This window comes from Oryctolagus cuniculus, chromosome X (assembly GCF_964237555.1).
Source record: "Oryctolagus cuniculus chromosome X, mOryCun1.1, whole genome shotgun sequence".
Classification (NCBI taxonomy): Eukaryota; Metazoa; Chordata; class Mammalia; order Lagomorpha; family Leporidae; genus Oryctolagus; species Oryctolagus cuniculus.
Genome location: NC_091453.1, coordinates 13,027,509 through 13,315,866, shown reverse-complemented (window position 1 = coordinate 13,315,866; position 288,358 = coordinate 13,027,509). Strand labels below are relative to the sequence as shown.

The 288,358-nt window shown below is 37.2% G+C and overlaps 2 pseudogenes; one reads left to right on the top strand and one right to left on the bottom strand.

Moving 5' to 3' along the window:
- Positions 1-114,524: 114,524 nt before the first annotated feature.
- LOC100349441 (small ribosomal subunit protein eS12-like) lies at positions 114,525-269,705 on the bottom strand (annotated as a pseudogene).
- Positions 269,706-277,048: 7,343 nt separating this feature from the next.
- LOC100349184 (G2/mitotic-specific cyclin-B2-like) lies at positions 277,049-278,073 on the top strand (annotated as a pseudogene).
- Positions 278,074-288,358: the final 10,285 nt, after the last annotated feature.

Genomic DNA, 288,358 nt, shown 5'->3' with positions numbered 1-288,358 from the left:
AAATTAGCAACAAGGAACAGGCCTGGCCTGTTATAGAATCACATCAATGCCCTCCAGAATTAGTGCAAAAAATAACAATATAACTCAAGCCAGATTATGATATGTATTTCTGGGAAATCTTTGGTGGTTATTAGAAAAGGGAAGCACTTTTCCCACTCATAACATCACCTGATAAATATTGTTTGATTACTTGAAGGTCCATACATTCCTGAAACTAGTGCTTGATTAATTTTTTTTCTTTTGCTTGAGAGGTGGAGCAACACACACAGACTCACACACACACACACACACACACACATGGGTGTGGGGTAGAAAGAGAGAGAGAGGAAGAGATACAGAGATCTTTCATCCACTAGTTCACTCCCTAAAGACCCACAACAGGGCCAGGCTAGGCTGAAGCCAGGTGTCCAGAACTCCATCCAGATCTCCTACGTGAGTGGCAAGGACAAAGAACTTGAGCCATCATCTGCTGTCTCCTGGGTTGCAGTCACAGGAAGCTGGATCAGAAGCAGATGAACTAGGATTCAACTCAGGCACTCCGATAGGAGATGCAAGTGGACCAAGCGATGGCTTAACTGCTATGCCTCAAGTGCTTTGCCACATGTCCACCCCTGATGCTTGATTTTAACTTATGTAATTAAATTTTTCTCTTCATCTTAAGAGTGTGAATTTTTATTAGTTTTCTGTGAAAAAAACATGAGTAACTACACTCTCAAAGGACTGTGTTATTTATTCTCCCCTGGTTTCTTGGAACCTTTTTTGGCTGTCCTGTATGTGATTTCTACATTGCAATTCTGTTCATTGTAGCACCACAGGTAACTTTGGATTTCAGTCATTACTAATACTCACCAACATCTAGATCTCCGCAGTTTTCTGGGTACACGGAGTTTTTCACTTCCTTAGCACCTTTAAGTGAAGGAAAATCATGTGATTGTTCTGCCCAAAGAAATGTAAATGAGTCACTCTGTATTATTAATCACTCCAGCCCACTCATCTGCCTCTGTAGCATGCATGGAAAAATCATTATATTATATGGAAGTGCTTCACAGTCTAAGCAGATAGTAAAATTTAGCCATCAAATGAACAACAGTTGCTTTGGAACTTTGCCTGCCCATTGTGGCCGCTCGGGAAGTGAACCAGCAGTTGGAAGATCTGTCTCTCTGTCTATCCCCCTGCTCTTTAACTCTGCCTTTCAAATAAATAATATTTTTTTTAAAAAACAGGTGATTTACTTTACCTCCAGGCAAATGTATTTAATGCAGTGGTTTTAGTTTTCTTTGATGATTTTTGTCTGTGGATTAAGGATCGTGGCATTTCTAATTTTATCATTCCCTTCATATTTTTAAGCCATCATCCTTCTAGAAAAACGGCTCTATTGTTGAGGAACAGAGTTTTTTCTTACTATTTGTTGCATATTTACTTAGTGTAGAGTTAACCTTAGGAGTATAAAATGAACTGAAAGTAGATCATTGTAAAAATGAAAAGAAAGAATAAGAAAGGAAGGAGGTAGAGGGTGGGAAGTATCACTGTGTTCTTGAATCTGTATATATGAAATATGTGTAATTTGTTCAGCCTAAAAAATTTCTTTTAAAAAGATGAAAATAAAAAAACAGTTTTCAACTCCTTTATAATATTTTTGTATAACATGGTACTCCTGATTTTTAATGCATGCAGTGCGCTGTAATTTATTTCATTATAAGTTAGTTTCATCCTTTTAAATATTCAGCCTGGACTTAAATGACTTATCTGAACTCTTTATTTTTTTTAAATATTTATTTATTTTGCTTGAAAGTCAGATTTACACAGAGAGGAGAGGCAGACAGAGAGAGAGGTCTTCCATCCATGGATCACTCCCCAGATGACCGCAATGGCCAGAGCTGCGCCGATCCAAAGCCAGGAGCCAGGAGCTTCTTCCAGGTCTCCCACATGGGTGCAGGGGCCCAAGGACTTGGACCATCTTCTACTGTTTTCCTAGGTCATAGCAGAGAGTTGGACTGCAAGAGGAGCAGCCAGGACTAGAACCGGCGTCCATATGGGATGCCGGCACTGCAGGCGGTGGCTTTACCTGCTACACCACAGTGCTGGCCCCTGAACTCTTTAATGTAGACATTGTGTCCAATTGACACTTCTCAGCTTTTTTAATGCTTTTTGGCTCACTCACAAAGATGTACCGGCTTGCCTAGCACTCTGCTTTTCCCAGATCTGAAAGTGAGGATTTTTCCAAAGAGTCCTCTGTAGCTCTTGCAACTGTAGTTTCATTTCCTTTAGGTTTGTTCAGTGGACAAACTAAAAGTTATTTGTGCTTAAAATTATATGTTCATGGAGATATTTCCCTTTTAAATGTAATATTAAAGGAGTTCCCTGAACATACTGCATTTTATATTTATATCTCTTTCTTCCTACTGTGAAAGATCTTTGTTCTAATATATTCTCTTGTTTTATACTATAATATTATAAAAAATTGTTTCAAAATTGCTATGTTACTCCTAGCATAAAATTTCCTTGCATTAGAGTAGTGTGCTAAAAATTACAGAAAATAATTCTTTCCTCTCAGTGCTTATGTTATCATATATTTTCAATTTTTACACTCAGTTTTATTTGCTTCTGTTCTATTAAACTTTTTATTTCAATATGTGAGCAAGTTACATGGTTCCATGATCTTAACAACCAATGAAGACACACTCAGAGATATCAAATTCCATTCTATCCCCTGAAATTTGAGGTTGTTAATGAGGTTACAATTATATTAAGTCTTATTTTATCCTTTCTATATTTCTGCAAAAATAAACAGCTATCTCATATCATTCTTTTTCTTTGTTTCTTAACTGGAAAAGAGCACACTGTATACATGGCTCCGTACCTAGTTCTCTCTTCCTAGGTTCATCATATGAATCACTAACATATTGGTTAATTGAGACCCATGTTATTCAGTCCAGGACTACATAATGAGTTTTTAAAATTTATTTTAGCAGTTTTTTTTTTTTATTTTTGACAGACTCAATGTATTTCATGGATACAATTCTAAGAATTGATATTCCTACATAATGTTTTATTGTATAGTTATAACATAATTTATCCAACTAGTCTCCTCTATATGGGCATTTAAGTTCTCAATTTTTGCTATTATAAATGATGCCACGTAAATAATCTTGTGTGTATATGGCTTATAAGCAGAATTGTATCTTCACAGTAGGTTTCTTGAGTAGGATTTCTGGGTAAGATGCCTGTTAAATTTCATTATCTTGTTATCTTCCATAAAGATTCGATAATTTTACACTTCTATAAGCAATGAAATGAATGCATCCTTTAAACATGGCCACATGCTTCAGGACTTTTCATAGTTTACAAATTGGATCTCAGTGTAGTTTTACTTTCAGTTTTCTTGTTAAGTGTTGTAGCTAACATTTTATCATAATCTCAAGGGCCAACTATTACATATTGGAAACTGTATCTGCACTTGTTACCAGTTTTCTGTTTTTTTTACTTGTATTTTTTTTAATTCATACATAATAACTGTATACATTCATGGGACACCATGTTAATATTCTGATATATGTATGTACATAGTATAATGATAGAATCAGGATATTTAATGAGTTTATCACCTCAAACAATGAAAAATTTCTTTGTGGTAAGAATATTCAAAATTTTCTAGCTATTTTGAAATATTTAATACAGTATTGTTAAGTATAGTCATTTTACTTTGATTTAGAACACCGGAACTTGTTTCTCCTTTTGAATTGTAATTTCATACCTGTTGACCATTGTCTCTCCATTCCCTCCTCGCCCATGCTTCTAGTAATGAATGTTATACTTTCAACATCTATAAGGTTAGATTCCACCAGTGATTGGGATCCTGCAGTACTTGTTTCTCTGTGCTTGGCTTATTTGATTTAATGTAGTGTTCTGCTAGTTTGTGCATGTTGCCACAAGGGAGAGGACTCTATCATTTTTATGACTGAATCATATTCCATTCCAAATTTTTCCATTTATCTGTCGTGGACATTTAGGTTCATTCCATACCTTGGCTACTGTATATAGTGCTGCGTTAAACATGAGAGTACAGATGTATCTTTGATGTGCTGATTTCAATTCCTTTGGATATATATCTAGTAGTAGGGTAGTTGAGTCACATGTAAATTTTATTTTTAAGATTTAATTTTTTTGAAGATTCTCCATACAGTTCTCCTTAGTGACTGTGCTAATTTACACTCTCACCAAAACTGTATAAGTGTTCTCATTTCTCTACATTCTTGCCTACATTTATTATCTTTTGTCCTTGACAATAGCTATTCTAATTGGGGTGAGTTGATATTTCACTGTAGTTTAAGAAATGTTCCTATTTCCTTAATGATTGATGATTTTGACCACTTCTTCACATACCTATTCAGCTTTTTTCCACCATTTTTAAATTAGATTACTTGATTTCTGCTATTGAGTTGCTGAGTTTTTACTTAGGTTTTAAGGCCTAGCATATATTTTTTTATTTTTTACTTACTGATTTCATTTATTTGAAAGGCAGAAAGAGGCACACACGCACACACACACACACACACACCACACACCCCACAGAAGAGAGAGGGAGCAAGTCAGATAGGGAGAGACATCCATCCCACCCACTGGTTCATTCCCACACATGCCTTCAATAGACCAGGCTGAGCCAGGTCAAAACCAGGATCCAGGAATTCAGTTTGGGTTTCCCATGAGAGACATGTATCCAACTACTCGAATTCCCACCTGCTGCTTTCCAGGATGCTCGTTAACAGGAAGCTGTATCCGAAGAGGAGCCTGGACTCAAACCCATGCACTTTGATACAGCATGCACGCATCCAAAGAGGCATCTTAATCACTATACTAAATGTCTATCCTGACTTATGGAATTTTTATTTATTTTGAATATTAATTCCTTATCAGATATATATTTTTGCAGGTATTTTCTCCCATTCTGTTGGCATTCTCTTTACTTTGTTGTCATTTTCCTGTGCTGTGCACAAGATTTTTAGCTTGATGTAGTCACAATTTTCTATTTTTGTTCTTACTACCTGTGCCTTTGCATTCTTATTCAGAAAGTACCTGTCCAGACTAACATCATGAAGCATTTCCCCTATATTTTCTTCTAGTAGTTTTATAGTTTTGTACAGTTACTATGAAGAATAGTATGGAGATTCTTCAAAAAATTAAAAATAAAATTTATATAAAGTCTCAGCTATCCCACTACTGGATATATATCCACACTGCATTGATTGGTTTCCTGTTGTTTTTTTTTTTTTTGAGTAGCTAATATATTCTGTTTATTAGTCTTTTGTCAGATAAGTAGCTTGCAACTACTGTCTCCAATTCTGACAGATGTCTCTTCACTCTATTAATTGTTTTGTTTGTTTTGCAGGGGCTTCTGAGTTTCATGTAATCCCACTTCCCTAGTTTAATTTATTTTTTGTCTTCTAATTAAACTTTAAATACATATAAAGACTCCTCTGAGCCTCTAGGAGAAACAAATAAGTCACTTATAAAGCCAAAAAAAAAAAATCAGGTTTAAATCTGATCTCTTGACTGAATCACCGAAAGCAAAGCAAGAGAGAAGCAACACTTTCAAGAAACATAAGAAGAAAAGGTGATAATGATGGATTTTTTATCTTGCCTGTATTTCCTTCAACAAGGGTAAAGAAAACACCAGGGGCAGGATCGTAGCTCAGTGGCTTAAGCCTCGACTTGGTAACTTGCTATGGCATCATCCCGTATCAGACCTCTCTGCTTCAGGTTCAGCTGTTGGCTCATGTGCTTGGAAGGCAATGGAGGATTATCCAAATACGCATGCCCCTGCCACCCATGAGGGAGACCGATGCAACCCCTGGCTCCTGACTCAGGCCTGGCTGTTGTGGACATCTGGGGAGTGAACCAGAGGACGAAGGACCTTTCTCCCTGTTTGCTCTACCTTCCAAATACGTAAATAACTAAATCATTTAAAAAACAATAATTGTGATACATACCAGCCATCAGAGAATATTGTTCTTATAAACCTTTATGAATCTGCTCCCATCACTTACCTAGAGGTCAAGCTTCATAAAACCCTGTGATGACAGGAGATACTTCAAGACAATGACTGGTCCTACACAATGGATGTGCTTAGATGAAGAACAAAACTGTGGATAAGATTTAAGTGCTAAATATTAAATGGTATTTAATATTCAAATAATAAATGTTATTTGTTCTATGAAGTGAATGTATTAGAACTTTTAAAAATGGGCACTGAAAGTAGAATAAGCTCATGGTTTGCCACATAGATAAATGTGTTGACGAAGAATAATATCTAGAGCTTACAAACCAAAGATGTGACTAAATAAGAAAAAGAAGGATAATAGCATTAGAGGAAGATCAGCAATAAACAGGACTTAGTTTTCAGAAATGGAATCATTATTGTAGGATAATAGTAATCACACTTGGTGACCTAGATATCTCCCACATGCTTGCTCAATTTATCTAGAGAAGATTGTTCCTTTTACAAATTTTTCCTGGCAGAAAATACACAGAGGTAAGACTTGCTGTGTGTAGCTTCATATCATTAGCTATCTTCCCACCTGCAGACCCCACTGTTGTCTATAGCAGGCTTTGCCCTGCTCCACTTCTGCCACGCATCTCCCTATTTTCTTTCTTCCATATAATATTTGACATTTTATTCTAATTATCCTTGTAATATGATATATCCTGTGTTGTTATTTTTACATTTACTATGAAGAGCTTCAAAAGGCAAGCACATGTATTCATTACACCATGTGTGAAACCTCAAACATAAAAGGTATATTGGATTATTGTTAAGTATTTTTTAAGGAATAATGAAGGATTATTGCATTTTCCAAAGTTTCGTATGCATATGTTTGTTTTTAATCCAGGAACTAATTAATGTACAAGATGAAAGATTGTTTAATATTAATATATTTATTTACCTCTCTACATATAAATACATAATTAAGTTAAGCAATAGAGAAATGGATACTCTTGCATTCTAGTCTTATTTACTTAACTAATCAATTAAATATAACTCAAGTTTAACATAGTTTGTGGAAAACATAAAATTTTTAAAATGCATGCAACTATAGATAAAATGCCTTATATAAGATAAATATTAATTTATAAATCAAATCCTAAAATCAAGAAAAGGTACAAATAACTAAGGAATAAATAACATTTTTGTTTCCATATTTTATAATATGGAAATAAGTAAAATTACACTTCCTCTTTGCTATTTTAGCTAATTCCAAAATTTCAGTAATTAACTATATATATATATATATTTTTTTTTTTTGGACAGGCAGAGTTAGATTGTGAGAGAGACAAAGAGAAAGGTCTTTCTTTTCCATTGGTTCACTCCCCAAATCTGAAGCCAGGAGCCAGGTGCTTCCTCCTGGTTTCCCATGCGGGTGTAGGGCCCGAGCACTTGGGCTGGGCCATCCTCTACTGCCTTCCCGGGCCACAGCAGAGACCTGGACTGGAAGAGGAGCAACCTGGACAGAATCCGGAGCCCCAACTGGGACTAGAACCCGGGGTGCCGGCGCCACAGGCAGAGGATTAGCCAAGTGAGCCGCGGCGCTGGCCAGTAATTAGCTATATTTTAACATGTCTGTATTAGTTACATTCAATTTTGCAATAATACTAGGCCCATTTTTTATCTTTATTCTATGATGTAATAGTTTCTGAGCCTCCAAATAGAATAGATACCTTATTTAAAAGATTAACTTCTTTAATCTTAGTGTTTTTACTGATTCATTTCTTGATTCACATCTGCTACTTTAATATGTGGCTTCATAGCAATGCTGGCCCACAAAACTGCAAGATTTGCACCCACTTAGAATATCCATGTGGCTTAGATGTCGTACAGAGATGAGTCCGTGCCATAGGATTCCTTTTGCTCATCCAGCAGTCTGTTTCACTCTCACCTTCCATATGGAAGTCACTTGCAGATAACAGAGTAGAATAGCATTTCTTGAACAGTGGTCAGTGGATCCATGGGATCCTTTCTAGAAGTGCATGAATTCAAAAACAATTTTCATAATAATGGTAACTCATTATCTTTTTCATTCTTATCCTGTCATGTGTATAGTGGTGTTTTCTACATACTACATGATATATGATATCAGATTTAATTTAGAAGATGCAAGTAGTAATTTATATAATTTATAAATTATGAAACTGTCACCATTTCAAATGATTTTGTTTTTGGAAGTATAATTATTTTTAAAGTTGCTAACATTAACATATAATGGAGTTAAATTATTATTCATGAATTGATATATTCAAAACAGTTCTTATTTTAAATTTTGAGTATGGTAAGCATATATAGGTATAATCCACATAAATTAAAGCTTATTAGAGGCTCTCAATAACTTTTAACTGTGTAAAAGTTACTATGATCAAAGAATTTGAGAAGGACTGAACTATGATTAGCCCTCTATTATGTATCTGCATGAGTATTCTGTCAGTTCCAGTTCACTAATCATTAATCAGCAAGAAAGGACTTTAAAGAAATATTTTCCTTCTCCCTTGGCTGCCTACTATTCAAAATCTCATACCCTCAGTGCAGGATTATTGGTAAGTGTGAGAAGTTGGATCACATACTTTTTAAAATATTATTTTATTTATTTATTTGAAAGGCAGAGTAACAGAGAGGCAGAGGCAGTGAGAGAAAGAGTGAGAGTGAGAGAGAGGTCTTCCATCCACTGGTTCACTCCCCAAATGGCTGCAATGGCCAGAGCTGCACTGATCCAAAGCCAGGAGCCAGGAGTTTCTTCCAGGTCTCCCACGTGGGTGCAGGGGCCCAAGCACTTGGGCCATCTTCTACTGCTTTCCCAGGCCATGGCAGAGAGCGGAATCAGAAGTGGAGCAGCCAAGACTCGAACAGGTGCCCATATGGGATGCTGGTGCCTCAAATGGAGGTTTAGCCCACTACGATGGTTCTGGGATCACATACTTTTAATGAAAATTGTTATTTTGCCAGAAATATTAGCCACTCTTAACACTCTACATTTGGGTTTAGATTTTGCTGACTTTATGTGACGACATTATTCATACGTGTGTGTATATGTGTGTGTGTATGTGTTTGACAATTTTCCTGCTTGCTAAAATTTATTTGTAATCCCAAAACCAATACATGTGCTGCTTTGGTGCTTTGGTAGTCATTCACAAACATGTGCAGAGTGATGAAACATTTGGTTGGTTTCCATGCATTTTGCTAGCTGAGGTTGAATAATACAACATTCTGTCTTGTTTGAGTTCTCAGGCTGCAAACAAGAGTCTTTTTTATGCGCTACTTAGTCCCACATTTTTGTCACTTTGTGATTTTACTGTTGCTGATTTCACAGTTCAAAATGGCCTTAAAAATACAGTGCTGCAGTGCTATTTAGTGTTTCTAAGTGCATGAAGGTTGTGATGTTCTGTATTAGGTAAGCTTCGCTCAGGCATGAGTTATAGTTATGTTGGCTGTGAGTTCAATGTTAATGAATCAACAATATGTAGTAATTAAGGTACCTTTAAACAGTCACACATATAAAACAAGGTTATTATTGATTAGCTCATGAAAATATTGTGGCCAGGGGCTCACAGGAATCTCTCCCTGTATTTCTCCTAGAAGCAATGGTTCAGTGTTCTCTATTCTTCTCTCTCTCTCTCTCTCTCTCTCTCTCTATATATATATATATGTTATATATATGTGTGTGTGTGTGTGTGTGTGTATGTATAGTTATATTCCAGAGTAAAAACATATATATCCTCAGACATCTATCATTTCCTTGTGTTAAAGACATGCACAGTATTTTTCCCTAGATTTCTGGAAATATGTAGCACCTTATCATGATCTGTAGTTCCCACACTGTGCAATAAAACACCAGAAAATAGTTCTCTTCTTTAAGTAGGTTTTTTAAAGAAAGAAATATGAACTTAATCACCAATTTTTGAGGAGCATATAGTGGTTTATTTTTTTATTTAGCTCCCTTAGAAGGGAATTTTTAAGATATGTTCTTTGAACTGTTCTCAAGCTGTATTATGAATTTTACTGTGCTTAACAATCTATTTCCTCTAAATAAAGACATATAACTTATTTAATTCTTCAATGAACCCTCTCATTAATTAATTACAGAAAAAAATCCTCCTTGTTTTAGAAAAAATGACTTTGTATATCTTCATTAAATCTCTACTGAACTTTGAGCAAAATAGTGCACTATTGCTTGGAGTAGGTACATTGATGATATTTTCCACCTTCAAAAACAAGATGATGGTTAGCAATTTGATGTTAGCTATCTGACTATACTTTTCCAAAGGCAGATAAAGATAAATAGACAGTTGTCCTTATATGAGGCTTTTTGCTAAATTATCCAACCATATTATAAGTATTCTATAAGGACTAATTAAAGTGTGATTTTGATGCCAGTTTTACTTAGTTCTATGTGGTATTGACTTCAACAGCTTTTACTTCATATTGAATCAAGTAATTCCCTTTAAGACAAAAATATTTTCCCAAAAACATTTTCCACCCTTAGCATGTTTTATTTTAACTTTCATAGAATGCTATCAGGAAAACCCAGCGGAATTCTATTCAGCCACAGATTCCACTGTCCATTCTGAGGACAAAAATTCTGAGCTGCATATCTGAGAACAGCTGTAGTCCAATTGGCTGTGCATGTATCTACTGCGTACTTAGGCGATCCTAATAGAAATCATTTATGTGCCTTAGAATTGACTTATAAAGTCATGACTTGTTTCAGCTCTGACATTTAGAGTTTAGAGATGGTAGCTCTTGTTCTTAGAAGACGAAAAACTTGATTATTTTACCTCTGTGATCTTTTTCCCTAAATCCATAATGTTGCCTGATTCTGAGAAAAACGGCAAACAAATCCCAATTCAAGGGCATTATACAAAATGTGTTCCTCAAAATTCTCAAGGTCCTCAAAAACAAGGCAAGTCTGATAAACTTCCATGGCCAAGAGGAGCTAAGAAGATGAATAAATATGATGTGATATCCCAGATGGGATGCTGTTACAGAAGAATGGGGGGGGAGGGAGGGAGGGAATAATATGCTTCAGTTAATAATGTTTCAAGACTGATTCATTACTGTGACAAATGTACCATACTCATATAAGGTGGTAATAATAGGAAAAACATAGAAACTACTTGTATTAACTCCCCAGCTTTTTCAGTAAGTATAAAATTATTTTAAAACTAAAAGGTTATTTAAACAATTATAATCTTATAGATACCATCAAAGAAGATCTTTTGTCTTAACGTGTTAAATGTTATGCTTGTGTTTTACATCAAAACATCATCATAGCACCAAGTTCATAAAATTCTGCTCTTCTATCATTTGTTTTTCACATAAATACATGGAATATTGCCCAAGTTGAAGATATCCATACATAACCCTAACAGTATAGTCTCTGGTGTTAACTCTTAGCTGAGTTTGATTTGGCAAAGGAATGAGTTAGGAAAAACACTTTCTTCCACATTAAAATGCTGTGAAATCCTTAACATTAAACTGTCCACTCTGTTTTGAAGCTAGAAACCATTCTGTTTGGGTAGATTTACCGAGGCAGCACTCCAAAAATTAGAAAGAAGACTTTTCACTCATGCCATTAGCCTCTGGACCACACTGTGTGAATCATCAATGGTCACTTTTACCTCAGGCTTAAACATCTCAACTATTTGTTTTCGATGTATATTTCACTAAATGTAGTCTTTCCATGGTAATCTCTTCCTGTAAATCACTCCAACCAAACCTAGATGACCTTGAACAAATTCATAAAACATAAATGTGTATGGGATTAACTTCAGGGATAATTTCCCTAGTTAGGTAAAAGTCATTTTAATGCTTATAAGTACACAGTTTAAGCTAAAAATAGAAGTGAAGCCCCCCCCCCCCCACCAAAAAGAAAGGAAATATCAGAAGAAAGGTTCAAGAGTCGTGTGAGTGAATTTGAATTATGGTGAAAATAATCACTATAGTAATAGGATGTAACTAGTAATTTTTTTCTGATTCTTTTTTAGTGTTGATATATTAATACAAAGAAAAGATTCAGTGTAGTTCATGGATACAATTCTAAGAATATAATGATCCTCCCTCCCTCCCTCCCTCTCTCCCTTCCTTCCATTTCTTCTTTCTTTCTTTTTTAGTGTTTGACATAATATACCTTTAACATTATAGTCAAGTGCTTAATGTTCTACCAAGTAAAGAGATCAACAAATAAAGAGTAAAGTGATCTCATCTTTTTGTCTTTCAAGTATATCATCCTTTCCTGAATGATGCCATGATCATCCTTTCACAATGCTGCTCAGCCCAGGGGTTTTAAAGCCGAGAAGAGGAACCCCTTCGTGCTCCCCAGAGTGTGCCTTCTCCCAAGTCTAGCCAGATAAGAATCCTAAGCCAAGGACAGCAGGAAATGATTTTGCCTTTTCCTTTGTAACGACAAATTGTAAATACCAATCATTTCTTATCATGTATGGAATATATATCAGAAAGAAACCAATGCAGAGGAAAGCAGTTCTAAGAAATCGGTAAAAGTGGCTGAACACTGGTTCAAGTCCTGACTGCTCCACTCCCAATCCAGCTCCCTTCTAATGTGCCTGGAAAGGCAGCAGAGGATGGCCCAAGTACTTTGGTCTCTGCTATCCATGTCAAAGACATGAATATGATAAAGCTCCTGGTCCCTGACTTCAGCCTGGCACAGCCCTGACTGTTGCAGCCATTTGGGGCAGTGAACCAACAGAGAAAAGATATATTTGTTTCTCTGTCTCCCTCTTTGTTTCTCTGTCTCTCTTTTGCTCTGCCTTTCAAATAAATAAACAGTTTTTTTTTTTTTTAAGTCTAAAGGTAGACTCTTGACTGTGGGCAATTTCATTCCTCTTATAATTTATTTATTTCTAAGTTATATATTGATTTTTTGATCTGTGTGCTAGAGTTGTGTTAAATGCTATAAATACAGGATCTCATTTAATTTCCACAACAACACTATGAAGGAGATTACTTAAATAAAAAACATTAGTTCATTCACTGAATTCTACTTGTTGTTTTTGCATTTTTTTCTGCTTGTTATTTTTAGATGTAAAGAGAGCTGGCTCCCAATACCTTTATTTTTTTTTCTTTTTTTTAATGTAAAGAGAATAGATTTCATATATTTCATAGATACAATTATTTTCAAAACAATTTGCAAAAAAATTGTGCTGTATATTCAATAGTACTTCAAAACATTCATGGAAAAATAGAATTAAAATAGAAGCTTATTTTGTTTAAAACGTTTTTGAAATCCATGCATAGTCTTATCATAGTATACATTTTCTTTGAGCTTTATGATGACCCCTCCAAAATAAACTTATCTTTTCAAAATTAATTAATTTATATTAATTGAGAGTGAGTGAGACAGAGACAGGCAGACAGATCTGTCTGCTGGTTCACTCTCCAAATGATCACAACAGCCAGGGCAGGGCAAGGCTGAGCCGGAGCTTGTAGTATTGTATACATATGTATGTGTACTTTTTCCACACAAAAATATTTCCATGACTAGGTTACAATTGGTCACTATATGGCAGTCCATCGACAAAATTTTTATTGGTTTTTGAAAGCACTGAAACACATTTATGAACACACGAAGATACAAAATAAATCAACACATAATCTTTTTGAGACACTAACTACTTTAGCCTACAGAAGATAAACTTTGATTTATGTTCGCCTTGATTGCTTTACTTTTAAAATATTTTCAACATTCTTAATTGTTTCCTTGAAATTATTTTTAAATAGCACATAAAAACGTATATCTCTAGTAAATCCATTAATTTCAAAGTTATGATTCTCAAAATTATCTTTTATGAGACAAAGAAAATGAAGTAGTACATCTGTATGTAAGTTAAATATTACAGCCAAAACCTTGGTTCTAGGATGCATTTCTAGTAGTAATGGGCAGCATATGGTTATGTCCCTGTTTTGTGCATAATGGATTCTGGTGCCATGGCACACAGTTAAAATTTTTCTTAATTTGAATTTTAAGTACACGTAGTGAACACATTCTCAAAAAAACCTCCCCACTCTTGGACATTCATTTATTCTTCTTTTTAAATAATAATGAAATCAAGAAGCATAAAGGATCAAAGAAATATAGTTACTTTTAGATTTTAGAGACACATTTTTAGTACATGGTTCCCACTAACTTATGATTTTTAAAAGTGTTTTAAGGAAATTAAATGTAAATTATGGGAGTGGTTTCAATTTAATAATTATTCCTACAGCTTTTCTCATTTAAAGTAACTCAAGCAGTTTTATATAATTTTTAGTTTGTAAAAATTGGTATTAAAGATGGAAAACTTTTGCCTGTCCTCTTTTCACTCTCTGTAAGTCAAGTTGTCGTTAATCTAACATTTTAAGTTTACTAAACTAAAAACAGTTTAGCCAATCAATATCTGTAAGCTATGTATGTATGTCCTTAGGTTTTAACTACAGCTGCCCTGAAATTAGAACTAAAGATGGAAAGCACATGGCTGTGAGCTCATCACCCCATAATGAGATGGGCTTCAGAGACTGCAAAGCATTTTGCTTCCACAATATGCAAATGGTGTAGAACACCAGATGCAGAAGCACTGATCCAGTTGCCAAGTTCTATGGAGGGCATGGTGATTCATTCACAAATTGTCACAAATTTAGCTACTCAGGAACAAGCAGCCTATTTAGTGTTGCTTACATGCATGATTACTGTGAACTGTTGTATGACATTCTGGCACCTAGAAGGAGATCTCAACCTTAAATTCTGTGGAAGTCTACCATGATGTCAGACTTGGTTAACCCCAGGACGTAACTCAACAGTTTATGTGTCTGTGGATAATTGAATCTATCTATCTGCTTATGATAGAGGAAAACTATTCCATCTGAACTCAATGTAAGTCAGCACCTCTTTACACATTCATATTTATAGATTCCTTGTATGAAACAATTTGCATGTACATATAAGTCATAACTTCTATATTTATGAAGTACCAAATTTTATGTTCTATGTGACAAATTATCTATACAAATATATAAATATATATAAAATATTTATTTGCAATCTTAGAATAATATGTTCATTGATTCAGCAAATATTATTTGATGACTTACATGATCCAAAAATTAAGTTAGACATTAAGGACAATAGAGTGTTCCTTAAAAATATATAAATCTAGTGGAAATATGAATTAGTCACATGGTCTTTGCTATCTCTGTGTAACCGAAGCATTTTAAATATTTGATTTAAATAGTTTTTAAATATTTGGGGTTTTTTTAGAGCTATTTGAAGAATGCAACCAAACTTTTATATTGAAAAAAAAATTCAAGCTTGTTGTCAAGATATTATTCATCCCTCTGAGTAAGAGTGTAGGGAGACTTTTACAAAGGAGTAAGTTGGTTTGTTCACTCAATAAATTTTCTACAGGTTTATCCCTGAGGTCTAATGTTTTGGCCTAATGACCTTTATTTCTAAGATATCAATCTTTCAAGAGAATAAAATACTCAGAGTGTAAAGGCTAGCAGATCTTTGAAGAATTGACTTTCTTACTGGAAAGAAATTACATTTTCCTCTGTATAAAAAGTAATATGGATGCATGTGGTATGTATAAGTGATATCAGTGCAATATATTCATTCAACATTCTACATAGTTGAGTACAGGATCAGCACACTATGTTCTATGGAACAAATCAGGCCTATCACCTTACTTGTAAATAAGATTTTATTCGAACATAGCCATGCTCACTTGTTTGCATGTTTGTATGACTGCTTTCATGCTACAGTAGCAGAGTTACAAAGTTATGATAGAGATTATGTGGCCTGAAAAGCCTAAAATATTTACTATTAGCTCTTTACAGAAAAGGCTTGCTGACCTGTGGTTTATAATTTTGCATTGTATTCCTGGAATAATTTGTATTTCTTTCATTTATTAGTTACTGTTTATAAAGTATTGCTCAAATATGAAATGCTAAATGATAACTTATACAGGTTAATTTATATATAAGGTTTCATATAAATTGTAAAATATTAAATAGAACCAAAACCATTCTTTCATATAAAAGCCTACCAATAGAAACACATGTTAACAGAAACATTTGTACTGCTCAGGTGACTAATATTTTCCACAAAAATTACTCAGGTTGTTACTATATTTTCCACTTGTGTAGAGATCCAGTAGGGAAACCAACTCATACAAGGTAGTTCATTTTAAGGTACTTAATATAGGAAACTAGTTATGAAGGCATTAGAATAACTATAACTATAGATAGTTAGCTAACCCAGAAAGTACCAATTATATTTTACCACTAACATCTGTAGGGATATACGGATAGCAGAGGTGAGGATCTAGGGCTTCCCAGTATAGCCTGGAACCACAGCAGATGCTTGCCACTGAGAACTGGTATCATGGAGAAATTGTGCATTCTTTCCAGGGTTACTGAAGTCTGTAGGTGTCAGCAGAACCATGCCCGTCTGAAGACCCAAGAGAAGAGTTATCCTGCTACTTTCTAGCCACTAGTGCTTGCTGCCAATCCTTGGCATACCTTGGCTTGTAATTGGATTTAGATCCCACTCTAGTCCAATATGACCTCATCTTAACCTCCTTATATCTGTAAAGAACTTCTTTCTGCATAAGGTTACATTCTCAGGTTCTAGGTAGTCATAAATTTGCAGGGGTGGAGGGCACTATTCAACTAAGTACCGATGAACTGCAAGCAAGAAGTGAATGTACTCAGAAAATTTCTGAAAATTAAAAGGATAATTTTGTCTTGCCCATTCCCAGCTTCTTGTGGCTGCTGGCAATCCTTGACATTCATTATCTTATTGCATATCCGTCCAATGTCTACCTCCATCTTCATGTGAGTATCTTCTCTCTCTGTATGTCTCTACTCTGCCTCTGCATTCAGACTCCCTTCTTATAAGGACAACAATAACTGGATTTAAGTCTCACCCTAGTCTACTATCACCTCATTTTAACATTATTACCTCTAGAAGGACCCATTTCAAAATAAATTTGCATTCTTATGTTCCAGGTAGATATTAATTTCACTCTACTCAATCCAATATAGATAATCTATAGGCAAGATGCAAATCTATTTAAAACATTGTTGGAGTTGCCACCTGAAGACTTTTCCCTCCCAATGCAGTCTATTTGCTAACCTAACAAGAATCTAGTTGGTAAGAGAGGGCTGGGGAAAGTGGATTGCAGAGAACAGCTCTTTGAAATACAAACCAGACCAGTGACTAACTAGAAATGGATCCATGGAATAAGCAAAGAAATGAACAAATAAAAATAACCTCATTGTGTTTTTCAAATTTTTCAGGATCTTTTTATCTTTTAGATCCACACCAAACAATTATGTATGAAACTTCCAAATATATGTTGTTTGGAGATTGCATAACATTAATTCAGATACATGCACAGAGTGGATTGGGATCTAGACAAAGATATTTCAACAGCACTACACTGATATATTGTACCCAGTCATTTTTTTTCATCATGGGCAGCTGTTCATTATAAGGTCATTATAAGACATTTATCAGCATCTCTGTTCTACACTCCCTAGGTGCCAGTAGCACCCCTTCATACACAGTAGTGACAAGTGAAAATGTCTCCAGATATTGACAAGAATCCATTTGGGGGCAAAATTGACCTTGTTTGAGGAAAACTGGTTTTGATGAAATAAGCGATTTTGAGTTAGTCATTGTTGAAGCTGGCTGATATACACATGGCAATTTGTTATATTATTTACTCCAGTCTATTTAAAATTTTTCTCTAATAAAAATTGGACAACATAAGATGAACTACTTTAGAGCTTGATGTACTTATTCTAGATTTACAATTTGAATTAAGACTGTTGCTAAAAATCACATAAGTCAATCGTTGAGCCAATTAGTAATGATGCTAATGAGTTCCAAAGGTCAAATTTTGAACTGATTTTGTGCAGAGAGAAATTGTGCAATTTTATGTGTCCTATATCTTTATCATCAATAGTCATGTATTAAGTCTATAAATCTATATAACACCTTTCAGGTATTTGTTTTTAAAAGATATTTACACACATACCACCAAAGTCTATAGGCATTTTTCAACTAAATCCAGATGCTTTCTCTGAATGTAAATAAAGAAACATCATTGGCTTGATTTTTTATTGACCAATGCAAATATACAATTTTATAATTTAAAAACTTTAAATTTCCATTAAGTTTTGGGCTGTATATGGTTAGTATAGTTCTGTAATTTGGAGAAGTAACTTAAGTAAATGTATGCTTAATAAAACAAATCATCTACCTTATCTATTTTGGTTTGTTAAATATTCTAAATGACAAGGATGATTGGTGATCATGTTAGATGAGTGTCTTCTCTGGGTCTCCTCTTCCACTTATATCCTCTTAACAGAATTTAGCACTCCTTAAACTCTCTTCTTTTAAATTATCTTAAACTCCCTTTTTATAAATTATCTGTTTTAAAATATGATCCATAAGACGAATACTATCATGTAATTCTACTTCTTAGTAGCAACATGCTTCACCACCAAACATTTACCTAAATTGGGAACCAAAGCTTTAGGTTGGAATGAAAGCCTTCTTGGTAAAGGAATTTTTAAGTGGCAGATCACTTACTGTCAAATGAAACACTAGTTAGAAATGCTCTAGGGTACCTTAAAACAAACTGTCCCCATTTTGGATTTCACAATGAAAAGCAAAACAGGACTTCTAAACATCTTTCACTCCAGGAATCTGAGTGTGTCATAAGTTACGACCCTGGCAGCGATCAGTTGGTACATGTTAACAAAGCGTGCCCCCAATTACATACCTGGGATGGAAATGATGGCTGGCTTGGTGAGTCACTCTACCCCTGAGGACATTTTTGCAAATAGAGGCAAAACGTCAAGACCTTTCTCAAAAATTAAATCAGCAAGCTTCCTAGTTATCCTCCTGGCTTAAGTAGAGGGAGTAAATTTTTATTCCCTGAAGCACCTTGTAAGAGCAGAGCTGCCTGAGCACAGTTCAGAGACGCCTTTAGCATGAATGGTGGTTGGAAAGAAATAGACTTTTCAGAATATAAAGCAGGAAAAGTGTTCTCTTCCCATACCCTGTATGGAATACTTTTATAAGAAATAATTATTCTCTATGACCTATGCATAGGAGCTATACCAGTGATCTCTAAGCAAGGTCAGAACTTTAAGAAACAATTTCATTTACTTATGTGCTTTATATAAAAATGTATGAATATGTTTCCATGGGCACCCATTACAGACTCTGCAATCTATTTTCAGCTTCATTTGTCTATTTTAGACTTGACTTTGCCCAGTGATTTAAATGTGAACATGCCATGCTTTCAGCAGCACTATCTAACAGAACTTCCTGGGACTAATTGACTCATAATCTGTATTTGAACAGCACTTGTAGGCAAAAAGTGTGTGTACATTATAGCTTAAAGGACACTGTCCTGAAGATTTCAACCATTTTTTGTTCATATTAAGGTTCAAGAATGTTGAAAGTAGTTTATTTATTTATTAATTTTTAAATGCCCATTTGTATAGAGTATTTATTTATATAAGGGGAACAAAATTCATCTATTTCATATATATGATTTTAAGAGCATAATGGTACTTCCGACCCTAGCCTCCTTCTCTGCCTTGCTTTAACCTTCCCCTTTTCTCCCTTTCATATTTTTCTTTGAATTTTTACAATGACGTACTTTAAATTAACTTTATAATCAAAAGCTTAACCCATCGGGTAGTTCTTAAAGTTCGAATCTGAGCTCAGTGACTCTCAAAGTATGATCCCAGGTCCAGAAGCATCTGCTTCCCGGGGCACTTAATTCAATTTCACCTCAGATATCAAAATCTCATTCTGGGGATAGATCCCAACAATTTGTTGTGTTGAACCCCTTGTGTAACTCTCATGCATGTTAAAATTTGAGAGAGATTCTTCTGGCTTTTGTTGAGTTCAGGAATCTGAGGAAACATGTTTTGATTATTTTTATTTTGTATAGTTCTTGAAATGTATACAAAACATGTAACAGATATTTTGTGTTCATTGTATTGTGCATCTTGTTAGAAGGGGCTACCTATCCCAAACAACAGAAATGTCATTTAGATATTAATATTTGTTGAATGAATTATTGCATGGTTATCTATAAATAAATATTTAATACACAGAATTTTTAGAATCTTCCAGCCTGATAAGTTTATTTTCTCATTAAATCCTTTAATGACTTACCATTTTGCCAAAGATAAACTTAAAATTTCTTAAATTTATCTACAGGATCTGGCCATGTCCTATGCCACTCTGCTGTCACCACTTTCCAAGATACCCATCGATCACTCAGGTGTCTATAGTTCCATTATTCTAGCTTTCCATCCCTTTAATCTTTGGAATTCACTTTTTTCATTAAAATTAAAATGATCTTTCAACAACTGTAAATGTCTCATCTTTTTTTTTTTTTACTCCATTGCTCCTCTGTTTCACCCATGTTACAAATTGGAAAATTGAATGACCAAATAATTTCCAGAAAATATTAATTAGAAATAGTCAAATAGTTCCCCTAAAATGTTTTCTTTATTAAATTAGAAATCCCTATCTCATTGAGTTTTAAAAGAGTAATCTAGTTGGAATAATTTTCTTGGAAAAATAGTTTTTAGAACTTTGTATATCTTTAGTTTTTCCAAAGCATACACATTTATAACTAACTTAACTTAGAGTTCAAAGATAAATGTGAGTTTTTCCATGTTTGTCTCTCTGTATTAATTTTCCTAGGGGTTCTCTAATAAATTACCCAAAACTCTGGTTTAAAATAAGAGTAATTTATTCTCTCACAGTTTTGAAGACTAGAAATCTGAAATCAAAGTGTTGGCAGGGTTGGTTCTATCTTGGGCGCTCTACAAGAGAATCTGTGCCATGACTTTGGCCTATCTTCTGGCAATTGCTGCCTATTCTTGGCTTGTGATAGTCTAACTCCAATCCCTGCTTCCCATCTTCACATGACCATCTTCTGTCTATGCATGTCCAAATTTTCCAGTTCTTAGGCAGTCACCAGTTATTGGATTCGTGCCCACCATAATAATATAATAATTCTTATCTTCACCTATTTATGTCTTCAAAGACTATTTGCAAAAATGATCGAATTGTGAGGTTCTGAGTGGACATGAATTTGGGGGTAGAGGGCAGGACTTTATTCAACCCTCTACAACTTTTGTCTCCAATAAGGAGATAAACATTTGGAAGAAGAGAAACAATGAGCATTAACTACATATCTGCTTATTCATTTAGTCTATTTATATATTTTACCTTTAAACATTGTGATGTATGTAGTACTGTCTCTATTCACAAATAATAATAAAAGCAACATTATAGGAAATTAAGTAACTTGTCTAAGGCCATGTGGCTAATTTGCAGCAGAACTGATTAAAATCAGATCTTGTTTGATCTTTAGCCCTATGCTCTTGCTATTTCACCATGATTCATATTTGTCCAAACCAGATCGCTGTGCCCTATCGCATCTGACAAACTAGAATGATATACTACAATAGGACAAACATGTATTTATTGAGGATATTGTTAAAATGTTGAAAAGACAATATATTTACTTGGAGCTCTGTATAGAATGACTACATTTCCTGGACACAGGATTTTTGCCAGTGCTTCCTCTTTATCATCTACCTTCTGATGTGATTGGCAAAGACATAGTGACATGTAACATTTGCCAAAGGTGATTAGTCTTGTGCCTCTTGGACTTGTATATCATTCTCCCCTTTCCTCATATACCTGCAAACATGTCATAAGGGGTCCATTAAGGTAATAGGTAATACACAAACAAGTAATATGTTCTCTTTTTAGGAAATGAAACAAAATTTAATTGCAGCCATCAGAATTTACCATTATTTTCAACATCACCTAAAGTATTAATGCTTTCTATGAGTGATCAGTTTTATGTCATTGTATTACTGGTATATATGATAGTTCTTTAAACTTAATGGAGGATGGAATTAAGTGATAAATTTCTTTTGATGCAAAAAAACTTAGAAATCCATTTATATGAAGAGTTCTCAAAAAATTCATGAAAAATACATTTTGTGAAAAAATTATGCATGACTTTCAAAGTAGTTTTTTATCACATATAATGTGACTTTTAATTTTTCAATAAACGTTTTGAAGTACTCTCATATAGTAATGTATAAAATAATTTTTAATTATTTGGTCTTGAATATTTTCTGGTAATTTCTATAGTGAAAATGAGGAAAATCTAATACTATATATGCTACTTTAATAGACTAGAAATATCAAAAATTTAAATGTAGTCTGAATCCTATAAATAAGATAAATAAAATATTTTAGTAATTTATATAAAGAAGACTACAACTATCATCTGAAGATAATTCTGGATTAAAAGTATGTGTATATATAATATAACATTATTGTTTAAAAACTATCTGATACTTTGTTATGAATAATTGATCATTATTGTTAAACTACATTAAATATCATAATACTTAGAGTAAAATTAATTGGGTAGGCTAGGTTATTCTGCAGTCAAAACAAGCTCTGAGATTTGATGGTTCATAAAACAGATTTCATTCTCATTAATCTTGCACACTCATGGTAGATTGTCTGGGAACTATGCTATACATCGCATCAACTTAGGACCAATTCTTACCTAGCAGCTACTATCTCAAATTAGGGCTGCTTTAGCAAAGTTAAAGACTGAGAATCACAAGTCACCTACTTCTAGTTTCTTAAAGTTTCTTCTTCATTGTGGCAGACATCATTTCCTCTCATATTTCATTAATTAGAATAAGTTATTTGGCTCTTTTTTAAAGATTTTATTTATTTATTTGAGAGGTAGAGTTACAGATAGAGAGAGGAAGAGACAGAGAGAGAGTTCTTCTGTCACTGGTTCACTCCTCAAATGGCCTCAGTGACCAGAGCTGAGCCAATCTGAAGCCAGGAGCTTCTTCCAGGTCTCCCACACAGATGCAGGGGCCCAAGCCCTTAGGCTGTCTTCCACTGCTTTTCCAGGCCATAGCAGAGAGCTGCATTAGAAGAGGAGCAGCCAGGACACAACTGGCTCCTGTATGGAATACTGGCGCTGCAGGCATAGCCTTAGCCCACTGTGCCGCAATGCCCCATTGGCTTCAACTTCGAGGAGATGAATAAAAGCATACATGACATGTGTCTGGCAATTGAACCAGAAATAGTAGTGAAGAGCATTAATGATTATCACAGTCTACCTTACTGGTTACTGATTCTACTTGGCTTATTCACCTTATTGCATGCAAAATACACACATCTCCCTGCCACGTGGCCAAGGGAATAAACATAAGCATTTTGTCCTGTCATATTTGTTATTCAAATTTTAGAATCTCCGAGTTATTTGTGAGGATATTTACATCAATTCAGGCATGGATAGTGTTGATCCAGAGACCTATGCACTAAGAATTAATCAAGTAAGTGAATGTTATATGTCGCACACCAACATTTTGAAGGCTGAAACTTCGAAATGATAGTCAGTGGCCCTGGGCATATAAAGGAAGAATGGAAAACAGAGCATCCATGGTTCATTGACATCTGAAGTATGACAGAGTACATTTTGTGAAAGCCCCCTTTTCAAAGATGAATGCTGGAAGAAATGGGAGTTAGTAGCATACTATTTGATTGTGACCTGATTATGCTATGGAGAAAGTCTGTCCACTTCAATGCTCTCTGGCTACCTGTTAGGAAAACTTTTACTTTTCTGGTATCCTCCCTGGATAGATATGAAAAACACACTGGAAAATGCCTCTCCTTGGAGTCCTTGCAGTTTTCTCAGCCTGCTGCCTCTGGATGGTTGGCGTTTGAAGGACTATTTTGAATTTAAATGGTCATGGAATTTTCTGTTTCTTTTTTGCAGTAAAATTCTCTTAAGAAACTTGGTAGACTTATTATGTATTTAATTGTAGTTGACTCCCTGCTCTAAAAGTGACATACAGTGTTCATTTCTGTATATGGCATATTGGATTTGCTGCATTTATTTACTTTCTCATGCCCATGTCTTTCTCTTTCAACTTAATTGCTTATTTCTTGAGCATATCAAGTTCTGGTAAGAGAGCCATTACTTTATTCTCTTTTCCTTGAGCCATTTTGTCCAATTTAGAGGATTTTCTGGGTCTCAAAACCTTATTTGAGTCTTCTCTCTGAAAGATCTTAATTTGCTCAGAAATTTTAATAGTGGATATAGAAGGCATATTCCTGTTTTGATTTCTGTAACAAGGCTAGTTTTTAATGGGATTTTGTCTCACAAATCCTTTCTCAGATATATATTTTACCAATTAGTGTTAAAAGAACAGTTGTCTCCTTTTAAAAAAATTTTATTTATTTATTTGAAAGTCACAGTTACAGAGAAGGAGGGGGAGACAGAGACACAGAGAGATCTCCCATCTTCTGGTTCACTCCCCGGATGGCTACAATGGCCAGGGCTAGCCCAGGCCAAAGCCAGGAGCCTAGAACTCCATCTGGGTTTCCATGTGGTAGCAAGGGCCCAAGTCCTTGGGTCATCTTCTGCTGATTTCTCAGGCATATTAGCAGGGAACTGGGTCAGAAGTGGAATAACTGGGACTCAAATCAGTGCTCATATGGGATGCCAGCATTGCAGGTGGTGGCTTAACCTGCTCTGCCACAGTATCTGCCACAAGCAAATGTCTCTTCTGATCCTACAAGGTGCCAAATTTCTGGACACTTACTCTTTCCTTTTTTATTCCTGCTTACAAGCCAACCAATCATTTTCACACTCTCTTTGTTATAGTACTTTATCAAATGTAGCAAAGAACGGCCAACAACCCACCCGGGCATTAGGTGAGTCTTTATGAGGTGCATAATTTGTCTTCCAGATTACTGTTGTCAACAAATCTTATTAAATGACAAGCTGCTGCACAACATGGACTACCAGTCTTAAAGCCTCTGATAGTCTCCTCAGCATGCACTGCCCTCTCCTTAAAGTTTTGCTATGGTAGCTCCACATTTCTGGGTACAAATTTCTGTAGTGATCAAGATAGTTGATGCTATGTGGATTATTCAGCAGTTATAAAACATTAGTGGCTTATGTCAACAAGGTGTATTTCTTGCCCCTGCTAAAAAGGCTCTCCTCATTCTTAGGCAATGCTAGTTGTAAGGGGACACAGAGAGGATGGTGATTCATTCTGGAAATGACACGTTAGGGTCTACTCACATTTCTTCATCTAGAACAACTGACAATGCTCACTTACAAATTCATTGGCAAGGAGATTCAAACTCTTCACATGCCTTGAAACAAAAGAAATAAATATTTTTAATTGCATCAATGACTATCATACTAAATAATAAATGAGTGAATTTGGCTGTCAAAATGTTGTAAAGAAATTTGATATTAAACTGTAATTTTACTAATGCTCCAAAATAATGTAAAGGCATGTATTTCCCTGCTATACATAATATACTGTATCCTACTTTTATTTTCATTACATATATTTTCTATTATTCTGTTATTATAATAAAAGCGTTTGATTTATTATAATATTTATTGTAATCCAAGTGCTATTCTCACTTGAGTTTCACTATGTTTTTATGACTACCCTTTGAGGCAGGTGGTGTTCTTCTTATTTAAGAGATGTTCAAAGAGTATTAAATCAACATGCCCCAAAATTATGCTCATCACTTGGTAATAAATAAGTGAAGATGGACAAGACTCACATTTTTAGCATCATTTTGGATAGTTTACCATATTCACCTGATTGCTGCATACATACTCTAAAAGATTCTAAAACAAAAACAAAAACAGTAGTAGTAATAATGATGATCATGAATAATATTCACAATAATAAGATAATGATGATGTAGGTAGCATCTGCTCCCTCCAGTCAAGAAGTTTTTTTCTTTCTTTTGTAAATTTGCCTTACTGTGGATAATGTGTCAGTATCACTGAGGGTTAGATAATTTACTATTATTTCTTACTCTTTTCCTATCACAACTCCTCAAGCCACCAAATTCCAAAGATTTTATCTCTTTAATTGTTCTTAAATATTTTCAAAGCAGTTCTATGTCAGGTCTTAATTTTCTCCACCTCAGTTTTTGTAATAGCTTCCTTTTACATATGGAATAAAAATATAGAGCCCATAGTACATTGTATATTGCAGATACCTGTTACTAAATTTAGATGGCTATCAAGTGAGTTCTGCATAATGCCAAAGTATAGAATAATGCCTAATAAGTAGAAGCATTGTGGATATTTAATACATAAAAAAAATAGAAGGAAGAATTTCTATCACTACTGGTGTTCATAACATTTCAAACATAAAATGGGTCAATAAATTAGATAAAGCTCAAAGTGCTTTAAAAGTAGAATTATTTTTATAAATATTTATATATTTATTCAAATGGCAGAGTGACAGAGAGAAAGGAAAAAAAAAACACGGAGAGATTTTCCCTATGCTGTTTCACTCTCCAGATGTCACAACAACTAGGGCTGGAGCAAGTTGAAGCCAGGCATCAAGAACTCCCATAGGTATTCCATGTGGATGGTAGGCACCCAAGTGCTTGGGCCGTTATCTGTTGCCTTCCCAGGAGCAGTAGCGAGAAGCTGGATTGGAAGTGGAGTAGCCAGGACTGGAACAGGTACTCGGATATAGGATCAAGGTATCTCAGGCCGCAGCTTAACCTGCAGAGCCACAACATCCTCTTCTAGCTTCAATAATTATTAATCATAACAAGTTTTGTTTTAAATGTGCCCTACTCAAATCACTCAAGCATTTTGTAGCAAATCTGTGACATCATTATATGTACATACATATGTGTGTATGTGTATATACGTATATAATGATCACATCAACACATACACAGGGGTGATTCAATAAGTTCATGTAAATGAAATTGAAAAATAAGTTTACTTTAGTGCAAAAAATTTTTGAAATACTTATATGGGGAAGTCTTCAAAACTTTCCTGGAACATATGTATTATGAAATAATCATGGATTTCAAAATTATTTGTACCAAAATAAGGTTCTATTTTCAGTTCCATTTCCATGAGCTTTTTGAATTACCCTCATATGTGTACACACACACAGACTACTTTTAAGTATAACCTAATACCTGTATAATAATGAATAATCTTCAGAATGAAGCAGCCAGAGCTATCATTGTCCAGTCCTCCTAATAGATGTTAGGGTACATTCATGTTAAGGGGGCATGTGAGGAGTCAGATGGGTTAATAGGTAGTCAGGGTGGTCCCAATGGAATTTGGGGTATAAAATATTTGCTTCCTTCCCCAAGCAGGTTATCTTTAGCAAGAACAAAATGTTTGCCCTCCTTTCTTAGGAATCTCCAAATTTACCATGAGAATAGCAAGAGAGTGCTGATTTCTTCTGGAGCTCACAGTTTATTGTGAAAACAAGTTACCTATCGCATCCTTCATGGATGGTTTTTGTTTTTTTGTTTTATCATGAGCAAACCAGACAGGATGGAGAATTGTAAATCAGGTCTTTTTATGGGTTTTGTCCCTACCTTGTAGCTGAATGTCATTCTAATTTTTTTTCTCCAAAATTGTACTTAAAAATCCCAGTGCTAAGAGGTCCCTGGGATTCTTTCCTCTCTTGGAAGTCCGCCAGCTTGCTGCTCTGGCGGGAGGTCTTTAACTTTAATAAATACTTTTAAATCTAAAAAAATCAATAATTCCTTAAAACCATCAGATATCCAGTCAGAGTTTTTGATGTCTTCATAATATCTCAATATCTTATACATAAATGCATTTAACAACTGGCTTATAATAAGATTGTGGCTCTCTGGTTTTTTACAGCAAGCTGTGCACTGCCAGTTGTCTTCCCTGAGATGTTCATTTCATTTTTGCTAGACTTTCAATGCTATTAACAGAAGCCAGCCTACTCTACAATCATTCTAAATTAGTTTTGACTTCATACAGCTCAATTACTATAGCAACCATATATTTCAAAATCTCATCATCAACCTACATTTCATCCAAATTAACCAAAAGTTTTTTCTCAAAGAGTTTTTGATTGCAGTGTTATCGCATGGCATGGGGCCTTACTACCTCACCTATTAGCAGAAATGCCATCGCTATTGGCATTAGTTTGGTGAGTAGTCCAATTTCCCACATCCATCCAAAAGATACAGGATATTTGCCTGGAGGGAATCTTATGTATTACTCGTTTATCAAGGAGTGCAATCCCAGAGAAACAAAAGTAAGATAAATGAAGAGTGAGAATGGGGAAGAGACAATTTGAGATCACCAACTTGGCTGCTACTTGACCTTAGGTGTAACTGATTATTCAGTCTCAATGAACTATCTTGTGAAAAGTCTTATAAACTACTGAATCTTAGGAACGTTGATTGGAATAAAGAGTAGTACAAAATGTATTCTCTGGCTTTCCATCCCATTAGTTAAAGCTAATGTTTTAGCCTCTCCATGCTTATTGTTACTTTTATTTTTGTTTCACACCTTAGTGGCAACAGGGAAGATGTGGGTGAAAGGGCAGAGGCACACTGTTAAAGGATAAGGGTAGGTCATGTTGAGTTGTGCCTCTGAATGTTGATAACTTCAGCAGGGCTGGTATGTATTTTGGAGAGTTGAAGCCAGTAGCCAAGGACTACAAAGAAGGGATGAAATTAGGCGAACCTGAGGTGACACATTAAAGGTGCCTGGCTGAGAGCACCATCATTAATGCTGAGCACACTCAGTTCTTCATTATCCATATAGACTCCGCCTTTTCAGGTAAAGGGAAGTAACATAAGCCAATAGTCCAAATGGCTCTAAGAATGTAATTCTGTACTGTGTAATGTGAATTCTTGAACCAAAATGATCTATCACTGTCAAGTTTGAGGATATCTTTTGAAGTAGAGTCTGGTAACAATCCACTTACATAAGAGTACCAGCAACAGATAAAATGTAATGTGTCATGTGACACATCAACTATCAAATAGATACAGATGTATTTTCTTACTTGCAGGATAGGTGAATCCATTAAAATATTGTGTTTCCTAAAATGGAAAGGACACATTTGAGACACTAAAGGGTAAAATATTCTCCTCAGGTGTTGGAGATGCATCATTGAGAGATCTTTCTCTGGTAATAATCATGGTAACCATAAAGCCCTTTCCTTTTAAAAAAATGTATTTATTTAAAAAGCAGAGCTACAGATAGAGGGAGAAACTGAGATTCCATTAGCTGTTTCACTCCCCAAGTGTCTGTTATGTCTAGGGCTGGGCTGAGCTGAAGGCAGGAGCCAGGAGCTTCTTCCAAGTCTCCCATGTGGATGCAAAGGCCCAATCACTTGGGCTAGCCTCCACTGGTTTCCCAGGAGCATTAACACAACATGAACTGGCACATATGTGATGTTGGCATTGTAGGTGGTAGCTTAACCTGCTACACCACGACACCAGCCCCAAAATGTCCATTGTCACTAGGGGAATTACAGTTACAGTCATGAGTCACGTAATGATTTTTCAGTTAACCATGGACTGCATATATGATGGTGGTTCCATAAGATTATATTGCTTGTGACCTCAAAGCCATCTTAGCTTGTGAGAAGTACACTCTACGATGTTTGAACAATGATGAAATTGCCTAATGACATGTTTCTCAAGACACATCCATGTTACTAAGCAACACATGACTGTACTTTGCTCAGGTTGGAAAAGTAAAGAAGTAAACATCACACTAGTTTACTACTTTAACATCACATCTCAATCCCTAGCTGAGAGAGCATGAAAAGGGAAATATCCAATAGTGTTTTGCTAAAGGAGTCAGAGCGGTCTCTAAATGTCTTAAAACTATTATCACACAACTAGATAACGCCTGCATTCACTGCTGTGCGGTCTGCTGTGTCCTTCAGTTCTGGGTGCTAATATGACGGACAACATTAAGTTTATCACTAAGATACGACTTTGTGTGTTGTGTTACCTGATGAGCCTCGTGACTTGATCAGGAAGAAGACTTTAGAACTAAACTATGCCCAGTGGTGAATGCATGACAGCACAAAATACTCAGATCAAATGCCTGGACACTTTTCATAGCTGAAAGTCCCTTGATTTGAGTGCACAGAAATCATCTCATGAAACCATGACCTTCAGAATTTAGATAATGTATTTGTCATCATGCTCACTTCACCTCCTTATCATAAGCTTGTTTCACCAGGGACCAGAAGTTGTCCACCATTACAAAATTCTGAGGTAATTACCATTCTGCACATAGTTTCAGTGTTAGCAATTAATACGATTGAGGATTAGATTAGGAGAGTTGTTTTCTATGGAAGCATGTAGCTCTCTACAATGTAAAAGGGCAGATTTTCCCCTTATTGTCCATGGTAAAATATGCAATAAGAGGATATTAACAAAGTTTCACTGTTTTATGAAATTGCCACTGAATAGAGGAAACTTTGTAGACAGTATTAGAATTGTTAGTGCATGCCTATAAACCTATAAGGATTTTCACAATTGTTTCCCCCTTATTTCATAATCTTTGGCTAGAAACTTTTATGGGTATACAATGGAGGTGAGATATCAGTGAAGATCATTCAGTATGCAGCTAAATTTACATACACGTTATAGATAGTAAATTTACTAGTCACATAACCACTCCAGGGCAGAATATAGACTCTGAAAAATGGCAGAATCTTTCCAGTACTGCTGCAGCTGTGAGGAGTCCTTTTCAGAACAAAATAAATAATAAATGTAATCTATCTGTTTCAAGGGTGGAGGAATAGGTATATGGCTGACTTGAATACCAAAGGTGAGATGAATGTGGATTAGAGGAACATAAGATGATTCACAAAATAACTTACTGTTTGTATGAAAATTTAATGGGGGAAATTACTCCCCATTTTCTAATACATAGGTAGTCACTTGGAATAGAAATAGAAATAGGTAGAAATAGCCTGTCAAGCTGAAATGACACTATAATTCTTATGACACTAGATGGAAAAGTGGAGCAGTGAACCAGTACGATATACTATGGACCCAGTATTCAAAAATTGTTAAATAAAGTTGTGGCTTGTTTTTTATTCTGTCAATTAAAATCCAAGCATAACTGTACCATTGTGCCATATGATAAAAAAATTTCAGGTTTACTATCAGAGGAGTTACCTGGGAGGGATATAAAAAGATTACTAATTTTTCCTGGAATTTCCTGAAATAATAGTATTAAATATTTTACTGTGAGAATCAGAAATTTACTTAGAAGAAGATCTAAAATTGAATATTTTTTTGCTCATCATAAAATGGTCTGTTCCAATCAGAATATATATTAATCTTCCATTATATAATAAAACTTGTGTCTACACTTTGAATGTCTTCCCCTACTCTAAGTTCTTTGTTAATTATGTACAAAAATTGCTTTGGATGAATTATGGTATATCTAGTTTTATCCTCTGTGTCACTTAACTTTTTTCTCATGTTTCTTATTTTATTATTTACCCCTGAGTTTTGAAATGTTTGCCAGCCCATTAATATGATTCTATGAAGATATTTTTATATAAAATTAGCATGTAATTTTGCTATTCTGACTTTATAGATCATTACTAAATTTTTATTACATTTAATAATTTAATCTTCATAATCTTATTTTGGATGTGATATCTGCTTCTGTTACCCGGAAGATATGCATCATGCTTATTTGAAATCTGTTATGCTTCCTGTTTTAACTGTTTCACTGTGAATTTGTTCTTTTTGTTAGGTTGGCACCTTTCTTTTATGCACTTGATTTTCCTCAAATACACAGTGATACTTAATTTTCTCATCATATTGTAAGTGAGATTTTATATTTAATGTTTGTAACTTGAATATGGCTCTTCAGGTCAAGTGAAAAAAATTAATCTGGTGTTGTTTAAGGATTCTGTGTATAGGAGCCCTAAGTATGGGAAGTTTATGGTAGAAGTTCCTATAAATGGATAATTCCTCATTCACCTAGGATGTTTAAGCAGTTTATATTTCTATTTTTATGCAAGTTTTTTTAGTTTTAAAATTTAACAATTTTTAACATTTTACAGTATTCACTTCTTTTGTAGGCATTATGTACATACACATATATACTATTTTCCTTGAAAATAGAGATATTAATATCACAAAATGAGAGATTCATGACAATGATTATAACATGGTAAAAGAAGGGCATATCATTATGTTTATGGTATGATTCAATGAAGCAACATACATAATTATATACCAAATGTAATGACAGCCACAAGTTAACTTCCACAAGTAAGAGAAAACATTTCATATTTGTCTTTCTGTGTCTGACTTATTTCACTTAGTATAATACTCTCTAGTTCCATCCATTTTGTTTCAAGTTTCAGGATTTCATTCTTTTTTATGGTTGATTATTGCAAATTTGTATAACCATTATGGAAAATAGTATGCAGATTCCTCAGAAAACTAAAAAATAGTTCTGCCATATGACCAACTATCCCATTTCTGGGAATATACCTAAAGGAAGTATATACACTCTGGTGTTTATAGCAGTTTAATTCACAACAGCAATGACATGGAATCAACCTTGATGCCCATCAACTGATGATTGGATAAAAAATATGGTATATATACAAGATAGAATATTACTCAGCACTTTATATTTTAACTACTGTAATTTACCTTTGCTTGTGGTACCTTTAATTTACCTTTACATTTCCTATTTATCCTGCCATTCTAACTGGCACAAGAATACCTAGGACCACAAAGCCCTCCCTGAGAAAACTATTCTCCCCATTCACTGAACATGGGGCCTTTGCAAAAAGTCATGCATGTATTAGGTTCCAGGAAATGTTTGTCATGAAATGTGCGCTGCGGTCAGCACACCACGCCGATCCGATGGCAGGAGCCAGGCACCTATCCCGGTCTCCCATGGGGTGCAGGGCCCAAGCACCTGGGCCATCCTCCACTGCACTCCCTTGCCACAGCAGAGAGCTGGCCTGGAAGAGGGGCAACCAGGACAGAATCTGGCACCCTGACCAGGACTAGAACCTGGTGTGCCGGCGCCACTAGGCGGAGGATCAGCCCAGTGAGCCATGGCGCTGGCCATACATGCTTTTGATACAGTGATGGATAAGATAGATGGGGCTCCATCTTAGCCCATTTTATTTTGCTCTAACAGAATACTTGTGATTGGGTAATTTACAGAACAAAAATATGTTTATTGTGCCCACGGTTGTGGAGATTGAGAAGTTCAAGATCAGGTGCTAACATCTGCTCAGATTCTAGTGAAGGCTACATGCTGTAGCACCTATGGTAGAAAGGAGATTTAAAAAAGCTGGCACAAGCTAAAAGAATGTTTGTGGGGAGCAACTCGGACTAGACTAAGTTACTGGAATTAAGACTTATTCTATGCATCTGCTCTCCCACAATATGGCGCTGGGAGAGGAGGAAACAGCTTCTACACAGCTGCCTCCAGTTCAACCAATAAACAGCAGGAGCTGCTCCTGATTGGAGGAGAGCAGCGTACTCGGCGTGTGGGTAGCAGAGTTGGGATTGGTGGAAGAGGACTATAAAGGAGGAGAGAGACAACATGCACCAGGAACATCTGAAGGAACACCTGAGCAGCCCCCGAGAGAGCCGGCCGGCGGTGTGCCGCTCCCCCGCGGAAGTGGGGAAAGTGGCAGGGGGCACCGCCCTTCCATGGAGGTGGAAGGGTCGGTAGCCAACCCAGGAAGAACCAGCAGCAAACCCAGGGAGGGCCGAGCAGACAAAAGAACAGCGCAGGGTCCTGTGTTGTTCCTCCATGAAGAGGGGGAGCGACAAATGTTCACATGGAAAGAGAGAAAGCAAGAGAAAGCTGAGGAAGCCAAACATACTTTGTAATATCTTGATCCTGTGGTAAACAATCCAGTCCTGCAAGAGAGAAAACTCACACAATAATCCTTTTGCATAACTATTTCCCATTACACGCCACCTCCTAACACTGATACACTGAGGAATTAAACCTCGACATGAGTTTTGATGGGCACAAACCATACTCAGACTATAGACAGTTCTTACCTGTTATTGGTTGATAACCTATTAGAAAAGCATAGAAAAAAAATGAAGCAAGCAGATTCAGATAATGGAGGAACAGGCACACTATGTTAAAGCTTTGGCCTTTATTTTACATGGATAAAACATTTTAAGAAAGAGACTGATGTAGTCAGATTTTGAATTTAGAAAGGTGAGTCTGGTTACATTATTAAAAATTGTATGTTGAGGAGGGAAATTTGAGGCATAAATAGTGATCAGGACTTTTACCATTCTTAAATAAGAGATATCAATGGCCTTGACATGAATTTAATAAGAACAATAGAACCTGATTATTATGGGGCTGTGGGATATTGAAAAGAAGTCAAAGCAAATACTCAGCTTTGTGGAATTCATAACTTGGTAGAAACTGATTTCATTTTTAGAATTAGAAATACAGGAAAATGAGCAGTAGTTGGCAGATTGTTTGTGGGTAGTAAGGATGACGTTAGCTTTGGATGTCTTAAATTGAATTGACTATAAGATCTCTTTATATGCAGTAGGCAATTTATCTGTAATATAGTCTCAGAAAAAAGGCAAACTCAGAGTGAGTAAAGAGATTTTAAGGTAGAACTGTTGTAAAATGTAGGTAGGGTTTAAGGAAACAAACAAACAAATTGGTGAAGCACTTCAGACTAGCAGTAGCAGGAAGCCTTTACTTAGGCTTCAGAAAAAGAGGAGAATGAGCAGTAGCCAAGATGCAGAAAAACAGATGACTTTAGTAAAACATCACCAGACAAAAGATGCAACCCTAAGTAAAAGGACAATAAAAAAAAGCCCAGTTATGTCCTGTCAGTGAACGAGCCAGTGGAACGCATACCATGTTTTCTTCCTTTTGACTTCCCATTTTCCACAAGTGCCTACACTTGAAAAAACTCAGTTAAAAGCAAAGGAATCCCAGTTCATGGAGGTAAGCATCCCCAGTCACAGAGCAGGGTAGATAACAGCAGATAGTGGCCACAGTGAAATGAATGATGAGCAATATCCAACACAGAATCTGAATCTATTACCTGGGCTACAGATGGGCTTATTAGGAGCTATAAACTACATAGACATTAATATCAGTATTGTGGTGAGAGTTTATATATGAGAGTAGAATAGAATATGTATTAGAGTTCTAAGTCAGGGGTCAAGAATTTTTTTTTAAGATTTATTTACTTATTTGAAAGAGTTACACAGAGAGAGGAGAGGCAGAGAGAGAGAGAGAGAGAGAGAGAGAGAGAGGTCTTCCATCTGATGGTTCACTCCCCAGACAGCTGCAACGGCTGGAGCTGCGCCGATCTGAAGCCAGGAGCTTCTTCCTGGTCTCCCAAGTAGTGCAGGGCCCAAGGACTTGGGCCCTCTGCCACTGCTTTCCTGGGCCATAGCAGAGAGCTGGACAGGAAGTGGAGCAGCTGGGTGTCGAACAGGCGCCCATATGGGATGCTGGCACCTCAGGCCTGGGTGTTAACCCACTGCGCCACAGCACCGGCCCCCGTGGGGTCAACAATTTTTAAAAAATATTTTATTTAAGGTAATACAGATTTCATGTATTTCATGTATACAGATTTAGGAATATAGTAATACTTTGAACCCTACCCTCCCTCCCACCCATACTCCCATCCTTCCTCCTCCTTCCTCTCCTATCCCCTCTTGATTTTTATAATTATCTACTTTTAGTTTCTTTATACTCATAAAATTAACCCTACATTAAATAATGAGTTCAACAAATAGTATGAAGAAAAAAATAAAACAGTGTTCCCCAACAGTAGAGACAAGGACTATAAACAATCACTGAAGCTCAAAATGTTAATTTCACTCCTATAAATTTCATCGTGAAAGACAGTATTTCGTTCCTTTTTATGGCTTACTATTCCATAGTATATATATATATATATATATATATATATGCCACAATTTTTACATCCAGTCATCAGTTGATGGACATTTATGATCCATATCTTAGATATTATGAATTGAGCCGCAATAAAAATGGCATACAGACAACTCTTTCATATGCTGATTTCATTTCCTTTGGGTAAATTCCCAGGAGTGGGATGGCTGGGTCATATGGTATCTCTATTTTCAGTTTTCTGAGGTATCTCCATACTGTCTTCCACAATGACTGTTTGACAGTGCATTAGGGTACTTCTCTCCCCATATGTTTGCCAGCAATTATTGTTTGTTGATTCTGTATGAGAGCCATTATACCTGCGGTGAGGTGAAACCTCATGGTAGTTTTAATTTGCATTTCCCTAATGGCTAGTGATCCTGAGCATTTTTTCCTGTGGCTGTTGGCCATTTAGATTTCCTCTTTTGAAAAATGCCTGTTTAAGTCCTTTGCCCATTTCTTAACTGGATTGTTTTGTTGTTGCTGAGTTTCTTGAGCTCTTTATAGATTCTGGATATTAATCCTACTTCAGTTGCATAGTTTGCAAATATTTTCTCCCATTCTGTTGGTTGCTTCTTCACTTTACTGAGTGCTTCTTTTGCAGTACAGAAGCTTCTCAGCTTGGTGTAATCCCATTTGTCTATTTTTTCTGTTATTGCCTGTGCTTCTGAGGTCTTTTTCAAGAAGTCTTTGCCTATGCCAATGTCTTGTAGAGTTTCCTCAATATGTTCCTTTAGTAATTTGATATCAGGTCACACATTCAGATCCATGATCCATTTTGAGTTGATTTTTGTATAAGGTGTAAGGTCTGGATCTTGTTTCATATTTCTGCATGTGGAGATCCAATTTTCCCAGCACAATTTGTTGAAGAGACTGTCTTTTACAGGGATTGATATTACCTACTCTGTCAAAGGTTAGTTCATTATAGATGCATGGATTGATTTCTGGCATTTCTATTCCATTGGTCTACATGTCTATTTTTGTGCCAGTATCAGATTGTTTTGATTATACCTGCCTTGTAGGATGTCTTGAAATATGGTTTTGTGATGACTTCAGCTTTGTTTTTGTTGTTTAAGGTTGCTATATCTATTTGGGGTTTCTTGTTTTTCCATATGAATTTTATCATTGTTCTCTTCTAGATCTGATAAGAATGTCATTGGTACTTTATTTGGGACTGCATTGAATCTGAAAATTGCTTTGGGTAGTTTAGACATTTTGAGTATATTAATTCTTCCAGCATGAACACATACGATTTTCCATTTTTGTATATTCTTTAATTACTATCTTTAATATTTTGTGGTTTTCATCATGGAGATCTTTCACCTATTTGGTTAAATGTATTCCAAGGTGTGTGTGTGTGTGTGTGTGTGTGTGTATATATTCTGTACCTTTTGTGAATGAGACTTATCTTAGAAGTTCTTTCTCACTTTCTCAGCCATGGCATTGTCTGCATATAAAAAAAACCATTGACATTTTTTGTATTAATTTTATATCCTGACACTTTACCAAATTCTTTTATGAGTTCCAATAATCTCTTAGTGTAGTCCTTGGTTCCCTTATATATAGAATCATGTCATATGTAAACAGGGATAATTTGACTTCCTCCTTTCCAGTTTGTATCCCTTTGATTTTTTTCTTGTCTACTGGCTCTAGCTAAACATTCTAGGACTATATTGAATAGTAGTGCTGAAAGTGGGCATCCTTGTCTGGTTCTGGATCTCACTGGAAATAATTCAAGCATTTTCACATTCAATAAGATGCTGGGTGTGGGTTTGTCACAAATTGCCTTGATTGCATTGAGGAATTTTCCTTCTATACTCCATTTGCTTAAATTTTTCATCATGAAAGGATGAGGTGTTTCATAGAATTATTTTTCTGCATCTATTGAAATAACTATACAGTTTGTGTTCTTCAGTTTGTTAATGTGATGCATCACACTTATTGATTTGCAAATGTTGAACTATTCTTGCATACCAGGGATAAATCCCTCTAGGTCTGGGTGAATGATCTTTGTGATGTGTCATTGGACATGGTTAGCCTGTATTTTGTTGAGGATATTTGTATCTTTGTTCATCAGGAATATCTTTATGTGGTTCTCTTTCTTTGTTGTATCTTTTTCTGGTTTAGGAATTAAGATGAAGCTGGCCTCATAGAAAGAGTTTGGGAGGATTATTTCTTTTTCAGTTGTTTTGAATTGCTTGAGAATAATTGAGATTAGTTCTACTTTAAAAGTGTGGTAGAATTCAACAGTGAATCCACCTGGTCCTGGGATTTTCTTTAGGAAAGTCTTAATTACTGATTCAATTGTCATCTTGGTTATTTGTTTAGGTGTTCTGTGTCTTCATGATTCACTTTTCGTAGATTGTATGTGTCCAGGAATCTATCCAGTTCTGTATTTTCCAGTTTGTTGTCTTATAGCTGTTTGTAGTAATACCTGATGATTCTTTTTATCTCTATGATATCAGTTGTTAAATTTTCTTTTTCATCTCTGATTTTATTAATTTGGGTCTTCTCCCTCTTTTTTTGGTACGTTGGGCCAATTGTGTATCAGTTTTGTTTATTTTTTCAAAAACCATCTCTTCATTTCACTGATATTTTATATTTTTTGTTTCAATTATGTTTATTCTTTAATTTTAATTATTTCTTTTCTCCTACTAATTTTGTGTTTGGTTTGTTGCTTTTCTAGGTCCTTGAGATGCATTGATAGCTTGTTTATTTGATGCCTTTCCAATTTCATTATGTAGGCAACAATTGTAAAATTCCCTCTTAACACTGCTTGTGCTATATCCTTATATCATTTTCATAGTTGTTTTGATGTCTCTTTTGATTTCATCTATGACCTCCTGTTTATTCAGGAGCATGTTATTCAGTCATCACATGTTTGCATATATTCTAGAGTTTCTTGAGTTGTTAGTGTCCGGCTTCATTCCATTGTGGTCAGAAAAGATGCTTGGCATCATTTAAATTTTTAAAATTTGTTTATACTTGCTTTATGGCCTAGCATATATTCTATCTTAAAGAATGTTCCGTGCACTGATGAAAAGAATGTATATTATTCCACTGTGAGATGAAAGATTCCGTAGGTATCAGTTAGTTCCACTTGGTTCATAGTGATGATTAGCTCTCTTGTTTCATCTTCATAAATGAGAGCTTTGCAAATTAAGTATTCTGGGTTGACAGTTTTTTTCTTTTAAGACTTGGACTATGTTTCTCAATCCTCTCCTAACCTGTAGCATTTCTGAAGAGAAGTCAGCTGTGAATATTTTGGGGGATCCTCTCTAAGTACTATGATGAAAAATTTATCTCGTATATTTTGTAATCTTTTCTTTATGTTTTACTGTTGAACGTTTGACAGTAATGTGTCGTGGCAAAGATATTTTCTGACCACATCTATAAGATGTGCCTTGTATACTTGGTTGTTCCTTTCTTTCTCCAAATTAGGGAATTTTTCTGTAATTATTTCACTGAATAGGCCTCTAATCCATTTTCTCTTTCCACACCTTCAGGAACTCCTAAGACCCATATATTTGGTCACTTGATAGTTCCATAAATTTCCAATACTGTTTTTAATTTTTATAATTTCTTCTTCTTTTTGGTCTGAGAAATTTCCAATGATTTGTCTTCTAGGTTGGATATGCTTTCTTCTGCTTCACCAAGTCTTCTGTTAAAGCTTTCCATGCATTTCTGTATGACATATTAAATTCTTCATTTCTAATATTTCAGTTTGATTTCTCTTCAAAAATCTCAATCTCATCAGAGAATTTTTCTTCCATGTCATGTATGTATGTCTTTAACTTGAGAATTTGCTTATTATTGCTTCTGAGCATTCATATCATTAATCTTTTGAATTCATTTTCAGGTATTTCATCAATCTCTTTGTATTCACGTTCTAATATTAAAGTGTTGTTGTGTTCCTTTATGGTAGTCCTGTTGTTCTCATTATTCTTGTTTTTTTATTTTCTGCATTTATTTTTAGTCATTAGTGGAATTACTTGTTGGTTTTCTCCTCTGATGGATTTTGTTTGTACTAATCCTCTGTGGCTTAGTGGAGTGTCAGATCTTTCAGGGAATACCCAGAGGTATGTGAAAGTCCCCTTAAGGCCAAACTTCAGAGTCTGTACAATGCCCTACCACATTCTACTTCACAGGGAAGTCACAAGGGCAGCTCATATTCAAGGAGCCAGCAAGCAGACACTCTTCTTCTTAATAGAAGTATAGTAAATGTCCCCACTGCTAGATGTACAATGGGAGAGGTTTTTTCCAGCATCTTTATAAATCACCTCTCATAAGACTTTACAAAAACTTTCATTTTTGAAACATTCTTATTTCTGTTCTTGTTCTCAACAAACTTGTCTTATTAGAATCAGAGTTTTGAAAGTGTGAAGCATAAGTCATAGTCATTAATGGGTAAGACTAAGAAGAATAATCATTGAGCTCTTCATGATAATATGGAAAAATAAGCAAATGAAGCTAGAACATATTATGTTATCTTTAATAAATGAAAAATTGCAAAAATGCTTCTGCTTTATGGTTGTTTGAAATAAAAAAATCATTTAATATGACAACTCTGATGTTTGTCTTAAGGATTCTGTTTGTAACATGCTTTATACTTTGTGCTAAATAGTGATTAAAATTTTGCCACATTGAAAAACAGATCCAAAGGGTTCATATAGGAAAAAAGTAGTTTGGAATTATTTGCTATATTCAGTTGTTTTTTGAAATATGATTGAAAAGTGGCACACGCAATTTTTAACCATCAGAATTTAGATTGATCTTTTTATCTGAATAGAGTCTCAGTGGGTGAAAATCACTGAAATTGCAGAATATCTGAAACAACTTCAATCCATCACACAACAAAATATCATCAGTGTGCTGAAAGGAATACAAAATAGTGTTTACTTGACTATTTTTGCTTCAAAAGTTTTCAGTCTAAAAAACTAATAAGTGGCTCAAGGTTTCCCAGCTAACATCTTTCTTTAAAAACTACCTTTATAAAATTTCTCCTCTGTTTTCTAATTCTGAAGTGCTCAGACCAATATTGATGATTTGGGGAATGCTTTTATTATTTCCTTCTCTATTTTAGTCTCTTCTTCACACTTCATCCATCCTTTTCCTCTGTTCCATTTCTCCCTCTTTTATGGCCATAAAATAATAAGGGTAAATATGTATGTTTGAAAGTGCTTATTTGTAATGAATGAATCTGAAGTTTTTAGGCCAGAGTTCATCATAGTTCAAATATGCAATGTGGAAGTGGCTGCTCGCAACTTTAGATAGAAATTGCCCTGTACCCATATAGCTGGGAAGAGGTAGCAGATTGAGTGTTCCCAGGAAATCATTTGTATAGTAAGATTTCCAGACTAAATGAAACAAAAAAAAAGTATGTTTCATTTTTTAAAAAAAGATTTGTATTTATTTGGAAGGCAGAGTTACAGAGAGAGAGAGAGATCTTCCATCCGCTGGTTCACTCTCCAAATGGCTGCAACAGCTGGAGCTGATGCCATCCAACGCCAGGAGCCTGGAGCTTCTTCTGGGTCTCCCATGTGTGTACAGAGCCCAGGCACTTGGACCATTCCAAGCCATAGTAGAGAGCTGGATTGGAAGTGGAGCAGCTGGGATGCTGGTACTACAGGCGGCTTTACCCACTATGCCACAGCACTGTCCCCATATGTGTTTCATTTTTTACAAGGGAATTGGAGGTAGAGCAGATAGAAGACAATTGTGGCATATCTGTTATTGTTTTCCTATCCTGAGATATAGCAACATCTGTTCGTATATAAGCTAATTGAGACTAAAATGTAGGTGGATTGTACAGGTGCTTATAAAATAAGAAATGCTAAAAGAAATGGCAATACATCCAGTAGAGATCTAGTAGTATGTGTGACCTTATGTCCCAATTTTCTCTTCACAGTCCCACATTATGCTCTTTTGTTTATGGGACCTTATGTCCCAATTGTTTAGCATGCCCTTTCACTCCCAGCTTTAAAAATAAATTATATGGTTACCCTATCCAGCAAAGTTATCTAGCAAAATACAAAACAGTGGGGAAACAGGTATACTCTGAAATAAGAAACAAGACAAGTATTGGATTCATCAAAATCCCTTAAAATATTTTGTAGGTTTGGATGACTGTGGGTGTATTACCTATGCCCTTTTCAATAAATTTGTCTTGGCAGTGGTGAATAACCACCTTCAATTGCCTTCTACTGCAGTCACCATCAAGAAAGTAGTACAGAGCAGAGATTAAGCTACATGAGACACGACCAGGGCCCCAGAAGCTGCCTAGGATTTTGAAGGACTTGAGTAACCTGCAATAATTAGTAAGAAGAAGGGGTGGAGACTCCCCAAAGATGGCAGTATAGCATCAAGATGTGCTGAGTCACGCAGAGAGAGATTGATGAATAGAGGGGACAGTCAGGTGACAGAACCACGGAAGGTTGGCGTGGAGTGGCACAGGAGCATGCCAGCAAGTGCTGGAGACCATGCCAGGGAAGGTAGAGGTTCCCAAACTACAGAAAGAGAACACAACAAAGAACCAGTGGGAGGACAGTGGCCACTGCTACCACAGCTGCCCGGCAGCACCCCATGCCACTGCTGCCCCGCCACAGCCGCCCCGCCGTACCCACTGCACCCTAGGAGGGACAGGTAAGACACAAGCATGGATGAGTGGGGAAGCAAAGCAAAGCAAAGTGAATAGTGCTTGCTGCTATAAGGGGGAAGAGGGCATAATTCTGGGGGATGAACAGAGAGATTGAACATGCCGCTATCCCTCGGTGTCCCTCCCCCCCACATCCAGAGCTGCAGTGGGCGGAGAGCAGCCATCTTGTTTGTTTACATTCAGGAGTGAAAGAGGGAAGGCTGTGCTTTTGCTCCTGAACGTGAACTTCAGTGGCAGAGACCACCCCACCTGGGAAACAAGGACAACAATGGTTCGGAGTGACTCCCTCCTTGTCGCACAGGGGGCACAGTGATGGGGGCACTGATCAATGGAGGCCCAGGCACTCTTGGGTGAACAAAGGAACAGGGAGACCAGCCCCCGGGGGCGGGGCTTAGTACCTCAAAGCCAAGGTACCAGCCTACTCAAGTACCCGCCTCCCTCAGTTACCAGAAATAAGCAAGCCCTAGAAGGTGGAGCTACCTGCTTACACTGGCAATTGGCACAGACCCATAATAGCCCATAGCAGAAGGAAATCAACTTAAAAATTAAACTAAACAGAAATTTTGAAGAAAAGAAGAAAAATCCTGAATAAGAATATGGAAGAACCTATGAACTCGCAACAGAGCAGGCTAAACCATCCATAATAGAGGCTGAAGAAGCACCTTCAAAGTTACCCTGCAAAGCTATCATTTATGAATGAAGGGGAAACAAAGATTTTCCATGACAAACAGAAACTGAAATCATTTGTATCTTTGCTTCCAATCCTGCAACACTGGCTCAAGAATGTGCTGCATGCAGAAACACACACAAAAAAGAACTTCACTACAAAAGAATACGAATGTAGAAAATGACCCAGCTAAAATACAAATACCAAAATACATCAACAGCTCTTCTTAAGGAAACATGGCAGGAAAAAGACAGTATTTAACAATAGTCACACTGAATGTAAATGGTCTCAACTCCATAGTCAAAAGACACAGACTAGCTGAATGGATTAAAAAAGAAAATCCATCTATCTATTGCCTTCAGGAATCACACCTCACTAGCAAAGATGCATACAGACTGAAAGTAAAAGGATGAAAAAGATATTCCAAGCTAACAGAAACCAAAAAAACCAGTGTGGCCATCCTAATATCAGACAAAATAGACTTTAACACAAAAGCTATTAAAAGAGACAAAGAAGGACATTATATATTGATTAAAGCATCAATCCAACACAAAGACATTACTATTATAAATGTATATGCACCTAATTACAGAGTGCCTGGCTATTTGAAATAATTACTAAAGGATTTAAAGGGAGATATGGACTCCAATACAATAGTAACAAGGGACTTCAATACCCCACTTTCACCAATGGACAGATAAACCAGACAGAAAACCAACAAGAAAACAACAGAGCTAATTGACACTATAGAGCAAATAGACCTAGTAGATTTTTACAGAGCCTTCCACCACACAGCCACAGAGTATACCTATTAATCCCTGGTACATGGACTTACTCTAGAATTGACCATATGCTAGGCCATAAAGGGAGGCTCAGCAAATTCAAAAAAATTAAAATTATACCATGTATCTTCTCAGACAACAATGCAATGAAACTTGAAATCAACAACCCAAGAATCTCTGCATCATATGCAAACACATCAAGAATGAACAACATGCTCCTGAATGAACAGTGGTTTACAGAATAAATCAAAAGAGAAATAAAAAAAAATTCTGTAACAAATGAAAATGACAATACAACTTATCAAAACTTGTGGGATACTGCAAAAACAGTGCTAAGAGGAAAGTTTATAGCAATTGGTGCCTACATCAAGAAACTGGAAAGATAACAAATAAACGACCTCTCTATGCACCTCAAGGATCTAGAAAAACAGCAGCAAACCAAACCCAAATTCAGCAAAAGAAAAATAATAAAGACTAGAGAAGAAATCAACAGAATTGAAACCAAAAAAAATACAAAAGATCAGCAAAACCAAGAATTAATTCTTTGAAAAAATAAACAAAATAGACACACCATCAGCCCAACTAACCAAAAAAAAGGAGAGAGAAGACTCAAATCAGTAAAAATAAAGATGGTAATGGAAATGTAACAACAGACACAACAGAAATAAAACAAATCATCAGAAACCACTACAAAGAGCTGTATGCCAACAAATTGGAAAACCTGGAAGGAATGGATAGATTCCTGGACACGTACAACCTTCCGAAACTAAGCCATGAAGACATAGAGAACTTAAACAGATCCATAAACATGAAAGAAACTGAATCAGTAATAAATGCGCTACCAAAAAACAAGAGCCCAGGATCGGACAGCTTTACTGCTGAATTCTACCAGACATTTAAAGAACAACTAATCCCAGTTCTTCTCAAATTATTCAAAACAATTGAAAGGGAGGGAATCCTCCCAAATTCTTTCTATGAAGCCAATATCACCTTAATTCTTAAACTGGGAAAAGATGCAACAGAGAAAGAAAACAATAGACCTATCTCCCTGATGAACAGAGATGCAAAAATATTCAACAAAATCCTGGCCAATTGAATCCACCTACACATGATAAATATTCACCTGGACCAGGTGGGATTTATCATTGGTATGCAGGGATGGTTCAACATTCGAAAATCAATCCATGTGATACATCACATTAACAAATTGAGAAACAAAAATCATATGATTATCTAAATAGATGCAGAGAAAGCATTTGACAAAATACAACACCCTTTCATGTTGAAAACTCTAAGCAAAAATTGGGGTTAGAAGGAACATTCCTCAACACAATTAAGAAAATTTAGGACAAACCCATGGCCAGCATTATATTGAATGGGGAAAAGTTGGAGGCATTTCCATTGAAAACTGGCACCAGACAGGGATGCCCACTCACCACTGCTATTCAATATAGTCCTAGAAGTGTTAGCCAGAGCCATCATGCAAGAAAAAGAAATTAAAGGATACAAATGGGAAAGGAGGAAGTCAAACTATCCCTATTTGCAGATGACATGATTCTATAAATAGGGGATCCAAAAGATTCCTCTAAGAGACTATTGGAACTCATAGAAGAGTTTGGTAAAGTAACAGGATACACAGGCAATGCACAGAAATCAACATCCTTTGTATACACAGAAAATGCCATGGCCAAGGAAGAACTTCTAAGATCAATCTCATTCGCAATAGCCACAAAAACAATCAAGTACCTTGGAATAAATTTAACCAAGGATGTCAAAGATCTCTATGATGGAAATTACAAAACATTAAAGAAAGAAATAGAAGAACACACACAAAAAATGGAAAAATCTGCCATGTTCATGGATTGGAAGAATTAATATCATCAAAATGTCCATTCTTCCAAAAGCAATTTACAGGTTCAATGCCATACCAATCAAAATACCGAAGGCATTCTTTACACACCTAGAAAAAATGATGCTGAAATTCACATAGAGGAACAGGAGACCATGAGTAGCTAAAGCAATCCTATACAATAAAAACAAAGCTGGAGGCATCACAATTCCAGACTTCAAGACATACTACAGGGCAGTTATAATCAAAACAGCCTGGTACTAGAACAAAAACAGATGGATAGACCATTGTAACAGAATAGAAACACTGGAAATCAGTCCAAACATCTATAACCAACTCATATTCAACAAAGGAGCTAAAATCAACCCCTGGAACAGGGACAGTGTCTTCAACAAATGGTGCTGGGAAAACTGGATGTCCACATGTCAAAGTATGAAACAAGACCCCTATCTTACGTGATATACAAAAATCCAATCCACTCAACGTGGATTAAAGATCTACACCATGATACCATCAAATTAATCGAGAGCATAGGCAAAACCTTTCAAGACATTAGGACAGGCAAAGACTTCCTGGAAAAGACCCCAGAGGCACAGGAGGTCAAAGCCAAAATGAACAAATGGGATTACCTCAAATTTAGAAGTTTCTTTATAGCAAAAGAAACAATCAGGAAAGTGAAGAGGCAACCGACAGAATGGGAGAAATTATTTGCAAACTACACAACTGATAAAGGATTAACAACCAGAATCTATAAAATGATCAAGAAATTCCACTACAGCAAAGCAAATAACCCAATAAAAAGATGGGTCAAAGGACCTTAACAAACATTTTTCAAAAGAAGAAATCCAAATGGCCAACAGACACATGAAAAAATGCTCAGGATGTATAGCCATCAGGGAAATGCAAATCAAAACCACAATGTGATTTCACCTCACCCCAGTTAGAGTGGCTCTCATTCAGAAATCAACAAACAACAAATGCTGGCGAGGATGTGGGGAAAAGGGCACCCTAATCCACTGTTGGTGGGAATGCAAACTGGTAAAGCGACTGTGGAAAACAGTATGGAGATACCTCAAAAACCTGAATATGGACCTACCGTATGACCCAACCATTTCACTACTGGGTGTTTACCTAAGGGAAATGAAATCAGTAAACAAAAGAACTATTGGCACCTCCATGTTTATCGCAGCTCAATTCACAATAGCTAAGATTGAAGCAACCTAAATGTCCATCAACCAAAGACTGGATAAAGAAATTGTGGGACATGTACAGTATGGAATACTACATGGCAGTGAAAAAAGAAGAAATCTGGTCCTTTGCAACAAAATGGAGCAAGCTGGAAAATCTCATACTCAGTAAAATAACCCAATCCCAAAGAGACAAATACCATATGTTCGCCCTGATTTAGGAGAATTAATAGCGCAGCTAAACTGAAAGCTATAGAAGAGAAATAGTCACTTTTAGAACTAATGTCTTCAAGAATCCTTGACCTGATTATTTAGAGACAGTTAAACATTGTTACTTTTTACCGTGTATATCCTTTTTGTTTTGTTTTGTCGGGTTTTTTTTCTCTGTTTTCTTTCTCTCTCTCATCTCTCTACTTCACACTATATGCTGAAGTCTCTATGTAACAGAGTTAATTATATGTATTTTAAAGCAATTGGAAAAAGATCCCTAAAAACAAGGGAGGGAATAAGAGATGGAGGATGTAGTCTAAAACTGTAAAACAGTATAGTTTTGCATACAGGCATATAGACTCACCTCTCAGGGTACAGCCTAATAACTAATCATGGGGCTCCAAACCCATAGGAATCAGTGGTATAAACAACATCTTCACTGTTACAATGATCAGATTAAATGTTAAAGGCAACAGATAGACCATTCTAAGTTTAAAAGGGACCACATAAATAACATAAAGTACCTGGTAAAAATAATAGAATTAAAAAAGGAAGGAAGGACCAACATGGGAAGCAGTCCACACAGTGGACTCCTAGAAAGACTTTCACAGTAAATAACACTCTGACCTCAGAATCAACCCATAAGGCTTTGTGTCAGGCTGAAAGGCCTTCAAGAGCATCTCAGGCATGGAAAGACAAGACTCTGTGGCAAAAAAAAATATCCTACATGGAGGATCTCTGTGAGGCCTCAGAGGAAAGGAAGGGTCATCAAAGGAGAAGACACTCTTCTCTGAAGGGAGAAGAGAACTCTATATGTTGTGTGTGGGCATGGGGGCAAATTGTTGGAATCTCTGATTAACAGAGTTGGTCCTCTGTATATAAAATCATACTAAAAATGATCCATAATGAAGAAGGAGATGTGAGAGGGATTGGGAGGTGGGATGGGAGCGGGCAGGGGGCATGGGAGAAAGAACCACTGTATTCCTAAAGTTGAATCTATGTAAAAATGCATTCATTAGATAAAAAAAAAGAAGAAAGGGGGAAATGCAATGCATTATGCTCCTGTCTTCCATATTTATATGCATGGTCTGGAAAGGCTTAGGAAACATAAGATATACGAAACAGTTTTCAAGTTATTTAGAAAGTTCATTGCTATATAGTTTCTGATTTATGCAGGACTTGATATTGAGGCTACTAGGAGGCATTTCCTATGTATTATGCCTTAATTTTTTCTTTGATAATATTCAAAGATAATATCAAAAGGACTAAATGTTTCAATAATTTCTTATTTGGGTTGGAGTTATTTCCCCATTTCAAATGACAGATAACTGACTAAATTATACAAATCATTGTAGTCTGGATCAGGTCGTCAACTCATTAGGAATTTTGGAAGTAAATTGATCCCAGCTGCTACTGCGTAAATTTACACTTGCATGCAGTTCAAACATTCACACATGAACAGAATTATCCTGTGATTATCATATGCTTGGAAATGAAACTCCCTTAATAAAATAAATATTGGTTTTCCTTAAGAACTCTTCTTAAATTAGGTGAGCCATACTGGCATGGACCCTATACAGTCTATGTGAATAAAAATGTGCAGTGTAAAATGACTCACATAATCATGTCTGTGTGGTGTACACTACTAAATACTAAAACATCACTTTACATTTTCTTCTGTATCTTATTATACATTTTTTTATTTCTTCAAGTTTTGTTATTAATTACACATTGTATATGTATATGTTTATGACATTCAATGTGATAATTCAGTACAATGGTAAAACATGGTAATTAGCATTTCCATCTCCTTGGCACTTCTTTCCAATTGGAACCTTCAAACTCATCTCTTCTAGCTCTTCATAACATGTGAAATAGCTTGATGTAAACCGTAATTCCATTATGTTTGTGTAATAATGTCCCATAAGTCTCTGAGGCCCTTTGCATTCTGTTTTCTTTTTAATTTCTGACGGCATTATTTCAAAAAGATCTCGCTTCAAGTTCAGAATTTTTTCTTTTGCTTGAATGGTCTGTTGTTGAAGCTCTTGACTATACTTTTCATTTGATTTTATGAGTTCTTCAGCTTCACAATTTCTGATTCATACAATTTTGTGATCTCTGTCTCTTTGCTGAATTTCTCATTCATATCATGAATTGTTTTCCAAGTTTCATTGAATTTTCTGTTTATGTTTTCTTGTATCTCATTGAGTGCCCTCTTTTCCTCATTTTTCACACTGAGTTTCCCTTGTTTTTTAATCATCTTATCAATTTCCTTTTCTCTCAGGACTGTTGCTAGAGGCTAATTGTGTTTCTTTGGATGCACCATGTTGCTTTGATTTTTCATAGTTCTTGTATCCCTACATTGATATTTGCATACCTGGAAGATCTGCTGTCATTACTAATTTTACAGGGTGATTTTCATAATAAAAGGTTTTCTAATATGTGTCTCAGCATATTAGGGTAAGTTGTATAGGGGCTGGCACTGTGGTGTAGCAGGTAAAGCCACTTTCTGGAGTGCCGGCATCCCATATGGATGCCGATTTGAATCCTAGATGCTCCAATTCTGATCCAGCTCTCTACTATGGCCTGGGAAAGCTGTAGAAGATGTCCCAAGTCCTTGGGCCCCTGAACCCACATGGGAGACCCAGAGGAAGTTCCTGGATCCTGGCTTTTTGATCGGCACATTGTGACCATTTGGGGACTGAATTAGTGGATAGAAGACTCTCTCTCTCCTTCCCTCACTCCCTCCTGCCCTCCCTCCCTCTGTCTCTGCCTCTCTGTAGCTCTGTCTATCAAACAAATAAATAAATCTTTTTTTTTTGACAGGCAGAGTGGACAGTGAGAGAGAGAGACAGAGAGAAAGGTCTTCCTTTGCCATTAGTTCACCCTCCAATGGCCGCCGTGGCTGGCGCGCTGCGGCCGGCGCACAGTGCTGATCCGATGGCAGGAGCCAGGTACTTATCTTGGTCTCCCATGGGGTGCAGGGCCCAAGTACATGGGCCATCCTCCACTGCACTTCCCTGGCCACAGCAGAGAGCTGGCCTGGAAGAGGGGCAAGTGGGACAGAATCCAGTGCCCCGACTGGGACTAGAACCTGGTGTGCCGGCGCCGCAAGGCAGAGGATTAGCCTAGTGAGCCACGGCGCTGGCCTATAAATAAATCTTTTTTAAAAAATAAGATGTGTGTATGATGATAAGCTATATCTCAGGCTATTAGTTTGGTAAGCAAGACTAGCTTTAATTCCAGTTGAACATCTTAGAGCAGTCTCCCTATAACTTCTTTGTTTAAATTTTACTTTTTTTACTTATATAAAAGGAACACATTTACATATGTAGTTTCAAGAATGTAATGCTACTACTTCTCACCATATCCTCCATCCCATCCTCTTCATTTCTTATTTTTCTTTTAATTTTTACAATGACATATTTTCAATTTCTTTATAATAATAACTTAACCTTCAACTAAATAAAGAACTCAAAAAGTAGTAAGTAGAAAAACCATTGCTTGTCCAGAGTATAGACAAAGGCTATAAACAATAATCAAATCTCAACGTGTCAGTTTTGCTCATATAAATTAACTTTTTTTGGTACTTTGTATGTTATCACAAGTCAGGGAAAACATGATGTTTGTCTTTTTTGAGACTGGCTTATTTCACTAAGCATAATGTTCTCCAACTGCATCTATTTTGTTGCAAAAGACAGGATTTTATTCTTTTTTTTTACAATTGAGTAGTATTCCATTATGCATATATACCACGATTTCTTTGTATACTCATCAGTTGATGGATATCTTGGTTGATTCCATATCTTAGCTTCTGTAAGTTTAGTTTCTATAAACATGGGGGTACAGATAACTCTTTCATATACTGATCCATTTCCTTTGCGTGAATTCCCAGGATTGGAATGACTGGATTTTATGATAGAACTATTTTCAGATTTCTGAGGAATCCCCATAATGTATTCCATAATGTTTGTACTAGTTTATGTTCCCACCAACAGTGCTTTAGGTACCTTTTCCCCCACTTCCTCACCAGCATTTGCTATTATTTGATTTTTGGATCATAGCCATTCTAACTTGGGTGAGGTGAAACCTCATGGTGGTATTTATTTGCATTTCCCTAATGGCATTTGATCCTGAATATTTTTTCATATCTGTTGGCCACTTCTATTTCATCCATTGGAAAATGATTGTTAATATTGTTAGCCCATTTATTAACTGTATTGCTAGTTTTGTTGTTGTTAAGTTTCTTGAGCTCCTTATATGTCCTGCATATTAACCTTTTATCAGATGTACAGTTTGCAAATATTTTATCCTATTCTGTTGGTTGCCTCTTTGTTGAGTGTTTCCTTTGCTGTGCTTCTGTATTGTCGAGTGTTTCCATTTGTCTATTTTTTGCCTTCATTGCTTGTGCTTCTGGAGTCTTATCCAGTAAGTCTTTGCTATGCCAATGTCTTGTAGTGTTTCTAATATGTTTTCTGTGGGGAGCAATTCGGACTAGACTAAGTTACTGGAATTAAGACTTATTCTATGCATCTGCTCTCCCACAATATGGCGCTGGGAGAGAAGAAAACAGCTTTTACACAGCTGCCTCCAGTTCAACCAATAAACTGTAGGACTTGCTCCTGATTGGAGAGCAGCGTACTCGGCGTGTGGGCAGCCGAGTTAGGATTGGCGGAGGAGGACTATAAAGGAGGAGAGAGACGGCATGCACCAGGAACATCTAAGGGGAACATCTAAGGGGAACACCTGTGCAGCCCCCGAGAGAGCCGGCCGGCGGTGTGCCGCTCCCCTGCGGAAGTGGGGAAAGCGGCCAGGGGGAACCGCCCTTCCACGGAGGTGGAAGGGACAGTAGCCAACCCGGGAAGAACCAGCAGCAAACCCGGGGAGGGCCGAGCAGACAAAAGAACAGCGCAGGGTCCTGTGTCGTTCCTCCACGAAGAGGGGGAGCGACATAATGGTGCCGTGACTCGGATATGAAGCCTAGGCAGGGCTTAGTGTCATTCCTCCACGAAGAGGGGGAGCGACATAATGGTGCCGTGACTCGGATATGAAGCCTAGGCAGGGTTTAGTGTCGTTCCTCCACGAAGAGGGGGAGCGACAGTTTTCTTCTAGTAATTTGATGGTTTCAGGTCTTCTATTTAGATTCATGATCCACCGTCAGTTGATTTTTGTATAGGGTTTCAGATAGGAGTCTTCTTTCATACTTCTGCATGCAGAGATCCGGTTTTCCCATCACTTTTTGTTGAAGAGACTTGTCTTTTCTCCAGGCAGTGGTTTTAGCTAATTTGCTCATATTTGTAGATATGTGAATTAATTTCTGGGGTCTCTAATCTGTTCCATTGGTCCACATGTATATTCTTGTGCCAGGACCCCAGGCTGTTTTGATTATAACTGCCCTGTAATATGTCTTGAATGCTTGTGTTGTGGTGCCTCCAACTTTATTTTATTGTTTAAGATTGCTTTAGCTGTTTGGTGTCTCTTGTCATTTCATATGCATTTTAGGGTTTTTCTTTTAAGTGTTTATTTATTTATTTGAAAGAGTTACACAGAAAGAGGAGAGACAGAGAGAAAGAGAGAGAGAGGTCTTTCATCTGCAGTTCATCCCCCAACTGGCTGCAATGGCCAGAGCTGGGCCAATTAGAAGCCAGGAGCCAGGAGCTTCTTCTAGGTCTACCATATGGGTGCAGGGGCCCAAAGACTCGGGCCATCTTCTACTGCTTTCCCAGGCCATAGCAGAGAGCTGGATCAGAAGTAGAGCAGCCAAGACTTGAACCAGAGCCCATATGGGATGCTGGCACTGCAGGCGGTGGCTTTACCTGCTACACCACAGCACCAGCCCCAGCATTTTACGCTTTTAGCATACTTTTTCCAGATCTGAGAAAAATGTCTTTGGTATTTTGATTGCAATCACATTGAGTATGTAAATTTCTTTGTGTAGTATAGATATTTTCATGATATTAATTCTTCCAATCTATAAGCATGGAAGATTTTTTCAATTTTTTGGTATCTTCTATTTCTTTCCTTAATGTTGTATAATTTTCACTGTAAAGATCTTCCACATTCTTGATTAAAATTTATCCTAAGGTATTTAATTTTTTGTAGCTATGGTGAATGGGACTGATCTTTTTCAGCCATGGCATTGTCTATATATACAGAAGCTATGATTTTTGTGTTGATTTTATATCCTGCAACTTTGCCAAACTCCCATAAATTCTAATAATCTTATGGAGTCTTTGGGTTCCCTTATGTATAGGATCATATCATCTGCAAATAGGAATAATTTGACTTCCTTCTTTCCCATTTGTATCCCTTTAATTTCTCTTTCTTTTCTAATGTCTCTGGCTAATACTTCCCAAACTAGGTTGACTAGTAATGGTGACAGTGGGAATCCTTGTCTGATTCCATGTCTTTGTGGAAATGTTTCCAGCTTTTCCCCGCTCAATATGATGCTGGCTGTGAGTTTGTCATATATTGCCTTGATTGTGTTGAAGTATGTTCCTTCTGTACCCAATTTTCCTGTTTTTTTGTTTGTTTATTATGAAAGGATGTTGTATTGTATCAAATGTTTCTCTGCATCTATTAGATAATCATATGGTTTTTATGCTTTAGTTTGTTGATGTGATGTATTACATTTATTGATTTGCATATTGTAAATGTCCCTGCATCCCAGAGATACGTCCTACTTGGTCCATGTGAATGGTCTTTCTGATAGTTGTTGGATTTGATTAGCTAGTATGTTGTTGAGGATTCTTTACATCTATATACATCAGGGGCATTGATCTAAAGTTCTCTCTCTTTGTTGTATCTTTGCCTGGTTTTGGAATCAAGGTGATACTGGCTTTATAGAAAGAGTTTTGGAGAATACCTTCTCTTTCAATTGTTTTGAATAGTTTGAGAACTGGGATTTATTCTTCTTTAAGAGTCTGTTAGAATTCAGTCATGAAGCTATCTGTCCCTGAGCTTTTCTTTGTTGGGAGGGTCTTTATTACTGATTCCATCTCTGTCTTGCTTATTGTTCTGTATAGTTTTTCTATGACTTCATGATTCAATTTTGATAGATTGTATATGTCCAGGAATCTCTACATTTCTTCTACATTTTCCAGTTTGTTGTCATATAGCTTTTTATAGTAATTTAAGGTGATTGTTTTTATTTCTGTGATATTAATTGTAACATCTCCCTCTGCTTTTATTAATTTGGCTCTTCTCTCTTTTTTTGGTTAATTGGGTCAATGGTGCTTAAGTGTTGCCTTTTATTTTTTTCAAAAACACAGTTCTTCATTTCACTTCTGTATCATACTTTTTGTTTCAAATTTGTTTATTCTCTAATTTTATCATTTCTTTACTCCTATTAATTTAGGGTTTGGGTTGTTCCTATTTTTATTCCATAAAGCTTCTTAGTCTGTAATTGATGGCCTTGGCTCAATATGTTTGTGGCAGTGGAGATGTGGAGCCTATATATCTTTATGAGCTGAGCAAAGATGGGGATATTCTTGCTGTCTATGCAAAGGTGAGGAAAATCCAGCAGCCTGAGCATGTGTGATAGTACACACAGCTGCAGTTGTAAGATACTTGATATATGGCCATTATAGGGGCTATAGACTGGTGAAGTTTGGTGTTACATAGCAGTAGAGCACATTTGTCAGTCTCTGTAGGTTACACAGCCAACAGGATATTCCAGCAAGTCTGTATAGGTATAGTGTAGCTCATATAGCATCAGGAGCAGGGAACCTATGCCATGTGTTGCATGTCTGTCAGTCTCTGGGATCCTGAGGGGCAGGGCTATATCAGTGACCCAAGAGGGTGTGGCATATGTGGCAGCATACATGGGGCTTGATTGGCTTTGGAATAGAAATATGTGACAACAGCCTGTATGTTCAAGGGTACATTTTCAATTAGGCTTCCCATCTGGAGCAATGTAATTGTATACATTTCCCTATAGCTCCCTAATCTTGCCTTGGTGGTCAGAAGGGTTGCAGGATTCCCCAGTTGCAAAAAAAAATTAGTTGCTCATGGTATCAGTGGGGGCTACTGAGACTGTCCTGTTTTCCATTTCTCCATTGTAAGGGGACTTTCTCAAACTTAAATTGGTCTAGGCTGGGCTGATCAAGCAATTGATGCAAGATATTTTGTTCTCTTCTTTACAAGACCATCTGGAGACTGTGCTCCAAAGTTTGTTTCATGCATACACACTTCAGAGCCTTCCCTCAAATATTCTGGCAGTGTAGGCCCTGTTCATCCTTTGTCGTTGACCCTTCTTTGTGGGAGGTAAGCATGTCCTTTGCCTCCAGTCAGCAGCCTCACCACAAGTCCCCACTGTTTTTTTTAATTGATTATTATTGGAATTTTTCACTTTCACATTGGCCTTACATATTCTCTTGCCAAATATCTAATGTTCATTTAGTCAAGTAATTGATTACATCCTTTTTCTAAAAAAGCGAGTTTCAGTGTGTATCTTCTTTTATCATAATGCACTTTAAAACATTCATCTGTGATAATGAAAGGACATACTTTGCCTTTGACAAAAGAACTTGAATGGTCAGCAAACAAGTCTGCTGAATTAACACAGGACCTCTCTGAATAGATCCTCACATTGGGGTTGGGCTGCCAGGGTCAATGTCTTTTCAAATAAATGGAATAATTTGGAAAGAGGTAGTTTAGTTTAGTTTGAGTTTGAAATAAAATTTAAGAATTAGATATATTTTTAAAGATTTATTTATTTGAAAAGCAGAGTTACAGAGAGAGGGGGAAAGACAGAGAGAAAGAGATCTTCCATCTACTGGTTCACTCCCCAAATGGCTGCAATGGCCAGGGCTAGGCCAGGCCAAAGCCAGGAGCCAGTAGTTTCATCCAATTCTTCCACATCGGTGGCACAGGCCCAAGTATTTGGGTCATCTTCCACTGTTTCCCCAGGCCATTAGCAGGGAGCTGGATCAGAAGTGGAGCAGCCAGGATTCAAACCAGCACTCATTTGGGGTGTCAGCATCACAGGTGGCAGCTTAAGCTCCTAAACTACAACACTGGCCCCTAGAATTAGATATAATCTATACTTAGTCATGAAAACTGAGATTAAAGTTAGAAACACTTTATCCAGGAGTCAACATCACTAATCTACATAGAGGAAGTTGGTTGCTAAAAGAAGTGACTCATGTTAAGCAACTCCTATATCTTTAGGCAGTCAATTAACACTACCACCCCCATTGGCCTTTCCTCTAATATAATATTGGTCAGTTTAAAAAATGTGGGCCAGTTTAATTGATTCAGGCTTTCCTGGGTATACCCTGGTTCATCCTATTCATCAGAATCTTGCAATGTAAGCCATTCTTTTTATTCAAGGGGAATAAATTCTCACTTGATGATTTTTAATTTTCCTTCAAGTTGTGGAGTCCCTTGCTTCTCATTCATGAGATTATCAAACTGGTGCAGCATTATGGTTAAAGATATTGAATTTGAATTTTTCTTTTTTCTTAGAGTATAAGCTCTGTAGGTTAAGCAAAGAAGAAAAAATGTTTGGATAGATCATTGGAATATAATTTATTTAGAGTCCAGAAATGCACTCTCATATTATGGACAATTAATATTTTGTAAAGGTATCATGACAATTCAATGGAGGAAAAATATTTTTTCAATAAAGAGTCCTGGGAAAAATGAATATTCATGTTCAAATTTGAAGTGAATTATAGACCTCAATTTAAAGGTAAAACTATAAAGTTCTTAGAAAATATATGGAAATGAACATTTGTGACCTTGGTTTAAGAAATTGTTTCCTATATGTGACACAAAGGAATAAAGTAGCCAATTAACCAAGTATAAATTTGACATCATGAAAATTGAAATGTTTGTGTTTGAAAGGACACCATCAAGAAAGCCAAAAGACAGCCCATAGGATGGGATAAAATATTTAGTATCATATTTATTAGTCTCCCAAACCCATAATCTGTAGGGGATATATTCCAAGACACAGAGGATGCCTGAAACCTCGGATTAGCACTAAACCTACATACTATGCTTTTCTCCAAGTTAACTAAACAGATAGGTAATGTATACACCATGGATGTATGGGACAAAGGGATGATTCATATCCTAGGTGGGATGGAGCAGGACAGAATGAGATTTCACCATGCTACTCAGAACAGTGTATAATTTAAAATTTATGAATTATTTATTTCTGTAATTCTCCATGTAATATTTTTGAGCCATGGCTGACTGCAAGTTAGCTGAAACTACAGAAAGCAAAACTGTATGTAAGGAGAGATAACACTATGTGACAAGAAACTTTTTTAGCAGAGTATATAACCAACACTGGTAATTCAAAATTAAAAATGAAACAGAATAAATGAATATAAAAATGATTGATGGATTTGAATAGACATTTCTCTAAAGAAGATAAACAAATGGCCAATAAATACATCTAAAGGCACTCAAAATCATCAGCCATTAAAAAAGGCAAATCTGTGATGGGTGTTTGGCCTAGTGTTTTAAGACACCACTTAGGATGCCCACATACTTCATCAGAGTTCCTGGGCTTCAGTTTTTTTCTTTTAATTAATTTATTTATTTGAAACGCAAAGCTACAGAGAGGCAGAGGCAGACGTCTTCCATTCGCTGGTTCACCCCCCCAGATGGCTGCACAGTCAGAGCTGGGCCAATCCAAAGGCAGGAGCCAGGAGCTTCTTCCAGATCTCCATGTGGGTGCAGGGGCCCAGGCACTTGGGCCATCTTTTACTTCTTTCCCAGGCTATAGCAGAGAGCTGGATCGGAAGTGGAGCAGCTGGGACTTGAACCGGTGCCCATATGGGGTGCTGGTGCCACAGGCTGGGGTTTTAAATGCTGAGTTACATCACCGGCCACATGGGCTTCAGTTCTGTCACTGCTCCTGATTCCAGATTCTTGCTAATACGCACTTTGGGAGGCGATTGTGATGGCTCAAGTAGCTGGGTACTTGCCACACATGTAGGAGACCTGGATTGAATTCTGGGCTCCTAGCTTTGGTCCAGCCCATTCTACGTTGTTGTAGTCATTAGAGGAGTTAGTCAACAATGACAGATCACTCTCTGTTTGTCTTTATCACTCTCTGCCTTTCCAATAAAATAAATAGGTAAGTAAAATTTAAAAGGCAAATCAAAAAATTTTTTTAAGTTTGCTATACTTTTTTTAAATTTTTTTCCTTTTTTTAACTTTTATTTAATGAATATAAATTTCCAAAGTACAGAATATGGATTACAATGGCTTCCCCCCCATAACGTCCCTCCCACCCACAACCCTCCCCTTTCCCACTCCCTCTCCCCTTCCATTCACATCAAGATTCATTTTCGATTCTCTTTATATACAGAAGATCAGTTTAGCATACATTAAGTAAAGATTTCAACAGTTTGCTCCCACATAGAAACACAAAGTGAACAATACTGTTTGAGTACTAGTTATAGCATTAGATCACACTGTACAGCACATTAAGGACAGAGATCCTACATGAGGAGTAAGTGCACAGTGACTCCTGTTGTTGACTTAACAAATTGACACTCTTGTTTATGGTGTCAGTAATCACCCTAGGCTCTTGTCATGAGCTGCCAAGGCTATGGAAGCCCCCTGAGTTCACTGACTCTGATCATTTTTAGACAAGGCCATGGTCAAAGTGGAAGTTCTCTCCTCCCTTCAGAGAAAGGTACCTCCTTCTTTGATGACCCATTCTTTCCACTGGGATCTCACTCGTGGAGATCTTTCATTTAGGTTTTTTTTTCCCCCAGAGTGTCTTGGCTTTCCATGCCTGAAATACTCTCATGGGCTTTTCAGCCAGATCCGAATGCCTTAAGGGCTGATTATGAGGCCAGAGTGCTGTTAGGACATTTGCCATTCTATGGGTCTGCTGTGTATCTCACTTCCCATGTTGGATCATTCTCTCCCTTTTTGATTCTATCAGCTAGTATTTGCAGACACTAGTCTTGTTTCTGTGATCCCTTTGGTTCTTAGTCTTATCATTATGATCAATTGTGAACAGAATTTGATCACTGGGACTAGTGAGATGGCATTGGTACATGCCACCTCGATGGGATTGAATTCGAATCCCCTGGTATGTTTCTAACTCTACCGTTTGAGGTAAGTCAGTTTGAGCATGTCCCGAATTGCACAACTCTTCCCTCTCTTATTCCCACTCTTATATTTAACAGCAATCACTTTTCAGTTAAGTTTCAGCACTTAAGAAGAATTGTGTATTGATTACAGTATTCAACCAAAAGTATTAAGTAGAACAAACAAAAAAAATACTAAGAGGGATAACATATTAAGCTGCTCATCAACAGTCAGGGTGAGGGCTGATCAAGTCACCGTTTCTCATAGTGTTCATTTCACTTTAACCGGTTTCCTTTTTGGTGCTCAGTTAGTTGTCACCTATCAAGGAGAACAAGTGGTATTTGTCCCTTTGTGATTGGCTTATTTCACTCAACATAATGTTTTCCAAATTCCTAACAGGGATCACTTTTCAGTTATAATTTAAACCCCTAAGAATATTTGTGTGTTAATTACAGAGTTCAACCAATGGTACTAGAACAAAAAAAAATACTAAAATGGATAAAGTATTACATTGTACATCACCTGTCAGGACAAGAGCTGATCAAGTCACTGTTTCTCATAGTGTCCATTTCACTTCAACAAGTTTCCCCTTTGGTGCTCAGTTAGTTGTCACCAATCAGGGAGAACATATGATATTTGTCCCTTTGGGACTGGCTTAATTCACTCAGCATGATGTTTTCCAAATTCCTCCATCTTGTTGCAAATGACTGGGTTTCGTTGTTTTTGACTGCTGTATAGTATTCTATAGAGTACATGTCCCATAATTTCTTTATCCAGTCTACTGTTGATGGGCATTTAGGTTGGTTCCAGGTCTTAGCTATTGTGAATTGAACTGCAATAAACATTAATGTGCAGACTGCTTTTTTGTTTGCCAATTTAATTTCCTTTGGGTAAATTCCAAGGAGTGGGATGGCTGGGTTGAATGGTAGGGTTATCTTTAGGTTTCTGAGGAATCTCCAGACTGACTTCCATAGTGGCTTGACCAGTTTGCATTCCCACCAACAGTGGGTTAGTGTCCCTTTTTCCCCACATCCTCTCCAGCATCTATTGTTGGTAGATTTCTGAATGTGAGCCATTCTAACTGGGGTGAGTTGGAACCTCATTGTGGTTTTGATTTGCATTTCCCTGATTGCTAGTGATCTTGAACATTTTTTCATGTGCCTGTTGGCCATTTGGATTTCCTCTTTTGAAAAATGTCTATTGAGGTGCTTGGCCCATCTCTTAAGTGGGTTGTTTGTTTTGATGTTGTGGAGTTTCTTGATTTCTTTGTAGATTCTGGTTACCAACCCTTTATCAGTTGCATAGTTTGCAAATATATTTTCCCATTCTGTCGGTTGTCTCTTCACTTTCCTGACTGTTTCTTTTGCAGTAAAGAAACTTCTCAATTTGATGCAATCCCAAATGTTAATTTTGGCTTTGACTGCCTGTGCTTCTGGGGTGTTTTCCAAGAAGTCATTGCCGGTACCTATATCTTGCAGGGTTTCTCCAATGTTCTCTAATAATTTGATGGTGTCAGGTTGTAGATTTAAGTCTTTAATCCACGTTGAATGGATTTTTGTGTCAGGTGAAAGGTAGGGGTCTTGCTTCATGATTCTGCACGTGGAAATCCAATTTTCCCAGCACCATTTATTGAACAGACTGTCCTTACTCCAGGGATTGGTTTTGGACCCTTGATCAAATATGAGTTGGCTGTAGATGTTTGGATTGATTTCTGGTGTTTCAATTCTGTTCCATTGGTCTATCCATCTGTTTCTGTACCAGTACCATGCTGTTTTGATAACAACTTCCCTGTAGTATGTCCTGAAATCTGGTATTGTGATGCCTCCAGCTTCATTTTTGTTGTACAAGATTATTTTAGCTATTCGAGGTCTCCTGTGTCTCCATATAAATTTCAGCACCATTTTTTCCACATCTGAGAAGAAGGTCTTCGGTTTCTTGATTGGTATTGCATTGAATGTATAAATTGCTTTTGGGAGAATGGACATTTTGATGATATTTATTCTTCCAATCCATGAGCATGGAAGATTTTTCCCTTTCTTGGTATCGTCTTCTATTTCTTTCTTTAAGGTTTTGTAATTTTCATCGTAGAGATCTTGAACGTCCTTGGTTAAGTTTATTCCAAGGTATTTGATTGTTTTTGTAGCTATTGTGAATGGGATTGATCTTAGAAGTTCTTCCTCAGCCATGGCATTGTCTGTGTATATAAAGGCTGTTGATTTTTGTGCATTGATTTTATACCCTGCTACTTTGCCAAAATCTTCTATGAGTTCCAATAGTCTCTTAGTAGAGTTCTTTGGGTCCCCTAAATAAAGAATCATATCATCTGCAAAGAGGGATAGTTTGAGTTCTTCCTTTCCAATTTGTATCCCTTTAATTTCTTTTTCTTGCCTAATAGCTCTGGCTAGAACCTCCAGAACTATATTGAATAGCAGTGGTGAGAGTGGGCATCCCTGTCTGGTACCAGATCTCAGTGGAAATGCTTCCAACTTTTCCCCATTCAATAGGATGTTGGCCATGGGTTTTTCATAGATTGCTTTGATTGTATTGAGGAATGTTCCTTCCAAACCCAGTTTGCTTAGAGTTTTCATCATGAAAGGGTGTTGTATTTTATCAAATGCTTTCTCGGCGTCCATTGAGATAATCATATGGTTTTTCTTCTGCAGTCTGTTAATGTGGTGTATCACATTGATTGTTTTGCGCACATTGAACCATCCCTGCATACCAGGGATAAATCCCACTTGGTCTGGGTGGATGATCTTTCTGATGTGTTGTTGCATTCTATTGGCGAGAATTTTATTGAGGATTTTTGCATCTATGTTCATCAGGGATATTGGTCTGTAATTCTCTTTCAATGCTGCATCTTTTTCCGGCTTAGGAATTAAGGTGATGCTGGCTTCATAGAAAGAATTTGGGAGGATTCCATCTTCTTTGATTGTTCTGAATAGTTTGAGAAGAATTGGAGTTAGTTCTTCTTTAAATGTCCGGTAGAATTCAGCAGTGAATCCGTCTGGTCCTGGGCTTTTCTTTGTTGGGAGGGCCTTTATTACTGTTTCAATTTCTGTCTCAGTTATGGGCTGTTTAGGTTTTCGATGTCTTCCTGGTTCAATTTAGGTAGATTGCATGTGTCCAGGAATCTATCCATTTCTGATAGGTTTCCCTGTTTGCTGGCATACAGGTCCTTGTAGTAATTTCTGATGATTCTTTTATTTCTGTGGTGTCTGTTGTTACGTTTCCTTTTTCATCTCTGATTTTATTGATTTGGGTCTTTTCTCTTCTTTTTTTAGTTAGTTGGGCCAATGGGGTGTCAATTTTGTTTATTTTTTCAAAAAACCAGCTCCTTGTAGGCCGGCGCCGCGGCTCACTAGGCTAATCCTCCGCCTAGCGGCGCCGTCACACCGGGTTCTAGTCCCGGTCGGGGCCCCGGATTCTGTCCCAGTTGCCCCTCTTCCAGGCCAGCTCTCTGCTGTGGCCAGGGAGTGCAGTGGAGGATGGCCCAAGTCCTTGGGCCCTGCACCCCATGGGAGACCAGGAAAAGCACCTGGCTCTTGGCTCCTGCCATCGGATCAGCGCGGTGCGCTGGCCGCAGCGCGCCGGCCGCGGCAGCCATTGGAGGGTGAACCAACGGCAAAAGGAAGACCTTTCTCTCTGTCTCTCTCTCTCACTGTCCACTCTGCTTGTAAAAAAAAAAAAAAAAAAAAAAAAAACAGCTCCTCGTTTGGCTGATTTTTTGTAATTTTTTTTTTGGATTCAATTCTGTTGATTTCTTCTCTGATTTTAATTATTTCTCTTCTCCTACTAGATTTGGGTCTGGTTTGCTGTAGGTTTTCTAGATCCTTGAGGTGAATTAAAAGCTCAAAATTACAAAGAAATACCAGTCCACACCATTATGTTTGCTACAATTAAAAAGAAAGGTGGGGCCGACACTGTGGCGCAGCGGGTTAAGGCCCCGGCCTGAAGTGCTGACATCCCATATGGGCACTGATTTGAGTCCCGGCTGCTCTACTTCTGATCCAACTCTCTGCTATGGCCTGGGAAAGCAGTAGAGGATGGTCTAAGTCCTTGGATCCCAGAACCCACGTAGGAGACCCAGAGGAAGCTCCTGCCTGGCTCCTGGCTTTGGATTAGCTCAGCTCAGCCCACTGCGACCATTTGGAGAGTGAACCAGCAGTTGGGAGACCTCTCTCTCTGTCTCCACCTGTCTCTGTAACTGTGTTTTTCAAATAAATAAATAAATAAATCTTTAAAAAATATAATAACCACAAGCTGAAGCAGCTGCTATAGAAACAATCTGATAGTTCCTCAAAAAATTAAGCGTAGTGTAACCTTATGATCTAGGAATTCTACTCCTACAATTATAAACAAGGAAAATGAAGACATATATCCACAATTGGAATATGCATAGCAGAAGTGTTCATAAAAGCTCAAATAGTAAACAACTGAACTATCTATAAACAGGTGAAAAATAAACAATATACCCTATATCCACTTAATGGACTGTTAGTCATGAAAAGTGATGAAATATTGATACATATTACACTAGGGATGAAGTCTGAAAACAGCACATTAAGTATTAAGTGAAAGAAATCCATCACAAAATGTCACATATTTTATGACTTAATTTATATCAAATGACTAGAAAAATGTTTATAAACAGAATACATTAATGGTTTCTAAGAGCTGGATTGGGTTTCATGGAAAGTGATTATTAATTGGTATATGGCTTCTTTTTGTGGTGATAAAGTATTATGAGATTGATCATGATGATGGTTGCATAATTATGTGAATATAATTCAAACCTTTGAATTGAGGCTCAATTTGAATTCTAAAAAAAGATGGCTATCTAGACATCCCCCTTCGGGCACAACCTGACCCTCTTCCCTAAGGCACTACCCAAGCTCTTTCTATGTGCAGTTTATATTAAAAGATCTTAGATTGTAGATATGGAGTAGAAAAAGTTGTTAGTTAACAGTGATGATTTTAAAACGTATCTCTAGACTCTTTGATGCTCCTCTCACTGCAAGATCACTTTCCTCGAATCTGAGCTGACCTTAGTGATTTACTTCCAATCACAGAATGCAGCAGAAGTGACACAGGCCATGGAACTTCAGCCAGTTCTCTTTGGCTACTTTCCTTGACTACTTGCCTTTGGAGTTCTGAGCCACATGAAAAATTTCTGAGGCCAGCTTGCTGTGATGAAGCTTAGGCGCCATGAAGTGTCCACATGTAGCTTCTCCACTTCACAGTCTTTAACTGACATTAACTGCTAGTCATGTGAGTGAAGATCCCTCCAGATTATTCCAGCCACCCACCACCATATCAACCCAGTCTAGACAAAAGCTGTTCCCACTGTACTGTACTTAAATTCTTGACTCAATGAAGTTGTATACACAATAAAGCTATTGTTTATGCCACTAGGCTTTAGAGTGTTTTCTATGTAGGAAGATTAAAAATCAGTATGATAAAAGGTTAGACACCAAACTTGATACCATTCAAAGGGGAGTAGTTCAAGGAATCAGCTGTAGCGATAGAAAGTGTATACAAAAGAAGACACTGACTTTCCAGGAACCATTTTGATGTCTACTAATGGGTGAGGTTTACAAATATACATATGTTTATTCAAGTAGAGTAGTAAAAAGGAGAGTTTTCATACCCTAGACAGAAGAGAGAGGCAATGGATCACTGGATTTGCTAGTTTATAAAAGTTTGGGCCAGTTTATTGGATTTGAGCCATTTTTCTGGTTTCTTTCCAAAGTTGGCTGACTGGCAGCCAAAGTGACTTAGGCGCTCTATGGAATGTCATGTGTGTAGGAGCCGGGATCTGGGTTTGAGATAGTATGGATGATTGAAGAGTAAATCTAGAGATAGATTATTAAGGGGCATTGAATGGAACTAGCCAGTTCCCACGGTTAAGAAAGGGATTGCTGTCAATTCACATACGGTTTCTATCCATAATTAATGCAAATGTTTAATCCTGAATAAAATCTGTGACAGCAAAAAGACAAAAAGAGAAAAAATACTTAGGTTGAAGCTAGTAACAATAAGTTAAGGAAACAACCTAGTGTAGGATATAAAGGGTCAGGATCAATTACGGAAAGAAATGCTGTGGTGAATGTCCAGGAGAAATGGTCCAACAGTAATGAATTCAGAGCTTATGTTCTGTAATTGTTTGGAATCTATTCAGATAAAAAGACCTGAATTAGATCTGAAATATTCCTGTGCAGTCCTTAGCATTAATCCAAATGAAGCCAACACAATTAGAAAGACAGAAGATACTGGTCAGCACCAGCCAAAGAGGCAATGAGAGGCAAGAAGGGGGAGGGATTTAGAACCACTGCCAGCTAAACACCAAGACCTTTTTCCTATTTCTTTTCTTACTCCTCATGCCAACTCTCTGGCCTTTGAAGCAAGGGGTAGGAGATGTTTACAAGAGGATATTGACATCTTCATCCACTATAAACAGTCAAGGTCCTGTATCAAACACACTGGCAAAGAAGAGATGAGACAGATGCAGCTGAATGTGCCTGAAATGTCATGAAGGGAACAGACTACTGGTAACTTTAAAAAACATTTCAAGTAGCAATTGCTTATATTCCCCTCCGTTAAAACTCCTCAATAAAGACTTGAGATCACTGGGCCTTGGGTAGCTCATGTAGAGTACTGAAGCATTAAATGCACTGCCCTGTAGGTTTGTTGTGTTGATTAACTGAAGACCCCCTAGAATGATGGCAGAAAAAAGCAGGCCTTCAGCATTTAACCAGTATTGGTGATGTTGTCACTGCACGGTGGTAAGAACAACCAAAGGACTATTTTGAATTTCTAACATTTCTCGGAGTAGCAATCTTGACAGGATTTTTTCCTTAATATGCTTATGTTAAATGGTTTCCTATTGATAATCTCCTTCTCTTCTCACACACATATACTATTTTGCAAAGATACATGTATTTGTTTCTTTATTTATTTGAAAGGTGGGGAGAAGAGAGGGAGATAAAGAGATCATCCATCTGCTGGTTCACTCCCCAAAGGACCTTAACAGTCAAGTCTGGGCCAGTCCAAACCTAGGAGCCAGGAACTCTAGCCTGGTCTCTCACATGGGTGTCAGGGGCCCAAGCATGGGCTAACACAAACATATTCTGCACACGTATGTTTCTAATCCTACTTAAGGGTCTTGAACAACGTTCAATTTATATATCATAAAGAAAGATTCATTGTCTCCATTTTTTTCTATAGTCCTGAAATAGATCAAAGTTTACATTTGCTTACAAGACAGACATAGTTTATAGGAGACATAGGAAGACAAGCATCTTTGAACTGCAAACTTTTCTAATAACACTCAGTTGACTTTTATTTTGGGGCATCAGTTTATATGAATGTGAAATTACTTGGATGGATTTGTAATAATACATGTGTGGGAGGGAGGAATGATACTTAATATTTAAAAAACTCCTCAAGACATTGTTCTTTATTGTTAAGAATAGTAATATCTTTGACTTGCTGTATGATTATGGTAGAAAAAGTGAGTCCTAACATTTCTACATGGCTTCTATGAACTAGACTACTCCCTGCCTTTGCAAATTAGACACAGCTATAAGCGAAGCTGTTATTTATTAATGAAAAAGTGGAATGTGGATAGGATACAAAGTATTTGATATCTGTTGTTTTTAGGAAACTTTGGAGAAATGAGTCATGAAAACTTTCTATATCCTCTGTTATGAAAATGAGTTGGGATATAGCTTCACTGTAACTCAACATTTAAGATTATTCTGTAACAAAAATTAATTTTCCTGACTTAGAATTCATTGCCTCTTATTTTATGTTATCTTAGTTAAACTTATTACCTATGAAAAGATTATATCTATTTAACAGATAATTAGAGTTTATAGATATCATTAATATGTATTATCTTTTTAAATTTTTTCATATATGAAATAAGAATGGTTACTTTCAGCATGATCTTTTTTTTAAGATTTGTTTATTTATTTGAAAGTCAGAGTTACACAGAGATAGGAGAGGCAGAGAGAACAAAAGAAAGAGGTCTTCCATCTGATGGTTCAGTAACCAATTGGCTGTAATGGCTGGAACTGCGCCGATCCAAAGCCAGGAGCCAGGAGCTTCACCCAGGTCTCCCATGCAGGTGCAGGAGACCAAGGACTTTACCATCTTCTACAGCTTTCCCAGGCCACAGCAGAGAGCTGGATCGGAAGTGGAGCAGCTGGGTCTAGAACCGGTGCCCATATGGGATGCTGGTGCTTAAGGCCAGGGCATTAAATTGCTACGCTATAGCTCCGGCCCCTAAGCATGATCATTTTGTAAGTGGGAAAAATGAAGTACAGACTTTTTAAGACTTGTTCCAAATCACAATATTAGAACTAAATGGTAATGATAAATTTCTGATTTTTTTCTAACGTGCCTGCCAATATTTTACTTTTGTTATTAGATCTTTGAAAATATATAATATACATGATACAAACACAAAGGCAGATATCATTAGAAAATTAAAACAATAATTTTAAGTTAAAAATATATTGTTGAACTTTTCCAAGGGGCTTAAAATATTAAAGTGCATAAATGAAAAATGTGGATTTATTCACTTACATGTATTGAAATAGGATAAATAGCTCAAAGTGAAATGTTTTATAAATCACCTTCAGTTTTTAACAAAAAAGGAAAGTATACAAATACAGGATGTGAAATTTGGAATTTTTATAAAGGTCAGGGTCAGTGCTGTTGTCAGTGGGTTAAGCTACCACCCACAACATCGTCATCCTAGATTGCCTCTGGTTTGAGTCACGGCCGCTCTACTTCCAATTAGCTCCCTGCTAATGTGCCTAGGAAAGCCCTAGAAGGTGGCCAAAGTCCTTGGGTTCTTGCATCCCCGTGGAAAACCCTGATGGAGTTCCTGGTTCCTGGCTTCAGCCTAGCCCAGCCTTGGCTGTGGTGCCCGTTTGGGGAGTGAACCAGAAGCAGATGGAAGGTGTCTCTTTCGCTCGTTCTCTCTCTCTCTCTCTGCCTCTTTCTCTTTCATATTTCACTCTTTCGCCCTCTGTCTCTATATCTCTTCCTTTTAAATAAATAATATTTTTCTTTAAAATAATTTTGGTAAGGGCTTTTTGATGAAAGAAGTAAATTTAGATTATGGATTATGTTCAGTAACATTTTAATCACTAGAATTCCTATAGGTTTTTCAAGCCATAGACACTGAATTTAATTAAGTGCTAGACCCAAAGATTTTTTGCGGCTATGTATTCTAATGGTCATTTCTTTGTTTTTGGACTGGAACGTAGGACAGAAAGAAAATAAGTCTGATTATCTTTCTCATCTTACTCGGCTGGGTGATCCTAGCTAAGATAACATGTGATTGATTTTTGCCCTGGCTCATTGTTTCTCCCACTGTTTATTTTCTCTAGATAGCAGTAAGTATAAAGGAATATAGGTGCCAACAGAGTGTCTTTATCAGTTTACCTTAGCAAAATACAATATCCATTGTAAGATAGTCTTAGAATACTTGTTCAACTCTTCCTCAGTGTGTATGTATGTGTGTGTGCACGTGTGTGTGTATAGATAGCTAGTGATTAGGAGAAGAGGATTCAGACTCTAAAGATGAATGAAAAGGTGTTTTATAATAATAAAAATATAACTTGGAAGAAATAGATGTTTCTCAGAACACAAAATCTATCAGGATGAAATCATGAAGAAATTAAACAATAACAACAAAAAGAAACCAAAAGGCCAATAACAAGTGAGGAGATTTCTTTGTTAACCAAAAATCTCCAAACAAACAAACCAAAGAAGCCAGGAACAAATGGCTTCATTGGAGAATTCTAAAACCATTTAAATAACCAACAACAGTTCTTCTCCAATATTCCCCCCCAAAAAAAAATGCTGGAGAGAGAATGCTACCAAACTCATTTTCTGAAGGAAGCAAAACTCTGATCAAAAATAGACAAAAATACCAGTAGAAGCTACTGAGAAATGCTGATGAAAAAAATCAATAAGAAAATACTAGGAAACAAAATTCAGTGGCACTTTAAAAGGAACATATATCATGATCAAGCAGGATTTATTCCTGGAATATAAATTTTGTTCAATGTATGAAAATCAATAATTTATTATATCATATTAACAAAAGGAAAGACCGAAACCACATAATCAACTCAATTGGAGTAGGAAAAGCATTGAATTAGATTCAAAATGTGTTCATGGTAAAAACATTCTATAAACTGGAAATAGAAGAAAACTACCTAAACATAATAAAGTGTTTATATGAAAAAGTCACCTATAACATGATACTCAGGGGGGAAAGACTGAAGGATTTTCCTTTAAGATCAGGAATAAAATACCTGCTCTTCACACTTCTGTTCAATAAAGTATTGGAGACCCTAGCAAGAATTATTAGGCAATTGTATCTCACAAATGAAGATGAAAAAGATAACTTCAGATACATGAAATCATAACATTTAACCTTAACAAATCCATAGTGATGGAAATTCTAAAGGAGTTACTTCAGGAAGAAAGAGCCATCATATTATTAGATTGAGGTACAAAAAGAATGACCAAGGAAGGTAGTACATTTTATTAAATCAGACAGGACTTTATGGCATGAAATAAGACAACACTAATAACTTTGAAAGCTAAATTATGTGAAATAAAATACAAAGTTTATATCAGGCAGGAAGCAGTCATGAGGGTAATGATGACCTAAGGCCCTTGCATGGAAATGAAAGGAAACATATGGAAATAGGAGATTTTATTAATTAAGTTTTGCATACTGAAATGTGCAAGTACCTGCTGGCAGAATTAAAAAGATTACATAATTTCCAAACAAAGAAAGGGAATTAACTAGAATGAGATAAATCAGTAAGTAGAGAAGACCTGAAGAAAATAGAAATAAATAATTCACAATGCAAGAATAACAAGAAAGCAGAAAAGAACATGATATAAACCAAATATTTCATATAGATGTATATATTATATGTATATGTACATACACATACATACTAAATTCTCTAAATAAAAGGAAAGATTGAGAAGTTTATTGGAGGATAAACTATCCAGTCACATGAAATTTATAAGTAATCTGGATACATGATAAACATGGAATCATTTAAACATAAAATCATTTAAACAAAAAATCATTTGTGGGGTAGAGTGTAAACACTTAGCCTAGCAGTTGGGATGAGTTGGGATGCCTACATCCCATGTCAGAGTGCCTGGATAGTATGACTGGCTCTGGCTCCTGATTATAGTTCTGTGCTGGTGCAAGCCCTGGTGGTTAGGTCCCAGCCACCCATATGGGAAACTTGGATTGAGTTCTCAGATCCTGTCTTTAACCCTGGCCTAGCCTCAACCATTACAGACATTTGGAGAGTGAACCAGGGGATAGATATTCTCTCTTTCTCTTTCTCTCTCTCTCTCATAAATGAACTAAAAATTTTTAAATTTATAAGAAATCTATAAAGTCTCTGGGAAATAATGTACTAGCAAAAAACACCTACAAGGAATAGTGTAGCTTTATATTTTTTAAGGATTTATTTATTTGAAAGGCAGAGCAACAGAGGGAGAGGGACACACACACACACACACACATCTTCCATCTGCTTGTTTGTTCCCCAAATGGCCACAACAGCCAGGTCTGGGCCAGGTGGAAGTCAGGAACTAGGTACTCCATCCAAGTGTCCCACATGGGTGGCAAGGGCACAAACACTTGGGCCATCATCTGCTGCTTCTCCAGGCACATTAGTGGAGAGCTGGATTAGAAGCAGAGCAGCAAGGACTCCAGCCTGCACTCCAATATAGAATGCTGGTGTTTTTGCAAGTGGAGGCTTGACCTACTGCACCACAAGGCCAACCCCCAGTGTAGCTTTATTAATGTAAGGAAGACCAGATTTTAATTTCACAAGTATTAGCACTGATAAAGAGGATTACCATTTAGTGAAAATTCAGTTGTTCACTTCTATGCATTGTGTTCCAGAATTCACCAATTAACAAAGCCAAAAATGGGTAGGGAGAGACAAAACTAGAAATAGAATCGGACACAATAAATAACACCAAAATAATCTTAACAGTGTGTCTTCGGGGCTAGCGCTGTGGTGTAGCTGGTAAAGCCACCACCCACAGTTCCAGCATCCCATAGGTGCACTGGTTTGAGTCCTAGCTGCTCTGCTTCCAATCCAGCTCTCTGCTATGCCATGGGAAAGCAGTAGAAGATGACCCAAGTCCTTGGGCCCCTGCACCCGTGTGGGAGACCCAGGGGAAACTCCTAGTTCCTTGCTTCGGATCAGCACAGCTCCGGCCATGGAGGCCATCTGGGGAGTGAACCAGTGGATGGAAGAACTTTCTCTCTCTCTCTTTTTCTCCCTCCCTCTGCCTCTGCGTAACTCTGCCTTTCAAAGAAATTTAAAAAACAGTGTATTTTGGAAACTGAAATATAAAGCAACAAAAAATATGGAAAGAACATATAAAAATTGAAAAACAGTTAAAATGCTTGATCTGTTGTATATATAAAGACAATTACGATCTTCTAGTAGCAAATACAGGTTATTGACTAATAATAGAGACAACTTAATGAAAATGAAAATTGCCCATATAATGAGTGAAAAACCAGTATAGAAAGCTTCATAGAACTGTTTTCATGATGACTACGGCATTTTACACAAAGCAATTAAGGTAGAAGTTAGAAAGTTCGAACTACAATTTTATGTGGAAATTAAGAAATACTCTTGATTGAGTTAAAAAGGAAATTATATTGGACATAATGAACATTAGCAATTACTTAAAATTGAAGATAAAGGAAGACATATATCAAAATAAACTCAGCTGAGTCATATACAGACAAAATGTATTCTCTATATTATAAAGCAAGATGGTCTGAAATGTATCCATGCCAAATATTCAGTGGTAAAAAATGTCCAACTAAGCAAAAACATTAAAAGGAAATAAACAAGTTGAAGAATAGTAATTAATAAAATATAATAGTAACAGGAAACAATGATTAAAATAATTATTTGCAATGTGTAATAAAACTGATAAATTCTAAGAGTGACAAAAGAAGGGCCACTAATAAATATTAAAATTAATGAGGCCAAATTTTCAAGTGCTATACATACTAGAATATAATAATAGTGATTATTTTATGCCAGTAAATTTAAAAACAAATGGGACAATTCTAACTTGCCCAAGATCTAAGAATATTTCATGTATCTGAAGGATTTCAAACCCCTAAATGCAATCTCGTGCTCTAAATTTTTTCTATAATGAAAACACGAGGCAGGCCAAGGTAGTTATAAACTATTTCTGTTATGATTGTTTTTAATAAATTTGCCAAGCTGGCTCTCAAATTTATATAAAAAGAAAACTTCCAAGATTACATAAGCTATTTCATAAGAAGAACATGGAAGGTTGTTATTTTACCAAATATTAATATGACTAAGAAGCAATGATTAATTAGGATAACAGGATGGTCGTGCAGGACTAATTAGACAAATGGAAGAAAATAAAACACCTCAGAATGAGAATCACCATTTATGAAAATTTCTGTTGGAACTGATATGTTATGGTAAATGAAGTATACTAATTACATATTGATGGCCTTAAACTTTCAATTGATGGAAGAACTCCAGAGGAATCAATCAGTTACGCTTACGAAACAGCTTTCTTTTGCTTCTTTTTTTTTAGGATTTATTTATTTTTTGAGCGGCAGAGTTACAGAGAAGTAGAGCCAGAGAGAGAGAGAGAGAGATGTCTTCTATCCTCTGGTTCATTTTCCAAATGGCCACAACTGCTGGAGCTGGGCCAATCTGAAGCCAGGAACCAGGAACTTCTTCTGGGTCTCCCACGTGGGTGCAGGGGCTCAAGCACTTGGGCCATCTTCCACTGCTTTCCCAGGCCATAGCAGAGAGCTGGATTGGAAGAGGAGCAGCTGGGACTCCAACTGGTGCCCATATGGGATGCCGGTGCTGCAGGCGGAGGCTTAACTTACTATGCCAGTGCACTGGCCTGAAACAGCTTTATTAGAGGGAAGAAATAGAGTGTAGAAATAGCAGGAGAAGGCTATGTGTTGAAGGATCCAGAGAAGGAGGATCAGTTTTTTATATCTATCTAGTAATGGGTCACACATGACTTGCTTTGCCTACAGGTCTAGAAACACTACTGGTGTGCATGCGAATAGAGACCAATTTTAGCCATCAGACCCCACCTTCTTGCTACCTCTCCTCCCTCACCTTCTCTGCTCCACTGAAACTGGGTACAAATTAAAACTCCAACCATTATCACTAAACAGGCTGGCTATATTCTACCATGAAATAATTGACATACTTATGGTAATAGGGCACATGTTCTCCAGTTACTATAGAGCAACTATTTGGCATTGACCAAGCATCAGCACCAGGCTATAGGGTTGCCTAGAGATAAGAATGTGACTGGTCCAGACTTGCTGAGATTAACTCATGCTATAGAGGTAGTGGGTTACTGTATTATTCACAAGGAAATGTATTGGGATTGAATTTACACCATAATGGATAAAATCATTCCCTAGTGGATTATAGCTTTAGTATGAGAACTATATCTATAATATTTTGGACAACTTAGGAAATCATTTTTACAACCACTAGAAAGAGGAAGGCTTTTTAAAATAAACACAGAAAATATAAAAACCATAAATAATAATAACTTTACTACTTTTGAAAGGAGAATTACCTTTTTATCTCAGGATACATTTTAAAAGGGAAAATATGCCTCAAACAAGAAAAAAATGCAAATCATATACCTGGTAAATCATTAGAATTCATAATACAAAAACTTCTAAAATAAGAAGATAACTCAATGGAAAATATATGACAACAATTTTGAACAGAAAATTCCAGTTAAGAAATGTAAATGAAAACAAGATACGTGAAAAAAAAAGTTCAAATTCATTAATTTGGAAGAGAAGGGAAGTGGAAGGGAGAGGGGAAGGAAGAGAATATAGAAGGGATTGGAATCCCATTTTGTTCAGACACCAGTGAGAGTACTAGGGTCACAAAAGCTGAGACAGACAGCCCCTAACTGATAGATGTGCAGGTGGACAACCTGGGCACTTATCTAAAGCCCTGAATAGGACCACTTGTGAATGGACAGCAATACCAGTGCTTGAAAATCCCAGTCCTCAGAGTAATGAAAGTAGCATCATAGGAAATACAGCAGGGAAATTCATATAAGGGCAGTTGGCAAAACAATATCAGAACTGAAAAAACAAAAAATAAATGCAAATGTTCAAGTAGTTTCCAAGAGCAAGAACTGAGAATTGATCAGCAATCGCAATTATTTTTTGTGACACTCTCAGCTTAAGGCACATGGCTCTGCCTTCTCAGCTCTGATATTGGCATTGTAGTAGGCTGCGTGAGAGCAGGCCTTGATGACGGCAACAGACTGATTTTTTAGAGAAGTGTGTGTTTTCTTATTTGATTGTTGTTTCTGGCTTGTCCTATTTTGTACCTTTTTAAAGTTTAGTATTTAAATATGTTCTTTTAAGAAATGAAAAAGTACATTGAAATAAATAAAGTTGGGGATTTTCTTTGTGGTTTGCTTGACCGTAAGCAGCAGTTATGAGGCCATGGAACAGGCCATACGACCTGAGGACTTCTTATAGCATTTACTCTTTCCAAAACTCTAAAAAAAATAAGTACTATCTCTGGTAGATAAGGAAACCAAGGCTCATAAAGACTTGGAGCTCTGTAAAAATAGCTTTAAGCATGTCTAAGGCAAGGTTTATGGTATTTCTAAGAGGAAATATTAACCCTGAAATTAAGAACCTTCTTATTTTGTAACAAACTCATATATTTGGTTTTTAGTATTGAAACATTTTTATAAGGAAAAAACATTTATAACTTCTCCCCATGCATAGAAGAATGGTGCTATTAATGTAATATAGCAATGGCTTTGATAAATCAGTAGAAAACATCTTTACATGTGGATGGATTTAAAAGAATTGAGATAGTATTTTTCAAGTTTTAAAGTAAGTTTTTCCCCCCAAAGGAGATCTTATGCAAAGCTATATAGAATTAGATGAAAGAGGAACTGCCCTGGCAGAACTGAGGGTGGAGCAGTTTCTGGAATCCCAAACACCCTTGCATCCTGGCAGTGGCACCCTGGGGCATCCCTAGGGAAACTCAGGGCCCTGAAACATAAGGGTTAGAGCTTGTACATTGTGAATGTTTAAGAGGAAAGGGAACATAAAGCCCAGGGTGGAGTGGGGGAAACAATCAAAGAAGTTAAATATAGCCTTCTCCTTTCTCATTTTTAAATATGGCTGCATTTCATTTAAAAAGCCACACTTCCATCATTATTTGCCGTTATTTTTTCTACACTGCCTCCAGGCATATGTAGGTGGGACATTTCTTTAGCTGTCTGAAGAGTAACTGAATCCCAGCTGGTGGTTTGCTCCTCCTCAACAAATGTAGATTGAGAATTTAATATGAAGCAGTGGTACTGCTGTTCTGTTTGCATTACAAACACTATTACAGCATTCAAAACTGTCCCAGGACAGCCATACATACAGCTTCCAGGTAATAATTATTATTAGCAGCCAGTACTAACTTGTTACTTGCCATTCAATTCTATATGTATTTCTGCACTTAGCTCATTTAGTACATTTCCCATTTGTTCTTCCTTATTGATTTACTTTTATGTTTATTGGACATATAATCATATTCATTTCAGGGGTACAGTATTATAATTCAATATATGTATGCAATGTGTAACCATCAAATCGAGGTAATTAACATTTCCATCTTCTCAAATACTATCACTTCTATGTTATAGAAACCTTCAAAATCTTCTCTATTTATTTGAAAATGTATAATTCATTGTTGTAGATTATGGTTACCCTATTGTTAACTTAGTTTCTTTCTTATCTCTCCAAAATTATGGCAAACAGTGATAACTACTTTACTTCCAAATCAAGGATTTCTTTAACAATTATCAAACCACTCATGGAAAATGTGTTTCTAATACTCATTCTACATTACAGATAATGATGTCAAGTGCTATGCTAAACGTTATATACATTTTTTAGTATTCAATTCCTATAATGTTACTATATACTATATAATATATTATCTCTACCTTCACTTCTCAGATGAGTTTTTTAGTGTTTTTAATCATATTAATTGACAATCTGATAATTGAATGGGCAAGGCATATTAGTTCTGGTTCTTGCCCCCTGATATATCAAGTAAAAGACTTACATCTGCTATTATCAATAGAAAATGAATCTCTTTTTCAATAGATCAATATTTAAGTGGTATAATTTGCCTCAGCTAATGAAAGTTATTAAAGAGTACACCCTATGTAATAAAATTGTTCAAAATTGAAGGAAAATCATGGATTACTAGAAAGGTCCCAAAATTTTATTTTAATTTAGAAAAGGCTATAATATTTATACCACTTTTAATCAGATTTAGTTTCATAAGCAGAATAAACTCATTTATCCAGTGATAAATAAGGACATCTAAACAGATTATTTGTAAACTTATGAGATTGTGCATAATTAGAAATTCACAGTTGTAAACAAAATATAAGATTTTTCCCATTCATTGATAATTAACACAGACCCAACCAAATATGACCTTCCTTTTTTTCTATGTAAGTTATTAAATAACTGGATGCTATGGATATAAAATGAAATAAGTTCAATATTTAACTTATTGTTAATTATCTTTCTTAAATAAATTCAAATTGAATCAAAACCATCTTTTCCAATTCCATTGAAGAAGCATTTAGTGACTAACTGCAATTCTGATTTGTTTCAATAGAATATGAATAAATATGAATTTTTTACTTTGTAATGGTTAATCCATTCTTATATCACTAGGGCTTCATTTGGCATGCCTTATCTCATTCAACTCATTAATGATTTTTATTCTTTCATAAGTTTCATTTGTTCATGACTGAGATATACTAGCCTCTGATGTACTGCACAATTATTTGAACTGACATGATATATACCCTCATATATCTGGAGGAGAATGTAGAATATTAAACATGCAAAAATAGTGTAACAAGTCCTGTGATAAGGGAAACACTAGGTGATGAGGCAATACAGTGCAGGAGCATTGGAACTTATAGAAACATTGACTCCTTAAGTCATGTTCATTGGAATTTTCTTTTTCCTCTGTGGCAAATATTTTGATGCTCTACCCATATTTCCTTGTTACAATTTTATTAAAGCCTACAGCATATTGGGAGCACTTGTGACCCCTTTGTCCATGAGTGGGACAAACCAAAATTGTTGGTGACTTGATGCATGTAAGAGCAGCCCTCAACAAATAACAGGTGGGATTTGTATTAAATATCCAAGCTTCTTTAACCCTACTGGGTGTTATCTTGAGCCACGTTCTCTGTGTTATCCCAAAGTTCCCCCATAGCATTGTGCCCTGGTTGCCAATGGAAGTAACCTGATCAGTAATTTAACCTTTGTTGGCTTCCTTACTTCTCTCATGCCCACCCTCACCAGCAGGTATTTCCAGCATCATATTTCAAATAAATGACTAGTGTGCTCTAGGACAGCTGTTATAGTCACACTGCGAAACCTATAGAAACTTACTTAAAAATTCTTGTCTCTTTAGTGCTAGTCAATTCATGTATCTTTTACTTAACCCCTATAGATAATAAAAATGACAACAATAAAATGTTATTGTTAAAACCATAAATAAAATGCAGCTGTTTTGCATCCCTGAGCACTGAAATTTCTACAAAACTATGCTATCTTATTCCCAGTCAGGGAGTTGATCTCATGAGAATAAATATCATGTTGTAAAAAGTCTAAGTCTTTCTAATTATCTAATAAATAATTTCTCAGGTAGATGATTGAAACTGAAAAACTAATCTTCAAATCTGAAAAGCGAGAACCTTGTCATTATTCCTGGATAAGCCACAATTATCCAGCCATATAAGTAACTTGATGTCTGAATTTTTATATAGGGCTTTGCCATGCAAAGTAAAAATGTAAAGATACTAATTTCAAGGCCCCACTTTGACAATTAGGAACATGCATAAAGGAATGAAATATGTGTGTCTTGATAGAAAGAATCTCCTAGAATATTATGTAGAATAGTATTAATGACAATCACAAACATATAGCAGGCTTTATTGTATCAATATTTGGCATGCCAAACTATATAGAAATTATCATAATAAGAGCAAAGAACTTAGGGGAGCTTGGATTAGTGATAAAAACTTATTTGAGATATTTTCTTCAAGGACAGAAAATGCAGTTTCTTATTTATCTTTCCAGATTTTTTCAAGGCTGATTATTTTTAGAATTTGGTGGTAGCTACTATAAACCACTTGAAATAAAACTGGAAAGTGATACTTTTCTGTTGTATGTATAGAAGATGAGTCTTTATATTACTTTTCATATAATGTTCTGAATAGCAACTCTACCGTGATTTTTTTCTAAAACATTTAATATAAATAAATTTATTAGAACTTCTCTGGCACTTGGGTGTTTTTAGTTGGCAGGAGGCACAAATATTCAACAAGTGTATCAAGTAACTTATGAAGTTATAATTACTTTATATATTTAAATATTGTTTATATTCTGCTTTGTTCTAAAAGAGATACTATATGAAATATCCATACTAAGAAATGTTTAAGATATATATTTCGGATAGGAGGGCAAAGACGAACTACAGAGTATAAAAGTGTGAGTGCCTTATTTTTTGGTGTAAAGATAGTTTAAAATGTTGTCTTCATTGAATTATACCCTCTGCATAATAATATATCATTCTTTTCTCACTTTATGATGCTCATTATAAATCCCACATTATGTGATATTAATATCCCTGCTTTTAAAAAATAGCAGAGATGCATATGTATATAATATTTACATATGAAGTGGATATGGGAAAATGTTAAAATTGCTAAATAAATAATTTTTTGGTTCTTGGAATTCAGTAAGTGCAATGCAATTTGTTAGCTGTGAAAATTTTTATTATCTTTATTTTCTGTTATGGTAAGGTGGTCTGAATCTTAGTGACAAGTTTTTCCCAATCTTGCCATCTTAAGAGCTTGGGTTCATTTTTTAAAAGATATATTTATTTATTTAGATGAAAGGCAGAGTCTCTCTCTCTCTCTCTCTCTCTCACACACACACACACACATACACTCAGAGCTTATGCTAAGTAGGATCTGACTGATCTGCAGCCTTCTTCTCTCCCACTGCCACTTAAAAGTTTAATCATTTTACAGTTGTTATTATGCAGCCTTCTCTAATATCTAGTTTTAATGAATATATTTTATTTTATCAGCTTGACAATTACCTCTGGTCACTTGTATTTTTCCAACTTTTATATTAAACACCATAGACATGAACTTCTTTCTCAATATACCTTTGCACACAAATGTGATAATTGTCAAGGGGTTGTACACATAAAATTTTTGAATATTTCTCTCAGTTTGTTCAATGTGCTCTCATCAACTGTCAAAAGTGCTCATTTGTTAATAAATTGGAGCTCATTGGAGTAATAATATTTGTTTAATATTCACTAGCTTCATAGTTTGACATGCTGTATTTTATTTTCAAAAAAAATTTATTTATTTGAAAGGCAGTTACATTGAGAGAGAGAGAGAGAGAGAACAGAAGTTCACTCTCCAAATGGCCATAAGGGCTGAGGCTGGACCAGGCTGAAGCCAGGATCCTAGAACTCCATCTGGGTCTTCCATGTGGGTTTCAGGGACCCAAGTACTTGGGCCATCTTCTGCTGCTTTCTCAGGCACATTAGCAGGGAATTGGATTGGAAGTAGACCAGCTGAGACTTGGACCAGTGCTCTGATATGGAATGTTGGCATTACAAGTGGTGGCTTGACCTGCTGTACCACAACACCAGACCATGTATTTCATTCTTAATTCAATATGCTGTCATAGGATCTAGTAGTATTTACTCAAAGTTTATGTATTATTACTGACCATTTAAAACTTTTGAATAGTCCACAAAATTTGGACTTTTGAAGACCACATGCATGGATTTCAAAAAAATTTTTTACCAAAATAGGTTTATATTTTAATTTCATTTTCCATGAACTCTTTGAAGTGCCCCCCCCACCCTGTGAAGCACATATAAATATTATACAAGATCCCCAGTACTGTTGGAAGCTAAGAGGCTCAAATTTAACAAGATCTGAAATGGACATAAGCATGAGAATTCAACTACTATCACTGTCTAGCAATCCAAAGGACTGAAGAATGAATGAAATGAAGCCAGTTCCCTTCCTGAATCTGAAGCTGATGCTGTGAACCCCAGAAACTAGTTGCTTGCTTTACACACAAAAGAAAAAAAAACTATAACAAAAAATTGACAAATGTTACTACCTCCAAATTAAATCTGTTTTTAAAAAAAGGCTACATAAAAATTTAAAAGACAAAGATCGCCTGGGGATAGCTATTTGAACATCTATAACAAACACAGTGTCAGAACTCAGAATATATAACAAATTGATGCAAATAAATAAGGCATGGGAAAACACCTTAATAAAAATCAGACACAGGATAGGAACAGTCATTTCACAGAAGGTGAAACCCCGATGGCCTGTAAATACATGGGAAGTTCAAGCTCCACAACTAACCAGGGACTGGTGGAGAAGTGCTTTTTTACTCTCATTGCTGTTTCTAAACTAGTTATCTCCTCCTCTTCAAGACTCTAGATCATCTAAAATTCCTGCTGTGAGTCTTCATCAACTGATACTTCTCTTAGTACTTCCATCTAAGGGCTGGCATTGTGGTGCAGTGGGTTAAGGTGATGTTGGCATCCCCTATAAGCGGCAGTTCAAGTCCTGGCTGATCCACTTTCAATCCAGCTCCCTGCACCTGGTAAAGCAGCAGAATATGGCCCAAGTGCTTGGGCCTCTGCCACCCACATGAAAGACCTGCTATAACTCTTTCAAATAAATAAATAAATCTACATGTACATAAAAACCTTTCCATTCATTTACCACTGTGTTGAGCATTTAGCTTGTTCTCGTCTTGGTCTTTTCATGCCATCATGGTTGTATAACTCAACACCCATGAGGATGACCTCCCCCATACTTTGTCTTCACAGTTTCTGAACATTTTGGTGCAATTTTCTCTGTCAACCTCAACCACTGAGGCTCATGCTCTTATGGATACTAATAATTGCTTGACTCCAAAATTGCTGCTGCAGTCATCCCAGGTTCTAACCAAGATTTCCTATATCCAGTTCATGTCGTTTAGAATTTTACTTGCTGTAATTTTTGAACCACATTGAGACCTCTAATAATTTATTCCATAATTCTTTATTATGTATTTTTAAAGGTTTATTTTATTTATTTGAAAGAGTCACAGATAGAGGCACAGAGAGAGGTCTTCCAGCCACTGGTTCACTCCCCAAATGGCCATCACTGCTGGAGCTGAGCCGATCTGAAACTAGGAGCCAGGAGCCTCATCTGGGTCTCCCATTTGGGTGCAGGGGCCCAAGGACTTGGGCCATCCTCTACTGCTCTCCCAAGCCATAGCAGAGAGCTGGATTGGAAGTGGAGCAGCCGGGACTAGAACTGGCACCCATATGGGATGCGGTACTGCAGGCAGTGGCTTGACATGCTACATCACAGTGCTGGCCCTTCTTTATTATGTGTTAACCCTTTAATATATTCACTTCCTTTAACACCTTACTTAGATTTTTGTGTTTCTTGATTTCAGTCACTCATTTCAATCCCATTTATCTTTCTCCTCTCTATGGTACATAAATGACAAAGGTTGTTTTGGATATAATTAGGTATTTTTCTCCTCCACAGTTTTTGAAGAAGCAGATAAGTGTTGATTGGAGAATAGTGCATATTATGACTGGTATATTTCCCTTCATATGAATGAGTAACAATATTAAAAGTCACTCTTTGCTGGTCAGGATTTCCACACCACTTCCATGGTACATGAACATTTCCAGTCTTCCAGATCATTTCACAGTGTCTCCCCCCCACCCCCGCCCCGCCCCGACCAAACCTTGTATATATCGTTTCTCTAAAACTTGATTGGAAGAAAAAATAAGAAATAAAAGCTTGTAATTTCATGTCTCACCAACAATTTTATCAGATCGTTTGTATCCGCCAGCATATTCACTTCTCTTCTCCTGTCGTAAATGAAATAAATTCTGTGCATCAAGGCCAGCTTCCCTGGATTCTGCCCTCTCAGAACCTGGCAGACTTCATTCATGTAGTTATTCTATTCCCTCCTTCTCTTGAATCGTCAGTTTATCTCACTCAACTAGCTCATTCCCATCAGCATACAAATGCCTTCTTCCCAAAGAAGCATTTCTTAATTAAACATCTAGAGCAACTTTTGTTTTTTTGTTTTTTTTTTAAATGACAATGTGAAATAAATTTACACACACTAGGAAATATTCGGCAGCAATTAAAAGGGATGGAATGTAGGGAGAGAGAGAAGTAAATTGGCTAAGAGGTAGTACCAAATTAGAGTTAGCTAGAAAGGAACAAGTTCCCAGAGTTACGCAGCATAGTGGGGTGACTGTAGTTCCCAAGAACTTATTACATGTTTTTTTGAGCATATAAAAGATGAGTTCCAAGTCGCCAATCAGAAAGTAATGACAAAGAGCGGGAAACGTTTGTTAGCCGGCTTAGTCAGTATACCACATTATATGCATGTTTTTTTTTTTTAACTTTTATTTAATGAATATAAATTTCCAAAGTACAGCTTATGGATTACAATGGCTTCCCCCCCATATCGTCTCTCCCACCCGCATCCCTCCCCTTTCCCACTTCCTCTCCCCTTCCATTCACATGAGGATTCATTTTCGATTCTCTTAATATACAGAAGATCAGTTTAGCATACATTAAGTAAAGATTTCAACAGTTTGCTCCCACACAAACATAAAGTGAAAAATAATAGATGATTTTTTAAATGATGATGAAATCAGATCAGACCTATTGTCATGTTTAATCCCAGTTGCATGTTTTGAAATGTTATACTGCACCCCATAACTATGCATAGTTATTGAAAAAAATTCAAGTGTCTTTAAAATATGCTAAACAAAATATTTTAAAAGCTTAAAAAGTCTTAAATAATTCTAGGAGTGCTGATATGGAATGTCCTCAAGAAACAGAATTTTAGTCATATACTTGTGTACAAAATGTACACTCACACACATGTTCATGCTTATATATGAAGGAACTTCAAATGTTCATAGAAAATGAGTATCATGAAAAATCATACAAGGATTTCAAACATTTTTTGCACCAAAATAGACTTATTTTTCAATTCAATTTCCCATGAACCTTTTGAAGTACCACCATATACAATTCTAGTTGTGTACATTTGCATATGAAAAGTCTGGGAGTTGCATATCCCATTTTTTTATCCTATTTTTAATAGTAGTTACTCCTAGGAAGAGCAGTAGGATTTTGTTTTTGGAAGTCAGATTTTTAAATTTTATTCTATATACTTCTACATTGTTTGCAGAAGTGTATTTTTGTAAACCCAATATGGTAGTAATGTAAGTAATAGTTTGGAGAGAAAGGATATTTGAATTATCTATTCAAGTTTGTTATTATTGCAATAATAAGCCATGCTTCGGAAGCTAAGAGACACAAATATTTACTGAGCATCCACTACCTCCTGTGCTGAACTTTCACAGGGAACAGCTTATTCACTTAATTTTTGTGTGTGGCAAGTAACAAATGCCTTAAAAGGAATATAATTCAGTCCTCTAATCTGACTTGTGGAAGGTGGTGATGAACCTTGTATTTAAAAAGTTCTCTATTCTTTTAAGAAGTTTGTCCCCTTTTATTTACTTAATCTATGTTGAAAATAGACGATGAGTTCCCTTCTAATTATTTTATAGGAGAAACCAACAGAGTAGAAATGAGAAACATATTGCTAGGACTCACTATTTGCTGAATTAATAAATAGAGGAATTTTGTTTGTTCATTCTGTGTTTATATAAGAAAAAGCCCCACAATATTAGTAGCAGGACCCTACTTATAATTCACTGGGAAATTGATTAAGTCTTTTATGATACAAAGCCTTTGCACAGGTATACAAACCAAATTTAATATTTTTCAGTTCTTCAAAAATATTCATTCACCAAAATAATAGTTTCCCAATTATAATCATAGTTTTCTCTGTATATTCTTCTCTATGATTAGGCAATCCATTATTATTCTACTAATTAGTGCAGTGGTTTTCAACCTTGGCTGCACATAGAATCACTTGGGGGACTTTTAAAAATCCATGTCCAGGAAGCTGCACTCAAACCAATTACCTCAGGATCTCTAGGGGTACACCCCAGGCGTCAGTCCTGTTTAAAGCTCCCCAGGTGATTCCAGTGTGCAGCCCGGTTTCAGGATCACTAAGTTAGTGGAAGTCACGTGATTTGCCCTCATAACAGGAGATGTGAATTCTTTCATCAGAGCTGCTGTACCTCTGAAAGCCAGCATGCAAAGCAAGCAGAAACATCCGTACTTTGAAAATTAAGTTATTTTAAATGTAGAACAGCAGAGAAACAGAAGGCTCCACTATTAAATCATAATCCTGGCTCCTCATTTGGGCACAGCAGCCTGAGAGGGTGGTAGTAAAATTTATTTACTCAAGAAAGGTTAGCATCCTGCAAGTAGCTTCAGTTAAAGTGGAGAGTTGCCGAGGGCAACAGTACAGTTAATGAAGACAGAGAAGTGTTAAACCACAAAGCTTGTGATTTGTATTTTGATTGACTTCCTGGGATTACAAGAGTTACATTTTAAATCTGGTCCTCATAGGCTTTCTAGAATCAATTATAGCCTAAAATAATCATTTATGCTTATTAAATCCGAACTTGTGAATGCAAATACATGTATGTGAATACAGATTAGAACTTGAAGATAAATGGAAACTAATGCTTCCTGTATATTTGATTTCTCCTTCCAGCAGAAAGAGTAACTCAATTGCATGTTTAATTTTCCTTCATTAATTGTACATTATACTTGTAGATGTTCCTTTAATATCTTTGACTCAGGATGTTATATGCTATTATTCAACACAAGCATAATATTCTTAGGAAATTTTCCATGATTTCCTGGGGAATCAGAATAAATTGTTCAGAGTGATTTTTCATGTAGTTTCTAATTCATAATGTTTCAGAAGTCACTCAACATTATATTCATAACTTAAATTACTTAATTTGTTAAGTATATCGATTCTAGTCAACACATATTTTTGATCATAAAACATCTAGTAATTAGAGGTTCTAATTCAAGATGTCTTATAGGGAATATACTACTGCCCCTTTCTACTTCAAAAGCATGGAAAGAACAGAAAATGTGTATATTTTATAATACACAACCAAGATAGAATGTGAAAAGGAACCAGTGAGGAAACTTTGAAAAATAGGAAGCACAGGCAATGTTTCAAATACTTGTAAAGGATTAGATTAAGAAGAAGGAACTTCTGCTGTAAAATATCTATATATTTTGGATAAAACCTTCAAAAGGCCCTTAAATGCAGAAGAGAGTTTACAGTAAATTAAAAGTGAATCCCCAGAGATCAAAATTGCACAGGATATGAGAGGCACAGTGGTAAATGGGTACACAGTCTTTGCTTGCCCTAAAAGGATTTACTGGCTTCACTACTCAAAAGGCTTGAGTTGTAATTGCTATGCGTGAATAGAATTCAAAGTAAAGGCATGCTGAAAACCAAAAAAAAAAAAAAAATGTTCAGGAAAAGACTATATACCTTCAAATGGATTTATACAGGTTGTGGGAAATGAACTGGCAAGCAGAAGGAAATTAAAATACAGTTTGTCTTTGTCAACTGGACTTTGAATGAAAAAAAACATGCATTCATATTTGAGTCACATAGTTGCCTTGATGAAGGTTTGGAAATTTAATTTATTCTACTAGAATTGACGAGATACCCTAAAGCCAAAAATGTAACATAGACACTGGTGCAGGGCTGTTATTGACATCAAATGCACCTAAGAGTAGCAAATAGGAAAATCCTCTGTAAAAAACATACCTTCAAACCCAAACCTCAGAGCATTTCCTTGTTAAATCCCTGCTGAACAGCTCAAAATATAAAATTAACATAGGCAATAGGAGCCCTTCACTGTAGGCAAACGTCAACAGAATCAGCAAATAGCAGAATTAAAGCCCTCAGTTATTCAGGTAATAGAAAAACTGTTTCTCATGATTGCATAAAGTGAAGGGTAACATTTTAAGAAAAACTCATGAATCAAAATGAATTTTAAAAAAGGAAATGGTAAAACAGTAATAGTAGAGGTGCTGAATTAGCAAAGAGAAAAGCCTTATAGGTGTCTCAGATTGAAAGCAACCCCTGATTGCAGAGTAGGCTAAGTATAATAAATACATTCAAAAATAATAATGCAACTTCAAACTTACACATTACATAATTTAGAAAAGCAAAAACAAGGAATTCCCAAAGCTTCTGGAAAAGGAAACAAGTAGGTTTTCTCCATAAAAGAGTGTATGTCAAATAATGAGCAAAGCAACTCACAAATATGGAATATTAAAATAGCATAGATTGGGGATGGAGGCATTGTGGCACAACAGGCAAAGCCACCATTGTGGATGGCTGCATCTCATATTGAAGTGCCTGGGTTAGAGTCTTGCCTCCACTTCTGCTCCAGCTTCCTGCTAATCTGCACCGGTCTAGGCAGCAGATGATGTCTTAAGTACTTTGGCCCCTGCCACCCACATGGGAGACTCCATTGGAGTACCTGGCTACAGGCTCAGGCTGGCGCAACCCTAGCTTTTGTGGGCTTTAGTGGGTTATACCGCAGATAGGAACGCTTGCTCTTGCTCTGTCTTTCAAATAAATACATTTAAGATAAATCTGACATCAGGAGCAGGTGGCAAGGAAGTGACTAGTTGATTTTAACCAAGGTGGTAATATTGCCCGACACTACCTAAACAAAGAACCAATGAAATTTTAAATATTGAAGATAGCATTTGAAGTATTTGAAGCAAATCTGAGCTGGGTAGTAGTAAGATAGAATAATTCTCATATTTTCAATAATGATAGAAATACAAAGAGGGAGATGTTACCATAGCTGCTTATATAGGAGATAGCATCTCTCTCCCCCCGCTCCCTGCTGTTAGTTGTATACCTGATATGTCCCAGAGACCTGAAGAAGAAAGGTACCAAAGGGTTCGTCAATGAGCCAAAGCATCTGTATATAGGATCCTGATCATCAAAGCTTTTGCTTATACTTTTAAAGAATCATTTCCTTCAGTTAATATTTAGAGCCTTAGACTTTGAGTATCTCAGTTACCTCTCATCTCACATCCCCAGAGTTATATTATTCTCTTATTTCTCATGATTTTAGATGTATGCTTATATTCTTAAATAGCAACTTGCAGACACGACTTGCTATACATAATTGTAGATATCTATTTACTATTCAGTATTCTCCCCTTGGGAACCAAAGATTAAATCTTTTTGAGCATTATATTCTATTATAGATTCCATCACACACAAGTGACTCAACCAATGATTATTAAATAACTGGATTATTAAATAAGTAAAAAATTCCATTAGGGAATTTCTTAAAATATATTCCTGGAAATATTTGATATCACTAAGACCTTTTAAAGGTTTACAAGGTCAAAATATTTTCATAATAATGTTAAAACATTATTTGTTCTTTCCACTTAGAGTCTCTCACAAGTGTACAGTGGTTTTTTTCTAAAGATTACAGGGTGTGTGATATCTCAGTAAGATTGGATACAGAAACAGACATGTGAGTCCAGTGGTTTATTTTATTAATCCAGGTACTGAGGATATTTATAAAACTATAAGATACTACTTTTTTCACAATTTTTTTCCTTTGGAAAATAGTTATAATTTATAAAATACTCATGTTATTTTAAGATCCATTGGATTTGTTTTTTTAAATTTTAAAAAGTTAAATATTTTAAAAATTATAAAGAAAGAATGACATCCTGTCTTGTGCAACAAATTGGATGCAAATTAGAGACCATTATGCTCAGTGAAGTAAGTCAGCCACTAAAAGACAAATGTTATATATTTTCTCAGATTTGTGGTAACTAATATATAGGGTACAAAAAAAGTAATGTATATCTGTAAAATTGACATCTTGAGGTTTGATTATTGTTTATAGCCCTAGTCTATACTCCTGAGGAACTGTTGTCTTTCTATTTACTACTTGGTGACTTTTTTATTTAGTGGGGGATTAAGCTTGTGATTATAAAGTAAATTTAAAATATGTCATTACAAAAATTAAAAGAAAAATAAGAAAGGAAGGAGGAGATAGGGGATGGCAAGTATCATTATGGGCTTACAATCTATATATGAAATACATGAAATAGTTTCCTTTACATAAAGAAAACATTAATATTACCAATTTTGATATGATAAATATAAATAATATTCATAATAACAAAAAATCTTTGGTTTCCACAATAATTTCTAAGAATATAAAGAGATTTAAACACAGAAGTACCGTCATAGTACAGGCCAAGATTAAGGAAGTTTCAAAAATTTTCAGCAAAATCTAATTAGTTTGTCAATTAGTTTTGAAATTTATATTGTGCTTGTTATCAATTTTTACCCAGTTAAATTGATATCAGTAATGTTGTAATCTCAATGAATGATGAAAAAATAAAACTATAGGAAGATAATTTAAAAGGGTCTGCTACCAATAAAGGTAAATATTTATCTGTTTTTAGTAATAAGCTATTCACCAAACTCAAGACAGTTTCAAAAACTAGATGAATATGGTGAGGGGCAGAATATGAATGTTTTTCAAGCTTTCAAGGGGGAAGTGGGGAGATGGGGAAAGGTTGATTAATGAATCTTAAATTATAGTTACCTATGAGAAAGAAGCTATGGCTTCTATTACACTGTAGGATTACTACAGAAAATTACGATGTACTTTCTGTTTTTCTTAAAAACAAAGATAGAAGTAATAGGATTCTGAATGTTTTCAGCATAAAGACTTAACTGTGTTTGAGAAGATAGCTATCTTTTCCCTGATTTGAACATTACATGTTATATTCATGTATCAAAACTTTACATGATATCCCATAAATATGCACTTTTATGTATAAATTTAAAAAAATTATAAACTACCTCAAAGGTTTTCAAGCTACAGATTTTACTAAATTGAGTGAAGGCAAAGCATTGTAATTAATTTCAGGATCAAGTTTGTTGTAGCATATAAATTATAGTCTTTAGTTGGAGAATAGCTTATTATTTGGAAAATATTTTGGAGACAATATATTTGTGTCCTATAATGTTCATATTCTATATATTAGAGCCTTTTGGACAATGTGAACAGAATAATCTATCTTATTTCTTGCTCGAAAATTATTTCTGGTTCCTTCAGTTCTCAAGGTATTTCCTCCATATGCTAGGTTAGTGAAGATAATAATAGTGATGTTGAAATGTGGTGTATAAGCACACTTACTGCGTAGCTTCTTCTGGAGAAAGCTCTCACATAAGTTATGATGTTTTTTTCAGCTTAATTTAGTAATAAGAAGTCAGTGGTAATGTTGACAAGAAGAAGACAGAGACCAGGGAGATACGTGTGGCATGTAGAGATCAGTTTGCATTAAGGAATACAGTGGGAATCAGTAAAGGGGAGTCGCAGAGTCACCTGCAAAGAGCTAGACTTGAGATAACTTAGGAACAGTTCTGTTACAGAAACCCAAAAGCTCTAGTTAGAACTTAAGCCCGTCCATAAAACACAGAAATGATTTATCCTCATCTTTTTTATTTTCTTCTATCTTTAAAGCATTTTCCAAGAGAAGTCTTCAAAAAGTTCATGGAAAATATGTCTTGGGAAAGACTATTAGGGATTTCTTTTTTCCAGTAATATAAACTTTAGTTTAAATTCCTATTTTTAAAAGGTTTTTGATACCATCATCATGGTAGTGGCATGGTGACTTTTTTTTACGATTTTTTTTGAAAGATTTAGAGAGAGAGAGAGAGAGAGATCTATCTATCTTCCACCTGCTGGTTCACTTCCTAGATGCCTCAACGACCAGGGCTAAGCCAGGCCAAAGCCAGGTCAAAACCAGGAGCCAAGACCTGCATCAGGTCTCCCACATGGGTGGCAGGGGCCCAAACATTTGGGTCATCTTCTGTTGCTTTTCCCAAGCCACTAGCTGGGAGCTGGATTGGAACTGGATCAACCAGGACTTTAACTGGTACCCACATGGGATACTTTATCTGGTGTACCACAAAACCAACCTCACCAAGTTCTATTTTTATGTGTACTTTTGAAGCAGCCTTATGTCCTTACATGTGTTAATGGAGACCCAGTTCCTTTCTGTCCTTGTCATAGTTGTTTGTATTGACACCCACATTGGACACCATATATGTGGAAATGTTATGAGCTGCCAATGGGGAAGTTATCTTTAATACCAGCTGAAATACCTTAGTTTGCTAGCACTGGCCACATGGCATAGTATAGAGTAAAATGATCCAGAAAGAAATTTCACCATACATGGAAGAATAACATTTTGGAGTTGGAAGAACATTTAATAATGAGCTAATTAGAGAATCTTATTTTTCAGATGACTAAACTCTGGTTTACTGAGCTACAAAGGACCTGAACACCTCCTTCAGGTAATAATTTTTTTAAGATTTATTTATTTATTTGAATGTCAGAATTACACAGAGAGAAGGAGAGGCAGAGAGGTTTTCCATCCACTGGTTCACTCCCTAGTTGGCCACAATGGCCAGAGGTGCGCCGATCTGAAGTCAGGAGCCAGGAGCTTCCTCCGGGTCTCCCACCTGGGTGCAGGGGCCCAAGGACTTGGGCCATCTTCTACTGCTTTCCCAGGCCATAGCAGAGAGCTGGATCGGAAGTGGAGCAGCCAGGACTTGAACTGGTGCCCATATGGGATGCCGGCACTGCAGGCGGCAGCTTTACCCACTACGCCACAGCACCGGCCCCACTTCAGGTAATAATTTAACATACAAGGAGAACAAAAACAACTTTTTTCAATCATCTGTAAAAGAGTTAAAAGTGAATCCAATTGCTTTCAGTTTTACTTACAATTAACTTGGGCTAGAAGTCTTTTCTCAGACTCTGACCCCACTAATCCTTGAAACAGTTGCACACTGTGGTGTCTTTGGTCTTATCAAGAGAAAAAGCAAAAGACAATCAACATCAGTTGATACCAGGCACTGAAAATTAACCAAAAAATGATGAAATGTGTTTATTGTTGCACACAGCTTACTGGTTAGTTGTTTCATTCAATATTCTTTGGGAAGAATCTTGAGGTTTATTTTTTACTCTGTGGTTTGTGAAAAAAAAAGTCTGGGAGTTTCAAATTTTGTGGATCATGTTGTATGATGAAACTATTCATTTGCAATTGTCACAAATTGTCTTATGCTCTCTTCAGAATTCCCTGTATATGAAATTCTAACAATTTGCTCTGTATTATCACTTTTCTGGGGTCACTTGATTTAAAAAGGGAGGTAAATGGTGGAGCACAGTGTAATTTCTATTCCTTACCCTACTTTTCTAGGCTATTACTAGGTTATATTTGTTGTATCTCTTATGATATATATTTATAGTGTATCAAAACAGAGAAAACTTTTTTCAATGAGAAAAATCTCTTGTATTTTCAAGTGTAATGACATTCAATATATGAATTTAAACATTAATACTTATTTACACTAAGAAAAATAAATGTGTATATGTATCCTCTGATCTGTGTTCCCTTGAAGTTTTCTGTGTAAACCATAGAGTTTTAGTCAGTACTCAAGAAAAAACATGGCATATTGAATAACACTAAATCACATGTTGAAAAGAAGGGAGAATATTGTGAGGAGTTGAAGAATACTTGCTAGTGATGATCATGATGATGAAGAATATATGATAGGTCTTGGGTATTTGGGGTCCTCACCTCCTTCTTGTTTTTATAACAAATGACAAAATGCAGTATACACCTGAACAGAAATTAAATGTTTTTTTTCTTTGTAGAATTACATACCTGTTTATGAGGTTTAATATACTGTGTAAATAAGACAACTATACACAACTGATTCATTCTGTGGCATTATAATTTAACCAAAATTACAGAAAAGGGTGTTGATCTGAGTAATTTTCAAAATCATGGAAAATATCCATGAATGTGGGTGTTTAAAAAATAAAAATATACTTAAACTAAAGAAGATAGAAATTGGTTGTTAACAATGAGCAGGTATAATGTTCTTTTTTCTGATAAGGCAGAAATACCACATTTTTGGCTTTGATGCCCTCTTGGAATTAGTTTCATCAACACCCCTGCAGGTGGCACAGAGAAGCAGATTGAGAAGTACATAGATAATATGGGGTCATTTTAAAATCCCATTTTGGCTGTCTTCTTCAGCATCGTTTTAAGTCCCTGGATCAGGTTCATAAAATCTTTTTGGTTTGGAAAATAGTTTTTCTGCATCCTACCACAAGAATAAATATGCTATTTTGTAACATTATTTTGTAACATATTGTCGAATGTCAAAAATTTACCACATGTTTTGCAGAGTTGAAAGATTCCTACTGGTTTAAGGTGATGCCAACTGTAGCTTAGATGATTCACAGAGTAGGTAATGATCACTGTGCATGTTTAGTTTGGTTTCTACTCCAGACTATCAGGATGTGTACAACCCAACTACTAACCCTGGTTGCTTCTGGAAGAGTTTGGAAATAATTTACTTTTTACCAAAATCAAACAAATTTATATTTCTATGAATAATAATGTTAATTATAATATCCTTATTTTTCCAATTTTTTAATAGTAGTAAATGAAAGCACCGTGTTTAGTGTCTGCCAAATTGTAATATTGGAATATGAATAATTTTTAAAAGACCATTATTTTGAAATCTGAGACATCCACCTAATTGAATCTCTGGTTCACCACTGGTTGTGAAATAAAACACATAAACTTACTACAGATGATGTAGATATCATCCTTCAAATGACCTTCTCTGTTGTCTATCAATGATTCTTTTTCTTAAAAAAAAAAGCTTTTGTTTATCACGTTGACAGAAATGTCAAGGTCTCTGATGATTATGACTCTCAGAGTAGATTTTTATCAGAATACTGTGATGCTTGAAAAGCTTTTTAAAAATTAAAAATACTAAAATGTATTTTTATTTTTAATAAAGAGTATTCTAAGTTTATAGTTATTTATTCTCTGTCTTTCAGACATTCAATATGTAAAGTTAAAGTAAGTCAGGATTTTCAGTGGACAAAAAAGTAGCAAAACAATTGTCAATATAGGATAAATAACAAAAGTATTTAATTTTTTTTTGACAGGCAGAATTGGACAGTGAGAGAGAGAGACAGAGAGAAAGGTTTCCTTCAGTTGGTTCAACCCCCAAAATGGCCGATACGGCCAGCGCGCTGCGGCGATCTGAAGCCAGGAGCCAGGCACTTCCTCCTGGTCTCCCATGGGGTGCAGGGCCCAAGCACTTGGGCCATCCTCCACTGCCTTCCCGGGCCACAGCAGAGAGCTGGCCTGGAAGAGGAGCAACCGGGACAGAATCCGGTGCCCTGACTGGGTCTAGAACCCGGGATGCTGGCGCCGCGGACAGAGGATTAGCCAAGTGAGCCGTGGTGCCAGCCAAAAGTACTTAAAATTAAAGAATCATTGTTGACCAATGTGAATTTTGTGATCTTCTGGTTGTTGAAACTGTTTGGTGTAAGTGTGGAAGGATGGAGAAGATAGATAATTAATCTTATACAATATAAGGCAGGTTTAAGAGACAAAATCAGAAAAGATAGTGTTACCAGAGTAGGCCTTTGGGAGCTCCTAAAAGATTAATCTCAGTGTCTAACTAGGTTGTGCTCTATGTAAATTTTCCCAAGTTATGATGCACATAAAACTAGTATATGCTAATAAAATTGTAATATTATAATTATATCTGTGGGAAAAGGAAGTAAAAAAAACCTTTAGTATGCTATATTAGATTCTATTTTTAATTAATACATAAAATTGTACATATTCATGATGGTAGACTTGTCACATCTTGATCTCCGTCTGTATTTCCAGTTTCATCTCTCACTACCTACCTTATTATCTTCTTGTGATAATGAACCCTTTCAGATGATTGAATCCCTTTTTTTGCTCCTTGACTTAAGGCCTTTTCACACTGTACTCTTTCTGTCTGAAATACTTCTACCTTCCCTTATTTTCTCCTCCTTCAGTGATTCCTATTCACTTTCCAAAACCCAATTCAGAAATCACTCTGAGGACATTTGATTGACAAAACTAAACCCGTTTTGTTTGCCTCCTATATTCTCAAAGATTAACCTAGAGTTCATCATATTAGATTATAATTGAAAGCATACTCTCTACCATAATCCCCATAAGTTCTATGGAAACAAAAATACATGTAGTAATAATATCTCTCTTGTTCATCATTATTTATTATTCATTCCTAACAGAGTATCTGTTTTACATAATCAATGTTTGGTATGATTGAAACTGAAACTGAATGGTGAAGAAAGAAGATTATTCATTAAACACCCCTGGGCCGCTTTTTTAATTTGTAAAATTTATATAAAGTGAGAAAATTTTTTATAATTAGTATATACATATTTAAAAGTATAATGATACTTCCTACCCTACCCTCCCTCTTGTCCATGCTCCCAGCATCCCTCCTCTTTCCTTTCTTATTTTTTCTTTTAAATTTTACAATAACATTTTACAATCACAAGCTTAACCCTCCACTTAATAAAGAATTCAACAAGTAGTAAGTACAAAACCACTGTACCTCAAGAATATATACAAGGGCCATAAATATGAATCAAATTTCAAAATGTCAGTTGTGCTCATATACATTATATTTTTTGTACTCTGTTTATTAGTTACCACAAATCAGGGAAGACATATGATATTGTCTTTTTGGGACTGATTTCACTAAGCATAATGGTTTCCAGTTGCATCCATTTTGTTACTCATTCTTTTATAACTGAGTAATATTCCATAGAATAAATATACCACATTTTCTTTATCCAGTTACCAATGATGGACATCTGGTTTGATTCCATATCTTAGCTATCATAAGTTGAGCTGCAATAAACCTGGGGATACAGATCACTCTTTAACAGGCTGATTCCATTTCATCTGGGTAAATTCCCAGGAGTGGGATGGATAGGTTGTTGCTCCCCCATTCGTGGAGGAACAAAACTAGACCCTGCGCTGTTCCTTTTGCCCGGCCCTTCCCGGGTTAGCTGCCGTTCCCTCACTCGCGGAGGAACGATGCTGTCCTGGGTTAGCTGCCGGCCCCCCGCCTCCGCGGAGGGGCGGCACACCACCAGCCGGCTCTCAGTGGTCTCTCAGTGGTCTCTCAGGGGTTCCTCAGATGTTCCTCAGGTGTTCTGGTGCATGTTGTCTCTCTCCTCCTTTATAGTCCGCTTCTACCAATCCCAACTCTGCTGCCCACACTCTGAGCACGCTGCTCTCCTCCAATCAGGAGCAGGATTAGCTCTTGCAGTTTATCAGTCGAATTGGCGAGGCAGCTGTGTAGAAACTGTTTACTCCTTTCCCAGAGCCATATTGTGGGAGAGCAGATGCATAGAATAAGTCTTAATTCCAGTAACTTAGTCTAGTCTCAGTTGCTCCCCACATAGGTCATATGGTGGATCTGTTTTCAGCTTTCTGAGGACTCTCTATGCTGTCTTCCATAGTAGTTGTAATAGTTTACATTCCTACTTTTTCACCTACATCCTCACCAATATGTATGTATGTATATATGTATATATTTATTTATTTTTGGATGATAGCCATTGTAACTGGGGTGAGGTGAGATCTCATTGCGGTTTTGATTTGCATTTCCCTGATGGCTAGTGTTCTTGAGCATTTTTTTATCTGTTGGCCGTTTGAATTTCATCCTTTGAAAAATGCCTATTGAAGTCCTTTGTCCATCTCTTAACTGAGTTGTTTGTTTTGTTGTTGAGTTTCTTGAGCTCTTTATAGATATTGGATATTAATCCTTTATCAGTTTCATAGTTTGCAAATATGTTCTCCTATTCTATCAGTTGATTCTTCACTTTGTTGAATGTTTCCTTTGCAGTGCAGAAGCTTCTTAATTTGATGCTCTCACATTTGTCTATTTTTGTTGTTATTGCCTGTGCTTCTGAGATCTTTTCCAAGAAGTCTTTGCCTATGCCAATGTCCTTCAGAGTGTCCCCAATGCTCTCTAGTAATTTCATGGTATCAGGTCATAGATTTAGATCCTTGATCCATTTTGAGTTAATTTTGTATGAGGTATATTTCATACGTTTGCATGTGAAGATCCAATTTTCCCAGAACTGTTTGTTGTAGAGACTGTCCTTTTCCAGGGATTAATTTTAATTCATTTGTAAAAGATTAGTTGGTTGTAGCTCTGTGGATTAATATCTGGAGTTTCTATTCTGTTCCATTTGTCTACATTTCAATTTTTGTACCAATACGAGGCTTTTTTAAAATTATATGTGCCATGTAGTATGTCTTGGGTTCCTTATTATAAGTCCCCAAGTATCTTTGGAGAATCAAACGCTGAAACTAGCAAAGGAAATATAAACAAAAATAAGAAGTTCAAATGCAAAGGATCAAGAACTCATGACATGGGCTGTCTTTGTGGCATAGCAGATAAAGCTGCTGCCTGCAGTGCTGGCATACCATATGGGTGCCAGTTCAAGTTTGAATGTTGTATTTCTGATCCAGTGCCCTGCTAATGGCTTATAAAAACACATGAGAGACCAGGCTGAAGCTCCTAGATCCTGGCTTTGGCCTGGCCCAGCCCTGATCATTGCAGCCATCTGAGGAGTGAAATGCGATAAAAGATCTTATTCCTTGTCTTTCCCTCTCTCCTTGTAACTCTGACTTTCAAATAAATGGATCTTAATAAAAAAAAAAAAAACTCAGAACAGCAATTTTGCCGTATGGATGGTTATACCATGTAATAGTCTATGTGGTATGATTGGAGAAAGTTGTTACTTATGGAAATAGGGAACTTCAAAATACAGTAACAGACAAAATGGAAATAAACCTCAGCTTCAGACTGGAAAAAATTGTGCTCTTACTTACAGGACAAAAACTCACCTTTGATCAATCTTGTAGGGGCAATACAATTACCGTGTGTCGCGTGATTTAAAATATATTTTATTTAATTCCATCAGGCTTACTGAGATATTTTACATATTGAAAATATTCTTTTTTGGTAAGTTTGGACAATTTTACAGTTGTGTCACCATCACCATAATCACAACATACATCAATTCCATCACCTTATCACTCTATGCCTCTTTTTAATTAATCTTTCACCCTTAGCTCCTGGAAACTAATTATATATTTTCTGTTCTTGTATTTTTGCCAGATATTGAATGTCATATAAGTGGAATTATAAATTTTATAAACTTTCGAGTCTGGCTTCCTATACTTAGCATAATACAATGTGTGATGCATTCATCTTGTTGCATGTATGACTTTTTGATGTTGTCATTGTGTTTATTTACCCACTAGCACAAATTCTGTAGTCAAGTTTCCCACTTGTGGAAATCATGGGGATTGGCAAATGCTGAGTGTAATAGACAAGGCTTGCCCTGGGTTAACAGTTGTTAATAGTAGTCAATATATTGATAATATCTTCTCTGCCATGTAAGCATTTACTAGTTTATTTTTGTATTGCTTAATGGTATTCCACTGCTAGATTTATCACAGATTGTCAATTCTTCCATGAAAGCCATTTGGTTTGCTCCCACTATTTGAAAGTTTGTGAATGAAACCTCCATAAGCACCAATGTACAGGTTGCTGTGTAAAGATGTCTTTTCCCCAGTTGGGAAAGCTGAATAAATGCTGAAAGGGCCAGTTTACATGGTGAGCAGCAAAGTGTGAAATTCCAGTTCCATAACATCCTTGCCAGGCCTTGAAGTTTTCGGGTTACTGTTTTATTTGTGTCTTTGGTTTTTGTCTTGGCTTTATTTTTCTTTTGGCTTTATAATGGATGTGTGGTGGTAGCACATGGTGGCATAATGGTGTTGAGCATGTCCTTTTCTTTTGCTGAATATCAAACTTAGTGCCTCCTCATTGCAGTGCGTGTTTAAATCTTTTGCCTGATTTTATTTGGGATGTTTGGTTTTTTATTATATTATTGAGTTTTGTGATTTCTTCAGGTATCTGAGATACAATTCCTGGATCAGATAAAAGTTTTGCAAGTATTTACTACAATAAGTGGATTTTCTTTCATTGTGTTAACAATGTTTTAGAAGAGTTAATGATTTGCATATAAATGCATGAGAGTATTTCAAAAGTTCATGGGAAAATGGAATTAAAAGATATACTTGTTTTGGTACAAAAAAACCTTGAAATCTGTGCATACTTTTTTTATAACATGCCTTTACTTTGGCCTTTTGGAAGACCCCTGGTACATATGCCAGTGTATGTATGTGTGTGTTTGTGTGTATATTTATAGAATCCAGTTTATTTTTGTAGCAAATGAGAATTTGGTATTGTAATTGACAGATTTGCTTACCTCAAGTTCAAAAAGATGTTTTTCCTACATTTCTTCTAGGAGTTTTATGTTTTCAGGTTTACATTAGGTCTAATGTTGAATGTAATTTAATTTTTCTATGGTACATGAGATGTGAGATTCTATTTTTTCATGGATATTTGATTGTTACAAAAATGTTGGTTGAAAATACTATGCTTTCTCCATTGAATTGCCTTGCACCCTTCTGAAAAAGCAATTGACCTAGTGATATAAAGTTGCTGAGGGTATAGAGCAAAGGGAAACTTTATATAGTATTGATAGGAATGTAAATTTGTATAGCCATTGTGGAAAGCAGTATAGTTTCCTCAAAAATAACAAAATAGAACTACCAAATGATCTAACAATCTATCAGCTGACTATATGTGTATATCTAAAGCAAACAAAGTCAATACCACAAAGAAATATGTGTTCTTAGATTCATGGGAACATTATTCAGAATAGCCATGATATGGAAACAATTGAAATGTCTGTTGATGCATGAAGATGTTTTGATACCAAGTGATATCTAGTTTTAAAAAATAAGCAAATCCTGCCATTTTTGACAACGTAAAGAAAGCTAGAGGATAATAGACTAAGTGAAATAAGCAAGCCACAGAAAGGTAAATATTTTATGTTCTCGCTTGTATGTGAAATCTAAAGAAGTCAAACTCAGAAACAGAGTAGAATGGCAGTTGCCAAAGGGTGGGGAGCATTTTAAAATGGTAGTTATTTAAAAGATAAATTTCTAATTATTTATAGTTACTATATAGAAATACAATTGACTTTTTTTTAAAGATTTATTTATTTGAAAGTTAGAGTTACACAGAGAGAGGAGAGGCAGAGAGGCAGAGAGGCAGAGAGGCAGAGAGGCAGAGAGAGAGAGAGAGAAAGAAAGAAAGGTCTCCCATCTGATAGTTTACTCCCCAATTGGCAGCAAATGCCAGAGCTGCACCGATCTGAAGCCAAGAGCCAGGAGCTTCTTCCAGGTCTCCCACACAGGTGCAGGGGCCCAAGGACTCGGGCCATCTTCTACTGCTTTCCCAGGCCATAGCAGAGAGCTGGACAGGAAGTGGAGCAGCCGGGTCTCGAACCGGCGCCCATATGGGATGCCGGCACCTCAGGCCAGGGTGTTAACCCACTATGTCATAGCGCTGGCCCCCACAATTGACTTTTCTATGTTGACTTTTTGTCCTGGGAACTTGCTGAACTCAATTATTAGGGTTTTTGGTAGCTTTCAGTACATTCTATTAGACTTAAAATATAAATCGGGCTGGCACTGTGGTGCAATAGGTTAAGCTGCCATCTGCAGTGCCAGCATCCTATATGGGAGTCCTTCAAATCCTGACTGCTCCACTTCTGATCCAGCTCCCTGCTAACACACCTGAGAAAGCAGCAGAAGATGGCCCAAGTGCTTCAGTCCCTGCTTGGGCCCTTGCACCCACATGGGAGACATGGATGAAGCTCCCGGCTCTTGGCTTCAACCTGACCGAACTCAGGTCATTGTGGCCATCTGAGGAGTGAAACAGGATAGATCTCTCTCTCTCTCTCTCTCTGTATCAGTCTCCCTCTGTCTCTCTGTAATAAAAAAAATTTAAAAAGTAGAAAATCATGTCATCTGCAAGTACATAGAATTGTATTTCTTTATATCCAATATGTATACACTGACATATGCATGCACATGTGTTTGAACATATGCATGCAGGCACATATGTGTACATCTATGTATGTAGTGTCTTGCTGTATCTGTTGTATTCCAAAATACAAAGTTCAGTAGGATTGGTGAGAATGACTTGCTGTTTTCTCCAAATTGTGAGGAATCTATTCAGTCTTTCATCATTCAACATTGTATGCTTTATAGTTTTTTAAAATATCCTTGACTAGCCAGAATTATTTTCTCTGTTTTTCTAAGAGCTTTTAATATAAATGGATGTCAAATTTTAACAGATATTTCTTTGCATCTCTTGAGATAATTACATTGCTTTGTGCTCTTATTCTGTTGATGTGATTAATTGTATTGTTTGATTTAAGCAAAGGAATGTTTTCTGCAGTAGCCAACCATGCTCACATTCTTTCTCTTTAGCACTTAGTAAAGTCCCTGGAGAAGAGTCTTCAAGTGCATGCCATCTCCCTTAGTTTTAACAGGTCTCAGGGGCTCTATAATCTCATGCTAGCCCACAGTCGAACTTTAGCAAACTCTTAAATATTTTAGTAGAAATCTTTCTAGCCACCTGGATACCAGCTCTATTTTCTCCCTATGTTCTACCATAGGGGAGCCAATGGTTGGGCTACATTTCATCTCAGAAGTGCCTATTTTTCCAGGATTTTAGCCCCATTGGTTATCCTGTAAGCTCAGATCTCTGATGGGTTTAAGAAAATGTATGATTTTATAGTTGGCACTGCTTTACTCTCATCACTGGTATGAGACTGACAGCCTTTCCAGTTTTCTAAATTCTAGGCAGAAGATAATCTTTGTGATTTTAAAAAAAAGAAATCTCACTTACCTTTAACTATAAAATGATCCGTTATGTCCTTTCCCCAGAGGAGTTGAAATGTTTCTTCTTTGTGAAGAGTAAAATTGAGCAATGGAGTTGGTTTAGGCTTATTCAGCACAGACAAGGCTAATTTTTAAAATTAATTCTGTATAGCATCTAGTCCCTTTTTGCATGTTCGGACCTGGATAATATTTGTATTTTCATTTATGCAAACTCTCCCTCTGGGCTTTAAAATGAAGAAGCCAAGAGACAATGATACCACTTTTGGCAGAGCAAAGTGAAAATAAAATATAATATGAAGCTACTTGAACTTGAATAAGTCCACCCTGCTGGCTGTTTTCCTTACGTACAACTCTAGTCAGTGCTATCCACAGAAGTCCATTGTCTTTTTAAGAAGCATAGTGAATGGTAAAAAAAACAGTGAAGTTTAAGTTTGTTCTTCTGAAATTGTATATGAATATGTATTATAAATACATTAATTCTTTTTTCCCAGAATCCTTACATTCAAGGTATACAAACTTCATGCATTTCATAAATACAACTTTAGGAACATAGTGATTCTTTAATTCAATCAGTATTATTAATCATCATAAATAAGATATACACTAATCTGCCAGTATATATGCATTAAAACATAACATACAATAAATATATGATTTTATCTGTTAAAATGTTTAATTACAATTTTTAAAAAATAAAAATCACATTGAAAATCTTGTTAAAACTCTACCTCCAAAGTTTTTAGTTTGGCCACTCTAGAATAGGACTTGATATTTTCATTTCTTCCATTCTTGTTTTTATTCCCTTTTTAGTTTATCCATAGACTTTTAGTGAGTGGCTGTTTTCCACCAGATTGAAGTTTACCCATTCTGTTTTTCTTAATTCTCTTCTGAATATATCAAAATGATCTCTTTTACTTGCTCTTTTCTCCCCTCAGTTCTATTGATGTGTAACTGACAAAATATTTTATGTATTTAATGTGTACAATTTTGCATTTTGATATACATATGTATTGTTATGTAAATACCAGAATCAAGCTAATTAACATATCTGTCACCTTACATAGCTATTATTTGTGTGTATGTGTGTATGTGGTAAGAATACTGATGATCTACTCTCTTAGCAAATTTGAAGTATACATTATCACTAACTGTGATTAAGATGCTGTACATTAGGTCTCTAGAATATATTCATTCTATAACAGAAACTTTGTGTGTATCCTTTGGCCAATATCCACCACCATTTAACCCATGTCAACCACTATTTTGCTATTCTTTGAGTTCAACATTTTTAGATTCAGGATGTAAATGAGATCATGCAGAATTTGTCTTTCTGTGCCTGGCTGTATTTCAGTTAGCATACTGTCCTCTAATGTCATCCATATTATCACAAATGCCAGCTTTCCTTCTTCTTTAAGGCTGAAAAATAATTCATTGTATTTATGCTATGGTTTGACTAGGATATGGCTCCTAAAGTCATGCAGACATTTAATCCCCAAAGTCATAAATTAATGGTACTGAGAGGGTGAAAACATAACCAAATCCTTGAGTTTAGGAGGTAGTCCTAGCACAAGGTGCTTTGTCATTGGGGGATTGCCACTGTAAGGTAGCTCTAGCTAGAGGGTTAGTAATATGCTTGAATCAGGCCCAGCCTCTCTCTCTGCTTCCTGTCTCACCCTGTGATCATTCCTACACACATCCCCTTCTACTGCCATCCTCTACCCTCACCAGATAACCAAATCAACTGGGGTCACTCAATCTTGAGCTGTGAGTCTCTGAATTCCTGACCCAAAATAAACCCATTTCCCTAGTAAGTAGCTATCTTACATATTTTATTGTAGTAATGAAAATGTGACTGATGCAATTTATAATGAATTAACAAAAGGGGCTAATACTGAAATCACATTTGGAGAAACTATGTACAGTAGCCAGAGAAGAAAAATCTGGTGCCAAATTTTGAACTTGAAAGAACTGATTTCACACAGGTTAATAGTGACCATTTGAATTGATTCTCCAAAGGGAAAATAAGTGGGCATATGAAATTTAGATTTTTTTAAAGATTTATTTTTTATTTACTTGAGATAGGAAGAGAGACAGAGACAGCGACAAAAAAATCTTCCATCTGCTGGTTCACTGCCCAACTGGCCACAATGGCTGGGGCTGACCCAGGTTGAAGTCAGGGGCTTGGAGCTTGCTCTGGGTCTCCCACGTGGGTATAGAGGCCTAAGCACTTGGGCTATCTTCTACTTTTTCCCAGGTTCATTAGCAAGGAGCTGGATTGGACATGGAGCCAGCCCTTCAAGCTGCAGCTTAACCTGCTGTGCCACAATGCTGACCCCAGAAATTTAGATTTTAAGCTCACAAATAACTTCACATTCTTATGCTTCCTATCATTTATTTTGTTATTTTCTTGCCAGACATGATGTAAACTGATACATATCCAAACTGAAGCATAGTTTCGGGATAATGTCATTATTTTGAGTTCATTTTGAAATAGTCAAATGATCTTTTGGACACTTGAAAGAAAATTCCACCTTTAGAATTAAAACTTTTATATATTTTACAAAATATTTATTTTATTTGAAATAATTTCAGAGAGAGGGAGAGACAGAGAGAGAGAGATGTCTTCATCCACTGGTTCATTCCCCAGTTGGCTGCAATGGCCATAGGTGAGCCAGGGCGAAGCCAGGAGCTTTATCCAGGTCTCCCAGATGAGTGGCAGGGGCCTAAACACTTAGACTTTCTTCCACTGCTTTTTCCCAGACCATTATTTGAGAGCTCAATCCAAAGCAAAGCAGCTGGAACTCCAACAGGTGCCTATTTGGGATGCCAGCATCCCAGGCAGCAGCTTTGCCCACTATGCCATAATGTCAGCCCCTTAAAAACAAAATAAATTGCATATCATGATTTCACTCTTCCATAACCAAGAAGAAAGAAATGAGTTTATAGGTTAGTTCTTACTAGATATTTCTGAATAATTCACATTATTTAACAGTTTTTTGTTGTTAGTATATTTTAGTGATGTCTCTGAATATGTTGAATCAAGGTTCTTTGATATTAAATGGCTAGAAATTTAACAATACAAATATAGTTTCATTACTTGCTGTTTCTAGTACTCAGTTATACCAATTTAATAGCCTCTCATTGGCTAGCTTTCTGTGAGATGCTGATTGCCTCAGATCATTCTAGATTTCTAGAGGCTTATCTTTTTTTTTTTTTTTTTTTGACAGGCAGAGTGGACAGTGAGAGAGAGAGACAGAGAGAAAGGTCTTCCTTTGCCTTTGGTTCACCCTCCAATGGCCACTGCGGCCAGCGCGCTGCGGCCGGCGCACCGCGCTGATCCCATGGCAGGAGCCAGGAGCCAGGTGCTTTTCCTGGTCTCCCATGGGGTGCAGGGCCCAAGCACCTGGGCCATCCTCCACTGCACTCCCTGGCCACAGCAGAGAGCTGGCCTGAAAGAGGGGCAACTGGGACAGAATCCGGCGCCCCAACCAGGACTAGAACCTGATGTGCCGGCGCCGCAAGGCGGAGGATTAGCCCAGTGAGCCGCGGTGCCGGCCGAGGCTTATCTTTAAAACAGCTAACGATTAATTTAAGCCTAATCTATAGGAAGTAAGGAGGAGGGGAAGTGGCTAAAAACACCCTGAGCTACATATGAGCAATGTCGCACTATGTTGTTCTCTAGGGATCAGGATCATTCTGGAAGCTTGGAGATTTTCATGGCTCCTCATGGACGACATGAACTAAATCACTATTATCCAGGTAAGCTTGTCAATAATACTTTGATTTGATAACTTGAACATCTATAAAATATATATATATATAAAATTTGTCTTTTTTATGCCACAATATAATAGAGGGGTGAAAAGTATAGCTACCCTTATCGCTTCTCATTTTAATATCAAGTGTAGGATTACCTGAAGGAGATTATCTTTTAAATACATACAAGTTGAAAAATTATTCCATTCAGTGATCTGAAGGGTCTTTTTCAACTTTGTTATGTAAATAAGTAATCATGATAAATTTGGCTGCAGTGTTTTATATTTTAACATAGAGATTACTCAAATAGCTAGATACCACGTCATCTTAAACTCTTCAAGCTAAATGCCTGTTTTCACACAGAAGATATTATGGACATAATTGTGTACTAAAATATAAAATATTCATCTTAAAAATGTCCTTTATGAAAGAAAACAAACTGATGTTTTCTATTTCATTTTGAAAAATACTCAATAATTATTTAATTTAAAAATTACTATGAAAGATTGAATCACCTTTTAGTCATTCCCATACTTAAAACAAATGCCTTATATATCAATTTGTACATCAAGGCCCATGAAGAAATATTGTTTAAAAGCTAATAGTCAAGGAATTGTTTGTGAATAATGGACAGATGAATATAAAATGGATTTTAATTTCACTTATGTATTATTTCAGCACATTCCCACTTGGTAATTATATTCATTAATATTATATGTTTTGATAAGATAGCTGCATAATAACTGGTGTTTTGTACACAAGGTTTAGGTGTAACTATGTATCTTAGTTCTTAATACAGCTCTAGACTTAATAATCTAGAAATCAATTATTTGAGATCCTCTTTTTTTCTCCTTACTTCCCAACCTCATCTGTTGATAATAGCAAGTTATGGAAGTTTACTTGTCTCCAATATACATAACCTTCCCCTGTTATACATTGAGCTGTTCTATATATTTCAAGTATCTTGGTATGGTACATCTACTCTGGCTTGATAACAGAGGAGCCACACACCTGAAGTACCCATTTGGGTAATGCCCCTTGCTCTGTGAGTGATGACTATTGATGAGAAGGTGTCATGGTCTCTATCTAATAATATATAGTGTTGAGATCCAAGTGAGCAGTTCCAGGTACAATGACTAAGGAACTATGATTCAGGCTGGAGGAGACAATTAATTCTGGAAAACATAGGGCTGAGTCTTTTCACAGTACAAATCATGAGGTCTTCAGAAATAGCCCTACAGTAGAATCCCTCTAGTTGAAAATTTATATCAAAGAACTGTTGTGCCAGATTGGCGCTTGAACAGATTGCAAGAGACTGGGTCCCAGATTCAGTGGTTAAAAAAAAGTATTTCTTCTTGCCCCAAATGGTAGAGTTAAAAACATACCAGGGGATTCCAATTCAATCCCATCAAGGTGGCATGTACCAATGCCATCTCACTATTCCAAGTGATCAATTTCAGTTCACAATTGATCATAATGAAAGGACTAAGAGTCAAAGGGAGCACATAAACAAGTCTAGTACCTGCTAACACTAACCGTTGGAATAAATAAAGGGGAGAGTGATCCAACATGGGAAGTGAGATACTCAGCAGACTCATAGAATGGCAGATGTCCTAAATAGCACTCTGGCCTCAGAATCAGCCCTAAAGGCATTCGGATCTGGCTGAAAAGCCCATGAGAGTATTTCAGGCATGGAAAGCCAAGACACTCTGGCAAAAGATCTCTGTGAGTGAGATCCCAGTGGAAAGAACAGGTCTTCAAAGAAGGAGGTACCTTTCTCTGAAGGGAGGAGAGAACCTCCACTTTGACTATGACCTTGTCTAAACAAGATAAGAATCGGAGAACTCAGAGGGCTTCCATAGCCTTGGAAACTCATGACCGGAGCATAGGGAGACTACTGATGCCATAGACAGGAGTGTCAATTGGTAAAGTCAACAACATGAGTCACTGTGCACTTACTCCTCATGTAGGATCTCTGTCCTTAATGTGCTGTGTATTGAGATTTAATGCTATAACGAGTACTCAAACAATATATTTCACTTTGTGTTTTCATGGGGGTGCAAACTGTTGAAATCTTTACTTAATGTATACTAAACTGATCCTCTGGAAAAAAAAAAAAGAAATTATCAACTCCCAACTTGACTCTCACTGGGATTAAACATGACAATAGGTCTGATCTGATTTCATCGTCACTTAAAAAATCATCTATTATTTTTCACTTTATGTTTCTGTGTGAGAGCAAACTGTTGAAATCCTTACTTAATGTATACTAAGCTGATCTTCTGTATATTAAGATAATTGAAAATGAATCTTGATGTGAATGGAAGGGGAGAGGGAGTGGGAAAGGGGAGGGTAGTGGGTGGGAGGGACGGTATGTGGGGGAAGCCATTGTAATCCATAAATCGTACTTTGGAAATTTATATTCATTAAATAAAAGTTAAAAAAAAGTATTTCTTGAGATGACCCATTTATCATTTCTACAAGGAAAATAACACTTCATCGTGGAGCCTTTTCAAAGTGTTCCAACTCAAGCAGAACTCAAGGCTCACTCAGTTTGGAAAGAAACCGATCTCCCAGCAAGCATAAGAAGCATTGGAACTGCTTCTGCTATCTTCTAAGTCATAAAACCAGAGACAGATACCATCCAGTTTTGATAACCATGTATTTGGCAGTTTATGAAACTCCCTGAATTCACTTGGCAATGGTTTTCTGCTTGGTGTTCTGATGACCCTCCAAGATGATGAACTGCCACCAATTAATGCTTGTAAGCCAGAGGACAGGTTTCAATAAACACTGGAGAAGACTTATTGAGCCCTGTCACTACCTTGCCTAGGGGGCTGCCACTACTATCTTAGGATCTGGCTCCCAGATCTAAGGAAATCTGAAGGCAAAAACAAGCACAGGGGTTATGATGCCCTGTGGGTCAATATTTAATCCTGGGAGTCAAAGTGGCTTATAAATTATTCTCCCTTTGTGCTAACCAATAGCTGAAAACCATGGAGAATCATTCTGTCCAGGTCCAGTAAACCAAGCTGTTAGCTACACATATTAGAATGCTGTGACCACCTCAGTAATATATCCCCCTGTGTTTGTTTCTCCTTCCTTTTTGCAATGTTTCCTTATTTTTAAATCTTGTACTCCAGTATTACTTCTCAAATGTAGTATTAGGTTTTTCTGGGGTCTCAGATTTCCTGGGAAGCCTCTGATAAAACACTGGCTATTGTCCTGTTATATGGGGCCCATTTGCTATCTCAGAGGAATTTCATCTCTTATTTTTGCGTTAGCCTTCTTAGGAAAGTCACTATCCTAGAATCTAAAGTGATTTTGTATATGTGATCTGATTTATAATTTCAGTGCTAGAATACACCCATTTAGTTTGTGATCCTTTCAATTATTCTTTGCAGAGTTTCAGGTAATTTTGGGGAGGGAAAATGTAATGAGGTCTTTTAACCAGAGGGATGTAAAGGTTTCTCACTATCCAAAAAGCCATCAGCGTGCTGTTCAAGAGACAGATCCCTGGAGCATTAATTTCACCTCATAGAATAATGTTTTGCCTTATGTGTAACAGTTTCCTCAAGCATTTGCTGATCCTGAATACAGGATACATTTTCTTACTCTGGGAATAATCAGTCTCTTCATCCTCTGGAAATGAATCCTCTTTTTCCTCCAGACTCTCAGTCTGTCTTAGCTAATCACCACTTTAAAAGAGTGATTCTGCATAGGTGTTGCGGAATGGGTTTGGGACTGGCCAACAGGCAGCCCGGTGTTCTGTTGTCTTCAGCCGCTAAATTCCTTATCATTCTCGTGTGGCGTTTTTTTTTGGTACCAAATCAAGAACAACAGTCAACAGAATTTTGTCCATAGTGATTTTTCTTCATTTAGCCCTGATTTTGCGTGCCAATTTTGACATGTACAGGTGACATTTCCCACTACTTTTCTTATGGATATTAAAATGTTATGGAGCATAATGGTTATTTATCGAGTCCTATTCTGTTAATCTTTAAATGTTATTAGTAGATATCTTTTACTAATAAACATATTAGTAAAATGATTATTGGGTTAATATTGCTACTTTTATTATGCTAATATTGCTAATATCATTAGCAGTAATAGTAACAGTAGAAGATCAACTCCACATTTACATTGCATAAATAATCAAGTATAATAGAAAACAGAAATGTCAAGTTTCCATTTACATTCCCTAAGTTCCAACATTTTTTTGAGAAGTATAGCCTTGGACAAGCTGGTCATCTGTGTGTGTTAGTACTCGGCTTCTTCCCCCAAGCTTTCATCTATGTGCTACATTAATATTCTGTATTAGAAGAAAAAAATGTCAGTCTTCTTAGATGCGTTGAAATTTACTGGGAGTGATATATGAAAGCTCACTATACAATGAGATATAGGTGTTATTTATTTCTTCCTTGAAAAAAATGTATATGCCAATTTTTAAAAGATGTGTCTCTTTATTTATTTGAAAGGCAGAGTCATGGGGGCAGGGTGGGGGAATAGAGAAAAAAAGAATGACTAGTCCCACTGCTGATTCATTTCTCAAATAGCTGCAGTGGCCGAGGCTGGGCCAGGCTGAACCCAGGAGCCTGAAACTTCACCCAGGTCTCCCATATGGGTGCAGGGGTCTATGCACTTGGGCCATTGTCCACTGCCTTCCCAGGTGTATTAGCAGAGAGCTGGTTAGGAAGTGGAACAGCCAGGACTCAAACTAGTGCTTATGGGATGCAGGAGTCCCAGGCGGCAGCCCAACCTTCTGTGCCACAATGCCGACTCCCTGCTTAATATATATATATATATTTATATATATTTATGTATACATATGTGTATATATTTTATGTATACATATATATGTATATATGTATACATCAAATTTTATAAGTCAATTATTTTGAGCTGAAGCTCTAAGTCATTAAGTCTGTGAATATATTAAAGAGTTAGTGAATAAATTAATAACCTAATTGAATTTGGTAAATTGAGTATCTAAAGTTATTTCAGGGATTAAGCAAAATGTGAATACATGTAGGCCATAGCCACAGTTCTCTATGAATTTTGCACATGAAAGGAAAATGAACTAAAGATTAACAAGTGAGCAGGATTTTAGCATGGAGAATAATTCTGACTTTGCGACTCTTTCATGAGCGGGAGACCGTGGCGACGTAACACAGCAGGTCCTGAGCGGCATTTCATTCAGGTCCTCTGCCCTCTCTCTTGAGCACCTGCCATGGGAACACGCTGCTTCCAAAGGATACTTTCAATGTTCGGCCTTGGGATCTCATCAAGCAATGTGCTCTTCCTGCTTCATTTGCCTCAGTCGTAAAGCCAGTCCCTCCTGTTTCTAGCCTGGGGTTATGGAATACTCCATTTCAAGGTACAGATTTTTGTTTCAATCGCCTGTTGGGGCAAAGCAGATCATCTCAGCGTTCAGTGCTTTACAATCGCAACCATCTTGTTTGTTTTCACTGTTCTGAAGTTCAGCAATGAAGACTGGCCTCAGTTGTCCAATTCTGCTGGTCTTTCCTACTCTCATTCAATTTTATGTAGATACTGGCTCCTTCCCCTTGCCTCTGATGGTCTAAACTCACATTTCTAATAGTATAGACTGTCAGCTGAGTCATATGTGATTTGAGTCACATCAAGTTAAGGTGCACTGCACCACATGACTGAAAAAGAACTCCAAGAGAGGGAATCCTCAAAAATTCTCAAGGTCTTCTGAGATACAGACTTAGAAGTCCAGTGTTAGGATCCGTGTTGTAGTGCAGCAGGTTAAGCCCTGCTTGCTATACTTGCATTCCATTTTGGTGTGCCAGTTTGAGTCCCAGCTGCTATGCTTCTTATCCAGCTTCCTGCTAATGTGCCTTCCTGCAGATGATGACCCAGGTAACTGGGCCCTTGCCCACCATGTGGGAGACCTGGATGGAGTTCTAGGCTGCTGACTTTGAACTGGACATTTGGGGAGTGAACCATCAGATGGAAGATTGCTGTTTGTCTCTCTCTCTCTCTCTTCATCTTTCCCTTTCAAATGAATAAATAAATCTTTTTTTTTTTTTTTAAAGAATCTCTCTGTCAGTTCTGTTGGTCAAAGAAAGTTACAAAGAATTTTTGGCTAAATAAAAAAAATTATATAGTAGCACGATTTCAGTTGTAATTTCAACTGAATGGCATTTTGTAAACTCTCTCTCAAATATAAATATATTCTTTATGTTACCACTACTCTCAACAGAAAAGTTATTTCTAAGAAGTCATTACTCAAAGGTAAGAATGCAATGTATATGTAATATATAAACAATAATCTGAATCTGAAACCCTTAATTTTAAATTCAATTGACCCAAATTGTTTTATTAGAAAAACTACCTGTGAATCTAGTTAGAGTAAAATTATGCTAAGCTTTCTACTTTATAGTCTAAGTAATTCATGAAAGATTATACTCCAAATAATAGAAATATATTTTCAATAATGATGTTTTGAATAATTATAAGTTTATGATACAAAATTAGAAAGTATAGTACAAAAATAAAATAACAGAAAATAAACCTGGTAGAATGTAAGTTCAGAAACAAGCTAATACACATACATAATCATATATTTAAGGCACATATAAAATAGATAGTTGGATTTAGCTACTCCAAAATTTAAGATCTCTGTAAATAACAGTTAAAAATAAAAGGTTTATAATCAAGGACCACCTGTTTCTGTCTTTATAATTGAGACATTGAGTTAATACAAATAGATTTTCAATCAATAAGGAAAAATATGAGCATATGAAAGGTATAAAAGTAAAGGCATGTAAGTTGTGTAAACTGGCAATTTACACAAGAAGAAATTATACATATATATGCATACATGCTTATAGATATGTAACAGATATGGTATACACAAATAGAAGCGGAACAGAAGGGAATTTAAGGAAACTATTTACAAAGTATTAGGAATCTGAATTACAATGGTAATAGTAAAATGAGAAGATTTGAGATTTTATGTTATAGAGCATTTGTGGATATATTTGTTCTGAAAACTGAATGAAAAAAATAAGACAATGCTCAGATTTCTATCTTGAGTAATTGAATCCATCATGACCATATTTAATGATGTAATTAAATCTAGCAGGTAATTAATATCTGAAATCATTTTTGATCATGGTGAATTGAGCTATTTTCTCCTTTTCCATCTCGATTTTCTCCACCTGAGTCACCATTTGAATAGATGTTGGAACATTTACATTAATCTTTACTTTTCACCTTGTCTTTCATTTTTTCCCTTGCTTTACATTATCATTTTAGGTAAAACTCATTACTGTTTTATAATTTCAATCTCTCCTCTCTACTTTTCTACTCTGTCCATTCTGTAAACTGCCTTAAGCATCACTTTTAATTTTTTTCATGCAAAATAATACAGTGTTTAAAAGTAATTTTCTTTTTTCTTCTATGTGCATAATGCTAACTGAACTAACTGCATGGTAACTGTATTAACTATGTACCTCCTGTTTGTTGAGTGACTCTTCACTCATTCGTAGTGTTGGTTTTACTTAAATGTTTAATGGCCTTTCAGCAGGGAAGTTTTATGTAGTGATGGTACAAAAAGGAACTTTTAATGGATTAAAGCTCCAAAAGAGGTCAGGACACAGAGATGAAATGATATCCAATAATTTTAAAAGATTGTCTTCAACGCACAGAACAAAAGGAACACAGTAATTATAGAAGTTAATAAGTCAGAGAGATTTTGTTTTAATGTATGTATGTTCTTCAGGGCTGGCCTTGTGGTGTAGCAAGTAAAGCCACTGCCTATGATGCCAGCATCCCATGTGGGCACTGGTTCATGTCCCAGCTACTCCACTTCCAATCTGGTTCCCTGCTAATGTGCCTGGGAAAGCATCAGGAGCTGGACCATGTGCTTGGGCCCCTGAACCAATGTGGGAGACCTGTATATTGTTCCTGGCTCCTGGCTTTGGCCTGGCCCCACCCCAGCCATTGCAGCCATTTAGGAAGTGAATCAGTGGATGGAAGATCCCTCTGTCTCTCCATCTCTGTATCTCTGACTTTCAAATAAGCAAATAAATCTGTAAAAGAAAAAGAAAGAAAGTAAAGAAAATGTTCTATAACCAACACTAACCTAGTAATTGTATTGAATGGGTAATATTCTATTTTATTTAATTTGCCTTTTAGACTTTATGATCATTGTAGACAAGCTGATAAATGCCTAGATATAAAATAAGAGAAAAAAAGGTAAAAGAAAAACACCCATAATTTCACACTCCAAAAGGAGTATATTACATTGGTATGATAGATTGTGTTTCCACAGTTATCTGTGGCAGTAACTCCCATTTTATATGCTCCTTTGCAGAGTGAACCTGCCATGCTTACAGGCAGAGGTACAGTCTAGTTCTCTTCCTTTTGAATCTAGACTCTCTAATAACATGTGATAGAAGATATAATATGTAACTTGTAGTATTGGAGAAATCTGTAGCTCCAAACTATCCTGCTTGTCATGCTGCCTTCTGGGAAAAGGTAACAGGTAAGATATGCGCACTCAGACAACCATACTGTATAGAAGCTCAAATAAGCCACATAAGGAAAAATACCACATGGAGGACCCCATTGTGTCAGATACAAAGAAAATGGTTGTTGAAACTTCTAAATTCTTGGGTAATTTGACATACAGCAATGTCTAACTACAATAATTAGAATATATTTGACAGCTACTGCTTATTTCCTCAGCACATGCAGTTTTAATGACTATTCTATGAAGTTTATTTTTCTTGATTTATCAACTTGTAGCCGTACAGAACCTTTACAAATATTAAAATGAGAAATACACATATATTCTTATTATTTATTTTAAGAAATAAAATATTATTAAAACATGAGAAATTCCTGTATACACCTGTGTAATTACATTTCCATCCCTCAGCCCTCCCCTTACAGGATAACCACTTTTCTCTAATGTTGTTTATTCACTTGAGGGGGAATGGGTCTTGATTTTTGAAAAGATTGATTTGAAAGCCAGAGAGAAAGAGAGAGAGAGAGAATCTTCCATCTGCTAGCTCACTCCCTCCTTGACCACAAATGGCCACAACAACCAGGGCTGGGCCAGGCCAAAGCCAGGATCCAGGAACTCCATCCTGGTCTCTCACAAGAATGAGGTGGACTGAAGTACTCGGACTATCTTTTGCTGCATTCCCAGGTGCATTAACAGGGAGCTGGATAGGAAGCAGAGCAGCCAGGACTCAAATCAGTACTCTGATCTGGAATGCCGATGATATAAATCGTGGATTAACCCGCTACATCCCAGTGCGGACCCCTATTTATTATTCTTAATAATGTTTATCTGATTGTTACATATGTATTTTTCCTAAACACAGTAGCATATTCCTGTGCAAATTTAATGTTCACACAAATGACATTTCACTACAATTATCCACTGGCAGATCATCTTTTTTGTGTGCAACATTATTCTTTAGAGATTCACATATATATTTGTGTGTGTGCATGCCAAGTTTTTTTATTTTGTTCAGTTCTTGCATTTGAAGTATTTTTTGATGACATCCTTGGCTTGTGATTCTTTGCCATAGCCCTTAACCACTACACAGCTGCAACCAACCACATGATGGCGTTTCCCCTCCCGGACAGTTTTACAGAGGCCTACCCATTCCCCAAGTTTCTTGTTGTCATCAAGCTTAATGAGGTTGATTTGGTGTTCAGCACAAAGCACCTCCATGAACTTGCCACACATAGGCTCATCACAGTTGGATGTAAGCACACGAAGATGAGTTTGGCACTTGAATGAGGCTTTGGCACTTCACAAATTCCACTTTCTAGGCCATCATGGATGAAGGCAGTGTTCAGCAACTTCCCTAAAGCGGTATTGACATCCAGTACACCCCCAGCAGCAGTGTCTTCCCCGGCCTCATTGCTGGATTACCAGTGAAGCTGATCTAAATCGCACCAGGGCCACCACCTCTATGTGACTTAATGGCTGCAGGGAAAGACATACAAGTTTCTCTACCTAAATCATTCATTCCTTCTAAATGCATGGTTTCCAGTTATTTATATTACCAATTTTGCTTTGGCAAGGTAACCATATAGGTTGCTCCACCTTGGAATTTTAAATAATATATATTTTATGTAACTATTGGTATGATTAGGAACATATGTGGGGGGGGACAAAATCAGGAATGGTTATAACTCACTCTCTTAGGATCTTAAAAGTTGGCTCTCTGAGAGCCAAAGATTATTCCTTCTCCTTCTACTTTTTAGAAATTCATAACCAAGAGCAAAAATAAAAATTTCAAACCTACTTATGTAATTCCCATGCTAGCATATTTACCTCCTGATTTCAATGTTTTAAAGTCAGAAGATGATTTTTTTCTCCCCTGCTTGCCTATTTGTCCTTTGATGCAATTCTGATATTTTATATAACACTGACTTCTATGGTTTCTCTCTAGCTTAGTCTCTTTCCACAGGAAATAACTCTAAAGCACACAATTAAACAGAACACAAGAGAGTTCTAAAGTAGAGATAAAAAGTTATTTCTCTACAATAATGATGAGATAGATTTATATGTATTGCATTATTGGTATTTCCCAATCTACCACCAGAAATCAACAGCATAATATCTACACACTAGCAGTCTGAATTGTTGCCCAGAGTGCTCTATTTGTAAATATGTAATGGAACAGGAAAAACAATCTAACTCTAAATTGGGTTTCACATCTGCCTTGATAACATCCTCCTGATACCACAGACAGCAACTGAGCTCTAGTATCCCACCAATTTAGGCTTTTTCCTGTGGGAAAAATTTATGTGTGAGAGAAGCAGTTCTTGATTCAAAATATTTTCCCTTCTCTGAATGTTTCAGGGAGAATATACTGTAAAACTCTACATGAACTCTATCTAACAGGAAGACTTTGTGTAACTTAATACCAGGCTTCTTTTGTATCAGCTGAAGTTTAATCAAATTTTTAAACAAATTCACAGAGCAAAACTAAGTTTTCTTTCTAAGATTTATATTCATATTGAGATCAGAGTATTCAGTTCTTGGTGATCATTAACTTCAAACTATTGATAACTGCACTCCAAATGAGAAATGGGCAAACACATAGTTGAAATTTGTGAGTGTCTGGCATATAAATTTCCTTTAACTATTATATATGAGTATAATTTGTTTTGTTTTACCTTTAGATTATTTTTCATCAATAATCACAACCTAAGCCTCATTATAATTGCACTTATTAGATGATTATATATGGCAGATATTATATTAATTGCTTTACATATGTTTTAATTCTCTCAACTCAATGGTTAATAGTGTCCTCACTTTGCATACAAGAAAACTGAGGCATAGAAAGACTTTCAGACACTTGACATATACTTATAAGAAAGCTAATCATATTTATTTAGTTTCACACAATCAATACATAAAGTAAAAATGAGAATAATGCCACACAATATTTAAGAGTGTTATTTGGAAATTGTAAAGATAAGTTCAACAAAAATAGATATAAGAACACAGTAAATGAATTAAATGGAAGCCTTCTTTAAATAAACCTATAAAATCCAAAAGCCAATATAAAATTGAGACTAAATGCTGCCTAAAACATCTTCTATCATGCTTTACTAAATTTCTTATTTGAGTTACACAAAACTATTTACCATGAAAAAAATACCTTATATAATTCTAAAGTGTCTGTTAGAATCATGTTGTTTTATTATAGGCATTGTTAAATCAGTACACTTTTGGTTACAATCATGACCAATTACATTTTGTCCTCTTCAGTTTCCATGGATTTCCAGATATTTTACTCTATGAATCTGTCACCTATTAGATACTCATTGGACCATCAAGTTTTTAATATGAACAGATAAGATACTTGATATTGAATTCTGTTATGTTCATCTTTTAGGTTTTTGTATCTTAAAAATGAATTCAATTAGAAGGAATTCAAGTATATAGTTTTTGTATACGCATGTGTAATTGCTAATATTTAGTAAATACTTGAAGGGAATCCATAAAAATTTCCTGAAATAGTGAAATAAATAATTCCACAATTAGTTTACTTTTAGAAAAGATTATTACACTTACAATTTTGTGTTAGTGACTGAAGTGAAGTTTCAGAATGCAAAATAGAAGCAGCATAGATTTAGAAATGTCATTTTTTATTTGATAAATGTGATAAAATGATAAACTGGAACATTAAATCAGTTCTTTTCAGTTGTAGCTCTAGGAATATTTAAGACACAGTTATATGGTCTATATTTAAATATGCATTTCCTCTCTGATAAAATAACTCAGTTGCTTTTGATTAGATTCATCTGTGTAGAATTTAAAAGGCATCTTTCTGAATGCTACATTTTAATGAGATGAAAGCAGTGATGGGAATGGGAATACAACTGAATTTTAGATTGGTATACATATTAATTTTTAAAGAAATCAGGTTACATACAGCACATATGAATTTTGAAATTTCACAAGAGGAGCTATCCTCTGAGTGCAACTGTATCACTGTAATTGTTAAAGAGGGTTTGTCAGCTGCTTGTTTATTAGATTTGGATTATGCTTAAAATCTATTCATCAAGTGTTTATTAATGTTCCTATCAGGCACCAGGGGTACCAAAGATACAGGTTATGGCTGAAATGTCTTGAAAATATTCATCGAGGAAGAGACAGATAATTTAATGAGAAAGGCACTACTGAAGTGTTTATGTTCTGTGTTATCTACTGTTTCCAGTAATGAGAAATTCTCTTGTGGGAGAGGAAGACAAAAATTGGCAGTGATAAAATGCACGTATATGTGCTCACTACCATTAAGACAGTAAGGACCTTAAATAAAGGGGCAATGCTTTATTTTTGTCATTTATTCAGTGTCAAATATTTGCTGTAAGAAAAAGATCATAGATCATAGTGGCTTAGCAAAATGAAGGGATATCTCTCTTACGTCACAGAGAAATTGGATATGGTTGGGCAGTTTTTCCAAGAGGGACTCTTATTCACTGCATCCACCACTTCCAAGGCATCAGAGCCCTCTTATGACTCCTTTGCAGTAAATCCAGAAACAAAGGAAGGATAACAGACATGAGATTATCAAGTGGTCTTTAGTAGTCAGAACTGGAAATGCCATATATCATTTCTGACCACATTCAGCTGGCCATGACTCCACCACATGACTAAAAGTTGACTCTAGGAATTTATGGAAAAAATCAGTTGGATGTTGTTATATGATTTCCCAAGCACCTGGGTCAGCCTCCCAGGCACACCAGCAGGGAGCTGGATCGGAAGTATAGCAGCTGGAACTTGAACTGGTGCCCATATGGATGCCAGCGCTGCAGGTTGCTACTCAACCCTCTGTGCCATAGTGCCGGTCTTTATCCCCAAATCTTTTAAAGCACGTAACTTTTTTCATTCAGCTTTGTTATTTGATGACAATTTTCATTATTTAAAAATTTTAAATGTCATTGCTAGGTGTGTAATTTTGGTCACAATAAAATTTGGCAAAATGAGCTTTAGTTTTCTTACATTGAATTGATGTTAAGATAGGAAATGAAAAGATTTGGAGCAGGTGGAATAGTGGCAGTATGCTTTGAATGTAGGTATACATATGCAAACTGTGTGATGTTGATGTTAAGTGTACATATTAATACTCTGCATTTTCTGAAGTATGCCAAATGATGTTTAATAAGCCTGATTGCCTGCTTACATACTAATACAGAATATGCTGTTACTCATGGAGCTATAGGCTGAAAAGATGTGTTGAAAGTAGTCCACCAATTCAATCCCATCGAGGTGGCATGTACCAATGCCATCTCACTGTTCCAGGTGATCAATTTCAGTTCACAGTTGGTCATGGTGAAGGGACTGGGAGTCAAAGGGAGCACATAGACAAGTCTAGTACCTGCTAACGTTAACCGATGGAGTAAATAAAGGGGAGAGTGATCCAACATGGGAAGTGAGATACTCAGCAGACTCATAGAATGGCAGATGTCCTAAATAGCACTCTGGCCTCAGAATCAGCCCTAAAGGCATTCGGATCTGGCTGAAAAGCCCATGAGAGTATTTCAGGCATGGAAAGCCAAGACACTCTGGCAAAAGATCTCTGCGAGTGAGATCCCAGTGGAAAGAACAGGTCTTCAAAGAAGGAGGTACCTTTCTCTGAAGGGAGGAGAGAACCTCCACTTTGACTATGACCTTGTCTAAACAAGATAAGAGTCGGAGAACTCAGAGGGCTTCCATAGCCTTGGAAACTCATGACTGGAGCATAGGGAGATTACTGATGCCATAGACAGGAGTGTCAATTGGTAAAGTCAACAACAGGAGTCACTGTGCACTTACTCCTCATGTAGGATCTCTGTCCTTAATGTGCTGTGTATTGAGATTTAATGCTATAACGAGTACTCAAACAATATATTTCACTTTGTGTTTCTATGGGGGTGCAAACTGTTGAAATCCTTACTTAATGCATACTAAACTGATCCTCTGTAAAAAAATAAAAAATAAAAAAAAAAGAAATTATCAATTCCCAACTTGACTCTCACTGGGATTAAACATGACAATAGGTCTGCTCTGATTTCATCATCATTTAAAAAACAATCATCTATTATTTTTCACTTTATGTTTCTGTGTGGTAGCAAACTGTTGAAATCCATACTTAATGTATACTAAGCTGATCTTCTGTATATTAAGAGAATCGAAAATGAATCTTGATGTGAATGGAAGGGGAGAGGGAGTGGGAAAGGGGAGGGTTGTGGGTGGGAGGGACGGTATGTGGGGGAAGCCATTGTAATCCATAAGTCGTACTTTGGAAATTTATATTCATTAAATAAAAGTTAAAAAAAAAAAGAAAGTAGTCCACCAAAAAGTTTGAAAATGAAAGTGCCTTGATGTTCACTATTAAGCAATCTTGTGTTCATATCCCAAAAGGCACATTTTTAGTATTAGTCTATCTCCAGATTCTGCCAGGTAATATGACATAATGTAGCTATAGAACTGGTCTTCTAACCACAGCTTGAAGAATGGTTATAGTTTCTTGAGCAATGTCCCCTCCGTCGTTACGTCATTTTCTCTTTATCCTGTATTATCCTCCTTGCTCTGAAGCCAGCTTTGTTTGGAACTAACCTAACTATCCCAGCTCACTTCTGATTAGTGTCAGGCATAAATTTCTCTATCCTTTTATTTTTGATCTATGCTATTTTATTTGAAGTGGGGTCCTTGTGAACATCATATAGATTTTGTATTTTTATTCAGACTCTTTTCTAAAAATATAGTTTACTTATTGGAAAGGCAGAAAGAGGGAGAGTGATTTCCCATCTGCTGGTTCACTTTCTCCTAATGGCCACAGTGGCTGGGAGGGCTGTATGCCAGAGCTGGGAAATCAGTCAGGTCTCCCACAGGGAGCACTTGAGCCATCACCAGATGCCTCCCCACATGTGCACATTAGCAGGAAACTGGAATCTGGAGTGGAGGTGGGACTCGAACATAGGCAGTCCAAGGTGGGATATAGGAGTCCCAGTGTCATCTTAACTGCTATGTCAAACACCTGCTCTTGTCTTCTTGAATTGGTCCTTAACTGGTATTTAGACGATTGATAGAGTGATTATTGATATTGATGGATTAATACCAACCACATTTTAACATTTTTATATTTGTTATCATATCGTTTTCTTTTTTTGCCTATCTCTATTTTTCTTCTTTTTCTAGTTTTCATTGAGTATTTACATCATTTTATTTATACTCCTTATTAGCATATCAATTATACTACCCTAGATTTGTACTATATATTCACAACTGACTTAGGTTTACACACACATAACACCATACCAGTTCACAAGACATTTCCAAATTCTCTTTCTTTTCCCTTATAATATTGCTGGCATCCATTACACTTATTTATAAGCAATTGTTACTGAATACATTGTTGCTATTATTATTTTGAACACACTGTTCTCTGGTAAATCATTTAATAAAATAAAAAGGTCTTATGTTATTTTCATATGTTCATTCTATAATGCTTATCCCTTCAACATATACATTGTCTTACCTAGGGGCCAGCGCTGTGGCGAAGCAGGTAAAGCTACCTCCTGCAGTGCCAGCACCCGATATGTGCACCAGTTCAAGTCCCGGCTGCTCCACTTCCAATCCAGCTCTCTGCTATGTCTTGGGAAAGCAGTGAAGATGGCCCAAGTCCTTGTGCCCCTGCACCTGTCTGGGAGACCCGGAAGAAGCTCCTGGCTCTTGGCTTCGGATTGGCACAGCTCTGGCCATTGTGGCCATCTGGGGAGTGAACCAGAGGATGGAAGACCTCTCTCTCTCTCTTTCTCTCTCTGCCTCTGCCTTTCTGTAGCTCTGCTTTTCAAATGATAAATATTTTTTAAAATTTACCTATTTCATTTTCTTTTCAAAAAAAATTATTTATTTATTTGAAAGGTAGAATCACAGAGAGAGAGAAATAAAGACAGAGAGACATCGTCCATCCTCTGTTTCACTCTCCAAATGGTCAAGGCTGGGCCAGGCCAAAGCCAGGAGCCAAGAGCTTCCTCCAGGTCTCCCTCATAGGTACAGGAGCCCAAACACTTGGGCCATCTTCTGCTGCTTTCCCATATGCATTAGCAGGGAACTTCTCAGAAGTGGAGCAGCTGGGACTCCAACCAGTGCTCAAATGGTGACTTAACCTGCTGCGCCGCAGTGCCAGTCCCTTCATTTTCTTTCTCTCTGAAGAACTTCTTTTAAGATTTCTGTCAAGTTAACACATTCTTTCAACTTCTACATCCTTGTGAAAGTCTATTTCTCTTTCAGTTTTTTTTGTTAAATTCTGCTGAAGTATCTAAATTGTCAGAGTTTTAACCCTTTTAGCTGTATAATTCATTGATATTACTTGCACCATCCCTATGTTTTCTGAGAATGTTTTCCTCATCCTATACAGAAATTCTGCTCCTTTTTTCCTCTCTCTCCTCCATTAAATGTATCTCGATTACATTTGAGTTATACCTTTTATAATTGGCCTGCAGTTCTTGTCTTTCATGTTTTCAGTTGTACTTTTTCCTTAATTTTCAACTTGCTTTTCAGTTTAGAAATTTTCTATTGAGATACCATTAAAGCTCACTGTTTCTTGTCTCAGTGTGTTCAGTCTCTTAATGAGCCTATCAAATGCATTTTTCATTTTTGGATTTCTAGCATTTTTGTGTTTTCTTCTAAAATATTATCTATTTATTTGAAAGGCAGAGTTACAGAAAGAGAGGGAGAAACAGAGAAATCAGTCTTCCATCCACTGGTTCACTCCCCAAATGGCTGCAGAGGCCTGGACTGGGCTAGACCACAGCCAGGAGCCTGGAATTCCATCTGGGTCTCACAGGTGGATGCCAGGATCCCAAGTATTTGGGTCATCTGCTGCTGCTTCCCCAGGTGCATTAGCAGGGAACTGGATCAGAAGTGGAGCAGCCTGGACTCGAACTGGTACTCATATGGATGCCAGCATTGCAGGCAGCAACTTAACCCACTGTGCCACAATGCCGGCCCCTGACTTTTTTTTTTATTAGTTTCTTTCTGCTAAAATTTCCCGTCTTTTCTTGTATGTTCTCAACTTTTTCTATTAGACCCCTGAGTATATTAATCTTACTTATTTTAAATTCCTAGTTTGATAATCCCAACATCTGAGTCTGGTTCTGATGCTTGGTTTGTTTCTTCAGATTGTTCTTTGCCTTTTTTGAAGTCTTGTACTTTTGTGTTGAAAGATATAATAAGTTTGATAAAAGTGTTACCGGAGAAATTGGAGGGTTCTTGTCTTCGCGCAAGAAAGAATTCAGGCGTGAGACAGAGAGTAGTGGGAGGTAAAATAGCAAGGTTTATTAGGGAAGGGACATCCGCAAGAACGGATAGGCACCTCTCCAGACAGGACCTGGGAGAGAGTACAGTTGCTTGGACTTGGGGGGGGGGGGAGGGGAGGAAGGAGCTAGGTTACATGGTTGAGTGGAGTACACCTGGCCAGACCAGGCGGGCGGCTCAGCAGAGAGGCAGAGGGCTGAGTGCGCAGTCCGGTTGAGGCCGGGGGTGGGGGGTGGGGGTGGTGTTTAAGGAGATGGGTCTTGCTTCCCCACCTCTGCTCCTCTTGGAACAAAGGGCATTTTGGATGTAAATAGAAAAACTTCCATCTGAGTTTTCCCCTGAAGGTATCAGACAGGAGGAAGCCTAGCTGGCACCATCCTGGGTTCAGAGGAATGGTGAGCAGGACCCCCTAGAGAATGGGGATCAGAGCAGGGTGTTTGAAGTGCAGATACTGGGCTGCATCTGGGAGACTGTGGAAGATTTGTCAGGCAGAAGGGGCGGGGACCTCCACCTGGCAGGTTATCAAGTAGAAGGGGGCAGGGCAGGATTTGAAGACCGGGCTGCCCCTGAAACATCGTCAGGATGACTTTGAGATGTAGATGCATGTGCTGGACATAGATGTCTTCTCTTTAGGCCTTTATGTCACACACACATAAGGTCATAACTGACTTCCTACCTAACAAAAGGAACTGAGGTAAATATTCATAGGTCTTTTGTGTTATGCTTTAGTTTGAAATCTCTCCATAGATTGGGCTGTGTGAACTGTTTTCTATCATTGTAGGTGTCCAAACTATAATTTCCCTGGATCTTTTTTTTTTTTTTCCTCACCTCTTGTAATTGGGTTTTCCTTGAGGCTTTTTCTTAAATAGAGCCTGAACTTTGGAATTCTTTTCACCTATAATGCTCTGTTATTGTGTAGGAGTCCTGCTGATGTTGTGGTAAGGAGGGGAACAGAGGAGAAACATACTCTAATCTTATTATTAAATTAAAGAGTCTGTGGCCGGCGCCATGGCTCAATAGGCTGATACTCCACCTTGCGGTGCCGGCACACCGGGTTCTAGTCCCGGTCGGGGCGCCAGATTCTGTCCCGGTTACCCCTCTTCCAGGCCAGCTCTCTGCTGTGGCCCGGGAGTGCAGTGGAGGATGGCCCAAGTGCTTGGGCTCTGCACCTGCATGGGAGACCAGGAGAAGCACCTGGCTCCTGCCTTCGGATCTGCGCAGCGTGCCAGCGGGGGCGGCCATTGGAGGGTGAACCAACGGCAAAGGAAGACCTTTCTCTCTGTCTCTCTCACTGTCCACTCTGCCTGTCCAAAAAAAAAAGTCTGTGTTCTTGTGTGTTCTTGGAGCCCTGGGCTGTAAAGTATGTCTCAACTTTTTAATATAACATGGGAATGCTAGACTGGGCTAGACTTGGGTATTTCCCTTCCTCTATGTAGAAGGCTCCAGAGGCCTGGAGTTAGGTATTTCTCTTCTTCCATGTCAGTTACACTCTGTTAAGATCTATATTGGTTAGTTTCCCTTGAGGGCAATCCTTTGTTAAGGAGAACAGACCCTTTGGGTATATTTCAAAATGGCTACTTTTCCCTTCTCCCTGCAGAATGCATTAGTAGGTTTTATTCTGATCCTCACCAAATTGTGGTGCCAAAATTCACAATGTGAAGGATCTGTAGGCCTGTGTTCCCAGGATTTTTAATCTCAAATTCATCCCCGGTGAGTCTGCAGCAATTGATCAGTTACCCTACCAATGTGACTGAGTAGGTTCTGTTTCTGGTAAACTCAAATTCTCTCTCTTCTCTTTCCCCACAACCCTATGTTTTCCCTGTCACCTCATTTCTCCAATTGATTGAAGATGAGTTATTGATTTTCACTTTTAGCTATGAAAATGTATTTCCTTAAAATAATATCATGCTGAATATCAAGTAATTCTAAATATTTTGGAAAAATTGTTTTGGAAAAGATATTGTCTTCATATTTAGTCAGTTTTGTAAAGACTAATTGATCATAATGAAAGGACTAAGAGTCCTTTTTGTAAAGACTAATTGATCATAATGAAAGGACTAAGAGTCAAAGGGAGCACATAAACAAGTCTAGTACCTGCTAATACTAACCGATAGAATAAATAAAGGGGAGAGTGATCCAACATGGGAAGCGAGATACTCAGCAGACTCATAGAATGGCAGATGTCCTAAATAGCACTCTGGCCTCAGAATCAGCCCTAAAGGCATTTGGATCTGGCTGAAAAGCCCATGAGAGTATTTCAGGCATGGAAAGCCAAGACACTCTGGCAAAAAAAAAAAAAAAAAAAACCAACAAAAAAAAAAAACAAAACACCAATCCTAAATGAAAGATCTCTGTGAATGAGATCCCAGTGGAAAGAACAGGTCTTCAAAGAAGGAGGTACCTTTCTCTGAAGGGAGGAGAGAACCTCCACTTTGTTGTTTTTTGTTTTTTTTTTTTTGGCATTTTTAATTTAGGTTTGTTTTATTTAAGTTTAATGTTAATTCCATGCTGTGTTTCAGTAAGAACAATACAGATTCTGTATCTGTGGCTCCAGTCAGATATCCAGTAGTACAAATTAGCTTCAAGTTACACATACTGAACAAAAGAGGTTGAGCGAGCGAAGGAGGGAAGGGGGGGCAGGGGAGAGGAAAGGAGAAGAAACAAAGAATTGAACACGCATGCAGGCTTTTCCATACCACCTTCAATGCTAACCTGCTTCAGAGGGAGAGAAAAGTAGGCAAGAATGAGCAGCCACGGATTGTTGAACTGTTACCAGCACCATGCTTGTCAGCAACACTTCAGCAGGGTTTGAAACACTTTTACAGCAAAACCATTACAACAAAGAGAGAACCTCCACTTTGACTATGACTTTGTCTAAACAAGATAAGAGTCGGAGAACTCAAAAGGCTTCCATAGCCTTGGAAACTCATGACTGGAGCATAGGGAGATTACTGATGCCATAAACAAGAGTGTCAATTTGTAAAGTCAACAACAGGAGTCACTGTGCACTTACTCCTCATGTAGGATCTCTGTCCTTAATGTGCTGTACATTGAGACTTAATGCTATAACGAGTACTCAAACAGTATATTTCACTTTGTGTTTCTATGGGGGTGCAAACTGTTGAAATCTTTACTTAATGTATACTAAACTGATCTTCTGTAAAAAAAAAAAAAAAAGAAAGAAAGAAAGAAATTATCAATTCCCAACTTCACTCTCACTGGGATTAAACATGACAATAGGTCTGATCTGATTTCATCATCATTTAAAAAAATCATCTATTATTTTTCACTTTATGTTTCTGTGTGGGAGCAAACTGTTGAAATCTTTACTTAATGTATACTAAACTGATCTTCTGTAAAAAAAAAAAAAGAAAGAAAGAAAGAAATTATCAACTCCCAACTTGACTCTCACTGGGATTAAACATGACAATAGGTCTGATCTGATTTCATCATCATTTAAAAAAATCATCTATTATTTTTCACTTTATGTTTCTGTGTGGGAGCAAACTGTTGAAATCTTTACTTAATGTATGCTAAACTGATCTTCTGTATATAAAGAGAATCGAAAATGAATCTTGATGTGAATGGAAGGGGAGAGGGAATGGAAAAGGGGAGGGTTGCAGGTGGGAGGGACGTTATGGGGGGGAAGCAATTGTAATCCATAAGCTGTACTTTGGAAATTTATATTCATTAAATAAAAGTTAAAAAAAGACTAATTATAGCAATAATTAAATTGATAGTTGCTTGAGTAAAATATTTCAAAATTCTCATTTCAATTCTTATCACCTAGGGTCCCTCAAAGGTCGAGCTAGTGCAAGTTTTCTTTCAATCCAATGCTCACTACAGCCTAGATGTTGAATAAGTATTCACCTATTATGGATTTGTTGCTAGTTTTTAACTACATTATTATGCATTACCCAAGTCAAAGTAATCTGATAATTTACACATAAAGTAACACCAGTTATAGTCTCTGCTGAAGTAATTTTTTGAAAATGACTACCTTGGTTTCAGAGAACTACCATGACATTTAAAAATATCTGTACAGTTATGCACAGGTATTCAGCTGGAATGTGGATCTAGAAACACATTATTTTACTTGTACAGAAAATTGTAGATAGAACTCTTAGGAAAAAATAGTTTTCAGATTTTTTTTCAGGAATTTCCTTGGGATCAAAACTTGTAAAAGAGAAGAGAGAGAAAAAAAATAAAAAAGAAAAACAGGTGTGGAAAGAGTCTCAGCCAATCCCAAGGGAGAAATTCTGGGATGAGAATTGCCTCTTGTGGTACCAAAAGACTGGACCTTTATATCCACAGTTTTAAAATGCTTATTTATGTCTCATCTCCTGAGAGAGGTCTTCTATCTGCTGCTTCATTCCTTACCCAAACCACCTAAATCAGGGCTCGGCCAAGCATAAGCCAGGAGCCAGGACCTCCATCTGGGTCTCCCACATGGGTGCCAAGGGGCCCAGGTGCTTGGGCCATTTTTTGCTGCTTTCCCAGGTGCATTAGCAGGAAGCTGGATCAGAAGTAAAGCAGCATAGACTCGAACTGGGGCAGTCTGGGACCACTGATATGGGATGCAGAATTTATTTTGAATTCCACAATATGGGCTACTGATTTTCTTTTATCAAGACTATAAATTTATAAAGCTTTTCAACCCTAAACACTGAAGATTTGAGTGACAGAGCACAACAACTGCTTTCATTTTTTTCCTTTCCTAATTTTTAGTATTTCATAGTGCCCTTGAAGTAATTTGGGTTGATCTGTGGAAATTATTTCACACTGGGAATAAGAAAAATAAGAGGTGAAATTATTAAATATTTTGTGGCAATAACAATAAAAATATGACAAATGTCTCATAATGTTTGTGTGCCTTGAATTGTAAGTGAAGATTAATTATGAGGTTACAACTTTAGACCACAGATAGGGAATGTGGCATTCTTCAGGGAATGTTTATGAAGCTCAAAACTAGTACTTCTGAAATATTTCTGTCAGCTGGTTTTTAAGTGACCTGGATTTGCAAATATATAGCTACTTTTAGGATTTCAGAAAGGAGGTAATATACTTTTCCTCCAAATTTTTACCTACCTGTTTCCCAATAGGAATGGATTGAAATATACTGAAAAGTATAAACATTAAAATTTTAGAAAAATGTTTGTAAATCAGCATGCAATAATTTTCTTTAAGGTTTATTTTATTTGTTTGAGAGGCAGAATGAGAGAGATCTTCCATCTGTTGGTTTGCTCCTCAATTGGCCTCCACATTTCGGTTTGGGCCAGGCCTAAGCCAGGAGCCTGGAACTCCACTGGGGTCTCCCACATGGGCGGCAGGGGCCCACGAACTTGGGTCATCTTCTGCTGCTTTTCCCAGAGACATTAGCAGGGAGCTGGATCAGAAGTAAAGCAACCAGAACACAAACTATTGCGTATAATGCTGACCCCAGCATGCAGTAATTTAAAAGACTTCCTTAAGGCATAAGAGTCTACACTTTTAGCATTTTTATTTCCTATTCATGATTGTATAAGGTAGCAGAATAATATTAGGGGGCAAAAAAGCTGAATAGATTTAATTTTCAGTAGTATTAGTTTGGACACATATTTCAGGTTTTCACTAGAAAGTCAACCTGAGCTGCTTTGATTGATATGTTTATAACAGATAGACACTGCAAAATATTATTTAGCAGATAAATGTGTTGGATATTTTGATTTTAGTTTGCCAAACATTTGTTACAATGTAGATATGACTGACCTTCTGATCACTGATTTCAGTTGTGCTTTTATTAGCTACAATCTCTGAAATAAATTAAATATGCTACAATTTCTGCCTAAAACCAGCTCCTCAAAAAAAAAATTTCAGTTGAGTCAAAGATGTATAATTCAATTATAAGTAAAGAGTGACCATACTTTTATTTGGATAAAATCTCACTAAGAAAATCTAGAAAGTTCTACAGTCGCTTTAGAGTTTGGATATATACTAACCCTTGAAGCACACAGATTACACGTACCTTTCCTATGCACTCTTTCCAACTGTTTTGAAAACATTAAACTTAATGGATTGCTTTCAGGCATAAAACTGTAGGTTTCCAAACCTCATTAATAATTTAAATTTTTGTTGTTTACAGTATATTGGCTGGGTTACTTTATTTACCTGTTGATCTTGAAGATGGTAAGGGAGAAGTTTAATATACCTTGTGGAACCATCAACATTATTTCAAAATTCTTAAAAGTTCAGAGTCACTAGGCCCATTTTCCTAAATAAACTGCATACATCTTGTTCTCCTGCTTCTGTTTGAGCTTGATTACATCTATGCTCAATTACAGAAATGAGCTTTTAATTGGATTTCCTTAATTGGAAATTTGTTGGTTGTAGAATACAACTGTTCACTTATTTCTTAAGAGTCAGTTAAGTCTCATCTATGTGAGTACAGTACAAAAGAATACAGAAGGCTTGGGAAGTTTCTGCAAATACAATGTGATCCCAGATGATATTTCAAAATTACCGATGATTCACAATGATTAGCCATGTCTAACACTGTCATAGTATTGATGTCTTGTTGGTGTCTTGTAGTACTTAGAAGACATCTATAAATATAAACATTTTAAATTACTTTTATAAGAGCAATAGAATCATGATATATTAAAATTGAAACATGCTCATTTATAAAAATTAAAATTCCCAAAAAGAAAAATTCTAATAATTTCCCAGGTTATATTCATACTACCTGTGCTCTTTTAAAATTACAAAATATTGTGTTTACTTTTATTTGTACATAACCAATAAAATGCAAGAAGCTGAAGGGTAATAAGTAATAACAGAACTTCAAATGAATGTTCATTTTAAACATATAAATAAGGTGACTAAATTTTAAAAATAGATTTTCAAAAACATTAAGAATTTTGAGCCCTGTTGATTTTAATATGTGTTTATGTTTCAAATCTACATGATGCATCTTGACATGGTTGTGAAATTTGAGAAATTGCTACTCTGTCCCTTACTTATTATGACTTTTCCTTTACCATACCCAGCTTTAATTCACTTGCCATACTTTCATTATTGTCAAATTTTATAACATTTATATACTTTAATTATAAACTTATGATAACATCAATTCTCTAAATTTCAATTGATTTATTTCTCATAAGCAAGTGTATTTTTCTATATCATTTATGGTTTCATTAAACTAAACAACTAATTAATTGGATTTTGTGATCAACTAGTTTTTGCTTATGAGTTTTATTTATTTTTTAAAAATCCTGTATTCTCTGGGTATTGTAAGCCTTGGAATACTCTCTATTGTTTTCTTTTTATTTGAAGAAAAAATTAGCTCAACATAAAATATCTGAAACAGTCTTTCCCACAAGGTGGGGGCAACTTTGCTGCATAATCTTTTTGAGTTGAATGTTGGTTTGTAGAAGGCTGAGGTCAAAATATTTTCCATCACATTGTATGTGAATTGCTTTGTTTCTGCCAATGTCTATTTGAATTGTTATAGTATACTTAACGTTCAGTAGTTTATCACTATATATAAACATATATGTATTAACATTTCATTTCAGTTTTTCTGGTGATCATGTGCTCTTTGGGCATACATTAAAATCTTCATTTTGATGGAATATAGTCTCTTTTATATTTAAAGAATTTTTGTTTGATTTTTACACCATATTGATCCTTCCTACTATCTTGGTTCTTCAGATTTAATATTTTCAAGTTTGTTTTGATAATATTCTCAAGCCTGTTAACAGTATTCTGTCGCTCCCCATCTTCGTGGAGGAACGACACAGGACCCTGCGCTGTTCTTTTGTCTGCTCGGCCCTCCCCGGGTTTGCTGCTGGTTCTTTCCGGGTTGGCTACAGACCCTTCCACCTCCGTGGAAGGGCGGTTCCCCCTAGCCACTTTCCCCACTTCCGCGGGGGAGCGGCACACCACCGGCCGGCTCTCTCGGGGGCTGCACAGGTGTTCCTTCAGATAGATGTTCCTGGTGCATGTTGTCTCTCTCCTCCTTTATAGTCCTCTTCCACCAATCCCAACTCTGCTACCCACACGCCGAGTACGCTGCTCTCCTCCAATCAGGAGCAGGATCAGCTCCTGTAGGTCATCACTCAAGTTGGCGAGAGGCAGCTGTGTAGAAGCTGTTTACCCCTCTCCCAGCGCCATATTGTGGGAGAGCAGATGCATAGAATAAGTCTTAATTCCAGTAACTTAGTCTAGTTCGAGTTGCTCCCCACATATTCTTCTTTGTTTTCAGTGATAACTGTTCCATTTGTGTTACTTATAACATGTCTAATCTCTGAAATGTTTTTTTTTCTTTCCTTGATTTCTTGAACTCATAATATTATAATCCTTTCCTTATTCAAGTCATTATTCTGTTTTTTAAAACCATTAAACCAAGTTTTAAATGATTTTATGTTGTTTTTAGGGAAAAAATCTTATCACTAATCTATGTGAGATGATGAACAATCACTTCTCAAAATGCTTCTTTTTCATGGTGCTCTTTTCTCTTTTGATTTATGCTCTTTGTTTATGTATGCCTTTTTGTATGTATGTATTTTATGTACAACTGATGTTATTTTCATTACTATTTCTCAAATTTGAATAGCCATGGCTACTAACTAAAAATATTTCAGCATGTTGTCTTTGAACTAAAAATTTATTATGGAATTTAACCCTTAGAAAATATTATGGACCTTACACAAGTGTTGTAGGACACAGAAGGACATTTGTGTAGGGAAAGGAGTATTGACCACTATCTTTTCTGATATTCAATAAAGTTATGAATCCATGAGTCAATTTTTTAAAAAATAGTTAAATATCCTTGTACAGGTAATATTATTAAAATAAGAAATACCAAATATTGCTAGACATTTAAATGTAGATTATAGTCCAATTTTTTAAATTTTTTAACACTTGATTTATTTAGTTATTTGAAAGGCAGAGCTATGGGCTGGTGCCACGGCTCACTTGGCTAATCCTCCGCCTGTGGTGCCGGCACCCCAGGTTCTAGTCTTGGTTGGGGTGCCGAATTCTGTCCTGGTTGCTCCTCTTCCAGTCCAGTCCTCTGCTGTAGCCTGGGAAGGCAGTGAAGGATGGCCCAAGTGCTTGGGCCTGCACCCACATGGGAGACCAGGAGGAAGCACCTGGCTCCTGGCTTTGGATCAGCGCAACACACTGGCCATAGCGGCCATTTGGGAGGTGAACCAATGGAAAAAAGGAAGATCTTTCTCTCTCTCTCTCTCTCTCTGTCTAATTCTGCCTGTCCCAAAAAAAAAAAAAAAAAAAAAAAAGGCAGAGCTATGGAGAGAGAGGGGGCGGGGGAGAGAGATTGATTTTACTAGAGGGCTAGGAGTGGGCCAGAATGAAACCAGGAGCTTCTTCCAGGTTTCCCATGGGTGCAGGGGCCCAAGTACTTGAGCCATCTTTCCACTGTTTTCCCAGGCACATTAACAGGGACGTGAAATCAAAGTGAAGCAGCCAGGAATAAAACCAGTGCCCATATGGGATGCCGATGCCACAGGCAGCAGGTAAACCTGGTATACCACAATGCTGTTGCCTATGTGGGATGCTGGTTTTACATCCTGCAGCTTTATCTGCTATACCACAATGCCAGCCCTGACCCATCAACTTTTTTTTCCCAAAGAAACCTTTTATTTAAACAATACAAATTTCTCTTATTCATTACATAGTGGCCTTCTTTGTCACTTTTTAGGTTTTTTTTATGTTAAAGTCTATTTTGTCTGATATTAGGATGGCTACACTAGCACACTTTTTGGTTTCTGTTAGCATGGAATGTCTTTTTCCATCTTTCAATTTAAGTCTGCAGGCATCTTTGTTGATGAGATGTGTTTTATGTAGGCAGCAAATAGATCAGTTTTGTTTTTTAATCTGTTCAACCAGTCTATGTCTTTTAACTGGAGAATTGAGGCCCTTTTCATTCAAGGTGACTATTGATAAGTAAGGATTTGGCCCTGCTATTTTTCCATAAATATTCCTATTGTTTACTTTGCATTATCTTTGTACTTTTACTGGAAGATTTTCTTCCTTTACCTACTTTTATAGTGATGAACATGTTTCTGTATGCAGCACATCCTTAAGCATCTTTTGCAGGGCTGGATGAGTGGTGACAAATCCTTTCAAATTCTATTTGTTATGGAAGGTCCTTATTTCACTTTCATTCATAAATGAGAGATTTGCAGGGTATAGTATTCTGGGTTGACAATTTTTTTCTCTTAAAACTTGGAATATATCTCATCATTCTCTCCTAGCCTGTGGGGTTTCTGATGAGAAGTCTACTGTGAGTCTAATTGGAGATTCTCTGAAAGTAATCTGGTGTTTCTCTTGTGCACATTTTAGAATCTTCACTTTATGTTTCACTGTGGTGAATTTGATTACAATGTTCATGGTGAAGATCTTTTCTGGTCATGTCTATTAGGAGTTCTATGTGCTTCTTCTATTTGGCTGTCCCTTTATTTCTCCAAATTAGGGTAGTTTTATGTTATTATTTCACTAAATAGGCCTTCTAACCATTTCTCTCCTTCCATGCCTTCAGGAACTTCTAGAACCCATATGTTGGGGTCATTTGATAGTGTCCTGTAGATTCCCAGCAGTGTTTTTTAGTTTCCTAACTTTTTCTTATTTTGTTTGGTCTGATTGTAAAATTTCATGTCTTTGTCTTCTAAGTCAGATATTCTTTCTTCAGCTTCATCAATTCTGTTGTTAAGGGTTTCCACTGCCTTTTTTATTGGTTCTATTGAATTCTTCAATTCCAAGATTTCATTTTGTTCACTCTTTAAGATCTCAATTTTGTGGGAGAAATTTTCTTTCATGTCATGAATGAATTTCTTTTTTTAAATTTTTTATTTATTTATTTAACAGGTAAAGTTACAGACAGTGCGAGGGAGAGACAGAGAGAAAGGTCTTCCTTCCATTGGTTCACCCGCCAAATGGCTGCTATGGCCGGAGATACTCCGATCCAGAGCCAGGAGCCAGGTGCTTCCTCCTGGTCTCCCATGCGGGTGCAGGGCCCAAGCACTTGGGCCATCCTCCACTGCCTTCCTGGGCCACAGCAGAGAGCTGGACTGAAAGAGGAGCAACCGGGACTAGAACCTGGCACCCATATGGGATTCTGGTGCTGTAGGCGGAGGATTAGCCAAGTGAGCCATGGCACCAGCCCTTGAATGGATTTTGTTAGTTTGTGCATTTGCTTCTGATTACTTTTATGTAATCTTATCAATTTTTTGAATTCCATGTCTGGCATTTCTTCTATATCATCATCTTCACAATCTAGTATTGAAGTATTGTGTTCTTTTGGGGGTGTCATGGTGTCTTCCTTATTCTTGTTTCTTGAATTGGTTTATTTGTTCTTCAGCATTTGTGGTGATACTCAGTGGTTTTTTCACTGTGGTGGCTTTTATATTTGTACTACATCTCTGTAGATTAGTGGAGTGTCTGCTTTCAGGGAATACCTAGAGGCATGTGACAGTTGTGGCCAGGAAGCTCTTCAGTTCTCCAGGGTGAAAAGTGTGTCTAAGGTGATACACCCAGGTTTGGCATGGTAAATCTCTCTCTCTCTCTCTTTTTTTTTTTTTTTTTTTTTTTTTTATCAGAGTGGAGGTTTATTTGCTCAGCTGAGCTCCTCTCCTCAAAGGAGACCAGTGCCTGAACACTATCCCCAGTGGGTATTATATTCGTCTACTCTGCTCTAAGACCACACAAAGGATCCATGAATTCCTCAGTGTAAGCTCAGATTCCCCTGCAATGTCCCTCACCAGGTAACCAGGGAGCCCTAAGTGTGTGGAGCCTTCCACAGTGACTGCCCAAAATCCCAGCCACACTGTGAGGCCTCCTTCACAGCCTCAGTTTTTTCACAGTCCCAGTGCATAAGCCTCCCACAGTCACAAGCACACAACCCCTAGTCAGTTCTCCCCACCAGACTCAGGAGTCTCCACTTTGCTGGTTGCTAGGCATGGACATGATCTGGCACAGCTGTTATGTGTGTCCAAAATGGCACCCATTCTTTATCAGCTTGTTACAGGACACCATTGCAGGGTAATTGGGGATAGAGAAGCGTGCCCCTCCTTTTTTTTTTTTTTTCTCCTCTAGTTTGGCAGAGACACTATCCCCATGGGGCTTCAAGCCAGATTCCCTCTAGGCTCTTCCTGCAGCTTTATTGCCAGTGACTTCAGCTGCTGTAGTCTGATCTCACCTCACTCTCCAACAATGGTTTAGAGACTCTAGGCTGCTGGGGTCCTGAGTTGTGGGCATCCACGCCCTCCAAGTAGGTCCACTGTGTCCCTCTATATTGTGTAGAGTTCCCTCTGCAATTTTCTCCCTAACTCTTCCCTGAGACTACCCTCTCTCCAGTTTTTAAAACTATCTTCTCCTAGACTAGAACAGTAAGCTCCCTCCCTTCTCTGCCATCTTAATCCCCTCCCTGACCCATCAACTTTTGATATGAAAATATTCACCCTCAGTGTAAAAATTATTTAATTTAGATCTTATTAGTAATTTACAATAAGGTGATAGTTTATCCTGGTATTTCTATTGTAATGAAATTATGTACAGTGCCTCTATAACTAGATTTTGTAAGTTGATTTTTGGTAACATTGCCCTACTCTCATTTATTACATAATCATGTATGAATACCAGTACTAATTATTATTCCTGGTTTTATACAATGCTTAATATTACAGAATTAGGTGGTCACTTTCCTACAGTTAGTCTCTATCCTTTATTTAAAGGAGGTAAAAATCTATATAGTAACTTTTAATTAAAAAAGAAGAAATTTAAAAAATTGCAATTAGATCACCATTATATTTAAGATGTTCTACTAAGGTATCCTTGTTTATATTTGCAATTAGCTTTTCTACATTTTGAATTTACTTTTCCATTTGCAAGTACTATTATGCATTCAAGGCTTTTCACAGATAAAACAAGTTCCAAATAATTGAAATTATTATTTTCTTTTTGATATTTTAGTTTTTCACAACTTGGCTAGTGGGAGCTCTTTAACAGGGCTCACCTTTGATCTTTTAACCCTATGGTAGCTCTGTTTTGAAGTCATCTTTTTTTCTGGTGGCAGGTTTTTTAATCCATTGTTCATTTTCCCTGCCTCAAGATGTTAAGTCAGTTACACCTCCCAATGCACAATGGTAACCTTTTAAAAGTGGAGCAACTGGAATTATATTCAGGTGCTGGTGACAAGGCCTGGGAATGACATTTATTAAACAAGTTAGGAATTCATTCTTTCACATTCAGGAAGTTTCAGAAGTTAGCAGCCCAGTATAAATAACAGTATTAAGTGGTTTTGTCTTTTTTGTTTTCTTAGGAAAGTATCCAGGAGCAAGATATGCCTAGCTAAGTACCATTTAAAATGCATTCAATAATTATCATATAATTAAACACTTAAAATATTGCACATATTTCTTTTCATTCTAAAATATTCCTCAGTTAGTATCAGCAGTTATATGTTAGTAGACTAGCTTTTAATTCTGATAAAATATGACCTGATCATTTATATTACCATAAGAAACTTTCCTGCTACTGTAAGAGCATGGCTTTATCTCCAATTCTTTATCACTTATACCATTTCTATTAAATTATTTATCTCCTGCATTTCCACCACATAACTTTTGTATTCGATGCACAAATTTTAGTTGTTGATATCATTTGTACTTTATAGTAAAAAATGAACTCCTATGAAAACCAATTAATATAAATCAATGACATCAACAGACTAAAAAATAAAAAAAAATATTGCAGGACATATGAGTAAATACATAAAAGACCATTAAATGAAATTCAATACCAATTCATGATAAAAAAAAAATCCCAGTAAACTTAGGAATATATGCAAAGTGCCTCACCTTGATAAATAACACCACAAATATCCTACAGGTAAATAATAGTCAAGACTGAGAAACTAGAAGCTTTACCACTAAGAAGAGGAATAGGGCAAAGATATACTCTCTCATCTCTGCTTTTCAATATCATAGTTGAAGCGCTAGCTAATATATTGAGACAAGACAAGGAAGTAGAATGTATAAAGTTTGGAAACTAATTAATAAAACTGCCTTGGTTCACAGATGAAATATTGGTCTATATGGAAAATCTGGGAAAAAATAAATAATAGAAGACTTGGAACTAAGTAAAAGTGTAGGTTCCAAAGTAAAAAAAGAAAAAATAGAATTTGAAATTTAAAAAATAAAAGCACAATATTATTAACATTAGCATACCCAAAAAAGGGGCTGATGTTGTGGTGCAGTGGGTTAAGCCTCCACTTGTGATGCCAGTATCCAATATCAGCATGCTGCTTCTGATCCAGTCTCTCCTTCTGATTCAGCTTCTCGCTAATGTACCTGGGAAGCAGCGGGAGATCACCCAAATGTTTGGACCCCTGTTACCCTTGGAGAAGACCCAGATTGAGTTCTTGGCTGTGGCCAGGCATAGCCTTAGCTATTAAAGCCATTTGGAGAGTGAACCAGCGGACAAAATCTCTCTTCCTCTCTCCCCCCACTGCTCCATCATTCTTTGATAGGCTCGGAGAAAAAATTGCAGAGGAAACTCTTCCGGATCTAGTGGATGTGACACAGATGACCTGTGGGGAGAGAAAGGATGCCCACAGCTCCAAAGCCCAACAGCGGAGTCTACACATCTGCGCTGGAAGGGGAGGTGAGCTCAGTAACCCGAGACATTGGCAGGGGAAACAGCAGACAGAGCCTAGAGGGAACTAGGCTTGAAGCCCCACTGGGGAAAGTTCACCAGACTAACTACAGGAGAGAGGGGAAAATAAAAAGGGGGGGGACTGGTATGGATGAGTTTCTCTCTATGCCCACCTTGTAAAGGTGAGCAAGATACAAAGAGCAGGCACCATTCTGGACATACGTAAAAGGTGCTTGACCTCAGAGCTGTGTCCGCCCTCAGTCAAACAGAAAAACCTGACTCTGGGGGGGGGGTGAAATAACAGGAGGTTATGACTTAGTGAAAGGGTGGAGCTAATGAACTGAGGCGGTGAAAAAAGAGACGGTGCGTGAGAGAACTCATGGAGGTCACATGAGTACTCTCCAGAGACGCTGCAATTCGGTAACCTTGGCAACCTGGTGGGAGACTGCAGGAGAAATTGAGCCCACACTGAGGGCAGAACAGATATTCTGCATTTCAAATAAATAATTTTTAAAACATAGGTATATATCTAACAAAATATGAACAAGATCTATGTAAGGAAAACTACAAACTGATTGAAGATATGAAAGATGTAAATAAATATATGTTCCATGTACATGAACAGGATGATTGAATATTGTAAAAATGTTTTCCTGGGTTGATCAACAGATTCAATGGAATCTCATTCAAATCCCAAGAGATTATTTTGTCGATATCAGCAAACTGGTTCTGAAGTTTATGTGGAGATCTAAATATCCAAAATGGTCAATTTGAGTGAGAAGGATAAATTAATAAGGCTGACAATTTCTGATTTCAAACTACATTAGGAAACTACAATAATGAAGACAGTGTGGAGCTGATGAAAAAATACACAATTAGCTCAAAGGAACAGAAGAGACAGCCTCAAAATAGGCTCAAAATAAATTTTATCAACTGGTCTTTCATGAAAATGCAAAGGTAATACAACAGAAGATAGTAATTTCAACATATGGTACTGGAACAATTGAACATAAATAAAATAAAATAGATTTAGACACATTTATTTTATGCTTCACAAAAATCAAATCAAAGTAGATAGCAGACATAAATGTAAAATGCCAAACTATAGAACTCCTAGGAGATAACATAAAAGAAAACCTAGTTGACCTTGGATATGGTAATAACTTTTTAGATAAAACACTTGTGACACCCTTTAAAATGTAACAGTTCAACTGGATTTAGGAAAATTAAAGATTTCTTGTCTCCAAAAGACACTGTCAAGAGAATCAGAATACAAGCCACAGATTGTGAGAAAATTTTGCAAAAGGCATTTCTGATAAAGGAATGTTACTTAAAATATACATAGAACTCTTCAAACTCAACAATAGAAAAACAAGCTACCTGATTTTAAAAATAGTCTGAAGATTTGAACAGATACTTCATCAAAGAATATATAGAGAAAGCAAATAAATATATGAAAAAGAAGTACCACATCATATGCCAGTACAGAAATGTGTTAAAACAATAATGTTATAATAATTACAAACCTGTAAGAATATCCCAAATCTGAAAACTGATTATACTGGATGATAGTAAGTGTGTAGAATAACAGAAACACTCCTTCATAATAGGTGGGAATGCAAAATGGAAGCGCCACTTTCTCAGAGTTTTGACAGTTTCTTACAAAATTGAATGTATTATTGCCATGCTACTGAAGAATCTCTCCTAGGCATTTGTTCAAATGTGTGGAGAAACTTACATGCTCACAGATATTTATAGCAGATTCAGTAATAAAGTTGTTAACAAATGTTAAAGCCAAAAGCCAAAATTTTGGTAAAACTTAGAAGTAACTGAGACGTGCTATAGTAGGTGAATGGATAAATAAACTATAGTAAACTGTAGTACGTGTAACTTATAGAATATTATTTAATGCTAAAAAAATCAGTATCAATCCATGAAGAAAAATGAGGAAATATAAGTGCACATTTCAAAATGGAAGTAGCCAAACTTTAAAGACTGTATAATGTATGATTCCTACTATATGATGCTGTGGAAATACAAAGCTATAGAGCTTGTAAAAGATCAATGGTAATCTTAATTTCCTACTGGTTTTGGAAATATATCACAAATTATATCAATAATAGACACAGAAGGGAATTGACATTAAATGATCACTATTAGGACATTGACTTACCAACATTTTCTATAAGTGTAATAGAAATGTCCCCAAATACTTTAATTTGACCCCACCACCCAGGTGCAGATTCAGTAGTTATTCAACTATGAGTTTCCCACAAGGCCACATGAAATCCTTTAAACAAGGAAAGCAAATTTAATTGGATTCACTTCAGTAAAGGAAGATGCTACCTTGACAGAAACTTAATATTATAGTAGAATGGGATATCAGGAAAGAATGTAGCATTCTATAATCTAAAAATGGTTTAAGATGACTCTAACAAGGCAGGAAATCGACTGAGATTAGCAAAGTTTGGATATGATAAGGTATGGCTGATGATTACTCCTAGGTGAGCATTTACCTCTAGGTGAGCATCTTGGCATGAGTTTTGATGTCCCAACTCTTCTTTTTTTATGAGTGAGATGTTTGCAAACGTGAACAATCTATTGTCCTTAAAGGACAGCTGTTGTCCCTAATGAATCAAATGTCCACCTGCTAGTAAGGAGTATACAGGAAATCTCTGCAACTTCCTCTAATATGAACCTAAAACTACTCCAAAAATAAATTCTTTTTTAAAAAGACAGGATTATGGACAAAAAAGCTATAATGCCAACATTGTAATCAGTTCTGATAAGCTATGACTAGTTTCTATTAGGCTGATATATTACTTCTGTAACAATCTCAAATTAGTTTTATTTTAAAGATAGTAAATTTCAATAAAAATCATGATTTCAGACATATCATAAATTTATGTGTCAGCTGGGGAAATTTCCTGTTAAAATGAATGAGTGTTAATTTATTGAACATTAGTATAGATAACACTTCAGTTAATCCATTTTATTTGACATTATAGAGAGAAGTGGAACATTAGAAATATTGATAGTCATCCTTAACCATCTATAATGGATCTTAGCTATACAATTGAGTTTGAGAAAATGTATCTGAAATATGTTTTGTGATCCTAAATATTTTACAGTTGATGACCTTTATTTAACTGTGGCAGTTCTATCTTCCAAATTATACTGACATTGCAACATGATAAAAATACACACAGTTCTTACTCTTTTACCCACTGCCAACTTCTTGTTCCTATCAAGTTCTAGAGTTAGCTTAGGTAATTCCCTGACGTTTTAAAGAATTATTTATTTATTTATTTATTTATTTATTATTTGAAAAAATGACAGAAAGAGAAAAGGAGAGAGAGATCTTCCATTTTTTGTTTCCCTCCCCAAATGCATTCAACAACCAGGGCTGGACCAGGTTGAAGCAAGGACCCAGGTACTCCACCTACCTCTATCATGTGTGTGGCAAGAAACCAAATACTTGAGCCATCATAGACAGGGTGCACATTAACAAGAAGCTGGATCAGAAGCCCAAGTTGAATTGATTCCAGGCACTTTTTTACGGGATGCAGGCATTCTAAGCCATAACTTAATCCAGTCTGTTGTTATGCCCAGCCCCATTCCCTATTGTTTTAGATTTCTGCTGTTGCATAGGAAATTATCACAGACTCAATGGCTTAATACAACATGCATATATTGTCTCACTGTTTCTGTAGGCCAAGATTTGAGCATAGCTTTACAGTCTTCTGCTCAGGCTGTAATCAAGATATTGACCAGTTGCATTATTACTGGAAACTTAATTAGGGAAGAATCTGTGTTCAAGCTTATTCAGATGTTGACAGAAATCATTTGCTTGTATCTGAATAACCTAGGTCCCCAGCGGTTTATTGGATGTTGGCTAGAAATTCCTCTCTGTCTCTCTCTCTCTCTCCCTCCCTCTCCCTTTCCCTCTCCCTTTCCCTCTCCCTCCCTCCCTCCCTCCTTCTCTCCCTTCCTCCCTCCCTCCCTTTCTTCCTCCTCCTCCTCCTCCTCATAACAGGAGTCCTATGTATCATATTCTATTGATTAGAATCAAGTCACAATTTGTGCCTTCAGCTTGAGGACAGAGAATTATACAAGGGTGTGACTCACTGGAATTCACTTTAGAGCATGCCAGCACACGTCCCCACACTCAATCACAGGCACAGTATAGAGAAGGAAAGGTAGCATTGACTTGAACAAAAATAACAACAAAGTTGGGAAACCCCTGGAGATTACCCGACACCCTTGAACGATGTGTGTGTTTGCCAGGTATACTGCAGCTTGGAGCAGAGTAGCTGGAGATAGCAATAAAGGGACAAAATAGAAGGAAGATGTTAAGTTTTGCTATGTGTCTTGCTACCTCCAAAAAAGCAGACACAAGCCCCTCACCAAAGAATTCTGCAACAATAGAACCAACCACCAGTGTAGAAAATAACAGAAATAACAGTACAAAACAAAACTTCTACAAAGATATGGAGTTTAAAATACCAGATGCAACATGATCAAGCACTTATGGCTGTTTTCTGTGTGCTTACAGTCCAAGTCTAAAGGCCAGTGGATTATAATCTAGAGGTAGCATCTTCTCCAAATGCTACATTTTCTGAAGAGTTTAACTGCACTACTTGTCCAAGAAGTCACTTTGTTGAATGGCGCCAATTGAGAGTGACCTACAGTACTTTGGGTTTTCCATTGATTCTATCTCTCTCTTTAAATTCACTCGGAGATTTCTTCCAAGACCTTGATCTTGACCTTGAATTTGTCCTAATATGTAGTAGAACACCTGACACTACCAGGGAATATGAGTTCTCAGACCAAATATTTTAGTAACTTGAAGTACAATTATGGAACAAATATGTGACACAGCAGATAATTCACTGTTTGAGATGCCTGCATTCCACCCGAGTGCCTGGTTCAAATCCTAGCTTCTCCGCTTCTGATCCAGCTTCATGCTTACATACATCCTGGAAAGCAGCAGGTGATGGTTCAAGTACTTGGATCACTGCCACCTGCATGGGAGACCAGGATAGAGTTCCAGCTCCTGGTTTTGGTCTGGTCCAGCCCTGGCTGTTGCAAACAGTTGGAGAGTGAACAGTGGATGGAAGATTGATCTCTTTCTCACTTTCCCTTCTCCCTCCCTCCTTCCTTCCCCTTCTCCCCTCAATCTCTCTCTCACCCCTTTCAAATAAAATGAAAATAAATTAAAATTTAAGAAAAAAAATTATCAATTACAAAAAGTTAGATGAACAAAGATAACTGTGGCCAGTGTTGTGGTGCAGTGGGCTAAGGTGCTGCCTGGGATGTTGGCATCGTGTATCAGAGTGCTGGTCTGCATTCTGGCTGCTCTACTTTCGACCATGCTCTCTGTGAATGTGCTTGGGGAGATAGTAGAAGATGGACCAAGTACTTGGGCTCCTACCCCATGTGGGAGACCCAGATAGGATTCCAAGCTCTTAACCCCAGCCCAGCCCAATGACAGTGATTACAGCCATTTGGCATGTGAACCAACAGATGGAAAAATCTCTTTCTCTCTCTGTCTCTCCCCCTCTCTCTGTATTTTAAATAAATAAATCTTTAAAAAACACACAATTTTTGAGGAAATAATGTTAAAATCTTTCCCAGGATTGAATACAAATAGAGTTCAAAACTTTAGATTGATAGTACTTTTGGAGGGTTAGTAGGGGGAAATTCTACATTAAACATTACATTACAGTAAAATTATGCAACAGCAATGACAAACATAAATTTTAAATTATTCCATTGCACAGGAAACCTACAGTGAAATAAGGATATGCAATGATATTAAATGGTAACAGAAAGACTAAGCCCCCCCCCCCAAAAGGAAACACTGGGGTCTAGAGTTTGGTCTAACAGTTAAGATGCTTCTGTGATGCCTGCATCCCATATTGGAGTGCCCAGATTGGAGTCCTAGCTCTGCTCCCAGTTCTAGCTCCCTGCTGATATACGCCCTGGGCGTCCACTGGAGATAGCGCAAGTACTTGGGTTCTTGCCAACCACTTGGGAAACTGGGATTGACTTCCTGGCTCTGTCTCCTGCCTGGCCCAGCCGTAACTGTTGTGGGTATTTGGAGAGTGAGACAGAAGATGGGAGCTCTCTGTGTTTGTGTTTCTATCTTCCTTTCAAATAATAAATGAATAAATAATTTTTAAGCAAAATAATGTTGTAAAATAATTAAAAATATATTTGAATCAAGGATGTAATAGTGCACCTGATAGGCATTCAAAAGTAAGAACATGATAAAAATAATTTTCCAAAAATGATGTCATAATATTTGCCAAATCAGAAAGTTATTTTAGCCTTACTTGAAAAACATAACAAAACAAAGTCATAAACACTTAAGTGTACAATAGCATATATTAGTAGCCATTTTATAGATTAAAAAAATAGAGCTTATTTTCCCAAGGGGATGAAAATCATATTTTCATATCAACTTGAAAATATCCAGACCATATTAACATAATGGAAGATTTTAAAGACAAGTGTAAAGGCACATACTTAAATACTTCCCTCTTACATGTCTGACTGGCAAGAAATAAATATTTATAAATTTGAAACTTCAGAATGGGCAGACCCTAGTGCTAGCTTAGATGTGGAAAGTCACAAGTGTATGTTGCCCTCATACTCAGAACTAGAGAACTGACAAAAAGACAATTTATAGGAACTACATTCCAAAGAGTGGCAAGCCCTTCTGCACAGAGAAGAGACCCACAGCTGCTTGCATGCCTGATAGAACGAGGAAGAGGAGTCCACCGTAGCTATGGAATGCTAGTAAGGAGAATCAGCTGCCGAGTCAATGGACTTTTAGTGTCATGTGGTATAACAGATTCAAATCCAGAGGTACCTTAGCAGCAGGGCAAACACATACCCACCTGCCAACTTTCCCCATGAGGACAACAATTGCTAAGTGGCAGTGCACTGTATGTAACACTATTAAGTTGATGAATTTCTAGAAAAATGTATTCTATATGAAAATATATATTTTCTAGAAATTTACTTTGTGAATTACATATGTAATTATATATGGATATCCATCAAATAGCTTAAGAAATTGAGTAAGTTCAATTATTTTTGTAATTTCACATTGTTTTGTTTTCATGCTATGGAGGAAACCACTATCCAAAATTATTTTTAAATTATTTATTTTATTTTATACTTTTGTAATATGTCATTAATTTTAGAAGGTTTGAACCTATAACTGAATGGATGTGCATACTTTTCTGTACATTTCCTTAAAATTAATATTCATTTTGATTTGCAGTTGCTGCTCATTCATACTTTTTTAAAGATTTATGTATTTATTTGAAAGGCAGAGTTACAGAGAGACAGAAGGAGAGACAGAGAGAGACATCTTCTACCCCCAGGTTCACTCCCCAAATGGCCACAATGGCCAGGGCTCGGCCAGGTCAAAGCCAAGTGTCAAGAGCTTCTTCTGGGTCTCCCAATTAGGTTGCAAAGATTGAGTGACTTGGGCTATCTTCCCAGGCACATTAGAAAAGAGCTTCATTAGAAGAGGAGCAGCTAGGACTGGAACCGCCACCCATATGGGATGCCCATGCTGCAGGCAGTGACTTAATCTGCTGTACCACAGCACAGGCACCTGCTCATTCATTTTTGAAAAAGCATTTTTAGTATTCATTGCAGTGCACATACCTCAATGCATTTATCTGTTCTGCTGTTGAAAGTCATATGCATTGTTATAGATTATTCGTTACTTAGAAATTAAGCTTTTCTGGAAATTTTTAATTTTTCCTTTGTGCGATTGTGCAAACATTTGCCTAGATTATAGAAAACTAAGATTGGAATAGCAGATATTCTAACAGTTTTAAATATGTGTATTTATGAGAATTTCTGATGAACAACACTGTTGACAATGTAAGACATTGCTAGACTTTTATCTAGGTCTTACATTCTGTTGTGAAATTATATGTATAGTTTTTTTTATTACTAATGTAACTGTTTATATTTTTATGAATTTATTGGCCATGTTTAATCATCCAGGAAATGTTTGCTAAAGTCTTTTGTTACATTTTACATTTTTCTGTGGTTCTTACAGATTTTTTTACTAATTTGCAGCAAGTAATTATATATTTTACATTAAATTATTTTTGAGGAAAAATGATAACTAGGTGAAGTGTTAGATATGTTAAATAACTTGATTGTGGTAATCATTTCAAAATATATGGAGGGTACTTCAAAAAATTTGTAGAAAAGATACATTTATGGGGCTGGTGTTGTGGCATGGCAGGTAAAGCCACCACCTGCAGTGCCGGCATCCCATATGGGCACCGGTTCAGGTCCTGGCTGCTCCACTTCCAATTCAGCTCTATGCTATGGCCTGGGAGAGCAGTGGAGCATGGCCCAAGTCCTTGGTCCCCTACACCTACATGGGAGACCTGGAGGAAGCTCCTGGCTCCTGGCTTTGGATTGGCGCAGCTCTGGCCATTGTGACCAGTTGGGGAATGAAGCAGCAGATGGAAGACCTCTCTCTCTCCGCCTTTCCTTCTCTCTCTGTGTAACTCTTTCAAATAAATAAATAAATCTTTTAAAAAAAGAAAGATACATTTATTTTTATGCAAAACAATTTTGAAATCCATGCATAGTTTTTTTCATATTATACATTTTCCATAAAATTTTTAAGTACACTCATATATTATATCCAATCATCATGCTGCCTACTTTAAACTTATACAATTGTGTTTAATAATTTATATGTCAGTAAAGCTAGAAATATTTAAAAATTATATTTTAAATGTGTACCATTTTCCATTTTTGTTTATAGGCTTGAAGTGTTTTTTGTTGTGGTAAAAACATGTTGAATTTACCATCTGAAGCATTTTAGGTGTACATTTCAGTAGTGCTAAGTGTATTCACATTGTTATACAAAAGCTACCTAGAATTTTTTCAAAGCTGAAACTCTGTATCCATTAAAAATTAATTATCCAAGCTACAGTACTTGGAACCTTCCTTTCTACTTTCTATCATTTTGACTACTTTAGATATTCATATAAGTGGGATCATGTGGTATTTGCCCTTTTATGAATGGCTTTTTAACTAGAGATGATGTGCTTGAAGATCATCCATCTTGCAGAATTTTCTTTTCTTTTCTTTTTCTTTCTTTCTTTTTTTTTTTTTTTTACAGGCAGAGTGGACAGTGAGAGAGAGAGAGACAGAGAGAAAGGTCTTCCTTTTTGCCGTTGGTTCACCTTCCAATGGCCGCCGCGGCCGGCACACCACGCTGATCCGATGGCAGGAGCCAGGTGCTTCTCCTGGTCTCCCAGTCTCCCATGGGGTGCAGGGCCCAAGCACTTGGGCCATCCTCCACTGCACTCCCTGGCCACAGCAGAGAGCTGGCCTGGAAGAGGGGCAACCGGGACAGAATCCGGTGCCCCGACCGGGACTAGAACCCGGTGTGCCGGCGCCGCAAGGTGGAGGATTAGCCTAGTGAGCCGCGGCGCCAGCTAGAATTTTCTTCTTTTTTTAAGATTGCATAACGTTGCATTGTATGCATATACCATGTTTATCTATTCATCCACTGCTGGACATTTCAGTTGCTTCCACATTTTGGCTATCATTAATAATGCTGCAGCGATCATGGTTGAGCTAATCTCTCTCCAAGATTAATAACCAGAATTGCTGGATCCTATGGTAGTTACATTTTTTTAAGAATATCCATAAATGTTTCCATAGTTACTTCACCACTTTTTTTCCCACCAACAACACACAAGGGTTCCAATATCTCCCCAGCTTCACCTTTGCTTATTTTCTATTCTTTTGACAGTGTCCATTCTAATAGGTGTGAAGTGAATTGCGATTGCAGTTTTGATTTCTAGTTGTCATTATTAGTGGCATTGAACATCTTTTTTATTTTAGGTTTATTATTTGAAAGGCAAAGACAGAGATCCACGTGGATATCAGGTTCCCAACTATTTGCGCCATCACCTAGTGCCATTCAGGGTACACATTAGCAGGAATCTGGAATCGGGAGAAGGGCTGAGACTTGTACGCAAGCATTCCCAATGTGGGGTGTGGGAATTCCTAGCCACATCTTAGCTGCTATGCTAAATGCCTCCCCGAGTGTCTTTTCATATATTTGTTGGTCATCTGCCTATCTTTCTTGGAGAATTATCTATTCAAGTCCTTCACCCGTTTATAAATTGGATGATTTATTCTATTGCTTTTGAGTTAAATGAGTTTCTTGTATATTCTCAATGCTACCGCTTTATCAGTTAGGTTATATGCAAGCATTTTCTCTCATTCTGTAGGTATCTTATCACTCTGATTATTTCCTTAGTAGTACAGAATATAATCCCATCTCTTTTTGCTTTTGTTGCCTGTGGTTTTGATGTCGTATACCAGAAATCATTGCCAAATTCAATATCTGGAAGCTTTGCCACTCTATTTTCTTTTAAGACTTTTACAGTTTTAGGTTTTACATTGACGTTTTGCATCCATTTTGTGTTCTTTTTTGTGTATGGTGTAACATTCCAACATTCTGCTTTTGCACATGGGTACCAAGTTTTCTCAACCTCTTCGTGAAGAGACTATCATCTCTTTATTGTGTGTTCTTGGCAAATATGTTCATTTGACCATATGTGCGAGGGTATATTTGGTTCTATTGGTATATATATTTGTCTTTATGTCAGTAACACATTGTCTTGTTTTGAAATTAAGAAATATGAAATCAGGATTTTTTTCAAGGTTATATTGTATTTTCAGAGAGCCTTGAAATTCCACAGGAAAATTAGGACTTGCTCTATTTCTGCAAAAATGAATTGGAATTTTGATAGAGATTTTAACAGTATTAACTTTTCTAATATGTATATGTCTTTATGTCAGTAACACATTGTCTTGTTTTGAAATTAAGAAATATGAAATCAGGATTTTTTTCAAGGTTATATTGTATTTTCAGAGAGCCTTGAAATTCCACAGGAAAATTAGGACTTGCTCTATTTCTGCAAAAATGAATTGGGATTTTGATAGAGATTTTAACAGTATTAACTTTTCTAATTCACAATTGGAATATCTTCCCATTAATTTGTATATTCTGTGATTTCTTTCAGAAACATTGTGTAGTTTTCAAAGTACAAGTCTTTTACTTCCTTAGGCGAAGGAAGTTAAAATTTATTCCTAAGATTTTTTAAATTTTTGATGCTACTTTAAAGAAAAAATCATTTATTCATTTATTTACTTGACACAGTGAGAGAGAGGTAGGAAGACAGAAGATCTCCTATCTGCTGGTTCATTCCCCAGATGCGAGCCGTAACCAGGACCTGAGAACTCAATCCAGGTCTCCAGTCAGGGGCAGGGACCCAACTCCTGAGACACCACCTGCTACCTTCCAGAGTGCACATTAGCAGGAAGCTGGGGTTGGGAACAAAACCACGAATTGAACCCAGGCACTGTTCAGATATGGGATATGGGCAATTCAAGTGGCACGTTTACCACTGCAACAAATACCCATCTTGTAAATGGAATTTTTTCTTAATTGATTTTTATTGATCATGGTCACTCTGTAGAACACAATTGATTTTTTTGAATGTTTCTTTTGTATCCTGGAACCTTGCTGGAAATATTCAACTAGTCTCAGTAATTTCTTGGTGGTATATTTTTGCATAGATGACAGGTCTTCAAAATATTCATGAATAATCTATATTACAGGGACTGGCATTGTGGCACAGTATGTTAAGCCGCCACCTCCGACAAAGACATCCCATATCAGAGTGCCAGCTCAAGTCTCTGCTTCACGTCCAATTCAACTCCCTCTAATGCGCCTGAGAAAGCAGCAGCAGCAGATGGCCCAAGTACTTGGGGCCCTGCATCCTCGATGGAGTCCTGGTCCTCTTGCTTCAGCCTTCTCCAGCTCTGGCAGTTGTGGCCATTTGGGGAGTAAACCAGCTGATGGAAGACCTCTCTCTCTCTCTCTCTCTCACACACACACTCACTCTCACTCTCACTCTGTGCGTGTGTGTGTGTCCCTCTCTATTACTCTGCCTTCCAAAAAAATAATTCTTCTTTATGATGCATGTTATGAAAAAACTATACATGAATTTCAAGACATCTTTACACCAAAATTAACTTACTTTTTTATTTCATTTTCCATTAACTTTTTTTAAAGCTTTTATTTAATGAATGTATTTTTATAGGTACAACTTTAGGAATATAGTGCTTCTTTCCTCCATACCTACCCTCCCACCCTGACTCCCATCCCACCTTCTTCCCTCTCTCCCATCCACTTCCTCATTATGGTTCATTTTTAGTTTGATTTTATATACAGAGGACCAACTCTTTGTTAAGCACAGATTTCAACAGTTTGCACTCACACACACACACACACACACAACATATAGAGTACAGTTTGAGAACAAGATTTGCAGTTAATTTGCATAGTAAAACTCATTAAAGACAGAGGTCCTACATGGGGAGTAAGTGCACAGTGACTGCTGTTGTTCCTTTAACAATTGACACTCTTTAATTATGATGTCAGTGATCATCCGAGGCTCTTGCCATGGGCTGCCAAGGCTATGCAAGCCTTTTGTGACCATAGACTCCATCAGTATTTGGACATGGCCATAAGCAAAGTGGATGTTCTCTCCTCCCTTCAGAGAAAAGCACATTCTTTTTTGATGGCCCCTTCTTTCCACTGAGGTCTCACAAAGATCCTTCATGTAGGATATTTTTTGCCACAGGGTCTTGGCTTTCCATGCCTGAAATGCTCTCATGGGCCTTTCAGCCAGACCAGGATCCCAGTAAAAAATAAGAGAGGGAATAAGAGAGGGAGGAGGCAGTCTATAACTGTAAAGCTGTATAGTTCTGCATTCAGTCCCACAGACTTGCTTCTAAGAGTACAGCCTAAACACTTGCCATGGGACTCCAAAACTATTAAAATCAGTGGTATAAATGCCATCTTAATTGTTAAAATTATATTAAATGCTAAACTCAACATATAAGTAGATTTAAGTGTAAAAGTGATCATATAAATAACATCAGGTGCCTGGTAATAATAATAGAATTAAAAAGGAGAGAATGTCCAACATGGGAAGCAGGCCACGCAGGAGACTCCTAGAATGACACTCGCTGTAAATAGCACTTTGATCTCAGATTCAATCCATTAACTTTTTGCAGTATTCTTGTAAGATAATCTGTGAGCAGAGACAATTTTAAGTCTTCCTTTCCAATCTGGATGACTCATTTCTTTTCTTGTCTAATTGCTCTGGTGAGGGCCTCCAATAGAGTACTGAATAGAGTGGTAACAGCAGCATCCTCTCCTTGTTCCTGATCTCAGAAGGAAAGCTTTCAGTCTCTTACCATCAAGTGTGATGTTAGTTGGAGGCTTTTCACAGATGGCTTTTTACTGTGTTTAGGTAGTTTTTTTTTTTTTTCCCATTCCTAGTTTGCTGACTGTTTCTATCATGAAAGTGGGTGGAATTTTGTCAAATGATTTTTATGTATCAGATGAGATTATTGTGTGATTTCTCTTCTTTGTTATTTTAATGTTGTGTATTACATTCATTACTTTTTGTTTGTTACAACATGTTTCCTGTTATTATTTGTTGAAGTGTTCAGTAAATGTCTGTTCATGTCCCTTGGTCCACAGTGTTCTCCAATTTCTATTATTTTATTCATCTTTTTGCTCTCTCCACAAATCACAATGGAGTATCAAGGTCTCCTGCTATTACTGTAATCCTATTTCTCCATTTAGTTCCGTCAATTTTTGCTTCATATATTTCAGAGCACTTACATTTGGTATACGTATAATTCTTAACTTTTTCTGATAGATTGTTCCTTATATCACTAAATAATTTTCTTCTGTTTAAAAAGAGTTTTATTATATGTTTAGTCAAAGGGCAAAGTGACAGAGGGAGAGAGAGAGAGAGAGAGAGAGAGCAATCTTCCATCTGCTGCTTCAATCCCCAAATGCCCGCAACAGTTAGTTCTAAGCCAGGCTGAAGCCAGGAGCCAGGAACTCTGAGTATCCCACGTGGACAGTAGGGACCCAAGTACTTGGGACTTCATCTACTGCTTTCCCAGGTGCGTTATCAGGAAGCTGTATTGTAAGCAGAATAGCTGGGGCTGGAACTGGCACTCCAATATGGGATGCCAATGATGTAAATAGTGACTAAACCCACTGCATCACAGTGCTCACGCTTTGACGTTCTTCTTTTTCTCTTGAAATAGCTTTGGCCTGAAAGTATGTTTTATCTGAAATGACTATGGTCACATCTTATTTTCAGTTTCCATTTACAAGGGATATCATTTTCTAGCCTTTCACTTTATGTGTTTCCTTAAATCTAAGCTAAATGTCTGGCCCCATCTTAAATTCATATATATAAAGAATATATACATATGTTATTTATATATAAAGAATGTGACTTTCTTTAACTAGAAATGTATTTTACCTGTAACGATAATAATCATGAATTATATGCCCAATAATATGGGTTAAATTTAAAATAAATTAATGATTGGGAATCAGTGATTGTATAATTTGGAATTTAAGTCTAGCTTTTATTTCCTGAACATTGAATTACCTGGCACATCCTGTTGTTTTTTTTTTTTTAAGATTTATTTATTTATTTGAAAGGCAGAGTTACAGAGAGGCAAGGGAGAGAGAGAGAAGTCTTCCATCCAGTGGCTCACTCTCCAACTGGCCACAACAGCCGGAGCTGTGCCAATCTGAAGCCAGGAGCCAGGAGCTTCTTCCAGGTCTCCCACATGAGTGCAGGGCCCCAAGGACTTGGGCCATCTTCTACTGCTTTCCCAGGCCATAGCAGAGAGCTGGATCAGAAGTGGAGCAGCCAGGACTCCAACAGGTGCCCATATGGGATGCTGGCACTGAAGGTGGTGACTTGACCTGCTAGGCCACAGCATGGGCCCCAGCACATCCTAATTTAAGCTATCCTGGTATGCATGCTATAGAACGATACACAAGCATTTTATATGTGTTAGGTTGTGAACAAAATATCATCATCATCATGGCAGAGCACACCACTTCATAAGAGGGACATTATAAAGTTGGTGATACAAGAATAATGGCATTAAGCTGATTGCAGATACCCGAATTAATACAGACATTATATATAAATTGCATAAGCAAATTGTGCCCATAATACCTAGTCTTCTTCTACAGATTCCTTATATCACATCTAATTCCAGATCGTCACAAAATTGAAGAACTACCTGGGATTTAGTGCATAGAAAATTCACAAATCAATTCACCAACTGAAGCATAAAGCTGAGAGAGATTCACTACCTAACCTATCAAGGTAGCAATTCTCCATATTTCCCATGGGAAATTCCCAGGCCCAAAGAAATACTTTCAGGTGGTCTGGAGAAGTCTAAAATATTTCACAGTAATACTAAGTTGTTAATTGCCTTCTTCCTCTCATTTTTCTCATGACTGTACTGTGTAGTTTTCCAAAGGCCACATGAAATGTGGAATTGCAACAAATTAGACACACAGCAGATATGAGAGCCCAGATATCCCCTATCAAGCTAAAAATTCAAAAGACTTGCAAAAATATTTAAATATCATTATTTTCACTACATTTTGAAACATAATGCTTGTACATATTTATGGAGTACAGTATAATAGTGCATATATACAATGTATAGTGTTAAAGTTGGGGTAATTAGCATTACCATCTTCTCAAACATTAATCATCTGCATGTTTTTGCAAACCTTTGTGCACTTCATTTCCAGTTATTGTTAAATATATTATGGGGCCAGCATTGTGATGTGGTAGGTTAAGCGTTCGCCTGTGATGCCAACCTCCCATATGGGCTGTGGTCTGAGTCCTGGGTGCTCCACTTTTGATCCAGCTCCCTGCTAATGCTCCTGGGAAAGCCGCAGAAGAGGGCTCAAGTGCTTGGGCCCCCACATCCACATGGAAGACCTGGAAGAAGCTCCTGGCTGTTGGCTTCAGTCTGGCCATTGTTACCGTTTGGGAATGATCCATCTCTCTCTTTCTCTCTCCCTCTCTTACACACACACACACTCTCTCTCTCTCTCCCTCTCTCTCTGTAACTCTGCCTTTCAAATAAATAAATAAATCTTTAAAAATAAATGTAGAGTATAGAGTGTTATAGACTATATCTACCTTTCTAGGCTGTGAAATACAAGAACTAATGTCTCCCATATAACTATGCTTTGGTGCCCCTCATCCAACCTGTTTCAATCTCCCCTCCACCTCACCTTTCTAGTCTCTACTGATCATTGTTCCACTCTTTTCTATAAGATAGATTTTTTTTAGATTTCACATATGAATGAAAACATGGCATTTGTCTTTGTGTGACTGTTAACTTCATTTAACATGATGTCTTCTCATTCTCTACACTCTGATTCAAGTGACAGGATTTCATCTTTTTATGGCTGAATAATATTCTACTCTGTATATATACCACTTTTTGTTTACCCATTCATCCATTGATGGGAATCTAGGTTGATTCCATTTCTTGTCTGTTATGAATGGTGATGCAATAAAAATAGCAGTGCAGTTATTTCTTCATTCTATTGATTTCATTTCCTCTGGGAATGCTGAATTGCATAGTAGTTCTATTTCTAAATTTTTAATGAACCCCCATACTGTTTTCCATAGTGGATGCACTAATTTGCATTCCTATCAACAATGTAAAGACACTCCTTTCTCTGCATCCTCACCAACATTTGTTACTTTTTGTCTGTTTGATAATAGCTATTCTAATTAGGGTATAGTGATATCTAATTTTCACTAACTTGGGGGAAATTTATTCATAAAGCACTTCACTAATATGTAAAGGGTTTATTTTTATTATTTTAAGTGAATCCATATTTTAATATTTATTTTAACTTCTAATTTAATAAATATTGACTGATATTACCCATGCAAACAAAACCTCTTTGAGGTCCTCAATAATATGTAAGTTTGTAAAGGAGTCCTGATGCCATACTGCCATCACTACAGAGAAAAATATCACATTAGGTTATTAGGTAGAAATAAGATAAAAGCTATGGCTGGTGCTGTGGCTCACTTGGCTAATCCTCCGCCTGTGGTGCCAGCACCCGGGGTTCTAGTCCCAGTTGGGGGTGCCGGATTCTGTCCCAGTTGTTCCTCTTCCAGTCCAGCTCTCTGCTGTGGCCTGGGAAGGCAGTGGAGGATGGCCCAAGTGCTTGGGCCCTGCACCCGCATGGGAGACCGGGAGGAAGTACCCGGCTCCTGGGTTCGGATCGGTGCAGCTCCGGCTGTAGCAGCCATTTGGGGAGTGAACCAACGAAAGGAAAACCTCTCTCTCTCTCTCTCTCTCGCACTAACTCTGCCTGTCAAAAAAAAAAAAAAATATATATATATATATATATATATAAAGGCTACAAAGCTTGTAGCACACTGCTCAATAAATTTAGCTATTATTGTTGTCATTTTTATTATTTGCAAAATTGTGATTTAGAATATGAATGCATTATTTTGACATCACATTTAAGATGTATCCTTACAGAGCTTAATTAAAAACAGGATATAGGGGTGATGTTTGATGAAATGTATTCTTCCTTTACATGATATTTTTGACTATTTTTGTAAAGCTTAAACCAATTTTGGTTATGTGGTTGCAGCCTTAAATTGCAAATGCAAAAAAAAATCTTCAAGATGAATCTAAAATGATTTCATTCATAAATAAAGGACAACATCATATTCGAATATGAGGGCAAAGCATCTCAAAATGCCTTCTTTACTTTCGGAGACACTCTTTAAAATGATTATGCATTTTCATTTTATGCTATATCATGGAGGAGGGGAATGCTATTCTACATACAAATGTAAATTGTATCACAACTATTGACAATATTTCTGATGAGAGTTCATTTAAAAAATCATAATATGGTAATCTTAACAAATTACTTCTAGAACCAGTGTTGCCTGGAAGTGGTTGTTTTCAGTCATCTGTAAATATTTGACTTGGTTTTATTTTTGCAGCTACAAGGAAACCAGAAAAAATGATAATAAAACATGGTCCCATGAAACACTGAAAAGTGAGATAAAGGAACAGACATGAAGACTGCTTTCTGTTCTAGGTCTCACAGTCCATTCACCATAGAACCACACCTAGAATTTTGAAAATAAATGAAAATTTTAAAGTTGCTTATATCATCTACGTATAATATACATGATTCATTGCTAATACAGAATTAAGGGACTACTACTAGTGCATATTAATTGGGTCAAATTTATCCTAGAATTATTTGATAAACTTTGATTCCATATGGAATTACAAAGATTAATAAAATAACTATATATGAAAAAATGAACTTACATTGAAGGAGAGTATAGTATAACAGACACAAATTAGCATGGAAATACAGGGACAGAAAAGTGATTTTAACAGTACTGAGGGCCGGCGCCGTGGCTCACTAGGTTAATCCTCCACCTGTGACACTGGCATCCCATATGGGTGCCGGATTCTGTCCCAGTTGCTCCTCTTCCAGTCCAGCTCTCCGCTGTGGCCCGGGAAGGCAGTGGAGGATGGCCCAGGTGCTTGGGCCCCTGCACCCGCATGGGAGACCAGGAGAAGCACCTGGCTCCTGGCTTCGGATTAGCATAGCGCCGGCCATAGTAATTATTTGGGGGTGAACCAACGGAAGGAAGACCTTTCTCTCTGTCTCTCTCTCTCTCTCACTGTCTGTAACTCCACCTGTCAAAAATAAAAAAAAAATTAAAAAAAATAAATAGCTTTAAAAAAAATAGTACTGAAACAAGAATTGGTATTCAAGGTAAGTCTGAAATTTCCTTGGTAATGAAGTGAAGGAAATATGTTAATATATAGTAGTGATATATAGTAACAGAATATCACTGTACTAGTGATAGATAATGTATAGAAATTAAAATCGAAAAAATATTCCAAAAGAAACAGAATACTGTAATATTCCACATATGATGCTTTTAGTTATATTAGAAGCCATTTCACATCTGAAGAAGGAATCTGTTGATAATGGGGAGGTAATTTTAATAGATGCCCCCCAAATTGGAAGTAACATAAGAAATATTGACAGAATTCATCAAAGCATTATCCAAATAAGATGTCTTGATCAGTATATAATGAGTGGTAGAATCAAGTTTCCTGTCCTAATTTCATTTTATCATTTTTAAATTTGTTAAATCAAGCATGCCAAATTATTTTGAAATTATTTTTATTTGATTCTATGGAGACTAAGTACCTTTTGAGAATAGATGGGATTGAGCTTAAATCTCCTACCTGGACATACATTGCTGGTCATAGGAATACAGTTATGTCATCTTAATTTTGCTTCTGCCCAGACCTCCTTACCAGAGATAATCACTATTCTTTATTGTGTATTCCTCTAGATGCTGACCTACATTCCTTGATGAACATAGATGTAAACATTCTCAACAAAATACTGGCAAACCTAATCCAAAACCACATAAAAAAGATTATACATCACGATTAAGTGGGATTTATCCCAGAGATGCAATAGTGGTCCGACATTTGCAAATCAAAAACATCATAAATCACATCAACAGAATGAAGAACTAAAGGCATATAGTTAGCTAGATATTTTATATATCTCTTATATTATATATTATTTATTAATTAATGACTAGTATTCCATGATATGGCTCTAGAATAATTTATCAGGTCTGCTCTCTATGGATGGGCAACAAGTTATTTTAGATTTTATTTTTATAACTATTTCTAATTTTAAAATAATTGGGCTGTCTTTCACATTTTAATGTCTCACCTCAAAAATCATTAATATAAAAATATGCTGTAAGATAGATCTATTTTATTTTTGATGACTAAATGGTTGTGAACAGAAAATAATAAATCAGAATAAATTCACCAAGTCAATGCCACTCTGGAAGTTCAGGATGAATCCAAGACACTAGAGTAGGGCTGGGCCTGCAGGTCAACAAAAGATAGGAAATCTGTAGATTTCAATAAAGTTGACTGAATTGATATTAAAAATTAAATTTAAGGGTGAACATTTGGTCTAGCCATTAAGATTCCCACACCCTGTGTCAGAGTACCTTGGTGTGAATCCTTGCACTGGCTCCGGACTCCAGTTTCTTGATAATGTGCAGCTTGGGAGGCAGTGGATGATGGCTCAAGTAGTTGAATCCCTGCCACTCACATGTAAAACATGGCTCCTGATTTTAGCCTGGCCTAGTCCTAGTTGTTGTGGGCACTTAGGGGAGTGAACCAGCACATGGGAAATTTCTGTCGGCCTTTCTATCTGTCTCTCTTTCAGCTACTTAAAAAATAAAAGAGATAAATTAAAATGTATTAAAGTACTTTAAAATATATTTAGTCACCTTGGATAACTCACACATGTTGATTTTATTCATCATATATGTGAATTATAGTAGTGTATTATATCACACCAAAGAGAGAGAGCAGTTTCCATTTGGAACTACCAAATATTTGTTTATATTTTATTAAGAATACTTATTAACAATAATACATGTTTATAGGGTACAGTGTGACATGTCTTTTTTTTTCCTTTGTGCTCCTAGAAGCATTTTAAAAAATATTTTAATGTTTGACTAATTATCCTTACTGTTGACACTTCTAAATAGGCTCAGCAGGACTATTCCTGTCCTAAAATGTCAGGATACAGTGGTTCTAATGAGTGAGGACTAAATGGACTTTACCAGACAGATAGTAAAATGCTCATGTAAATCTAATCATAGAAATGTAATCAAGAAATTGCTGTTAATAAATCTATGACACACTGCTAAGTTTTGTTTTATATTATTTCTAATCTATGTGCAATACAAAGATAAATTATTATATATGTCTATCATTAGATAATGTCCCAAACCAGGTAAACTTATATGACTATTTGGAAAGTACAATACCAAGTATTTCCTACCAATGTTCATGTCTACTGGAAAAATGGGCTGTTGGTTTTTGGTTGGTTTCAAAATCTCCTAAATTGCCTGGTGAAATTTCCAGCTTGTGTTAAACGCCATGCTTGGAAGGATAATACTGACCCTGCACCTGTCAGTGAGGCTGCAGATGGTGCACGTAACACACACGATTGCCTTCAAAACAGGAAGGAGGAGGAGATGAAGGAACAGATTGCTGTGTAAAATGAACACACACTTCCAAAAGGCTAATTATTTGTTCCCTAAAACTATCCAATGTGTTGCATCCTTAAACACTGAGGCTCATTTCTGTGCCTCATTAAAAAAGCTGAAGAACATTTACTATAACAAATATAATACAGAAATACTTTGGGGTGTCATATATCACAATGCATACTTTATTCATTTGAAACTGTTTTTTTCTTGCTGGTAAAGAAATACAGACTATGGATTAATACTTCTCACTTAATTTATGGCTAAGTTAAACATTTTCTTTCTTAGGAAACCAAAAAATTGATTAGTTTCAGTGTAGTGCTTCCATACCACCATGTTCTAGGAGAATACTGATTTAATCATATAACATTTTAAAAGATATACTAGCAAAAACCTTTGGCATTGATCTTAAAGTACAAAATTGCAAAACAGTATCTCAAATAAATGAAGTAGATCTTATTTTAACAGAAACATAAAATGAATGATAAATATATTAACAATGAAGCATAATTAAGCAATAATTTTATAGTAGTAGAAAGAAGGCTTTTTATCATAAATGAAGTGCATCAGCTGATAGTTTAATATTCAAATGATTTCATTTTTTAAATAATTTATATGAAGTTCATGACTCAATGTTGGCAAAAATCTACTTTTAAAATCAATATGTTTAATTAAGCTTGAAACATTTGATACTAGAGAATATTCAGAAGAGCTAGTAAAGCCATCTCTTGCCACTAAGATTTTCATTCATATGTGTGTGTATGTCTGCATTTGCAGGTGCACTACATTACCCATTTTAAACATTTTAGCATAATAAAAGAATTTGATATCTGATAGTATTTTCCTATGCTATTGTTCACTCATTCAAACCTTCTGAGAACAGAGGAAATTTGGCTTTCCAAGCTGTTTCTGGAACTTTTTTTTTTGCATTTTTGTATGAAAGCTCACGTTTATTTTAGGCAGGTCTCATCCTCATTGCTTCATCTTTAATGTCCAGATGACCTGAGATCTGACTGGTAGGTTTTCTCTCCGAAATAACATTCTGGCAAAATTTAAGGACAATTAAATATCTGTGGAGACAATCCATCTAATACCTTAGTTCTGGATCTGGGAACCTGTCACTAGTATTGTCTTTCTAGGCAGGACTACAACACCGCTCACCCAGAACTCTTTCCCACCTGGAAGCATGTACAATAATTCATGTTATAGTCACTGAGCCCTCTCCTACTCTGGACCAAACACAGTTTACCATTCTTTCCCTTCATGTTGGTGGCTAACTGGTTTTAATTAAAAAAAAAAAAAAAAACTTGTATACATGCAGATTAGTAATGTAATAAATCCAGAGATTCCAAGTCCATCTTCTCTTACAGAACTTTCCCAGGATTCTGTGTGTTTAATTCCATCCTTTGCCTCAGTGATTCTTCCCAATCATCCCTATCTTGTAGCCCTCTGTTGAACATCGAATTCTCAGGAGATAACTTGGTTTAAACCTATCTCACTGAGTAAGTTACTCCCATTCAATTTTTTACTCCCAAACACAAGAACTAACCTGCATCTACCTTTTCTTTCCTATATTTATGGATTCTCAGAGGATGAGGTATCTCTCCCTGATCAAGCCTACTCATTCCATTCGTTGCTTCAGCATCCTAATTCTTGGAATCGTATTTTATTGATGGATTACCATTCTCTTATCTCTTCAGTCTTTTGACTTGTTCTTAATTATAGTCACCACCTATGCCTATGTTTCTACCAATTTAAAGCTATACATGCCCTGAACTTTCATCCTGCTTTGCTATAGCAAATTCTTCCTTTTTTCTTCAAACTCCTGAAAGACTTGTCTACCTCTTTTGTTTCCATTTATTCCCAATTTAATTGTATGACGTATCAGAATATGACTTCTGCCCCCCTTATTCTTACTTTGAAACTAGTTACACTAATGTCACTCATTACATTCTCATTTTCAAATCCTGTGACAATACAAAACAGTTTTGCTTGTAAATCTGTTGCATTTGACACTATTGAGCATATCTTGTTTCATATTTTATGCAAGCAGTATATATTGACCGTAAAAAAGCGAAGAAATCAAAACTCCATAAACATTTCAGTATGTATCTCTCAATCTTTTATGAGTTAGTGTTAATATTTACGTGTAATATTTAAAAATGTTTTTCAATGGGTTTATGATGCGTGGTAATATGCAACGTAAAACTTTTAAGATTTTATTCTGAGTGAATCAATGGTACTAAACTTATTTTGAAATATAATCACAATGCAGCAATTATTCTCTCCTAATTTGTTAATCAAGTCTTAGATTGAGTAGTTAGAATATATCCAATTTAGTAACTTTAGAAATCATGCAACAAATTAACATTCCACTTGGATCTTTTAACATTTTATCTAATAATCCCTTAGGATAAACAATTGAATTTGGAATTTCTGATTGAAGTGGAAATGTATTTTTAAGAAAATTATTTATTTTATTCTCCTTGAAAGAGAAGCATTAATTTTGTTTATTTCATTGCTGAATGATCAACATTGCTGGATGATCTGCACATTAGATATTAGGTGATTCTGTAAGGCTACATAGATAATGCACCCATTTCCAATGAACAAATTATCCATTCTGTATCAGTTCTAGTTAGATGTTCTTGAACTTCTGGAGGCAAAATGAACTGGAGAGAGAAATAGAGACGGGCAACAGAAAAAAATCCACAATTTTTGTAACATTGGAATTTCTGAGAGTATTAATTATAATCCCTGAGGAGATGAAGATATGGATGCTTCCCACCTTCTCATCCATTCTTTAAAATTCTGGCAGGAAGGGCAGGCATTGTGGCACAGCTCGTTAAGCTGTTGTTTAGGACACCTGCAATCCCCTATCTGTGTGCTGGTTCTAGACTGGATAGCTCTACTTCTGATCCAGCTCCCTGCTAATGCACCTGGGAAGGCAGCGGAAGATGGTCCAAGTAGTCAGTTCTCTACCACCCAGATGGAGACCCAGATGGAGTTTCTGGCTCCTGGCTTTAGCATGGCCCAGTTTGGCTGTTGTTGTGTAAGGGATGCCTCCTTTAAGCTTGTAAAGGAAAACTGGCTAGGGGCAGATATGGTAGGAAGTTTCTAGCAGGGGCTTTCAGAGAACAAGGGGGCAAAGGGACTTTCCTAGAAAAGCCACGTTGCAACCGAAACAGTTTTAGTTACGCATGCGCAGCTTTGTAATCATTATGTAGCAGTGCTATAGCTCTAAAATATCCAACCAAAATATGTATAACCTTATTTGCAAAGGGAAACTTACAGTTGTTTGTGCCAGGTTATATAAGACAATGCTCTTTTTTTTCCCCCAGAAACCTTTTATTTAAGGAATCCAAACTTTATGTATTTCATAAATATAACTTTAGGAATATAGTGATTCTTCCCACTGTATCCACCTTCCCACCCACACTCCCACCCTTCTTCCTCCTCCCTCTGCTATTCCCATTCTTATTTTTTACTAAGATCTATTTTCAATTAACTTTATACACATATGATTAACTTTATTAAGTAAAGAGTTCAATAAATTGTATTTAAAAAAACTGTTCCTCCACATATGAGACAAGGGCTGTTCAAAGTCATTGCATCTCGAAGTGTTAATTTCACTTCTATAGATTACCTTTTGGGTGGTCTATTAGTTACCACAGATCAGAGAGAAGATATGGTATTTGTGCTTTTGGACTGGCTTATTTCACTCAGCATGATGTTTTCCAGTTTCATCCATTTTGTTGCAAATGGAAGTATTTCATTCCCTCTCTCTCTTTCTCTCTGTGTTACTCTGCCTTTCAAATAAATAAATACATACATAAGTGAATAAATAAATCTTAAATAAATTTATGGCATGATTTTATAATGCCATGCTTTTAGCTAATATATTGTACTTCTGTAGCCATAATTTCTATAATTGTATATTTGTTCCATGTTTAAATTGATGTACTGCCATTTGATATTGGTTTTTATTGCCGGAATCTGTGTTTAATCTCTCATTAGGCTGAGTTTCATTTTTTGGACATGCATGAATGTATGTCACTGTTTATGAATTTTGTGGTAGTCTGTTCTTCTCTTGCATTCCCAATAGTCTTTTAGGTATCATAGGTTTTGTCTGTTGGATATTTTTGGGTAAAATATTTTAATTTTTTCCCACATAAGAGAAGACAAATATAAAAGACTAAGAATGCAAATCTTACTGTTTGTAAGATTAGAGTGTTTTAATAACTATTAGGGTGTTTTAATAAAATTCCTGAATTTCCTGACTCACAAGCATTGCTTTTGAGTTCCTGGAATGTAGTTTCAGTAACTTAACCTTGCCACGTGCTTGAGGGCAGTGACTGCTCTTTCTTTCTTCTGTTGACTTTTTTGTATTGGGGGGAGGGGTGCTACTTCTTTGCCATCTTGGGCTGCAAGTAGTTCCTTGCTTTTCTTTCTCCAATTAGTTTAGGTACAATATAAGGAGATTTTTTGAACCCACTTACATTGTCCATCTTTGCTACGTGGTTTCCTGATCTGATCTGTGTCTTTTATCTAAATGCCACACATTTGTATTTCCTCTACTGTTTTTTCATTTCTTTTGACAAAAATTTCCATTTTTTATTGTATTTTTAGCTATTTTCATTAGTCATCACACTTTAAAAAATCTTTTGCATAAGAATGAGGAGTCTTCAAAAAGTTCATGGAAAATTGATATTATCTTTTACTCTCATTTTTTCATAAACTATTTGAAGTACCATTCTATGGAGCAGCCTCTATTTTTTCTCTAATTTATGGCTTTTATGTTATAAGTAACCTTCCTCATACTTCCTTATATTGATTTATCACTCTCTTGAGTTTAATATTCATTTCTCATATTTAGACTTTTCCATTACTTAGCAAAAAAATCGCTTAAAAATACAGGTCCTTATGTTCTCATTTCATGAATTTTGATACATTGAATACTTTATTTTCAAAGTGTATTTTCCACTTATAATTTGAATTTAATTTTGAATTTGTATTTGATACAAATGAATTTAAGTTTTAAAACTTTATATTATTTGATATCTTTATGCATTTGCTATGTGATGCTAGTTGATTATTGCAATATAGTCAGAAATGTGTCCAGTACAATTTCTAATTTTGAGAGATCCTGAGAGGGTTTCTTTATTCAGTATAGTTTGTGAGACAATATATAGGTAAGTTTAGTAAATGTTTTCCCATTGAATGCTTTAAAACAAGGTATATTAAATCATGTCACCCTGTAATAGGTAGTATCAATAACATGAAAGTAGAATATATGGGCTAAATGCAATACAAGTTATATACTAGTTTAGAGTTTTCAACTTTGTTTTATCAAGTTCATAATTGCCTTTTGCTGAGATTTTGTCTTTGTAGTTTCCTTTTTCCATTCTAAGAGAGTTTCTTTGATATGTAATACTATTTTTATTTAGAAACAAAAGTTGCACTGAACTTGTTTTCAGTTTTCCAGTGCAACTTTTATATGATTTCTTTTAGGTCGTGAAAAAGTTATTGAACTTCCACTTTTCATTAAGTTTATTACCTTAACATTAGGATTATCACAGACAATATTTCACTTATTATATCTTTTTATACTATGTTCTGTATTTCAGTAGCAGAATGTAGAAATCGTGTCCTATTCATTTGATAACAATTTTTAAATATGTATCTCTAGGAACTTGTGATATTTTCAACTAAGTATTTAATGTCTTTACAATTGCTACTTAAATATAATGCTCTATTTAGTTCATTGTGTGTATAGAATAAGTTAATATTTATTTAAAATAATTTTGTATAAATATTTCCAGTTATTGAACATCTTAGGATGCCAAACTGTTGAATTCACTCTAATACAAATTTGACCGAGTATTGAATTATATATACAAATTTTTCCTCACATAGTTCCATATAACTTACCCCATTAATGTCTGAAGTTTTATTTAACTGTCAGAGTTGAGGAACCAACCTATAGGTAACTATTTCTTTGGATTGATTTTAATCTTCTTTTGTGTAATGTTCCTTGGCTGGAAAATAAAAGGGTTTATCTTTAAGTCTTCCAGTGTAATCCAGAGTATGTTTATTCATTATTGTCTTCACAAAAGTGCTTACCACATGGGATTTATATCCTCTCTAGAACTGTCAGTTTTCTAAAGCTTTATTGTCATCTTAATCTTTTATTTTTCTAAAGCTTTCTTTAGTCTTATCAAGAATGAAGAACAGACTCTGCTTAAAATTAACTTGTTTTCTACAGAAAATATATGCATTATTAACATTTAAACATACATGTATGCATGTGTGTGTGTAAAGAAAAATTTACTACATATATTGTTCATTACTTGCTCATTTTTGGCTTGCCTGACCCTGGTTAATCGTTCTAGTGGGGAAAAGACTACATTGCTTAGAATAGCCTGGCACTGCCTAATAAAACAGCCTTGTCTTTTCATTATTTCCATCAATGCTTTCATAATCTTGTTCCCTAATCTTAGACTGAAGACTGACATAAGTTTGTAATACCAAACCAGAAATCCTAGAAATAAAGCTGAATTTATTTTACAATCCAATTATTTGCCCAATATGGCCACAACAACATGTTAGGCACAATTATATGCAAATATCCTTAGTATGGAATCTCAATAGTTGTGACAGAAAGAATATGTTACTAATGTCTCTGATATTTATCTTACTCATTTATAGACTAGCATCATAGGTAAGGCTAGATCATGTAATTATTAAATGCTCAAGAAGACATAATGAATATAAGTTTTTTGCAGGATATTTAGTCTTCTAGAAGTACTGAAAATGATAGTTATCCTTGGCCATTGATTAATGAAATTATTAATGGAAATTAACTAATTAAATGAAAGTGTGAAACAGATGAAATCACACAATGCCACATTCTTTTGCTATTCTGAAAGCAGTTGGTGTGTTACATTTGCAAACCTAATCAGAAAAATTTTTCATAAAATATGCAGTTCAATGATGACAAAGTTATAGCTCTATTATCTCTAACACAAATGCATAGACATTTAAACCAATGTAGAGTTAGTACACCAGATATGTGCCCCGTTGTGTATGATGAATGTCAAAGATTTGCATGCATTTTTAAATTGCATACTGAGTGATGTGAGCTTCTCATTAAGTTTAAATGACAGAGTTGACATTTCCAGTTGATAAGTTATAAGGAATATTATACTGAAACACATACAAGAATGAAGATATAAAGAGGTGATTTATGGGATATTTGTATGTTGTTATTGTACTGATAATCATAAACTCAATAATATAAAGATTTTTGTAGGGAGCAAGTAGTAAATATCTTCAAGTATCAATTTGCTAGTTAGGCAGTTATAGTGGAATTCCAATCATAGTTTTTTAATGCTTTGATTAGATCCAGTAGGCCTATTAAATAATATAAAAGACCTTTCTTGAAGGCAAGGCATGTTCCTGTGCTTATTTTATTTTTACCCTTTTGAAGTTTAACTCATTTCCTTATGCACAATAGGTATTCATTTATTAAAATAAAAACTTATGCATTATAAAGGACATTTTATGGATCTTTAAGACCTAAAGTTGGAAAGTGACTACTGAGAATCGATCAGAAATATGGGAACTGGAGATAGATACATCAGTCTTTCAGTGGTTATTTTGGGCACCTGCCTTAGTGTATTTTCTAGGACTATAACAGAATACCACAGACTAAGTAAATTATAAACAATAGAAGTTTGTTTGGCTCATGGTTCTGGAGGCTGGGAAGCCCATGATTGACAGGCTCTACCTGGTCAAGGCCTTCTTGCTGCATCATGAGGCCAAGGGCATCTCAAGGCAACAAAGCATGGAGAGAAAGAGTGCAGGAGCAAGACAAAAATGTGCATGCCAGAGTTTGTTTTATAACAGTCACTCCTGTGACTCCCATTCCAACAACAACAGGAATCCACTCATGAAGACAGGGCCTTTATGACATCATCACCTCTTCAGAGTTCTACATCTCAATATCATCACACTGGCAATTAAATTTCAACACAAGTTTTGGAAGGGACCTTCAAACCATAGCAGTATCACTGTAGCCCATATGAATATCCTGCCACCTCCTAGAGATGTAGGAAACTGAGCAGCCAGTAGCCACAGAGGCCAGAGATGAGGTGATAGAGCATTGGCAAAGGCAGTGACAGTAAGGGCTACAGCGCCAGCTCAGTGAATGTCTGCAAGAGGTACTTGCTGTATTCAATTCTCATAGCTCCCTTGGTATTCACTGAAAGTCTGTGGCTTTTTTTGATGCATCAAAGTTCGCTAGTCCACTTTCCTCCCTCTTTTCCTTCCTTCCCCCCTATTTCTCTCTCCCACACTTAGAAAAAAGGAAAACACCCCTACCTCTATCACCATCCACTGTCAATATTTTCTTCCTCATTCAATTCTTTTTCAAATATCAGAATATATATCAGTTATAGTATTCACTATATATTGATCTATAACTTAATATGTTTAGTGAGAGGTAGTGGAAGGATTGGGAGAAGTAGAGATTCTTTAAAGATAGTCATTACATCCTCTCAGATACTGGAGAATCAAGTTTTTTTTTTTTTTTTAAAAAGATTTATTTGTTTATTTGAAAGTCAGAGTTACACAGAGAGAGGAAAAACAGAGAGAGAGAAAGTTCTTCCATCCGATGGTTCACTCCCCAATTGGCCGCAACAGCCAGAGCTGTGCTGATCCGAAGCCAGAAGCCAGGAGCCTCTTCTGGGTCTCCCACATGGGTGCAGGGGCCCAAGGACTTGGGCCATCTTCTACTGCTTTCCCAGGCCACAGCAGAGAGCTGGATCAGGAGAGGAGCAGCCGGGACTAGAACTGGCGCCCATATGGGATGCCAGCGCTTCAGGCCAGGGCATTAACCCACTGCGCCACAGTGCCGGCCCCTCAAAAGTTATTTTTTGAAATCCATGAAACAATCAAGTAAGATTTTAGTATATGATGGGGGGGTCTTCAAGAAGTTCATAGAAATACATATTTTGAAACAACTATGCTGAGTTTCAAAAAAATTTGTACCAAAATAAACACCTTTCAAATGCATATTTAAATGAATGTTTTGGATACTGTTGAAAATCACAGTGATTTGAAATTCTGGTTTGAAGGTAGTGATTTAATACTAATATTCCTACTCCCTATTCTTCAAAATTGTCTAACTCAACAAAGAGAACTAGAAAGAAAAGATGCATATTCTATTGTTATTTTTTATTTTTATTGGATTTATGAAACAACAAAACCCTAATCTATAGAATAAATGGAAGACATACCAAATACATTGGAAGCAAGGGATACATGAAAGTGAGAAGCATTTCAGCCTTAGATCTTAGAAAAAGAGAGAGGTCTACCCTGAATTGTGAAACCCCGGCAACATCATGAACTGAGAGTACAAGCTGTGATAGAAGTGTCTCAATATGTAGCTTGAGTTCAAGAAGCTGAACAGAGCTAAAAATGCCTTTAATCACTGCTTCCTTTAGTTATAATATAAAAAATGTAAACAATCTAAAATGTGAATCAATAGGGTCTGGCTAATAAACAATGATATATCCATTCATATGATAAAATAGTATAAAATTGGTAGAAAAGCCTTATTATGCAAAAGATTGATCTCCATGATTTATTGGTAAATGAAAAATGCAAGACTCAGAAGAGCGAAAATTACTACTGTATTTTTGTAAGAAATTTGTATAAGTATTTACTATATATGTAAAATATCTGGAGATATTTAAAAAATGATGATAATTCTTATAGAACAAATAATAACATAGGTATCCCAACTTTGAAGTGGGAATAGGAGAAAAATTGAATTAAACATATTGTCATTTCTTTGGAGAAAATTGAGACTTTTAAAATCTAAATTATATAGAATTTTTGTTTGGGAATTTGGAGGTAGGGGCAGAGAGAAAGTGAGAGAGAAAGAGAACTGGAGCATAAAGAGTAAAAGTAATCATGCCTAGAATGGAGACAGGTATTTCCTGCCAATATGTTTGGCCGTGTTGCTGAAAAGGGAAAATTCATAACTCATATAGACACATAACTGCCAATCCATGTGGATTCCTTTTTGTTTTGTTTTGTTTATTTGTTTGTTTTTACAGTTAATGCTGCTTCTGAAGCTAAACAATCAAAGCTTCTGGGAAGCACTCTATTAAGTATTAAGGGTTAGTCTAACTGTATCTCTTTACTAAATGGCTGAACTGAATCTGCAAACTCTAACTCTACTGAAACAAAATGATATTTATCAATTCATATCTTGAAAGCTAAGAAGCTTTGAGACTAGCTCGGGTACTCGACGACAGGGATCACTGAAAGCTAAAAACTATCATTGGCAGTCCGGCGCCGCGGCTCACTAGACTAATCCTCTGCCTTGCGGCGCTGGCACACCTGGTTCTAGTCCTGGTCAGGGCGCCGGATTCTGTCCCGGTTGCCCCTCTTCCAGGCCAGCTCTCTGCTGTGGCCAGGGAGTGCAGTGGAGGATGGCCCAGGTGCTTGGGCCCTGCACCCCATGGGAGACCAGGAGAAGCACCTGGCTCCTGCCTTCGGATCAGCGTGGTGCGCCGGCCCCAGCGCGCCAGCCGTGGCGGCCATTGGAGGGTGAACCAACGGCAAAGGAAGACCTTTCTCTCTGTCTCTCTCTCTCTCACTGTCCACTCTGCCTGAAAAAATTTTAAAAAATAAAAACTTTCATTGGCTAGAATTGAATAAGGTATCGAATACACTTCTGAGAATCTGAGCCCTGCTGTGGATTGGGCAGCAAACCACTCACTTTGTGGAACTGCTGTGCTGTGGGCAAAGTATATGGACAGGACAAAGATAGTGCTGTTTGTTGTTTTGAGAGAAATAAATCACCCACAAACCTAGACTGTAGGAATTTTCAACACTTGGTAAACATTAAAATCATCACGGGAGCTTTGGGAAAATATGGATGCCCAGACACCAACTTCAGAGTTTGACATATAATTCTTCAGTGACAGCTTCTAAATATTGTTAGGTTTTAAATCTGGCCAGGCTATTCCAATATGCAACTAATTGAGCACCATGATGTTTGAGCAGTGGTTCCCACACTTTAGAATAATCTGGGCAGGTTTTAAAAATTCTGATACCTAATTCATAGCCAACACTGATTAACCTGGTAAGTGTCAGGGGTAGGAGCCAAGAATTATTTCTATATGATCCATAGATGATTCCAGTGTGCAGCAAACCTTGGGAACCTCTGGTTAGCCTAGTAAAGAATAAAAATGGCATTAGGAATACAGCTCTGATGATGGCTACTCATGTGATGTTGGGCCCTTGGTATAGTCATCTACAAAATGAGCAAAATTGATTATTTTCCAAATTGATTAGGGATGAAAGTAGAATGCAAGATAAAGCACTATATCAATGTAAATTATGAGCATTCTAAATTCTAACTTGATGATTTCCATAAAATCTGTTATCTAAATATTTACAAGCCTTGCCACATGCATTGCTGTCATATTCATTTTTTATAAAGATTTATTTATTTATTTGAAAGTCAGAGTTACACAGAGAGAGGAGATGCAGAGAGAGAGAGTCTTCCCCAATTGGCCACAATGGCAGAAGCTGCGCCAATCCGAAGCCAGGAGCCAGGAACTTCTTCTGGGTCTCCCATGCGGGTGCAGGGGCCCAAGGGCTTAGGCCATGTTCTACTGCCATCCCAAGCCATACAGAGAGCTGGATCAGAAGTGGAGCAGCCAGGTCTCAAACCGGCACCCATATGGGATGCCAGCACTTCAGGCCAGGGCGTTAACCTGCTGTGCCACAGCATCAGTCCCCCATATTCATTTTTTAAGATTTATTTATTTATTGAAAAGGCAGAGCTACAGACAGGCAGAGGCAGGGAGAGAGAGAGAGAGGGGTCTTCATCTGCTGGTTCACTCCCCAAATGGCCTCAATGGCCAGAGCTGGGCTCATCCAAAACCAGGAGCCAGGAGCTTCTTCTGAGTTTCCCATGAGAGTGTAGGAGCCCAAGAACTTGGGCCATTCTCCACTGCTTTCCCAGGCCATAGCAGAGAGCTGGATTGGAAGTGGAGCAGCTGGGACTTGAACTGGTGCCCATACAGGATGCCGGTACTTCAGGATGTGGCCCCACTTGCCACACCACAACACCAACCCCAATATTCATTTTTGAAGATCAAATTATATTGCAAAGTATGGTGATCAGACATCTTGGATTTTCCAGGACTGAGGAATTCCTTGAGTCATGGGCCTTTCAAATTTAAAGGCAGGACCATTCTGGGCCAACTGCAGATGTGTACCTCTGTATGCTGACCCTTTGTGGAAACCAACACAATTTATTTTCTTCATTTAGTTGTTACACTAAGTTTCAAAATATTTAATTTTTTTCATTTTGAAAGTAGAATTGTCTGCATAGTTGTAATTAAATATTAGAAACTAAGGACAGTGGAATGAGATCTGAAGCAGCTCAGATAAAAAAAAAATTAAGGATCCAGGAGCCAGGGTTGTGGCATAGCATATTAAGCTGCCCCCTCTGATGCCAATGTCAGCATCGAATATGGGCTCCAGTTTGAGTCCCAGCTGCTCCACTTCCAGTCACCTCCCTGCTAACGTGCCTGGGAAAAGCAGTGGAAGATGCCCCAAGGTTCTTGGGCCCCTGCACCAGGGCGGGAAACATGGATGAAGCTCCTGGCTCCTGCTTCAGCTTGCCCCAGCCGTGGCTGTTGTGGGCCATTTGGGCAGTGACCCAGAGGATGGAAAATCTCTCTCTCTCTCTCTCTCTCTCTCTCTCACTCTCACTCTCTCTCTCCCCCCGCCCCCTCTGTAACTCTGCCTTTGTGGGGAGCAACTCGGACTAGACTGTTACTGGAATTAAGACTTATTCTATGCATCTGCTCTCCCACAATATGGCGCTGAGAAGGGAGTAACAACTTCTACGCAGCTGCCTCTCGCCAGCTTGAGTGATGACCTGCAGGAGCTGATCCTGCTCCTGATTGGAGGAGAGCAGCATACTCGGCGTGTGGGTAGCAGAGTTGGGATTGGTGGAAGAGGACTATAAAGGAGGAGAGAGACAACATGCACCAGGAACATCTAAGAGGAACATCTGAGGGAACACCTGTGCAGCCCCCAAGAGAGCCGGCCGGCGGTGTGCTGCTCCCCCGCGGAAGTGGGGAAAGTGGCTAGGGGGAACCGCCCTTCCACGGAGGTGGAAGGGTCGGTAGCCAACCCGGGAAGAACCAGCAGCAAACCCGGGGAGGGCCAAGCAGACAAAAGAACAGCGCAGGGTCCTGTGCCGTTCCTCCACGAAGACGGGGAGCGACAGCCTTCAAATGACTAATTCTTTTTTTGAAAAAAAAAAAAAAAAGGTAATAAAGATAATGTAAGAAGGGTAATATCTTAACAGGATTGCCTCAGACTGGAACATCTGGCACAAAGCCCACCCTAAATCAGTCCAGTTTTGCTCTACATTATTCTGAGAATTCCTTTTCATCTGCTTTCAAAAACCTATTTTCCCCCACACTTATCTCCACACGAATCCCCCACCAGAGATTATCATGTTCTATTGCCCTGTCTCTTCACTTCGAATCTAAGGGAAATTGCAGCTTTTGAAATGTCTGCCTTCATTTCACTGCCTCGTTAATACTGCTAAAATATTATTTAATTATTTATGGTATTCTTTGTAATAGCATCATTCTATCACTTTATCTTTTCGAATGAATATTATCTAATTCTGTGTGATACTTTGTGATATGGATGTTATTCAAAACTTCACTTAAGATTCAGAGTGCTGAATCCCTAAGTGACTAACATAACATGGTTGAGGGTGACAGAATATCAGATTTAATTTAAAAAACTATTTCACTTCAATTACTTTATAATAACTTCCAAAGAATGTGGCAGCCATAACTAAATATATTTGCACCTGAAACTAAATTGTGCTTAAAATCAACTGATTTAATAGTAATTGTAAATAAAAACATAATGTAATATAATTGTTCTGGAAGTTCCAGAGAAATGTATAATAATCACGTAGTAAGACATAATGTTATAATTGTTCTGTGACAATTTGCTAAGCATGCTCTGTATAATCAGAAATGTAATACAGAAAATAATATGGCAGTAAAAAATTGAAATCATTTAATTTCAAGAATAAGTGCAGTCTAAAAAGATTTTTAAACATTCAGAATCTTTTGTTCTTCTCTATGAACTTAATTTTAATTTTTAAAAAAGTTTCTGGAAAAACTGCCATTGCAATTTTGATTAGGATACATTGAACTTGCAGATCACATTGGGTACTGGGAACATTTTAACAATACTGGATCTTCCAGTCAATGTACATCAGATGTCATTACATTAATTTGTGTTTTCTTTCATAAGAACTTTGTAGTTTTCCATGTGTAAGACTTTTTAATCTCTTTAGCTAAGTTAATACCTAAATATTTTATTTTTTTACAATATTGTAAATGATATTATTAAAATTTATTTTTGAGATAGTTCCTGTTAGTGTATAGAAATGCAACACTTCCTAATTTCAAAATACATAATAAAGTTACAGTAATTAAAAACAGATACATAGATCAAACAGAATAGATAGTCCAGATATATGCACATTGTATGTGACTAACTGATCCTGAACAAAAGTGCAAATACCCTAAGAGGGAAAGACAGTCTTCAATAAATGGTGTTGGAAAAACTGGCTGTCCACATGTAAAAGAATGATACTGGAACCTTATGCCATGCAGAAAAACAATCAACTCAAAATGGACTAAAGATTTAACCGTAGACCCAAAACTGTAAAACTACTAAAAGAAAACAGGGGAAAAGCTTGTTGACATTACTCTTGATTTCTTGACCAAGACCCCAATACAACAAAAGAAAACTAAACAAATGCGATTAAATCAAAACAAAAAGCTTCTGCATAGTAAAAGAAACATTCAACAGAGTTAAAAGACAACCTACAGAATGAGAGAAAATATTGCCAAATTATGTATCTGATAACGATTTAATATCCAAAATATATTAGGAATTCCTACAGGTCGATAGTAATAAACAAGTAAACAAATAAATAATGGATAAATGTTTAGAATAGACATTTCTCCAAAGAAGACTTATAAATGGCCAACACGTATATGAAGAGGTATTCAACATCACCATCACCAGAGAATACAAATCAAAACCATGATGAGATATCATTTCACACATGTTAGAATAGATATTTTTTTAAAAGATAACAAGTGGGACCAGCACTGTGGCTTAGTAGGTTAAGCCTCTGCCTACAGCACCAGCATCCCATATGGGTGCTGGTTCAAGTCCTGGCTGCTCCACTTCTGATCCAGCTCCCTGCTAATAACCTGGGAAATCAGTGGAAGATGGCCCAAGTACTTAGGCCCCTGCACCCACATGGGAGACCTGGAAGAAGCGCCTAGCTCCTGGCTCCAGATTGGCCCAGCTCTTACTGTTGCTGCCATTTGGGGAGTGAACCAGCTGATGGAAGACCTCTACTCTCTGTCTCTCCTCTCTCTTTCTGTAACTAAGCTTTTCAAATAAATAAATAAATCTTGAAAAAACAGACAACAAGTGTTGGTGAGGATATAGAGAAATCTGAATGCTTATCCATTGTTGGTATAAAAGTAAATCCCATTTTAAAATTTTTATTTATTTGTTTGGAGAGCACAGAAAGAGAGAGAGAGAGAATGGATCTTCCATGTGCTGGTTCACTCCTAAATGCCTGTAATAGCTGAGGCTATGCCAGACCAAAGTCAGGAGCCCACAGATCCATCCAGGTCTTCCATATGGATGGCAGAGACTCATATATTTGAGCTATCACTAGCTTCCTCCCAGAGTGTGGATTAGCAGGAAGCAGGATTGGAAGCAGAGATGGGACAGATGTGTCCAAATTGCAATCTTAATCATTCCACCAGATTCCTACCTCCTTAATGTGAATGAAAAACATTGCAGCAACTGGGGAAATTAGCATGGTACTTTGTTAAAAAATGAAAAATAGAGTTACCATATTATCCAGCAACCCTACTGTGTATTTATGTGTGTGTATATATATATATATGTATATATATTTATACATACACACACACACACACACACGCACGCACACAGGAACTGAAACCAGTATGTCAAAGAGATATCTACATTCCCATGTTCATTGCAGCATTATCCACAATAGCCAAGATATGAAAACTATCTAAATGTGAATGACAAAAGATTACACACACATACACAAAATGAAATACCATTCAGACTTAAAAATAAGGAAACACTGCCATATTTGACAACAGAGGCCATTATACTGAATGAAATAGGTCAGTCATGGAAGGACAAGTGCTGGATCATTCCACTTTTATGAGGTACCCAAAGTAGTCAAACTCATAAAAATGGAGTGTAGAATGATAGTTTTTAGGGCTTGTGGGGGAATAGGAAAATGATGTTTAACAGGTATAAATTTTCCAAGATGAAAAATTCTTGAAATCTTTTATAAAGCATTGATTAACTATATTATTGTGTGCTAATTTTTTTAAGATGATAGATTTCATTTTAGATGTTCTTAACACAATAATAAACAAAAATAACTTCAAAGTATAATGTCCAGCCAAGTTAAGAGTTTAGAACAGAAATTTCCTCCATTTGAAGTAAATTATGTAAGTTGAATTTTTCTTCTGAGTGAATTATCTTGCCATTAATTCACTCCTTCTGACTCTTTGCAAATGACTGCTATTCTCTCAACTGGGAAACCTGAGAGTTATTTTGTGAAATAATTAGTGGGAAGAGTTCCCAAGACAGGAACAGACGGCATTATTGTTTGGAAGAATAGGGTAGGGAAAGAGATGAGGCTGAACACAGGCAGTCAATGACTATTCATATAGTTGACGCCTAGACTCCCATCACCCTCCCCCATCCAGCTTGTAAAATATCTGTAACTAGGTACTTCAGTTTAGATTCTGAAGAATTCTCTTCTGGAGACACCTTGAAGATAAGATTTCAAATGCTCTTGGGAATTGAACTTAGGTTAACTGACATTAAAAATAAATAGCAGGGCTAAAAAAACAAAGTTGAGAACATTTCCCTAAAAGTAGAACAAAAAGAAGATATGGGAATTAGCAGATGAAAGAAATGAAGATAGTATATTTCTCAGGATCGACAGCAATAAAGAGTTGCAGCAATGAAGAGGTCTGAAAACAGATCAAAGGGAATGTGACAAGAAAAAATTTCCAAATAAAGGACACTGCTTTTTCTATAAAACAATTCATTCAGTGCCCCAGTGAAGGTAGTATCGAATGACTCCCCTACATCAAGTGTAGCATGTTCATCACAATGGCATAAATATAGAAAAGAAAATTCCCTCAAGGAAGATTGGCAGCATGCAAGCTATACAAGGGAACAGTTTGGATTGACCACTAGCCATTTTGTGAAACCAACCCTTTTGAAAAGCAATGACTTTTTTCATCCCTGGCTTCCATACTTGGCTTGATTATCCTTAACTGTTACAATAACGATATGTTTAGTCCTTGAAATAACTATAACTATATGCATGTATGTGTATGTGTATTTATATTTATGTATGTGTGTATAAATATATAGTGTATGTACATATATACATAAATGTCTAGACATGCACATATATATAAATGCACTTATATATAAATGCACTTATATTTACATATAAGTAAGATAATGAATAAAAGTCTCTATATATTGATTAATTTATTCAATTGAAGGCTATGCATAAATTATTTTAAAGTATTTTACTTGCATTTACCAACAATGATATAAACATAGAACCTGCCATTTTTCTTTAATGTGTTCATTTTTTAAAAAAATGATAAAATTACGGGAGAAAAGAACAATGATGTTTTCCACTTAATTCTCTCATTGCATATATACATACATATATATATACATATAGGTTTGCCCATTTGTGTAGAGAAATTATGATTATGCCTTATATACTGATATAGTGAGTATATTTATCACTTACTCTATCATTTTTCAGTATAGTTAAATACTCTCTGTGGGGAGCAATCCGGACTGGACTGAGTTACTGGAATTAAGACTTGTTCTATGCATCTGCTCTCCCACAATATGGCGCTGGGAGAGAAGTAAACAGCTTCCGCACAGCTGCCTCCAGTTCAACCAATAAACTGTAGGACTTGCTCCTGATTGGAGAACAGCGTACTCGGCGTGTGGGCAGCCGAGTTGGGATTGGTGGAAGAGGACTATAAAGGAGGAGAGAGACGGTATGCACCAGGAACATCTAAGGGGAACATCTAGCTGAAGGAACACCTGTGCAGCCCCCGAGAGAACCGGCCGGCGGTGTGCCGCTCCCCTGCGGAAGTGGGGAAAGCGGCCAGGGGGAACTGCCCTTCCACGGAGGTGGAAGGGATAGTAGCCAACCCGGGAAGAACCAGCAGCAAACCCGGGGAGGGCCGAGCAGACAAAAGAACAGCGCAGGGTCCTGTGTCGTTCCCCCATGAAGACGGGGAGCGACACTCTCCAACTATGTAGAATTTAGTGGATGTTTATTGAATACTGGCTGTGTTCAAAGGCTTATTAAAATACATACATGAGTATTTTTATTATAGTATTGCATTGAAAACAATCTCAGTATCAATGATGGAGAGAATATGTGGGCAATATGGTACCTTTTTCATCTAGAGTCACAGGAGTGGGGAACATCTGGCCTGTAGTCCATATAAGACCTGCTAAATCATTTGGTCTGGCCCTGTTAAGGAAACCGCAGATGGGGCTCAGAAACCAATAAATCTATAGCAGGCTGACTTTTCTTAAATAATTTGTATGGCCTGCTAATGATGTTATAAATATCCAAATGGCCCTTGGCAGAAAAAAGGTTCCCCACCCTGCTGTTAGAGGATACCTGCATTCCTCAGCCGGTGACCCCTTTCTCCATCCCCAAGGAGCAGTGCTGCAATTTCTAATCCCTTTAAAGTAGGGCTCCTAAATCCACTGACACATCTGCTTCCCTCTGACTCTGATCCTGCTACCTCTGGCTTACAAGGATCTTTGTGAAGGCATTAGACTCACTCAGGTATGCCAGGATAATCTCTCTAGCTCAAGATTCAACTTAATCACACCTGCAAGGTCTGCTTTGCCATGTAGGTAACAGAATCACAAATCCCAGGGATTAGGATGTATACATCTTTGGAGGGCGGATGTTGCATCGCATTGTCTGTAGAGGTGCCACTTCTGTCCCTGGGTTTCTTCTGGGCTTGAACCCTTCACTCTCAATTCTGCCTGTCCCCTGACAGGAATGTTTTCTTCTCCCACTGGTTTGCCAAGTTATTGATGTTTGAGAGTCTAACCAATTTCTGCATCCCTAGAATCTCTATGTAAGAGAAGTTAAGGCAGGAAACAGTGGACATTGGAAAGTCATGCCCAGTGAACCCCTGGTACCCCAGATCTTGTTTGACAGGACAATAAGCTGCTCACCAGTACCATGTCCTCCCTCACTGAGCACCCAGCAAGACTTTTCTTCTAGTCTCCTTCACAGTTAGCTATGTCCTGGGACGAAGTTCTAGCTGACAGAGTATGAATAGGCATGATGGGAGCTGCTTCCAGGCCTTGCCTATAAATCGTTCCACAAAAGATCATCATTGCATTTCCCGCTTCTGATGGGAGATATTGATGTCCATGATGACCTTAGAAGCCACATTGAAAATGACAGGTTTTTGTCATTGTGGTTCCCATAATGATTCAATGGAACACAGTCAACTATACCCCTTTCATGTGCCATGTATACAGCTTCTGTAAACATTGTGCTTTGACATCTTCCTATAAGCATATGCCACACAAGCCTTGTTCTAGACAGTCTAATAATATTCCAGTGTCACCTTGTGTTAGCTTCATGCCTGTCTCATTACTGCTCCTTCACCTTAGCAGAGTCCTCCTGCACACACTTTTGAAACACAAACCAGCTAATCTATAGTCCACACCTCCAACCACCATCACGCTCTTACAAAACTCAGGCCCACTATGTACCTACATTAATAACCCCAGGTCCAGGCAGTAGACATATAGGAACAGCCTCTATACCCCAAAGTCCACTGAAAATATTTGAACTAGGAAACCCTCAGCCAAGTCAGCTTATATTGCCTTGTCTGTTCCTTTTTTTATTTGACAGATAGAGCTAGATAGTGAGAGAGACAGAGAGAAAGGTTTTCCTTCTGTTGGTTCACCCCCCGAATGGCTGCTACGGCTGGAGCTACACTGATCCGAAGCCAGGAGCCAGGTGCTTCCTCCTGGTCTCCCATGCGGGTGCAGGAGCCCAAACACTTGGGCCATTTTCCACTGCCCTCCCGGGCCACAGCAGAGAGCTGGACAGGAAGAGGAGCAACCGGGACTAGAACGAACCCGGGGTGCTGGCGCCACAGGCAGAGGATTAGCCAAGTGAGCCGCGGCGCCAGCCTAACTTTCATGTATTGTTATTGGATGGATTAAGTTTGCCTTATACTTTTAAAGCAAGAATTAACAAAATTAATAGTTTCTCTGTAGACCAATAAGGATAATTTTAAGAAGTTGCAGTAAAAAAGAGCTTATTTCAAAATTAGAATAAAAATATAATAAAATATTTTAATTAATAAGAAAGCTGCAAAATCTTTATTGAGAAATCACTCAACTTTGCTGAAAAACTTAAAGGAAGACTTTAAAATTGAAAACTCTACTCCATTCATTGTAGGAAAAATTAAATGTCATAAATGCCAGATTTTCTCAAAGTAATCTTTACTTTTAAAGCAGAGATATATTTGATTCTGATCCATGCAGTTGAGAAAAAAGTGAATGATTAGGCAAGATGATTTTTATAGATTGGGACTTGTTATCCCAATTACTAAGGTTTGATAGAAGATATAGTTGGCAAAATAAGGCCAACCCCTCAAGATCGTCCATACACCAATCCCAGGAACCTGTGTGTGTGTGTGTGTGTGTGTGTGTGATGTTACTTGAATAAAGGGATGTTTCAGATGTGATTAAGTCAAAAATCTTGAAACACAGAGATTATTTTGGATTATATGTGTGGGACATGCTGTACCATATAAGTCTTTTTTTTAAAGATTTTATTTATTTATTTGAAAGGTAGAGTTACATACAGTAAGAGGAAGAGACAGAGAGAAAGGTCTTCCATCTGTTGGTTCACTCCCCAAATGTCCTCAATGGCTAGAGCTGCACCAATCCGAAGCCAGGAGCCAGGTGATTCTTCCAAGTCTCCCATGTGGGTGCAGGGCTCCAAGCACTTAGGCCATCTTGTACTGCTTTCCCAGGCCACAGCAGAGAGATGGACTGGAAGAGGAGCAGCCAGGACTAGAACCGGTGCCCATGTGGGATGCTGGCACCACAGGTGGAGGATTAACCTACTGAGCCATGGTGCCGGCCCCACCATATAAGTCTTCAAGATGGTGGAAACTGTGTTGAGTCAAAAGGAAAATGTGGAAAACAAAGGAGGGAAGATTTAAAGAAATCCAAAAATGCATATAAAAACACAAAAGACACCAAATAGACAGTGATCTTGAAGAAAAAAGACCAAAATTGGCAGTATTCCCTGATCTCAAAATATGCTACAAAGTCCTGATAATAAGAAGAGCAGGGTACTGGGAACGAAATAGACATATGGACCATTGGAAGAGAATAGAGAACCAGGAAATAAAAGTCCACATATTATGGTCAACTAATCTTTGGCTTATGTACCATAAACACCCAATGTGGAAAGAACAATTTCGTCAATGAAAGGTGTTGAGAAAACTAGATATCAACATTTAAAAGAATGAAATTGGAGCCTTCTGACCCCATATATCATAGTCAACTCAAAATATGTTAAAGACTTAAATGCCAGTACTGAGATTATGAAACTCCTGAAAGAAGTCATAGTGAAAAAGCACGTTGGCATTGGTCTTGGATAACTGTATCTGTATTGTCTTTGCCACATCAATTGTTACTTTTTCAATGAAGCATATGCTAACTACTTTATTTAGAATTTTAATCTCTCTTTGGATCACTCTCCCTAATGTACTCTCTTTGTCCTGTTCTTTGATTTCATTTTTTTCTCCATAAAACTTATCATCTTTAATATTCTACATTACCAATGTGTTTTAATCAGCTACATGTGTTTATTTTTTTAAATTTATTTAAAGTATACATTTCATGTATTTCATATATACAGATTTAGTAGTGTAGTGACACTTCCCACCCTCCCCTCCCTTCCTGCCCATGCCCCCACCCTTCTTCCTCCTCCCTCTCCTATTTCCACTCTTAATTTTTACAAACATCTATTTTCAGTTTACTTTATACTCATAAGGTTAACCCTACACAAAGTAAAGAGTTCAACAAATACTAGGAAGGAAAAAAACTTTGTTCCTCAACAGTAGAGACAAGGGCTATAAACAATGATCAAATCGCAAAATGCTGATTTCACATTTGAGGTGCTCTATTAGTTACCACATTGGCTATTTAAGTACAGATTTTAATTAACAAATTTAGTTGATTAAATTATTTCTTCAGTTTCAGTGTCCAAGTTTCAAGCACTCAATGACCATTGTGTATCAAGTTGAATAATGTAGATATTAAAGATATTTCCATAATTATAGGAAGTTTTATTGGGCAACACTGTACTATATTATTTATTCTATTCACTGTCTTTCAATTAGAATGCAAACTTCAGAAAGATATATCCCAGGAACCAAGCAGACATTGAATACATTTTTGTATAGTGGATGAATGTATGAGCATGTGGAGAGCTAGAAACTTAGTACAAACAATTCAGGAAGGGAACGGAGGTGGATAGGAAAGGGCCACTCTTTTCACTTACATGGATTGCAAACTGAGAAATGACTCCCAGAAATCTGTGAAGATCCTACAGTCCTTAAAAGCAGCTCCAGAGTTAGACTCTTGAACAGTTCAAGATGTTGTGGGGACTATTATGGCCTGAGCTACCATAATTGATTGTTCATTTCCATCAGACTGGTATAGTCTGATAAAGAAGATGTGTATAGCCATAATACCTCAAATATGTGTTTTATGTGTAGTTTTTTCAGCAATATAGAGAAGGGCTTGGGATTCTACAGTATCTGTATAGGTGGACTCATTTAATAAGGTTTTTTTTATCATTTTGTTTTGGATGACTTAATGGTTATGATACTGTTTGTGAGAACAATCTTGTGTTTTCAGTACTTGGAGGTGTCTTGAACATGTGAGATGTAAGGTAGCAGGGTTTCTATTTTAAACTACATATCATTTTTACCTGTCCTGTTTTTTTCTACACTTTGTTTAATGAAAAACGCTTTCAAAATCATCCATTTTATACTTGCAGTCAAGAGGTAGTAAACTGAGTCTTACCAAACAGACCACAGATGATGTGCTTAGGGTCGATTTATTGTTTAGTAAGAAATTCTTTGGGTCTTATTTATATTTTTAAGATTTATTCATTGTTTATTCATTTGAAAGCCTGAGTGATGGAGAGACAGAGCTAGAGCAAGAGAGAGAGACAAAGAGATCTATCTTCTTGTTCACTCCCCAAACTGCCACAACAGCCAGGGCTAGGCCAGGACAAATCCTGGAGCCAGGAACTCCCTCCTAGTCGGTCTCCCACATGGGTGGCAGTGGCCCAAGCACTTGAGGCATCCTCTTCTGCCTTCAGGCACATTAGCAGAGAATAAGATCAAAAGCGAAGTAAGCAGGACTCAGACTCGCACTGTGATATGGGATGCTGGCATCGCAAGTGTCAGTTTGTAACCTGCTACTCCACAAGACCAGCCCCTTTGGCTCTTCATATTCAGATGATAGAATATATCCTACAGAAATAAGCACTTAATGTAAAATTATCTTAAGTATCTGGGAAGTAGTTATTCTCTTACACTGTGAATTTCTTTCAAAAAGAAGTTATGGGATGAGTGACAAATTAAACAATCTGAGCCTGATGAGACTGAACACAGTAAGCCCACAGGAAATTTCAGATATTTGGAGTTAATATGGATTCTGAAAAGAAGAATTACTTTTATGAGGTAATTGTAATGGAATGAATATTGAAAAGTCTGATTTGTAAGTCACTCAGAAATAAAGAATTTGTTAAATCTGTCAGGTTGATGCCAGTTTGATTCAGCATTCTTAGTAGTGAGTTGAAGATTGCCAGATTTGCAAATCACGGTAGAGGTTTGACTTACACACCCTGGGGACATGAGCAAATAACAGCATGCTGATGTAAAGCAGAAGAAGGTGAAAACAGACCTTTTGGGAAGTTATTAAATACAAGGTCTTTTTTTTTTTTTTTTTTTTTTTTTACAGGTAGAGTTAGACAGTGAGAGACAGAGAGAGAGAAAGGTCTTCCTTCCATTGGTTCACCCCAAAATGGCCGCCCAGGCCAGCGCACTGTGCTGATTGGAAGCCAGGAGCCAGGCGCCCCAACCGGGACTAGAACCCGGGGTGCTGGTGCCGCAGGTGGAGGATTAGCCAAGTGAGCCGTGGCCTTAATCAAGGATATTTTTCTTTCTGTTTTAAGTAGAAGATTTTGAAAGATCATTTGAAATAAACATCATTTTATTTATCTATTAATTAGTTCCATTAAAAAATATGACCACAATAAAAAAAGAACAAGACACACTATGCTTCATTTCAAATGCTTCATAGTTAATGACTTTGTGTCTTTTTAAAAAATTATTTATTTATTTATTTATTTTATTATTTATTTGACAGAAAGACATAGAGAACTCCCATCTACCAGTTCATCCCTCAAATACCCAAGAAGGCCAGGACCAGACTGGTCTGAAACCACGGGCCAGGACCTCAATTCTGGTTTCCCACATGCATACTGGGAACCCAGTTATTTGAACCACCACTAATACCTTCCAGGATCTGCATTAGCACAAACTGGAGTCTAGAGCCAAGGCCTGATGTCCAACCCAAGCACTATTACAGGATATATGGGTGTCCTAAATGGCATCTTCATTGCGAGGCTAAGCACCCACCCCAGGGTTTGTCTCTTATTGTATGTGTGTGTGTGTGTGTGTGTGTGTGTTGACAGGCAGAGTGGACAGTGAGAGAGAGAGAGAAAGGTCTTCCTTTGCCGTTGGTTCACCCTCCAATGGCCGCCGCTGCCAGCGTGCTGCAGCCGGCGCATTGTGCTGATCCGAAGGCAGGAGCCAGGTGCTTCTCCTGGTCTCTCATGGGGTGCAGGGCCCAAGCACTTGGGCCATCCTCCACTGCACTCCCTGGCCACAGCAGAGAGCTGGCCTGGAAGAGGGGCAACCGGGACAGAATCCGGCACCCCGACTGGGACTAGAACCCGGAGTGCCGGCGCCGCAGGCGGAGGATTAGCCTAGTGAACCACGGTGCCAGCCAAAGTCAGAGCTATACAGAGAGAGAAGGAGAGGCAGAGAGAGAGAGAGAGGTCTTCCATCCGATGGTTCACTCCCCAATTGGCTGCTATGGCGGGAGCTGCATCGATTCGAAGCCAGGAGCCAGGAGCTTCCTCTGGGTCTCCCACATGGGTGCAGGGACTCAAGGACCTGGGCCATCTTCTACTGCTTTCCCAGGCCATAGCAGAGAGCTGGATGGGAAGTGGAACAGCCGGGTCTCGAACCGGCACCCATATGGGATGTTGGTGCTTCAGGCCAGAGGGTTAAGTTGCTGTGCCACAGCGCCGGCCCCCTCTTATTGTTAATAAGTTATAAAGAAAGGTAAGAAAAAGCTTATCTTTAATTTTATTTGATTGATTAGTCAATAGTTTTAGGTTGGTTTATTCTTATGATCTTATTTCTATCTTAAGCACATTTTTAACAAACCTCCAGTACTTCATCTAGTGTCAGCAATGTGAAAAATAGAGAATATTTTAGTAAACAACTGTGAGATCTACCTTAAGATCAACACAAAAGAAGCACTTACTTGTTAGTATATTCTGTTTTTATTAACATTTGAAGGTATTTTCTGGAGTTAAAGCAAGGGACCGTTATCTGATACATACACTTTATAATAACATAATGCATGTAGAGATCAAAGCTTGGGCAGAGGTTCTGAATAGTAATTGAATTGTTCCACTTGAATCTGGCTTACATTCATCAACTGAGGGACAGGCTTTGTCATCATCTATTTCTTCACGGCAATGGAGAATAGTGATTAAGAACTTGACTCCTGGGGCTGGCCTTGTGGTATAGCAGGTAAAGCCACCACCTGTGCTGCCTGCATCCACACACACACACAGAGGGAGAAAGAGAGAGAGGAAGAGAGGGATCTATTTGCTGTTTCACTCTCCAAATGGCCACAAGGGCAGGGCTGGGCTATTCCGTAACCAGGAAACTAGGAGCTTCTTCTGGGTCTCCTTTGTGAGTGCAGGGGCCCAAGCACATGGGCCATCCTCCACTGATTTCTCAGGTGCATTAGCAGGGAGCTAGATTGGAAGTGGAGCAACCTGGACTTGAACCAGTCTTCATATGGGATGTCGATTTCACAGCCAGTGGCTTAATCTGCTGTGCCATAAGGCTGGCCCCAGGAACTTCTTGTTCTTGTCCTCAAACTGGCATTTAGACCCAACCTGTCGCTCCCCCCATCTCACGGAGGAACGACACAGGACCCTGCGCTGTTCTTTTGTCTGCTCGGCCCTTCCCGGGTTTGCTGCTGGTCCTTCCCGGGTTGGCTGCCGACCCCTCCACCTCCGTGGAGGGGCGGTACCCCCTGCCACTTTCCCCACTTCCGCGGGGGAGCGGCACACCGCCAGCCGGCTCTCTCGGGGGCTGCTCAGGTGTTATCTGGATGTTCCCGGTGCATGTTGTCTCTCTCTTCCTTTATAGTCCTCTTCCACCAATCCCAACTCTGCTACCTACACGCTGAGCATGCTGCTCTCCTCCAATCAGGAGCAGGATCAGCTCCTGCAGTTTATCAGTCAAATTGGCGAGAGGCAGCTGCGTAGAAGTTTACTCCTCCCCAGCGCCATATTGTGGGAGAGCAGATGCATAGAATAAGTCTTAATTCCAGTAACTTAGTCTAGTCTCAGTTGCTCCCCACACAACCTCCTCCAATCATCTACAGAAATGATTTTTATTCTACTGAACTTTCAAAATTTGCATTCTAATTAACAAATAAACACCTCTATTAAAAAAAACTCTAGGTGCTAAATATACTCTCAGTTATGGTCTAGCTGTATCCTTTATTTCATATCTAAGCTTATAGCTTCATACATCCTTATTTCCTCAGTTCATAGCAACTGACTGGCAAAAAACATATCCTCCATCTCCCTACACACTCACTCTGAATTCGCTATTCTTGATTCCTTAAATACCAAACCAAATGAGCACTGTGTTTTTAATTTTATTGAGATTTTAACAGCATCAATACTCTTTATTTCTATGATATTGGTTCCCCTGTCTATTTCTTGGTTTTATTGGTAGCTCTTTCTCATTCAGACTTACTGATTTTTCTTTTACTTGTCCCTCACACTCTGGGACATTCCAGACATCTCTTTTAGATGTATCCTATATAAAAATTCCTGACCAAATGTGTGATGGAGACTCAAATGCAGTTTTCTTCTAGAATGTAAAAGGCAGAACGTGTCTGATTTTGATAAGGATGATGAAGAATGAGAACTGTTACACCCTTGTGAAGCAAGTGTACATCAGCACAACCTTTGTGCAAACCTGCATGTGTTACTAATTGCTCACCAATTTTCTGAATTGTAAATATATGTAAAATAATTTCAGGATTGCTAAGCCACACCATTTTGAAAAGTAATTGCCCAATCAAGTTCACTGTCTTTTATCATTCTGTAGGTGTGTGTTGAAATGGACATACCTGGCCGGCGCCATAGCTCACTTGGCTAATTCCTCCGCCTGCGGTGCCGGCACCCCCTGTTCTAGTCCTGGTTGGGGTGCCGGATTCTGCCCTGGTTGCTCCTCTTCCAGTCCAGCTCTCTGCTGTGGCCAGAGAGTGCAGTGGAGGATGGCCCAAGTGCCATGTAACTCTCTCTGTAACTCTCTCTCTGTCTCTCTCTGCCTGGCGAAAGAAAGAAAGAAAGAGAGAGAGAGAGAGAGAGAGAGAGAGAGAGAGAGAGAAAGAGAGAGAGAGAGAGAGAGAGAGAGAGAGAAAGAAATGTACATACCTAAGATATAAAACTCTTGACTGTAAGAATTGACTTTTTTTTTTTTTTTTGACAGGCAGAGTGGACAGTGAGAGAGAGAGACAGAGAGAAAGGTCTTCCTTTGCCATTAGTTCACCCTCCAATGGCCACCGCGGCCGGCACACCGCGCTGATCCGATGGCAGGAGCCAGGTGCTTCTCCTGGTCTCCCATGGGGTGCAGGGCCCAAGCACTTGGGCCATCCTCCACTGCACTCCCTGGCCACAGCAGAGAGCTGGCCTGGAAAAGGGGCAACCGGGACAGAATCCGGCGCCCCGACTGGGACTAGAACAAGGGGTGCCAGCGCCGCAAGGTGGAGGATTAGCCTAGTGAGCTGTGGCGCAGGCCTGAGAATTGACGTTTTGACCAATGCACATACTTGCATACACTGTGAATCCTACACCTACATCAAGAGACATAAGACTTCCATCATTCCACAGATTTTCCTCCTGTCTCTTCCCTGTCAACTTCTTGAACACTATCAATCACTTTTCTGATTTATTTCCCAAATGAATTAGGTTTTTCCTGCTATAGAATTTCATTTCCATAAAATCATATATTTTATGTATTCCTTTGAGTCCAGAGTCTTTCACCTATTGTAATACCCACAATGTTGAGTGTATCTGTAATTCATTTCTTTACCGTTGTCTTGTATCCTTATATCCTTTATATGATATATCAGATTTTATTTATCCATTCTCTTGAAGAAAATTTGAATTACATACAATTTTGTTTTATGAATAGAACTATTACTAATACTCTTGCACAAATATTTAGTGAGCATCTTTAAAATTTGCTTTTGGATAAATAGAATTTTACCTTTTTGTACAATATATGTACATTTAACATTTTTTAGAAATTTTCACACAGTTTCAAAAATAAGTGTGTCATTTTGCAAACCAAAAATCTTTGCAGTTGGCTTTATTTAGTTGTTCCACATCATTGCCATTATTTAGCAATGTCAGTATTTTTTATTTTAATTATTATTCATATATATCTAGTTGTGTGCCAATTCAAGACTTTTGCTTATTTTCTTGAGTTGTTTTATTGCAGAACTTGTAGAATTCCTTATATATTCTGGATACCAATACTTTTTCACATATATAATTTGAAAATAATTTCTTTAGGTCTATAGCTTATCAATTATGTATCTTAATTGTGTCCTTTGATAAAATATTTTAATTTTGAAGAAATCTAAGGTATAATTTTAAATATATATTGTGGTTACTGCTAGTGAAGATCTTCTCTTACATTTTCTTCATGAAGTTTTTTTTATAAAAGATTTATTTATTTATTTGAAAGAGTTACACAGAGAGGAGAGGCAGAGAGAGAGAGAGAGAGGTCTTCCATCCAGTGGTTCACTCCCAAATTGGCTGCGATGGCCAGAGCTGCACCAATCTGAAGCTGGGGGCCAGGAGCTTCCTCCGGGTCTCCCACACAGGTGCAGGGGCCCAAGGACTTGGGCCATCCTCCACTGCTTTCCCAGGCCATAGCAGAGAGCTAGATCAGAGGTGGAGCAGCCAGGTCTTGAACTGGCACCCATATGGGATTCCAGCACTTCAGGCCAGGGCGTTAACCTGCTGCGCCACAGCCCCGGCCCCAGTGAAGTTTTATATTTTTAGCTTTTTTATAGTTAGGTCTATGATCCAGTTTGTATTAATTTTGTGGATGTTGTAAGATAAGGGTAAAAGTTCATTTATTTTCCATATCTTAGTGATTCTGTCTCCTTTTGTTGAAAATGTTTTCCTTTTACTATTGTTGGGTATATTTACATGTGTGCCCATGTGCAAGTACATATGTGTGCTTTGATCAAAAATCAATTATCTGGATTAATGAGTGTCCTTTTCTACACTGCCTATTCCATGTCATTGAACAGTTGTCTATCATTATGCCATAATTACCATAACTTTATAGTAAGTCTTGAAATCATAGTTTTACTTTAGAACTACCCTAATAAATTGATTATTCATTTTTTAATGTTTTAAATTATTTTTTTCTGTTCAAATTCCCTGTGCCTTCCTTTGTATCACCCTGAACTTCATAGGAGTGTATTTTCCTGGGGGCCAGCATTGTGACGTAGTGGGTAAAGCCACTAACCTGTGACACTAGCATCTCATAGGGGCACCGGTTCATAGCCCGCTGCTCGACTTCTGACCCAGCTTCCTGCTAATGGCCTGGGAAAGCAACAAAAGATGGCCCAAGTGCTTGAGCGCCTGCCACCCACATGGTAGACCCAGAAGAAGCTCCTGGTTTCTGGCTCCTGGCTGCAGCCTGGACCTGCCCTGGCCACTGCAGCCTTCTTGACAGTGAACCAGTGGATGGAGGACCTCTCTCTGTCTCTTCCTACCTCTCTGTAACTCCAACTTTCAAATAAATCTTCTAAAAAGGGAGTATATTGTCCTATTTTAAAAACTAGCTTGAAATGAATAGAAATAGGAAATGTATGTCATTCATATTTTTATGTCATCATACTTGCCATATACATATGATCACTTTACACGTTGGATATGCTCATTAAATAGATTTTCTTTGTGTTCACTCTCAGAACGTCAATGCTTTCTATCTGACCAATTTTTGATATTTTTACCTATCAGAATCACATTCCTTAAGACATAGGTGCACCAGAAAAAAATTATATACATCTCAAAATACACACATTATTTATTCATACTTTGTTAAATGAATTTTACTGGGAAATTAGTATACTAGTATGTTATCTGTTTTGATATCAACATTAAAGGTTATCCATTTCAACCATTTCATACTCTTTGATTCAGTCTCATTTTCAAAACCTATTACATCCAAAGATAAATTATTACTATCAAAACGTATTCTCAGTGTGTATATTATAATTCAAGTGCTGAAATTCAAATTACCCATTGCTTTCTTATGGTTTCATAATCATAACATTTTTTATCTCCAGGTCAAATGCCATTGACTTCAACTCATGAGATTATGAAATGAATTGATTTAATGTGTCAAAGTGAAAGGGGGGGCGGTAATGGATAAAGCTAAGTTACACTGTGAAAATAAAATCATGTCAGAGTGAAGAAGAGTTAAAAATATGTTGAATTCCTTTCCATTTTGGGTTTAATATTAGTTCAGCTCATTAAGTAGAGAATGGATTAGGCTAATCCCAACTGTAATTATACATTCTATCAGGCATATAAAGGTAAACGAGAGAGTGGATCTGCAATGCTGTAAAATTCAGGTTGGAGATAATCAGCACAACAGAATTAAGCTGTCACTGAATGACATTCATTATGCAGCAGAAGTCTAAAGCAGATGGAACTAACTCATTGTTGGCTGTATACTAGATGTCAAGAAACAAATATATTTAGCTAGCTTCTCAAGTTTTAGGAAAATACTTATATGGTAACTCTACTGCTAGTCTTATCAATAATATAAATCGAAATATAGAAACCAGTATTTTCTAACCTCTGGAGGAGACAAGTATAAATCAAGATGAACATATTAGAATACTAGGCTTTTTAACAGTATATATTTAAGACTGAACTTTGAATTTCTATCCTTGATTTGATGACTCTTAGGAATGTTTTCCTATTTCTCAAGTTTTGCAGCAGGAATTAGAAAAAATAAAGGAACATTTAATTTTTAGTTGGCTCTAATTTATTAAAAAATTCTAGACTTATTAGACTGATCAAGATGCAAAGTTCAGAAATACTTCAGAGATGCCAGTGTGGAGGTGCAGCAAGTTAAGCTGCCACCTGCAGTGCCAGGATCCCATTTGAGTGCTGGTTTGAATCCCGGCTGCTCCACTTCCAATCCAGCTCCCTGATAATGGGCCTAGGGAAAGCAGTGGAGGATGCCCAAGTACTTGGGCCTGGGCCAGACATGTGGGAGACCCAGATGGAGTCCCAGGCCCCTGGCTTTGGCCTGACCCAGCCTCATAAGTTGTGGCCATTTGAAGAATGACCCAGCAGATGGAAGATCTCTCTCTTTCTGCAACCCTGCCTATCTTTCAAAAAGATAAGTAAATCTTTTTGAAAGGCTACAGAAATGTGAAAGTACCTGTTTGACTTTTCTGACCATTTCATATACTAAATCTTTATCACTATAGCAGTTGAGGCAGATAACTTTCTGGTACTTTGCTATGATAATTCCTCTTCTTATTTCAGTGACTACTGCCAGTCCATTCCAAATCCCCAATAACATTATCATATTTCAGATACTAATTGAAAATGTTACAACTGAATATTTCAGGAAAATTCAATGAAAAAAAGTGAGAAAAATTAAGGGAGCATGTGAGGGAATTATTATAATTCTGTATTATATAACCTGAACATGATGAGAAGCAAGGGCATTGTAGTGGGTTGGGAAAAGTGGGAAGAACATATACTTTTGGTGACATGAATAGATTGTTGGTACTTCTAGGATCAAAGAGTTGCTGAAGTTGGTGTTGTGGAATGACTAGTTTTCAAATAGTGAAATGTGAAACACAGGTTATTCAAGGACAGTAACCATGTATAGGAAATGACTAACTTAATGTGTGATCATGGAATGATAGGCTAAGGAGAAGGTTATGGAAGGGAAAGAGGTCCACATAGGAGCCAGGGTTAAGAACTATCCATATTGATATTAAAATGACCAGCAATTGTAAAAGATTTTGTTGACAGTATCATACATATGGCTTATGAATAGACAGATATGTATGTGTGAGTGAATAATTGAATATTTGTATGTGTGTATGTATGTATGTACATGTGTATGTACTCCCATTCAGTAGTATCTGGTGCATTTAAAAGTTTGTAAAGGACATTAAAAGCACAGCCACACTTCAGATACCAACCATATACTGTTTTGTATTGTGGTTAGATGAATACATATTTTAATTTCTCCTGCAAGATAATTATGATGGCTAATCCTTCTTTATATCTCTCACAGATATTTTATATAAGAAGCACACTAGAGGTGAGAAATTAAATGGTCAGTGAGTGAGTTCTGAAGCGTTAACATTTGTTTTCATGATATAATGACATTTTGGGTAAAAGCTGGTATGCATGTGAATAGTGGAATAATTTTGATAATATACTATCATCTAAGTCTTCTTGAAATTTCTTCTTTGTGCCTGATATAAAAAAGTGTTTTGCATACAATGAACCATTCCTATTGTTTTCCCCTATCTTGGTTCCTTATATTTTGTTACAATTCAATGATTTTCAGTAACTTTATCAAGTGAAGCAACTGTTACCATCAATCAGGTTTTTTCTCCTTTTTTTTTTTTTTTTTTTTGGACAGGCAGTTAGACAGTGAGAGAGAGAGAGAGAGAGAGAGAAAGGTCTTCCTTTTTCCACTGGTTCACCCCCCACCCCCGCCAAATGGCCGCTACAGCCGGTGTGCTGTGGCCGGTGCGCTGCGCTGATCTGAAGCCAGGAGCCAGGTGCTTCCTCCTGGTTTCCTATGTGGGTGCAGGGCCCAAGCACCTGGGCCATCCTCCACTGCCTTCCCGGGCCACAGCCACAGCAGAGAGCTGGACTGGAGGAGGAGCAACCGTGACAGAATCCGGTGCCCCAACCGGGACTAGAACGCGGGGTGCCGGTGCCGCAGGCGGAGGATTAGCCAAGTGAGCCGTGGCACCGGCCTACCATCAATCAGTTTTAGAACATTCTAATCTCCCCAGTACGTTTTCTAATACCCATTTTTAGTTAATGTCCATGATTACCACCAGCCCCAGACAACTGCTAATCCAATTTCCATCCCTGTAAATTTGCCTTTTTTGGACATTCATACAAATGGAAGCTTACCATATGTGATCTCTCGTGTCTGGCTTATTTACTTATTTATTTTTTTGCTTAGAATAATATTTGAGGATCATTCATGTGATTGCATGTATCAGGCTTTCAATTGTACTGCTGAATAGCAATCTATCATATGGCTATTCTGCACTTTGTCTCCATTCAGCAAGTCATGGACATTAGCTACTTCCCAGTTTATGGCTATTATGAATAAAGCTACTATGAACATTATTGTCCAAACCCTTATGTGGACACATGCATTTATTTATTGTTGATAGATATCTAGGAATAGGCCTCAGGTCGTCTTTTTCTTTGTTTTGGCTTCACTGGGAAAATGATGCCTAAGTCAGCATCAGAATATGAATATGAGTGAGCTAGTTGAAGAGACAACAAGAAGCTCATGTTTAGAGAGAGCAGCATGTGAAAGTCCCTTGGCAGAAGGGATCATGAAGATTTGGAGGAATGGGAAGAAATCAATGTGACTGGTGTTTGGTCTACCAAAAGACTAGTTGAGTCTACACCTCTGAGGTTTGTGTATTATCCCTAAAATCACTGAGAGTCACTGAAGTGCTTGAAGTAGTGAAGTGACAAAATCAAATAATCTTGCCTGCGTTGGAAAACTGATTGATGAGGTTCCAAAGTGAATCTAGGAGACTACTTATGATGTAGCTGATTTTTTTTTATTTGAATGTGAGATACTTACGTTGTACACTGAGAAGGAAGACACAGTGGTGATCATTGGTTTGTTATGTGCCCTGTGCCCAAGGACGTTATAGTTAGAAACTTAGTGAAAAATATCTAAATATTTGACAATGGATCAATTAACAAAAATGGTTATGCAAATATAAAATAAGTTCCAGAGCATAAAAATAAATATATTAACTTTTTTGTAAGTCATAAAATTATATGCTTCGCAATGAATAGAATGAAGCTATATAAGAACTCAGCAAAATATAACATTTTCCTTTGGATAACTTCAATTTACAAACATCATCCAATATTTGTACTGTTTCTAATCATATTAGTAATATTATTAACTACCAATTATCTAATGCAAACTATTACAGTTTTTTGAATTACTCTACATAGGTTATCCTCAAATAACACTAGTGAATAGTCATTTTAAACGCTGTTCACAAGATGAGAAAATTAAGGTTCAAGAAGACAAAGTGTCTTGCCCAAAGTCTCATGGGTAATAAATAATGGGATGGGTTTTCCAGTAATGTGCCATGTTTAACCACAGGAAGTATGCTTACTGGATGTGCTGTTTTACCTCCTTCCAAGCGCTTTGCAAAGCAGAAGTTATTTATTTCAAAACCTTTGCTATAATAAATGGAATTTAAGTCATAGAGAGGTTTATAAAGTGGCATTTCAAAAGCCTTGCTTTCATCTCACTTTTCTCTGCCAGGCTTTCTACCTTGGATGAAGTAATTCCTACACAGAAATATAGTAACCTATGCTGTCATTAATGAGTAAATGGACCTTTAGAAGTGAGCAATCTTTTCCCTTCCTGCCTATCAGTTTGACAAGGCCAACTATTTAACGGGCAATTTGTTACATGTCTAAAATTTATCTTAGGGGTATAAAATTGGGAAATGATGAATAGAATCAAAGGAAAATGACGTCAAAAAGAAACAAGACTGAAGTACTCAAGCTAAAAAATGAAACTTGCTGGATCCTAAAATTAAAAGGAAATAATTGAATATCTCATAGTCGTCTTAACCCTATTGTTATTAAATATTATATTAATGATTACACTTAAAGTCACATAATATACCACTTTTTCTCTACTTGTTAATATTATTCACTGAAGAAAATATTTCTTGCACTAAAGTAATTCAGATTTTTCTCAGATTTTTCCATGGATTTAATTTTATCTGTGGTCATCAATAGGGTAATATTCATGATAAGAAAAAAACATTTTGTAGCTCTTGGTTCCATTTTCGTGAAAAAAATAAAAAGCCAAATAGTGCTGGAAACAGCTTAATATTGAAGAGGCCACTTGACCCATTGTTCCACAACACTGGCATCCCCTATGGGCGCTGCTTCCAGTCCCAGCTGCAACAATTCCAATCCAGCTCCCTGCTAATGTGCCTGGGAAAGCAGCAAAAGATAGCCAACCTGGGAGACCCAGATGAAGTACTAGGCTCCCGGCTTTAGCCTGGCCCAGCCCCAGCCATTGCAGCCATTTAGGGAGTGAACCAGCAGATGAAAGATATGTCTCTCTCCCTCTCTTCCTCTCTCTGTCTTTCTTCCTCTCTGTTTAACTGTTTTGCAAATAAATAAATAAAGCTTTGAAATAAAAACTCAATACAGAAGTTCTGTGTTAGATTTTGCCAGTGGACTTTCATGCAAATTGCAAATTGCAGTCATAATGACTAAATAAGAAATAAAATATTAACAGTTCACTTTAGCAATGTAAATGAATGTTCCTTTTGACAATAAATAATGACAGATGGTTACCTTCTTAGTGACAGTTGCTAACTAAAATGGTCTGACACTTTAAAAGAACATGTCCCTAATGATGTGAGTGCCCTTTTCTGAAAATTATTTGGACATAATCTTCATTATAATAAAACTAATAATGTGTACACTAAATGAGTTATTTTCAAAAAGAGTGTCTCAATTTAACCTCATGATCCTAGGCAATCTATAAGAACCACTGCAGGACGTGTGTGTCCTGTCCTTACAAAGAGGTCAATGTATGTGTACCTTTGCCCTTACGTCACTGACGTGATACATTTTGAGGATTCATCCATACAATTTAAAAAAGAAAATGTCTGATGTATTGCATAAAATCATTAACTAGCTATGAGAACTGATGATGCCAAGATAAATAGAAGATGAAACATAGACATCATGATTGTGGTTAAGGATCCTTATCCATGCTTCCTCATGTAATTCATTTACTCATGTTCGTCCACCCCAAATTGGCAGCCTACCAACACTTGTGGTAAGCAATGTACTGTTTAATGGCTGCCTCCTAGATCAGATTGCTCATTTTCTTGTCACCACTCTTCTTGGGACTGGGCCTGCTTACTTGCTTTTTATAATGTCATGTGGTCTTACTCATTGGCCTTATAACCCTTTCTACCACTGAGTCTTTTCTGGGTCTCACTGCTTTATCCTGACAGTTTTCAAAAACTTTCTATCTGACAAGCTTTTTCTGCTAGAGGCACTTGTGTTCTTTATGAAAATTTTCCTAGTTCCTTGCAAAGAATTTTAAAGTCTCTTTTTTTTCAGTATACCATCAATCTAAGGAATTTCCGACTGATTAGCACAGAAGCAAATGGCACTGATTAAAGTCAGAATAGAATTTGAGCTGACTCTATAGCTGTCAAAGCACAAATATAGGAATTAAAATTTATTTTAATATTTTCATACTTCTAGGATTGCCTGTGTTGATAAGTAAATATATAACTCTAGGGAATTGTTTGCAAGGTGTATATACATCAGTTGGAGATAAATTTAAAAGATGGCCTTAAGTTATCAAATTTATTATGAGAAGTAGTGCCTTTATTTATATACTGAAAGTTATCCTTGATTATCATATTCCCTCCAATAACTGTGTAATTGTATTCTTACAGCAAAACCATAGTTATTAAAGTAGAAATCATTAGGTTGCAAATAATAAAAAGCTAAGTAAATCCTATCAAATGTAAATATTGCAAAAATTTTGCACAAAAAATATTAGTGGGTATAAATAGAGTATAAATGGCTTGAAATTACTTAACTACTAATATCTTGAAAGTTTGAAACTTTTATGAATATTTTAAAATATGAATTTGACTTTTTGATGATAAGAGGACTGCTAGATGAATTTTCAAAAGCAAAGATACAATTCTTACATTTCTTTTAAGGTTTTATAGCCAAAATTTTGTGTGTGCACTAAGTGCTCATGAATGAGTATTTTTTCAAGTTCATACACATCTGAATTTATAGCCTAGATGGCAAGCATAGGACACAGTGGTGAAGATGCCACTCACAATACCTGCATCCCACAACACAGTGCCTGGGTTGAAGTCCTGGCTCTGCTTCCAATCTAGCTTTTAGCTAGTGCACAGCCTGGGAGGAAGCAGATGACAGGTCAAGTACTGGAGCCTTGTCACTAATTTGAGAGACCCAACTTGAGATTCCAGTTCCTGAGTTTGACCTGGCCCAGCCCTGGCTGTTGTGGGCATTTGGGGAGTGAGCAAGCAGATGGGAGCCCCCTTCCTTCTCTCTCTTTCCCTCCTTTCCATTCAAATAAGTAAATAATTTTATTTATTTATATACTGGGAACTGATTTCATATGTACTGTTTTAAAAGCATAATTATACTTACCACCCTTCCTCCCTCTTCTTTCCTTTTATATTTTAAGTTTTCCAATGACATTCTTTCAATTTGCTTTAAAATCACAAGCTTAATCTTCCACTAAATGAAGAATTCAGCAAGTAGTGAATAGAAAGATTGCTGTTCCTCAGGAGTATAGACAAGAGCTGTAAACAATAATCAAGATTCAGGATGTAAATTTCATTCATATACACCACAGTTTTCTGCTCTGTATATTAGTTACTACAAATCATAGAAAACATACGATATTTGTCTTTTTGGGACTGGCTTATTTCATCGAGCATAATGGTCTCCAATTATATCCATTTTATTGCAAAAGATAGGATTTCACTTTTTATGACTATCATATATACATATGTTATAAATATACATCTCACATTTTCTTTATCCAGTCATCATTTGATGGAAATTTGGGTTGATTCTATATATTAGCTATTGTGAATTGAGCTGCAATAAACATGAGGGGGTACAGATAACTCTTGCCTGTGCTGATTTCATCTCCTTTGGGTAAATTTCCTAGAGTGGGATGGCTGGGTCATATGGTAGATCTGTTTTCAGATTTCTGAGGAATTTCCATGTTATCTTGCATATAAGTAAATATTTTTTAAAAATTTTAAAAAGAACTTAGAGCTTAAATTTATTTATTTTTCATTTTCAATTATCTTTATATACAGAAGATCAATTTAGTAGATATTAACTAAAGATTTCAACAGTTTGCACCCACACAGAAACACAAAGTGTAAAGTACTGTTTGAGTACTAGTTATAGCATTAATTCACATTGTACAACACATTAAGGACAGAGATCCTATATGGGGAGTAAGTGCACAGTAACTCCTGTTGTTGATTTAACAAATTGACACTCTTGTTTATGGCGTCAGTAATCACCCTAGGCTCTTGTCATGAGTTGCCAAGGCTATGGAAACCTTTTGACTTCGCCGACTCTGATCTTATTTAGACAAGGTCATAGTCAAAGTGGAGGTTCACTCCTCCCTTCAGAGAAAGGTACCTCCTTCTTTGAGGGCCCATTCTTTCTGCTGGGATCTCGCTTGCAGAGATCTTTCATTTAGTTGTTGTTGTTTTTTTTTTTTTTTTTTTTTTTTTTTGCCAGAGTGTCTTGGCTTTCCATGCCTAAAATACTCTCATGGGCTTTTTATCCAGATCTGAATGCCTTAAGGGCTGATTCTGAGGCCAGAGTGCTGTTTAGGACATCTGCCATTCCATGAGTCTGCTGTGTATCCCGCTTCCCATGTTGGATCATTCTCTCCTTTTTAATTCTATCAGTTAGTATTAGCAATGCCATCTTACTAGTCAAAGTGATCAGTTTCAGTTCACAATTAATCATAACGATAGGATTAAGAGTCAAAGGGATCACATAAACAAGACTAGTGTCTGCTAATAGAGCTTAAATTTGTAACACAATTTAAAGATCACATGGAAATTATTGCAGATAGCAATATTGAGTGTCTTCTTTGTGCCATACAGTTAAAAGCCCTAAGAAATGAAATAAAATAACTGAGATAGATTAAATAAATTCCACTAAGACTCACAGTTCCAAAATTAACTCTGTAGTACACTCCTAGTCATATTTATTTTAGTATTACAATTTCTTCTTCTGTTAAATATTATGACAACTTTTAAAATAAATTTTATTGTGTGTTTTTGAAGTATACAAACATGATGTTGTGATCTATATATAGCTTAATGGCTGCTACAATAAGTTAAAATAACATACTCATCATCTTCTGTATTTTCCCACCATCCAGAACCCCACAACAAGATAGCTATCATTTCATATAGCAAAAATCCTGAATAAAATCTATTATCATGAACTATAGTCCTCATGTTGTCCATTAGATCCTTTGATTTCCTTATCCTATATATTTTCTCCTTGGGAAGTAGAGGAGGAAAGAAGAATATGTAGGTCAAAATATTGGGAGATTTAAATGAGACAACACAGGCAAAATATGTAGATTAATGACTGATGAAAAAGAAGTGTTTTATAATCCTTTGATGTTATTATGTAACTCATAATAGCTAGTAGATATCAGAGAACATAAAGTCACTCAAGGTATCACATGCCTATATAGATTTGAGGCTAATTAAACCGATGGTTTTTGCTATAACCACCTTACTAGTCTTTTCCTATTACACTTAATTGGTGTTGGAAGGAGACAAAAGAGTGAATAGTAGGGCCAGTGCTGTGGCGTAGCAGGTAAAGCTGTACCTGTAGTGCCAATGTCCCATATGGACACCGGTTCAAGTCCCAGCTGCCTCACTTCCAATCCAGCTCTCTGCTATGGCCTGGGAGGGCAGTAGAAGATGGCCCAAGTCCTTGGGCCCCTGCACCCGTGAGGGAGACCTGGAAGAAGCTCCTGGCTTCAGATCAGCTCAGCTCCAGCTGTTGCGGCCATCTGGAGAGTGAACCAGTGGATGGAAGATCTCTGTCTTTCTCTTTTTCTGCCTCTGCCTCTCTGTAAGTCTGCCTTTCAAATAAAATAAATAATTTTTTTAAAAAAAGAATGAATGGTTGTTAGACAAGTCCCTCATATCTCTCTCCCGCATGGTGGTCTGGATGTTTAATTTTTTGTGTGGATTCCCCTGGACATGATTAATTCCTCGGGCATGAATCCTTATTTGTCCAGCCTCTTCTAGATTCACTGAATTTGTATATTTATAGATCTTACAAATACTTGTGATTAGAAGAAATATCAAGGAAATATTTGGTATGAAATTAGATCCACTTGAGTGGATAATTCCATGTCTTATCTTGAACAGTAATAGAGGAAACTAGTTGTCCAATTGTATCTTTCTGTCACATTCTTGTTTGAGTGTTTCTGTGGGTGTGGAGAATGCCTGCTCAGCCAAGTGAGACTTTCTCTAATGAAGTACAGCCAGTCTCCCTGATGGATCAAGTAGTCTCTTGGCTACTAAAACATTTTTCAACCAGAGACAAATCCACCCATTTATAAATCTTGAATGTACGTATGTTCTGATTTCAAGGAATGTCATACTTCAATCCCTTTCATGGAAGTTACCAGAAGTCCAAGTCTCTCACATCATCCATTCTTCTGTGACTCCAGTCCATATCCTGTTCATTATGATCCCTAAAATATTCCCATCTCCTGTGCTTTCACTTCTTCCAAACCATCTACTATTTTCATAGAAAAGCATGGTCTGCCTTTAGCAAACCCCTGAAGATTTTTCAACCACTTTTCTAAAACTTTCCTCCGCTTTCTTTTGTTCTATGTCAAAAGTTACTGCCTGTTGTTCTTTCCATGGCTTTCCTTCAAGTGAAGAGAGTTTTCTCTCTCAGGTTCAGGGGGTGGTGTTGTATATGTCTTGCCCCCCATTGCCATTTCTTAATAATCTATCCACATTCTTTTTGTTTTGGAGGGAAAAATATTCATTGGAATGTACTATGCATCACCCCTCCTTGCTGTTGATGGTCATAGTACCTCATCGTCTTATCTTTGTCTATGCTTGGTTCTTCAACAACACCTCAGTGCACAATGTGCCCACCCCTCAACGTCTCGACCTCCTTAGCTGTAATGACCTTATTCTACATCTTCTCTCAGCCACTGTTCCCACTGTGAAACCCTAGATTTGGTTGTGGCCAATAATTACACTGCATATGAAGACTCACTTATAAATATCCTATCCTTTGACTACTCATTTTAATTAATGATCAGGTCAAAACTCATGATCTGTTGTAACTGCTCATTTTCTCTAGCACCTTTATACATCTTTAACTTCATCTGTATACAGCAGAGTCATTGGCCCAATGTAACAAGTATTGTTCTACAAATACTCTTTATTCTCTTATACCTGCTTCTCTAGCAGAATGCTGACTAAACCTCAAGGTGTGCTAAAAAATCACTTAACTGAAACGAATGGATATGTTTCAAATATATTGACATAAATCTCGAGATATTGTCCACATTAAGTTCATTTCTTCATTTTTTGCAAAATGACACTTTTATACATTTTCTTGTCTCAGCAAATCTTTTTTACACTTCCTCCACTGACTTCTTCTGATGATCTCACCTAGAAGACATTTGGAAAGTGTTGAGCAATCTAAGAATGATGGCATGATTCCAATTTTTTTAATCCTTTGATTTATTTAATTTTTTGATATTTCTTTTCATTGAAATTATGAGCTTAAAAAATTAAGCTTTCCTAAAAATCACAAGGATAATGGTCATATTTTAGTCAAAAGAATACTTGTTTTCTGTCAAATATTATTCTAATGGAGGAAATACTAGTTATGTTACTTTAATAACTACACATTGAAATAAATATGCCATATGCCACTGGAAATGATATAACTGCAGTCATAGCATAGCACATGCAAACTTATTTTCAAATTGCTGAAATACTTTATATGTTGTATTCAATACAAATTATTCTTAAGTTATTAGATAATTTTTTCTTTTTTTAAACTTTTATTTAATAAATATAAATTTCCAAAGTACAGCTAAAGGATTACAGTGGCTTTTTCCCCACATAACTTCCCTCCCACCCACAACCCTCCCATCTCCTGTTCCCTCTCCCCTTCCATTCACATCAAGATTCATTTTCAATTCTCTTTATATACAGAAGGTCAATTTAGCATATATTAAGTAAAGATTCCAACAGTTGGCACCCACACAGAAACACAAAGTGTAAAATACTGTTTGAGTACTAGTTATAGCATTAATTCACATTGCACAACACTCTGTCCTTAATGATTCCAATATTAATTCAGTACCCGTGCCTGCTTGTTTAACTCACATAAGCCACCATTCTATCTGTCCTTCTCCACGTAAGGCTGGCCTACGTCCTGGTGTCCTGATCTTTCCCCTTTTCTCAGGCGGTTTGAACTGTCCTTTGCATACATTTCTCTCCTATTACATCAAATATTAAAGAGAATTGCAAAACATGGGCAACAATTCCAGTCTTCCAGCTGATGTACTTTTAAAATAAACTTCATCAAAAAAACAATGATAGCAATTGTTGCTGAATGCATAGAGAAAAGGAAACTCTTGCATGCTGTTGGTGGGAAAGTAACTTAGTACAGCCATTGTGGAAAACAGTATAGAGGTATCTGAAAAAAAAACTAAAAATAAATTTAATATGTGATCCGATCATCACATTACTGGGTGTCTATCTAAGGAATATGAAAGAAAAGACATCTACATTTCTATTGTTATTGCTGCAGTATCCACAGAAGCCAAGATTGGAAACAACGTAAGTGCCCACCTATTGATGAATAGATAAAGAAAATGTGCTACATAAACACTGTGGTATACTATTCAGCCATTATAAATGATGGAATCTTGTCATGGGCAAAAACAGATGGAACTGGGAGGTGTAACATCAAGTGAAATAAGCCAAATACAGAAAGACTAGTCCTACACAGTGGTGTTATGAAAGTCCCAAGTATAATGGTGGTTACCGAAAGCTGGCAAGAGAAGGGAGATAGAGATGGGAAAGACTGATTAACTGATATTAAATTATAAATAGATAAAAATAATAAGTTCTGATATTCTCTTGTACCTTGGGTTTACTAAAGATAATGTACTATATATTTCTCCATTTTAAAAAGCCTGGAAGATAGAATTTTGGATGCTTTCCTCTAAAGAAATGTTAAATGCTTGAAAGGATAAATGTATTTACTCTGACTGGATATTATACAATATTTACATGTAATGAAACATCACGTACTACCCATAAATATGCACAATCTTTATATATCTGTTAAAATGTTTAAAAATAAAAAAATGAAAACTATTTCTATAATGAAGAGATGTTTACTGGAGTCAGGTGGCTCCTTTCAGCATCACTTCTACTCATTTCTTTCATTAATATAAATTAAAATGGTATTCAATAAATTGTATTAAAATTTTCAAGAGGATTCCTACAAAAAAGGTCTCATCCAGGATACCATTTTAGATACATTTTCTCATCATGTCTCCTTAGTCTCTTCTTGGAAATGAGTTAGTTACGTTTATTTTCATTATTAACTTTAAAACTTACTGTTTTAAACATGTAATGACTTTATTGTTCTTTTTAATGAAGTAATACATATACTTAGATTTTCTCACTTTTAGTTTCTATTTGAAAAATACTATATATAACTGGTATAAGCAAAAGCGCTCAAATTTCATCAATAATTCTAAGAGAGTAGAGAGTTCTCATACCAAAAATTTAGGAGTATAGCAAGTATAATGCTAGAAATATGTTGGATACCTGAATCAATTTCCCACCAGCCTAGAGTACTCACACAGTTATATTAGAGCAATACACCCCTGCAAGCTACTGAGCATGTACGCTTTCTTTGTTAGAGCCACTTACCATTTACCTTTAATAATTAATGACTAATCTTGCCATACAGACTTTCCAACACAGCCAAAGTTATTTTTTGTGTGCGTTCTCTGAACAAAGCATTCAGCTGAATGAGGGTACAACAAGAGGAATTAATTTCTTGCCCTCAGCACGACTAGATGAAATCAACTAATATTTAAGTGGGTGTGAAAGGAAAAGTACAAATTATGATAGGAACAGAAGTCCAGAGTACCTACTTTTAGCAGCATAAGAAAAAGCCTTGGGCTGGCACCGTGGCTCACTAGGCTAATCCTCCGCCTAGCGGCACCGGCACTCTGGGTTCTAGTCCCGGTCGGGGTGCTGGATTCTGTCCCGGTTGCCCCTCTTCCAGTCCAGCTCTCTGCTGTGGCCAGGGAGTGCAGTGGAGGATGGCCCAAGTGCTTGGGCCCTGCACCCCATGCGAGACCAGGAGAAGCACCTGACTCCTGCCTTTGGATCAACGCGGTGCGCCAGCCGTGGCAGCCATTGGAGGGTGAACCAACGGCAAAGGAAGACCTTTCTCTCTGTCTCTCTCTCTCTCTCACTGTCCACTCTGCCTGTCAAAAAAAAAAAAAAAAAAAAAAAAGCCTCTTGGAGAAAGGAAACTCTGAAATGGGACCCAAAGTTGAGAAGGAATTAGGCCTGAGAACTGAGCTGGAGGGAAGGGTGATGGAAGTCAGGAAACAAGAAAGAGTGGGAGACATTTTTTTCCTGCATTAAGTAGGAAGATGGACATTATCCTATGTTTGAGAGGGACAAAGGAGGTGGGGGTTAGGAGATTCCATAAATTCTTGTGGGAAGGAAAATAGCAGCCCCTGGAAGCCTGCCTTTCACAGCACCCCGGCATTTGCACATCAGAAGTTCCAGCCTTCCTTTTGCCTGTCCTCAGGACATCCCTGAGGACTCTTTCTGGCCTGCCGGTACCATAACCCTCTAGGAGGAATTTCATGACCTTCATGCCCAGAAAACCCTTCACTCTGCAATATCCCAGAAAAAGGGAGAGGAGGAGAACTGGTGGGAAGAAGTGTGCTCCATACTCATATAAACCCCAATAGAAATGCAGATCTGTCTCACATTTGAAATTCTGTTTGTATGGAGACAAAGAACCTCTGTTCCAGCCATGCCTAGTAACACACATATCAAAGTCTACAGGAGAAAAGCATATTTGAGGACTTGTAATAAACATTTTGTTAGGAGGATTGGAAAAAGTAGGATTGGGAGAGAGAGCAATGCACAGATAGAATATGATGCATAGACCTAGTTAATGAAGAAAAGGTTTATTATTATGAGAAAAAAAATTAGTCACAAACATTGTGAACAGGACAGTAGGACTTATCAAAGTGTTTCTATAAAAGCTATCTTAACTGAATTTGTAGACAATAGAGGAGTATAGGACACATGGAAAAATATTAATTAAAAGGCTGCTGTGATAATTAATTCAAGTAAGCATTGATTCCAGGCTAAACTTGGCAGTTGCCAGTGAAGATGGAGATAGGCAGGTAGCTTCATTCAGAAACTTGAAATGTAAAATGGTAACTGATGAGATGTGGAGGATGAAATCAAGACAGAAATCAAAGAAACTTCCCAGAGTTCTGCCTTGAGCAACTAATTAGATGGTGATGCCATTCACTGAGAGGCAAACATAGGAGTGAGAAGCAGTTTAGGAGAAGAAATATAATGATTTGCCTCCTGAACATGATGAGTTTCACGGGTCAGTAGGACAAGGAGACAAAGCTGTCTGAAAGGAAGTAAATAAACCTGTCTAGAAGAGAAGAGAGATGTGAACTAGAGACATAGCAAGATGTGGTCAGCCTAATGATAGAAACTTACCCAGCAGTGAGGAAAATAGACCAGGAGAGTGTGAAAATATAATCAAAACACAGCAGAGAGCTTAGAGGAACTCCGGCATTGGAGGTCAAGTTGTACGTAAGCTCTAGAAGTATTCTTTCTCCCCTGGCACTATCTATTCTTTTATGCTTATTTTATTTCCTTCATAGTATGTATTATTATTTGGAAGAATATAATTTGTTTGCTTCCATGATATGACTCTACTACTAGGATATAAACGCCACGACAACAAGAATTTGCTCAATCATTTTTGTTTCTTCATTGTAGATTCTGGGCCTGGAAAAAATCAGGTATCCATTAAACCTTAATGGTTTCAACAAATGTGGTTATTCGATATTTGCGGGGGAAAGGAGGAAGAGAGGAAGAAAGGAAGGAAGGAATAATAGAAGAAAGGAAAAAAGAAGGAAGATTTGAAAACATTAAAACAAATGGAAAAAAATGTGACACCATGGAAACCAACAGAAGGCATTCGAGAAAGATAGGGCCAATAGCATCCAAAAGCTGCCTGTGTACATTTCTTTATGTACTGAAAGGCATAGAATAGACCCTCCCTAAATATTATGAGTGGCATGAATATAAAAAGTACATATTTATTTAACAACAATTATTTTAAAATATATATTTCCTAAGTGGTTTTCTTCAGTATCTGAAATACATAGAAATACTTTCTCTGGTTTAATAACTGACATACACACATAAATATAAATCATTAGTAATAAAACATCCTGGTTAGGTCATTGGGGTACCCATTTCTTGATTTTTGTATTTCTATTTTTTGTTAGTAATTGTGTTCCAATATTTTTTGAGTTCCTGTGTCATGTAATCTTCATACATGTGTAATTCTTGACTCCTTTTCAGTCATAAAATAGGCTTATGGCCCCAGTCAGATCAATTAAGATCTCATTTCTGAGACTCTGAATCTCTACAAACAAAAGTGATGCACATGCTGAGTGAAGTAAGCCAGTCCCAAAGGGACAAATACCATATGTTCTCCCTGATCGGTGACAACTGACTGAACACCAAAAAGGAAACCTCCTGAAGTGAAATGGACACTATGAGAAATGGTGACTTGATCAGCATAGCCCTGACTGCTAATGGACAACTTAATACATTATCCCTCATAGTATTTTTTTTTGTCTGTTCTACTTAATATGACTGGTTTAATTCTGTAATTATCACACAGTTATTCTTAAGTGTTGAAAATTAACTGAAATGTGATCCCTGTTAAACATAAGAGTGGGAATAAGAGAGGGAAGAGATGTATAATTTGGGGCATGCTCGGGCTGACTTGCCCCAATTGGTAGAGTTGGAAACATACCAGGGGATTCCAATTCAATCCCATCAAGGTGGCATGTGCCAATGCCATCTCACTACTGCAAGTGATCAATTTCAGTTCACAATTGATCATAATGAAAGGACTAAGAGTCAAAGGGAGCACATAAACAAGTCTAGTACCTGCTAACACTAACCGATGGAATAAATAAAGGGGAGAGTGATCCAACATGGGAAGTGAGATACTCAGCAGACTCATAGAATGGCAGATGTCCTAAATAGCACTCTGGCCTCAGAATCAGCCCTAAAGGCACTCGGATCTGGCTGAAAAGCCCATGAGAGTATTTCAGGCATGCAAAGCCAAGACACTCTGGCAAAAAGATCTCTGTGAGTGAGATCCCAGTGGAAAGAACAGGTCTTCAAAGAGGGAGGTGCCTTTCTCTGAAGGAAGGAGAGAACCTCCACTTTGACTATGACCGTGTCTAAACAAGATAAGAGTCGGAGAACTCAAGGGGCTTCCATAGCCTTGGAAACTCATAACGGGTGCATAGGGAGATTACTGATGCCATAAACAGGAGTGTCAATTGGTAAAGTCAACAACAGGAGTCACTGTGCACTTACTCCTCATGTAGGATCTCTGTCCTTAACGTGCTGTACACTGAGGCTTAATGCTATAACGAGTACTCAAACAGTATATTTCACTTTGTGTTTCTATGGGGGTGCAAACGACTGAAATCTTTACTTAATGTACACTAAACTGATCTTCTGTAAAAAAAAAAAAAAAGAGAAGAAATTATCAATTCCCAACTTGACTCTCACTGGGATTAAACATGACAATAGGTCTGATCTGATTTCATCATCATTTAAAAAAAATCATCTATTATTTTTCACTTTATGTTTCTGTGTGGGAGCAAACTGTTGAAATACTTACTTAAGGTATACTAAGCTGATCTTCTGTATATTAAGATAATCGAAAATGAATCTTGATGTGAATGGAAGGGGAGAGGGAGTGGGAAAGGGGAGGGTTGTGGGTGGGAGGGACGGTATGGGGGGGAAGCCATTGTAACACATGAGTCGTACTTTGGAAATTTATATTCATTAAATAAAAGATAAAATTAAAAACTTAAAAAAAAAAGTGATGCAAAGATAACACCAACAAAATTTGGAGCTGCTTCATTGCAGTAAGGGTGTCTTTGAGAGGACTATGAATTACTTCCTGCTACCTTATTTCTAGAGTATTTCTTGTTTCTGCATCTTTCATGCTGGCTTTTTGGTACTTTGTCTAATTCAATAACATTCCTCATGCCCTTTCAAATTTTTGCTTATGCTAGCCAGACACTCAAAGCTGTTACTGAAGAAAATAAGCTGAACCATCATAGTTGTGAAAAATGGTAGGAAGAGTTTTCTCCAGTTTAACAAGTGGTAGTATAGCTGGACAATACAAAAAAGTCAGAGATAAATTCAAATAATACAGGCCCACTAGTAGAGAATATTGAGCAAGTATGTTTAAGGCTATATCTCTTACTATTAAAAATAACATTAGATGAATGAATAATCATGGCTCCTCTCTTAGTATTTCCTCTAAAATATCTATTCAATGTCTCCAATGAGACAGCATAGATTTTAGGCAGTATACAGGATAATTTAAATATTGCATGACAACTCCTAAGTTCTTACTGGAAATATTTTCAGAAGTATGATATATTTTTTATCAGTAAATATGGAACAAATGAGTTACAGATTCCAGCCAAATTCTGTCAGTAAATAGAATGCTACAAAATGTCACTTGAAAATATAGCTATTTGTGTGAAATCTTGATACAAACATGTCCTTTGGGAAGATATAAGTTTTACTTAAATTTTATTGCATTAGTTAACATGAGATCCATATAACCATGGAATCCATTGACTCAGGGTGTTGTATACACATACGTACACACAACACACACAATTACATAGAGCAGCTCGGTATGGCATATTGTATAAATAGTATGCTTAAGCTAAGAGTGCAGAAACAAGACATATTATACAAAATAGTGAAAAGTAATCCAAAGAATTCAGTACCAGGATGCTTGGGTTTCTGCCCAGGTCTTTCACAAAAACCTTGAAGTATCTTGAGAATGGGACTTGTCCTTTAACTTTTTCTGAACCTCTTCATTCGTTAAATGTGAGGGTAGAGAAGAGGGTAGTAATTAGAGCATCTAAAAAATCTCTTTTTATTTCTATTATTCTGTATCATTTTCCAAAAAAATATCTTTTGTTAAAACTAATTCATAATTGGAAACATCACCTGGTGCCAAGAAAGGGACTTTCAGGGAAAGCTTTAGTAGTCATTGCAAAAATAGTGTGCCATTACTTTATGGAAAAGAAAGAAGTATATCAAAATGTGTCATATAGTACCTTAAAAGTTTCGATTTAATCATATTCAGAACACTCCCCTATAAGTGTGACAAACATTACTGTACTCCACATTACAAGTGTAGGCTTTGGATTATTTTACCCAATATTCTGTTTTGTTTTAATATTGTTTTTCTAGTATCGTTTTGGGAGCTTATCTAAAGTGATAATTCAGTTTTAGATGTTTTTATTTGAATAAAATATTATATGCATGGATTAATATAAAATATTATGGCATAGTACTTCTTATCTCCTACTACCCAGTTGTGAGTAATGAAAGTGTCTGGATAAAAGAATCCATTGTGTGTTATAGATAATGAATGCTTAAAATATATTTTGGAGTGGTTAAAGTCACTCATTTCAAGCTTTTTTGTCCAATATAGTTATTAATTTGGGTCACCATAACAGAGGCAATGACATGGAATTATTTCCAAAGAATCTAATTTCTCTGAATTCTATGTACTGGGAGAAATGAAATGGAACATTTAAATGAGGACATTTACATACACCTGAACTATCTTCACAATATGGCATTAATAGGTTCCTAATACTTTAAAGAGTAGGGACCTGAGAGAGTTATTGCCATGTTGGGAAAAATAATGGTTACAGTTATCAAACATTAAGTTGCTTATAAGAAAATCTGACTTCATATAATGTAGCTTCATGTTTTAAAAGAAACAAACATAGAATTCATTGACTTTTCTTATTAATAATTAAACAGTAATCTTTTAGAGTTACTCTTCTGGAATTCACCACAGCAATAGTAGAACAAAAACTACCTTGTGTATGTATAAGTTTTAAAAATAGAATTTTAAATAGCAAACAGTACAGCCCTAAAACATTTTACCAGTTGGGCTTCAGCAAATCCATAATAAGAGCTAAATCAGATTAATTAATATAGTTATAAACTACTTGAACTCAGAATTAAATTTAGCAAATAATTAGCCTGAAACATGCACAAAATATATTTTAAAGAATGTCTGACTATGATCAATCACCAGGTGTCTATTTGCCTGTAAGGACGAAGCACATTCTAACATTTAACTGCCTGTCAGTCAACATTATTTATTGAATACCTGCTGTGTATGGAATAGTTAACCTTAAAACAAATCAATCATACAAAAGTCAAGATTTTAATACTAAATACAAGCAAATGAAAGCAAATTACATCAATTTTTGGCCTACAACTTAATAAAAGGTTGCTCCATCCTTTTTCACTATTACTCTATAAATACTCTTGGAATGTGTGATTCACCTATACTATGAAGCTAATATTCTTTAATATAAAAATTGAAATACATTTTAAGTGTACTGTCAGCAGCTGTCAAGTACCTAGGCTCATTCCACTGTCTCAACATAACCTTGTAAGTAGAAGAATTTTCCTGAATAGCTGAATAAGTTCTTAATTAAAGGTTTAACAGTGCCCTAAGTACACATTTATCCTTAAATTAGAAGTGATGTGATAACTTCTCTGTATCACATCTTATTACCAAAATTCTGAGTGACCAATATAGAGAAATCCTTACTTAAGGGTTGTGTTTTTGTTTGCTTCAATGTGGACATAGTATTTTTCTCTGAGGTTTCTAGTAGGGTCTATTAAGAAAAGAGAAAAGTGGAACTATTTTAGTTTTAGCTAGGGTAGAAGAAAGGGTGGAGGAGAGAAAGGAAGAAGACAAGAAGAAATAAAAGGACAGGTAAAAGGAGAAAGGGATGTATGCTCCAAATGTTCTAAGTGCCTCAGAATAGACTTAATATTAAAATCATAGTTTCATATAAGAAAATAATTTACAATTAAAGTTTCATCTTATTAACCTTTAAATGAGAAGTATGTGACTTTCAGATGATTTTAACATTCTTATCTACCAAAATTAAATACATCCAGATGACAGAAAAAATACACACTGACAAAAAACACACATTGCCAAAGATCTAGAAGATCAATATGATAATAAATTTAAATTATCACATTATGTTTCTGCTTTGTGGCTTCTAGGATTATGGCTTAAATAGAAAAAAAATGGTTAGTTGGATATGTTAGCCATTCTCGTAGTTAAAAGTATTTGAGATAATAATCACTTAAAAAGGAGCCATTTTGAAAATTTGTTAAACTTATGCAGAAACTTGTATTCATGGCATAGATTAGTGATGTTGTCATTTATTGGTCTGTAACTGTTGTTTTTATGGAATTTTTCTCTAAGCTCCTAGAATAGTCATCTGTTACATTTTTCCCTACATATAAGTTGTAAATGAAGCCAAGCATAAATTGATAAGTTAAAATTTCAGTTTAAGAGAATAATACCTTTTATTCTTCTGGATTATTCCAAGAAAGATTGAATCTACACTAACGCAAAAAATCAAAATGAATTACATCCATTTTACTGGGCTCTTTAAATGCTAATTAAGAATTAGTGAGAATATTGTTCAAAACTTCTTTGAATATTTTGAGCTCTTTTTTTTTTTTTATTTGACAGGTAGAGTTATAGACAGTGAGAGAGAGACAGAGAAAAAGGTCTTCCTTCCATTGGTTCAGTCCCCAAATGGCTGCAATGGCAGGAGCTATGCTGATCCGAAGCCAGGAGCCAGGTGCTTCCTCCTGGTCTCCCATGCGAGTGCAGGAGCCCAAGTACTTCGGCCATCCTCCACTGCCCTCCCAGGACACAGCAGAGAGCTGGACTGGAAGAGGAGCAACAGGGACAGAATCCAGCGCCCCGACTGGGACTAGAACCCAGGGTGTCAGTGCCGCAGGCGGAGGATTAGCCTAGTGAGCCACGGCGCTGGCCTATGGCTAATATTTGTAAGTATATCCTCTCCCATTCTTTTAATCTATGTATTAATTCAGCTCTTGAATTCTACAGATAGTTATGTCTGTCTCTATATCCAGTGTAACAACCTAATTTTATAGAAATACTTAGAAGTACTATGGTTTGGCCGGTGCCACGGCTCACTAGGCTAATCCTCTGCCTTGCGGCGCCGGCACACCGGGTTCTAGTCCCGGTCGGGGCGCCGGATTCTGTCCCGGTTGCCCCTCTTCCAGGCCAGCTCTCTGCTGTGGCCAGGGAGTGCAGCGGAGGATGGCCCAAGTGCTTGGGCCCTGCACCCCATGGGAGACCAGGAGAAGCACCTGGCTCCTGCTTTCGGATCAGCACAATGCGCCGGCTGCAGCGCGCTGGCAGCGGCGGCCATTGGAGGGTGAACCAACGGCAAAGGAAGACCTTTCTCTCTGTCTCTCTCTCTCACTGTCCACTCTGCCCTCAAAAAAAAATTAAAAAAAAAAAAAGAAGTACTATGGTTTGAACAAGATTTGTCTCCCCAACTTATGCAGACAGATAAACACCAAAGACCTAAGTTAGTGGTACTATAAAGGGTGGAGACTTGATCCACTTATGATGTCTGAAGCTGACAGCCTTTACACCCAGGAAAAACAGATGCTTCAGTCCAAGTTTGATGGGCAGAAAAAACCAAGGTATCTACTGAAGTAGTCAACCAGAAGTTCTCATTTACTCAGCCTTTTTTGTAGGGATCAGGTCTTCAAATGATTGGATAAGGTCCACTTACATCACAGAGGGCAGTCTGTTTTATTCAGTTTTACCTATTCTCTATTCTAATGTTAATCTCATTCACACACACACACTCACAGAGATAATGTTTCTACAAATATCAGCACTTTGTGGCATCTTGGCTATTTCCAAATTTAGAAAATTAAGAATGAAACTTCTATAAACATTCATGCATCAAAGTGTTTTCAAACTTTCTTAGGAATGACTGTACAATGTTGCATTCTCACCAGCAATGAATGAGTTTCTGTTGCTCCACATCCTTATCAATGTGTTTTAAATTTTATCAATTATAAAATTAGTGTTTTAAATTCTATCCATTATGAAAGTGTATAGTAGTATCTCATGTTGTTTTAATTTGTAATTTCTTTTTTTTTAACTTTTATTTAATGAATATAAATTTCCAAAGTACGATTTATGGATTACAATGGCTTCCCCCACATACCGTCCCTCCCACCCACTACCCTCCCCTTTCCCATTCCCTCTCCCCTTCCATTCACATCAAGATTCATTTTCGATTATCTTAATATACAGAAGATCGGCTTAGTATACATTAAGTAAGGATTTCAACAGTTTGCTCCCACACAGAAACATAAAGTGAAAAATAATAGATGATTTTTTTTAAATGATGATGAAATCAGATCAGACCTATTGTCATGTTTAATCCCAGTGAGAGTCAAGTTGGGAGTTGAGAATTTCTTTTTTTTTTTTTTACAGAGGATCAGTTTAGTATACATTAAGTAAAGATTTCAACAGTTTGCACCCCCATAGAAACACAAAGTGAAATATATTGTTTGAGTACTCGTTATAGCATTAAATCTCAATACACAGCACATTAAGGACAGAGATCCTACATGAGGACTAAGTGCACAGTGACTCCTGTTGTTGACTTTACCAATTGACACTCCTGTCTATGGCATCAGTAGTCTCCCTATGCTCCAGTCATGAGTTTCCAAGGCTATGGAAGCCCTCTGAGTTCTCCGATTCTTATCTTGTTTAGACAAGGTCATAGTCAAAGTGGAGGTTCTCTCCTCCCTTCAGAGAAAGGTACCTCCTTCTTTGAAGACCTGTTCTTTCCACTGGGATCTCACTCACAGAGATCTTTTGCCAGAGTGTCTTGGCTTTCCATGCCTGAAATACTCTCATGGGCTTTTCAGCCAGATCCAAATGCCTTTAGGGCTGATTCTGAGGCCAGAGTGCTATTTAGGACATCTGCCATTCTATGAGTCTGCTGAGTATCTCACTTCCCATGTTGGATCACTCTCCCCTTTATTTATTCCATCGGTTAGTGTTAGCAGGTACTAGACTTGTTTATGTGCTCCCTTTGACTCTTAATCCTTTCATTATAATCAATTGTGAACTGAAATTGATCACTTGGAATAGTGAGATGGCATTGGTACATGCCACCCTGATGGGATTGAATTGGAATGTAATTTCTTAATACATATTATGATCACATTTTTTCATATGTTTATTTGCCATCTGTGTATCACCTTTGGTGAGGTATCTGTTCAGATCATTTGCTCATTTTTAATTGTCTTTTTTTCTTGTTGAGATTTAAGAGTTAGAGTATTTTGAATATTCTTTATTATATTTGTCCTTTGAAAATATTTCTCACTCTATAGCTTGTCTTTCAGCCTTTTAACCATGTCAATTGCATTTAATTTTAAGGAAGTCCCACTTATGCATTGTTTTCTTTATGGACTGTGCTTTTGGCATTTGATGTCAGAGTTTTTCTTATGTTATCTTCTAGTTATTTATAGTTTTTGTTCTATATTTAGATTTACATTTGGGTTTACATTAAGTCTAAGGTAGTTTTATGAAAGGGGTAAGAACTGTGTTTATATTTGTTAGTTTTTTAATAAATATCTAATTTTTCTAGCACCATGTATTTGAATAACTTTCCTTTTTCCACTGAATTGCTTAGTTCCTTTGTCAAAGACCAGTGGACTAAATTTGTGTGTCTATCTCTAGACTATTCTATCACATTGATCTAGTTGTCTATTGTTTTAGCAATACCATGCTATCTCAATTACTATAGATTGATGACAAACCTTGAAGTTTGGCAGTGTCAGACACCCAACTTTATTACTCTCCAACACCATGGCAGCTATTCTTTGTCCTTTACCTATATATGATTTTAGAATCCATTTGTTGATAGTCACAAAATAATTTACTAGATTTTAATTTGAATTGAGTTGAGCCTCCAGACACTTAAGAAGAATTGACATCTTAACAATATTGAGTCTTATGCATGAATGTGGAATATCTCTCTACTGATTTGTACCTTCTTTATTTTCCCTCATCAGAGTTTTGTAATTTCCTTTTAAAGTTCTTGCATTAGTCTGCTCTCTATTTTTATAACAAAACACTTGAGCCTAGGTAATTTGGAAAGAAAAGAGATGTATTTATTTCACAGTTCTATATGTTAAAGCATGTAGTGCTAGCTTCCGCTCAGCCCTCGCGAGGGCCCCATGGTGGATGGCACCACCGTGGTAGGAGTGCATGGAGTTATGTGAAGCCAGAGAAGGATACTTAGGGCAGGTTCACTCTTTCATAACAAACCACTCTCATGGGAACTAACCAGGGTCCCACAAGAACCCCTTGATCACTTCTGAGGGTAGCACCCCCCATGACCTAACCACTTCCCACTAAACTGCACCTCTTAAAGACCTCATCACTTATCTACATCCCCAAATTTGGAATTAAGCTTCCCATGCATACATCCTTAAAGAATATAAACTATATCCAAACCACAGCCAACCTTATACATATTTGTTATATCTATAACTAAGTATAGATGGTCCTTGACTTAACGGATGTTCAACTTATGATTCTTCAACACATAATGGGTTTATCAGGACATAATCTCATTGTAAGTCAAGATGCATCAGTGTTTCAGTTTTGGGTGCTAATATAAATTGTACCTTTTTATTTTAATTTCAAATTTCAGTTGTTTCTTGCTGATATATAAGAAAGTAATTTACTTTTGTATATTAACCTTGTATCCTGAAACCTTACTAAAACTGATTATTAGTTTCAGGAAGTTGATTATTTACATTTTCTCCATAAACAGTCATCTAGGAAAAAAAGGAAGCTTCATTTCTTTTGTTTCCAAATAGAATATCTTTGATTTGGCTTTCCTACCTTTTGCGTTAACTAGAATTATGTGCATGATGTTGAATAGTAGTGATGAGGACAGACCATCTTGTGTTGTTCTCCACCTACTTTGTTCCAAACTCAGTTTATACATTAAAGAATTTAAAAAATTAGTAAATTAAAGCCAAAGATAGCCAAAGTAAGGAAATAATAAAAATTAAAGCAGTGATCAACAAGAGTATAATAATGAAAAAGGAAAAAGTATTGTATTTTTATGCAAGTAAGTCAACAAAACCATGTTATTCGTTTTTAGCATGTTAATAAACTTAATAACTAAAAACAAAACAGATTTTTTACCTTATAGTTCAGAAGGTGAGAAATCCAATATGTGCTTTCCTGGGATAAATTACACAGTTGGCAAGACTGATGTTTTCCTGGAGGATTTAGGCAGCAATCTATTTCTTGCCTTTGCCAGCTTCTAGTGGCTGCTTGCATTTCTTAGCTCACGGCACTCTTGGATCTTCAAAGTCAACAGTTTTATCTCTCTAGCCTCGGATTCCAACATCCTCTGACTCTCCTGCTACCCTTTATACTTACAGGGACTATCATGATTACTCTGAACCCACTTGGAAAATCTAGAATGTTCTCTACATATAGCTGATTATCAACCTTAATTGCATCTGCAAATTTAATTCTCCTTTGCTCTGTAACCTAACCTATTCACTGGTCCCATAAATTAGGATATGGATATCTTTGAGGAAACAGGGGAGGATTATCCTTCCTATCACAGTAACATTGGTGAATTGGAAAGTCTCCAAAGCTAAACTTTCTTTACTTTTTTCCCCAGGTGCACTTGAGCATGTTGTATTTGAATTCCAAAGATAGTATGAATATGCAGACTTAATTAAAAGAACAGTCTTAAAAAGCTTGAAGGACTCTTGATAAGAATTTGTTTGTATTTTGTAAGTATTAGTAAACAAAAACAGATATATTTAGATACCTGATATATGATAAAAGTGTCCAGGTGACTAAGCAGACCTAGGGAGATTAAACACATAATTGAAGAGAAACAAGTGAAAGGAATAATTCTCTTCCAAATGCACTTCTTCCAATAGTAGATCTGTAAAACCAAATAGAACTATAGTAATTCTCTGAATTAATGTAGATATGGACACTATTGAGCTAATGACCCCACTAACCATGATATATTATATAAACTATCATGTCATTAATCTAACTTTGTTCCCCAAAAGGCAAAAGTAGAAGAGCAATAGACTTTTTCTTAACCTTTAAAATCTTCTTAAATGAAATTATGCATTTCCCACGACAATGAGAACTTTCATTTTTAAGTCTGTACTTTCCTGCCCATGTCCAGACATAACATTTTCTTATTCCATGCTCTTTTTATCTGTGCTTTTTTACCTTGTTAAAGAGTTCTAAATCTTTCTGGGAATTGAAATCCCTAACCCTAGTCATTTATAATTCATTTTTGCATACTGCCTTCTCTGTAATCTTGCAGATCCTAGTATAGGTAGTCAGTCATTAATACCAATGCCCCTGAGAAGCTAAGTGGCCAATTTACCCCAATTTTATAGAAAAGGGTAAAAGAGAATATAAATGATTTGATTGAATTAAGTTGCTATAGTCACAGAAGCAGATCCTTATTTCTTTGCCATTTCTATCATAAAATATGAAACTCACAAGAAACTCCTTTTCTTTTTTCACATAAAGCTAATATAAATATAAATAGAATATTTAACATGGAAAGAAAGGAAAATATGTCATTCCCTTCTTTCATGCTATCTTAGGGCAATATTTGATGAAAGAAATTGGGAGGCAACATGCCTAGTAAGTTACAAGTATAGATTCTAGAAGAAACATACTACCAGGATTTGATTTATGACCCTTATTTAACAGCAGCATGATTACTTGAGATAATTCCAGAGCCTGAGATTCAATAAATGTGAAGTGGGATTAAGAAAATGACATATGCATTATGGAGTTGCTATGAGAAATAAATGAAATGAGAAATAATTAGCATGTAGTATAGTCTTTATTATAATCTCATAACCCTATTTCTTGTGTTTTGAATTCAACATCAATGAATGATTACTGAGTGTCTAAAATACACCATCCATTCAGATATGTGATTCATAAGCATTTTAATAAACAACTTTGGTACATTATCTTTGAGCTAAAAAGGGCCAACAGAAATAGGTTTTTGTGGGCTGGCATTGCAGTATAGTGGGTTAAGCCACTGCCTGCAATGCCAGTATTTCACATGAGTGCCAGTTCCAGTCCCAGCTTCTACTTCTATTCCAGTTCCCTGCTAATATGCTTGGGAAAGTAGCAGCAGATGGCCCAAGTACTTAGGCCCCTGATACCCATGTGGAAAACTGGGATGGAGTTCCAGGCTCCTGGATTTGTCTTGGGCCAGAGTGTTGCAGTCATCTAGGGAATGAACCAGAAAATGGAAGATTCTCACTCACTCACTCTTGCTCTCCCTCTCTATCTGTAACTTTGCTTTTCAAATAGATAAAATACATCTTTTTAAAAAACAAATAGATTTTTTTCATTGAATGAAAACTCATGATGAACCAACCTGACATCTCCAACTAGCCTCAGATAATCTGTCAACCAAAATCTTGTAAAGTTGCAATATCCCCTTGGATGTTCAATTATTGAATACAAGTAGAGCTTTCATCAAGGCTCACATTTATCTGACTTTGTAAACTGGTGGATGTACACTTTTAAAAACAGATATGACTTTATATTTTGCCTTACCCTAATATCTGGCTCATGGCAGGGCAAGTCTCTCCTAAGAATTGCTATATGACAAGCTTCTACAAACAAAAATCTATCATTATTTCAGAAGTGACTAGCTAATCTCTCCCTCATGTACTTTTCCTATAAACATATCAAGCAACATGATAGATGGGGGTTCTTTCTGCTGAACCATTTTTCATGCTACATCCAGCTATGCCAGATCAAGAATGATGAGAGAACAAGAATTGGTGTACAATGCAGCTTTTCTACCTTTAGGTTTTCCTAATACAGTGCATTTTATTTTTAGCAACATATTAAATAAACATAAGTATGTGCACTTTATGTGATACGCATCTTATGTTTTGCTTTGACCCTCAAGTAAACACTAAAGCTATCTGTAGGATAATGAAATTAATGAAGTAGTGAAGATAGAATCAGGAACTCATTCCAGGATACTCACATGCGTGGCAGGTGCCCAGGTACTTGAGGCATTATTGCTGCCTCCCAGGCTGTGCATTACCATAAAGTATTGAATTGGAAGCAGAGCTGGGACTTGAACCCAGACACTCTGATATGAGATACAGGCATCACAGCAGTTTTTTAACCACTGTTGAAAACATCTGGCCCTCCATTCTAATATATTTGTCTTCTACTGTTACAGGTGCTGTTTTGTCCAGCTACTCTGACAGTGTTTTCCGAAGAGTCAAGAGTAGTTAAGCATCCATTGTATTGCTGACACCTGTAAACTACTTTATCACAGGCTAAGTTGATGATTATATAATATTGGATTCCTATTCATTACACATAACAGATAATTGCATTTGGAAAGTCTTAAACATTGCTTATCTTAACATATGGTTTTTGAACACTGACTGTATACCAGACTTTCCTCTAGATACTGTGGAAATCTAAGTGATCAAAAAAAAAAAAAAAAGGCAAAAATGTGTTCTCTCAGACAAGTTACAAGTTACAAGGCTGGCTTTCCATACAGATCCCAGTTCGAGTCCTGGCTGCACCACTTTCAATCCAGCTCCCTGCTAATGCACCTGGGAAGGCAGCAGAAAATGGCCCTAATGCTGGGGCTCTTATACTCATATGGAAGACCTGAAGTAGCTCTTGGCTCCTGGCTTTGACTGGGCCGTTGGGGCCATTTGCAGAGTGAACCAGCAGATGGAAGATATATCTCATGCTCACTCTTTCTCTCTCCCCCCTCCCTTTCTCTTCCTGTAACTCTGCCTTTCAAATTAATACAAATAAAACTTATAGAAAAAAGGTGGGGAGAAAGGTGTTCAAATTTTAGATAGGATGGGAAAGAAAGTGAAATAGTGACATGTCATGTAGAAGACCTAAAGAAGTTGAGATCTTTATGCAGATAATAATTGTCTGTGGTGGTATTGTTTCAGACTGAAAGAAGATTATGATGGACTTTTCAGGAAATAAGGAAGAAATCTGTGACCAAAACAAAGTGAGTTACTGTACATGTCATAGGAGTTGATGTTAAAAGGGATAATGTATGGAAAGCTAGACCTGGTATAGATATGTTGCTCTTACGTGATTGAGAAGAGAATCTAGAAGGTTTTGAGCATAGGGACGGCGTGTTTTCATGTACACTTTTTCAGTGAAGTAAGAATGGCTTCAGAGGGACCTATTGGGATATTATTTTGGTATTGCAGGCAGAAGCTTGCAACTGCTTAGACTAGCTCTATATCAGACGAAGTGCCATATTACAAGACAGCAAGAATATGTTAACTTTGCAGTATGAATAGTTATGTGAGCAGTTATGTACTGTTTCAGTCTAGGACACAACATTTGTAAGGCATGCATATGCACGTGCTCCCTAAATTCATTAACATAGCAGCCTTGAGAAGCAGTAACATTCCAGATATATTTTGAATATAGAAATAATCAAATATGACAGGTTGGATGTGGATGTGAGAGAATGAGAGGTATCAAGGATGAGATAAAATATTTTGGATTATTAACATATGAGAAACTTAGCAGAAGATATGAGGAGAAAAATTAGAACCCCAGTTTTGGACAGTTGTCTATCATGCACAGTGAAAACTGAGTAGGCTATTAGATACACAAGTCCAGCAGTCAGAAGAGAGGTCTGGGCTGAGTTACATATTTGGTAGCAACTAGTAGTTAAGGCTGTATGACAATGACTTCATGAGATCATCAAAATAATAAATGTAAAGTGAAAAGATCGGAGGTCATACATCCAAATTCTGGAGCACTCCATTATTTAGAGGTTCAATAGAACAGTAGCAGCCAGCAAAGGAGACTAGAAACAGCTGGTAGAGAATATTACAGAAAATTGTATCACCTCTCTTAAAATGTCGAGGACTTAATTTTTCATTGTCTTATACAAGTGCAAAAGTTAGGAGTGACTATATAAACCACTAGGTCACCTTTAGAAATGTTAAATGTATGCCTGTAAATGTATGAGTTAAGCAGAAAAATATGTGAAGAATGAAGAAGTATAGAGAAGTACATAGTTGTGAAATTTAACTCTAAAATCATAAACATAAGACCAAGAAGAAAGATTATGTTTCCAAAGCTTGATAAACTTCCATTTTTTAGTTTAAAACATTTTTCAAGACGAGATCAACCATAAGTTTCAAGAAGCAAGCACTAGAAGCTTCCATTATAACACGTAAATACAGTCTTGAAAATGGTATAGCCTGATGAGTATCAGGCTCATGTCTCCTTTTGTTCATGCTTCTTGAAAAGCAGTGAGTTATCAAGGGTGCAGTGGCTATTGTTTTAAAGCAATTGTAAGTGTAATTAATTCTAATTATGTTGACACAATGTTAAGACATTTTGAATCTTTTGAGATTGAAAGATTTGACCTAAAATGATTTTTGAATACACGTGCTTTGTGTCATATGATAAGAATAGAATGGTAATATACACATATATACAACTTAAAAAAGCAACCGGAGACCAATTATATGAGTTAATTTTGCTTGAGTTTATTCCTGGTCCTATTAAAACTGTCCTGCAATTTTCGAACTCAAAAGCATTCCTAAGCTTCAATACCTGAGAGAAAAGTAATAAAGACATTGTAGTGGCTGTTTTATTTGGATACTGAAGATTTTGCAGCATGGCACAATGTTCAGGTTAATAGTTCTGAAATCTTCCTGGTGATTGCATAATAAATAAAGGGTAGAAAAATATCTTGACTTAGAAAAGGATGCTAACAACTTAGAAGCAAATAGTAGTTTTGAGTTCATGTAGAAGGTATAGTACTTTTTTCATAAATATGTTCATTCATTTATGAATTCATTCCACAAATATTTGTTAGTAGCCTGTAAGGCTGGTAATTATTCCTTTAGACAACACACAAGTAAAGTACAGCAACAAAAATCTTTGCTTTCGTGGAGATTATGCTGTAGAAGGAAGGTAGACGATTAGAAATTTATATTTACTAAGGGAAAAAATTAAATAAGGGATAGCAATAGTAAGTGACAGGAATGGAGGTTACAATTTGATGTATGCTGGTCTATGCAAGCATTGCTGAGATAGTACTTAGATCAAGCCATAAGTATATATTGGAGGAAGGATATCTCAGATGAGACCAATATTTTTTTAATACAAAAGTACTGAGGTAGCAGTTTCAGTGGCCTGTTTGGGGAGTAGATGAAGATCCATCTGATGGCTACAATGGAAGGAACAAGGAGACCTTACAGGAATTGTAAGCGCTTTCATTTAGCATACGGGACACAATTAGCATGTTTAAGAAGTGACATGACTTAACATATATGTTAATAAGATACTTATAGATGCCTATGCTTTTTAAAACGAATTAAAGATTACAACATATTCTCCAAATCTCTGCTTTGGTACATCCTATTCCCTCCATAATCTTATTTTGTCCAATTAATTGATGAAGACTTAATTCACATATCCTCTCTCCTGATAGCACTTGCTGATCTCCGTCTCATGAAGAAAACAGAACAAAGTAGCTTTTAGGCATTTAAAAGTCTTTATTCTGGGTGTATGTACTTGGCACAGCAGTTGAGAGAGACACTGTCTGGGATACCCATATCCCACTTCAGTGTGCCTGAGTTCTAATCCTAGCTTTGCTCCTGATTCCAGCCTCCTGCTAGTGTACACCATGGGAGGCAGCAGGGGATGGCTCAGACACTTGTGGGAAACCCAGATGAGTTCAGTGCTCCTGGATTCAGCCTGGGTCAACTCTGGTGGTTGTGACCTTTGGTAAGTGAGCCTTCTTTGTCTCTCTGCCTTTCAAATTAAAAAATGTATATGAATGTTCTTATTCTGCAAGTGCATGTGTATAAAATACCTTGGCATAAAAATTATGTTGAGAAATTCTGTTTTAAATTTTTATTAACAAAAAGAGAACAGATTTCATATATTTCACAGATAGAATTCTAAGAAGCTAATCATACTTCCTCCCTCCCTCAATCCCCCTCTTTCCTTTCCTTCTTTTTCTTTTCCTGTATAATTTTGGCAATAACATACTTTTGATTTACTTTGCTTATAGGCTTAATGCACTGCTAGCCATATTGTCCAAAAAGTAAAGAGTAGAAAGACCAAATTGCATGCTGTAATTCTGACTCCTAAAGCCTTAAAGGAAGCATTTCATTGGCACCAGGTAAATGTTCCCAAATCTGAGAAGAGATGTCAGATCTGGTATTGGCTATTCCAGTTGCTCTGTTTCCAATCCAACTCCCTGATAATGTGCCTGGGAAAGCACTGGAAGTTGGCTCAGGTACTTGGGTCCTGCCACACACTTGGGAGACCTGAATGGAATTCATGGCTCTGGCACTCTGCCTGTCAAGTAAATAAATCTTAAAAAAAAAAAAAAAAAAAAAAAAAAAAAAGATGGGTGAGGTCTTTTAGAATAGTTTTTCTACTGGAAATTTACTTTCAGTTACCACTTTGGGATTTACATTTTCAAAAATAATCATAAAATAATAGTTTTTAAGAATTCCTCTGGGGCCGGCACTGTGGTAAAGCCGCTGCCTGCAATGCCAGCATCCCATATGTGTGCCAGTTCAAGTCCTGGCTGCTCCACCTCTGATCCAGCTCTCTGCTATGGCCTGGGAAACCAGTAGAAGATGGCTCAAGTCCTTGGGCTCTTGCACCCACATGGGAGACCTGGAAGAAGCTCCTGGCTTTGGATCAGTGCACCTCCTGCCGTTGTGGCCAAGTGGGGAGTGAACCAGCGGGTGGAAGACCTCTCTCTCCCTCCTTCCCTCCCTCCCTCTCTCTGCCCCTCTCTGCCTCTCCTTCATGCTCTGTGTAACTCTGAAACTCTGACCTTCAAAATAAATAAATCTAAAAAAAAAATTTCCTCAATTTGATTTAGCAGACTATTACATGCACATTCATGACTAAGTCCCATAAGACTTCTTCCCAAATGACTATTAGAAAAACAGCCACTCAAGGTTGTCCCTACCAAAGATCTCCTAAGGATCTTTGGTTTCTGCCCTTTGATATAGTTTAGTAGCTTTGGTTTTCTTCTAGATTAAAACATTTCAACAAATGGTTTAGATTAAAGAGTACTAATCACTTCACTAGCATGTGATCAAATTTAAGCCCTAAAATATGCAACCTATTAAACAAATAAAAAGGAACAAAAGAAAGAAGAGAAAAAAAGAAGAAAAAGAGAATCAGTCAACAGAAATTCTGCCTTTATCTCTCAATTGGTTGCGTGAAATCATGAGCCTATAAGAGCCTTCAGAAGAAGAAAAATTAAATTATAATCAGCTGTTCATTATAGCAAGCAAGCAATCACTTCAATTCATTTATGTCTAAATATAAGCTGTCAATTCAGTGCCACCATAAGGAACACTTCATGTCTTTTAGTCTAGTTTTATTTGTTCATTTATTTTTCAATACCTAGAATACTATTTTCTCTATTTCCCTGCCCTATATGCCAGGTGATCTCAGTAAGAGAAAATAAGAGCATGACTCTGTTAGCACAATAAAGCACCTGAAATGTATTTTTAAGGTGTTCTATATTAGGAGAAAAGTTCCTCTCCTATAGTGCTACTGAGAGTGTGTTCTGAGCCGATTGGTAACACCTGTACTGTTTTTTTTTTTACTTTTATTTAATGAATATAAATTTCCAAAGTATAGAATATTGATTACAATGGCTTCCCCCCATAACGTCCCTCCAACCCGCAACCCTCCCCTTATCCACTCCCTCTCCCCTTCCATTCACATCAAGATTCATTTTCAATTCTCTTTATATACAGAAGATCAGTTTAGCATACATTAAGTAAAGATTTCAACAGTTTGCTCCCACACAGAAACATAAAGTGAACAATACTGTTTGAGTACTAGTTATAGCATTAAATCTCAATGTACAGCACACTAAGGACAAAGATCCTACATGAGGAGTAAGTGCACAGTGACTCCTGTTGTTGACTTAACAAATTGACACTCTTGTTTATGGCATCAGTAATCACCCTAGGCTCTTGTCATGAACTGCCAAGGCTATGGAAGCCCCCTGAGTTCACCGACTCTGATCATATTTAGACAAGGCCATGGTCAAAGTGGGAGTTCTCTCCTCCCTTCAGAGAAAGGTACCTCCTTCTTTGATGACCCATTTTTCCACTGGGATCTCACTCACGGAGATCTTTCATGTAGGTTTTTTTTTTTTTTTCCCCCAGAGTGTCTTGGCTTTCCATGCCTGAAATACTCTCATGGGCATTTCAGCCGGATCCGCATGCCTTAAGGGCTGATTATGAGGCCAGAGTGCTGTTAGGATATTTGCCATTCTATGGGTCTGCTGTGTATCTCACTTCCCATGTTGGATCATTCTCTCCCTTTTTGATTCTATCAGCTAGTATTTGCAGACACTATTCTTGTTTATGTGATCCCTTTGGTTCTTAGTCCTATCATTATGATCAATTGTGAACAGAAATTGATCACTGGGACTAGTGAGATGGCATTGGTACATGCCACCTTGATGGGATTGAATTCGAAATGCCTGGTATGTTTCTAACTCTACTGTTTGAGGTAAGTCAGCTTGAGCATGTCCCGAATTGCACATCTCTTCCCTCTCTTATTCCCACTCTTATATTTAACAGCGATCACTTTTCAGTTAAGTTTCAGCACTTAAGAAGAATTGTCTATTGATTATAGTATTCAACCAAAAGTATTAAGTAGAACAAACAAAAAAAAATACTAAGAGGGATAACATATTAAGCTGCTCATCAACAGTCAGGGTGAGGGCTGATCAAGTCACCATTTCTCATAGTGTTCATTTCACTTTAACAGGTTTCCTTTTTGGTGTTCAGTTAGTTGTCACCTATCAAGGAGAACAAGTGGTATTTGTCCCTTTGGGATTGGCTTATTTCACTCAACATAATGTTTTCCAAATTCCTAACAGGGATCACTTTTCAGTTAAAATTTAAACACCTAAGAATAATTGTGTGTTAATTACAGAGTTCAACCAATGGTACTAGAACAAAAAAAATACTAAAATGGATAAAGTATTACATTGTACATCAACCGTCAGGACAAGAGCTGATCAAGTCACTGTTTCTCATAGTGTCCATTTCACTTCAACAAGTTTCCCCTTTGGTGCTCAGTTAGTTGTCACCAATCAGGGAGAACATATGATATTTGTCCCTTTGGGACTGGCTTAATTCACTCAGCATGATGTTTTCCAAATTCCTCCATCTTGTTGCAAATGACTGGGTTTCGTTGTATTTGACTGCTGTGTAGTATTCTATAGATTACATGTCCCATAATTTCTTTATCCAGTCTACTGTTGATGGGCATTTGGGTTGGTTCCAGGTCTTAGCTATTGTGAATTGAGCTGCAATAAACATTAATGTGCAGACTGCTTTTTTGTTTGCCAATTTAATTTCCTTTGGGTAAATTCCAAGGAGTGGGATGGCTGGGTTGAATGGTAGGGTTATCTTCAGGTTTCTGAGGAATCTCCAGACTGATTTCCATAGTGGCTTGACCAGTTTGCATTTTTGGGGAGCAACCCGGACTAGACCGAGTTACTGGAATTAAGACTTATTCTATGCATCTGCTCTCCCACAATATGGCGCTGGGAGAGAAGAAAACAGCTTCTACACAGGTGCCTCCAGTTCAGCCAATAAACTGTAGGACTCGCTCCTGATTGGAGGAGAGCAGCGTACTCGGCGTGTGGGCAGCCGAGTTGGGATTGGCGGAGGACTATAAAGTAGGAGAGAGACGGCATGCACGGGGAACATCTAAGGGGAACATCAAAGGGAACACCTGTGCAGCCCCCGAGAGAGCCGGCCGGCGGTGTGCCACTCCCCTGCGGAAGTGGGAAATGTGGCAGGGGGAACCGCCCTTCCACGGAGGTGGAAGGGACAGTAGCCAACCCGGGAAGAACCAGCAGCAAACCCGGGGAGGGCCGAGCAGATAAAAGAACAGCGCAGGGTCCTGTGTCGTTCCTCCACGAAGAGGGGGAGCGACAGCATTCCCACCAACAGTGGGTTAGTGTCCCTTTTTCCCCACATCCTCTCCAGCATCTATTGTTGGTAGATTTCTGAATGTGAGCCATTCTAACTGGGGTGAGGTGGAACCTCATTGTGGTTTTGATTTGCATTTCCCTGATTACTAGTGATCTTGAACATTTTTTCATGTGCCTGTTGGCCATTTGGATTTCCTCTTTTGAAAAATGTCTATTGAGGTCCTTGGCCCATCTCTTATGTGGGTTGTTTGTTTTGATCTTGTGGAGTTTCTTGATTTCTTTGTAGATTCTGGTGATCAACCCTTTATCAGTTGCATAGTTTGCAAATATATTTTCCCATTCTGTTGGTTGTCTCTTTACTCTCCTGACTGTTTCTTTTGCAGTACAGAAACTTCTCAATTTGATGCAATCCCAAATGTTAATTTTGGCTTTGACTGCCTGTGCTTCTGGGGTGTTTTCCAAGAAGTCATTGCCGGTACCTATATCTTGCAGGGTTTTTCCAATGCTCTCTAATAATTTGATGGTGTCAGGTCGTAGATTTAAGTCCTTAATCCATGTTGAGTGGATTTTTCTGTAAGGTGTAAGGTAGGGGTCTTGCTTCATGATTCTGCATGTGGAAATCCAATTTTCCCAGCAACATTTATTGAACAGACTGTCCTTACTCCAGGGATTGGTTTTCGACCCTTGATCAAATATGAGTTGGCTGTAGATGTTTGGATTGATTTCTGGTGTTTCAATTCTGTTCCATTGGTCTATCCATCTGTTTCTGTACCAGTACCTTGCTGTTTTGATTACAACTGCCCTGTAGTATGTCCTGAAATCTGGTATTGTGATGCCTCCGGCTTCGTTTTTGTTGTACAAGATTATTTTAGCTATTTGAGGTCTCCTGTGTCTCCATATAAATTTCAGCACCATTTTTTCCAGATCTGAGAAGAAGGTCTTCGGTTTCTTGATTGGTATTGCATTGAATGTATAAATTGCTTTTGGGAGAATGGACATTTTGATGATATTTATTCTTCCAATCCATGAGCATGGAAGATTTTCCCATTTCTTGGTATCGTCTTCTATTTCTTTCTTTAAGGTTTTGTAATTTTCATCGTAGAGATCTTGAACGTCCTTGGTTAAGTTTATTCCAAGGTATTTGATTGTTTTTGTAGCTATTGTGAATGGGATTGATCTTAGAAGTTCTTCCTCAGCCATGGCATTGTCTGTGTATACAAAGGCTGTTGATTTTTGTGCATTGATTTTAAACCCTGCTACTTTGCCAAAATCTTCTATGAGTTCCAATAGTCTCTTAGTAGAGTTCTTTGGGTCCCCTAAATAAAGAATCATGTCATCTGCAAAGAGGGATAGTTTGAGTTCTTCCTTCCCAATTTGTATCCCTTTAATTTCTTTTTCTTGCCTAATAGCTCTGGCTAGAACTTCCAGAACTATGTTGAATAGCAGTGGTGAGAGTGGGCATCCCTGTCTGGTACCAGATCTCAGTGGAAATGCTTCCAACTTTTCCCCATTCAATAGGATGTTGGCTGTGGGTTTTTCATAGATTGCTTTGATTGTATTGAGGAATGTGCCTTCCAAACCCAGTTTGCTTAGAGTTTTCATCATGAATGGGTGTTGTATTTTATCAAATGCTTTCTCGGCATCTATTGAGATAATCATATAGTTTTTCTTCTGCAGTCTGTTAATGTGGTGTATCACATTGATTGTTTTGTGCACATTAAACCATCCCTGCATACCAGGGATAAATCCCACTTGGTCTGGATGGATGATCTTTCTGATGTGTTGTTGCATTCTCTTGGCGAGAATTTTATTGAGGATTTTTGCACCTATGTTCATCAGGGATATTGGTCTGTAATTCTCTTTCAATGCTGCATCTTTTTCCAGCTTAGGAATTAAGGTGATGCTGGTTTCATAGAAAGAATTTGGGAGGATTCCCTCTTCTTCGATTGTTCTGAATAGTTTGAGAAGAATTGGAGTTAGTTCTTCTTTAAATGTATGGTAGAATTCAGCAGTGAATCCATCTGGTCCTGGGCTTTTCTTTGTTGGGAGGGCCTTTATTACTGTTTCAATTTCTGCCTCAGTTATGGGTCTGTTTAGGTTTTCTATGTCTTCCTGGTTCAATTTGGGTAGGTTGCATGTGTCCAGGAATCTATCCATTTCTGATAGGTTTCCCTGTTTGCTGGCATACAAGTCCTTGTAGTAATTTCTGATGATTCTTTTTATTTCTGTGGTGTCTGTTGTTACGTTTCCTTTTTCATCTCTGATTTTATTGATTTGGGCTTTTCTCTTCTTTTTTTAGTTAGTTGGGCCAATGGGGTGTCAATTTTGTTTATTTTTTCAAAAAACCAGCTCCTCGTTTGGCTGATTTTTTGTAATGTTTTTTTGGATTCAATCCTGTTGATTTCTTCTCTGATTTTAATTATTTCTCTTCTCCTACTAGATTTGGGTCTGGTTTGCTGTAGGTTTTCTAGATCCTTGAGGTGAATTGAAAGCTCATCTATTTGGTGCCTTTCCAATTTCTTGATGTAGGCACCTATTGATATAAACTTTCCTCTTAACACTGCTTTTGCTGCGTCCCATAAGTTTTGGTATGTTGTGCTGTTATCCTCATTTACTTCCAGAAAATTTTTGATTTCTCGTTTAATTTCTTCTATGACCCATAGTTCATTCAGGAGCATGTTGTTCAATCTCCATGTGTTTGTGTATGCTCTAGGGATTCCTGAGTTGCTAATTTCCAACTTCATTCCTTTATGGTCTGAGAAGCTGCATGGTATGATTCTAATTCTTTTGAATTTGCTGAGACTTGCTTTATGGCCTAGTATGTGGTCAATCCTAGAGAAGGTTCCATGTACTGCTGAGAAGAATGTAAAATCTTTAGCTGTAGGATTGAAAGTTCTGTATATATCTGTTAGATCCATTTGGGCTATAGTGTCATTTAAATCTACTGTATCCTTGTTGATCTTCTGTCCTGTTGATCTGTCTATTTCTGAGAGTGGAGTATTGAAGTCCCCCAGTACTATTGTATTGGTGTCTAAGTCTCCCTTTATGTCCCTTAACAAATCTTTTAGATAAACTGGTGCCCTGTAGTTAGGTGCATATACATTGATAATTGTTATATCTTCTTGTTGTATTGATCCCTTAATCATTATATAGTGTCCCTCTTTGTCTCTCTTAACAGTTTTTGTGATAAAGTTTATGTTGTCCGATATTAAGATGGCTACGCCTGCTCTTTTTTCATTTCTGTTGGCATGTACCCTCTTAGTACCTGGGCTATATCTCGCCATTCCCTCCTAGCTTGTAAGGTTTCTGATGAGAAGTCAGCTGTGAGTCTGATTGGAGATCCTCTGAGAGTAATCTGACATTTCTCTCTTCACATTTTAGGATCTTTTCTTTATGTTTCACTGTGGAGAGTTTAATTACAACATGTCGTGGTGAGGATCTTTTTTGGTCGTGTTTATTAGGGGTTCTGTGAGCTTCCTGTACTAGGATTTCTCTGTCTTTCTCCAAACCTGGGAAATTTTCTGCTAATATCTCACTAAAAAGGCCTTCTAATCCTTTCTCCCTCTCCATGCCTTCAGGAACTCCTAGAACCCGAATGTTGGGTTTTTGAATAGTATCCTGAAGATTCCTGACAATATGTTTTAGATTTCTAATTTCCTCTTCTTTTCTTTGGTCTGACTGTATCCTTTCCTGTTCTCTGTCTTCTAAGTCCGATATTCTCTCTTCTGCTTTACCCATTCTGTTTGTAAGGCTCTCTATTGTGTTTTTCATTTGATCTATTGAATTTTTCACTTCATTATGATTTCTCGTCACTATCACAGTTTCCTGTTGTACTAGTTGTTTTGTTTCATTTTGGTTCCTCCTTAATATTTCATTTTCACGAGAGAGATTTTCTATCTTGTCCATTAAGGATTTCTGTAGTTCAAGAATTTGTTTTTGAGAACTTCTTAATGTTCTTATCAATTTTTTGAGATCTGCTTCTTGCATTTCTTCTAACTCATCATCTTCATAATCTTGAATTGGGGTGCCTTTTTCATTTGGGGGCGTCATGGTGACTTCCTTGTTTTTATTATCTCGGTTTTTGCATTTGTTATTTGGCATATTGGAGATATTTGGTTTCTTCACTGTGGTGCTTTTTCTTGTTATACTATGACTCTAGATTAAGTGGACTGTCTGTTTTTGATGGAGCCTTAGAGGCTTGAGATGGGTGTGGCCTGAGAGCTCTGTTTGGTGTGCCAAAGGTGACACTCCCGGTTAGGCGTGGTAGATCTCTCTCTCTCTACACCAGCGGCAGACTCAACACACCAGCGCTGGAACGCGAGGTGAGCCGAACCTCAATAGCCCGAGACACCGGCAGGCAAGCGGAGAGAGGAGACTAGAGGGAACGACCCCCGGGGGGGGAAGTTCACCAGGCTAACTGGAAGAGAGAGAGAAAAAAAAGGTGACTGGTATGGACACGGGTTTCTCTCTCTCCGCTCACCTCTCAAAGGCGAGCAAGACAAAGAGCAGGCGCCATCTTGGACATACGTCATAAGCAGAGCAACCTCAGGTCTGCACCGGCCCCGAGCCTAGCAGAAAAACCTGACTCTGGGCGGGGCGAATTAACAGGAGATTAGGACCTAGTGAATTTGTGGTGCTACTGAACTGAGACTGTGAAAAAAGAGACGGTTGGGGAGAGAACTCACGGAATTCATGTGAGTACTCTCCAGAGACGCTACAATTCTGTAACTTTGGCAACCCAGTGGGAGACTGAAGGAGAATCTGAGCCCACTCTGAGGGCAGAACAGATTCCCTGTGTGGTCCTTGGGAAAGAGCTTCGGATCTCTGGCTCCTGTGGGTATATCATTTGCCTGCTAACTACCTCCAACTTCGTTCAGCTGTGCAGAATTACTTCCCTTTTGAATCAAAAAAAGAGAGAGAGAGAGATCTACCACGCCTAACCTGGGAGTGTACTGATTTACAAATATAAATTCCCAAGCCCCGCCTCAAGAGTCAAAAGTTCAGAGGTTGGTTGTCCCAGAAGTAACTCTAAAATTCTCTCGCGGTGTTTGAGAAGCTTTAGTTTGGCAGATATTTTCCTTTGATAAACAGATGTTAAGGACAGCAATGCTGCTTCATTAAGGATAAGACCACATAAGCGAGCTGAATAAGCAGAGGCAAGGCCACCGATGGAAGAGAGCTGAGCAAACAGGCTGGGGCATCCTTATGAAACAGAAGGATCAAAGAAAGTTGGAGAGAAGGAATCCCACGGTTCTTAAAAAGCAGGCTCTTATAAATTTTTGTGTTCTATAATCTCCTGAGAATGATGCTTTATTTCTGCTTAATGGACTATCTATAACTTCCCGATATTTCAAATGTTACAGGGATGTCTAAGGTGTTACAGTTACTAGTGCATCAACAGTGTTATGATAAAGGGAGTTGTGTGATCCTTTCGACTCTGATTGTTTAAGAGTGTTTCCAGGGCAGGTATTTGGTCTAGCAGTTAGGACTCCAGTTAAGATACCCACCTCCTACATCAGGGTATCTTGGTTTCATACTCAGCCTCTGACTTGAACTTGCAGCTAATGCAGACCCTGGGAGGCAGTCATGACGGCTCAAGTAGCTGGGTTCTTGCCAGCCGCCTGGGAGATCCAGATTGAGTTGCTGGATTCTGGCTTCAACTTTGGTCCTGACCCTTGTGGGCATTTGGGGAGTGAACCAGTGGATGGGATGGATCTCTCGCCCCCCAAGCCCCAAACCTCAACTATATTTGAAAGGAAGAGATGCTTGCATTAATATTTGTTATGTAACATTGTGTTGCCAACACATAGCATGGGAAAACACATAGCATGGGAAAACCTACATACTAAAGGGATACTATTATCTGCTTTTGTGTTTATGCAAAGATGGTGGTAGAGTTAATAACTAAGATATGTATATAACTATAATTTTGATAAATATATTTGTTAGATGTGAGTCTATTTGTTAGTTGAGGCAAAGAGAGCTTCATTTCATTGGTTTATTTCCAAATGCCTGTAAGAGCTGGGGCTGAGCCAGCTCAAAGTCAGGAGCTGGAGATTTAATCAAGGTCTCCTGCACAGGTGAGGGAAACCCAATGACGTGAGCCATCACTACTGCTTCCCAGGATCTGCAGTAGGAGGAAGCTGGAGTCAGGAGCCGGAGCTGGTTATCAAACCCAGGCCCTCCAATATGAGACGGGGGCATCTGAAACAGCATCTGACTGTTGGGACAAATGCCCGCCCCTAAAATATACTTTTATAATATTTTTACTTTACATTCTATCATTTTAAATTAAAATAAGTGCTGTTAACTTTGGGGTAAAATATCCCAAGAATGACTCGTTGTTTGCCCAATATCCTAATATAAGCCAAGAATATGAATTTGTATTTTTAGTATCAGACTTCAGGTTTCTCTTCTGGGGACTGTGGTCCTCAAATTATGGTCAGAAGTCTCCTATGCATCAGTGAGACATTTTTAAGTGGCCTGTGAGTTAAAAAAATAATAGAAGTTGGCTTTTGTACTATGTTAGTAATTACAGAGCAGTTGTGAAAACAGTGCATATTAATACTGGTAGATTAACACAAATCAAGGCAATGATAATAGTGTATCCACAATATTAAAAATGGAGCTGGTTTCATTTAAGAATGTCCTGGGAAAAATTGGAGGAAAAAAACATTAATTTTGTAAAATCTTGATTACATATCTTAACCTTTTGCCTGTTGAAATGGGAAGTAAACACAAAGTATTTCTGCTGCATACAGATATAGAATGGTTGTCTCAGGCAAGCACGTTTATTCAGTTGAGAGTGGAAGTACTTTTTGATGGAACATTATTTTTACCTGAAAGAACTACTGACAGATAAGTAATGGTTACTTAGATTCAGGTACTCAGGAAACATTGTCTCAAAATGATCAAAGTGAGCCTGCCACTTCGAGGAAAACAACTGACAATATTTGTTGCCAGTCAAAATTTTTGAGATTTGATGCAAAAATTCGAATTTTGGAAATCTTGTAAGTGCTTACAAAGCCTTTATAGCTTTCTGATACTTAGCTTTTTTCTGATAAGAATGGTGGTGATATTAATGAATATAATATTTGTATCATATAATGAAATGCCAGTTAATCAAATTTAATTTTGTATTACTTAATGAAATGTCAGAGATACAAAGTGTTCCAAAGACCAATGCAAAGTCGTACATGTGTAAAAGATATACTAAAAATGCCAGATGTTTCAGTAGACTTTAATTCAACAGAGTACAGGAAGTCCCAGGAGTACAAAAAGATTCTACAGTACTACTTAATTTTATGATACGATCACATGTATAGTTTTAGCATAGTGTTAAAGATGATCCAAAATGACGTTAAATGGCTATTGAAATGCTTGCCTTTTCTGAATACATGTCTATGTGGTATTTTGTTCATATACCTCTACCAAAGCACAACAGGTAGAAGCCTATGTGAGAATTCACTTGTCTTCTATTAAGCTAAACATGTACAGCAGTGCCATTCTTCTCATTAAATGTTTTGTTCATCACAGTTCATTTTAAATATTTTAAAGTTTATTTTAATTTCTAATAAGGAAGCTATTAGTAGTCATATTCCCACACATAAAAGCAAGCTTTGTGGGGGAGTCTTGACTAATAACCAAGAGTGTAAAATGCTCCTGAGACCAAAATGTGTGACGAGCAGATGCAGCAAACCAAGCAGTAGCAGGAAAAAGTAGTTTTCATTTGTGTAGTTCATTTCTAAAGTATTTTATTGTAAATAAAAAAAGAGATTTTATTTTCAGAAAATGTTAAAACAACCTATTGCTTATAGATATGTATACTGTGGTGGAAATAATGTGTTTGGGATAAGTTATTACTTGTGGAGATTGTCATGTCATCTGTGCTCTGGGGGTAAATTCTTGTAGGGCTGAAATTGGCCTGCATCAGTTTGGTGAAGAAACTTAGTTGCTCAATACTGACCAATGGGCAGACCCTGAAACATATTGATGAACAGTGCTGGTTTCTGACCATGGGTCCAAGGCCAGTTTGGGGGCAGCTTACAGGAAATCATCATTGACTGATTAGATAGATATTGATGATTGACACCTGGTTTAGGGAACCACCCCCCCCCACCTATTCCCCAAGACACCTCCAGAAGGTTTTGATATTGGAGCTGGTTACATACCCAGAATATGTCCTGTGTTAACAGCAGAGCGTGAAAAACCACAGCTGACACTCCGTTTGGGGCTCCCAGGTTTCAAGATGTTCCAGGCACATGTCAGTGAGTGCTGAAGGGCAGTGTATATTGGTATGACCCTCACAGACACAAGAGCATCAGTGCCGGAAACTTGCCTCTTCAGACTTCTTGTGTCACCATTAGTGCATCAATCAATCAATCAAATACACTTTAAGAATCATGTTATTCTTTAGAATATGTACATACATTCACTAATAAAATGTTACTTTAAATTTCTAGCTATTTGTTAATATTTCTGGGCACTATGTTGAAGTATGTACTCCAGGATATAGCAAATGATTTGTTATTAGCACATAAATCATCTAGTAAGTCATCAAAGAGAGATTTATATTAGTACCATATCTGTTAGTATTAGCATAGTTTTGACATACAAGAACAACAGTTCTCTCATTTACCACAAAAAGGCTGGAGAAGGCTTTCCAGGATTGATTGAGATATTAGTGATGTCATTAAGTACTCAGGGTCTTGCCAAAATTTTCCTCCATATTCAGAGTACTGATTTTTTTAATCTCTCAGGATTATTGTTTTATGACGACATTCATGCAACACAATGCCACATCTGCACACAACCCTTTCCAAGTACATCAGGGGTTTTCTTTGGTTTTCATTCATGTTTCTATCTCTTTTAATGAGGGAGGAATTTTTATTCAGAGACCCTACCCTCCTTTCACACAGACTGGCCTTTGGGCAGGATTTGGATACAGGAAGATGCTGCATTTCTATTTCCATCATAGGAGGTAGGCTTTGCCATCAAGTAGGAGAAGGAGAGAAAGTACCCATAATGACGATATGCACATGATTGTTACAGTGCAGTACACTTGATGGAGTCACTACATTGACATACCAGATGGAAAGAGGGAAAGGTATAGGAGAAGGTACAACAGCACAAAGTCCATCAGATCAACTAAGTGTGTAACCATCCGCTATGTTTTAACAGAATCAATGGTAGATTTAAAAAAATTCTGCCAAATGATGCCTGTTTTCTTTTAATACCTCAATGACTTCTCTTTCAAGTTTCATGTCAAATATTATTTACTCTCTGTAATTTTTGTAGACACCAAAAGTAGAGAATGTTCCCCACCAATATTAACTTACAGCAGTGTGCTCAAACCACTGTAATAAAACTGGTTGTTAAATGATTTGTTACTTTTTTTCTGTCTGGGTAGACTGAGATGTTGTAAAAATACAACTATAATTTATATGATTAATGCATTATCAGCTTCCACGTAAAAATATATTCTTAAATGTGGGTTAGAAGAAAAACTATTGATTTAAGCCATATTTTTTCAAAAGATTATAAAATGGGGTTGAGGAAAAGAGTAAAAAACACAACTTAATGATCGTGCAAAATGCCATATCAGTATATGACAGACAAAAGGTCTAAGGCTGTTTACCAAAATCTCCCCATTCATGAGTTAAGTAGGCTACAAGACAGTAATGATAGATGCTGTATGAATAGAAAGGATTGATTCGTGTGTGTGTGTGTGTGTGTATCTCCATCCCTTATGTGTGGAGAATGACCTTCTCTTTAACTGCTATAGTAAGCTATTTATATCTTTAAAAAATATTAACAAGAAAATATCAGGCATCCTTGTTTCTCTGCAAAGTAAAAATAGCTTCTTCAGCTAAAATAACCAGCATTAAAATAAAAGAGCTATAAATATGCATGCTTTACAATATAAACCTGAATGTCCCCTATGGTATAATTAAACCAATCCTTAGCATTTAGAGAGAACTTTTCGTCAATGGATCTCAAAGTGATTCACGTATTATTAATTCCACAAAATTGCCTCTGTGGTAGAAAAGTTAGACTAGGAAATTGAGTTTTTGAGTTCATTTGCTAAAGGCTGTAATGCTAGGGCCCTTCAGAGATGGAGGTGTAAAGGTCAAAGCATGTTTTCTTTATCCTCTTCTCAGGGTACAAGTTGGTACTATGACATAAAAACATGTCTTAGTGAGTAGCCACATGTCCATGGTGCAGTGCAAAACATAGAACTAAATGCGGTTAATGAAAACAGCACATGCCTTGTGCTGAAATCTAAGGCAGAAAATGTAGATGTTGACAAATTTGAAAATTAAAACAAGGTGCATAATAAATTTATTGACAGAACAATTACTAAAATCAGGTACACATTTGATCATATTTTAATGCACCTTACATGGCATATATGTAGTTATAGATAATGAGAATTATGTATGGTGTTAGAAGAAAGAACCATATGCTTTTATGGAATGCAGAGAGAGACAATTTTGGATTAAGAATATATTCCAAACATATTTTCATATTTTTATTTAAATAAGGTATATCATGGAAAAATATGTGGCACAAGACCACTTTAGAAGATTCAAGGGAGAGCTGACAGATGAGATGGGCATGGAAAAGAAAATGTATCAATCAATTAATATCTCTTTATAACCTCACAAAAATAAAGCTTAACTACCTTAAACTTTATCTTTTGAAGATAACTCATAATGTATTCCTATATCACCACTAATATAGTCCAAAACAGAAACGGGATTAGCTTTGTGCCAGGAGATAAATTGTACTAAAAATTAAATAAACCATTAGGACCCCATAAAATAGTTCACGTCTTGAATGGCAATGCTTGAGCAGACTAGCAAGGTAAATCCTTGCTCTCAAAGAATCCTTATATCCAAGGTTACTTCAAAAGCTTCATGAGAAAATGGAATTCAAATATATGTTTACTTTGTGGATTCGTTCTGAGAGGAGGAGCATGGTGGGCGCAAGAGGTGCGGAGTCACCACACAGACCCCAGGAGTCGGGTGAAAGCAGGCCTGAGGCAAGCAGCCTGCAGCTTGCTTGCTTACAGCAGCTTATATAGCCAAGACAGCCAATCTGGTCAAGGGGTGGTTTATGCCCTAACCAATCACAGCCTGTTGCCAGGCAGGCTCTGTTGCCAGGTGGGTTTCAAAGCCATTCCTGAGTAACTGACACTCGCTTGCCAGCGGCCATCTTGGCATGGCCTTCTCATTCCACCACAGGAATCCATGCGTGTTTTCTCTAAAATACACATTTTCCACAAATCTCTTGAAGCCCCTTCATACATTCCATATATATATTCCATATATTTCAGAAACGATTTCTTAGAGTATTTCACCATCTGAAGTTTTTCTTGATGTTGCAGTCCTTAAACAAAACTTTGCCTTTGCACTAAAATTGTTTTAAAGATTTATTCGAAAGAGTAACACAGAAGGAGAGACAGATCTTTGATCTTCTGAATCCCTCTGCAAGGGGCCACAATGTCCCAGGGCTGGGCCAGGCTGAAGCCAGGAGCCAGGGACTTCTTCCAGATCTCCCATGTAGGTGGCAGGGACTCAAGCACTTGGGCCATCTTCTGCTTTTCCCAGGCCATTTAATAGGGAGCTGGACATGAGGTAGAGCAGCTGGGACTCAAACTGGCACCCATGTGGGATGCTGGCGTCCTAGGCTGCAGCTTTACCTGCTACGTCACCATGCCAGCCCTGCACTGAAACTTCTTAAGAGATAGACCCTTAGGGACCAACTGGAGGCCTATCCTGTCCACTTGGGATTTGGAAAAATAAAGCTAATAAAGTAATAGGTTACTCCTAGAAACCATTCTGGAGCCTCAAGAGAAGCATTCAGCCTGTCCTAAATCTCCTCCAGCACACAACACATCCAACCATTTCACCTCTCGGTCCTAACTAGTAAGTACCAATCTCCCAAAGGAAAATTAAACCTCAAGGAAGGAAGGCCCAGTTCTGAGGTTCTTAGCACGCACTTGGCAGAACTGATACAATGCTGTCCGTAGCTAGGCACTTGCTATTGACCTCCCTCAAAGGGCTGCGGAAGATGGTGTCCTGACTTAAGGAATCATTGCTTTGTCAAATCCTCATCATCCTATTGTTTGGTACATGAAAATGTGTTTAGACCTTAAATGTCTTTCAGAACACTCTATATTATAGAGAATTCGTAGAGACAATGCATCATCTTGTCATGATACCATTTTTCATGAACTTTGTAAAGACCCTTCCTATGCATGGATTCCAAAACTACATTTCACCAAAAAAACTTATCTTTTAATTCCGTTTTCCACCAAGATTTTGAAGCATCCTCATATTAGCTTTCTAATTGGGTGGAAAGTTTGCACAGACTTGTAGGTGTAAAGTAACACCCATTGTTTAGCTCCTGAACCTGTGAGTTGGAAGTCTGGGCACACTGTGGCCAGGTGTTCTGCTCTGGGTATCACCAGGGAGAAACCAAGGTGTCTGCTGTCTACATTCTCATACAGGAGCTGGGAGTACTCTTGCTGGCACATTCTGGTTGCTAGAAAGTAGTTCCTTCCGGGCCGTATGCTAAGACTTACTCCTAGGGGTCACTCTGAGTTCTAGAGGCCTTGGCTTTCTCTGCTTGCAGTGAAGGCTCCCTCTGTTGTAAAAGCCAGAAGTAACAACAATGGAAAAGGCCCACATATATTTAACTCTGTTTTCCACAGACCTTTTGAAGAGTCTTTCTTCATTGTTCAAATTCCTTTGACGCTGACCTTCAGACCCAGGTGTCAAGGGCTCATGTGATTAGGCCCATATGAATTATCTCGATTTCTTAAAGTTAGCTGTGCCAGACAACAAATCTGATCACAAGCATAAAATACATCGTATCACCAGTCTCAGGGATGACATATGCTGTGCACTCAAGAGAGCTAAGAGTTTGGGGGATGTTTTAGAGTCTAGTACCTGGATTGTTCTTAAATTCTTTTGTGTCTTTAGTAGATATAAATCCTTTAGATGTTACACTGGGGTCCTTTTTATATAATTCCCAAATCTCATTAAACCCTTACTAATGTTCATTCAAAAAGAAAATTATGAATGCCAGCATTTAATCATTGTTCTCCATTCTTTGTTCTTAAAGAAGACCACATGTTAAACTTAACCCATGAATAATGTACTTTGATATTTTTATTGTAATCAATCTATCTTTTATTTATATAGTATGCCTAAAACCACAATAATGTCTGCAGTGTTACCTTATATAAAGGATATATATGAAGTTTTTTCTTGACAAAAAATTTTTTCTTCCTATAGAGACAATCAGTTTGGCACAGAGTTTGTTTTACAGGTTTTTATAAAAGTAATGGTAACTCAGTGTGTGCTGAATGTTGTGGTTTAGGCAAAGACTTTTCTCTCCACTCGAAAAAACTAAACAAAGAAATTAAGCAGCATTTCTCAAATTACAGAAAATGATCATTATCACTTTTAAAATACCATCTCAATGTCATCACCACTTTGAGTCTACATAATTGTTATAAGTACAGGAAGAAGTAAATGATTTGTTAATTGTTGAAGAAGTGCAAGTTTGTTGCCCTTGCCAATTTAAATCTGATTAAATGAGCTATGTAAAAGAATCACTAAATTATTCCTACTAAGATAAAGTTTTAAACTTTTAAAAATTTTTCCTTAAATAGCATGTAATTTAAGGACTTTCAATAAGTATAAAGGACTTATGAAGGTAAATTTATTCTTTGACTTTAAAATATTAGTCATCACCATCTATTGAGTGCTGATTATATACTGAGAAATGTAAATTATCTCACTTAATCTTACCACTCTAAGGTAATGTCTATAACAAAGTTATTTTTATAGCTACATATAAGTGCTAGATGTTATCCCACCTAAAATTTTAAAACAATACTTAATTTCTTAAAGTAACTGCATAAATATTTAGTATTCAAATTTTCCAAATATTTGTATGCAATTTTAACAGCTACTTGTTTGGGCCAAATCAAAATAATATCCACAAGTTACAATAATGGATTAAATTTTTTAACATTTATTAATATAAAGAAAATAAATTTCATAGATAAGATTCTAAGATTATAACAATACTTTGCTCCTTGCCTACCTCCTCTTCTTCAAATTTGCTTCCTTCCTTCCTTTTTTTCTTTTAATTTTTGTAATAACATGCTTTCAATTTACTTTATAATCACAGGCTTAATGCTCTGCTAAATGAAGAGTTTTACAAGTAAAAAGTAGGAAGATCACTGTTCCGCAGAATATAGATAAGAGTTATAAAGAGTAATCAAATCGCAAGATGTCCGTTTTGCTCAGATACATTAAGTTTGTTCTGTATTCCACCACAAATCAGAGAAAATATGTTATTTGTCTTTTGAGGTCTGGCTTATTTCACTAAGCATAATTGTTTCCAGTTTCATCCATTTTGCTGCAAAAGAAAGGATTTCATTCTTTTTATGGCTGAGTAGTATTCCATAGTGTACATATACCACATTTTCTTTATTCAGTCCTCAATTGGACATCTGGGATGATGACATATTTTAGATATTGCAAATAAAAATTAAATCTATAAGAATTGAAAATGAATCTTGATGTGAATGGAAGGGGGGAGGGAGAGGGAAAGGGGAGGATTGCGGGTGGGAGGGAAGTTATGGGGGGGGGGAAGCCATTGTAATCCATAAGCTGTACTTTGGAAATTTATATTCATTAAATAAAAGTTTAAAAAAATCAAATCTATAGTCACATTTTCCTTCCATATTTTATGTTGAAAAAAGTCTTTTTTTCCAGGTTTCCACAAGATATATTTGGCTGATTGTATCCACTTTTGTTTAGTCTTCTATATTTCCTAAAAGCTACATTAATTTCAGGATTGACTTTGTTGCAAGACAGTTTACAAATGTTGGTTCACCTGGCTTCCTTGAACTCACTTGCTTTGAAGAAGCTTTTAGATGTGATGATTTTAGTATAATGTATATCCTATTCATGTAATCAATTGTGACTACGTAAGCCATGCCATTTTGGTCTTCCATAGGCTACTGAACTCTGCCACCATTAGAGTACTATCAATACAAAGAGCGTTCCTTTCACCATCAGCTTTGTTATCTTAAACAACAGTTCATAAAGGAAGCGGGAAACATGCCCTAGTCTTCCCCTTTACGGTTTCAAAATAATAACTGTTACTTAGCATCTTCCAAGGATGGCCAATGGACTTTATTTTTCTTGAGTGCCTTTATAAGTTTTTGTATGTAATGACTCTGCAATTTTTATTTTATTGTTGCTTAAACTGTACCAACTTTGACAAGTGGGAGGCAATTGAGATCGGCTCTTGAGACACTTTGCTATGCTGTCAGTAAATGTGGAAACCTTCTTCACTATCCAGTATGACAATATGACCCAGATACTCATGTTTCCTGAATCAGACCGAAAATCAGCCATTTCTTCAGAAACTCCCATCCTATTCATGGGAAATGGTAATTAAAGACCGCAGTAAAAGTCTTTAAAAAAAGAAAAAAAGAAAGGCCTATAAATTGCCATGGATTAGTCCTTGATCCTGAGCCTTTTTAGTGAACAGAGCTGTAAAATGCATTTTTCCATAAATTTATACCCTATCTGTCATTTTAATTCATAACAATAAGATGGTTTGACATATCTTCATAATCTTATATATCTTTATTATTCTAAGCCCCACAAAAAATCCCATTTACCAATGTCACCAATATAACTTTTTTCTTTCTTTAGCATATAATACATGCAGAATGAATGAATACAAAACCAGCATATCAAAAATAATGAAAACAGTTTGGTGGTTTTTCTTTGTTTTTGGTTTTTTATTTGTTTCTTTGTTTTGATTTTTGTGTAGCTCTTGTTTCTCTTAGAGTACATGCCACTAGATATGTATAAATTATTGTACATTAAAGTCACTCAACACAGTTTCTCTTGGTGTTGTTAATGCATCAACCCTTTATAGAATTTGACTGTTTCACATAGATTTTGACATTTTAAGTATTAGTTTTCATTTACTTTTACTTTATAATTAGATAAAATGTATATATGCTTAAAAATATAAAATTCAAGATTATAACAGAGATGTATACTTTCTGTCTGACAGTTCTTACAAACTATTTTAAGTATTTTCTTGTGTTTGTGTTGAGTGAAACCATACTATACACACTTTTTTTTGTATTCATACTTGATTGTATGTCCTGGGTATAATTCCATAGAAGTATATAAAGATATGCTTTATTTCTTTTTATATCTATGTAGAACTCTCTTGATTGGATTACTATAGTTGGTATGATAAGACATCTAGTAATTAGCTTTTTTTTTTTTTTTTGACAGGCAGAGTGGACAGTGAGAGAGAGACAGAGAGAAAGGTCTTCCTTTGCCGTTGGTTCACCCTCCAATGGCCGCCACAGCCGGCGCGCTGCGGCCGGCGCACCGCGCTGATCCGATGGCAGGAGCCAGGAGCCAGGTGCTTTTCCTGGTCTCCCATGGGGTGCAGGGCCCAAGCACCTGGGCCATCCTCCACTGCACTCCCTGGCCACAGCAGAGAGCTGGCCTGGAAGAGGGGCAACCGGGACAGAATCCGGCGCCCTGACCGGGACTAGAACCCGGCGCCCTGACTGGGACTAGAACCCGGTGTGCCGGCGCCGCTAGGCGGAGGATTAGCCTAGTGAGCCGCAGCGCCGGCCCAGTAATTAGCTTTTATAATTTTTTTCTTACCTCTTTACCATTAACAAATAGTTCTTTAGTGCATACTACTGCACATGCTTTGCTACTATTTTATTTTCCCTGTGTCCTAGGTTTGCATATGTGGTATATGGTTTGCACACATGGTATAGGGATTAAATTATGGATCTTTGGTTTGTTTTGCATACATGGCATATGGATTAATTTACAGATCTTAAATGTTCCCTTCTTATACAACAATTGTGTTTTTTTCATTTGACAAAACTTAGAATCAAAATGCATCACCTTCATCCCCTTTTGGACTCTGTCGATCCAAGTTGGCTTCAGTCTTAGTGGAGGCAATGCTCTAAAGAGACAAGACTGGAATTCGCTGTGTCAGTGCAGGAGTTAGCCTCATATCACAAAAGCAAACTTTTGACAGTTGTGGAGGCAGACAGTGTGTACAGAAGCACGTAAGTTGTTACATCTGATCATGTAGACAAGAAGAGGAAGAAATTGGCCTAACTCATTTGCTATTTGGTTAGGAAATCAACTCTGGCTGTGAATTCCCAGAAGGAAATGACTAAGGTCTGCAGAAAGACCTAGATGGAAAAGGGTTTGGAAAGTTTCTGTGCTCCTCTTTGAAATACCTAGACACGGGAAGTGAAAGATCTTTCCCTACTAGAGAAAAAGGGGTAATGGTGCTGGTTACCCTGAGGAGATGGTGGTAGAGAGCAAGTTATCATGGTGGAAGCCACAAAGACACCTTTGCCAGGGTGTTCTTTGGCAGAATACAGGTTTTAATTAGTATTATAAGATAATTGGAAGTAGGAAAAGTCTACAGTAAATGAATCCCAGGGTGAGTGTTCAGTGCAGCAGGTAAGATGTCATTTGAGACATCTGTATTCCATTTTGGAAGGCCTAGTTTGAGTCCTACCACCGCGGCTTCTGACCTGGTGTCCTGCTAATGTGTGTCCCGGAAGTCAGCAGATGATGGCTCAAGTACTTGGGCCCTGCCATCCATATGGTAATCCCAGACTGAGTTTGAGCCCCCTGGCTTTGGCCTGCGCAGCCCTGGATGTTGCAGGCATTTGGGAGTGAACCAACAGATTCGAGAACTCCCTATTTCTCTCTGCCTTTCAAATGAATAAAATTTTTTCAAAGAATCCTATTAAAATCTAGACTAAAAATTGTACATTAAGTGATTTAAACAAAAAGGTAGTTAGGTTGCCTTCCTAAAATAGGACTCAAAATTAAATTCAGTTTATACTTAAAAACAATAAATTGCTACCACATACTAGAATAAGTGAGTAAACCTAGCATTGATTCCTCCAACCCTGTATTGATATGAGTTTGCTTTCCCCTCTGTAGCATTCACAGCTTAATCATGGAGCCATTTGGAGATTGTAATTTCAGGGATTTATTGATTTTCATCATAGATAGCTCTTGAGTCTTTGAAATTCAAATAATTATCTTTTGAAGTAGCATTTTTTTAAGCTTGTCAATTTTTCTTTAATTTTTAACTGATCCCACCCAGTCAGTGTTTTAGGGTAGGGTTTAAGCAGTTCTTCACCAACACCTTCCCAGAATTGCCATCTCCTAAATCATTTTCAAGATCTATACATTTCACCTTTTCTACTTTAAATGCAAAGTCAAGTTTTACACTCTTACAATCACCGTATACCAGTACTATCGTTGTGAATCTGTACCAGACACCTTTTTCCCTACCTGCTTGCCTCCTTGCCTTTTGTTATTTCTCTTCTTTCCTATTGACCCACTCTTGTTCATTTCAGCCACAGAACAGATGTTCAGATATATCATATTTTATCTTGTAGATTTTTGAGCTATACATTTTATGAGCATCTTTTGTTTGTATGAATATTATTATGTCATTGTTTTGGCTGTTTGATTTGTTGTCATTTGCTAAGCATGGTATTTCAGATTTTATCTCCGTGGCTTTGTAATTCATTGCATTTTACTGTTGCAAAGTAACCATTGGGGCTATGGCTATTTTTGCCTAACTTCTCTTCCAGGTATAGACAAGCAGATTACCTCATTACCTTCAAATCCCATCCATTCTCATTATGCTCAATCACCTTAGGTGGAAATGCTGCATTTTTGGATAACATATACTTAGCTTACTAGGTCAGGTAGCACTATTCTATGCTCCTTTTGGTAATGCATGAACTTCATTGCTCTAACAGTACTTGGAATAAAAATTATCCAATAGTCACTGCAATTGTACTTTGTAGCCAGATGACACTGTATTTACATTGTGTGATATTAACCAATTCAGCCTTTGAAGAACAGAACTGGGCTAGATCTGTGAGGAGTATTTTGAGTTTGGAAAATGTTATATGTAACTAATTTTTGTTTAAAACTACGGTTTCTCAGAACATTCTCAAAATTGCAATGATCTAAAACTCTTAACACTGAGATAAGGGGGTACATCCTGGGGATAATAGAGCAGAGAAAGAGTTACAGGAAGTGGCTGTCAGTACATGGGAGAGTGCTCCTTGTGTTTTCCCTGCCCATGTGTGTGTTTGACCCTGCCTCAGTAGACTCTATAAGAAAACACATCTTACCCAGACATCATAAATTTAAGAGGGCCAGAGACATTTGTGTAATATTGTGAGACTTCTTGGGTCATTGGAAAATTTTAGAAAAAGAATTCAGGGAAAACATTGGATATCCAGCTAATAAAACATAGGAGATTCTGCAGGTCCAAATTTATAATACCACTATAGGTAATAAATTTATACCTACAAGAGTAAATCCAGTGGATGAACTAACTAGCATTTTGAGAACTCATTATGTCCCAGGTACTTTGCCAGGTGTGTTCAAATAGGGACTCTATTTTGAACTGCAGAACAATCCTTCATTAGATTCTATTAATCTCAGAATTGACATCTAGGGCCAGCCAGGCAATTCCTTGATTGGGGTGAAGATTGGGGCTGTCCTGTGCATTATGGAATGTTTAGCAGCAACCATCTCTACCTACTGGATGCCAGTAGCATTCTGCCAGTTTGTGACAAAGCAATAAGTCCAGACATACCTGAATGTCCCATATGAGAGAGAATTATACCTAACTGTGACCCACTGCTTCATGGTAGTGACTTCTACCCTTATCTGTCTGGTGAGAACACAAGTTTGAAAAATTTGGTCATAAAGCAAGGAAATACAGAAGATGAGATTTGAACCCGGTACATCGTTGCTAAAAGGGCACTGATATTTTCCTTATTCTACACTATTATCACAAAAATAATATTTTCTATTTATATAGTTCAGTTATTTTTGACAATTTGTTTAATCTTGTATATAAGAAATATATAAAACCATAGCAAAATTGGTAAAAGAGGTGATTTGGCACTCTTTTGTCCCCTCCACACTCATAGCATTTCCCTGGGCGTTAGCCTTGTGTACATGAGTTTCAATGATCGTATGTCTTAGTATTCTGAATATTCTCCATATTTGAAGATTGCAAAGTCTGCTGTTGCTTTTCTCACTTTATAAAGAGAAAACGTATATCTAATTACACCCAAGATTTCAGCAAAGACTTTAAGTCTTCAGAATCTTGAAACAATGTTCTTCCATTTACAGTTTACTGACTTGGTGGGAAAAACTAACCATAGTATTTGGTATTAAGATAATACCAGAGGGGCCTGCATTTTGGTGTGCTGGGTAACGTTGCTGCCTACAATGCCAACATCCCCTATGGGCACTGGTTTGTGCCTAGGTGCTCCACTTTGATCCAGGTCCCTGCTATCAAACTGGGAAAACAGCGGAAGATATTCCAAGTACTTGGGCCCCTGTTAGCCACTTGGGAGACCTGAAAGAAACTCCTGGCTCCTGGCTTCATCCTGGCCCAGTAATGGCCATCTGGGGAGTGAACCAGAGGATGGAAGATCTCTCTCTGTCTCTGCCTCTCTCTCTTTCTCTGAATTTCAGATAAAAATAACTAAATCTTGAAAAAACCAAACCAAAAAAGGACAAGACCAGAGAGGTGAGTGTTTGGCCTACCAGTTAAGACACCCATATGCAAGTGCCTGGATTCCAGTCCCATCTACACTCCTTTCTCCAGCGTCCTGCTGATGTACACCCAGGGAGGCAGTAAGTGCTCCTTCAAGTAGTTGAGCCCTTTCCTTCGATGCGGGAGACCCAGGCTGAGTTCACTGCAGCCTGTCCTAGCCCCAGCTGTTGTGGGCATTTGAGGAGTGAACCAGCAAATGGAAGAACTCTGTCTCTATACCTCTCAAATAAAATAAACATATTTTTCATTTTGTAAAATATTTGTATCTATATTAAACAAATACAGATGTTCTACTTTTCAAACAATAATGTTAGCTATATTTTACCATAACCTCCAAAAACCTGAACCAATATACCTGCCAAAAGTTAACATAATCTTGGAGACCTATCACATGTTATTCTGAAAGATAAAAACACTAAAGCAATGTACTGTAATGCAGTCCTGTGACTGTGTATTTAGTATATCTGCTCCAATTCCTTTTTAGTCCTAGGGCACAATTACCACTGTTTATTTCCAGGACAACATTATTTATGGGCTGAACTCCCATCAAGAGGGTCTCCTTTTTCTGTCAGCAATGGCTTACTGAAATAGCCTTTCACCCTTCAAGAAAAGCCTTTAAATTCTCTCTGTACAAATGGAAATGCTGTAGGTCATCCTCTTCTAATTGCTTGTGGACAAGGATTGACATGCCACCACACAATTTAACTTGATGGGCAGATTTTTCTCAGAAGTCATCCAAGCCTGAACCAGAAATTTCAGATTGAGATTTAGATGTCTTATCAGAGTTTGGAAGCACAAATTAGCTTTATTTGGAGTTATCCCAAAGAATTCTTCTTTAAAAAATAAGCAACATTGCAATTATTTGACTTTGTGTATATTGCTTTGGATTGACTCTATCATGAAATGATTTTACCAAGTTGTCACTTGGTAGCTACTCCATAATGCTAAAGTGAGAAACATGCAGGGAACAGATTTTTGAGTTGGGATTATTTATCTTTTAAAGGTCTGTTTATTTGAAAGGCTGAGAGAGTGCATGCAATCTTTCCACCATTTGTCCACTCCCCAAATGGTTACAACAGCGGGGACTGGGCCAAGCTCAAGCCAGGAGCCAGGAACTTCATGTGGGTCTCCTACATGGATCTCAGGGGTCCAAGTGCTTGAGGCATCTTCTGTTATATTCCAGGAACATTAAGCAGGGAGCAGCATTGGAAGCAGAGTAACCAAGACTTTAACCAGCACTTTGATATGGGATGTGGGTACCCCAAGCTGTAGCTTTAACTTGTGCCACAACACTCTGACCAATTATGTTTTTTAAAAAAATGTTTTAATCTCCTCCCTCTCTTATTCCCACTCTTATATTTAACAGGGATCACTTTTCAGTTAAATTTCAACACCTAAGAATAAATGTGTGTTGATTAGAGTTCAACCAATAGTATTAACTAGAACAAAAAAAATACTAAAAGGGATAAAGTATTGAATTGTACATCGACAGTCAGGACAAGGGCTGATCAAGTCACTGTTTCTCATAGTATCCCTTTCACTTCAACAGGTTTCCTTCACCGATCAGGGAGAACATATGATATTTATCCCTTTGGGACTGGCTTAATTCACTCAGCATGATGTTAGAAATGTGCCAGGGGATTCCAATACAATTCCATCAAGATTGCATGTACCAATGCCATCTCACTAGTCCAAGTGATCAATTTCAGTTCACAATTGATCACACTGATAGGTCTAAGAGTCAAAGGGATCACACAAATAAGACTAGTGTCTGTGAATACTAACTGATAGAATAAAAAAGGGAGAGAACGATCCAACATGGGAAGCAAGATACACAGCAGACTCATAGAATGGCAGATGTCCTAAACAGCACTCTGGCCTCAGAATCAGCCCTTAAGGCACTTGGATGTGGCTGAAGAGCCCATGAGAGTATTTTGGGCATGGAAAGGCAAGACACTCTGGCAAAAAAAAAAAAAAACACAACACCTAAATGAAAGGTCTCTGTGAGTGAGATCCCAGTAGAAAGAACGGGCTATCAAAGAAGGAGGTACCTTTCTCTGAAGGGAGGAGAGAACTTCCAGTTTGACTATGACCTTGTCTAAATAAGATCGAAGTCAGCGAACTCAAGAGGCTTCCATGGCCTTGGAAACTAATAACTAGAGCCTAGGGAGATTTCTGACGCCATAAACAAGAGTGTCAAATTGTTAAGTCAACAACAGGATTCACTGTACTTACTCCTTATGTGGGATCTCTGTCCTTAATGTGTTATCCAATGTGAATTAATGCTATAACTAGTACTCAAACAGTATTTTACGCTTTATGTTCTGTGTGGGTGGAAACTGATGAAATATATACTAAATCGATCTTCTGTGTATAAAGATAATTGAAAATGAATCTTGATGTGAATGGAATAGGAGTGGGAGCGGGAGATGGAAGGGGTGCGGGTGGGAGAGAAGTTATGGGGGGGGAAGCCATTGTAATCCATAAACTGTACTTTGGAAAATTATATTTACTAAAATTTAAAAAAAATTTAATCTTAGTATTTTAAGATTCATTTATTTATTTCAAAGGCAGAGTTACAGAGAGGCACAGGCAGAGACAGGTCTTTCATCCACTTACTCACTCCCCAGATAGCCAGAGCTATGCCAATCTGAAGCCAGGAGCTTCTTGTAGGTCTCCCACACAGGTGCAGGGGCCCTCTTCTATTGCTTTCCTAGGCCACAGCAGTGAGCTGGATCAGTCGTGGAGCAGCCGGGATTTGAACTGGTGCCCATATGGAATGCTGGTGCTGCAGGAGGCGACTTTTACCCATTATGCCACAGCACAGGCCCCTAAAAATTTCTAAGTTAAACAAATTTGCATATATATAAGAAAGGGCTAAGGGTAGTAAGTAAATATATAACATTTTTTTCTCTGACAGAAATGCTTCTGCTCTTTTAATCTTAGTGTTTTTTTTTTTTCTCAGTGTTTCAACCAACATTGCATATTTCCAAGAGTGTTCCTGCTAATTGAACTTCCTCTAATAACTGCGGTCACTTTGGATTAAATCCTCTATGGCACATTTTGAAAATAATAGAATTAGATATTTGTTTGCCTTAAAAGAAAGAAATTCTTTGACTTGTTTTATCATTTGTTAGGTCAAAGTTTTTGAGATAAAGATGAGATAGAAATAGTCGTGCATTTAGATCAGCAGTTGTAGTTTTTTTTTTTTTTTGAACTATTTGTATCTTTTTTTTTTTTTAAACTTTTATTTAATGCATATAAATTTCCAAAGTACGACTTATGGATTACAATGGCTTTCCCCCCATACCGTCCCTCCCACCCACAACCCTCCCCTTTCCCACTCCCTCTCCCCTTCCATTCACATCAAGATTCATTTTCGATTATCTTAATATACAGAAGATCAGCTTAGTATACATTAAGTATGGATTTCAACAGTTTGCTCCCACACAGAAACATAAAGTGAAAAATAATAGATGATTTTTTTAAATGATGATGAAATCAGAGCAGACATATTGTCATGTTTAATCCCAGTGAGAGTCAAGTTGGGAATTGATAATTTCTTTCTTTCTTTCTTTTTTTTTTTTTTTTTTACAGAGGATCAGTTTAGTATGCATTAAGTAAGGATTTCAACAGTTTGCACCCCCATAGAAACACAAAGTGAAATATATTGTTTGAGTACTCGTTATAGCATTAAATCTCAATGTACAGCACATTAAGGACAGAGATCCTACATGAGGAGTAAGTGCACAGTGACTCCTGTTGTTGACTTTACCAATTGACACTCCTGTCTATGGCATCAGTAATCTCCCTATGCTCCAGTCATGAGTTTCCAAGGCTATGGAAGCCCTCTGAGTTCTCCGACTCTTATCTTGTTTAGACAAGGTCATAGTCAAAGTGGAGGTTCTCTCCTCCCTTCAGAGAAAGGTACCTCCTTCTTTGATGGCCTGTTCTTTCCACTGGGATCTCACTCGCAGAGATCTTTTGCCAGAGTGTCTTGGCTTTCCATGCCTGAAATACTCTCATGAGCTTTTCAGCCAGCTCCGAATGCCTTTAGGGCTGATTCTGAGGCCAGAGTGCTATTTAGGACATCTGCCATTCTATGAGTCTGCTGAGTATCTCACTTCCCATGTTGGATCACTCTCCCCTTTATTTACTCCATCAGTTAGCGTTAGCAGGTACTAGACTTGTCTATGTGCTCCCTTTGACTCCCAGTCCCTTCACCATGACCAATGCTCAGGCTCAGGCTGACTTGCCCCAAGTGGTGGAGTTGGAAGCATACCAGGGGATTCCAATTCAATCCCATCGAGGTGGCATGTACCAATGCCATCTCACTGTTCCAGGTGATCAGTTTCAGTTCACAGCAGTTGTAGTTTTTAAACTTTTTTCAGAGAATTCATTTAAATTCTTAGATTATGAAATATCACAAAGCTGTGTAGGTGGAATACATTTATAAATATTTAGTGTATTACAAATTTAAAAGGATATGTTGCATACATTGAATTATGTTAAAACAGCAAAAACTGACCCATTACATATTGTAACTACCATAATTTTGTACTGAAAAACTATTTTCAATAATAAAAATATGAAAGATGGTATTGTTTTGTATTTTTACAAATCTTTAAAATATTTGCCTTCATGAAAAGGCAGTTGATTTCTCACATAAATATTCCTGCTGTAATATATAACTTCTGGAAAAGTCTACCATAATAGTTGTGAGAAAATGAAAAATGGCAAATGATGACTTGATATTATGATGAAAATAGTTTTGCTTACAGATCCCATGTAAAGGCATAGAGAATGCCCAGTATGGATATAAAAATGCCATACTTTTAAAATTCAGCCTTTATACCAAAAGTTACATCCATAGAAGGTCAATATGTTTTATTTTTCCATGTGAAACTAGTAAAATATTCCCCTTGAGAGTAGCATCAGAACTGTAGGTTTGGTCTCAGTTTGAAACCAAATCTAATTTTATATTGTTCAATATTTTTATATTACTGACTGTAGAAAGTTGTTACATGTTTGGGCCTATGCTACCACGGATGTAAGTATTGTGGAACTGGCATGTGTGAAATAGAGAAGACCTCTTTCTTAAGTCCCCAAAGGCTGCTGAACCACAAAGCAAATCCAATTCCATCCAAAATCTACTCTCTCAAGAACAGTAGCATGCCTACAGGTGGCCCTGATTGCTAGATGAAATAAGGCTAGAATCATGGACTGTCATTTTTGTACTGATGGATTAAGTCCATTAACTTGTTAAAGTTTTATATAGGTAGCAGCCATGCCATTGGTAACTTTTTCAATATAAAATTGCTTCTTTGCCATTCCCTCTTATTATAAACTAATCTAATATGAAAACGATTGATCTACACAGTTTACCCCTAAATGGTGAAACCCCTGACTTTTCCTAGCTGACCTGGATTATGATAGCCATGTTAATCGCTTGGTCATGCATTTATACATCTTCTTACAAGTTTTCAGTTGAAGTTTGTGTCAGAATTGCTAAGGTCCAGTTTCAACATGTACCTGCTTACGGTCCTTACTAAACTAATAGGTCAGAGTTTGTTTTTCAAAGCCTCGAAACCCTCAGTCACAATCTTCCCGATATTAGTGTCGTAGACAACCCCCTCATCTATTTTTACACCCACCTTTTGTGCAATCCATAAGACATGTAAGGTATTACAGTTCTCCTCAGTAGTGTGAAGACACTGTTATCTGAAACCCCTGCTTGGGATCTATCAAATCCTTACCACCATCTCTAAGGGAAAAGACTTAAAAAAAATGATGTATTTATTTATTTGAAAGTGAGAACTACAGAGAAGAGAGGGAGAGACAGAGAGAGAGGGAGTTCTGGTTCATTCCCCAGATGACTGCTACGTCCAGGGCTAGGCCAGGCCAAAGCCAGGAGTTTCATCCACGTTTCCCATGTGGGTGGCCAGAGCCATTAGTGGGAAGCTGGACAAGAAGTGGAGTAGCCGGGGCTCAAACCAGCACCTATATGGGATGCTGGTACCACAGGTGGCAGCCCTAGGAAAGGACTTTTGCATACGTTTCTCACCATATAAGATGGCAGTTCTTATTTCCTAAGGAAGTCATTTCTTTGCAGCTAACTAAATTCTTTGTCTTATGGAAATACCTATGATTACACAATATGTTTGCTGTTTATCGTATAATAGTGTTACACTGAAACTTGAACAGATTTCTAGGCACTTAAAAGGAACAGGGAGTATTTTTTATGTGGCTGATGGGAGAATCCCCTTTAGGACAGTCCCATGTATAATCAGAGGATGTTATAAGACCTGTAATTTGATTGAGAGGGGTTGAGTTAGAATGTAATATTGTGAGTAGCATAATAAGGCATCTCTCAATATTCTTCCTGACCAAAAAAATCAGTAAATACTATACAAGTTATTAAAAATTTTATTTGATAGATCTGTTTGTTTAATTTGGGAGATGGAAATTAATAAAATTCTAGGAACTGTCCATTAGTGGCTGAGGCCAAATATATAAAGTGCATTGTGTAGTCACGATCCACAATGAAGTCATAGGACAGACCTCAGAAATCTAGCTTTACATAACAAAGCTTTGAGAAATTACTTCAAATTCCCTGAGACTGCTCTATGATGATCACTACATACATACAAAATTGGGTTTTATAGTTATGAATAGCACCTCCCCCCACCCCATAGAGTGGTATGACCTCCTTTCTCGGTTGGAGCTAAGAATCAGCTGCCAGATATAAAAAGGAAACCTATGGGACCACCATTGGAGTTCTTCCATATCATGTGGCACTGCAGATGTTGAATGTTGTTAGAAGAAAAGATATTTCCTTTGATTTTAGTCCTTCAAATGTTTTTGGCTTTTTTTACTTCTTTGTTTGAGCTAATTAGGCATATTACCCTTTATCCTTATAAACTCTACATTTTCAATATTGCCATTCATGTTTTACAGATAAATCTGAGATCCACTTGGGTGAAAAGTGATTGGCTTGGTATTAAAACATTTTTTTTTATTTTGCTTTTTAGAGATTTTATTTGTTTATATGAAAGGCACTGTTACAGAGTTATCCATCTGCTGGTTCACTCCCCAAATAGCCACAAGGGCCCCATGCTGGGCCAGGCTGAAGTCAAGAGCCAGGACCTTCGTCTAGGTCACCCACATGGGTGCAGGGGCCAAAGCATTTGGACAATCCTCCACTACCTTCCTAAGCTTGTTAGCAGGGGGCTGGATCAAAGGTGGAGCAACTGCACCCATATTGGATGTGGTCATTGTAGGTGACAGCTCAATAATACCAGCCCTGGTATTGAAACACTTCTTAGCATGAATTCTTCCCAACTCCTACTCCTACAGAACCCTGACCTCCATTATCTATTTGTGAAAATGATATCTGAAAAATATTTAACCTTATAAATAAGGTCAAAGGGAGATTACTGATGCCATAGACAGGAGTGTCAATTGGTAAAATCAACAACAGGAGTCACTGTGCACTTACTCCTCATGTAGGATCTCTATCCTTAATGTGCTGTACATTGAGATTTAATGCTATAACGAGTACTCAAACAATATATTTCACTTTGTGTTTCTATGGGGGTGCAAACTGTTGAAATCCTTACTTAATGCATACTAAACTGATCCTCTGTAAAAAAAAAAAAAAAAAAAAAAAAAAAAGAAATTATCAATTCCCAACTTGACTCTCACTGGGATTAAACATGACAATAGGTCTGCTCTGATTTCATCATCATTTAAAAAATCATCTATTATTTTTCACTTTATGTTTCTGTGTGGGAGCAAACTGTTGAAATCCATACTTAATGTATACTAAGCTGATCTTCTGTATATTAAGATAATCGAAAATGAATCTTGATGTGAATGGAAGGGGAGAGGGAGTGGGAAAGGGGAGGGTTGTGGGTGGGAGGGACGGTATGGGGGGAAAGCCATTGTAATCCATAAGTCGTACTTTGGAAATTTATATGCATTAAATAAAAGTTTAAAAAATAAATAAATAAATAAATAAATAAGGTCAATTTAATGATCTTATCATAGCAAGAGAGATCATTTGATTTTTAGTTCTTGCATCAAATTAGCCTTGATTTATAAAGATAATTTAAAATTATTTGAATATTTAGTTTCATTTAGCAAAAATATGAATACAAAATAATTGCAGTTGAACATTTGATTTCACTTGGGTATTTTGTGATATTTTAAATGTTTTCATTATTTTGGTGCAACCGTGCTTTCTGGGGAATTTCTTCAGTTCATTTTCCTCTTTTAGCATGAATCAATGTTAATTTTACACACACAGACATCCTATTGTTCTAGAAAAAAATCTCATAAGCATAATTATCTTGCCATGTAGACAAATTGTTTAGCCTAAATAACAGTGCCATCTGCTGAAAAAGATTAGTGAAACAGGAAAGTTTTCAGAGGGCTTACTTTGGTTGGATACACAAGAACTAATGACTTAAAAAAGATACCAGTGGAGATGAAGTTAAATGTTAAAAAAAAGAGTGAAAACCTCAGGGTATAGGAAAGTCAGAACATTCCTGAGACTTTGTAAGACAAAAGGCCTTGCTATGTTGTAAAACAGCATCACTTCCAGGCATCTAGACAGTTTTAAAATATCTGAATTGAAATAATAATTATTATGCAAATGAAGCATTTTGGTTAACCAAAGGAGACTTGAGGAAATGGACTGATTTAATTAAAAGTAAACAGGTTAGAGAGAATAGGTTCTTACAATTCTTAAGCCTCCTCAAAAATACTCTGATGGAAGATTTTCTATACATGGTATTATTAAGGCATCAAGATTAAGAAAGAAACATTATTTCTCAACAATGCATGGATTTTTGTTTGCAGTTTGCTAAAGCCATATTCAAAAAAAGCCATTTTCAAAAAAAAGTCTTTAAGTTTCTTAATTATTGTGTTGTTGCTTTTCATATTTCTAATCTCAAGTTGTCTGTTTTCTAATCCTATCCTCAATGACAGTTTAGCAGTTAAACAACTACTGTTCTGGGCATGAATGGATGCTGTAATCATAATGAAAGGATTGCCCTAAATGCTTTTGAACCAAAATAATTTCACCCCTTTTATTGCTGTTAAAAGAAAATATAATCTATAGTGCACTATTGATAAGTCATTTCAAGAATTTTATATTTCCGTGTTAGAAGTAATATAATCTTGGAAATAGAATATATGACCTACTCTGTTAAAGGGAGACTACTGCATATGGTTTAACACTGTTAAATGGGTGATTACTATGTAGGACCCCAAAAGCGGTGTCCTTTTGTGACGACCCCAGAAACACAGACTCCAGACCAGACGATGCAAAAGGCAGGAGGCAATTTTATTTCATTTGCGCAAATGGGCCCTCTACTGCCGCAAGCAGCGAGCAAGAAAGAGGAGCCCCGAACAATCATTTTACACAGTTTTTAAAGGGCAAAACCACAAAATTAACATACTATAGGGTGGTGTAAGTTTATTGGGCAACTACAAGGGGAGGAGGTTGTCAAGGAGGAGAAGAAACAGGGGGCTACGTGCCCTACGTGTCTAAGCTTGGATATGGGGAGGGGGTCCTTGAAGAGCAGAAAGGGGTGGCTACGTGCCCTACGTGCCTCGTGGTTTCTTTGTTAAGCTTGAACAAGCACAGGGGAGGGGGCTTAGGTGCGTACCAGGATGTTCTGTCGCCCTTATCTCTGGGTAGTAGCCCTTATCTCTGGGTAGTAGCTATCTGCCTTCTCTGTGAACTTAGTTTACTCCCCATTTCCCAGGACTGTTTTATTAAGGCCATTCTTATGGCGGCTCTTGGCTCTCGGCCGTTCCTTTCAACTACATTTGTCATTGTCTTAATGTATGAAGAATCTTCAGGAAGTTCATATAAGTGTGTATTCTGGAAAAACAGCATGAATTTCAAAATTTTTGCATTAAAATAAACTTATCTTTTAATTCCATTTTCCATTAACTTTTTGAAGTACCCTCGTATTTCCCTACAAAATTTCACGGTTTTCTGGTGTTAAATTATGCAATGCCAAATGTCTAAAGGGAAATTGAAAATTCACAGGCTATCTCCTGAGTTCTACATTGCTTTTGCTTGTATTTTAATTTTCTATTTTTCTGAAACTCTTTTTCTCTTGTATGACAATAATTTAGCATTGTTGGGCAATGCGAACACACATATATGTTTAATAGGTGAATTCAACCCATTTACACCTACTGAAATTGCTCTCTCCCCCTCTTCCATATCTTGAAACTTAGGAAGCTTTAGATTTTTGTAATAATACTACCTTTGTGTTAAAACCTGTATATACTCTCCTTAGCCAGCTCTTTCTTTGGTTATTATTTATTGGTTCACAGCTATGTAATTGCTTTTAGTTAATAATATCTACTTCCCAGTCTCCACCAGTTCTCTTGCCATCTAAATGTTACAATTAGGAAGAATTAGTTCTGGTGTTCCGTGTGCCAGCCTGCAGCACAAAGAACCGGGTTTCCTGAAACAGAGAGTGGGAATGCAGGGACAAGGATCCAAAGAATGGAGCCAAGACAAATCCTGATCAAGGCTCATTTATTCAACAAGTCCAGTAGTATTTAAACATGACCAGTTGTACACAAGAAGGCACACAGAGGATTCACATACCTAAAATTCTTTTGGGGTTACAAAGAGTTCCCACAGAGTTCCTGAAAAAGTTCTTTCGCTTAACAGATCACAAAATGTTATCAATCATAGATTACAAGGGTATAATAAAACACACAGGTGATAAATGCAGTTTTCAGGTGTGGCTGATTATCTATATCATCCCTTGTGAGAAGTCTAGCAATGAGATAAGGTTCTTCCTGCCTCTTCCTGGAATCTCCTTAGCCTATTGTCTGTGCCAGGATGTCTCCATCCATATGTTTAAGTGTAGACAAAAGGGGTGACTGCCTGTGGCTGCCCATAGTTCTGTAACACTGTGGGGTGACAATAGTCAGCATAATGTGTCCTATATCTCAAAATACCTAGAAAAGACCTCAGATGTTCTCACAAGAAAGAAATGATAAAAAGGTAAGGTAATGAATGTGCTAATTACCCTGATTTGCCCATATTCATCAATAAAAACTTTAAAGATGTTTTACACTAGTTTTTCTTTTATTTAACATGTATATTCAGTCTACAAGTTTATTCCATTTTTATGTGCTCTCCCCATTTTCTCTTCACTTTCAATAGTTGAGCTCAATTGCATTTTCAGAACACATAGCTGCTATGTAATATGTCATCACTTTTATAACTATTTTATGGTCTTAAATATAAGGTAAGTTTCACTACCACTCTTTAAGTTGATGTCCTCTTCACTCATTTGGTATGTGTGAAGTTTATTTTCTGGTATGGAGTGTATTTTAAGATAATCTCATGGTATTAATATTTTTCTTGTGCTACTGTTTGTTCAAAGGATGAGTCTGCACTTCACACTCAAATATTTATTGGCTGGGTATAAAATTCTTAGTTCAGTTCCGTATAATATATAATAAATAAGATCTTCCAATGTCTTCTGACATGGTACATTACTATTGGAAAAATCCAATGACAGTTTATCTTTCCCTTATTTTTGATTTTGAATTTTTGTCTGAAATTGCTTTTTAAAATTTTTCTTGTAGTTGAGTAGTTCTACAAAAATGTCTCAGTGTTGATAGTCCTTTTTTTTTTTTTTTCTAAGTATGTGGTATGCACTGTCAGTATAGGATTTCAGGTGTTTTTCTGTTTACTATTTAAGGAAATATTCCCTGCATAATGGATCATTTTTGTTTGTTTAATTGCTTTAGTTGAAGAGATGGAAGACTTATATACATAATGGTTTTCCATCCTATATCCTCCATTTCCATCATTTCTCCATTTTTTATATCCTTTCTTCACCTTCTTGTGATCAGTCTATTCTTTTCATAGATTATTTTCCATAAATTTATTTGCTCTTCTTACTAGTATTTTTTCCTCTGAAAATATTTTCCTTTTCTTGTAATTCTTTGCTGAATTTTTCTGCTGCCTTTGTCAGTTTTCATTTTCTCCGGTCGTATCAATACTGAATTTGTCTATCCCTAATTCATGTTGTTCTTTCACAGCTCCTATCATTATCTGGATTAATTTAGATTGAAATATAAGTTGCTTTTTAAAAACCTGGTTTGTGGATGTGTACTTGGATTATGCTTTAAGTGTCCCTAGGACATTTTTCTGTTCATTATTATATTTTTATAACTTTGTATTACACTTTTACCAGTATCCATTTTGTTTCAATCTGTTTTTCATTTTGCATTAAACTTTATTTTTCTGTACTTCTAAGAGAGTACATTGGCGGAGAAGCTTTTCTAACTCCATCATTATGGAGTTGGCTTTCTGTTGTTTTCATGAATTGAAAATAAATGCTGCCTCATATACTCTGAGATCTGCCTCTGCTTTTCCACCCCTTAAATTTTATTTGAACCTTTACTTTTCATTGCCCCTATTGCGCCTGTACTCCTTAATTTGGATTTACTACCAGAAAATTCCCTTCAGCTATGGGTTTGGTTCTGGAAGAAAGTTTATTTGTTCATTTAAGCAGTTGATAGTTCCCACAACACTGCAATACCTTTATTTCTTAACTCAGTCCTTTTATAGTCAGTCATAAAATTATGGTTGTAGAAATATTAATAGATACATAACACATAATATTATTCCCTTCCATTATAACTGATAGCTTTTATTATTATATCAATAAAGTAAACATTTTCTGAAGACAACCTCATTAGTAGCTGTTTTAAAACAGTACATGTAGAAATGAGTCACTCAGGTAATCTTTAAGGATCTAAATATTATTTATTAATTAAAACTTGTAATTTTAAAAGCCTTATAAATATTCTATTTAATAAGTATATGGCCATTGTCTGATTATATGCTAAGGATCACAAATTTTGATAATTCACATATTCTGTATTAGAGGGTTAAAAATAAGTCTGATGCAGCTTATATACACTTTGATATTTTTCCTAAGGAATTCTTTTAAAATGTTACAAACCAAAATGGGAACTCTGAAAAGTGCTATTTAAAGGTAAAAATGAATAAGTAGGTGATTCTCTGTTTGGGAGATAGGTAAGGCAAGGGTAGAGCGACCAGAGAAGTTGGCAAGTGTAGACTTTCATTGCTTTATAATTATATTTTAACTGAAATTTCCCCTTTCCCAAATGTTCTTTGCAAGGAATAGTGCAATGTCATTGTAATCCATAAAATAATACTTCTTGACAAAATAACACTTTTTGTCTGAAAAAGCAAGTGTTATTTCTATTGTTTTAGTTATTTTTTTTCTTTTTGTATGTCTTACTTCCATGTATTATTCCTGGGTATTTATGAATGGGTTTAGGAGTTTATCATGTTTATTTTTTGTAATGTTTCCCAAATGATTTAAGTAGGCAAATTGCCATTTTACTTTTTTTTTTTTTAATTACAAAGAGTCATGCTGTTCCTCTTCTGCTAAGAGTAAAAGAATAGCTATGCCTGAGGGTAACAAAGGGGACTATAAGATATTTTAGTGAATCCAACAGAGATGAAAAGTCTAGCTGTAGTACTATTAAGTCCAAGAAAGACATTTTTCAGTATACTTCTTGAATCAAAAATACAGATCAAAACTATACTTCACTCTATGAACCAATCTATAATGTAGCCACATTTAGATATACACAAAACATACAGTTTTCCTGAATATAATGTTAAAAATAATTATGGATATTTTCTACCTATTCACAATGATATATACTTACAAACTGTAAGATTGATTCAAAAAACAAAACTTAAATATTTCTCCCTTGAAGTAGTTTATCCTGTAAGCAGGTTATTTCAATAATTTTGTCCACATAAATTTTAATTGTAGCCTAGTTAGTGAATATTACAGATCTGCTTTCTTCATATCCAGAGCTAATAATATCCATGTTATGATATAATGTGAGTACTCAATTACTTAATTAGATTAATTACCCTACATGGCACATTTTATATATGTCTTGAAATAAAACCTATAGACAATTTAAAAGTAAAAACAAATTATTAATATGATTCCTTATGTGCAACCTGGAGTAATTCCTCACCAGGCTTTGCTAGAAGAATAAATACCAGTCACATCATTCATCGTTTTCCCTTCCACATATACCTAAGTAAGAAGTTTGGTAAGTCTCATTAAATATTCAAGGGACCAAGCTAGGGTGACATCCCTAAGGGAAAGAAACGTAGTTAAGTTCCACTTATCAACAAAATCATAGTGCAAATGTCCTCAGACTTTAATCTATCACAGGTAATCCTGCAACTAGGTAACTAATAGCTGACAACAATTTAAGCTTGGGTGAATGAAGGAATCACATTTACAGAAAAATGAACTCCATGCATGGTTTGGATATCAGTTCGAGTATTCCCCAAAGACTCATACAGGAGGTCCTTAGACCACTGGGGGCATGTTCTCAGAAAGTAGTTCTCATATAACCTCTTGACTTCTTGGAAGGGGGTTGTTACAAAGACCTAAATTTTAGCTCACCCACTCTGCTTTCTATCTTGCCATGTGATCTCTTTTTTTTTAACTTTTATTTAATATAAATTTCCAAAGTACAGCTTATGGATTACAGTAGCTTTTTCCCCCCCATAACGTCCCTCCCACCCGCAACCCTCCCCTCTCCCTCTCCCTCTCCCATTCCATTCACATCAAGATTCATTTTCAATTCTCTTTATATACAGATCAATTGAGTATATATTAAGTAAAGATTTCAACAGTTTACACCCACACAGAAACACAAAGTGTAAAGTACTGTTTGAGTACTAGTTATAGCATTAGTTCACATTGTATAACACATTAAGGACAGGGATCCTACATGAGGAGTAACTTCACAGTGACTCCTGTTGTTGACTTAACAAATTGACACTCTTGTTTATGGTGTCAGAAATCACCCTAGGCTCTTGTCATGAGTTACCAAGGCTATTGAAGCCTTTTGACTTTGCTGACTCTGATCTTATTTAGACAAGGTCATTGTCAAAGTGGAAGTTCTCTCCTCCCTTCAGAGAAAGGTACCTCCTTCTTTGATGGCCCATTCCACTGGGATCTCACTCACAGAGATCTTTTATTTAGGTGGGTTTTGTTTGTTTGTTTGTTTGTTTTTGCCAGAGTGTCTTGGCTTTCCATGCCTAAAATACTCTCATGGGCTCTTCAGCCAGATCCGAGTGCCTTAAGGGCTGATTCTGAGGCCAGAGTGCTGTTTAGGACATCTGCCATTCTATGAGTCTGCTGTGTATCCCACTTCCCATGTTGGATCGTTCTCTCCTTTTTAATTCTATCAGTTAGCATTAGCAGACATTAGTCTTATTTATGTTATCCCTTTGACTCTTAATCCTATCATTATGATCAATTGTGAACTGAAACTGATCACTTGGACTAGTGAGATGTCGCTCCCCCTCTTCATGGAGGAACGACACTAAACCCTGCGCTGTTCTTTCGTCTGCTCGGCCCTCCCCGGGTTTGCTGCTGGTTCTTCCCGGGTTGGCTACTATCCCTTCCACCTCCGTGGAAGGGCAGTTCCCCCTGGCCACATTCCCCACTTCCGCAGGGGAGCGGCACACCGCCGGCCGGTTCTCTCGGGGGCTGCACAGGTGTTCCTTCAGCTAGATGTTCCCCTTAGATGTTCCTCGTAGATGTTCCTGGTGCATGCCGTCTCTCTCCTCCTTTATAGTCCTCCTCCGCCAATCCTAACTCGGCTGCCCACACGCCGAGTACGCTGCTCTCCAATCAGGAGCAAGTCCCACAGTTTATTGGCTGAACTGGAGGCACCTGTGTAGAAGCTGTTTTCTTCTCTCCCAGCGCCATATTGTGGGAGAGCAGATGCATAGAATAAGTCTTAATTCCAGTAACTCAGTCTAGTCCGGTTTGCTCCCCACAGATCCCCCTTTCTTTTTATTTTTTGGCGTTGATACGCGCCTGTCTTCGGTGTCCCGCGGCACACACTCTGCTCTACTTGCTAGAGTTGCCACAGGTTCTTTGCAAGTCCTATCAATCAGGCAAACCGAATCCGGGTCCTCTCTTCGCCATGTTGTGAGGAGGTTTTTAGGCGCTGATGCGTGCCTGTGTTCGGTGCCCCGCAGTGCATGCTCTGCTCTGCCTGCAGGGGCTTACAAGCCCTATCAGGCAAACCGAATCCAAGCCTTCTCATTGCCGTATTGTGGGGGAGACTTATTAGTGTTGGTTCGTGCCTATCTTCGGTGACCTGCAGCTCATACTCTGGTCGAGCTGCTTGCTGGTGCTTACCGCCTTAATTAGGCAGACCGAATCCAAGCTTTCTCATTGTTGTATTGTGGGGAAGCCTTACTGATGTTAATTCGTGCCTGTCTTCGGTGACCTGCGGTGCATAAGCTGCTAGCTGCCCGCAGGTGCTCATCGCTTCACTTAATCAGGCAGACCAAATCCAAGCTTTCTCGTTGTCATGCTGTGGGGAGGCCTTCTCTATTTCTCTATCTCCGGGCATTCCTATTTCTCCCATTTTACTTCTATCTTCCAGCATTCCTATTTCTCTCACTTTACTTCTAAAACTTCTGTTTCTCTTATCCCCGCAGCTTCCCGGCGCCTCGCCCTGCCGGCAGGCTCCGCCCCGAGGCTATTTCTCGGCAGCTTTCCGGCTGAGCCGCTTCAGCCCGCTTTGCGCGCACACTCCGCAGTCTCGCACTTAACCCTTTCGCGTCTGAACCACGGCCTCGCGCCAGCCCCGTTCCCTATCTATTCACGCCCCGTACTCTCTCTGCACGCGGCGGCTTCCGCGAGTCACACAGCGTAGCTTACGTGTCCGCCACTAGCATTCAATCTAAGTTCCCCGGGCTAGCCTGGCGAATTCAACCCAGCTCACGTTTCCGCCCCACGATCTGGCTTCCCGTCCTTTGCTCCCCGGGCTAATCAGACGGACCCCAATCTGGCTTACGTTTCAGCTTCTGGTTTCAACTTTTCGCCCCCTATTCCCGGGCTAACTTGAGAATCCCAAAGTGGCTTTCGTTTCAGCCTCGGCCTGCCCCCCGCGGCTTCAATTTCCCTAACATTTTTCTCTACCCGGTATGTTTCCCCAAGCTTTCTTCCAACAATACTCCTCCCTCATTTCTCCTGGCCTCTCCCCACAGTCTGCATCGGATCCTGTTTGTTCTAGCTTTCACTTTCGCTTTCGACCTTAGAGATTTCTCCCAGCTTCCCCCCGTAGTCCGTATCTGAGTCTATGCCTAGGCTTTCAATAGCTTCTTCCGGCACCCTTTTCGTCCGGCTTTTCCCTAGGCTGTTTGCTAGTCTCTCTCTCCGGTATTTTTCCCAGTTCTTCCCGTTTCTTCCCTCCTAAGTTTCCTATCCGTCCTGGGTTTCCTATCCGAGTCAGGTTTCCTATCCGAGTCACGGCACCATTATGTCGCTCCCCCTCTTCATGGAGGAACGACACTAAACCCTGCGCTGTTCTTTCGTCTGCTCGGCCCTCCCCAGGTTTGCTGCTGGTTCTTCCCGGGTTGGCTACTATCCCTTCCACCTCCGTGGAAGGGCAGTTCCCCCTGGCCACATTCTGTGGGGAGCAAACCGGACTAGACTGAGTTACTGGAATTAAGACTTATTCTATGCATCTGCTCTCCCACAATATGGCACTGGGAGAGAAGAAAACAGCTTCTACACAGGTGCCTCCAGTTCAGCCAATAAACTGTGGGACTTGCTCCTGATTGGAGAGCAGCGTACTCGGCGTGTGGGCAGCCGAGTTGGGATTGGCGGAGGAGGACTATAAAGGAGGAGAGAGACGGCATGCACCAGGAACATCTACAAGGAACATCTAAGGGGAACATCTAGCTGAAGGAACACCTGTGCAGCCCCCGAGAGAACCGGCCGGCGGTGTGCCGCTCCCCTGCGGAAGTGGGGAATGTGGCCAGGGGGAACTGCCCTTCCACGGAGGTGGAAGGGATAGTAGCCAACCCGGGAAGAACCAGCAGCAAACCCGGGGAGGGCCGAGCAGACGAAAGAACAGCGCAGGGTTTAGTGTCGTTCCTCCATGAAGAGGGGGAGCGACATAATGGTGCCGTGACTCGGATATGAAGCCTAGGCAGGGTTTAGTGTCGTTCCTCCATGAAGAGGGGGAGCGACATGAGATGGCATTGGTACACGTCACCTTGATGGGCTTGAATTGGAATCCCCAGGCACGTTTCTAACTCTACCATTTAGGGCAAGTCAGATTGAGCATGTTCCCAATTGAACATCTCCTCCCTCTCTTATTCCTACTCTTAGATTTAACAGGGATCACTTTTCAGTTAAATTTAAACACCTAAGAATAATTGTGTGTTAATTAAAGAGTTCAACCAATAGTATTAAATAGAACAAAAAAATACTAAAAGAGATAAAGTGTTACATTGTACATCAACAGTCAGGACAAGGGCTGATCAAGTCACTGTTTCTCATAGTGTCCATTTCACTTCAACAGGTTTCCTTTTTGGTGCTCGGTTGTCACCAATCAGGGAGAACATACGATATTTGTCCCTTTGGGACTGGCTTATTTCACTCAGCGTGATGTTTTCCAGATTCCTCCATTTTGTTGCAAATGACCAGATTTCATTGTTTTTGACTGCTGTATAGTATTCTATGGAGTACATGTCCCTTCTTTATCCAGTCTACTGTTGATGGGCATTTAGGTTGGTTCCAAGTCTTAGCTATTGTGAATTGAGCTACAATAAACATTAAGGTTCAGACTGCTCTTTGTTTGCCAATTTAATTTCCTTTGGGTAAATTCCAAGGAGTGGTATGGCTGGGTTGTATGGTAGGGTTATATTCAGGTTTCTGAGGACTATGCTATCTACCATGTGCCATGAGACCGTCATTGAACCAAAGCCAACATCATACAACCTAGGCTTTTAGGCTTCAAAACTGTGAACTAAGCAGATCTTTATTCCTTTGTTTGTTAGTTGCTTTTGGCATTTCATTATAGTAATGAAAGCTATCCACTACACTCTATTTATTCAAACCACATTATCTCTTTTGTTCATTAAGACAGATACTAGGTCCAAGTTGGAACCTAACTCATGCAGGAAATGTATCATAGGAGTTAAGTCATTGTAGTGTCACAAACAAAATTAATGGATGGTTAGATAGGTGTATCTAGAAGGCCAAATAACCACTAAGGAAATTTTTTTCTATATGAAAGGCAGAGTTACAGAGTGAGATGGGGAGAGGCAGAGAGAGAGAGAGATCTTCCATCCACTGGTTCACTCCCCAGATGGCTGCAACAGCGAGGACTGGACCAGACCAAAGCTCGGTGCCAGGAGCCCAGGAACTTGGGCCATCCTCCACTGCTTTCCTAGATACATTGGCAGAGCTGGATTGGAAGTGGAGCAGCCGGACTTGAACTGGTGCCTATATGGGACGTTGGCATTGCAGGTGGTGGCTACATCTGCTACACTACAATTCTGGACCTAAGGGGAAATTTTAAAGAATTGATTTACAGTAAGTTCTTGCAGGTCAAAGGAGGTAGATAATGATTATTGGTATAAATTCACTCTAAACATAGTCAGGCAAACCTACTATGCCTTAACCCAATTTGGACAATCCATAAAATCCAACTATGCCATACTTAGAGGGAAAAAGCCCATATTTGATGTTAAGATTATTTATTCATTCTTTATTTATTGGATGATTAAGCTTTTGATTATAAATTAAATTGAAAGGACATCATCACAAAAATGAAAGGAAATTAAGAAAGGAAGGAGGAGGGTAGGTGAGAAGGAGAAAGGAAAGTATCATTACATTCTTTAAACTATATATTAAGCATGAAATCTGTTCTTTTAAATAAATATAAACCAAAAAACAAAAAAGTACTTCTTAATTTATATAGTCCCGTTGTCCACACATATCTGTTGAGTGTTGACTATTTTCCTGGTGTTTTATATAGTACCAATAAAGTCATTGTGGAAACAATGATCAAACCGTGAGCATCAGACCAGCTTACTAATTGGACATCAGAAGGCTTGTAATGACATTGAGACTGAGACTGAGGATCCTCTCAATGCCTGGACAGCATAGGCTATTTTTTTTAATATATGTTTGGTGTTAGCAAGAAGGATAATTGGATGGAGTTGTGAGTGAAGCAGAATATAATGTCAAGAGAGTCTCAGAGGACCTGATCATATAGAAACTTGTAGAGTAGCAGTTTTGCCTCTATTCTGAGAGAAATGACAAGGCTATGGGAAAAGCAGGTTTGTGAAAGAGGAATATTCAGAACCCAGTTTTCAGTATGTTAAGTATGAAGTGCCTATTAGACATTCAAATCCATATTTCAAGTGAGTTGTTAAATTAATGGACCTGACATTTGCAAATGTTTGAAATATTTGAAAACTCTCAACCTCAGTCTAAGATCACCTAGACTAGAATGAAAAGTTAGTCCAAAGTATGAGCATTAAGACACTCCATAGCAAGAGAGTAGCGTTGTGAGAAAGAATTGGTAAGAGCAGCTAAGAGTAGGCAGAGGGGAGCAGAAAAACCCAGAGTGAGCAGTATCCTTGCAGTGAAGAAGGTATAGGAAACAGGTAGGTGTCGACAATAGTGTTAATGCTACTGATACATCCCATAATTTAAGGACTGAAAAGTGACCGACAAATCTGGCAACACTGAGGTCATTTGTGACCTTGTTAAAAAAAAAAAGTTTTATTGTAGCAACAGAAAAGCCTAATTGCCATGAAGCCAAAAAAAAAAAAAGAATTGAGTGAAAGGAAGTATATGCAATGGCTATTGACAATTCTTTTGAGAAATTCTGTTGTAAAGGTAGGCAAAAAATAGAATAGTGCACCTTAGGGGATATTATAAATATTCAGATATGGTTGAATGACACCATAGAGTGGGAGAAAGGGATAACATGGAATTAAGGGTACTGCAGAAAAAAATGATCCTGAGTAAGGATGAAGAGACAGTTTTATGCAGCAGAAGTCACAGCCCTAGCCAGGACCCCAGCCAACCCATCCACAGTAGCAGGAGAGAATGCCAGATACATGGACATTGAAGAACTATGGAGGAAGTAGCTTTGGAGAGAGATAGTCAGCAGCTAAATATGTTAAACAAAATGAGGAATCAATGGTATTTTCCCTTCATGACAAAGTTTCCAGACAGAAGGAGTAACAGTACAATTGCTTAAAGGTGGTAATGAGAAACAAGGAAGCCATTTGATCCTACTTCCAGGTCTAGTGGACAGAGAGAAAACTACTTGAGAAGACTACATGAGGATCCATGTTCTCAGTGGAATGTGTGCTTTCAGTTGGAGCATGAATATTTAGCAAAGGTAGAAGTTCCAGGGGACAGGATGAGAAGGTATTGGGAGTTAGAGAGGGTTAATAAGGATGTATTGCTAGAGGATGCTCAAGACATATGAGAAGAGTGGCCTGGTGATGAAAGATACAGGAACATGCTTGGGATAGGGGTCTGTGCTGTGGTGTAGCAGGTAAAGCCGTTGCCTGCAGTGCCGGCATCCCATATGGGCACTGGTTTAAGTCCTGGCTACTCCACTTCTGATCTAGCTCCCTGCTAATGTGTCTGGGAAAGCAGTGGAAAATGGCCAAGTTCTGGGGCCCCTGTACCCACATGAGAGATCTGGAAGAAGCCCCAGGCTCCTGGCTTCTGATCAGCTCAGCTTTGGCTGTTGAAGCCATTTGGGGAGTGAAACAGCCGATACAGCCGATAGTAGACCAACCTCTATATCTCTTTCTCTGCCTCTCTGTAATTGCCTTTGAAGTAAATAAATAAATCTTAAAAAAAAAAAGAAAGAAAGAAAATGCTTGGGGTAGTTTGGAGGACCTTCGTGGTGCTCTTGTTAATGAAATTTAGGATGTTGCATTGGAGAATGGTAGTTTACCAGAACAAGACGACTCCAGCCTAAGTTGGTGTGCAAATCAGGGAACTGAGAACAAGGCAAGATCTGGGACCTTAGCCTCACATATACTTCCTTGCTTAGGGGGGGTGATAGCGCGGGAGGCAGGTTGCCTTGTTTGAGCTGCATTTGTCTAGAGAGACTTGAAACCAAAGTCTCCATTTGCTTCTTCTTGTGTCTGAAAAAGAAAAAAAGTATGGTTGTTCCTGATGTTAAATGACTCTTTTTCAAAGTGTTTAACGCTTAATCTGACCCATAGTTCATTAAGTAGTAGTATTTAGGTATTGAAAGTTTTTAAAGTGATTTTTGAGAACTTGATTTTTACTGAGCTTTTGTTGGTTATTAAAATGTGTAAGTATTTGTGAAGTGGTAGGTTCTCAAAAAGCAAATGGACATCCTTTCAGCATTGATGAATGACGTATGCAGCATTAAAATGTGTTTATGGATCTATTGACTTACCTTCTTGTTAAGGTACAGCTCTTCAAAAAGCATCTCTTTGAAGCAACTGTAATGAGGCTTATAACTTTAATTATGATTCTGAATGCCACTGTAGTTAAATCGGTGCGTTCAGAAGAGGAACATAAGTAAGCACTGTGATGTCTAGCAGTCATTTCTGATAGTGGCATACCCTTTGAACCCTAGTGTATGGTTATTGAATTTTCTTCTTCTGCGTGTTTGATTGTATTGACTCAATGGGTTTGCTTTGATCTGTATAGAAATATAGACATGAATTTTCCATTTTACTGACTCTGATCTAAGAATGTGAAGCTTATCAAGGGTAGGAACCTAAAAATAGATTAGTAATCAATTTAGAAACCTCTTGAAGTATGCAATGATATGCTCTGAACAACATATAATTCAGAAATCAATCTCTCTCCCTTGCCCTTCTTAATGTGCTCATTCGTGTACTACTAAGCACACAGCTCATGAGAAATAGATATTTAAATTGAGTATGGACAGAAATATTTGGATTATCTCTGCTTTCTTAAACTATAAATGTGTGACAAACTTTTCAAACCTTTTTCTTGAGCAATTTATCATATTTGTCAAAATTGTAGACATGGTTGCCTAGTTTTAGAATCCGTTGAAATTATGAAGTTAGGATCATTTAAAAAATATCTTAGCATTTTTAACAAAAGCAAATAAAACTGAAAAATGTCTGGCTTTTATTAATATTTTAAATCTGAATTTAATATGAACAATATAGTCATTAATAATCATCAGCATGAAAATATAGCATGTCTTATTTCTTATTATACTGCTTGCAATTATGCAAAGCAGCTTTACCTATGCTATTTCTATGGATTCCCATGGCCATCCACTGATGCATATATTCTAAATCTCATATGAAGGTGACAAAAATAATACTCAAAGAATTCAAGTGATATTGCTTAATGTTCCACCGAGACCTGGAAATTAAGACTAGAACTTGATTCAAGGACTTTTTTGAAAATGTATTGCATTTGCTGCAGGTGGTATTAAACTCCATTATTTATTCTTCAATCTTGATTGTTTTTTCAGGTTTCTAACATCAAAAAACCAAAACAAAAACATATAAATTCTTCCTTCATTGCATTTTCCTCTTCATTTCTATTTTTTTAAGATTTATTGATTTATTTATTTGCAGAGAAAGAGTGCGAGACAGAGACAGAGATCTTCTACCTGCTTGTTCACTCCCCAAAAGGCCAGGAACTCCATGTGGGGTGACAGTGACCCAAAAACTTGGACCATCTTCCATGTTTTCCCAAGTGCATTAGCTGGGAGCTAGATCACAAGAGGAGCAGCTGGGACTCCAAATGGCACTCATGTTGGATGCCGCCATTGCAGGCAGCAACTTAACCCCCTGCACCACAATGCCAGCCCCTCTTCATTTTTAAAATTCACATTTACACTGTCACCACTTTGAGCCTTATCATTTCACAGTCTTACCTGTATACCTTCTGCAGCCCTAATTTCCTCAGAACTTTCCTTTATATTCTCTGCCAGATCGTTGTTTATATCACATAGCTCTGTTTTAACAATAGTCAATTAATTGTTCTTGAAATGATAATCAAAGCCAGAATGGCCTAGGCATCTAATCAACTAAAATCTAATGTCTTCAACTTTATCTTCTATAACTCTTATTCTGGGCTTGGAAAGGAAAAAAATTGATAGCAGATATTTACATATTTGAAAGATGTAAATGGAACCATAAAATAAATAAGATTTCTATGAGGTTACTTCAAAAATTTCAGGTACATTTTAATTAAAATTATATTTATTTTGGCGCAAAAATTCTGAAATTCATGCATAACTTATCATAATACCCACTTCCAATGAACTTTTTGAAGGCCCCTCATATTTTTACCTTGATATATTTTCATATTACTCAACTTGAAACTATGCACAAGGCTGTTTTATAAGACACAAAATAACTATTAAGGGTGATTGAAAATAATTACTTTGCGTATGTGTTGCTGCTCTGATCATGAGATAAGAAGCTTTGGAGTTTTAATTATTACAATGTGATTTAATATAGTTCACTTTTATTTCAGCAAAATCACTAATTAATGCACTACCAAATATTTTTAAATAATTTCTGTTGAGTAGAAATAAATAATGTAAAGCTGCACTGCCCTAGTGGTCAACCACCAACTACACATGGCTATTAAAATTAAAAGTAATTAAAATTAAAATACAGTTTCTCAGAACAGTCACATTTGAATTGGTTAATAGCCTCATGTATCTGGTAGGCGCTATATGGAGTGACAAGATAGTAAATATTTTTGTGTGGCAGAAAAATAAAACATTTGTCTAAAGGATTCAAAAAGTAAACATAATTGTATTCAGAGTTTACATAATTTGAATATAAATTAAAAGCATAAGGGCTGGCACTGTGGCATAACAGGCAAAGCCACCACCTGCAATACCAGCTTCCTATATGGGCACTGGTTCAAGCCCTGTCTGCTCCACTTCTGATTCAGCTCTCTGCTATGGCCTGGGAAAGCAGTAGAAGATGGCCCAAGTCCTTGGGCTCCTGCACCCACGTGGGAGACATGGAAGAAGCTCCTGGCTCCTGGCTTTGTTTTTTTTTTTTTTTTTTTTTTTTTTTTAATTTATTTGACAGAGTTATAGACAGAGAGAGAGACAGAGAGAAAGGTCTTCCCTCCTCTGGTTCACTCCCCAAATGGCCGCTACGGCTGGCACTGTGCCAATCCAAAGCCAGGAGCCAGGTGCTTATTCCTGTTCTCTCATGCAGGTGCAGGGTCCCAAACACTTGGGCCATCCTCCACTGCCCTCCCGGCCCACAGCAGAGAGCTGGATGGGAAGATGAGCAACCTGGACTAGAACCTGGTGCCCATATGGGATGCCGGTGCTGCAGGTGGATGATTAACCAAGTGAGCCACTGCGCCGGCCCCTGGCTCCTGGCTTTGAATCAGTGCAGCTCTGGCCAGTTGAGGCCAACCGGGGAGTGAACCAGTGGATGGAAGACCTCCCTCTCTCTTTCTGCCTCTCCTTCTCTTTCTATGTAACTCTGAATTTCAAATAAATAAATAAATCTTTAATAAAATAAAATAAGTTAAAAGCATAAAATTTAAAATTTTATTTCATAAAATGTTAGTTTTCATCCAAAATGTAATAGGATCCATTAAAAATCAGATGAAAAAATATAATTTATTATGAGTATCAGCATATAGATCACAATTATTTAAGTTTTAAATTTAAATTTGTTACTAAATCTAAGTATTTTACACAAAATTGAATTTTTGTTTTTCTAGTGCTTAACATCCATACACTTGCCTAAGTAAATCATGCTGTGTCTAGTTTACACATGTACGAATCAAAGAGTAGTATTGAAAAATATTGCTCATTTGCCATATGCAACTTTGGAGAACCCCACTCTAATCCACATGGGTCTCTGCATCTACAAGATAGAACATTTAAGGAAGCAAAAATGGAATTCTATGAACTACAACTGGAAGACTGTATTTTTTTTTTCTGGGTAAAAACTGGAACAAGCTAATTAATTTATCATTTCTCTAACTTCAGTGTTTCTGCTCCTCAAATCTTTCCCAAACTCCGAAGCAGTATTCATTGTCAGTGCTGCAGTATCTTGATGGCATTTGCATTCAGTCATCTTTTGGATGACAAGATCTGGGCAAAGGTTTTCCCTAGGGCTGGGGCAATGTGGAGATGAGAGCTGATGTGGAGAGCATGTAAGTTAATCTGTGCTAACACTGAGCATCAGATACTGGGTAACAGCAACCCAAGTGGCCTTCTGAAGTAGGAGGCCAGCCAGAGGGCTCCTCTTCCTTGTATCTAAGAGTGGTACTAGAAAGTCAACCTTTAAGTACTAAAATAATAGTCCCCTTGTCTACACTTTCATTATATGAATCTTTAGATCCCTGTGCTTATGAAATTCTGCTTGAAATCCTTCAGCTGTAAAGGAGCATTCCTGTTTCTCAAGGTCAGATAGAAACCTCAGCTTTCTTAGAAAGCTTTCCTAAGTTAATCCTCATCAGAAGCAATCCTTCCTTCTGAATTCCTGAACCATTCGTGTCTCAAAGTTTACAAGGAGTCAGCTTATACCTAGGGAATCCCCAGGTAGCGAAGTTTCAAGAACTTCCCCAGCTACCTTCAATGAGAAGACTTCTGCTTTTTTGTTGCTTTTTTTTTGGGGGGGGGGGGGCTGTGGGGGTTGGGTTTTTTGTTTGTTTGCCAATTGAGGTATCCATGTACAATATCATTTAAACAAAACTAAATATAAAACAGAACAACAGATCTCTAGAAGTTAAATGTTCTTAATATAGTAATTAACTCATGTACATGCACATATCCCATGATCTATAATATTGCTACCCATTAGGGAGAGAACAGGGACATTTTATCAGTTCTTTGCTCAAATATTTATGTTCTCCCTGTTGTGTCATACTGATGTCTCCCCATACAGAAGTCACGATTTCTCCCATCTTCACAATCAGATCATTTCTTTCTGATCTCTAGGACCCACTGAAAATAGTAATAAAGTAGATAAGAACAAGGCCCTGGATTCTCTGCAACAAAGCCATCCAATTCACATTCTGTGCTCCAGTGTCTCTTCAGAGAAGGTCTTACTGCCTGGAAAGAATGGATGGGAAGGGGATCAGTGAGGGGTCAGGGAGAGCATTTGACAATTACATGTTCTGACACAGCAGATTCAGGCTACTGTTAGAAGGTCAAAGCTGCGTTCCAATTTTATGTTCATGTCTGGCTAGCTGCCCAGATCACAACTTCTCCCAGCTTCACACTGGTATAACTAGGATGTTAGGATGAAACAAAGCCTAACCATATATATGAAAACTCACAACACCAAAACTAGTACCCACAGTCAAACTTGCTGCCCAAATCCTCACTTTCCAGACAGGCATGCTCTTCCCTCTTTGTACAATGGTTTTAAATCTCAGTTATACCTCTAATTGTCCATAATGATATAGACCCTAACCTAACTTTTTCCTGTGTTTTCTTCCCAAGAAACCTGAGACCACCCTTGGGAAAAGGGTTGCCATTTACAAGAGACTGTGTTAAATTGAAATTTCAGATAAGCAGTGGATACTTTTATAGTTTTAGTCTCATGTTGCATAGCACTTAATTATGCTAAAATATTAATTATGAACTTAGCAGCTTGCATTGTAATTTTTCTAAACCTGGCAATTTCACTTGAGAGTATAGATTTTCACCCTCCCCTCATTGTTTACACATGTTTGTTACCGGCGGGAATGTTGATTTTCTAGTTCTTAGTGTGGGGTAGCTAGGGAAGAGTCTTTGCTCTCTTGCCCAGAGATTTACAACCATGGAAAAGCTGTAAAATGAAGTGTTCTGTTGCATGGTAGCTAACTACATTTTAAAATAATGTAGGTTTCAAGATACCTGAAAGAGAAGATCTTAAATGTTATCAACTCAAAGAAATGATAAATGCTTGAGGTAATGGATATCCTGATACCCTAAACGTAATCATTACATAATGTATACACATACCAAAATATCACACTGAACTCTATAAATATCTGCAATTATTTTATCAATTAAAAATAGGGATGAGTACTTAACAGCAATTAAGATAGCACCTGAGAGGCCTGCATCCCATATCAGAGTGCCTGAGTTCAAGTTCTGGCTCCACTCCTGAATCCAGCTTCCTGCTAATACATACCCTAGTAGGTTACTAGGGTCCCGGCTACCCTAGTTGGGGTAAGCTGGGTTTCCAGCTCCTTCTCTCTCTCTCTTTTTTTTTAAGATTTAATTTATTTATTTTAGGGGTAGAATTACAGACAGAGAGAGGAAGAGACAGAGAGAAAGCTCTTTTCATCTGCTGGTTCACTCCCCAAATGGCCGCAACAGCCAGAGCTGGGCCAATCTGAAGCCAGGAGCTTCTGGATCTCCCACGTGGGTGCAGAGGCCCAAGCACTTGGGCTGTCTTCTGCTTTCCCAGGCTGTAGCAGAGAGCTGGATCAGAAGAGGAGCAGCTGGGACGTGAATCAGCACCCATGTGGGCAACTGGCACCTCAGGCAGAGGCTTAAGCCTATTACACTAGAGTACTGGCTCCTCAGCTCCTCCTTTTATCTTTGCCAGGCTCAATTCTTGTGAACATTTTGAGGATGAAGCAGCAGACATAAAATCTGTCCTTCTGCCTTTAAAATCAAAAAATAAATAATTTTTAAAAGATTTTATATATTTGACAGAGTTACAGACAGTGAGAGAAAGAGACAGAGAGAAAGGTCTTCTTTCTGTTGGTTCATTCCCCAAATGGCCACAACAGCCAGAAGCTGTGCTGATCTGATGGCAGGAGCCAGGTACTTCTCCTGGTCTCCCATGGGGTGCAGGACCCAAGCACTTGGGCCATCCTCCACTGCCCTCCTGGGCCACAGCAGAGAGCTGGCCTGGAAGAGGAGCAACCAGGACTAGAACCCATGCCCATATGTGATGCTGGCACCACAGGCAGAGGATTAACTTAGTGAGCCACAGTGCCGGCCCCCAAAATAAATAATTAAAAAAAAATCTTAAAATGAGTGCCTGCCTGAGTTCCGGGCTGAGATCCAGGCATTTGAATTTTGAAAAGCTCCCTAGGTTACAGTAAGATGCAGCTATTGTTATTAAGAACTGTTCACAGAAAGGATTGGCATCCTGTGCCCTCCTAAGACCTGGTAGAAGAGGAATAAAAGGTTGCCTGGCCGGAGTGAGTACTATGGTTACAATTCTAAATATTCCACTATATAGGAATTGGCCCACACTAACAGCGGGAAACTACTGATAGAGATGTCTTGTCAGAATACAAATTGTTCCTTCCTAGTCTAGCAAAAGAAAGTCAGCTCTGTTTTCCTGGATCCCAGGAGACACTGCACCAGCAGCAGAGAATATTTACTCATCTGTCCTGCCATCTTCATGAGGCTAACTGGGTAGGGGACGTATAAGAGGACAAATTCTATAATCGCACAGAAATTGGCTGATTGTTACAAATTGGGCCACTGCAACACCCAAGGGATAACAGGATATTTACTCACTGGGTTTCCTTAGGCAAAAATAATTTACCAATGCTATAAAAATGTGACTCAGAAGAACTTTTATTCCAAACAAGATACTGATGTCGAAATTGCAAACTGCATTATAATCTGGTTGCCTTAGTCTATTTTTTTATCTGGACGCTAAACACATTGGTTACATTAGTAAATGATCTGGTAACTCCAAAAGTAAAATCTTACTACAAAGCTCTATTTCTTTCAAGTATCCTAGAATATGACTACAGCTGTATGGGCCCTTGTTCGAAATGCAGGACCTCTGGTCCCTCCTCAGACATAGGGGTAAGAATCTGCATTTTAACCAGATCATTAGATTATTTCTAGGTAAATTAAGATCTGAGAAGCATTCATCTAGACTCTTGTGTAGGTCATGGCCCAGGGACCTTTACCAAGACAATATTAAACACAGTATGGTAGTCAAATAATGCATTCTAAAATACCAGTTCAACCCACCAAGCGACAAATATCAACAAACAACTGAGGCCTACTGCTTCTGAGAAACCAGTTCAGATGGAAATGTTGGCTCCAAAGGACCCTTCCCATAACTGAAGCTGTCTCCATGCAGGAAGAGAACCTCTGGCAACCTTTCTCTGCTGCTTTGCTCTACAAAATCAAGGATATGGGTAATGAGGTCTGGGAGAACCCACAGCTCCGCAGTGACTACATTAAGGCTATTTACCAGTATCTAAGGCAGCTTGAGGTTCTGCAATCCATATATACCCGCATTACGAAGATGGAAGAGACATAAGGGGACGTATGCATACTACGCTGGTGGGCTGGCTAGTGTAAGTATACTCCAAGTTTAGACTCCTACAGGAAACCGTGTACACATGTGTTGTCATCATGGATTAGTTTTTACAGCTTCACCCAGTCTCCCACAAGAAGCTTCAGCTGGTTGGGATTACTGCTCTGCTATTGGCTTCTAAGTTCAAGGAAATGTTTTTCCAAATATTGAAGACTTCGTTTATATCACAGACAATGCTTATATCAGTTCCCAAATCCAAGAAATGGCAACTCTAATTTTGAAAGAACTGAAAGTTGAGTTGGGTGGACCCTTGCCCTTGTACTCCTTAAGATGAGTGTCAGAAGCAGGCGAGGTTGCTGTGGAACAGCGCAATTTAGCCAAAGACTTGATGGAGCTGACTGCTGCTGACTACGTCTGACATAGTGTGTTATCACCCTTGTAGGGTAGTGGCAGCTGCTTCCTGCTTGTCTCAGAAGGTTCTAGATCAAGGAAAATGGAACTTAAAGTGGCAGCATTCCACAGGATACACCGAGAACAAAGTGCTGGAAGTGATGCAGCACATGGCCAAAAATGAAAACTTCACTAAATTCATTGCCATCAAGAAGACGTGTGCAAGCAGCAAACTCCTGAAGATCAGCATGATCCCTCAACTGAACTCAGAAGCTATCAAAGACCTTGCTTCTCCTCTCGAGGGAAGGGCCTAGGCTGCTGCCGTTTCCTCCTTGCACTTTGTCTAGCTGGTTAAGAACTCTTAGTTGTGTACATAGTAGACTGGTCTATCTCACGAATCTCGGACCGATTTTCTAAGTATATTGAAGAAAATAAGGCTATTGATTTTTCTTATGATAAAAAATATTTATTTGTCATAATTACACAGAGAGAAGTTGGGGGGGGGGGAGAGAGACAGAGACCGAGAGAGATCTTACATTGCTGGTTCACTCCCCAGACATCCACAACAGCACTGCTGGGCCAGGCCGAAGCCTGAAGCTTCACAGGGTCTCCCATCTGGCTGACAGGAGCTGAAACACTGGGCCGTCTTCGGCTGCTTTTCCCAGGCCACTTGTCAGGAGCTGGATCGGAAGTGGAACAGCCGGGACAGGCACCCATATGTGATTCTGGCATTGTAGGCAACAGCTTTGCCGGATAGACCATGCCAGCCCTTCTCTTCTACGTTAAATTGTGGGATGAAAAACACAATCACAGGAAGTCCCCAAAGTAGTGGCTTTAGTCTATGGCAATTGAAAGTATAAACAACAGTAAAAGACATCATGATTAATTGGCAATATCCTATTTTCAAATGGTCCATAAAATACCAGTTATTTTCAGTGTACTCAGTCCAATGGTATCTGCATAAAGTAAACTCTATATCAAAGTCATCATGGTTACACAGTCTCTGAGAAAAACTTTTAAAATGTATTTACAATTTATTTTCAGATACATAGAATCTAGAAGTAATATGATCCAGAGCATTTATTTTATCAGTAAAATTATTAAACAGAGTCAGTGTTCCTGATGACCAATTCATTGCTCTTGTACAACATACAGAGTTTTCCCAAGACCTTGTCATGAAATCTTGTGGACTTGCTCTTATCCTTGACTGAGCAAACTCCTGTATTTACTGTATATAAAGAATTGGTTGGCGGCAATGAAACCAATCCCAAATCTATGGGAGATTATAAATTCATATGGACTTCCTGGAGGGTCATTTTTCCATCAAACATCAAAATGCTTAAACATTATGCATCTTTTGCCTCAGCAAATCTGTCATTTAGTAAATTATAACAAAAGGGGAAAAATAAGATTTCCTTGTAAGTTTTGTAACCCTTAGGTTATAGACTAGGAAACCTCATAAAGATTAACTGACAATTCTTAGTGCTCAATTAGTTAATGTAACTGAGAAATATGATATGATATTATTACCATATAAATCAGAAAGGAAATTGCACACTCAACAATGAACTTGGGAAAGTGCTTTAACTGCTAATTCACAAAAGAAGAAATTTAGGCAGAGGAAGCAATGCTAGTGATGAAATAAATGCCAATTAAAGCAAGAATAGGACATTATTTCTGCAAAAAGTGCCATATAACAGGCACTGCCCTGTGTTGTTGGGAAAACAGTTATTAAAATGTTCTAGAGGGCTGAATTTTTTCAATAATGATAAAAATCCTTTAAAAATCTATCTTTGGCTCAATTAAATCCATTAATAAAAATTTATAACAAATAATCATGGTTGACAAAAAGATAGCATTGGCTATAATTAGAAGTCAATTTTTAATACTCACCATGAATACCAAAAATCTACATTTGCAAAATGAATTATGATAAATCCACAAGAACATAACTTAATGGAGCCATTCAATATGACTTTGTAAAAGATTATGAAATTACACTGATGGCCGGCACCACAGCTCACTAGGCTAATCCTCTACCTGCGACACCAGTACCCCGGGTTCTAGTCCTGGTCGGGGTGCTGGTTCTGTCCCAGTTGCTCCTCTTGCAGTCGAGATCTCTGCTGTGGCCCGGAAGGGCAGTGGAGGATGGCCCAAGTGCTTGGGCCCTGCACCCGCATGGGAGACCGGGAGGAAGCACCTGGTTCCTGGCTTCGGATCAGCACAGCATGCCGACCGTAGAGGCCATTTTGGGGGTGAACCAACAGAAGGAAGACCTTTCTCTCTCTCTCTCTCTCTCTCTCTCTCTCACTTTCACTGTCTAACTCTGCCTGTCAAAAAAAAAAAAAAAACTACATTGAAAATATTTTCATAGAAATTTACAAAGAAAAAGCAAAGTTTGAAACCTCCAAGATTTAGACACCAAAAGTAAACAGGAATGCACACATTCTGGGATTTGATTACAGACATTTACTTGATCTTTTTTGCTTTTTGAAATCACCTTGATTTTTTAGACTTGTACGAGAATTTCCAAGATAACAAGCTATATATCTTTGGATAGATTACAATAGGAAAAAAAGTGTCGCTCCCCCTCTTCGTGGAGGAACGACACAGGACCCTGCGCTGTTCTTTCTGTCTGCTCGGCCCTCCCCGGGTTTGCTGCTGGTTCTTCCCGGGTTGGCTACTATCCCTTCCACCTCCGTGGAAGGGCAGTTCCCCCTGGCCACATTCCCCACTTCCGCAGGGGAGCGGCACACCGCCGGCCGGCTCTTCTCGGGGGCTGCACAGGTGTTCCCCTTAGATGTTCCCCATAGATGTTCCTGGTGCATGTTGTCTCTCTCCTCCTTTATAGTCCTCCTCTGCCAATCCTAACTCGGCTGCCCACACGCCGAGTACGCTGCTCTCCTCCAATCAGGAGCAAGTCCTACAGTTTATTAGTTGAACTGGAGGCAGCTGTGTAGAAGCTGTTTACTTCTCTCCCAGCGCCATATTGTGGGAGAGCAGATGCATAGAATAAGTCTTAATTCCAGTAACTCAGTCCAGTCCGGGCTGCTCCCCACAAAAAGCTCCACAAATATGCTTGAAAACATACGTACACACAAGAAACAATAATGTACAGAGGGAAGCAGTGTAGCTTTAGGAGAGAGTATCAGCTTTTGTTGTCACATAAGCAAGGCTCAGTACTGCATGTATTCTATGCCCTCACAGTCTTAACAGCTTGACATTATAGCATCTGACCCTCATTTTTTATTCAAAATAACTTACATTACATAATAAATATATTAGGTAATGTGATTATATTTGTATTGATAAAATAAAGCAAAAAGTATAATTACCTTGCAGTTAAAAGTGAGACAAAATTAAAGCTATTTTTAAAGAAAATCTGACAAATATCTTATTTCATTACAGATTAGGTAAAATTATATTTACCCCCATACATAATTATATTTGGTTTAATATAAGAATATTGTAAATTACTTAACATCAAAGACAAAAACTTTCTCCCTTATCCTGTTCCATGTTATATGCTGCCACATCCCTGCCTATAAAATTTCTTAAACATCTGCCTTCACCCTCCCTTGGTCTCTTTTGCAAATTTGGATGGCTATTTGCCCTTTAATTACAGTACTGAAAGTCCTGCTTTTTAGTTGAGTGCATAGTTGAGTTGAGTGCATAGTGAATCGACTCTATTTTGCCTTGGCCATGGTAAGCTAGGTGATGCCAGGTGTCTAAGTTGTAGGCAATGGCGTGTGTATTGGGGTGGCATGAAGACATTCTAGGAACTTTCCTTCAAGGTGGGGTTGGGGAAGGGGGATTTTTTTTTTAAGAGAAATCCTTCTTCGAAGTAGAAATCCCTCTTCTCATTTCTCTTTGCAGTTAAAGGCAGTCATGATGTTTGGTATTAGAGCAGTCACCCGACCACAACAATGAAATCTCATGAGGGTGGCAACACAACAAAACAGGCTTCTGCAACTGCTATATATCAGGGAATTACAGAAAAAAAAGTTTGTGAAAAATGTAACTAAAAGAGAAGTTTATTTTGGTACTAAATATTTTTTGTGATCCATGCCTATGATGAGGTCTTCGGAAAGTTCATGGGAAATGTATATTATGGAAAATTGTATATGGATTTAAAAAATGTTTTGCACCAAAATAAATTTCTCTTTTAATTGTATTTTTCCACAGACTTTTTGAAGTACCCTCATACTCTTTGGTGCATCTGCCAGGGCTGCCATTTAAAGGAAAAATAGACTGCTGTCTTGTTTAAACCACTACTATTTGGTACTCGTTGATCACCTGCAGCTAAGCCTGAATTTCCCTCCTATGGTGACCTTTGGAGTAGGCGCACCTCTTTGAATTTCTCTGGGTGGAGGGGGGAAGCAGTAAGCCTGAGCGTGCTCTTTCCATTAGCCGTTACTGCAGTTATTATTGCTGCAGCTCCTCTGGAAACAGGATCAGGCAGACTCTGCCTGCAGAGTATCAGAGTGAGCAGCATTTTGTAATTTGCTGATATAGCTCTTCTTGCAGCTTACGAAATAAGTCTCAAGTGTACTTGGGGAAATCAGCTGTAGTTCAAGAGAGTGCATTTTACAAGGCTTGACAAATACCTAGCACTATTAATTATGCAGTACTCACCTTGGTACTAATTGATAGAAGTTTTTAAAAAAATGCTATAATTCCTGAGTAAGCAAAAGGATACTGAGCCAGTTGTATCATACATGGAAATATTGTTACCATGATTTAACAGTTGAATAGATTATCTACTTAGAAATTAAAAATTAGACTTTAAAACTGATTGAAACTTGCTATGAAAATCTGGAGATATTTATGCCCTTTGAATCATGTTTAATAATGATTAATTTCACACTGGTATTTGCAGCACTTTCTATCATCAAATTGGTCTTTGTGCTCTCAGTCTGACAATGTGAAACAGGAAATATTTATTTTTCACTAAGATAACCAAATGATTTAGGCAATATGTTATATTCTGATATCTGAATAAAAGATATCAAATATATTAATTTTAACAAGTAAATATTATCAGATTCTTCCTGATATGTCTTAATGTGGAGAGATTATCTTTTTTCTTTTTAACAATTTTATACTATATATATTTTTAAAGATTTATTTATTTGAAAGGTAGAGAGGCAGAGAGAGGGAGAGGTTTTCCATCTGCTGGTTCACTCCCCAGATGGCTGCAATGGCCAGGGCTGAGGTGATCCGAAGCCAGGAGCCAGGAGCTTCTTCCAGGTCTCCCACATGGGTGCAGGAGCCCAAGGACTTGGGCCATCTTCTACTGCTTTCCCAGACCACAGCAGAGAGCTGGATCGGAAGTGGAGCAGCTGGGACTAGAACCGGCAGCCATATGGGATGCCAGCGCTTCAGGCCAGGGTATTAACCATTGTACTGCAGCACCAGCCCTGGACTGTCTATTATTTTTAAACAGAACTTGATAAAAGGAAGAGAAAAGAGCACTAAAGTGACAGTTGCAAGATCTTCATGGGAGGCCTATACTTTTAGCTATAAATTGTCCCTGAGCCTTTGTAGGTATAAACTTGTGGAGATCAACAGGCGATTAATCTCTTTCTTTTTAAATAATACATGAGTGAAGAACAAGTCCAAATGTTATTGAACATAGTTGAAGAAGTATGTTTGGTCAGTTGATTAGCTACTAAGTCATAAATTCTGATTTAGTTTATCATACTCTTGACAATAAAGACAAATTAACAAGCAATTGCTATCCTGTATTCTTTTGCTCCCAAGACAACTTCTTGCTTTCAGATAATGGTCAGAGAGCCTCACAGCTATTAGACAGTCTATGGATTCCCAGGGGCATTTGCTTGCTAGCATATCCGAGTATTGCTGACTTTATATGCACTTGCTAGAATTCTCCTATATGTTTCATTAGCTCTTCCTTTTGTGAAGAAGACAGGGAGAAGATTAAAAAAAAAGTATAAGCAAATTGAGTTTTCATTTAAGCGTAGCTATTCTGCCAAAGAAGATTGGTCTTTGCTCATATATTTATTTATAATCCTTTAAGTGGACCCTGAAACACACTTTGATGAAAAGATGAAAATGACATCCAAACATGTTCTGTTAGGATTGATTAAGTCTGTTTGGGGCCGGCGCTGTGGCATAGCAAGTACAGCCACCGCCTGCACTGCCAGCATCCTATGTGGGCGCATGTTAGAGTCCCGGCTGTTCCATTTCCGATCCAGCTCTCTGCTATGGCCTGGGAAAGCAGTGGAAGAAGGCCCAAGTCCTTGGGCCCCTGTACCTGCATGGGAGACTCAGAAGAAACTCCTGGCTTTGGATCTGCATAGCTCCAGCAGTTGCAGCCATTTGAGGAATGAACTAGTGGATGGAATACCTCTGCCTCTGCCTCTCTAACTCTGCCTTTCAAATAAATGCATACATCTTTAAAATATATATAAAAATGTATATAGCATTAAATATGGTTAATGTGGAGATTCTCTACAAAAACCACGGATGAATAATTTTACAGAAGGAACATAGGAAAACTATTCTTAAGGCATTCACTGATTGTTCAAATAAAGACTGATGAGGTTTTATTATCTTGATTTGTTTAAAATTTATGGTACTTTGATAGAAATATCATGTTTGTAGCATAAGGAAAAAATGAAGAAAAAATTCAGATGAAATATAATCACTTATATTATAACCTTAATGAATTTTGAAAAGTTTCCCATATGCACACACACAAATATATTCATGGATAAGGATGGAATTTCAGATTCCATGAACATTTACAATTTTTAATTTATTTGAATGTCTGAGAGACAAAGAGAGGCAAGGACAGAGATCTGTCACCCATCAGCTCTCTCGCTAAATGCCCATGACAGCTCGGTCTGGGCCAAGTTAAAGGCAGAAGCTGGGAACTCAATCCAGGCCTCCCCTATGAGTGGCAGGGACCCACCTGTTTTTACCTGCTACTTCCTGGGATGTGCATTAGCGGGTATCTGGGTTACATAACAGATCTGGTACTTAAACCCAAGCACTGTGATATGGGATTCAGTCATCCCAAGCGATGTCTTTGATGTACCAAATGCCTGCCCTCGAGAACATTTTTATATTACTAAATATATGTCTAGAGACCGGCGCAGTGGCGCAGTAGGTTAATCCTCCACCTGTGGTGCCGGCATCCCATATGGGCACCAGTTCTAGTCCCGGCTGTTCCTCTTCCTCTCCAGCTCTCTGCTCTGGCCTTGGAAGGCAGTAGAACATGACCAAAGTCCTTGGACCCCTGCGCCCACATGGGAGACCAGGAAGAAGCTCCTGGTTCCTGGCTTCGGATCGGCATAGCTCCGGCTGTTGCGGCCATTTGGGGAATGAACCAGCAGGTGGAAGACCTCTCTCTCTGCCTCTCCCTCTCACTGTCTATAACTCTATCTCTCAAATAAATAAATAAAAATCTTTATAAAAATAAATATATGTCTAAGCAGTAACTTTGAATACCGGTAATGAGGCTGGCTGAGACATTGTGGGCAAGAAAAAAAATACCATATCAGAATAGAGAAAATAAGCCACTGGTTCATCTAGGATAGAAGAATCTCCACAGGAAACCATGCTATTCCAGGGGACTTGGTGTCGGTTTGTCTTGTAGGCTTTCGAAGGCAACAATAGCTACATTGGTCTTGGTAAGTAGGGAGATCATGTTTTAATTACATTGCTACCTTCATCTCTGTCAATGTGAGAACTCCATTCATGTGCCCATCATTGGCTAAAATCAACTGGCTCAATCATTTTGTCTGTTTGACTTTTTGTAGTGGCACTTCAGTGGAGGGTGCTTTCTGGCACGTGTTAACATGTATGGGATATAGAGATATACTCATTGAGTTCGTAATTCCATATCTGTCCACATGCCTTTCTTCCAGACCTCTTTTCTCCAATCTCCCATTCTTTCTGCTTCTGTGACCCTTAGCAGCTGACCAGACCGATTGGCCATGATTCTGATTGTCCATAATTCTAATTTCTGGCCACTTAATTTACACGAAATGGATAGCCAGATATATTTCTATCAGCTCTGCCCATTGGGAAGATTTTCCCTTCCCATTCTTTCATGGTCATTTCTGAAAGTACCTATAATAGGCCCATTGCTTCTGTACAAAGTTGTCTAATATTCTGAATTTATATCAGCAGATTAAGCTCAGGTATTTCTTCCTCTTTTAGCAGATTATAAAAGACCTCTTATGAAGCATTGTATGTGGGCTGAGAAAACAGTGTGGTTGCATGGTAGCAAGTGACAGGATTTGGTTTTCTTGATCAATTGTTTTCTGGGGGCAAAATGAAACGAGTATGAGTTCAACTCAAAAGGAGGTAGATCCTAAGGGAGCTGACACTTGGAGCCAGTGTGCTAAACCACATTCTTCGCTGCTAGACAGTGAATCCTTTTATGAAACGTCTCAGTGGTATATCGCTATGTCTGCCAAGGGTTATAAACTACTATTATTTAGGCTTCTGCCAGGTTGATTCTTAGAGGAAGTTTTTCAAGCACCAAATACTAATGTACTTTAATTATGATTGGAATTTAAATATTGATTACTAATAATTTTTTAATATTGACTCTTTTCAATTAAGATTATGACCTGGTTTTATTTTGCCAATTCTTTTGTGTCTCAACAGTTCTAAACATTTTCACAGCTATCTACATTTCTTATTTGGTTTATTCCTCTTATTATTTATGACCTCTTATGAAATATTTTCTATTGGTTATTGAATTAAAATAAAGTCATTAATTCTATCTTTTTTTTACAGGCAGAGTGGACAGTGAGAGAGAGAGAGACAGAGAGAAAGGTCTTCCTTTGCCGTTGGTTCACCCTCCAATGGCTGCCGCGGCCGGCGCACTGTGGCCAGCGCACCGCGCTGATCCGATGGCAGGAGCCAGGTACTTCTCCTGGTCTCCCATGGGGTGCAGGGCCCAAGCACTTGGGCCATCCTCTACTGCACTCCCTGGCCACAGCAGAGAGCTGGCCTGGAAGAGGGGCAACCGGGACAGAATCCGGCGCCCCGACCGGGACTAGAACCTGTTGTGCTGGTGCCACTAGGCAGAGGATTAGCCTATTGAGCCGCGGCGCTGGCCATTAATTCTATTTTATCAAAAGTTAATTTCGTAAATTTTATTCTTATTTATATAATATTTTATTATTTTTCTGGATTTTCCAGAAAGTCAATCATATGATTTACAAATGAAGATATTTAAATATTGAAGTATTCTTACATACATAGTATAAACCATACTTAATCATACTGTATCTTATTTATATATATAGTATATAAGTCTATACATACACACATACATACACACACACATATATATATTCTCCTTTGATAAAAAACTTCTGTGCCACTCTCTTAAATTTTTTCTTCTAATTACTGTGTATCTGCATTTTCTGTTTCTGGAGATTAGCTTTGCCGGAGACTGTTTTCAGCGCTGCTTGGACTTTTCCAATATTTAGTCCTAGCACATTTAGTGAATTCGTGTTCTTGGGTTTTTGCCAAAAGCATAAAGCTTTTCATTAGATTCATGCTTTATTTACAGATCCATATACATTTTGTAAAATACCCTATGATATATGTCTGTTACTGTAAATGTTAAAATAGTTTTTTATTTTTTACCTCTGAATGCTCAAGGAACACTGATAGTTCATGGCCTAAATTCTACTGCCACAAAAGAAACTACTGGATATCTCCTAATTTGAGAGACCTGGTCTAATTCAGAAGTCTGGCAACTACTGCCAATAGACCAAATCCTATCTATTGTGTGTTTTGTAAAAAGTAAATTTTTGGAAAATAGCCATACCCAATCATTTATACTGTTTATAAATGCCTTTTTGTTACGGTGAAGACTTGAGTAGTTGCCAAGGAAATCATATGGCCTACCATGCTTCAAATATTTATTATATAAGCCATTACAGAAAAGTTTGCTAATGATGGATATATTGAATTATTCAAAAATTTGTTCTGGATTATTTATCAAAGCATACGGTTTCTGTTTCCTAATGAATTCATTTGTAATTATATTTTTATATCATCTCTTATTTTCTTTTGATTATTACTTTCTTTACTAAATTCTTGGAGTTTTTCATTAATTATTAGACTTTTTCATTCAATAAAATAAGATTCTGACTTTTAATTTTTTAATGAGTACAAATTTAGTTCCAATACATTTTGTGATATATTATCATTTTAGTTTATGCAAAATCATCCAAAACTTCCATCTTTTTTCTTCTTTTAAACAAAAGTGTTATTTTCCAAAAAAAATTTATTTTTAATTTAGAGTTTTTGCTTCTATCTTTTATGTTTATTGAATGATGGACCAGCAATAATATCAGTAGAAAATTATCCATAGAAATATTCAGACTTTCCTTATGGCCTGTGATATCATTTTAGGGATATTCTAAGAATATCTGATAAGATTTTGATGTCAACAGGTTAAATTTTAAAGTACATCTCTTCAATATTTCTATTTGACTTTACTAGTGAAACAACATCAAGCTAAAATTTAATCTTATAGGGGCCAGAATGACAGAGACCAAGGGAAAGAAAAAGAAATTGCTCATCTGCTGATTCTTTCCGCAG